We start from the raw sequence: 232,450 nt of genomic DNA on the forward strand, positions 1-232,450 counted from the left end.
AATGCCCTTTTAAAGACGGGTAGGAATATACATTAAAGTATCAGCAGTAGTTGGAGTATTAGAAATACAAGTAATTATTTCTTCTCTGTATCTTTTTTACGAGTGTATAATTGCTTTACAATGTTGTATCAGTTTCTGCTGTACAACAACACGAATCAGCCATATGTATACATATATCCCTACCCTCTTGACCCTCTGTCCCCTCCACCATCCCACCGCTCTAGGTCATCACAGAGCACTGAGCTGCTGCTCTGCGTTATATAGCAGCTTCCCGCTAGCTATCATATGGTAGTATATATATGTCAATGTTACCCTCTCACTTTGTCCTACCCTCTCCTTCCGCACCACACCGTGTCCGCGAGTCCATTCTCTTCATTTCTGTCTCTATTCCTGCCCTGAAAATAGGTTCATCAGTACCGTCTTTCTAGATTCCACATATATGTGTTAATATATATTTATTTTTCTCTTTTAAGCCCTGGATGACAGACCCTGGGCTTAAACTTAATTATTTTATTCTTTACTCTTTTCTAACTAGAAAAAAAAAAATCTAGTACTTCTACTTTTAAAATTAGAGTACAAGAAGATAGTCAGATGTGCATTGGACAAAAAGTTTTAAGAAACATTCTCCTGAAACAACACTTCTCTCATTGAAATCCAGTGTGATTTTTGAAAGGAGAACCCCCCTCCAAAAAAAAAAAAAAAAGCCTACTGCCACAGATTTGACATCTCCAAGGTTTAACAAACCATTTCCTCATTAAACCTGCTTCCCCTCCCTGCTTCATTGATTGTAACCATTCTTTTTTTTTTTTTTTTTTAACTTAGTTTATTTATTTATTTATTTGGGTGCACCGGGTCTTAGTTGTGGCATGTGGGATCTAGTTCTCTGATCAGGGATCAAACCTGGGCCTCATGTACTGGGGCCACAGAGTCTTAGCCATTGGATCACTAGGGAAGTATTGTAACTATTCTTGAGCTCAGAAATTTAGTTGCTTGCTTCCCAAACCAATGGGATGCAATGGCTACAAAAGATTCATGGCAAAAATAAGGGTATGTTTGCTAATCCATCAGTCATGTTTGACTCTTTGTGACCCCCATGGACTGTAGTCTATGGATTCTTTACTGTCTGAGCCACCCAAGAACCAGGGAAGAAGGGCATGTTTAGGATGGGCTAAAGGGAAAGGTTGGGCTTCCCAGGTGGCTCAGTGGTAAAGAATCTACCTGCCAATACAGGAATCCTAGGAGACACGGGTTTGATCCCTGAGTCAGGAAGATCCCCTGGAGAAGGAAATGGCAACACACTCCAGTATTGTTGTCTGGAAAATCTTGTGGACAGAGAAGCCTGGCAGGCTAGAGTCAACAGGATGGCAAAAGAGTCAGACATAATTCAGCAACTAAACAACAAAAACAGAGGGAAAAGCATGTTCGGCAGGAGGAAGGGCATGGACCAAGGCTGAGTTGAAATATGCACAAGATCTTTGGAAAATAGTGTTGAGAAGTTAGTGAATGAGTGGGGAGTTGGTGAGGGGAATGGTGGAAAGTATGATAAAGTGGTCAGATAGAAGGGTCTTGTATATCAGACTGAGGGGGTCTTCAGTTTATCCAGGTGATGACACCGTTAAGTTTCTGAGCAGCAGAAAGATGGGAGGTAATTGGAATTTTAGAAAGACTCATCTGAGGGCTGAAAGCAAAATGATGGATTTTGCTGCTGTTCATATTCTGGGATGAAAAGCCTCTGGATTAAGACAGAAAGCAATTAGAGAGGAAAGAGTGACAAATGAGAGACTTTCTGTATTGGTCAGCGTTCTCCAGAACATAACCAGTAGAGGGTAGGGTGGGTGGATAGATGAGTGGATGGATATAGATAGATAGATGATAGATTTATTGTAAAGCATTGGCTCATTTAGTTATGGAGGCTGAGAAGTCCCGAGATTGGCAAGCTGGAGACCCAGGAGAGCAGATGGAGTGAGTTCCAGTCTGAAGGCCATAGGAATCAGGACGCAGGAAGAGCCGATATCTCAGCTCAGGTTCAAAGGCAGAAAAAGAGCAATGTCCCAGCTCAGAGACAGTTGGGCAGGAGGAATTTCTACTCACTCCCTTGAGGGCTGGTTTTTCAGTTCTGTTCAGACTTTTCACTGAAGGAATGCAGCCCATCACAACTGGGCAGGGTGATTGATCCATCAGTCTACCCATTCAAATGTTAATCTCATCCAAAACACCCTCACAGACACCTTCGAATAATGTCTGGGCCACAGGATGCCCAGAAAAGTTGACACATAAAAGTTGACCGCACTTTCCAAAGGAAAAGCAATATAGTGTTTGTTTTTTGGAGGTCCGCCTGCAAGGAGTATGCCTGCAGGCTTGTTTCACCTCGAGGAGACACACCTCATGGCCTCTCAAACATAAGCCAGACACTCTTCCATCCCACAAGAGCAATGGCTGTGAAGTCGTCCCCTGAGCCACTGGTCAGGTCTCACAGTGCTGATTGTTGTGTTTGCCTTCTGCATGATTTATTTATTTATTTTTTTTTAATTTTATTTTATTTTTAAAATTTACAATATTGTATTGGTTCTGCCATATATTGAAATGAATCCGCCACAGGCATACACGTGTTCCCCATCCTGAACCCTCCTCCCTCCTCCCTCCCCATACCATCCCTCTGGGTCGTCCCAGTGCACCAGCCCCAAGCATCCAGTATAGTGCATCGAACCTGGACTGGCGACTCGTTTCATATATGATATTATACATATTTCAATGCCATTCTCCCAAATCATCTCACCCTCTCCCTCTCCCACAGAGTCCAAAAGACTGTTCTATACATCAGTGTCTCTTTTGCTGTCTTGTATACAGGGTTATTGTTACCATCTTTCTAAATTCCATATATATGCGTTAGTATACTGTATTGGTGTTTTTCTTTCTGGCTTACTTCACTCTGTATAATAGGCTCCAGTTTCATCCACCTCATTAGAACTGATTCAAATGTATTCTTTTTAATGGCTGAGTAATACTCCATTGTGTATATGTACCACTGCTTTCTTATCCATTCATCTGCTGATGGACATCTAGGTTGCCTCCATGTCCTGGCTATTATAAACAGTGCTGCAATGAACATTGGGGTACACGTGTCTCTTTCAATTCTGGTTTCCTCAGTGTGTATGCCCAGCAGTGGGATTGCTGGATCATAAGGCAGTTCTATTTCCAGTTTTTTAAGGAATCTCCACACTGTTCTCCATAGTGGCTGTACTAGTTTGCATTCCCACCAACAGTGTAAGAGGGTTCCCTTTTCTCCACAACCTCTCCAGCATTTATTACTTGTAGAATTTTGGATCGCAGCCATTCTGACTGGCGTGAAATGGTACCTCATAGTGGTTTTGATTTGCATTTCTCTGATAATGAGTGATGTTGAGCATCTTTTCATGTGTTTGTTAGCCATCTGTATGCCTTCTTTGGAGAAATGTGTATTTAGTTCTTTGGCCCATTTTTTGATTGGGTCATTTATTTTTCTGGAATTGAGCTGTAGGAGTTGCTTGTATATTTTTGAGATTAGTTGTTTGTCCGTTGCTTCATTTGCTATTATTTTCTCCCATTCTGAAGTCTGTCTTTTCACCTTGCTTATAGTTTCCTTTGTTGTGCCTTCTGGATGATTTAAAGATAAGGAAGACCGAGGCCAGAAACATTTAAATTACTTGCTAAAAGTCTCCCAGCTATTAAGTGGCAAAGCCTGGACCAGGGTGGGAAATAACCTCTTGATCACCTACAGTGGATAGGGCAATAGGCCAGCTCCTCATTATACTTTATTTTGGTTAATCCTCACAGTAACCCTGTATGCTATTATTATCCCCATTTTACAGATGAAGAAACTGAGGCTTATAAAGATTAGAAATTTCACCCAAAGTAGGCAGTGAGACTCAGGTTTGGAACTCACATCTCTTTGACTTTAAAGCCCTATGCTGTGATTTCCTGGTATATGACAGGTTGCATGAGAACAGAGGGAAAAAGTTAAAGGTGACCAGGGGCAAAGAGCCAGTGTAGCCCAAATGATGGGAGTGAATGAGCCAAGAAATTCTGATTCACTCAGCAGTGTCTATATTTCACTGCTCAGGCCTACGGTTTGGCCCAGATCTTTCTCAGCAAGTTTCCTTGTCCATCCCCCCAACAGGCCTGTGTTCAAATCCTTGGTGCTGCTCAGAACCACAGAAGGGCTGGAACTTTTTGATCACACCAAAGAGGAACGTTTGCGTCAGCAAACTGAAAGCAGAAGTCCCAACTGTCAGAGATGCTTACACTTTGTACACCGCCTATTCCTTAAAAACTAAGCAGACCTAACTCACCGGCTGTCTGACTAATTAGCAGAATGTTCTTTAGGCAGACAGAACTCAGAAGCCTCCAACAAAATAGTGAGTTCAGCTCTTTGGAACGGCATTTTTCTTTTTCTTTTTTCCTTCTCTCTTACAGGAAAGAAAGTCTGAGCAGAATGCTTCGTGGCCAACTTTCACCAGGGTCTTAAATATAATTTCTTCAAGGTGCTGAGATGAGTGGATGAAGAAAAAGAGAAGAGCTAGAAGCTCCCTTGGGAGTTCTTTTCATCTTTTCTGCTGATTTCTGCCCTGTGTTGCAGGGAAGGTACGAGAAACTAAGAATCAATAGGATTTGCTGGCACCATATTGCTCAGGTGTACACTGAAATTAGACATCTGTTCCATCCCTCACCTGCATTTACCTAGTTTCCTGGAGCTTCCATTTATAATGCTAGGCTCTAGCTGCCCCGAAATAAGAAAATCAAAAAGAAACACACAGCTAGCATATATATGACATAAAAATGAATCTGACCAACCATCAGGAAAGGTATTCTGTCCCTTTCCTATACACGATACACAGGCTATGTGTACATTACCCACACTGGTCTACACTTTTCCCAAAAACTCTGAACTGAAGACTCTCTGTGACCCCCAAGAAGCAGTGTTTTATTTTCCTGAATCATACTCTTGAATTGGCACTTATATCAAAAGGCACAAGGAGAAGGCTTCTCTGAGACTAGAGGACAGAGAATTGTTATAAGTGCACCTTTCTCTCTCAGATGATTTGCCTAGTCCCTGAGGCTAGGGGACCAGGCCCTGAGCCTGTTAAAGCCCCCACAGAGAGTCCAGTTTATGGTAGGTCTCCAGAGGACAGGTTAGAAGTCAGAGCCCTAGAGAGAGAGCAGGTCGAGGAGATGGCTAGGATGAGAACAGAGACAGAAAAGCCAAACGTGGAGGAACATTTAAAGCCCGAGAACAGGCTGCTTCTGCAGTCCCCGTGATAATGCTGACTTGGATCTGATTTTGTCACAGAGTTCCAGTAAGGCAGGAACAAAGCCCAAAGTGGTGTCAGGTGGCTGCAGCAGGGACACAAGGCCACAGCCGGCTGGCAGCTAATGAACTGGCCGGAGCGAAACCAGAGAGGGTTCAAAGACAGTGGAGAGTGGCACCTGCCAAGCCCTGCCAAGGACTGATACGCCTGGGAAACAATGAGTGAAGCTTCAGCAATTAGCAGCAGTCCTCGGCCCTGGGTGCTGGGTGGCACTGATCCATGACACAGCCTCTCTGTCCTGGCAGGCTTCGAGAGGGCAGAAAAGACATTCTCCTTTCCACAGGGATTTCCATAGTTACGATGGTTGTCTCAGCTGCTATTTTTGGAAACAGTCTGTCACAGGTTAGCTATGAGCGCTCCTTTATGATGATGTTCTTTTGTGGTTGACACCCTACCTTGTAAAAGACACTTTTCTGTTGTTGGCTTCAAGAAGTGACCTGTCTAGCTATTACTATTACTCCATGTTCGTGGTCATGATTGTAAAGTAGGGTATACATATTTAATGCATAGGTAAGCAAGAAGCCAGGGTCACTAATCTTCATTTTGAAGAGTACCATGCTTGTTGCAAAAACCATGCAGCAGTTTATAGAATGTTTAGTGCTAAGGCAGCTGCAGTATTTCCTGCCAGGGTGCCAGGGTGCCAGTGAGTTTGGAGATGGAGGAGAAGGCTGGAAACTGCATCTGCATGGCTCTTTTCACAGTATTGAGCAGACCTCAGTTCTCTACATCAAAGAGTGAGTGGGGACTTTAGTCCTAACTAGGATCCCCACCCCCCACCCCCAGCCCTCCTGCTTAGCTTAAGCCTTCATTTCATCCTGACTTGCAATCTTTTCCCACCCATCCCAGGCAAAATCTTGTTGGGTTTAGCATTTTAGTCTCAAATCAACTTCCTTGATTTTCAATATGTTCATTTCAATTTAAGTAGCAACACGAGTTAGCCTTTCCTCCTCTCTTTTGAACCCACCATCTCTTCTCCATCCCCCGCAGTCACAGCCTAACATCCGTTCCCTCTAAGCTCTCTCTATTGTAAGAGCCTCCCACCTTTCTCCCATTCATCCTGATGCCTGAAGGAACTCTTAATGTATATGTAAGCCAGTCACCCCGCTTCTGGAACAATTCACTGCAGTATCCAATCTGACTCCCTTAGCGTGACATCTCCAGGCTTTTATGATGTGACCCCTGCCTACCATTCCTGGAAAAATGAAAATAGCTCTTTCCATTGATGCGGAGGTGAACAATTGTAATGAAGGCCTTTGTAAAGGGGCTCCAGGATTAGGAGGTACTGAACACTCTTCAGCATGTTGTAGCTGCCCCCAGATGACTTCCATTTCCACAGAGCAATTTCCGCCCCAGAAATAATGACCATCATTTGATTCTGCCCCAAAATGAACTCTCTTAGGCTCTTCCCCAGGTCAGTCCTACAAGGGGGTGGGGCTTCACATCAGGGCAGGTCACAGAGACATTCTTTTCCCAGGTAAATACCTTTACCTTGGCAGCATTTGCCATTTAACATGGGGGAAAATACAAGCAATGGAAGAGGATTAGTGATGCTGGGGAGCTCCCTTCACCTGGTGACATCAGAGCACTGGAGGAGACCGCCTATCTGTGCAGCTTTCCTTTGCAGGTGACTTTTCCCTGGGATGAGTGAGTACTCATTTTTGAACCCCAACCAAAGAGTGCTTTGGAAGAACAGCCTCAGCATGGTCCTGGCCTCCCCCTCCCCCAGGACTTGGAGGTTAGGCTGCAGGTGGTCTCCTCATCCCAGGAGCACGTTTCTTCTGGAAAGATTGCACTGGGGGGCCTTCTATCAGGAACACTTCTGCACCTCCATCAGGCACCACCCACACTCAGCCAGCTTGTGGTATTTGGGGGCTGTCTTACTTTCTCAGAAGTTAGGGAACAATCTGGAAGGGCCAGTTTTGCGAGTTTTCTCCAACCTCACAGATGAATTCAACACAATGTTTAGCAGAGTACAAGACATTCTGACCTACCTCCTACCCTTTTGGGAAAGCTTAAAAAACACATCAAACACAAAGTGACGGCACTGTCACCATTCGCCTTCTGGACGTCATTTCTGGCCTCGTGCAGCTTGTGTTCAGTTTTTAGTATGAGCAGCTGCTTCCAAAGAGAAGTCCTCATCCCTGGAGACTGCTCTCAAGTAATATTCAAAACCATCATCCTTTGGGCTTTCTTGGTGGCTCAGATGGTTAAGAATCTGCCTGCAATGCAGGAGACCTGGGTCTGATCCCTGGGTCAGGAAGATCCCTGGAGGAGGGCATGGCAGCATACTCCAGTATTCTTGCCTGGAGAATTCCATGGACAGAAGAGCCTGGTGGGCTATAGTCCATGGGGTCACAAAGAGTTGGACGCCACGGAGCAACTAACACTTTCCCTTTTTCACCATCCTGAGAGAAACCATTAGGATTTCTTTTCTAAAAGACCTGATTCCTGAAATGAGAGGTCTTTGTAGCTGATCATAACTCCTCCTGTCAGATCTGTTCCTTTTGCCCCTCCCTAAGACATGAATTCCCAGGTGGTGCTACTAGTAAAGAACCCGCCTGCCAATGCAGGAGGCATAAGAGATGCAGGTTCAATCCCTGGGTTGGTAAGATTGGAGGAGGAAATGGCAAGCCATCCCAGTATTCTTGGAGAATCCCATGGACAGAGGAGCCTGGAGGGCTACAGTCCCTAGGGTTGCAAGGAGTTGGACACGACTGAAGTGACTTATCATGCACACACGCAATGCATGAATTAAAACTATGTTGAAAAATAAAAACAGAAAACCCCATTCAAATTGTCTAAAGTAATAATAATATAAATTATTTGTTCAGTAGTAATGATGTTTCAGGTCAGGTTTGATCCAGCAGCTCACACAATGCCACTAAAGTCAACTTCTGCCTTGTCATAACATGGGCTCCACATGACATGAGCTGCAGCCCACCTGGTCCTATACCCTTCATCCCATGGCTACAGCAACTGTAGGACTCACATATTCACATTCCACTGCCCAAGAATAAAATATCTTACAAATAGAAAAGAAAATGTTTCTTTCTGAGAAGCCCTGGCAAGCATCTTACCTTGTACTGTCTCAGATTGGTCTACATGCCCCAGAAATAATGCCACCCAAACCACAGGTAAACCCAGTTCTTTCCCCACAGTGAGACCATCTCCCTGCTAAATATGACAAGCATAGTCATAAGTGTTATTCTGACTAAAATTCTAAACTCTTATCCTTTGCCTTGCTATAACCTTCTACGTGGAGCCCCTCCTGGCAGACACCCTAGGCTTCTAAATATCTCTTCTGAACACAACTTGGGTCACTGATCCCAGACGAGTTCTGCAATTGCTTGCCCCATTGGACCGAAGCTTAATTTTGAGGTGACCATCTGTTTAGCTCCCTCCTATTACTTCTAAAGAGCTTTCCCCTGTAACCTAACTTCAGATCCAGCCATCTGCAGTACGGTGAGAAGCGGTGGTAAGGTGAGGGATGGGCCCACCTCCTCAGTTACTCTATAGCTTAGCATAAAAATAAACCATCCCAGTCTGTTCCAGACCATCCTCTTTTGGGTCCCTTCCAGTTAGCTGCCTTGCTTCCAACTCTAGCCCCTTAATGAAAAGAAACACTGGTGACAAGCATGATATTTGCTCGTCTACTGAGGGCTTCTTCAGCAAGTCAGCTGTTTTCATTTCTCTGCCATGGTTTTTCCTGTGGTCATGTATGAATGTAAGAGGTGGACTATAAAGAAAGCTGAGCACCAAAGAATTGATGCTTTTGAACTGTGGTGTTGGAGAAGACTCTTGAGAGTCCCTTGGACTTCAAGGAGATCCAACCAGTCCATCCTAAAGGAAATCAGTCCTGAATATTCATTGGAAGGACTGATGTTGAAGCTGAAACTCCAATACTTTGGCCACCTGATGCAAAGAACCAACTTATTTGAAAAGACCCTGATGATGAGAAAGATTGAAAGTGGGAGGAGAAGGGATGAGATGATGAGATGAGAGGATGAGATGGTTGGATGGCATCACCGACTCAATGGACATGAGTTTGAGTAAACTCCTGGAGTTGGTGATGGACAGGGAGGCCTGGCATCCTACAGTCCATGGGTTGCAGAGTTGGACACGACTGAGCATTGAACTGACTGAACTGAGGCAGCCCATGCAGATATGAGCACTAACCAGGAGAGGATGAGAATAAGCCCCTGAAGGCAGGGCACAGACCTGTTTTCCTGTTCAAATTTCTCAGAGGCTCATGGGAGTGCGCTTCCTTCTTTGTAGGCATCCGGATTCATGAACCTCTGCATGTCCCCTTGGGGCCCGCTGCCCATCCACGTGTGGTGCACCCTGGTCTGGGCACCCACCTCACCCAGACTTCATTCCAAGCCACACCAGGGCTCAGCCTGACAAGCCCACAGCTGAGCATTCCTCTGGTCCTTAGTAAACAGCTTACCTAAACCTTGAGAACAACTGTGTTTGTGCTTCTTCCATGAGTCACATGACTGATCCGTCACCCAAGATGCAGGTGCTCTGTGTATCTACCTGAAAATCTGCCTGTCCTCCTCAGCTCTGTCACTGGAAGATCCTGGTCAGCACAGATGAGTCCTTTCCTACTGGAGCCCCACTTCCACTCCTTGACTTTGATGCATAGATAGCCTCCCCAGGCACAGCTGTACCCCAGGATTCTGGTGGGTGAAATTCCCTAAATTGGCCTCCTAAAACCACTCCTTTTAGATAAACCTCCATCCTCATTCAGAAAATCCTGCTTTCCTTCCAGCTGTCTTCGTTTTTTCTCCTAAAAGCCACATTTCATTAAAATTTCACACGCTACTCTCTTCTCCCATATTTTCATCCTAAAACTGCTGAAGAAAAATATTTCACCCTTCTCTTTTAATGTTTAATGTACAAGTAGCATTCTTTCCTCTTATCATTAACATATTTAAAAATCCAGTTTTATACTTTTCAGTGCATCTCATTGCTCTGTGGTGCCCAGCACCACAGAGTATAAGGCTGGGGTGTGATCTGCTCCACAGTTCTGCTTTGCACAAAAGATGTTTGAGACTTCAGAAGAGCATAAAAATTAATTTTTCTTCCTTTGCATTGAGTCCTTGGATATGTTTTGTACACACCTGTGTTAGTATAGGGCTCCTTTGTGGCTCAGCTGGTAAAGAATCCACCTGCAATGTGGGAGACCTGGGTTTGATCTTTGGGTTGGGAAGATCCCCTGGAGAAGGAAACAACTCCCCACTCCAGTATTATGGCCTGGAGAATTCCATGGACTGTAGGGCTTCCCTTGTGGCTCAGCTGGTAGAGAATCCACCAGCAATGTGAGAGACCTAGGTTCAATCCCTGGGTTGGGAAGATCCTCTGGAGAAGGGAATTAGTATAAGTGACCAGCAATGCAGGGATTTTCTGAAAGGAATATTTGGATAAAAACAAATACAGTGAGAAAAGGAGAGTAATTCTCTGGTTGTCCACTGGTTAGGACTCTGGGCTTTCATAGCTAAAGGTGAGAGTTCAATCCCTGGTCTGGAGCTAAGATCCCACAAACTGCATGGTGAGGCCAAAAACAGATAAATACATAAGTGAATAAAATATGGAAAAAGAGATAAAATATTGCAAGCAGCCTCTTAGTTGTTTTTTTTTTAAGAGATAAGGGACTCCTTGTACACTGTTGATAAGAATGTAAATTGATGCAGCTACTGTGTAACACAGTATGAAGTTTCTCCAAGAAATGAAAATAGAACTACAATATGACTGGGAAAAAAACCCCAAACCATTAGTGCAACTGATACATGCACCCCAGTGTTCATAGCAGCACTATTTGCAATTGCCAAGACATAGAAACAATCTAAATGTGCATCAACAGATGAATGATTAAAAAAAAAAAAAGATGTAGTATATATACTAGAATACTACTCAAACATAACAAAGAATGAAATTTTGCCATTGGCAGCAACATGAATAGACTTGAAGGACATTATGCTATGTGAAATAAGTCAGATAGAGAAATATAAATACTGTATGATATCACTTATATGTGGCATCTAAAAAATATAACCAACTAGTGAATATAGTAAAAAAAGAAGTAGACTCCCAGATATAGGGAACAAGCTAGCGGTAACCAGTGGTGGTGGTAGGGGGACTATCAGGGTGAGAGAGTGGGAGGTGGAGACTGCTGGGTATAAGATAGAGTCAAGGACGGATAGTACAACATGGGGAACAGAGCCAACATTTTGAAAAAACTATCAGTGGAAAGTAACCTTTAAAATTCTATAAGAATATACAATTAAAAAAAAAACCATGGTGGACACTACCCTTTCTGAAGCTCCAGTCCTGGAAGTGCCTCTAGCAATAGAACTCTAGGCTGGGGAAGAGACACTTAGCACAGTGTACTTCAGAAGACAATCTAGCAGAAGGGGATGGTGGTAGCACCGTGAAGGGGGAGGAAAAAGTGGGCATGAGGGAGAGAGCCTGTGGGGGACGTTCCTGCCCACGGAGGGTGCTCATGAATGTGCCTGATGCCCATGACCATGGCCAGGATCAGAGGCAGCTGACACCCGGTGCTGCCACTCAACAGCCCTGATCTTGGAATGAACAACTGACCCTCCTCCGAGTCCCATCTCCCTTGTCCAAGAATGGCCAGGGTATAAATCAAGGCAGAAAAGCTATACTAGCCTTGAAAAGAGTCCCCAAAAGTCTGCCAACCCAAAATGACACCAAATTATCCCTCAACCTATCTGGCAGTCAACATTTGCACAGCTTTTCATATTCACAGCTTGGGGAGCTGAGGGCAGTCAGTAGTTAGCAGGTAGAACACAGAACAAGACTAAGGTTGTAGGTCTTGTTTTCAGTTCTTCTTAAGATTCTGATTCATAGCCTGATTGGATCAGTCTCAAGGCCATTTCCCACAAGTCGAGGCCGCCTGCACAATTGCAGGGCTGAACCCAAAACTTGGCATCAGCCCCTCGTGGTCCATCAGTCCTGAGTCAGCAGCTCTCTCCTCACAGCAGTGATTTCTCCTTTCCTCTCATGAGTCCTGGCAGACAGAACGAACACATTAAAACCTAAACAGATGAGAATGGCAAAGCTTACTTGAGCATTCAAAGATCAATGCAGTTAAAAACATCTCTGTACTTTCAACTGACTGATTCACTGTTAATGTGGAGTTACCTGTTCTGAGCTTTCACAATCTGCTAAGTGTTCTGTAATTGTATTTAGTGGTATGGTTCTGATATTGAACACTTGGGAACAGATATGATAAATAAAGCATGTTGTAAGTATGCTTACTCTAGGTTTGATTACTTTTTGGTCAGACAAGCATGGATTTGAATGCTACTATGCCACTTGTTTGAGCCCCTTAAATTCTCTGAGCCTCAGCTTTTGCATCAGTAAAGCAGGACAGTTAAACCATTACTACCTAGGGTTGCTGCAAAGATTAAATGAAATAAGATTTGAAAAAGGCCTAACAGAACATTTGAAAATATACCACATCATTCGTAAATGTTCAGCCACTAAGTCGTGTTCAACTCTTTATGACCCCATGGATTGCAGCACGCCAGGCTTTCCTGCCCATCACTATCTCCTGGAGTTGGCTCAGATTCATGTCCATTGAGTTGGTGATGCCATCTAACCTTACTAAATAATAGCTATTATTAATGCTACAGGAATAAAAGTTGCAGTGTAATGTAACCAGAAGATTCAGATAAACAGTCACTTTTGTTTTTCATTCACCTCTATTTATTTATCTTTGGCTGTGCTGGGTCTTCACTGCTGTGCTCAGGTTTTCCCTAGTTGTGGCGAGTGGGGGCTACTCTTTGTTGTGGTGCATGGACTTCTCCTTGTGGTGGCTTCTCTCATTGTGGAGCATGGCTCTAGGTGCTCGAGCTCAGTAGTTGTAGCGCATGGACTTAGTTGCCCCGTGGCATATGGAATCTTCCCAGACCAGGAGTGAACCCATGTCCCCTGCATTGACAAGTGGATTCTTATTCACTGAACCACCAGGAAAGTCCCAGAGTGACTCTCAAAAAGTCTTCTTCCTTCGTGGCAGTCAACACTGTTCCCTGGGCACCTACACTATACCAGACCCCATTCTAGAAGCAGGAAATGCAGCAAGGAACAAGACAGGTAAGGTCCCAGTTCTCCCAGGGGTTACCTGAGAATGGCAGGAGATAACAGAAAAAGAAATCATGAATAAAGAAGATAATTTCAGATATTAAACAGTGATACAATAAATAGACAGTGACTGGTGGGTTACCAGGGAATAATTAGGGAATTATAGTTGAGGTGACACCTGACAGAAAGAGGAGACACAGGAGTGTGTGGGGGAAAAGACAGAGGAAGTGGCAAGTACAAGGCCAGAAGTGGGATCAACCCTGGCCTGGCAGAAGAGGATGGGGACGAATTTACCTAGAGCATAAGGAGGGAAGAGGAGAGTAGTGTGAAATGAAGTTGGAGGACTAGGCAGGGCTTCTGATTTCCTATCTCAGCTCTGCCGCCAGCAAGCAGTTACATCTTGTATGTGCGCTTGAACTCTCAGAGTCTCAGTTTTGCCATCTATAAAATGGGGTTAAGGGGTGGGCCTTGATATGGTCCTTTCAACTCTGTGATCTGCATACAATATAGATCGGATGTTGTGTTACTTTTTCTATGATGACAACACTGGGATCCATTATAACTCTTGCAAACTGCCTGGTTTTGTTTGTTCATCAGTATGTTGACCTTGAGGAAAGAGTTACCATAAAACCAACCAGGCGCCAAGGTGCGGAATGCTTTATCCCCAGATCTCAAAGCATCCTTTGAGTTAGTTGTGGCCAAAAGATTAACTGACCACAGATTCTTTTCAGTTCCTGGTTTTGTTTTTGGAAAACCACTAGCAGCTCACAGACAGTCCCAAGAAGCTAGCTTTTAATTGTTTTTATTTGAATTGTTCTGCGCTGTGTCTTCTTGACATTTTTTCAAACAACTGGGGAGCATGTATGAAGACACACAACTGGGTTTAGGGAAATTTTAAGACACATTCTATTTTGTTCAATAGTGTTACCTCCCATGGAAAATCATGCTGAATGGCCGCATGAGTGTTGCCATGCTCTTTGTAAATCTTCATCATCTGGAATATGAAGACTTTAACAGTATTCTAGTAGCAGTCTCTTCTCTAGGGACTTAATATGCAGTTAGTCCACTATCAGGGCAAATGTACCTTTAGGAAATGGCAAACCATTCACCATTATTACCAGTAACAGTGCTAATTTAAAGTTAGTAAAGGGAATTCCCTGGCATCCAGCCATTAGGACTCAGCAATTTCGCTGCTAGGGTTGAATCCCTGGCCAGGGGACTAAGATTCCTCAAGCTGCACAGTACAGCCAAAAATAAGTAAATAAAGTCAGAAGAGACAATTAAATGAAATTCTAAGCTATTCAGATCAAGAAGGTTGCTGCTCATCTGAGGTACCTCTAGGATAACAGATATACCAAATTTATCCTGATCAAGTGAGTAATTGACTACCCTGCTTAAAAGGCAGCTATTTTTCAAACCCTTGTAACTTCTGTGGTGTACTACTCCAGAACTTTTTAAGACAACAAAAGCTTTCCATGTTCTTTCTTATGCCTAACCTGAACCCCTTATATTGATTTTCAGATTGTTCCCTCCAATTCTGCCTACATGATGAAGAATAAGCTGGTGATCCTGGCATGTTAACTTTTAAAAATAAATAATAACAAGCAACACACGTATTGTTTACTAATCTAGGTTCTAGACAGAGGACTCATTTAATCCTCACAACAGTCGCATGAGGCAAGTACCCTTATGAACCCCACTTTACAAGGAGGGGCACTGGGGTACAGAAGCCAGACTGAGATTTGAATCCATGGCATCTGACGCCAGGGTCCTTGCTTTCGCCAGTCTACCATTTTGCCCCCTCATATTTAAAATCTCTGCCGAGTCGATATTCACCAATCTATCTCTTTTTTGGTTGAAGTGATTGATGAAGAGAAACAAGAAACATTCTTTTTTCTCCCATTCTTTAATAAATAAATGTAATCATTTCCTTCTTCCTGAAAATGGAAGCCTAAGATCTGTGTTTTGTCTCAAAACTTTCACAAAAGGTGTTTTTTGATTTATGTGTGCTTTGTTGTTAATAGATGAAAAGCCTTGCTGGGCCAGACTAAGCCCATGCATTTCCCACTATCTGATTGTTTCAGAAAGTGTGATCCAACACTGGAGTTACAGCTGGAATTCTGCCTGTCTACTGGGAAATTACAACAGGCCACAAGATTAAGTGCTGAGCTGAGGCTGGCAAAGTGGACTGGAAAACCCAGGAGACATGTTTTACAGGTTCATACAAAAGCTTTAGCAGTGATCTAGCTTTTCCTCATCATTAAAATAACTGCTCTAGGCAGAGAGGTAGTAGCTCAGTATTTCTGTCTATCTGTTTATCTATTTATCTACACCACACTCACACACACACACATGCACACATACACTTCTTTTTGTTTTCCTTATTTTAACCACTAAGATAATTTTCTGCTAAGTCTCTCAAGGCTCCATCATAAATAGAAAACTCCACTCTCTTAACTGTTTCCTTAGCAAATTTCCAAACTTCGAAACCCAAAACAGAGAATGCATATAATTTAAATATATAAAATATTACATTCAATATCTATCTATAATGGAAATGTATTGCTGGCCACAAACTTAGTGGCATAAAATATGTAACTTTGTTTAATCTCTTTAAAACCAAACTTAGTATGTCTTCTGTGAAAATAATCTCATTGAGGGTCACCCTCCTGTCTAAGTTGCTGTGGGCCCTGGCATGGGGTAGGAGGGTACATCTGGTCTGGGTTATTGTCCATCCAGTGATGGATATCCATCCAGTGGATGAAATGTCCTCATTCCTGTCTGATGTTCCATTGTTCATACAGGGAGACTGCAAGGCTTCCGGGGTTTGGCTGTGTCAGAGATCAGGGCACAGCTGTGTGGCCGCCTGGGGCCAGGAACCCAGCCCTCCAGCACACACAAGGTGTTCCAGGGGACGCTGGTTCTGGCTGCCTTCCCAGTTTTCTAGTGGATTGGAGGGGCAAGAGAATATAGATGCTCACCGTCCTCAGAGCCTCTGATCTTATCTGGATTTCTTTCACCCTTTTCATCACCTTTTGCCTAAGGCCTCAGTCTGGAGGAGAGGGCAACCCCTGGTTACCTCCTCTCAGATCACTCTAGAGTTTAGCTAACCTCCCCTACCCTCCTCTCCAGTTGTCTTTCTTTTGCTCTCTCCCTAACCTGTGAATCTTTGGGGAAGCAATGAGTTGAAGGGAAGACTCATTCTCTAGGTTTCTTTTTCTATGTACTTTTGAGAGCCCAAAGCCTTTCTCTGCTACAGGAATCTGAATCTGAGATCTGTGTCTCACTGATGGAAACAGGCAAAGGAAATGGAATGTGTGAAACAATGATCTGTTCATCCAACCATGTGTACTCATTTAGGAGTATGTAATGTAGGTCAGACACGACTCAGTGACTTCACTTTTACTTTTCACTTTCATGCATTGGAGAAGGAAACGGCAACCCACTCCAGTGTTCTTGCCTGGAGAATCCCAGGGATGGCAGAGCCTGGTGGGCTGCCATCTATTGGGTCGCACAGAGTCGGACACGACTAAAGTGACTTAGCAGCAGCTTAGCAATGTAGGTCTACTATGTGTAACTCAACAGGATATATACGTGTGTATTTAATACACAGGGCTTCCCAGGTGGCTCAGTGGTAAAGAATTCATCTGCCAAGCAGGAGTTTGTGGGTTTGATCCCTGGGTTGGGAAGATCCCCTGGAGAAGGAAATGACAACCCACTCCAGTATTCTTGCCTGGGAAATCTCATGGACAGAGGAGCCTGGCTGGCTACAGTCCATGGGGTTGCAAGAGTCGGACACAACGTAGCAACTAAACAACAACAATTTGATACACAAGAAGTATATTTACATGTATAGGCATGACTCATCCATGTGGTTTTAGTCTATGGAATATAGCTTTTGGGACGAATTAATCTGTGGATGAATACTTCTATCCAGTTTCTAAATATTTAAGTAACAGACATTTTTTATTTAGGGTTTGTAGGATATTGAGAGAAATGGAGAATCAGAAGAGAATTGATAGATAGATAGTTATGGAGAGGTAGATTTCTCATCACCTATTGCAGAAGCAAGAGTTTCTGACTCAAGCGTGCAGTAATAACCAACATATAGTCCTAGTCATGTCATTTAGTTTAACTGTCTCATTTTCAACACCAAGAATTTTTAAAATGCTCAAGTACATAGCAAATGTAAGATATCTCAGATTTCAAATAATGAAGTTGATTGTGCTTGAAGTTTAAAATATTGGCTTATTCATGAATAAGACATTTTAGAGCACTAATCAGGCATAAAGAATTCCTAGTCCTTGTACCAGATGCCACAATTCACTGTTTTTCTTGGTATGAAATTGCCTTCAAGCAAGACTCAGACACACTTAGCAAAAAGTCAGATCATGTAAGATCTTTCTAACAAATGATATGTGAAAGGAGTTGTTGAAAAAGAAGCAAATCAATCTTTGGATTGGTCATATCTTTAACTTATTGCTACTAGTCTCAGGTGAGAATTTAATTTTTATTTCTCTCTAAACATGCAAAGAACAGTATTCTTCCCATGGCAGCCTGAATCTTGAAGGGACAATATTCCTCTTCCAGGTTGTTGGACAGGAGCCTGTTTTTGTTCCTGGATATATAAACATATTGTCACTCTAAACTATAAGTGATAAGATTCGTGGAAAACATATTCTCAGGGGTTACCTCGGACAAAAAATAGGTGGAATCCTAGGAGAAGTGGCCTGAGGTAAGGCTAGCCGCATTTAGCAAGTTAAAATACAGGATGCCTAGTTAAATTTGAAGTTCAAATAAAAAATGTAAGCCCCAAATATTGCATGGAATATCCCTACCAAGGTAGAATTATGTGAAGACAGGAAATGGCCACTGGACAAGGATTTACTAACCAAAAGAGTAAACAATTGATAACTTAGGCCATTCTAGCTGCAGAAAATAGCATAGAACAAAATTCCCCCTCAGGGGCCCATAAAAATGCAACTGGCAAACTGAAGCAGTAACGCTATCAGGAGCCTACCTTGGAATTAGCCTGAGCAACTTGACAGGGCCTCTAAGAAAGACCAAAGTGGGACAGAAAAGGAATAAGGGACCTGTGTAACCAGGTGGCTGTGTCTGTCATACCAGTCTGTGACTCGTCTTTAAGTTATCTTAGGATGCAAAGTCTGTGCTTGGGAAGCTCACCTGTTTCTGTGCTCTTGTATCTTCCCTTTTTGGTCTTCAGGTGCTTTCCTCTTATTTCTCAGTCAAGTTTCCTTTTGAAAATCCTAGCTTTTGTCTCTGAATAATTAGCATATAGATCTTTAGTCCTTTTCAGCCTCATTTGGTCATGATGTATTATCTTTTTATATCTTGGATTTCATTTGCTAGCATTCTGCTGAAGATGTTTGTGTCTAGGGAAACTGGTCTGTAGGACATCAGTCTGTAGTTTTCTTTTCTTATAATGTCTTTGTCTGGTTTTAGTATTAAGGTAATATTGGCCTTATAAAATGAATTAAAAAGTGTCCACTCCTATTTTCTGGGATACGTTGTGTAAAATTGGTCTTATTTTTTTCTTTAAAGTTTGGTAGAATTCACCAGTTCAATTCTTGGGTTGGGAAGATCCTTTGAAGAAGGGATAGGCTACCCACTCCAGTATTCTTGGACTTCCCTGGTGGCACATGTGGTAAAGAGTCTGCCTGCAATTCAGGAGACTTGCGTTCTGTCCCTGGAAGATCCCCTGGAGGGGGTCATGGCAACCCATTCCAGTATTCTTGTCTGGAGAATCCCCACGGACAGAGGAGCCTGGTGGACTACAGTACATGGGGTCACAAAGAGTTGGACACGAATGAGTGACTAAGTATCAACAATAGTGCTGAAGTCCTCTCAAGTGTACCTAAGTCATAGGAAGCTTATAATGTGTTACAGAGAAAATGCATGTGTTAAGTAAGCGTCATTCAGACATAAATCATAGTGCTATTGGTTGTGAGTTCAGTGTTAATGAAGCAGGTGTCTTTAAATAAAGAGATTGTCTTTAAATGAAGACAAACATAGGGACTTCCTGGGTGATACGGTGGATGGGAATTCGCCTGCCAGTGTAGGGGACATGGGTTCACCCTATGGTCTTGGAAAATTCCACGTGCCATGGAGTAACTGAGCCCACAAACCACAACTACTGAGCCTGTGTACTGCAACTGCTGAAGCTTGTGCTGAAGCCCGTGCTCTGCAGTGGGAGAGGCCACTGCAGTAAGAGGCCTAAGCACCACGAGTAGGGCTCAGGTGCTTTACTCCTGCTTTACGAGTAATGCAACTAGAGAAAGGCTGTGTGCGGCAATGAAGACCCAGCGCAACCAAAAATAACATAAATTAGGTATTTAAAAAATGAAGGCAAACATTAAAATATATGCTGCATTGATCAGTTGACAAAATTGCTATGACAAGAGACTCATAACCTAACATGGTGCTTCCTTTAGATGTAATGGTTCAGTATTAACCAATTCAATATGTATGGTGGTTTTATCAAGTAAGTGTGTTACATTTTGCTTACCCATTTTTTAGTTGGTGGCTTTTGGTTGTCTCCACTTTGGGGCATCATGAATAATGCTACCAAGAATATTTATGAACAGGTTTTTGTGCCTCTATATTCTTTCTGATTTTCAGTCTACTTGTTCTGTTGATTACTTTCTGAGATAGAAATGTTGAAGATTCCAACATAACTGTGGATTTGTCTATATTTCATTTCAGTTTTCTCAGTTTTACTTCATGTATTTTGAAGTTCTGTGTTAAGTTCATACATATTTAGAATTGTTATAGCTTCTTGGTTAATTAACCTCTTTAGTATTACATACAGTAAGTCCCCTACATATGAATAAGTTCCATTATGAAAGCACTTTCATAAGTCCAACAAAATTAGCCTAGCTACCTGACATGATTGGCTATATAGTACTGTATTGTAATAGGTTGATAATACTTTTCACACAAATACTACATAAAAACAAACAAACAAAAAATAAGGAAAACATTTTCAATTTTACAGTGCAGTATCTTGAAAAGTGCAGTAGTGCAATACAACAGCTTGCATACAAGGGCTGGCATCAGGTGAACAGGCTAGAAGAGTTACTGACAAAAGGAGGGAGAGGAGGTAGAGATGGTCGAACTGAAGGATCATCAGCAATAGGAGACAGAGGGCAAGCTGCAATTTCACTCATGCCTGACACTGATGGCACAGGTTCTGGTTCCTTGCTGGATTCAAATCTACCCACCCCCTGGAAGAACTGTGGTGCTGGAGAACAATTTTGAGAATCCCTTGGACTACAGGGAGATCAAACAAGTCAATCCTAAAGGAAATCAACTTTGCATATTCATTGGAAAGACTGAGGCTGAAGCTGAAGCTCCAATACTTTGGCCACCTGATGTGAAGACCTACTAACTGGAAAAGACTCTGATGATGGGAAAGATTGAAGGCAAAAGGAGAAGAGGGCAGCAGAGGATGAGATGGTTAGATAACATCACCAACTCAATGGACATGAGTTTGAGCAAGCTCTGGGAGATGGTGAAGGACAGGGAAGCCTGGCGTGCTGCAGTCCATGGTGTCACAAAGAGTCGGACATGACTTAGTGACTGAACAACAAAAAACCACCACCACCCTCTGGAAAAAGACGATCCAGTGGTGTCTGTCGAGTAGCTCTTTTTTTCTTGCCGTGGAGGACGTGGTAGCACTGACTACATTCTGAGTGGCTGCTGGGGCCGTTGTGAACCACTCTGTGTTCAAGTTCCCTGCCTCAAGAACTGACAGTGCCTCCTCAAAGAAAACCCCCTTGCCATGTTCTGCCATGTTCTGCTTCGTGAATCTGTTTGGTTCTTCAGTTACTTCTTCTTCCTCTTGTCTCTCTCCATCTTTTCTCTGGGCCTCCAATTCCATCTTTCCTTTTGCTCTCTCCATTATTTTCACTTTAGTTTCTGTCATTATAGATTGGTGCTTCTTAGCAGTATCAGCTATTAATACAGCAGTGCTGTTTTTATGCTTACTTCCAGACATCTTGGGCATCTTATTAAAAAAAAAAAACATGCAGAAGTATTTTACAAATCTTACAAAAATACATGAACATGAGAACATATGGTTTATACCCTTCCAGGGCCTTGGAAGAAGCCATGCATGGAAGGGTCCTGAAGTTTAAGTTGCATTAGCTTCATGGTCGATTGCTTCTGCCTTTGACTTTAGCATTATTTTAGTATAAAAATAATAATGGAGCTAGTGGAAAAGAATTTTTTCCCTTTAAATCTCAAATATTCTGCATTCAAGCACCTTCAACTCTGGATTAAAAAGTGTATCACCAACCTAAAAACCTATAATTTTTTGAGTTACTTGATAGTGTGTATCATGTCAGGATCATTCGGTTCATTGTTTCAAGTTATTAACATGGGCAATTCCATTAAGTGAATTCTATACAGCTTCACAATTTGTCTTTAAAATCTTACGTCAGGAGATACATGCAGGTGTTGAAATTTCACTGGCCTGGAAGACATTAAGGGCTAGTATGAATGAAAGTGTTCATTTGTGTTTAGTCCACAGTTAAGTAAGTTAAGTGATGGACTTAACTTTTCTAAAGAATGTGTGTTCTTGTCAGACTCCCTTTTATCCCCTTTCACTGTAGAGGCTTCTGCCTTCATCAGACAAGTTATTTCCTAGCTCCAAGGTTTTGCCTTTATCAGACTGGTTCCTCCACATGTGATGGAGACTTGGGATGAGAGAAGGAGGGTAAGGAAGAGATGAGGGAGATGCCAGCAGAGTATGAAACTGCAAGTATAAGTGTCCTGAGCTCTTACAATGTGCTGGGCACCGCTCTAAGACTATCATGTAAGACTTCTGCACAGATTAACCTACCAGAGGCAGGCATTACTACAATTTTAAATCACAAAAGAGAAAACAAAATAATTTATTAACTTTCCCAGGTAAAACCAAAACCTACATATTTTCATCCCAGAGCCAAGTCACATTCAAAGAAACACAAAACATTCTGTGTCTTTTCTTGGTAGGTCCTTTGAAAAATGTAGAGTCTAAACATAGAGTTTGTAGCTATTCTTATTAAAATCCATTGGTCCCTCCTACTCTCTGATTCCCATTTGGTTTTAAAATTCAATTCAAACTTTCTCAAGCAAAGGGGTTCTGTTGAGGCTCTTGTAACTTAGAGTGTTCTCCTCTCAGGAGGGGCTGGATCCAGCCCCCTTAGTGATGCCATCAGATCTGTGTGTTTGCCTCTCTTCTCCACTTGGAGCTGGTTTTGTGTGATAGCTTTGCTCTATGGGCAATTTTTCCAACACTGTTGAGGAAATTGACTTCAGGCTTTCACAATCCCTACAACTAGAAATCCTGGAATAAAAGAGATCCTTCTCTCTCCCAGTGTCCACCCATCATGTCATGGGAAAGGCCAGTGTCCTAAAGGATTAAGACCTCTGTTTGGTCAGGTAGGTGCATAAGGAGGTGGGGATGGTCATGGGAGAACTTAGCCCTTCCAGGATCACATGGAGTGTGAGAGGCGTAGTGCCCCACAAGGAAAGGAGAAAGAATACCAATCAGGTGAAATCAACCAACATCCATGACCTCCTGAAATGCTCTGCTCTGCTCTCTCTCCTGCTGCCAACCCAGAAATCCCTCTCATTCATGCTCTTCAGAAACTACCATCTCTCATCCCAGTCGCTCTGCAGCAGTCTACCCAGAACTCTCAACAGAGTACATGTCTGTTTGCTATTCCCCTCTTTCATACCCTTCCTCTAATTTAGAAGAGCATGCCAATCGTTACAGACTTCAAAGGCGGTGCTAGTGGTAAAGACCTCGCCTGCCAATTCAGGAGACATAAGAGAATCAGGTTCAATCCCTGGGTGGGGAAGATTCCCTGGAGGAGGGCATGACAACCCATTCCAGTATTCTTGCCTGGGGACTCGCATGGACAGAGGCGCCTGGCAGGCTACGGTCCATTGGATCGCAGAGAGTCAGACATGACTGAAGTGACTTAGCGCACATGCACACGCCAATCATTACATTTTAATGTGATTTTTTCACTAATGCACTGTCTCCCAATAATATTTAGATTTAAAGTCTAAGCAAGTCATTCAAGCTTTTATTCCCAGCTTAATTTGAGCATAGACAAAAGGGAGGGAGCCCCCTCCTTGAAACATGAAATTCCAGCAGATGTCCATTTTTCCCTCGGCAAGCCATTGTCACTCAGAGCCACTGATGTCAAGCCCTTCTGCTGATCACACACCAGATCATCAAGGTAGGAAACCAAAATCTGACTGCAGCCTATGCACAGAGAATTCCTTCCACAAACAGTCATGGGGTTTCTTTTAGGCCTGGGACACAGAGGTAGCCACTCTCCTCCAGGGGATTTACTAGGACTCAGGATGACCTCACCTTCTCTGGTTACTTCAACCAAATAGTTGGCCTGATCACATTTCCTCCAATGTCACCATATTTGAGCAGCTTCTTTAATATCCTTGCCTGATTCTTTTTTTTCCTAATCCTTCCACTCCCAGTCTTAACAAAAAACACTTTATAACCCCTCACCTGAGTAATTTTTGACCACTTAATGCCTCTTTTATCTGTAAAGTAAATCTTTTGGACAAGGGCTGCCTACAGCATTGAAAGAGGGGAGGATGACATTGGCAGGATGATGGAGCAGCATCCCAGATGCTACAAACAGCGGGAGTAAATGGAACACAACATTTCTTTCCCAGCACTGGATGGGGGAGGCTATTATTAAATCGACTAAGAATTCACGCCTAGAGCAGCAGCCATGAGATCTCTGCTGCTGGGCCAACCTTTCGTTTTTAAATACATTCTGCCCACAGGTGGCCCAATGTTTCCTCCAAATTGTTCCTTGTCAACAAATGAGCTCACCCCTCACCCTCCCACTTTCCACCCCAAAGTGTTGCGAGTTCTACCGCTACCCTACAAACAAAACAAAAGAGTGGTTTTTCTAGCAGAAGGAAATCCATTATGTATTCCTTTATTTCTTCCACACTCTTCAGGTTGGATTGGCATTGATTCATGTAGCAAACTTATTCCTCAGGGAAAAGACTTTTCTGACACAAGAACACTAAACAATACACACATCACCAGAGTTAATTTTCTTCATTCTGTTGGTGACATTGGCCCCTACGGGCTTGTAATCAATAGAAGTTGCCGTAAAACATTTGGCTATAAAACATTGCCCTCCCTTTCTGTCTTCCTTAGGGCAATGTTTCTCTGTCAACCAATACCATTGTAGCTGGGGTCCCAAGGACAGCTTAGGCTGTGTTTCCAGAAAAATTCAGGCCTGTTCAGGGACCTCTGGAACACTGTGGACAAATAAGTGGAGCCCATTTGTAGATCCTTTTGCCTGAGGGGTCCAAGAACCTAATGAGAGGAAACTTCTAAAGGAAGAATTGGTGTGTGCACAAATGTGAGTGGGGGTGATTGTGAGTACAGTGGAGGGTGCAGGGCTCACAGTGCCCTCTGGATTGGTCTTCCCAATGCACTGCACACTTAACTTTCCCCTGTACCCCACTCCCAAGTCTCTGACTAGAGTTGGAGAAGTTGAAATATAAAAATAAGGGAGAGGCAGTATGGTCCCCTCACTCAGGATGGCTGCTCTCTTGCTCTCTGTACATCCCCTGCCTGACCAGGCCTCACTGCATTCACATGACTATCCAGTCCTCTTTATAAGCATGGTTGGCCCCGGTAACTGATGAGCCCACCTGATTTCAATTCCCCTTATAGAGGGAAGCATCCTTCTCCCCTGAGTAGTGAAGGCTTCTATCACATCCTGTCTACTGTCTGCTGTACACATTGGGGTGTCACCCCAGGACTTTGTGTAAGATCCCCGTGTCCAGTGAACTCTCCATGCCTCTGTCACTGTCTCCAGGCTTTTTGTTTGGTCCCGAGGCTGGGCAACTACAAGACTTGTGGGCCTGTGGGGTGCAATACAACAGAAGTGAAGTGAAGTGAAGTGAAAGTCGCTCAGTTGTTTCCGCCTCTTTGTGATCCCAGGGACTATATAGTGATCCCATGGAATTCTCCAGGCCAGAATACTGGAGTGAGTAGCCATTTCCCTCTCCACAGGATCTTCCCAACCCAGGAATCGAACCGGGTCTCCTGCATTGCAGGCAGATTCTTTACCAACTGAGCATCAGGGAAGCCACAATACAACAGAGGTATTTCACTAAAACCTTAGAAGGCTTTGAGAGCAAAAAAAATTCACAGCCTTGTGGCCCACCTTACAGAGTGCAACACAAATGGAGTGCAGCATAATTTCCCCACTTCAAAGGGGACATTGCCATTTAGAGCAGTAGGGAGCCAAGGCCACCAGGCATAGCCCAGTGCTGGGGACCAGCCCCGGCTGATCCAGGGTATTTGAAGGAGAGACGGCATAGGCGAGGATCAGGATACAATAGCTTCAATTAGATATTAATTAAAGATATAAAGAGTAATAGGATGAGGATAGCTCAGTAGGAAAATTCAGTGGAGAAAAGAGGCTGAGTAGCTTGGTTTACGCGGGGGACCAATAAAACTTCAAGACAAGAAGTTTGCACCACTTACGTAGGCCACAGGCGTCCTTCCGTTCTCCCGAAGGAGAGGAGACACTGAGGCCTCCCCGGTCGGATCTTAGAAGCCCAGGCATAATTAGTAAGCATGGTGGGTTCCGCGCTCCAGATGGAGACTCAGCCAGAGTGGGAGAGAGAGCGACATGGGGAGACCAGTATTTCGAGAAACTGATCCCAATTCTTTATTTTCCAGAGTCTGTTTTTATACACTGAGATGTTATACAAAAGTCACGCGGGGTCAGCAGTCCTGACTTTTATCAAAGTCAGGTGCTTCATACAAATGTATACAGAGGTCTTAGGGGTGTTACATCATCTTCTGGCCAGGGGGGCCTGCTGACAATTTACGACCCTCTCCTTGTGACAGCGGTCAGTCAATCAGGACACTTATTTCTCCAGGGCTGATTATTCTCAAAACAGACACCACCCAAATAAAGTTACATTCCTACAGGGTGAGGGTGTAGTGGGTTTTAGTTAAGGAAAGAATTTACTTAGCCTAAGGTCTAACGTGATTTATATCAAAGGTTAATACTTATTCCTTCTATATATTCATTAATGTGTGTAAGGGCAGGGGATATGGAGACTTAGTAACAAACATTGGCTCAACAAATGAAAAACCCTTCACCAACACAATTTCTAATTAGCCCACTATACTTATACTTATAGTTTTCTAACTTCTCTAAAGAACCTGTTTTTAGAGGGTTTAGAGCATCTTGTGCCTCTCACGGTTGGGAGGCTGTGAGCAATCACATGTGGCCGGACGAGCCTGTCAGGCAGGCTAGAGAACCTTCAGAGGAGTTTGTAGGTTAAAACACTCTTGTCATGCCCAAGAGTTTTTATTGACTGGAGCTCTAGGTTAACTCCTTCTCCAAAAGAGGTGGTGGGGGACAGCCCCCCATAAAGTCAGAAGTGTAGGTGAGCACAAAGTAGTAAAGTAGGCAGGCTCTGGTTATGGGGGTAGATGCTCGAGGAGTTCCAGGGGGACTCCTGAGGCTCGATCCCGCCTTTGCGTATGTCGAGCCTCCTTCCTCATGACCTTTGTCACGGGCGGAGTACCTCACTCTGGCCCCCAACAGCCCAGGGCTACCTGGGTGGAGAAGGCTAGGAGGACGTTGCAGGGAGCAAAGCAGTGGAGACAGGCTATGATTATGCCTCATGAGGCTGCCGTGATCCTGCACTATTCGGGAATAATTTGGTGGGGAGAGGCAAATAGGAAGGATGTGTATCTATAATTCCTGGAGTTCTGTGATTAGAGGCTAAATCAACAAAAAATGACTTTATTACTAATTCCGTTACCCTCTTTTCCCCCATGTTTGGGGTGGGGAAATGAGATTAACAGTTATGATAAAAATGCATTTGTTTCCCTGAGAGATAATTTTGACTCTACGTTACTTCATTTTCTAGGTCCTAAATGAGCTGCCATTTGGGATCGGTCCGGTTTTCTGTTGGTCCTGTAATGTACACTATTTCCAAGAGGCCCCTAGATGTGTGGAAAGTCAGGGTGGGTTCAGAGATTATAATATTGGTTTCAAATAACAAATACACTTGCAGTGGGGAAAAAGAGAGCGGCCAGATCTTCAGTCATGCTTCTACTCGGTGTCCCTTTTTTAAGAGGGCAATTTAGATTCCTGCAATTATTTTCATTTTTGTTGCTAATTGCTCCTACCATTGGTGCAGCCAACCACTTTGGGGTGCAATTACCCCCTTGTGGGAGCAATTACAGATGAAAACACTTCTGCACGTGCAGCTCATTGTGACAAAACAAAAGGCGGCTGGGGAGGACAATTTGGCTCATCAAATCATAACTCCTACTTCAAACATGTGCCAGCTATGAAAAGGCGGAACAGTGGGACAGGGTACCAACACCTACTCTGGGTGCTGTGAGCTGGAGCATTCCTTCCACTGTTTGCTAATGCATTTGGGGAGGGTTAGATTGTAGACTTATTTAATTAGAAAAGAACAACTTGGCTCAGCTACTCATTGGCCTTTTGCTAAAGGGGTTCTAGATACCACATCAAGCCAAAGACCCCTCTAACTAAACACCCAGACTCTCAGATAATGCCAGATTCTAATGGATTTTTTTTTTTTTTACAAAGAACACTGACATTTCCATCCCATTGAATTATAAAATACACCCAAGTCTCCCTCCCCTTGTCTCTATGAGACACACCAACATAACTGCTTCAGTTTAGGATTGAAAGTGATGGTTTAATGAGCTGACAAATGAGGTCTGATTACCAGGAGCAGCGGCTCTGAATGGCAAAATGTATCAAGCATTCTACTCAAACCATCCTAGGTTTCCAGGCAGCCCACATAACAGACAATTGTCATATCTCATTGCCTGATTCAAATTTTAGATTCGAAATGAAAAATGGGGATGTGTCTAAGTCTACCATCAGTCTGTATCCCTGCTTCTGTCAAATTTATAAATATACATGGATCCTCCTGTACCCTCAGCTGTTTTTTTTTTTTTCATGGGAAGCAGTTAAGCACACAGGTTCTAGAGACAGACTACCTCCTTTTTCTCCTCTGTAAAATGAGGACAGTAATAGCCCCTGTCTCATAAGGTTAGGACAGTAACTAAAAGGGCTAATACATGAGAGCACAGTGACTAGCGCTCCATACATGTGAGCTGTTTTTATCATTATCTATGATATTTTATTGCAATTCCTGATTTCTAGATCTGTCTCTTCTCTGAATTTTTAAGAAAAATTACCCCAAATTTAAGATAACCATCTAGCCTTTCAAATAACACTCAAGTACTATCTCATATGCAGGCCTAAGGGGGAAGTAACTTTGTTTGACATATTACTTTCTATAATTAAGAGTTAGAGGCCAGGTTCAGGAGAGTTAGATGTTAATTTGTAGAAGATTGATAAATTGCAAATGATTTGTATCTTAGTAAGAAAGAAAGTGAAGTTGCTTAGTCGTGTCCAACTCTTTGTGACCCCATGGACTGTAGCCTACCCGGTTCCTCCATCCATGGGATTTTCCAGGCAATAATACTGGAGAGGGTTGCCATTTCCTTCTCTAGTATCTTAGTAAAGAGGTAAACTATTTTTTTCCAGTCAAAAAATAAACCCACAGGGGTATGGGATTAAGGGATACAAACTACTATGTATAAAATAGATAAACAACAAGGATATATTATGCAAAAAGGGAATCCAGCCATTATTTTGTAATAACTTTAGATGGAATATAAGCTATAAAAATAGTTACTATGCTGTATACCTGAAACTAATATAATATCATAAATCAACTATACTTCAATATAAATAAATCCTAATAAATAAATCCAAAAGTTAAGGTTTTTAGGCTCCTGTAGGACAGAAACCAGTTTTGTAGTGAGCTTTGCAATCTTATTCCAGCATTTTGTTTTTTTCTCATTGACCAAATTTAGCAGCTTTTCCTATTCTCTTTTGAACCGGTTTTGCTATTTTGTCAAACTCATATGATTAATGGCTTAAATCTTTGACACATGTTCACTATACATTTTTCTGAGATCATGTTTTTACCTTTTAATATATTGAATGAAGGATTCTTTAAATTCCATGCTGCTGCTACTGCTAAGTCGCTTCAGTCGTGTTCGACTCTGTGCGACCCCATAGAGGGCAGCCCACCAGGCTCCGCCGTCCCTGGGATTCTCCAGGCAAGAATACTGGAGTGGGTTGCCATTTCCTTCTCCAATGCAAGAAAGTGAGGTCACTCAGTCGTGTCCGACTGGTCACAACCCCATGGACTGCATGCAGCTTACCAGGCTCCTCCGTCCATAGGATTTTCCAGGCAAGAGTACTGGAGTGGGCAGGTGCCATCGCCTTCTCCTTAAATTCCATAGTGCTGTTCAATTTTCCAAAGTTTCACACACATGATTTCATATAACCCCATAATAATCCTTTTCTCCCCTAATCCTGTGGTTCACCTCCCCCTTTTCCTATCCCCACTGATAACCACTAGTTTGTTCTTTATATCTGGTAATCTGTTTTTTATTTTATTTACTAATTTATCTTTTAGATGCCACCTATAAGTGATGGTATGCAGTATTTGTCTTTTTCTGTGTGATTTATTTCACTTAGCAAAATACCCTCCAGGTTCATCCAGTGTTGCAAATGGCAACATTTCATTCTTTTTTGCGACTGAGTGGTATTCCATTGTATATGCGTATGTAGCACATCTTCTTTATCCATTCATCTGTTGATGGATGCTTAGTTTGCTTCCCTGTCTTGTCTATTGTAACATGTATCTTTTCAAATTAGATCATGTGTTTACCTTTTTTTAAAAAAAAGTATTCTTTGCCAAAAACCAGAAGCTCCTTACAGAAGGGCATCTTAGAGCTCTTTTCCATTTCTCAAACTTTAATGTTCATCAGCTGGGAATTCTGTAGGCCTGGGCATAGATAAGCCTGAAATTTAGAATTTCTAGCAGATGTTGTTGATCTTATTCCTGACCACAAGGCCTGGACTTGGAAAACGTCAGTGCTTATAAAACATCCACCTGTATCAGCAAACGACGTGTCCTACTCTTTATGCCACCACCCTCCCATATCTATCCTTTATTTTCACAAGTTATACACAATAATTCAGAGGATCTAATTTTGGTTGGGATGCAATTAGTAAACCTTGCTTATCACAATGACTCGGTTAAATGCGAGGTTAGTGAGAGAGTGAGGGAAAATGGAAGAGGGTTCATCGACAACTAGAAAACACAGTTATTTTGGATGTTAAACCTAAGGCACCTGTGATGGTGATGGGCTTCCATCCCTATAGAGGGCCTGCCAGAGGACCCTCAAAGAGAGGGTAACACCTGCAGCATTGCCCAACCTCGTCCCCACAGGGCATCTGAACTCCCCCTTAGGCAACCTTGGGCTTCAGAGAAGTGAATCATGGTGGCTGTACCAACACTGCCAGGACTTCTGACCTAGGGAGTGGACATGGCATCCCGCTCCTGTTGTCTTCGGGTCTCCCACCTTCACATGCTGTCATGTGTGTATAGTTATGGGCAATAAACTCTCTGTTATTAGAAAAAATAAAGTAATCAAGTGCCTCCTATATGGATTTAGGGAGAATTCTGGATGCCAGACCACCTTACCTGCCTCCTGAGAAGTCTGTATGTAGGTCAAGAAGCAACAGTTAGAACAGGACACAGAACAATGGACTAGTTCAAAATTAGGAAAGGAGTACATCTGCTTATTTAACTTATATGCAGAGTATATCATGTGAAATGCTGGTCTGAATGAAGCACAAGCTGGAATCAAGATTGCCGGGAGAAATATCAATAACCTCAGATATGCAGATGGCACCACCCTTATGGCAGAAAGTGGAGAGGAACTAAAGAGCCTCTTAATGAAGATGAAAGAGGAGAGAATGAAAAAGCTAGCTTAAATCTCAACATTCAAAAAACTAAGATAATGGCATCTGGTCCCATCACTTCATGGCAAATAGATGGGGAAACAGTGGTAACAGTGAGAGACTATTTTCTTGGGCTCCACAATCACTGTAGATGGTGACTGCAGCCATGAAATTAAAAGACACTTGTTCCTTGGAAGAAAAGCTATAACCAACCTAGACAGCATATTAAAAAATGGAGACATTACTTTACCAAAAAAGGTCTGCCAACAAAGCCATGGTTTTTCCAGTAGTCATGTATGGATGTGAGAGTTGGACCATAAAGAAACCTAAGCACTGAAGAATTGATGCTTTTGAACTGTGGTGTTGGAGAAGACTCTGGAGAGTCCCTTGGACTGCAAGGAGATCAAACTAGTCCATCCTAAAGGAAATCAATCCTGAATATCCATTGGAAGGACTGATGCTGAAGCTGAAACTCCAGTACTTTGGCCACCTGATGCAAAGAGCTAACACCCTAGAAAAGACCTGATGCTGGGAAAGACTGAAGGCAGGAGGAGAAGGGGACAAGAGAGGATGAGATGGTTGGATGGCATCACTGACTCAATGGACATGAGTTTGAGCAAGCTCTGAGAGGTGGTAAAGGACAGGGAAGCCTGGTGTGCTGCAGTCCCCGGGGCCAAAGAGTTGGACATGACTGAGCAACTCAACAACAGCTGAATGTCTACCACAGTGGTTCTCAACCCTGGAGGCACATCAGAATTGGGAACTTGAATGAAAACATGCCCATGCCTGGGTCTCCCCTCCAGAGAGCCTGTTGTAATCAATCTGGGGTGGGACTTGAACAAGAGTATTTTTAATATCACGCTGCTTCTTAAGGGGAAATAATAGCCACATCAGCTGCCCTATCATTGAGATAACTGGGAAATTGTTGGCTATCGACTTCTTTACTCATCTCAGCAGCACTAAGGCCAAGTATCTCTAGTCATCTTAAGAGCATTGCAAGATTTCCAAGAAAGTGGTCTTACTTCTTTGTGCTTCATAACATGAATGTGTTAAAACTGCTTTTGAGAAGAAGCACTGCTGCCGTTGCTGCTGCTGCTGCTAAGTCGCTTCAGTGGTGTCTGACTCTGTGTGACCCCATAGACGGCAGCCCACCAGGCTCCCCCGTCCCTGGGATTCTCCAGGCAAGAACACTGGAGTGGGTTGCCATTTCCTTCTCCAATGCATGAAAGTGAAAAGTGAAAGTGAAGTCGCTCAGTCGTGCCCGACTCTTAGCGGCCCCATGGACTGTAGCCTACCAGGCTCCTCCGTCCATGGGATTTTCCAGCAAGAGTACTGGAGTGGGGTGCCACTGCCTTCTCCGAGAAGAAGCACTAGATGCTACAAAAGGTAACATGAAATACAGGTGGCTTGTGAAGCCTGGTCGTAAGATATGACCTCCTCAAGCACCTGGAAGAAAAAGAAAGGTGTTTCATTTGAGTCTGAATCTAATTAAATCAACACTTAATGGATACAATCAAGCAGCCAAGAAATTATAAATATGGTAATATGAAATTTTCGTTGGTATTTTTATAAAATACTTTTACTATTGAAAGAAAACATTTCTAAAAATAAATTACTGAGAAATGAAGTCTCACATTTCTGCACCCTTGCTTCTCCCCGCCACTGCTGCTTCTCATTCTTTACCTGGAACCTGACTGCTGGCTTAGACAGGAATGAAGGTGAATTCAGCCTGGAAGCCAAACTGCATCTGGACCTCTCTTAATGAAGAGGATTTCTTTGGACTACACCCATCCTTATCCAGAAACTTCCTTCCAGAGGCCAAACTATCGGGAAGGCACAGATGAGGCAAGGGGTATTTTGAGAAATAAGATCTAACACTATAGAAAATGTCATTAAACACCAACCAAAAGTGTCAAATACAGGGACCTATTTGTAACGATTAGAAGAAGGAGGAGGAAAAGAAATAGAAAAACAGCTAAAATGCAGAAGACAAATATAAACAAGCCATGAGAAATTAATAGTGACGGTCATGTGTTGGTACCGAATGCCAGGTACTTTATAAATGCTATTTTATGTAATTCTCAAAAAAGCCTAACAAGGTGGGTCATTACCTACGTCTCTCAGTTAAGGTCTCTTTTATGTAGAGGTGGCTGAATCAGGATCTTTCCCCTGTTAGCCAATTTTAAATCATTTCCAAATTTGATGTCAGGAGGGGGAGGGCACACCAGAGGCCTGAGACTGGTTGCTACTTAGGGGGATGAAGAGGACCCTGAGCATCTTGAGGGGTGTGGGGCCCCAAGAAGGAAGGAGACTAGGACCCTGAAAAGGCCCATGGAAAACCAACAGACCAGGAGCACCCACACTGGACAGAAAGGAAGAGTGAGCATTTTTATTCACTCATTTGCTTATACATTTGTTCATTTATCCATTCAGCAGCCACTTGCATAGGTGCCAGACACTGTTCTAAGGGTTATATAACTATCAGCTCACTTAATACACAAAACAACATTCTGAAGTACATGCTAATATTTTTTTGGCACATGCTAATATTGTCCCCATTTTACAGAGGAGGAAATTGAAACAAAGCTAAATAACTTCCCAAAATATTGTGTTAAGCCATTGATTAGGAGTTTTATTTGTTACAGCGGTGAGGCTGCCTTGATTAATACAGTGTCACCACCTAGATATCTTCTATTCAGACTTAAAGGGCTAATTTTGTGAAGAAGTTTACAAAGCCCAGAGTTGTGGCTTCAAAGACGTTGAAAAGGAAGTTCAAAAGACGTCTCACATTTTGATGTGGCTCAGTTCAAAAGATTTATGACAAGGATGAATTTATTTGGATGATGTAGGGGGGATTAATACATTGACTACTAATGATCTTTTTGAAAGTATCTATACACTCTTATCTACAAAATCTCTTGTGAAATGCGCTGTCTTTTAAAGAAAATGAATAAGTTCACCTCTCACATCCAGGTGGCTGCATGTTCTCATCTGTTAAATGAAGGTTAGGGATGGATAAGCTTGGAAGTACCTTCCAGCAACAACAATAAGCACCAGTGTTCAATTTCCCATGTTGAGGCCATCTCAATATGTGAAATTTAACTTAAAGTGGGGATAACTGCTTTTCATAAACAGTTCACAAACTCAAGGCTGAATTCAAGCCTCTGATCCCAGTCTTAACTATGAGCCAGGAGCAGAGGCATAAAGAGTCTCTGTTAGAATGTGAGCTTTTACAGACATCAACTAATATAAAAGAACTATAACTGCACTTTAATTTGGCTATCATTTTTTAAATCACACAGTGTATGATAAATAAAGTGATAAGTGAAGCACTTTCCTCGGATGCACGCATACAGTACTGCCACATACTGGAAGGATTTCTATGAGAAAACAGATTGGCGGAGACATTTGACCTCCTCTCCGCTCCATCATTTTCTGCTCCCTTTTGTTCTCTGTCCTTTCAGTTCCTCCTCATTAGAGCCTCTGGCTCTCTCATTTTGTGTTTCCATCATTTGACATTGAATTCACCTTTCCTTTTGACAGGACCCGCTGCTTTATATTTTCCTTTTTCCAACTCTGCAAAGATAAAAATCTCATTTCTCAATGAAAACTGAGACTCAGATACAGAGCATACTCAGGAATTGGCTTAATTGGCAAAAGAAAAAAGAAAATTATTGAAAGAGCCAGATAACTGATCCCAGCCAAACCTGGTGTTAAATCTAGCATAGCTATTATCTTTTATTCAAACCTAGTACTGAACCAAAATCACTGCTTTTGGAAGGTTTTGTGAAACTTAATCAAACACTGCCGTGGGGTACGTGAATGAGGACTTTTACAATGAGCATCAACCTGCATTGTCACTGGCCTGAACCTAAACCAGACTGGAACAACCTCAGGTTTAACTAGAAGCTAAAACCCAAGTAGAACACTTTAAAGTTCTGTTCCATGTAGGGCTAAAGCAGCAACCACCATTCCTTTTACTAGGTTGACTTAGTAGTCTCTAAAAATAAAGATTTGTGGACTTGATTTTTGCCCTTCAGTTCTGTTCAGTTGCTCAGTCACATGTGACTCTTTGCAACCCCATGGACTGCAGCACTCCAGGCTTCCCTGTCCATTACCAACTCCCAGAGCTTGCTCAAACTCATGTCCTTTGAGTCAGTGATGTCATCCATCCATCTCATCCTCTGTCGTCCTCTTCTCTTCCTGCCTGCAATGTTTCCCAGCATCAGAATCTTTTCCATTGAGTCAGTTCTTCGCATCAGGTGGCCAAATTATTGGAGTTTCAGCTTCAATGTCAGTCCTTCCAATGAATATTCAGGATTGATTTCCTTTAGGATTGACTGGTTGGATCTCCTTTCAGTCCAAGGGACTCTCAAGAGTCTTCTCCAACCCCACAGTTCAAAAGCATCAATTCTTTGGCACTCAGCTTTCTTTATGGTCCAACTCAAGTGGGTTTTTACTTATGCCACAAACTACAGTTATGTTATCATATGCAAGTCATTTTGCCTGATGCCCAGTGAGGCCAAACAAACCTAAATATCAAAGACTGGAGCAGATTTATTGCAGGGCCTAGCAAGGAGAATGGGAGACTTGTGCCCAAGAAAAGCCCAAATTGCCCAAAGGTTTCAGTAAAGCATTTTTAAAGACCAGATGATAGAGGAGCGTCCTTGGGGTTTATGATCAGCTCATGTATAAAATTCTCTGATTGGTTGATGTTGAGGTAACAGGGCAGTTAACATTATCAATTCTTAGAGACCCGTAGTTTGAGACAGCGGGTGGGTAGCTAGTCATGATCACCAAGTACTTAATGTCTTCCATTGTTGGTGGTTTTTGCATCTGAAAAACTCAGGAAATGTGCATTAAATACTATTCTCTAGGTACTTCAGAGATAAGCTATGGCAGAGGATATGAGGAAGGGGGTCTATCCCAGGAAGTCCCCATGGGGTCTTGCTCGGTTACAGTTAGATACCAAATCCTCTCTCTGTCTCTCCCCCCAGCCCTGCCTTCGCACCCCTTTCCCCTCTATCCCTCCTCCTTCCTCTTTACCTCTCTCTCCCTCACTCCTCTTCTCCCTTCTTTACCTTTGATTAGGGGAGGAGGTGGGCAGGGACATCCTCTAAGGGATCTGATTATCTCATGAATTCAACTTCTGATCTCTGTCTATGATTTCTATTTTCTGTCTCTAGTTCTATCCTTTCACCTAACTTCCAGGTCTACAGGACACACTCACACCGATGTAGTTGTAGCTTGTCTTCAAGAAAGCTGCATCAGTTTCTTCCCCCTTTGAGAGGTGGAGCCTATTCCTTCACCCCCAGTGAATCCGAGTGAGGGGGGCTGTGACTGCTTTGACTAACAGAGTATAATGAATGTGATGCTGTAGAATTTTGAAGACTAGGTTTTAAGTCGCCTTGCAGCTTCCACTTGGGTCTCTTAGAATATTACTTCTAAGAGGAGCCAGCCCTGGGGGAACCAGCCACCATGAGAGAATCTAACTACCCTGAGACCTCCATGCTGTCAGGAAGCCCATACTAGCAACAAGCAGAAGTCACGTGGAGGGAGTGACATCCAACCAGTCCCCAGTGGCCCAGACATCACAGCCCAAACACCAGACAAACATGAGCCAAGAAGTCATAACTCCAGCCCTCGCTGCCATTTGACTGCAATCCTATAAGGAATCAGTCCCAAGGGAAAACTACCCAGTTGAGCTTATCAGAATCACAGAATCATAAATAATCAGGAGAGACATCTAAGACATTTCATTCAATAGCTGACTTTCATTCACTTAGCAATTGCTCATTGAACCTTACTACATGTGCAGCAACTTGCAAGGTACTAGAAACAAGCAATGAAGAAATCAGACCCAGTTCTTGCTTTCATGGAGCTGACAGTCCTTCAAAAGGAAAGACTGAACAACAACTGATCAATCGCTTCAAACTTCTAATACCTCCTCCTTTGCTCTCATGCTCAGGTGGTAAACATTCTTCAACTTTCCATTGAGTCATGGAAATAATCGAGGAGGGATTCCTTCACTTAGGGACCTAGGATGTAAACTCCTAGCCCACCAGCATCTCTGTGGAACTCTCCACCCACCTTCTCTCTTGTTTCTCTGAATGAAGTGTCTCTGGAGTTTACTCCATCCACTTGAGCCCTGGATCCCATCCTTCACAGTGACTTCTCCATCACTTTAGTCAGAAAGCAAATAGCTTCCAAGTGATCTCGACCAGGCCCTTGGTTTGAAATACCATCTTTAGGCTGATGGCTCAGGCATCCATCTCTCCAACCTTGATCCCTGCTCAGACCCACAGACTGGTATATGTCCAAAAGACACACCACGACCCACATAGAGCTCTAGATGTTTCACCTGCTTCCTTCACTCTCCCTCATGCTTCTCAGTCCCAATAAATGTCTTCTTCCCAACCCCATCTCGAGCACAGATGAGTGATACTTGATTCCTCTCTTTGTTTCACTCTCACCTCCAATGCAGCAGGCAGCCCTATGACTCTACCTCCAAAACATCCACAAATCTACTCACTCTTCAGCTTCAGCTTCTCCATGCTGGTGCGGGTCCCCATCCTCTCCCAGCAGACTGCTGAAATTTCAGGCCTCCTTATTTCCACTCTTGTCCCTCCACAATCCCTTTTCCTTACAGCATCCAGAGTGTCTTTTAGAAGCATAAATTATTATCACGTGATTCCTCTGTTTAGTGACTTCCTCTGCACTTAGAGGGCTTCCCAGGTGGCACGGTGGTAAAGAATCCACCTGCCAACGCAGGAGGTGTGGATTCAATCCCTGGGTCGGGAAGATCCCTTGGAGTGGGAAATGGCAACCCACCCTAGTATTCTTGCCTGGAAAATTCCACAGACAGAGGAGCCTGTCAGGCTACAGTCCATCAGGTCACAAAGAGTTGGACATGACTGCGCGACAGAGCATGTGTTGTACTTAGAAAAGCTTGTGTCTTTGTATCTTTATTTCTAAACTCTGTGTCCTTGTTTCTGTGATCTGGCCTCTCAGACTTCTTTGCATGTGACTCTTGCCTTCATCTACCACATTCTAGCCATGAGGTCTTCTTTCCCTGCTGAGACAGGCTGAGCTCACTTCTGCTCAGGGCTTTTGCACTATCTCTTGCCCTAGTCTTGACTTGGCTGACTTACTAGTCAGCCTCCAGCTTCAACGTCTCCTTTTCAGACTGTCGAATCTAGTATGACAGCACTCTATTTTAATTGTTTGCATAGCACTGTTTACTCTCTGACGTTGTTCATGATTATGTGTTTTTTTAACTTATTTTTTTTTCATCACCTGCACCTAGAAAGTAAGCTCCATGAAGGCAGCTGCTTTGTCTTGTTCTCTGTTGCTTCCTCAGCTCCAAAAGAGTGCCTGGCCTGTAGTAGGTGCTGCATAAATGCTTGGTGATGAATGAATGAAACAAGCAGTAGTGTGATGAATATGAAGAAGAGTGTCAGGTGCTATGGGAGCACCTAACCTATGATGATGAATGGACTAACCTAATTTCAGAGGTGTGGAATGGGAACCATTTTCCTGAGAAGGTGGCAGTTTAAGTGAAGATCAAGGTCTTCTCTTGTGGCTCAAATGGTAAATAATCTGCCTGCAATGCAGGAAACCTTGGTTTGATCCCTGGGTTAGAAAGATCTCCTGGAGTAGGAAATGGCAGCCCACTCCAGTATTCTTGCCTGGAGAATCCCATGGACAGAGGAGCCTGGCGAGCTAAGTCCATGAAGTTGCAAAGAGCTGGACATGACTGAGCAACTAAGCATACAGCACACAAAGGGTAAAAAGGAGAAAGGCGCAAAGCAGGGAGCAGGGAAGAGAGCAGAAGGTCACACAGAAAGTCTCTGAGGGCAAGAAATGCCTGGCTCCTGGGGCACCTGAGGAGTTTGGAGGGAGAGAGGCTAGCAGGAAGGGTTTTCATGTTTTCAGGCCACTCATCTCTGTCCTGCCTAGACCTTGCTCATCTTGTTTTCAATCTGGAATCTTCGTGAATGTGCCTCTATCAGGGGCTCCTCTGTTCTCCCATAGGGTCCTGAAACCCTGAGGTCATCTCTGCTTCCTCTCAGTCAGAATGTCATGCCCCTCAGGGAGGGTCTCTGTCCTGCTGACCACCCTCTCAAATTCCCCTCACATCTGCTCTGTGGTCACCATTCCCAGTGCCCACATAGCAGAGAGGAACAGCTTTGCCTGTGCTCATCGTCAGCCTCTGTCTGAAGCCCTCTGTCAATTTTCCAGGGACCATGCCCCCTGGTTCTAGCTGCACCGTTTCACCCTCCTAAACACTCACACACCAATCCTACCAGCCTGGAGCCCCCGCCCTAAATCTTCCTGGGAGGTGGCCTTCATCGTGACTCCTCCAACCAGAGACCTCAGTGGCCCCTTAGCTCCTGCAACATCCTCTCTAAACCCCATCACCAGGCTCCACACCTCCCATCCAACCTGACCCAGAACCCCTTCTGAAGACTCCTGCTTCACAGGGCAGTGAACACACCAAAATCCTTCCCTCCCACAATTTTGCACACACCTCAGCATGACCTCCTTTCTTCTCTCAACTACTTGAGTCCTCCTTCTCCTCCAATGAACATCTGCCCATCACTCAGTATATGGCTGTGATAAAGAGCTCTAGGGCTGAAACCAAATTGCTCAGCTCCACCCCACACCTGCAGTGGAACCATAAGCAAGCAAGGCACTCCACCTCCCTGTGCTTTGTTTCCTAACCTGCAAAATGGGAACAATAATAGTATCTAATTTATCCCAGAGGAATAGTATGGGGAGGGATGTAGGAGGGGGGTTCAGGATGGGGAACACGTGTACACCCGTGGCAGAATCATGTTGATGTATGGCAAAACCAATACAATATTTTACAGTAGTTAGCCTCTAATTAAAATAAATAAATTTCTATTAAAAAATAAGAAAAAATAAAACTATTTCTATAGGTAATTAAAAAATTAAAAAAATAAAATGGGTAACCAACAAAGACCTACTGTACAGCACATGGAAGTCTGCTCAATGTAATATGGCAGCTTGGATGAGAGGGGAATTGGGAGTAGAATGGATCCATGTGTACGTATGGCTGAGGCACTCTGCTGTGCACCTGAACCCATCACAACATTGTTAATAGATTTCACTCCAGTATAAAATAAAAAGCTAAAAAAGAAAAAAAAAGAAAAGAAATAGTATCTAATTTATCAAGCTCTTGTGAAGATTACATGAGTTAATATAATAAAGCACTGAAAACAGTGCCCTGTACACTGTGAGCACTAACAAGCTTTTACTATTATTGTTGTTGTTGCTATCATCACTTCATCTTTTCTGTCCTGAACTCAGAAAGTACCCAGGATAGTCCACATCACAAATGTAATACTTAGCTTTATTCCTAATTGTATTTTTCCCTGTTGTTTCCTGAGACTCCCCCGCTCCCCAGGAGGATCTTCATTTCCTTGAAGACAGAGAAACAACAAAGGCTGTCTTGTATGCCAGCAGTCCCAGGGAAGGCTGAGATGAATCAGAGCCCTGGCTCTCAAGTTGTTCACAGGCTGGTAGAAGGAGACCAGCCTGTAATCGTCATTCAAACACCATGGAGTGTGGAAGTGCGATAACCTTCTTGGGAGCACCAAGAAGGGGCTTTCTGGAAGGAGGGCTGCCCAAGCTGTAGGTTGAAAGTGCAAGCATCAGATCTATAAAGGCAGGAGTGGAGGAGACTGTACACATTTCACCCTGGCCCACACCACATGAGCCTCCTTTCCTTTCAATGGAAGCACTAACTCAACATACAAAAAGCACTGACAAGGATTTTAAATTCTACCGAAGTTTTAAAAACAGGGTCTAAACAAGCTATACCGCATGACTCACAGCAGCTTACCCTGAAATATCTCATCAGCCATCCGGGTCGTTTCCACAGCAGCCACGCAGAAATCTCCCCTGGCTCCTTTCCCCACTCTTCTCTTTGCAAACTTTCCCCACAAACTCCTCCAGGGTTGGCCGGTTCCCTCTCCCCTCCCCACTTCTGCTCAGCTCTTCACTAAGGAGACACATTTAGCTTTTCTGGGCCTCCTTCAATTCATCTTTTATTCTCAGTAGCAACTGAAAGCCAGGCTCCAAGGCCTCCCTGGAAAGGAAGGGGGAGGCTGCAAACTTTTATTACACTAGACTTTCTCTTCTTCCCTATCACAAATCCTGCCTGGTAAAAGGTTTCCTCTTCTCTAAGAAAAGGACATGGGCTTCTCTAGGGGCTCAGTGGTAAAGAATCCGCTTGCCAATGCAGGAGATGTGGGTTCGATCCCTGGGTTGGGAAGATGTCCTAGAGAAGGAAATGGCAACCCACTCCAGTATTCTTGCCTGGGACATCCCATGGACAGAGGAGCCTGGTGGGCTACAGTCCACAGGCTGCAAAGATTCAGACACGACTTAGTGACTAAACAACAAGAGGACATCACACCATCCAGGTCACCTTCCAAACTCATAGCCCACCCAACAACCTCCCCCAACCCTTGTCTCCTATTGGACTGAGCCGATTTCTCCTCTGACATCGCAAGGTTGGGGTGGGGAGAGCTGAGGCTGCCTGCTTCTGTGTCTTTCAAAGTTTCTTCTAGAACAACGACTTATGAACTTTTTTTGAGACCCACTGTAAGAAATACATTTTACATTACAGCCAAGGGCACATGTGCACACACATACACACACACACACACACCACACTACTGAAACAAAAGTTTAATAAGACATTATTTAACCGTAATGCTCTATTTTCTATCCATGTATGTCATTTTAAAATGGGAATAAGCATCATCTTTTAGGGATACAAACTATTTACAGATGAAATGATCTGAGGTCTGTAACTTGCTTCAAAATAATTGAGCTATAGATTAAACAAGATTGAACATGAGTTCATAACCATTGAAACTTGGTGAGAGGCACATGGTACATGGTGGTTCATTATACTATTTTCTCTAATATTTTATATAGTTGATGTCTTCCATAATAAAAAATTTAAAGCAAAACAAAAATATTGCTGATGCCCCATGAAAGTGATTTTACAATCCATGAATAGGCCGGGAACTACACGTAAAATACCTTCTAAAAAGTCCAGGAGTTGGGAAATTTGAAACTAGATGGCAGGGGGAAGTGTCAAGATCTAAATTTAATCTGTGACACACTCCACCCCCCTAAACAAAGTCTCTTTCTTCTTCTAGGATTGGGAGGTGGAATGTTTGCTGGGTTTTGTTTCCCTTCAGCATACAGCTGTTTCCAGGTGTCCGTATGGATGAAAAACAAATACGGCAGGGTAGGGAAAACACACTGAAAGGATGGCAGGGACAGCCAAAGCCCTGTATAGTGTCTGCTTCAAACAGACAGAAAGGGAGGCATCATTAAATTCAACCTAGACAGTGTGGTTTTATCAGAAAGAAAGCCGGTTGTGCTCATCATTTGGTCCTTCCAGAATGCTGTATGTTTATGTGTGTGTGCGCCAAATCACTTCAATCCTGTCTGACTCTTTGTGACCCCGTGGACTGTAGCCCACCAGGCTCCTCCACCCATGGGACTATCCAGGCAAGAACACTGGACATGCTCTCCTCCAGGGGATCTTCCAGACCCCGAGATTGAACCCGGGTCTCTTATGTCTCCTACGCTGGCAGGCAGGTTCTTTACCACTAGTGCCACTTGGGAAGCCCCATATTATATTCATATTTGATGTCAAATTGCCAGTCTCTTGTGTTATGATCTCCCTTGATAACCTTGTGGAGGCTACTGTCTTTATGAAGGCTCCTGGCTGAGGAAGGGTGGGTGGTGCCTACTGCCTATAATGCAGTGGTCCCATGTTCTCTCCATACCAGATGGTGGCTGCTGCTGCTGCTAAGTCGCTTCAGTCGTGTCCGACTCTGTAGACGGCAGCCCACCAGGCTCCCCCGTCCCTGGGATTCTCCAGGCAAGAACACTGGGGTGGGTTGCCATTTCCTTCTCCAATGCATGAAAGTGAAAAGTGAAAGTGAATTCACTCAGTTGTGTCCGACTCCTAGCGACCCCATGGACTACAGCCTACCAGGCTCCTCCGTCCATGGGATTTTCCAGGCAAGAGTACTGGAGTGGGGTGCCATTGCCTTCTCCAATACCAGATGGCAATTGAGCTTATTCTGGGCCTGCCTCTACACTCCACCCCCGCCAGCTTTCCTGAATGGCATTGTCTGGGCAGTCATAGACTCGCCCCAGGAGGATCCTGGTTCTTCAAGAAAATTAGAGATACCAAGGGAACATTTCATGCAAAGATGGGCTTGGTAAAGGACAGAAATGGCATGGATGGACCTAACAGAAGCAGAAAGTATTAAGAAGAGGTGGCAAGAATACACAGAAGAACTGTACAAAAAAGATCTTCACGACCCAGATAATCACGATGGTGTCATCACTCACCTAGAGCCAGACATCCTGGAATGTGAAGTCAAGTGGGCCTTACTAAGTATCACTATGAGCAAAGCTAGTGGAGGTGATGGAATTCCAGTTGAAGCTATTTCATATCCTGAAAGATGATGCTGTGAAAGTGCTTCACTCAGTATGCCAGCAAATTTGGAAAATTCAGCAGCAGCCACAGGACTGGAAAAGGTCAGTTTTCATTCCAATCCCAAAGAAAAGCAATGCCAAAGAATGCTCAAACTACTGCACAATTGCACTCATCTCACTCTCTAGTAAAGTAGTGCTCAAAATTCTCCAAGCCAGGCTTCAACAATACATGAACCGTGAACTTCCAGATGTTCAAGCTGGTTTTAGAAAAGGCAGAGGAACCAGAGATCAAATTGCCAACATCTGTTGGATCATCGAAAAAGCAAGAGAGTTCCAGAAAAACATCTACTTCTGCTTTATTGACTATGCCAAAGCCTTTGACTGTGTGGATCACCACAAACTCTGGAGAATTCTTAAAGAGATGGGAATACCAGCCTCTTGAGAAACCTGAATGCAGATCAGGAAGCAACAGTTAGAACTGGACACGGAACAGACTGGTTCCAAATAGGGAAAGGAGTACATCAAGGCTGTATGTTGTCACCCTGCTTATTTAACTTATATGCAGAGTACATCATGAGAATCTCTGGGCTGGAGGAAGCACAAGCTGGAATCAAGATTGCCAGGAGAAATATCAATAACCTCAGATATGCAGATGACACAACCTTTATGGCAGAAAGCAAAGAAGAACTAAAGAGCCTTTTGATGAAAGAGAAAGAGGAGAGTGAAAAAGTTGGCTTAAAGCTCAACATTCAGAAAACTAAGATCTGGCATCTGGTCCTATCACTTCAGGGCAAATAGATGGGGAAACAGTGGAAACAGTGACAGACTTTATTTTTGGGTGCTCCAAAATCACTGCAGATGGTGACTGCAACCATGAAATTAAAAGATGCCTGCTCCTTGGAAGAAAAGTCATGACCAACTTAGATAGCATATTAAAAAGCAGAGACATTACTTTGCCAACAAACGTCTGTCTGGTCAAAGCTATGGTTTTTCCAGCAGTCATGTATGGATGTGAGAGTTAGACTATAAAGAAAGCTGAGTGCCAAAGAATTGATGCTTTTGAACTGTGATGTTGGAGAAGACTCTTGATTATCCCTTAGACTGCAAGGAGATCAAACTAGTCAACCCTAAAGGAAATCACTCTCGAGTATTCATTGGAAGGACTGACACTGAAGCTGAAACTCTAATATTTTGGCCACCTAACGCGAATAACTGACTCATTTGAAAAGACCCTGATGCTGGCCAAGATTGAAGGCATGAGGAGAAGGGGACAACAGAGGATGAGATGGTTGGATGGCATCACCAACTCAGTGGACAAGAGTTTGAGTAAACTCCGGGAGTTCGCAATGGACAGGGAGGCCTGGTGTGCTGCAGTCCATGGGGTCACAAAGAGTTGGACACGACCGAGAGGCTGAACTGAACTGAATTGACCATGTACCTGCAGTACCTATTGACCTGTTAGATATTCTAGGAGGGGGCGGGCACCTGACCCCAGCATCATCATTCCTAGAAACCATCTGCAAAATGTCCAATCCCAAGTTCTCCAAACTCTAATCAGGAAAAGGAGGCCCCTAAACACACTTGTCTGGAGAATCCCATGGGCGGAGGAGCCTGGTGGGCTGCAGTCCATGGGGTCATGAAGAGTCGGACATGACTGAGTGACTTCACTTTCACTTTTCACTTTCATGCATTGGAGAAGGAAATGGCAATCGACTCCAGTGTTCTTGCCTGGAGAATCCCAGGGACAGGGGAGCCTGGTGGGCTGCCATCTATGGAGTCGCACAGAGTCGGACACAACTGAAGTGACTTAGCAGCAAACACACTTCTGAATCATTCTGAGATTAAAGAAAACTGCAGAACAGTACTCCTGGCTGTAAATGTGTAGAGAACTGTGTGGAAAAAATTACAAACTATCTCCATTCCCATAAGGTAGAGTATGGGAAAAGGTTGCCGACATCCTTCATAATAACTTACATACAAAGGTTAGAGATTCCAGTGCTAACCTTCATCAGCATGTTGGGAAATGAGACATGTTGGGAAATTGATGAGATGACAATGAGCCTTCTTATTTTGTTTACTGTGACCCTGTACAGGATCCTATTCCCTAACCAGCCATTGAGCTGTCACCACCAGCTTTCTTGGAAACGCCACCTGTTGCCAAATCTCCATGGAGTGTCTTTTTCCATCTGCTGAGAGAAGGAGACTCATTTATGGTGATTCTTCAGATTAAGATTCCATACTCCAGTAAAAGAGAAAAATCACACACACACTCAGGAAGGTACTTCTAACAAGCTGTCATGTGACTGCTCCATTTGCTCCTAATTTGAACACTAGACCAGCCTTGCTGGTCAGTTTCTGGGGTCTCTACACTCCAGAGGAGGCGAGGAGGTCTGGTTTAGGACTAGGTCATAGTCCAGTCCTTTGGCTTCAGGAAGCCCTGCTGTCCAAGTTTCCCATCGCTTTGGTGGACACTTGCCCCGTGGGGTTGCTGGATGATTCCGCAGACTGACATGAGCAGCTCGCTGAGCAGCTGAGCATAGGGACCCTCGGCACTGTGTACACTACTCATACCACCCATCCCTAGTATCTGCCTCTGACTTCCTATCTTTTCTGGAATGGATTTACATTTCAGAAACTGTGGTCTTGGAGGCTCAGATCAGAACAAAGCAAAACAAAACTGCATGCAGCCTATAAGCCAATGGGCAAGGGGACCCTCTCAATCTTGGACAGTGCCCAGAGGCCCAGGGCAAGCCGGACTGTTTATCGTGCAGCTAGCCCTGGGTCAGACATCTCCCCTGAAGGCTGGCTCTACAACTTGGAGTGGTTTGAAGTGGGTTCCACCCTTAAAAATATTGTAGGTCCTGGGTACTGTGCCTGTAGGGTTAAGCAGATGCCCAGCCTATTAAGAGGTGCCACTAAGTACTCATGAATGGATCAGTAGATGAAGGGAAAGATCATGACATTCAGGATGAAGCTTTGAAGAAAATCCTTCACTGTATCTCCTTCCATCTGTCCACCCTGCCCTGAGCTTCCTGCTCTCAGCCGTGATGATTTCAGAACCTCTGATTCACTCTGAAGGGTGGTAGAATATCTGTGCAGGGAAGTGGCATTCTCCCCTTACCCCCACAAGTCACCACAACACTGTAGTAACAGAGAATTACAGTTTCCAATTTTAAGGGAAATTTTATTTAAGCACATGAACAGAAATATCAAGAATAAATTTTGTCCTTCACTACAAACATCTCTGCAGATGTCCTAGCATTAGTCATGAGAAAGACCATTTTAAAAGATGTTTACAGAGCTACCTTCTGAAGCTTGGGCTTCACAATCATAATATTTTTCAGTTGTTTATTAACTAAGTCTCCAGTCAAACAATCTACTGAGTTACAAATGGAAAGACATAAGATTGGCAATGGCTCCTACAATATTTCACATTTGTCATTTGCAGAACTTATCACCAAGAGACAATGTATTACAATTTTCTTAATGTGATTCAAATTCACTTTCCTTTGCCTTAATCTACAGGTCTGCGTGCTAAGTCATTTCAGTCATGTCTGACTCTTTGGGACCCTATGGACTGTAGCCCTCCAGGCTCCTCTGTCCATGGGATTCTCCAGGCAAGAACTCTGGAGGGGCTTGCCATTCACTTCTTCAGGGGATTTTCCCAACCCAGGGATCAAACCTGCATCTCTTACATCTCCTGCACTGGCAGGCAAGTACTTTACTACTAGCTCCATACAAGTCTAAAGGTGGCCAGAATCTCCAATGGAATCCTGAAATTTTCCTGTTCTTTTCAAAAGATATTTTTAGTTCATTTTCTCATATACAGAGATTCCAGGCAGCACATTTAGCAGTAGACTGCTTGTGTCCTCTGAGAACAGAGTGTTACCAAACTAGAGATTGAGAAATGCTCTTAATATTCTCAGAACCAAGTGAACTGAATTATTATTGTTGGGGGGAAAAGTAATTATCCCTCAAACCTTCTAAGTTCTTGGCCAAGACATCCCCCACCCCATAATTAAAAGACAAATCAACAAGAGAAAAACACATTTAATTATGTACCTACGGGAGCACCACAAAGATATGAGACCCAAAGCCACCCAAGCAATTGAGCCTTGCATACCATCCTGAGCTAAGAAATGCTATAGGAGAAGCCTATAGCCTTTTCCATCCTGAGATAGGAGGCTAAGGCTTCACAGGGGAGGAGAGCAGTTTACAGGAGGATGAGAAGAGTGGGTATTTGGTAAACAAAATTTGCCCTGTCAGGCAGAGAAGTCACTCAGATGATAAAATTGTATCTGGTAACAGCTTTCTTCCTGGTATCGGCTCCCTTTCTCATTTCTTTCAGGCAGTTAAAGGAGGTGGCGAAGGGGAGTAAAGCAGCTTTTCTTGAGTCAGCTGGGTCTTTAGTGTCTTTATCTTAAACTAATGCATGTACCAAAGTAGCACATCCTGGGGTGATTTATTCTGAACCCCCTCGTTATCTTAGAGCAGCAGTAGGCAAGCTCATGTTTATGTGCATGCGTGCTAAGTCACTTCAGTCCTGTCCAACTTCTTGCAAACCTACATACTGTAAGTAGCCTGCCAGGCTCCTCTGTCCATGAGATTCTCCAGGCAAGAATACTGCAATGTTGCCATTTCCTTCCTCCTCCAGGGAATCTTCCTGACCCAGGGATTGAACCCACGTCTCTTATGTCTTGTGCATTGCAGGCAGGTTCTTTACCACTAGCGCCACCTGGGAAGCCCAAGTCTATCCAGCACCAAAGTTAATACCTTTACTTGTGGTGTCATCATCACTTCCTGAGCCTTTCCTGTCATCATGAAAGTTTGCCACTAGTACTCTATTTCTTTGCTTTTTTCTTAAAATTAAAGTGTAGTTGATTTAGAAGGTTGCACGAGTTTTAGGTGTACAGCAAAATGATTCAGTTATATCTATCTATTTTTTTCAGATTCTTTTCTCTTATAGCTTATTACAAAATATTGAATATAGTTATTTGTGTTATACAGTAAGTCCTTGTTGATTATCTATTTCATATCCCACTCCAGTATTCTTGCCTGGAAAATCCATGGACGGAGGAGCCTGGTGGGCTGCAGTCCATGGGGTCGCTAAGAGTCAGACACGACTGAGCGACTTCACTTTCACTTTTCACTTTCATGCATTGGAGAAGGAAATGGCAACCCACTCCAGTGTTCTTGCCTGGAGAATCCTGGGGACCGGGGAGCCTGGTGGGCTGCCGTCTATGGGGTCACACAGAGTCAGACATGACTGAAGCAACTTAGCAGCAGCAGTATGTCTATGTTAATCCCAAACTCCTAATTTATCCCCCTTTGGTAATCATAAATTTGTTTCCTATGTCTGTGGGTCTGTTTTGTATGAGTTCATTTCTATCATTTTTGTTTTAGATTCCACATATAAGCGATATCATACGCTATAATATTAGTCTTTCTCTGATTTACTTCACCAAGTATGATAATCTCTAGGTCCATCCATGTTGCTGAGTGCTCTATTTCTTTTTAAAAAGTTTTTTAAATTTACTTTGGCTGTGCTGAGTCTTCCCTGCTGCTCACAGGCTTTCTCTAGTTGCACCGAGTTGGAGGTGAGATGCGTGGGCTTCTCGTTGCAGTGGCTTCTCTTGTTGTTGCAGAGCACAGACTCTAGGTGCTCAGGCTTCAGTAGTCGAGGCATGTGGGCTCAGTAGTTGTGGTTCCTGGGCTCTAGAGCTCAGGCTTCAGTTGTTGTGGCCCACAGGCTTAGCTGCTCCACAGCATATGGCCAGGGATTGAACCTGTGTCTCCAGTATTGATAGGCAGGTTCTTTACCACTCAGCCATCAGGAAAGCCCTGAGCACTCTATTTCTTAGTGCACTCTTAGTACACTAAGCTTAGTGCAGAGTAAGCCTTCCTTTTATTTGTCCCAATTTGCACCTTCTCCAACTTTAAAAGGGAGCTCTGTGTTTGGTAAACACACTCTTGCTGAGTCTGGGTAATTCAGCCATACCCTCTCTTGTTGTAAGTGAGTCCCGTCTTTCTCTAAATCTTTTTTGGGGGTGGTGGGGGCGGGAGGCAGGGCGGAGAGCATCTCTATTCCTTGCGAACAGAAATGTCCTCTACTCTTCAAGCCTGCTATGGTTTGATTTTATTTCTTTAGCTGCAAGAACCAGAGCAACAGATGATATCCCCAGGTTCAATAAACTGGCAGGATAGGGTTTCTTTTCATTTCCCATGTCTTCCTTAATGATTCCTAGCATTTCATTGTTGTTTGGTTTCATCTTCTTGGGGCCACAGAAGCAAAAGAGAGCAGTGCTTTGTGTTTCTGGTAACTTACCAAGCACATTCCTGGAGCAAAACTTTGTTTGCTCTGCGCTAAGGATCATATTATGTTGTTTACATTAGTTTCCTCTGAATAGTTTGAGTATCATTTCCCTGCATAGTTCACATTCTTTTAGTTCTCATTCTAAAGGGAAAGAAAGGCACAGGACAAGCTGTGTGTGTGTGTGTGTGTGTGTGTGTCTACATGGGGGAGGGCTCCCCAGTGAGGCGGAAGGCCTACATTCCTTTACAGGAACTGGAGCTCCAAATACCTTGGAGCTTCCAAGAATATCAGATATGATCTAATCTCTAAATAGAAAGTCAATAGACTGTTCCCATGACTCATGAATCCAGATACATCTTTCAACAATCAGGCCCTCACTCCACGGGGGTGGGAATATCTATACCTAATCAATGTGAATAAAGCCGATCTTTTGGAAAGGCTCCCATTTCTTCTGAAGACTAGGAACAGTGTTTTGATATATTTTACTACTGTTTTCTTAAATATATTTTCAAAAACATATATTTCTGCCAGGCTTCTAGGTAAATTTTCATGTAAGCATTCTCTCAAACACCTCAGCATAATTGCCAGTTGGTAGTAGGGGCTTAACCCTGACCCAGCATATAATAGTGCATTTCTAGATTTCCCCCCAGTCGTCAGTTTTCACAGGTGGAGTGATGTGAGATCATTTCATTCATCAAACCTGATGAGACAGACTGTATAATCCCTGCCTGGACATTTCAGACATTCATGTAACTTTTTCAAAGTTTCCTTGAATGTTTCTCATTACTTCTCTATGATGAAAGTGAAAGTGAAGTCACTCAATCGTGTCTGACTCTTTGCGACCCCATGGACTGTAGCCTACCAGGTCCTCTGTCCATGGGATTTTCCAGGCAAGGATACTAGAGTAGGTTGCCATTTCCTTCTCCAGGGGTTCTTCCCAATCCAGGGATTGAACCCAGGTCTCCCGCATTGCAGGCAGACGCTTTACCATCTGAGCCACCAGGGAAGTCTCCTCATGCTTATTCTGTCTAATCAGTGAGTGTCATCTGTACTAACTACTCTCAGTTCCTTTGGAAAACCTAACAAAACTTCCATCCACCCTCACTAGTCAAGACAATTCCCAGCCTATATTTATTTTTGTTTTTTTTTTCTTTCCTTTCTTTTTTTTTTTTCAAGAAAATAAACCAAGATTAGAAAGAACTAAAGGCAATAAGATGCTTTTGTAATAAACCTCCTGAAGGGCGTGGTATCTCTGTCAACTGTACCTGGCACCCTTGCTCAGCCCAGTGAGCATCACCACTGACCTGAGTTCCCCCAAGTTCCCAGCACCTCAAAGCAATTAATAAAGAAGGGGGTCACCTTTTGCACCCATGTAATTAATATAAATTATAAAGACTAATAGTTAGCATATCACCTCAGGATTTATTTTTACAATTATTGTAGTAAACAAATACAATAAATTCATGTATGAAGATAAACAAAATACAAACAAAACACATTTTACTGGCTTATCAAGAACCTTAAAGAGTAGAATCTTGCCTTATCTACCAAGAACAAAGATTCTAAAATCAATATATAATTTACAAAAGGACATATAATCTAATACATTCTTTTTTCTTTTTTAAATTGAAGTATACTAGTGCGACCTACGGACTTCCCTGGTGGCTCAGATGGTAAAGCGTCTGTCTACAAAGCGGGAGACTGGGGTTCGATCCCTGGGTCGGGAAGATTCCCTGGAGAAGGAAATGACAACCCACTCCAGTACTCTTACCTGGAAAGTCCCATGGACAGAGGAGCTTGGTGCAGGCTACTGTCCATGGGGTTGCAAAGAGTCGGGCACGACTGAGCGACTTCACTTAGTGCCACCTGGGAAGCCCATATATATTAATAGATACTTAAAAGTATGTATAACTTATAAGTATGCAACCCCACGTCCAAGGAGCGGTGGCTGCGAGGGCGCAGGAGGGCCTAGAAGAGCTACTCCACGTTCAAGGTCAGGAGGGGCAGCAGTGAGGAGATACCCCTTGTCCAAGGTAAGGAGCAGCGGCTGCACTTTGCTAGAGCAGCCGTGAAGAGATACCCCACGTCCAAGGTAAGAGAAACCCAAGTAAGACGGTAGGTGTTGCAAGAGGGCATCGGAGGGCAGACACACTGAAACCATACTCACAGAAAACTAGTCAATCTAATCACACTAGGACCACAGCCTTGTCTTGGACCGTGTGGATCAAGACCCAGTTTCCCCCTCAGTCAGTCTCTCCCATCAGGAAGTTTCCATAAGCCTCTTATCCTTCTCCATTAGAGGGAAGACAGACTGGAAACCACAATCACAGAAAACTAACCAATCTGATCACATGGTCCACAGCCTTGCCTAACTCAATGAAACAATGAGCCATGCCATGAAGGGCCACACAAGACGGACAGATCATGGTGGACAGTTCTGACAAAATGTGGTCCACTGGAGAAGGGAATGGCAAACCACTTCAGTATTCTTGCCTTGAGAACCCCATGAACAGTATGAAAAGGCAAAATGATAGGATACTGAAAGAGGAACTCCCCAGGTCGGTAGGTGCTCAATATGCTACTGGAGATCAGTGGGGAAATAATTCCAGAAAGAATGAAGAGACAGAACCAAAGCAAAAACAACACCCAGTTGTGGATGTGACTGGTGATAGAAGCAAAGTCCAATGCTGTAAAGAGCAATATTGCATAGGAACCTGGAATGTTAGGTTCTTGAATCAAGGCAAATTGGAAGTGGTCAAACAGGAGGTGGCAAGAATGAATGTCAACATTTTAGGAATCAGAGAACTAAAATGGACTGGAATGGGTGAATTTAACTCAGATGACCATTATATCTACTACTGTGGGCAGGAATCCCTTAGAAGAAATGGAGTAGCCATCATGGTCAACAAAAGAGTCTGAAATGTAGTACTTGGATGTAATCTCAAAAATGACAGAATGATCTCTGTTCATTTCCAAGACAAACCATTCAATATCACAGTAATGCAAGTCTATGCCCCAACCAGTAATGCTGAAGAAGCTGAAGGTGAACGGTTCTATGAAGACCTACAAGACCTTTTAGAGCTAACACCCAAAAAAGATGTCCTTTTCATTATAGGGGACTGGAATGCAAAAGTAGGAAGTCAAGAAACACCTGGAGTAACAGGCAAATTTGGCTTTGGAATACGGAATGAAGCAGGGCAAAGGCTAATAGTGTTTTACCAAGAGAACGCACTGGTCATAGCAAACACCCTCTTCCAACAACACAAGAGAAGACTCTACACATGGACATCATCAGATGGTCAACACCAAAATCAGACTGATTATATTTTTGCAGCCAAAGATGGAGAAGCTCTATACAGTCAGCAAAAACAAGACCAGGAGCTGACTGTGGCTCAGATCATGAACTCCTTATTGCCAAATTCAGACTTAAATTGAAGAAAGTAGGGAAAACCACTGGACCATTCAGGTATGACCTAAATCAAATCCCTTATGATTATACAGTGGAAGTGAGAAATAGATTTAAGGGACTAGATCTGATAGACAGAGTGCCTGATGAACTATGGCTTGAAGTTCGTGACATTGCATAGGAGACAGGGATCAAGACCATTCTCATGGAAAGAAATGCAAAAAAGCAAAATGGCTGTCTGGGGAGGCCTTACAAATAGCTGTGAAAAGAAGGGAAGTGAAAAGCAAAGGAGAAAAGGAAAGATACAAGCATCTGAATGCAGAGTTCCAAAGAATAGCAAGGAGAGATAAGAAAGCCTTCCTCAGTACAAAGAAATAGAGGAAAATAATAGAATGGGAAAGTCTAGAGATCTCGTCAAGAAAATTAGAGATACCAAGGGAATGTTTCATGCAAAGATGGGCTCGATAAAGGACAGAAATGGTATGGACCTAACAGAAGCAGAAGATATTAAGAAGAGGTGGCAAGAATACACAGATGAACTATACAAAAAAGATCTTCACAACCCAGATAATCACAATGGTATCATCACTCACTTAGAGCCAGACATCCTGGAATGTGAAGTCAAGTGGGCCTTAGAAGCATTACTATGAACAAAGCTAGTGGAGGTGATGGAATCCCAGTTAAGCTATTTCAAATCCTGAAAGATGATGCTGTGAAAGTGCTACACTCAGTATGCTAGCAAATTTGGAAAACTCAGCAGTGGCCACAGGACTGGAAAAGGTCAGTTTTCATTCCAATCTCAAAGGAAGGCAATGCCAAAGAATGCTCAAACTACCACACAATTGCTTTCATTTCACACGCTAGTAAAGTGATGCTCAAAATTCTCCAAGCCAAGCTTCAACAGAATGTGAACCATGAATTTCCAGATGTTCAAGCTGGTTTTAGAAAAGGCAGAGGAACCACAGATCAAATTGCCAACATCCGTTGGATTATCGAAAAAGCAAGAAAGTTCCAGAAAAACATCTACTTTATTGACTATGCTAAAGCCTTTGACTGTGTGGATCACCACAAACTGTGAAAAATTCTCAAAGAGATGGGAATACCAGACCACCTGACCTGCGTCCTGAGAAATCTGTATGCAGGTCAGGAAGCAACAGTTAGAACTGGACATGGAACAACAGACTGGTTCCAAATTGGGAAAGGAGTACGTCAAGGCTGTATAGTCACCCTGCTTATTTAACTTATATGCAGAATACATCATGAGAAATACTGAGCTGGATGAAGCACAAGCTAGAATCAAGATTGCCAGGAGAAATATCAATAACCTCAGATATGCAGATGACAGCACCCTTATGGCAGAAAGTGAAGAAGAACTAAAGAGCCTCTTGATGAAAGTGAAATAGGAGAGTAAAAAAGTTGGCTTAAAGCTCAACATTCAGAAAACGGAGATCATGGCATCTGGTCCCATCACTTCATGGTGAAAGATGGGGAAACAGTGGAAACAGTGACAGACTTTATTTTGGGGGGCTCTAAAGTCACTGCAGATGGTGATTTCAGCCATGAAATTAAAAGACGCTTACTCCTTGGACGGAAAGTTATGACCAACCTAGATAGCATATTCAAAAGCAGAAACATTACTTTGCCAACAAAGGTCCGTCTTGTCAAGGCTATGGTTTTTCCAGTAGTCATGTATGGATGTGAGTTGGAGTATAAAGAAGCTGAGTGCTGAAAAACTGATGCTTTTGGACTGTGATGTTGGAGAAAACTCTTGAGTGTCCCTTGGACTACAAGGAGATCCGACCAGTCCATCCTAAAGGAAATTAGTCCTGAATATTCATTGGAAATACTGATGCTGAAGCCGAAGCTCCAATGCTTTGGCCATCTGATTCAAAGAGTCAACTCATTTAAAAAGACACTGGTGCTGGGAAACATTGAAGGGAAAGGGAGAAGAGCAGGGCAGAAGATTGAATGTTTGGATAGTATCACTGATACAGTGGACATAAACTTGGGCTTGTTGAATGGACATAAACTTGGGCTTGTTGGATAGCATCACCGATTCAATGGACATGAACTTGGGCAAACTCCAGGAGATAGTGAGGGACATGGAGACCTGGCATGTTGTAGTCCAAGGGGTCTCAAAGAGTAGGAAACAACTTAGCGACTGAACAACAATAGCAACAACAGGAACAGCACCATGGATGGGGAACTTATAACATATTAGGAACCCAAGGAAACAGAGACAATATTACATTAGGTGAACAGTTGCATTGCAGAGAAGCCTTGAAATAAAGAAATCTACCATCAGTACTGGTAGCTTACCATTTTATTGAAATACACTATACATTTGAATGGGCTTCCCTGGTAGCTCAGCTGGTAAAGAATCCACCTGTAATGCAGGAGACCCTGGTTCAATTCCTGAGTCAGGAAGATTTCCTGGGAAAGGGATAGGCTACCCACTTCAGTGTTCTTGGGCTTCCTTGGTGGATCAGACAGTAAAGAATCTATCTGCAATGTGTGAAACCTGGGTTCAATCCCTGGATTGGAAAGATCCCCTGGAGGAGGGGATGGCAACGCACTCCATTATTCTTGCCTGGTGAATCCCCATGGACAGAGGAACCTGGCAGGCTACAGTCTGTGGGGTAGCAAAGAGTCAGACACGACTGAGCGACTAAGCACACATAATTTGAATATTCATAGGTTTAAAAATTCTCAACTACAAAATACCACCATAAAAAGGGTAGAAAGAAAGAGAATAAAAGTGTAACCCTGGGGCTTCCCTAGTGGCTCAGTGATAAAGAATCTGCTTGCCAACGCAGGAGACATGGATTCGCTCCCTGGTCCAGGAAGATCCCACATGCCGAGGGGCAAATGAGCCCCTGAGCCACGACTACTACGCCTGTCCTCTAGAGCCTCGACTCCTGAGTCCACGTGCTGCAACTACTGAAGGCCGTGCACCCCAACAAGAGAAGAGCCCCTGCTGGCTGCAACTAGAGGAAATCTTGCTCAGCAACAAAGATACAGCACAGCCAAACATAAATTAAAAAAATTTTTTTAAGTGCAACCCTGTGTTTTGTCACAGTCATTCTGATTTCTACAAACAACTGGATAAGAAACAAATTTAAATTTATCAAAGGTTCTTACACATTTCCAAAGTTCCTATGTCTTATTAAAAGTATCTGGTTTTTAACAAAAAAAGAAGCAAACTCACAGATACAGAGAACTAGTGTTTACCACTGTGGAGGAAGGGGGCAGTACTATGGTAGGAAAGTGGAAGGTACAGATCCTTGGGTGTAAGATGGGCCTAAGGATGTATTGTACAACATGGGGAATACAGCCAGTATTCTATAATAATTATAAATGGAAAGTGAAGTGAAGTCGCTCAGTCGTGTCCGACTCTTTGCGACCCCGTGGACTGTAGCCTACCAGGCTCCTCTGTCCATGGGATTTTCCAGGCAATAGTACTGGAGTGGATTGCCATTTCCTTCTCCAGGGGATCTTCCCAACCCAGGGATTGAACCTGGGTCTCCCACATTGTAGACAGACGCTTTACCATCTGAGCCACCAGGGAAGTAACTTTTAAAATTATAATAAAATTAAAATAAAAGATTTTATATCCTTACTAACTGATTCCCTTGATTAACCTCATTGTTGATAGTGTGATGGTATATGGACAGGGAAATGTAATCATAAATATGTAACATTTGTACCTAAAAACCTGGTCCAAACTATAACATTTTCATATACTATGCTCATCAAAATGTAGTATCACATGTCATAATCTGCCCAGTTTTATCAAGAAAACTGTTTTTGTCAAATAGTGACACCCTTTCTTCCCTAGTTTAAATCTTATTTTTAAAACCTTGAATACTTAACATATTTCACACAATCTGTTGATTGTGTAAGGCACTTTGAAGGCAAACTAATAACCACAATTTACTGTTGTATTTCATAATCAAAATTAGATATTTTCTTTAAAAATAATCAAAATTGGCCTGCTATTTTAATATCAAAAATTGACTCAGAAATATGTTTTCTCTAATTTTGTTTAGTACAATCCTGTCCAGGATTAATATTGTTAATACCTCTATCAATTACTTATTTGGATAATGTTTTCTTGTTGTTCAGTAGCTAAGTCATGTCTGACTCTTCACAACTCCATGGACGGTATACCGCACACCAGGCTTCCCAATGTAGAGTTCTGATCCTGGTAATGGCAGAAAGCTTTTATCAGACAAATCTTCCTGCATGTAACAATGGTAAACTTTAGACAAAACATAAAAACTGCTATCATAAGGCACCAGAGAACAACCAAACTTGGCAGACGCAGGAGAGAATAAGGAAGGATGAAAGCCGCATTTATACGTTTTGCCCTGAAAGCACAGCCCAGCCCACACTATGCAGAGTGGCTAGAATTCAGACAGAAAACTGCAATATTGCCTTGAAATGTCAAAGAATGGAGTTCAAACTACTAAAACATCTGGAAATAAGAGAGAAAATCTCAGAAAGGAGAGAGAGAGGGAATCCTAAAATCTGTGTAAAAACTTCCCTCAAATCCTTAACCAATTTCTGAACTATGCACATATGGGGGAGACTTCAAGAAGCCCAGTGGAAAGCAACAGCTAGAAGTTCATGGAGCTAAGTAGATATTTCTTTTGCTGCATAGCATAGGGAGGCTGAATTTTAAGTTTGAGTCCTGCAAAATGAGAAAAGCTTGGCAAATACCTTGAACTTTCCATTGGAATTCCAGAATAGCCATAATTTATGTAAAATGACCATGTCTCAGTACTGGGGCATTTGCCTAGGAATAAAGGCAAAACTGAAAAAGAATTACCCTCACAAAAAATAAAACCAGGTCTACAGAAACTCAAAGTGATGAGTAAATAATTAATCTGATGACCTGAACAAAAATCAATACTATTCAGAAGAAAACAGCACAATCTAGAATCTCTATAACATGTCAGTAGCAGTGTTCAATATGTAATTTAAAGGGGCTTCCCAGGTGGCTCAGTGATAAAGAATCCACCTGCCAAGCAGGAAATGTGGGTTTGGTCCCTGGGTCAGGAAGATCCCCTGGAGTAAAAAATGGCAACCCATTCCAGTATTCTCACCTGGAAAATACAGAGGATCCTGGAGGGCTACAGTCCATGGGGTCACAAAGAATCAGATACAACTTAGAGACTAAACAGCAACAAATATAATTTAAAAGTTACCAGATAGGTTGTATCAGTCTAGATCTAATCAGGAAATAGGAACCACATAGTAATTGCAACAAAAAGCTTAACATAGAGTTATTAAATTATTAGAGCAGAGTAATAATGAAAATGCAAAAAGAACTTAGAAAGGTCTTCTGGGGATGACAGAGAGTACTCAAGGAAGAACAAACTTGGAAGTGGTTTTCCTCAGGGTTCAGACCTTGTTGGAGAAGTAGTTTCAATGCAATAGATGGCAGAGAATTTTACTGGTTGCTCGATCCAGAGATTGTCCACATTAGCAGGCAGCAGGTGTCAACCTTCCAGTACACAGGCAAGCCAATCCTGGCAGGTAGAAACATGGAGGGAGTCAGAGAGTTGTAGCCTGTGTGCAATGTCCATTTTTGAAGGATCTTAGGAACTGACTCTGAGGGGCAGGCAAGACAAGGCAGTCAGAGCAGCACTGCCAGTACAAGGTCTGAAGCGTGGCGGTGTCTGCATCAGGAGGAAACCAATTCTCAGAGATGCAGGCAAACAGACTAGCTGGCAGTGGTACAAAGGGAATTGGGGTATCTTTCCTAGTATAAGACTGAAATGAGCTATTGTTTGCAACAGCATGGTGGTCACCAGAACTGGGATAGGACTGCTGCTGCTCCTGCTGCTGCTAAGTCGCTTCAGTCGTGTCCAACTGTGTGACCCCATAGACGGCAGCCCACCCGGCTCCCCCGTCCCTGGGATTCTCACTGCCAGTTACCAAAGGACTATGTGTTCTAGGCACACACTTGAGAGTACCACTGGATATTCACACACACACACACACACACACACACAGCTGATGGATTCTGCAGCAGGACCAAGTGAAAACGCAGCATAGCAGAACTAGGAAGAGAAGTGCTCTTTATCCTGCGATGTGCCTCTAACCTCCTCCACTAAACAAGCTTAACATTATATGAACTGTTTAAAGAGTCAGTCCATTTTCACAGAGCAGGTCCTAAGAGTGAAGGTGGAATTAAGAGACAATAAATTGACAGACACACACACAAAGAAACAGGAAAATGTAATCTAATACTGGGAGGAAAAGCCATCAGTAAAAATTAACTCTGGGATTAAATATTTGAATTAGCAGACAAGGTCTTTGTTTCAGATATTATAAATATGTTTGAGGGCTTAAAGGACAAAATGTCACAATGATTTAATATATGGGAAATACTAGCAAAGAAATGAACACTATAAAGAACTAAATAGAAATTCCAGATCTAGAAATGAAAAAAATTACTTAATAGCATCTTGGAAGTAGGAGAAGAAAGGCTAATTGAAAATCATCGAATCTGAAGAATAGAGAGGAAAAAATTGAAAAATAGCCTCAATGACCTAAAGGAAATATCAAGCATTCTAATATATATGTGATTGGAGTCTCAGGAAAACAGATAGAAATTGAGGCAGAAAATGTATTTAAAGAAATAATCATGAAAAATATCAATTTAAATATCCAGGAGTCTCAGCAAACTCTCAGCAGATAATCACAAGGAAAACCACATCTAGTAACATCATAATCAAATGAAAACTGAAGTCTTAAAATCAGCTGGAGATAAAAGACTTTATATACAGGAGAAAACCAACACAAATGATAGCTTATTTCTGATAAAGAGAGAGAGACCAGAGACAATGAAATAATATCTTTAAAGTGATGAAAGTAAATAAAAACTGCCAGTCCAGACATTTTTAGATAAACAGAAGTTGAGAGAATCTGTTACTAACAGACTTGTACTACAAGAAATGTTAAAGAAGGTTTTTCTGGCTGAAGTGAAGCCTCGCCACACAGAAATCTGAATCTATAGGAAGGAATGGAGAACACTGGAAATAGTAAATATTTGGGTAAATATAAAAGACTACTTTTTCTTATCCTGCTTTATTTTAAATTTTGAGGGAAAAATTTATAACATTTTAAGGTTTATAATCTATATAAATATAAAATATATGACAATAATAGCACAAGGAATGGGTGGCAAAAATGGAATTATACTGTTACAAATTATTTTATTTCTTAAATTCTTAAATGAAGGGTACAGTGTCAACTTTAAATAGACTGTGATAAATTAAGATGAAGTAATCCCTAGTGCAACCAAGAAAAAATGACAAAGAGTTATATCTTAAAAATGGAGGAATCTAAATTTAGGAATATCCAAATGCATTTGACTAACTCATATAAAAGTGGAAAAGGAGGAACAGAGGATGGGACACTAGAAAAGAAATAGCAAAATGTAGACCTAAATCCAACTCTATCAATAAGCACATTAATTATAGATGGATTATACACTCCAGTTAAAAGACACAAAACTATTAGGCTGGATTTTTAAAAAGCAAGAACCAACTAAATGCTCTGTACAAGAGATAGGTTAACATCCAGTTTATCTCTGAATAGATGTTTCTAACGTGTACATCATGAAATTAGAAATAGTCCTGGTTTTAACTAAATGTGGTTAAAGTATTTGACAGTTCAACTAAATGGTTACAGTTTCTTCTAAGAGTCACAACTCACTGAACAGATGGAATCTGGGGATTTTATGAAATACTCATGTTTCAACTGCTGCCAATTGATTATTCATTCCTATAACTTCCTGTTCCTTTCCTAACTATATGTATTAATATACCACATTTAAATATTAGACATGATCTAATATTTAAAACCATTTCTTAAGCATAGAAAATCATGGTTTGAAATTATAACTGTCTTTAATGAAGACAAAAATGAGCAGTTAAGCATGCAAAACAAATGATCTGAGATCATATTCCCTCAATGAGAATCAAATGCTCCATAGTGACATTTTTTGCTAATTATAGAGGCAATGTGGAGTGTTCAGAGATAAGGGGGTACAGAGTCCAACAAATCCTTCTTTTGACCCCTGCCGTCTCCTCTTATTGACCATGAGCCAAGTTAGCTCAATTTTTATTTTCTTACCTGCTTCCTTCTCTGCTTAGGAGGTTGACTTAGGAGTCAGGCTTCTTAGGTTCTAACCAAACCACTTCCTTCTCATTAAGTTAACTTAGTAAATTCTCACTAAGTTACGTAACTTCTCTAGGCCTTAGCTTTCTCATCTGAAAAATGGGTATAATAATACCACCAACCTTATACAGTTTCTGAGGCTTGATTGAGTGAATATTTGTAGAGCACTTAGTATCTGGCACGTAGAAAGCACTGCATAACTGTTTGCTAAATAAAATAGATACTGCCTCATTAGGTCCTTGTAACAATTAAGACGGATTAAATAAATCACTTAGACCACTGTGTTAGACAAATAGTAAGTATCAATCAATAATAGTTATCATTACTATTCCTAGAGGTGCTGTGGGTGATCACTGTTAAACATTAGCAATTGTCTCACTAAGATAAGTCACTTCAGTTGTGTCCGACTCTGTGCGACCCCATAGACGGCAGCCCACCAGGCTCCCCCATCCCTGGGATTCTCCAGGCAAGAACACTGGAGTGGGTTGCCATTTCCTTCTCCAATGCATGAAAGTGAAAAGTGAAAGTGAAGTCGTTCAGTCGTGTCCTACTCTTAGCGACCCCATGGACCTCTGCCTACCAGGCTCCTCCGTCCATGGGATTTTCTAGGCAAGAGTACCGGAGTGGGGTGCCATTGCCTTCTCCGATTGTCTCACTAGTACGCATCTTATCAGTCCACTGGGAGAAGTCTTGGTTTACTAATTAATAATGAGTTGATGGCTTTATGCATAGTTTATAGACTATATAATCAAGTTTAAAAAGAGTGGTATTAGACAATATGTTTACAAAGAGACCTCCCCAAGAAGTTAAAAAATAAAACTTAGGAAGAGGGGATAGATAATGCTAACAAATATAAAATTGTAACTGTTAAGACTGTTCAAAGTTGATGAAAATGTTAGTGAAGAATTAAGGCTTTAGAAATTATCTTTGGAGTGGGCATAATTAATGGAGGCAGAAATTAAGCTTTCAGAGACCTTGATCTACTGACTGGAAGCAGCAACATCCCCTGAGAACTTACTAGAAATGAGGAATCTTGAACTCTACCAGAATCAGAATTTATAAGATCTCCAGTTGATTCTGAAGCATTGTGGTAGAGTATTTTCGCTTTCTAGTTTTTCTGTGGAGTTTATTTTAAATATCCCATATTATTAATACTAAGATCTGGGTGATATTATGTCTCTTTAGAATGATACATTTTCTCTGATGATGTGACTTTACAATTTGACTACATGCATGATTTTATTATGTCCTGGGGACAAATTTTTATAATCGAAAGCCATTTCTGGTTTTACAATGCAAATCTCTTAATATGTGAAAAGAGTCACCAAGCAGGTTTTATAGTAAATATCACAGGCATTTCTCAATTTCATAACCTCAGTGATGCATATTTTTGAAAAATCATCTCTAAATCACTAGAGTTCAGAATTTTACCACTTTCCACAGTTCACCCTTGCTCAGACTGAAGATGAGAAAGGGCCCTGAAAACAGAGCCCTGATTCACACTTCTGTTGTAATGCAGTCATAACTCACTGACTTTTAATAGAATGTTTCAAAACCAAATATTTTATTTGGATGTATCTGGAGAGCTAAAATATTTCTATTGAAAATCTCTGTGAGAAAACATTCTAGATATGAAACATCTGGTTTTGGTCATTTCAGTTGAAGACTAATATTTGCACAGGTCAGGGAGGTCCACAGTGATATTGTGTTGTTCTAGTACAGTATTTCCACGATGAGGTATTCCTGAAGGATTGAGTAGCGGTATTCAACCCATTCACATGGTTCAAACATTCCCAGCATATTTTAGAATATGTATATCTGGAAATGTCCAAAAATAGCTTTCTCACTTCCTTCCTTTTTTTTTTTTTCTTGGAAACACAAGGTGAAGAGGGGTGGGGAAGGCTGGATACAGTTATGGAAACACACTGGGGGCTCAATATCAGGGACAAAGTGTCTGGGAGACCCAAGTATTAGCCTCAGTGTTTGTCAGGAGGGGCCATTACTACCAGTGGTCTTTCGTAGCATTCCCCACCCAGGGTGAAGTTGACCACAGGGTCTACCTGTTGACTTCCAGTCGGGCGGGGGCCACGCAGTCTGAAAGTTATACCCTCTAACTTGCCTTGTGTGAATGCTGGAGCTGTCAAGAACATTTGATCAACTCTTTAGGATCTCATCCTGAACTACACAATGGGAATCACCTGGGAAGATTTACAAATAATTGGTACTCAAGTCTCACCCCCAGACATTCTGATTTAATGGTTCTGAGGCATAACCTGGGTACCAAGACGTTTCAAAGCACCCTAGTGACCTATGTGCAGTGACGGGTCTCCATGTCACAACTGTTAGGACTCAATTTTCTCTCTCTTCCTCCAAACACCCCATCCTGCCTAATTCCAGCTCCTCTGATCATTCAGTTCCTTCTCTCCCTCCCCCAAGGTTGCCACCTCAGCAACTTTCCAAGGCTGGGTCTTTCTGCCAGCAGTGAGTGAGTCCCAGACTACAGAGTTTTAGACATTCTTACGGGCTGAATTGTGTCTTTCTAAAATTCATATGTTGAAGTCCCTCAGAATGCAACTATATTTGGAAAGGTGGCCTTTATCAGGTAACTAAGGTGGAATGAGTGCATATGGGTCAACCCTCACCCAATATGGTGGATTTACGAGAAGATTAGGAAGCAAGTAGGCATAGAGGGAAAATGGAGACTGAGGGAGAAGAGTACCATCTACAGTCAAGGAGAGAGGTTCCTCAGAAGATATCAAGCCTGCGGATACCTTGATCTCAGACTTTTCACCTCCAGAATTGTGAGAAAGCAAATTTCTGTTGTTTAACCCCCCTAGACTGTGGTTCTTGTTATGGCCGCCAGAGAAGATGAAGACAGAAATCTTCCAGTGTGCCCAGTACCTTGTAAGTCACGGCTCTTCTCTCCCCAGAGGGTAGTTGTGCTGGACATATGGCTTAGTCTTTAGTATCTCAGAGTTTTTTTGCACACAGAGAAACACCTACAATGATTTGAACTCTCCATGGATTGAACATTTAACCCATGATCTAAAATTTTATTAAATTACCTTACTTTAAACTGAAATTGCAAATCCAATATGATCAATTCTTTTGAAAACTTCAACACCTTCAATAGCAGGCAAAACACATATGACAGCAAAGCTTACTACAATATTTAACTTCAGACTATTCTAAATATCAAACACCATATGTTGAATTTATTTCTTCATTAAGTTTGTTTCGTATCTCCCTCGGATTATGAATGAATTTGTTTTGACATCTTCCTCATGTTCTAGTAATACAAGTTTGATACCTTCTAGTTACAATTCTAAACAGACCCCAAAACTCAGTTTCTGAATGCTTTATGATTCCTTGGTTGGGGCACACACACACAAAAAAATCGGTTTTTCTCCCCAGGTGATTCAAATCCAACTGAATTGTTACAGTACTGAGCATGTGTTTCTTATTCTAAAACTTGTTAGGTTACTTAGATTTTTTAAGTCCACTTATTTTTCTAGATTTAAATTTGTCACCAGAAGTTGGTGTTTGTCTCCAAAAATAATATGTTTTACAACTCTTTTGGTCAAGATTACACAATGCATTACCCTATATTGGAACAGGCTGGTGTGGTTGATTAGGTTTATAAACATCAAGTGTGTCCTTATTGCTGTTTATTACTATTCATAAAACCACTGGGATTTCATTCCCTGAAAGTTGAGTCTCTCTGCTAAGCAAATCTTTACAGAATATTTGGGAAATTTATCACCTTGGAATTCATCACCAAGCCTGATTTTTATTTTGCTATTGTTTAAGGCTATGGTTTTTCCAGTGGTCATGTATGGATGGGAGAGTTGGACTGTGAAGAAAGCTGAGCGCCGAAGAATTGATGCTTTTGAACTGTGGTGTTGGAGAAGACTCTTGAGAGTCCTTTGGACTGCAAGGAAATCCAACCAGTCCATCCTAAAGGAGATCAGTTCTGGGTGTTCACTGGAAGGACTGATGTTGAAGCTGAAACTCCAATACTTTGGCCACCTCATGCGAAGAGTTGACTCATTAGAGAAGACCCTGATGCTGGGAGGGATTGGGGGCAGGAGGAGAAGGGGATGACAGAGGATGAGATGGCTGGATGGCATCACCAACTCGATGGATGTGAGTTTGAGTTGGTGATGGACAGGGAGGCCTGGCGTGCTGCCATTCATGGGGTTGCAGAGTTGGACATGACTGAGCGACTGAACTGAACTGAACTGACCCCTGGTGCTAAATAACTGTTTGGCCCCTTTTCCATTTAATTATTCTACACTTTCTGTTAACTCATTAATTAAATGCTCATACCTCTTCATAGCGTCTTCTCAGGTGGTGCAAGTGGTAAAGAATCCACCTGCCAGTGTAGGAGACTCAAGGGACCCAGTTTCAGTCCCTGGGTCAGGAAGATCCTGGAGAAGGAAATGGCAACCCAGTCCAGTATTCTTGCCTAGTAAATCCTATGCACGGAGGAGCCTGATGTACAGTCCCTGGGGGTCTCAAAGAGTCAGATACGACTGAGCGACTAAGCACAGCACAGCACATTAGCAGTATATGTATAGTTCTGGTTGGTAATGATTGGCAGTTTCTATCTTTTTTTATTTTTTGCCATTCTGATAGCTTTGTAGTGGTATTGTGGGGGGTTTTTTATTTTTAAAATGAATTGCAATAAACCCACATAAAGTTTGCCATCTTAACCATTTTTAGTTTTTATAAACTAAAAATGATTGATTGCTACACCACACAGCATGTGAGATCTTAGTTCTCTGAAAGATTGAATCTGTGTCCCCTGTAGTGGAAGCATGGAGTCTTTTTTTTTTTTTTAGGTCCTAATAATATATTTATATTCCATGAGAAATAGATTCAGATGGTGAGTGCAGCCATGAAATTAAAAGATGCTTGCTCCTTGGAAGAAAAGTTATGACAAACCTAGACAGCATATTAAAAAGCAGAGACATTACTTTGCCAACAAAGGTCTATCTAGTCAAAGCTATGGTTTTTCCAGTAGTCATGTTTGGGTGTGAGAGTTGGACTGTAAATAAAGCTGAGCACTGAAGAATTGATGCCTTTGAACTGTGGTGTTGGAGAAGACTCTTGAGAGTCAGACTGCAAGGAGATCCAACCAGTCCATCCTAAAGGAAATCAGTCCTAAATAATTATTGGAAGGACTGATGTTGAAGCTGAAATTCCAATACTTTGGCCACCTGATATGAAGAACTGACTCATTTGAAAAGACCCTGATGCTGCAAAATATTGAAGGTGGGAGGAGAAGGGGATGCCAGAGGATGAGATGGTTGGATGGCATCACTGACTCAATGGACATGAGTTTGAGTAAACTCTGGGGATTGGTGGATAGGGAGGCCTGGCGTGTGGCAGTCCATGGGGTCATAAAGATTCAGACATGACTGAGCAACTGAACTGAACTGAATATATTTATTGTAAAGAGACTGATTTTTTTAAGTTGGAGGATAATTGGATGACAATGTTGTGCGGTTTTGCCATTCAGTAATGTGAATTAGCAGTGGGCATACATATACCCCCTCCCTCTTGAATCTTTCTCCCACCCCACCCCCATCCCATCGCTCTGGCCATTACAGAGCACTGAGCCGGGCTCCCTGTGTTCTGCAACAGCTTCCCACTAGCTGTGTACTTTACACATGGGAGTGTATAATGTCAGTGCTACTCTCTCAGTTCATCCCATGCCCTTCGACCCCTGCTGTGTGCACACGTTCATCCTCTGTCTGCATCTTTATTCCTGCCCTGGAATAGATTCATCAGTACCACTTTTCTAGATTCCATATATATGGGAAGCATGCAGTCTTAACCACTGGACCACCAGGGAGTTCCACTAACCATTTTTAACTGTACAGCTCAGAGGTATTGGGTACATTTAGAGTGTTGTGCTACTTCCATCATTACCATTCTTCCACAGAACACTTCATCTTGCAGAACTGAAACTCTGTACTGATTAAATAATAGCTTTTCATTTCTCTCCCCCCCAACTCCAGTTAACCACTATCCTGCTTTCTGTCTCTGAATTTGACAACTCTAGGTACCTCATGTAAGTAGAAGGATGCATTATTTGTCCTTTTATAACTGACTTATTTTACTTAGGATAATATCCTCAAAATTCATTGATACTGTAGGATTTCCTTCCTTAGGAAGGAAATTCCTTACGTACATTGTATGTATATACCGCGTATTGTTTATCCATTCGATCACTGATGAACAGGTGTTGCTTCCACCTTTTTATAACTGTGAATACTGCTACTATGAACATGGGTGCGCAGGTACCTGTTTAAGTTCCTTTCAGTTCTTTTGAGTACATACCCATAAGTAAAATTCCTGGATCGTGTGATAAATCTATTTTTAATTTTTTGAGGAACTGCCATACTATTTTCCACAGTGGCTACACTATTTTACATTTCCACCAACCAGTGCACAAAGGTTACAATTTCCCAACAATCTTGCCAACATTTGTTTTTTAAATTGTAGCCATCCTAATGGGTGTGAGATGGTTGTAAGGTGGTAGACTGTAGTTTTAATTTGCCTTTTCCTGGTGATTAAAGCAGTTGAGCCCCTTTTCCTGTGGTTATTGACCTTGCGAACCATTTTTGTAAAGTGCACATTCAAATCTTTGCCAGTGTTTCTCACAGGTGTCACTTACCATGAGTCTGGACAAGCCTAAAATGGCAAGGCAATGCAGGGCATTAACATGGTCTTTGAGAGTCTTGTTCTGTCCACAGTTAGCGACCTACTGTTCGCTTCTCCATAAAGGTGAGGGTGCTGCACGTGGTGGTGGTGATGACGTGCTGGTGGTGGTTTAGTTAGGAAGTTGTGTCCGACTTGCAGCCCCATGGACTATAGCCTGCCAGGCTTCTCTCCATGGGATTTCCCAGGCAAGAATACTGGAGGGGGTTGCCATTTCCTTCTCTAGGGGATCTTCCCGACCCAGGGATTGAACCCATGTCTCCTTCATTGGCAGGTAGATTCTTTACCGACTGAGCCACCAGGGAAGCCAATGTTCTTTAAATATCAAATGGTATTTTAAAAACACATATGTATTTTTGATTTTTTGATGTATAGTTGGTTTATAAAGTATTAGTTTCAGGTGTACAGTAAAGTGATTCAGTTACACACATACGTGTGTGTGTATGTGTATTCTTTTTCAGATTCTTTTCCATTATAGGCTATTGAAAGATATTGTGTATGTGTGTGTGTGTGTGTGTGTGTGTGTGTATATATGTATATATATATACACACATATATATATATATTCTTTTTCAGATTCTTTTCCATTATAGGCTGTTGAAAGATATTGTGTATGTGTGTGTGTGTGTGTGTATATATATGTATATATATATACACACACATATATATATATATTCTTTTTCAGATTCTTTTCCATTATAGGCTGTTGCATAGTTCCCTATGCTACACAGCAGGTCCTTGTTGCTTATTTTTAGTAGTGTGTATCTGTTAATCTAAAACTCCTAATTTATCCCTTCCCCCATATTTTAATATTCACTTTAAGAGCTACTCTTAAATGTAATGCATAATTGTTTAATTTACATTTTTAGTTCTCTGTTCATCCGTATGTTTGTAGACCTAGAAACATTTTCCCTAGAAGTGAAATTAGAGCTTTACTAGAGAAGACCAACCACAAAAATGTAAAGCCTCCTTTTAATACTATTTGGGGAAGGCTATCTACTTAATTAAATTAAGTTTCATTGCTTGCCTTCTGGGACTGAGATCAAGAAAAATTAGATGTGTTATCTCTTTGGGGAGGATTGTGCTGGAGTGCCTGCATCTCTCTCACATATCAGATAACAAGATGGCCAGTGCTTCTATAGGCCTTGCCCTCTTCTGCTGGAATTCTACAACCCACCCCTCAAATTCAAGCACAATTTCCTTGGAATGAGATGCTTCAGCTATGATTCAAGAATCCTCTTTTTGCATGTGGCAGATCAGAGAGCTCCAATACTTTGGCCACCTGATGCAAAAAGCCAACTCATTGGAAAAGACCCCGATACTGGGAAATATAGAAGGCAGGAGGAGAAGGGGACGATAGAGGATGAGATGGTTGGATGGCATCACCAGCTCAACGGACATGAGTTTGAGCAAGCTCTGGGAGATGGTGAAGGACAGGGAAGCCTGGCGTGCAGCAGTCTATGGGGTGTCAAAAAGTCAGACACGACTGAGCAACTAAACAACAACAACAAAAATCAGAGAAAATGAATCAAAACTCTTAGGGAGTTCTGTGTGACAGAACTTGTGTGAGGGGCTTGTGTGACATTTAGGAAAGGACATGAATCCTTGAAGCCTCCAGGGCACAATTTGATGTAGGACTGCAGCAAACCTGGTAGAGCAATTTCCCATGATATAGCCAATTCAGTCACTATTACAACAGGGATGCAATAACTAAAGCATTTCCTCAAATGCTTAGCTCATAATGGAAAAAATGACCCTGGATAAACCTTAAGGACCTGAGGTAGGCTAGGAAAATGGATGTTCTGGTGAGCAAAGGGTTTAATTGCACTTAACAGAGGCTGATTATATAGTAGCTTAACTAAGTAAGGAATTCATTTGTCCAATGTAACAAGAATCTGGGATCAGCAGTGCAAGGCTGGTGAAGCACTTGAGAAAGCAGGTCCCTTCTCCCCAGCTGCTCCACCATCCTCAGCATAGTCACAAATGGCTGCCCTATCTCAGCACTGCATCATCACCATCTGGACCAGTGGGAAGGCAGGTTAAAGGCAGAAAGCTTATACTGGCCTTTTTTTTTTTTTTTTTAACTTATCAGGAAGAAAGTAGTTTTCCATTAGACAATTTTTGGCCAGTGGAGGACTGGATGCTCACCAAATTTTGGAATTATTTTAAATTAAATTGTTACCTCCCACTCCCACCCCAAGTATATTTATGATTCTGTTAGCAAGAAAGAACAGGAGAAACTGGTAATATCTAGCCCATTAGATTAAATGAATTGTCATACTTTGTATTTTAAATTTTGCTGTTAGACACCCTTCTACAAATGTGTTTATCATCCCCATGCCTTTGAAAGCTCACCATCAGACAAATCACAACTAAATTACCTGTTTCTCAACTTATTTGATTTTTTGAAAAGAAAGGATAACTTAGGATACATCTACTTGAATGACTGCATCGTCAGTACTACTGCAAGCACTTCACAAAAAAGTGTCCAAATGACTAACATTTGAAAGAGATGCTCACCATTTGCCATTAGGAATATGCAGATTAAAGCCATAATAAATTGCCATTACATACCCAGTAAAATGTTTAAAATTAAAAAGATATAATACCAAATGTTGGTGAAGATGTGGAGTAACTGAAACTTTCATACATTGCTAGTACCGGGATAAAACCTCTTCAGAATGTTGTTGCAGAGTTTCTAGTGACCTTAAACCTATGAGCAGTCCTGTTCCTAGGAATGTGCTCACCAAAACACATGCACAGAAAAGTTCATATTCATAATAGCAAAAACCTAGGAACTAACCCAATGCACACTGACAGTGTAAGGAATAAATAATGATATAGTCACATAATGGCATACAGCAGCGAGAATGAGCAAACTACAATTACATGCAAAAATATGGATGACTCTCACGAACATTTGAGGGAAAGAAGCCAGAAAGAGTCACAAAAAAGGACCTACTGTGTAAGTAGACTTTTATCTAAAGTTCAGAAATAGGCAAAATTATCCTGAGTTCTGAAAAGTCATGAAAGTAGTTAAAATCCTGAGAAAAGAGTAGTACTTCACATGAGCAAGAAGAGCATTCTTGGGCTTCTGATATTATCCTGTTTCTTGATCTAGGTGTGGGTTAACCGGTTGAGTTCACTTGGTGAAAATCATCATGGTATGCATTTATGATCGGTTCTCTTTTCTGTATGTATCTTATACTGGAGTAAACAAGTGAAAAAACTATAATCATACACTGCTATTATAATGAAGGTTTCCAGTCTTTTGTCTAAGGCCAATTCTTCTCCCTGTACTTAAAGGCACTCATTCCATCTATGGATTTGGGGATGTTATTTATGAAGTTAAGAATCATCACAGCACTAGGTGTTTCTTTTTACACTGAAAAATGAAGCGTAGTTGACTTATAATGTTGTGATAGTTTTAGATATACAGCAGTGATTCTGATATATATATACACATATATGATACATATGTACACATATATAACATACTTTTCAAGATTCTTTTCCATTTATAGATTATTATGAAATACTGAATATAGTTTCCTGTGCTATACAGTAGGATTTTGTCTATTTTATATACAGCGGTGTGTATCTGTTAAGCCCAAATTCCCAATTTATCCCTTTCCCCCTTTTGGTAACCATAAATTTGTTTTCTATGTCTGCTTCTATTTCTGTTTCATAAATAAGTCCTTTCCTATCATTTTTGGGATTCCATATATGTCATATCACATATTTGAGTACCTTCCAACCCTTCTCTTATTTCATCTCTAACTTTTGCTACTTTTGTCCATTTCTACCATTTGGAGAAGCTCTTCCTTGTGCATTTATGATTTACTGGCTTCTGAGTCCCCACCTAACTTCTCTGGCCATTCATTCTGTTTTCACGGTGAATGTCTCTTCCTTTACTCATTTCTGAATGCTATCTTGAGCCCAGACTTCTCTTTTGAACTGCAGAGCTCTATATCTCACTGCCAAGCAACATTTTCACTAAAAGTCAACTAAGCGTAACATCTCCCCTGTGTTGTTCAACTTTCCATATTCTTTGTCTCAGTAAATAGCACCAAGCAGTACCCAAGCTGGAAACCTATGTTCAATTTATAGTTATTGAATGAAACACAGAAAATGTAAAATTATGAGTATGACTTTTACTTCTGGCATCACAGTGGACTAGATATTGTGAGGGAACCATCCAGCTGCAAAACAACTAGATCTGGATCGAAAACATTTCTTGATGTTTTGCTTGGTTCTCAGAAATTAAAAAAATCTTCAAAGACCCCTTTTCATACCAAATAAGGAGAAATTAGAGCAGGGATCTTCATGCATGCTGGAGAGATGCAGTTGGTCTGAGTGCAAATGCCAACAGCAGCTATGTGTGAGGAGGTGTCAATAATGCCTAACGCGGCTCAGGAGCCACGTTAGGCATTACTGACAAGGAGGTGAATCTGATACTCCTGCATTTAGGAGACACCTGCATATAGGGGACAACAGAGTGAGGTTTAAAGTGGCCCCAGGTTTCTAGTACTCCTGGACACACAGCAGAAGCAGATACAAATTATCTTCGAAAGGAACTGTCCTCTAGTTAAGCCATTAGGATTCCCACTTATTTAAGATCCAGGAAATATAAATTCATAATCTAAGATCACCAGGTACACAGGAGGCAAGCTACTATGTGTGAGAAAAACGAACACAACTTCTTTAGATACTGAAATTGTTATGTACAGAGTACAGAGTAATGAGGTAAGAAATGCTTAAAGAAGTAAAGTTTGGAGCCACAAAGTTGGGCAAGGGTGAGACCACCAGGAATAATGAGAAAGATCTGTGTGACAATAAAATAGAATTTCTAAAAATAAAAACCATGGATTTTTAGGAATTACATAGCTCAATCTAGGGGTCTAATAACAGGTGAAACATCGTCAAACAGTGAATTGGAACATTTGGCAGAAGAAATTTCCCAGAATGCAGCATAGAGAGGTAAGAAGATGAAAAATATAAAACAAGCTAAGAGATATGGAGAAAAGAAGAGGAAAAAGAAACATTTATTTTGAATCCAAAAAGAAGAGAGAACTGGGAAAAGGAATAATTGAAGGGGTGATGATTGAGAATTTTCCACAAGTGATCACAGATATAAATCTATTTTTCCAAGTAAAATAAAACCAGGCATAAATACATCATTGTGGAACAGCAAAGACAAAAGGATCCAAAAAGCAGAGAAAAAGGACAGATCATAAGTACAGCAGCAATGATGAAAATCAGAAAGAAAGAAAGAATAGCATCTTAAAGGTGTCAGTCTTGCATTGTAGATCCAATCTATTTTTTTTAAGAATGAAAGTGATATAAGGACATTTTCAGATAAACAAAAATAATTTCCCATCAAGGGACATCCACTAAAAGAACTTCAAAATATTTTCTTTAAAAGAAGAAAAGGATCATAAAATGATGGTCTGAAATATGAGAAGCAATGGCAAGTGAATAAAACAGGTAACATATAAATGTACATGAATATCTGTGGAACATTTCATGCAAAGATGGGCACGATAAAGGACAGAAACGGTATGGACCTCACAGAAGCAAAAAATATTAACAAGAGGTGGCAACAATACACAGAAGAACTATGCAAAAAAGATCTTCATGACCCAGATAACCACGATGCTGTGATCACTCACCTAGAGCCAGATACCCTGGAGTTCGAAGTCAAGTGGGCCTCAGGAAGCATCACTGTGAACAAAACTAGTGGAGATGAAGGAATTTCAGCTGAGCTATTTCTAAATTCTAAAAGATGATGCTGTTAAAGTACTGCACTCATTATGCCAGCAAATTTGGAAAACTCAGCAGTGGCCACAGGACTGGAAAAGGTCAGTTTTCATTCAATCCCAAAGAAAGACAATGCCAAAAAATGTTCAAACTACTGCACAATTGCACTCATCTCACACACTAGTAAAGTAATGCTCAAAATTCTCCAAGCGAGGCTTCAACAGTGAACCATAAACTTCCAGATGTTTAAGCTGGATTTAGAAAAGGCAGAGGAACCAGAAATCAAATTGCCAACATCTGTTGGATCATTGAAAAAGCAAGAAAGTTCCAGGAAAATATCTACTTCTGCTTTATTGACTATGCCAAAGCTTTTGACTGTGTGGATCACAACAAACTGGAAAATTCTTCAAGAGATGGGAATACCAGACCACCTGACCTGCCTCCTGAGAAATCTGTATGGAGATCAAGAAGCAACAGAAACGGACGTGGAACAGCAGACTGGTTCCAAATTGGGAAATGAATACATCAAGGCTGAATACTGTCACCCTACTTATTTAACTTCTATGCAGAGTACATCATGTGAAATGCTGGGCTGGATGAAGCACAAGCTGGAATCAAGATTGCTGGAAGAAATATCAATAACCTCAGATATGCAGATGACTCCACCCTTATGGCAGAAATCAAAGAGGAACTGAAGAGCCTCTTGATGAAAGTGAAAGAGGAGAGTGAAAAAGCTGGCTTAAAACTCAACATTCAAAAAATGAATATCATGGCATTCAGTCCCATTCCTTCATGGCAAATAGATGGGGAAACAATGGAAACAGAGAGAGAGTTTATTTTCTTGGGCTCCGAAATCACTGCAGATGGTGATTGCAGCCATGAAATTAAAAGATGCTTGCTCCTTGGAAGAAAAGCTATGACCAACCAGGATAGCATATTAAAAAGCAGAGATATTACTTGCTAACCAAGGTCCATCTAGTTAAAGCTTTTTCCAGAAGTCATATATGGATGTGAGAGATGGACCATAAAGAAAGCTGAGTACCGAAGAACTGTCAATTTTGAACTGTGGAGTTGGAGAAGACTCTTGAGAGTCCCTTGGACTGCAAGGAGATCCAACCAGTCCATCCTAAAGGAAATCAGTCCTGAATATTCATTGGAAGGACTGATGCTGAAGCTGAAGCTCCAATACTTTGGCCACCTGATGGGAAAACTGACTCTTTAGAAAAGACCCCAATGCTGGGAAAGATTGAAGGCAGGAGGAGAAGGGGACGACAGAGAAAGAGATGGCTGGATGGCATCACTGACTTGATGGACATGAGTTTGAGCAAGCTCCAGGAGTTGGTGATGGGACAGGGAAGCCTGGCATGCTGCAGCCCATGGGGTCACAAAGAGTCAGACATGACTGAGTGACTGAATTGAACTGAAGCATGTGTGTAAAATAATAGTATTATGAAGAAGGGTGACCAGACTTAAAGTGTTTTAAGGTCCTTGGATTATCTGGTTGGAGGGTGTAATATATTATTTAATTTAAAGTTTTATTCTATTAAATATGCATGGTAAAATTTCAGTGTAACACTAAAAGAATAGAAAATGAACATATGAGTTCCACATGAATAAAAAAATTAAATAGTATACATATTAGACAAAAAGATAAAATGTAGCTAAGTGAATATAAAAGGAGACATTAAAATTTAAGGACAGAGAAAGTGAGAGTAAGAGATGGAGAGGAAGGAGGAGGGAGGACCAGGAGGAAGAGAAAGAAGGAGAGGGAGGCAAAAGGGAGGTGGGAGAGAGGAGGGAGATAAGGATATATTAGATAAATATCAATAAATGGAGAGCAGGGGACTTCCCTGGTGGCCCAGTGGTTAGGATTCTGACTGCCAATGCACTGGACATGGGTTGGATCCCTGATCTGGAACGATCACTCATGCCACAAAGCAATTAAGCCTGTGTGCTACAACTACTGAGCTCGCACCTTAGAGCCTGCGCACCTGAGCTTGCCTGTACTGTGCAACGAGAAGTCACTGCCGTGAGAAGCCTGCACACCACAACTAGAGTAGCAGCCCCCTCCCCAACTACAGAAAGCCCACGCACAGCAGCAAAGACCCAGTACAGCCAAAAATAAAATTTAAAAACAAAAAAGAAAGCGTAACATAGTTTAATAGCTGACAAAATAGACTTTACCCCTGACATGACTTAGTGACTAAATAACAATATATAACTAAATCATTTTGCTGTATACCAGAAACTAACACAACACTGTAAATCAATTATACTTCAATTAAAAAAGATTTTACAACAAAAAACAATACTGGTAATAAAGAAGGCCATTGTGCTCAGTTGTGTCTGACTCTTTTGAAACCCCATGAACTGTAGCCCACCCAGGCTTCTCTGTCCATGGAATTTTCCAGGCAAGAATACTGGAGTGGGTTGCCACTTCCTCCTCCAGGGGATCTTCCCAACCCAGGAATCAAACCCACATCTCTTATGTCTCCTGAACTGGCAGGTAGATACTTTACCGCTAGCACTACCTGGGAAGCCCTAAAGAGGGATATTACTCGAAAATTCAATTTATCAGAAAGAAAATATACTGTTAACTTGTATTAAATAACCTAAAGCTAGTAAAAAAAATTCATAGTTTCAGGGTAAAATTGACAAATCCAGAATTGTAGGTACTCCTTGTTCTTAACCGTAAAAATCATAAATAAAACAAGTGAATAGATTTAAAAGATAACATTTGTATTGCTTGTGGCATTAATGGTGCTTTTGCTCCATTTTCTGAACTTTCTTGATTGTTGTGACAATTTTATAATTAAAACACCTTTGAAGAAAACCAAGCGTAGAAGTCAAAATCTTAATTGAGGACTTGAGGTGGGTCTAGTTATTATTATTAGAGTTTTACTGTATTGGGGTTAGTTCTCTAGCTCTTACCCCAGTGTTTATCAGATTCAGTTCAGTTCAGTCACTCAGTCATGTCCGACTCTTTGCAACCCCATGGACTGCAGCACACCAGGCCTCCCTGTCCATCACCAACTCCCAGAGTTGACTCAAACTCATGTCCATTGAGTCGGTGATGCCATCCAACCATCTCATCCTCTGTCGTCCCCTTCTCCTCCCGCCTTTAATCTTTCCCAGCACCTTTAATATTTCCCAGTGTCAGGATATTTTCAAATGAGTCAGTTCTTCACATCAGGTGGCCAAAGTATTGGAGTTTCAGCTTCAGGATCAGTCCTTCCAATGAATATTCAGGACTGATTTCCTTTAGGATGGACTGGTTGGATCTCCTTGCTGTCCAAGGCACTCTCAGAGTCTTTGCCAATACCACAGTTATCAGGTTGGATACATCTTAATTTCAACTTGTTTGTGTTTTGCTAAAATGTCAAATGACTTTTTACATGTGGACATAAATGGCTCAGGCACTCCTTGACTGTACATTAAATATGACTTACCACAGTTATTATTACTCATTCTTATTCTAAATAAGAATAAAATATTTTGGAAACAATGAATAATAATGCATTCCGCATTTAAATATGCTACAACTGATTGTTATTAGCTACTTCTGGATATCTGTTTCAACAACAGCGGTTTTATTTTTCTTTGGTTCTGCCCAGACATCACTATTATCAATTACCCAGAATAAAAGCAGAGAAAGATAAAAATTGGTACTTTTTCTCATATTGATACTCTCTTGGACTTATATTGCAATTCTTAAAACAGTGTTCAACATCTACTTGTGCCTTTTGAAATATCTTGTGATAAGCAACAGTTAAATGAAATAGGAACAGATCACTGTATACAAATAGCAAATAAGGCACCCATGCTCTGAGGCTTGTTCTAAAGAAAAAGGGCATTAGGAGTCTTTTATTATAATACCAAAAAGAGACAGTAAACAGACTCTTCGAATGCATCATCTCAAAATCTAAACTGTAAAACCTGTATTATACAAGTTTATTTTTCATAGTTCTTCTACTTTATTTTTTATTTTTATTCTCCAGGGGTCAGGAAGATCCCCTGGAGGAGGAATTCTGTGTGCAATACTGGGATAGAAATGACACCATTTGAAAAATAAAATAGTAATTTTAGATTTGTATTTTGAAAAATATTAAAAAATAAGAATTTTAAATTCTTTTGTTTTACCCCATGTGTTTTAGAATCTTTTGAGAATTGAATATGCAGAATATTCACTTGACTTAATTCTTTTGCTGTTTAGACAATAAAAGAACAAGAATTATTTGCATTGCTTTGCTATATGAAGAAAATAGTGTAAAAATTAAATCTTAAAAACTTCAAATAAAACTTCATTGTAGATTAATAAATAAGTCAATTTCAACTTCAAACTATCATTTTATTTTTCTTTTTTCGTTACCTTTGTTTACTGTTTAAATTTACTGAATTACAATCTGTATAATGAGCACAAATAAGTGTACAGCTTAACGAATTCTTACATTGGCACCGTGCTACCAGCAGTGTATCATTAACTTTGAGGCTGATAAACTGGTAAAACTGAAGGATTAAAACCATCAACGACCACCATACACACAAAAAAAGTAGTAAACAAGAGTAAGTGTAACTAAATCAGGTGGGCGGCACATTTACAAAAATGAAACAAGTTTGGCACACATTTTATAGCACATAAGTTCTATGTATCATCAGAACCTGAGAGAATTCATTATCTCAGTCTGATAGGAGCCTGACTTGGGAGTTCGCTTACGGTGATTTCCCCTCTTTGCCGGTTAAGAGTTGTACATTTCAAAGCAAACATCAGACAAAATACAAAACGTCAGAACCAATTAGATTACGTAGCAACGTTTTTTATCTTCTTTCCTGAGCAACATATGTGGAATCCTCCTTGTCACTAATTGTGACCTTACATGATAACTTTAAAGTTGAAAATCAACTTTTTCAAAAACGCTCTGAGATGCTCTCTTCTTTTCATTGACAGGTCGTTTAGTTCATTTAAAATCGAAATCGTGGGACGTCTCCTTATCCTTTGCATAGTCATAACGCCCAGCGGTTACTAAAGACCACGCAATATTCACAGGGACTCTACCCATGTTTTACCACCTAAATACGAGCCATTCTCCGATCTGGGTCCCGAAATTAGTTTAGCTTTTGAGAGTAGAAATAGTAATATGTTCATACAACGAACCCGTTGTTAGATTTTTAAATTCTTATATATTCAGATTTCTTCGACCCACCAGTAACATTCCCAGTTACCAACCAATAGTTTTACATTGCTCGCTATTTGTTTCCTTCGGAATTTATGAGCAATTTAGCCGCTTTAAGACAGGGGAAGAGAGGCTCTTCCTGTCAAGGAACCCACACAATGAGAGGCCTTTGGTACCCAAATGAAGCAACAATGAAAGACCGGCAAAGCTCAGAAATGTTCCTGAAAGCCAAGAATGCCACTCTGATTTCAGATTGCCGGAGCGCGCCCGCCTGGTAGCGTTTGTGGCCGAGAGGTCCAGAGAAGAGGGTTCCACTGAGGATGCCTAAGATGACAGTGGCCGACTCTGCTACCCGCCTGCCCGGACCACAAAGAGGAGTTAACGCTCCGCATCCCGTCACCAGGGCAACTCTGCAATCCGACACCAAGGCGCAAGATTCCGCATCCCGAGCCGCCGGCCGCAGGACCCAGGCGTTTCACCGCCCGGACGCGGGTACTCCGAGGCGCCCCAGACGCCGCCGTCCCCGGGGTACCGAGTGCGACTAGGGAGACGCCCTCTCCGCAGGCCCGGGGTCCGAGGCTCAGCCACCCTCAGCAAGCCGCCTCACTCAGACCTCGCCGGCCGCACGTGGCGCCGTGATTGCCCCGGGCAGTATCCCTCCGCGCCCGCGCCCCCGCTCAGTCTCCCCCTCCCTTCTCGGGACCCTCAGAGTCAAGGCGCCGCGGAAGGATCGCACGCACGCGCGCGCGCACGCCCCGCCGGAACGCGGAGAGCTAAGGGAGCCACGGTGAAGAGTAGTCTCCAGCGCCGTCGCCGGCACAGCCGCTCCGCAGCCTGCCGCCGCTAGTTAATCAGCCCCGCGGTCGCGGGCGGGAGGGCGGCCGGGCCGGGCGCGCTCCGCGGCTTGTCCCTCACCGCCGTCCCCGCGTCCTCCCTCCGCAGCTCCTCGGGGAGGGGGGCGGTCGGTGCTTGCGCAGAGCCGCCTCCTCTCCGCCCCCGCCCCGCCTCCCCCCGCGCCGCCGCCGCCGCCCGCGACCGCCGCCGCCGCTGCGCCTGCTGCTCCTTGCCGTCCCCGCTGCAGTGCGAAGGGCTCGAAGATGGCCGGTTGGCAGAGCTACGTGGATAACCTGATGTGCGATGGCTGCTGCCAGGAGGCCGCCATTGTCGGCTACTGCGACGCCAAATACGTCTGGGCAGCCACGGCCGGGGGCGTCTTCCAGAGCATTACGGTGAGGACCGGCGGGGACCTGGGTTCCCGGCCCCGGACCCATGCGGGGCCAGCCGTGGGGACGCCGCAGCGCGGGGCCGGACTCGGGCAGGGCCGCGCCGGCAGGTGTGACGGGCGGCGGGCGCCGAGGATGCGGCTACCGGGCGGGCGGAGAGGCCGAGGCCCGGGGACGCCCCCTCGCCGGGGCTGCGCTGAGTGGCGGGGGCGGCGGCCGGGCTCGCCGGCGTTCCCAGTGCTTGTCCGGATGAGGCTGGGGGAGGGGGCACGCACCGGTTCGTGGGTGGGGGGCCTTTTCCCCACTCTCGCCCCCGCCCCGGGGTCCCCTGGAAGCCCTGGGGTTTGCTTTGTACGTTCCCGGGTGGAAGCGGGGACTGGAGGAGCCGGGCTGGGGCGCGGGTCCTCGGGTGGCCGAGCCGCCCCTAGCTCCGGTGACGGCGCGCCGCCCGCGCCGCGAGCTGTGGGAGGCGGCGGCTGCCCGGCCCCCAGGATCCTCGCGGCCACTTGGCGTAGATTTGCCGGTGTCCAGGCCTCTTGGGCTTGCGAGAAATGAACGCAGACAACGTAGGTGGATTCGTGAATCTCTGGCTCCATAGGATTTTTTTTTTTTAAATTCTCCAAGATGGCGATCTGCCATTGATTTCTTTCCTATGGAGATTCATCGATATACCGTTATCCCCAATTACGCAACAGAGCTCTAAAAAAAGGGGGTGCTTGGGGCTTTCAGTAATCTGCGAAGACCGAGGGGATGCTTCAGTTCTCCAAGTCCCTCCCTCTAGTGATCTTCGTAAGGGAACTAGTGCAGATTAATGCTTCCCGGCGCCTGATTTTCTTGTGACTTGGTGGTTTGACTCGGTTGCCACATGTTTGGGGAATAATTGTCAATAAGCCCTCCAGTGCTGCTTTATTGTTTTGTCTCTTTCTGCACAAGGATCTAAAATGGTGACATTATATCAAATACAGGAACATTCTCTTAATTTCCTAAGCTTCACGCCCCCTTCCTATCAAATGCCAAAATTCAGGCCCCTTACTATGGGTGCTACTAATTATTCTTGTACTACTTAACATGGTTTGAGGTCTAACTGTGTAGAACTCCTTATCCAGGTACTTTCAGGCTCTCTGTTGCCGCAGTGGACTACAATTCTTACAGAGAATTGGCGTCTGGCGATCAACTTTTTTCCTGCAGTCCTCTTGTCTTTGTGTGTGAGTTCCCGCTGTCTGGCTGGGAAGATTGCGGGAGTGTGCTTGGAAATGGCTGGGGCCTGCTATGACTCTGCAGTTCTGATGGGGGCGACGCCTTCCTTCTTATTCATGGAATGTTAGAATGCACGTTTTCTCCTTTCCGGTTCTGGTCTCTACCTCAGTTTCTTTCCCACTCTCCCTCCATTTTCTCTGTTCTTTTATGGTTGCCTATTGCAGTGCTACAGACAGAATCCTCTTTGCATTTGCCCAGAAAGAAAACTGATTACTGAGGAGGGAGGGGAAGGAAAGTTGGAGAGGGAGTAGCGGCTAAAATAAAAGAGGAGGGAAATATGAATTTGGGGATGCACTGAGATTCAGGGCTTGAAGTTCGTACTAGAGGGGGTTTGTCAAGCTATTTGAAGCAGAGTAGATGTAAACAGATCTGCCAAGCATGGACTTTGTTTCAGGAGACTTTCAAACAACTTTAAGTTTGATATGACAAGACTGTTACGTGACTGTGATAGATTAGATTTTGTTGAAAGTTTTTAGGTGAATTTTTACCATTACATAAGCACTTCGTGTACCACCTGACTTGAAACAAGTTTATAAATAACTCTTAAGTTTGTAGTTTATCTAGTGTCATCTACCAACTGGAGATTCTTTGCATAGACTGGGCTTAGTTAACAGACCACTCTCTTTAACTGTGAAATTAACTGACTGATATAAAATGTCATCCTGATATAAAATGTCATCCCGTAAGATTAAGTAGTTTTTTAGAAACGACTGAAACTTGGTTTTACATTAATGAAATGCGGATGTCTCGTAGTGGTAGTACAAACCTGACACTTTGCCTGTTACACCAAGACAAGAAACTAACTACAACTTTTTGTTTTGTTTTCTCTCTCTCTCTCTCTTTTTTTTTGTGGTTGGGGGTGGGGGCAGCCAGTAGAAATAGATATGATTGTAGGAAAAGACCGGGAAGGTTTCTTTACCAATGGTTTGACTCTTGGCGCAAAGAAGTGCTCAGTGATCAGAGATAGCCTATACGTGGACGGTGACTGCACAATGGACATCCGGACAAAGAGTCAAGGTGGGGAGCCAACGTACAACGTGGCCGTGGGCAGAGCTGGTAGAGGTGAGTACAGCACGCTTTTGGTTAATCGTTGCAAGTCACATTACAACTTATTAAGCAGTTTCTTTAACATTTTGAATAAAGTGTTAGTCCATAATGGCTATTAAGGTGGTTTTTGTGAACTGCCCAGCACTGAAGGAGGCACTGCTTTAGATTAACTTACTCTACAGCCGCTGCATATACAGCCTCACCTCTGACATCCTGACTTAATGCTGAAATAGAATATTAATAGCAGCTCTTCAGTTCCAACTTTAGTAAACTGAAAATCTAAATTTGTCTCTTCTGTATGTATAACTGAACCACTTTACACTTGAAATTAACACTGTTAATCAACTATACTTTAAAATAAAAAGTTAAATAAAATCACTTTGTCTCAACTGCTATTCAGATTGTTAAATCATTCAAATTGGTTATTTTAGTCCCTCTGGGTTTTTGACTTTTGAATGTCTTCCTTTTCTTTCTTGCTCACATTTTAGTCATTCACTATTCAGCATAAAAAATGAAAAATTAATACTGGCTTCCATTTCTATTAGAAACATTGCTGGAGAAGAGAGAAATAATTAGAATGAGGGTTTTGGAGTAAGTTTTGCACTTATTAAATATTTTCAAAGACTATATGTGCCTGATTTATTTGAAAAATAGGAAACTATATTTCATTTATATACTGATCCAGAACTTCTTGTGTTTCCTGACTATCATCAACATTGCAGAAATTCTTACTGTACTAAATAAGTCTCACTTTTTTGAAAGAAACTTTAAAAGTTGAGATTTATTATGACATCTAATTGGTTTACAAATACATTTAAATGTGTTAACCTGTGAAAATGTTTTGTAAATAAAGAAGGCTGGTATAGCCTAATAGAGCAGATTTGGCCCATCTAATGTTAAGACCAAATCTACCATGTGAAGAAACTTGAAGCCACTGTTAGCTGCAGTGGGCCTACCAGCTGGAGTGCCTAAAGGTTCCTCCTGTTCTGCTGTGCATTGCTACGTATGAGTATTTCTCTGTAGGAAAATTAGATGGCTGTGAAATAGGAGATAAATCTCAAAAAGTAGCTGAGCTCAGATAAATATATTAAAAAGAAGCATCAACCGTGTGACATAAAAACCGGAATGTTTTTGCGCCACACTGCACTACTGACATCTAGTGGCAGTAAATATAAAATCTGATATATACATACACATATTTTGAGGATAGACCTTTGAACTGCATCATAGAAAAACCTGTTGTTGGAAATAAGTTTATTTTAGGGTTTTATACTCAATTAAAAACAAAGCTAACACAGTGAGGATATCAGTAAGCACAGACCTTCAGAACTTGTCATTTGCGCTCTTCTGAATGGCACTGAAAATGCTATTTAAAATTCAGTCTTGGTTTTTCTCTGGAAGTAATTAATACACATTTAGCCTCACTGGTAAGACTTAACAGTTTGTACTTAATCAAGCAGTTAAATTAGGGAAGAATTTTATAAGTATGTTTTTTAAAATTTATTTTTGGGGGACCAGTCTAATGTGTATTTGTCATGCTAATCAGAAGGTTTTTGTTCTCTATATAAGATAGATGTCCATAAAAGGAATGCCATTTGCAGCAACATGAATGGACCTAGAGATTATACTAAGTAAAGTAATAAAAGACAGAGAAAGATAAATCACCTATATGTGGAATCTTAAAAAAAAAGATACAAAGGCATTTGTTCGTAAAACAGAAACATTCACACACTTAGAAAACAAACTTACGGTTACCAAAGGGGAAAAGTTGGGGAAGAGGAATAAATTATGAGTTTGAGAGTAACAAATACACACTGCTGCTGCTGCTGCGTCGCTTCAGTCGTGTCCGATTCTGCGTGACCCCATAGACGGCAGCCCACCAGGCTCCCCCGTCCCTGGGAGTCTCCAGGCAAGAACACTGGAGTGGATTGCCATTTCCTTCTCCAATGCATGAAAGTGAAAAGTAAAAGTGAAGTCACTCAGTCGTGTCTGACTCTTAGTGACCCCATGGACTGCAGCCTACCAGGCTCCTCCGTCCATGGGATTTTCCAGGCAAGAGTACTGGAGTGGGGTGCCATTGCCTTCTCCACAAATACACACTACTATATATAAAGTAAATAAGGACCTACACAGGGAACTCTACTCAATAACCTAAATGGGAAAAAATCTGAAAAAGAATAAACACATGTATATGTATAACCAATCACTTTGCTATATACCTGAAGCTAACACAACATTTGTAAATCACTATACTCCAATATTAAAAAAAAAAGATAATCACACTCTTTTCCCCCTAGCTAGTGTAAAGATATTGTTATAGAGCACTGCAGCTGCACTGATTGGACTTCCAAGATGCAGTTAATAGTCAAAATGTTTTCAGCATATTACTAGTTTGAAAGTTCTTTTTGGAGACCTGGCTGACTTCAGTGCTTCGTTGTTCATGAAAAACTGACTTAATGTTAACTTATTAATCGGGGTTCTGTCTGCTAAAACTTATGTGACTCTCTTGATTAACACTTCTTTTGAAACACTTTTCTTCTTTCTCTTTCAGTCTTGGTCTTTGTAATGGGAAAAGAAGGGGTCCATGGAGGCGGATTGAATAAGAAGGCATACTCAATGGCAAAATACTTGAGAGACTCTGGGTTCTAGCTGCTAGGCAGACTGTTAAGTATTAGGGGAAAATTGCTCTTAAACTTTCCTAGCTGTAAGCTTGAGTCTTAATTCTGGAAATTTTATTAGCAATGCAGGGTGATGGGGTATGAACCTGTGTCTCCTTTGTATCCCTCTGTTGGTGGGGAAAGGTGTCTTTCTTTCTGCCCCCCCCCTTAAATAATTCTGTTCACTTTTGTTTTGTTTCCTTGTGTACTCCAGCATTGGTTATAGTCATGGGAAAGGAAGGTGTCCACGGAGGCACACTTAACAAGAAAGCATATGAACTCGCTTTATACCTGAGGAGGTCTGATGTGTAAGCAGCCTCTCCCCATCTTCCTAGCAACTGTCTTCATCATCACCCCAATTATGGTCACAGAGCTACCAGATTATAGATGGTAGCTAATTTTTCTTTGCCTATTTTCTAATGTCACAATTCCTGTTTGCCCAGTGGATCATTTGTATGTTAACCACTGTATGTAACCAACCTTATCTGGCAACATAATTGCAGCACAATAATGATTTGCATGATACCTTGAAATTTGGGGGGAGGGGGCATGCCAAGTTGGGCATCACTTTGTCTTAGCAATTAATGGGATATTGATTACTAAAATAAGTTAATATTAAGCAAGGTGCCGGTTGTACAATCTCTAATTTGATCAATGTCTTTCAGCACTTTGAGCATTTACTTAGCTCATCTAGTCTTCCTTTCATAGCGCATGGTTGGGAGGAAAAAGTGCATGCATCTTTCCTTCACTCCTCTTTTCCCACCCCCTCCCTTTGCACATAGGTATTTGGTTTGCTTCCATCTTCTTTTATGCAGTGCCTGGTTTATTTAACCAATTAATATCACTTTTGTTGATGAGCTATTGAGAGCTGCAGTAGTTTGCTTTTAGTATTGTTGTTGCACTTGAGTAGAGACAAACCTTTTATCATAGTGTCCACAGGACATATGACAAGTGCAACTGCAAAACAAGAGCAAAATGCACTTCCTCCCATGACCTTATAGTAACCATACTGATTGAATCCCAAGGGACATTCCATCTTTGCAATAGCTCAGATTTTTGTTCCTGTCTTTTTCTTTGCACACCAGCTCTACTCTTTAGTAAAATTGTAAAAGGCTGCCATTATGGACATTAGGTATCCCAACATAACCATCTGGAGTGTGTCCAGTTTGTTCTTCATAGGACCAACTTTTATTTGCAGCTTGAGTTTTTATATGAAGTTGCATTATTGTGGACTTGGCTGTCTTGTGATGAATTTTTCTCATATGTATTCTGTGCCATACTATTGTTAAAATGAACTGTTGCTATTGTGAGATGGATTTTAACTGACCTATTAAAGGTTTCTTTCGAATGGCACTACCTTAGGGACATTCTAGTATTTGCTTCTATTGTTTGGGCCTTGTGGATAATGTACAGATTTAAAAACAAATCTTGTTGCTGATTTGTCCATTTCTTTCCCTGCACTTTGTTACATCTGGGATACAGTCTAACTCATCTGATTTAATATGCATTTAAAAAAATGCCATAACTATTAAACACCTTGTTTACAGACAGATGAAATAAATTTATTCCAACCAAATACTCTAGACTCCTGTTATTTATATAAATTGTTAGCTTACTGTTACAGTTGATCTTTGACACAATGGGAATATACTCTGCTGCAAGCATAAAATTTTTCAAAAACTTGAGCTGGTGGCCTACTCCATTTCCTCTAGTATTATAAAGAAAATGAGTGCCTATATTTTTAATAAGCTTTGTTTGCCCTGTTAAAAACGGCTTGTCATTTTGGGTGCATCTTCAGGCTTATGAGGCAAAAATTGATTTATCCACTAGAAATTAAATACTTTTTTGTTGCTGATGTTTTGAAATGAAAAATCTAGTGAGCGGTATGGGGCCCAATATCATGAAGGGTTTCTGCATTTGTGGATTCTTCTGTATTGAACTGTCATACATATGACTTCTCTTGATTTGGAGGCTGTGTTGCAGGCTGAAGTCAGCTGGGACTCTCTCACATAAGAGGAGACATTCCTTAGGCAGCATAAAAGATAACTGGGATTGGGATGTCTTGCAGTTTCTGTCTATGGAGTGACATGTTAACTATGACTATGTAATAGCCAAGTTTAATCCCAGAGGTCATAAGGTCTAGGAGATGTATTGAATACACCTAGGAGATGTATTGAATTTTAGTAAATATGTTTTAATACTATTCAGGTAAGTGATTATCATGAACTGTCAAGTAGAAGGTCCAAGCTCAAAACTTGGTGGGTCTAAGCACAACTGGGGAACTGGTTATAACTCAGATTATGGGCTCTGGACAGCTACCCTGGAGATGAAGTTTCTAGAAGTCATTTTAGAAATAATCATTAGGTCAGTCTGATTCATTTTAAGGACTATATGCTACCCTTTGAGAATGAGTGGGTTAGGGAATAGAAGGTAATCTCTTAAGATACACTGTGCATAACTACAAGTTTTTTCTTTGACAGTGTTGTTATGAATTTGGCCATACAGGGATGTAAAGGTATGGGAGACGTGGGATTTGGGGCTGCTATGATGGTTGGGCACACCTTAGAAAGGTTAAAAAAAAAAAAATTCTTGACCTGTTAAGATCCCTGTTAGGAACAAGAGGTTTGTCAGATGGAAATTTGGTGGTTGGGTTGTGATGGTTTATGATTTTATAGTAATGTAAATTTACACTTGAGGGTAACTAACTAGAAAGCAGTGACTAGACTTGTGAAACCCTTACTGAATGAACCTCTGAGTAGTTAAGGGGATGTGTCTGTGACAGAGGTGTGGGTAAGGGGGGAGGAGACAGTAGTTGTGCTGTATTGCTTAATCCCCAAGTTGGGTCCAGCTCTGTCAGACTCTGTCCATGGGGGATTCTCCAGGCAAGAATACTGGGGTGTGGGTTGCCATGCCCTCCTGCAGGGGATCTTCCCAACCCAGGGATCGAATCCAGGTCTCCTGCATTGCAGGTGGATTATTTACCTCCTGAGCCACCAGAGAAGACAGTAGATGGCAACTTTATCACTAAAATAATGAATGAAACTAGTCATTGGCCCCCTTCCCATAATTTAATTAGAAAAGCACTTATGAAAATACATACATGTATCTTTGCTTTTTACTTTTCTAGGAATTTAACCTAAAGAAGGGAAGCTATATAAATTTGTGTAGCAGAATGTCACTCCCACAGCGTTTCTTAGAATAACGAAACTTGGAAAACTACAAGATTTGACTTTCAGGGTTATGAGTTGAATAAATGACTGTGTTCAGAAGATAGTCATTGAAGAATTACGTAAGACAGTGCTCACCAATGAATTTTATATAATGGGATAAATATGTATCGTGTATAATGTATTTTACATATGTATTTCTGAAGGCAAAATACACATTTTTCTCAGGTAAGTTTCAATTCAAAAGTAACAATACTTTTATAATCAGAAGATTTTTAAATTAGGAAGATATTTTTTAGTGGAAATGGGATTTTAATTTTCTTCAGTGGCCTTTTAAAAAAAGCTGTATAATTATACCATAGAGAAATTATAAAAGATTTCAAGTGACTGTTAGAACTAGTAACAGTCCTAGATAGTGCTGTTAAGTATACATATTTTTAACAACTGAGAGTTAGAGTTTGAAAAGAAAATTATTTTTGCCTCGGAAAAATTCCTAACAAATTTGAAGGAACCAAGTCCTTGATTTGAATTGTGGATTAAAGGCTGAGGGAATATAACATCTAATACACTTAACAGTGATTAACTTTTTCCCTTTAAAAAATTATATTTTAGGTATGATGTTCTTATTATTTGATAATTATAAAAACGATTATGTTCTGGACACTGAGCTCAGTGTTTGGACCTTACACCCTACCTTAGGAGAAATGAATTACACAAATGACCAGACAGGTTTGGGAAAGTTAGGATCAAACAGGTGTGTCAAATTCCATAGCACTGTTTTAAGTACCATAGTAAACTGATAATTCTGTTTTTCAGGTCTTATTTTTATTTCTGTGGGGTAGGGGTGTGAGAATAATGAAGAATTCAATTTTTTATTTTCCTAAGTGGAAATATTCACTTTTTGTTGTTGCTTATAAGAATTTTTTTTAAAGCAGTTCAAAAAGTGAAATTTCACTCAATAGTGTTACATTTTTTTAAAATGTATTAAATTTTTTTACAACAGAAGGCTAACTGGTATACTCAACTATTCTCTAATATGTCTGTTCACTATTAATTTCCCATGTTAATACAGATAAATCTAGCTATTTACCCTCTTGAGGCTGTACAGCAGTTTACTCTAAAGATGTACCATAATTATAAGAAGGTCCCATAATGTACACTGTTGTTGGAATGATTTGGTCTGCAGTTTGGGGGGGATTCCCTAATTGCTTGTGAGCGGTTACTTTGTATAAAATCCTAAGGTAATGTGTGTTTATCTGCCCTAAATTACCTTAATCATTATAACTTTAAAAAACACTGCATATAAATAAGTTTAATGTGGGTAATACTACAGGAGAACAAACAAAGTGGAAAACGTGTTTATTAACATTCAAACTCCCTTCATACAAGGCCATATAAAAATTCTTAGCATTTTGATTATATATATATAAGCCTATATTTTCTACATAGTTAACAATGTGTAATTTAGCTTTTCATAATACATTGTTTAAATACATCATTAGTTCTGTTAAACATAAGCAACATTTTCAAATCCAATACTTGAACAGTTTCCTCTGTACACAGTTTAGCAGGGCTAATAAGCATAGGATGCTCTTTATTAAGAGGTATATAATCTGAGTATTAACAATTACTGAAGTTTGGTATTTTTATACAGCATTTTGTTTATGTTTTGATCACCACACAGAATCCTTAAGGATACTGAAATTCAGTAAGTAAAGTCAGAGACATTACTTCAGCTGATAAATGAAGTTCATACATGACACTATAGTATTAAAAGCCTTAAAAATAAAAACATTTTGCAAACTGCCCTAGTACTGACTGTTCCTATCAGGGTAAGACTACTTGGCAATAGAAAGGAAAAAGCTTTGATTTTCTCTGTGGTGCTGATAGTCGCCTCTTGCTAATTATGGCAATTTGGACAAATACCAGAACAAGCATATTCCAGCTCAACAACTCTAGGTAACTTTATGGAGATGGGAGTTGGCTCAGCTCATGCTCGGTGGCCACAGCACTGACCCTGTGTGTAAAAACATGAAACGTGTGCATACTGTGATCTAGGTCTTAATTGCAAGCTATACTGAGGAATCTCTTGATGTTTGGCTATGTTTCATTCCAAAAGAGTCGATTTGATGCTTGAGTTACAGCACCAGTCTATTATTAGTGAAATGAAGTACACTCCTGCAGATAAATACCAGATCAAAACAACCTGTTTCAGTAATCTCGATTAACCTGTAGAATAAAAAATAAATTATCTCTACAGAAATCTCTGAAGGGAGCAAAAAAAAAAAAAAAAAAAAAATCAAACTATATGCCTAAATAAACATTTTAAAAGGAAATAACCCAATATCCTCTGAAGGTCAAACAGTATTTGCTATGTTGTAATCCCGTTCACCATTAGGCTGCAGTTGGACCACAACACTGTGTTCATTGATTTCGTTTTCTGCATCACTGCTGTCGGTATCATTGTCATCTTCCTCATAGTCTGAAGATTCTGTCATGTTCTGATGTGAGCGGGATTCCGACAAAGCCCCAAATGACTGAGTGCTGGCAGAAGCCAAAGGTCTGAGTAAAGGGGTGTGTTCTGACACTTCATTTTCTTCTTGACTACTATCTGTGTCAGAGTCTGAATCGCCTTGAGAAGGAACAACTTTTTGCTTGCAGACTGGACAGGTTTTTTTGGTCTTAGTTAGCCAAGGATCTACACACTTGCAGTGATAAGCTGTTGAAGCAAAATACACATCTTTTAGATAGTACACTTCTGTTGAGAACATAATCTCCTGCCATGGTTATTCATGTTCTGATCAGTATGCATCATATACGGACAAGACAAAAGTTTGTAAATTTTTATAAATCTTCATCCTTTAATGAGAGCTTATGATGTGCTAATAACTATTTTCTGTCTAATACTGAACCTAAGTATAAATTATGTATAAATTCAAAGCAGTATGTAATTATTCATACCATGGGAACAGGGAAGGATTCTGAGTTTGTCTCCATCTTCATATTCATCCAAACAAATGGCACATACATCATATTCATCTCCTATGATAGAAATAGTAAAATCAATTAAAAGATCCCTTTTTAATTCCTTACTGTTGAACTTAACGACCTTTATTTTAAAAAAAGACAAAGTCATTGCCTATCTCACACACAGGGCAGCCACATCAGGAAGCATGTCAGGATAAAGCCATTGTCTGGATAGATAGGTGGGAAGAATATAACGCATACTGAAAAGAATAACAGTTCCAATTGAAAGAATCCCTTTAACATCTGTAGTCATTTAAGCACATTCAGAAGTCCTGCTGCTGCTAAGTCACTTCAGTCGTGTCCGACTCTGTGCGACCCCATAGACGGAAGCCCACCAGGCTCCCCCGTCCCTGGGAGTCTCCAGGTAAGAACACTGGAGTGGGTTGCCATTTCCTTCTCCAATGCATGAAAGTGAAAAGTGAAAGTGAAGTCCCTCAGTCGTGTCCAACTCTTAGCGACCCCATGGACTGCAGCCTACCAGGCTCCTCTGTCCATGGGATTTTCCAGGCAAGAGTTCTGGAGTGGGGTGCCACTACCTTCTCCAAGGAGAAGTCTAAATAGAAAGTTTTAATGAAAATTTTTGTTCAGTATCTTGAATGTGGTTACTGTAGTATCACTTATCAAATACATTCTGTAACAAATACAGGGTTCTATTATAACCTGTTTTGAGATTTAGTGAGACTGATTTTACCTATCTCAAACTATTAAAATACTAAAGGACTCCAACATATCTATAATTATCTGTAATTACACAGATCCATTTACCTGGACTTTAAGGATAGTTCCAATATATTAAGGAATTCAATCATGCTGATTACTCATACAAATCAAACTTTCGGTCTTACGACTTTGTGAAAATGCCCATTAAAAACAAGTTCAGTTAATATAACTGAACAGGACTGAACCAGTCCGAAGCTGTACCACAGCTCTAAGCCTCATTTTACTAAGGTAGAAAGGTTATCCTGCGTTATCCAAGTGGGCTTAATGTACACAAGGGTCCCTAAAAGTGTGAGGAGGAGGTTTTTCTAGTCAGGGGGAGATGTGACTATGTCAGAGAGAGAGAATATTACTGGCTTTGAAGACAGGAGGGGAGGAGGATCATAAACTAAAGAACATGGTGGCCTCTAGAAGCTGGAAAAGCCAAATAAATAGATTCCCCTACTAGAGCCGTCAGAAAAGAGTGTTTGATTTTAGCTCAGTGAGGCCTGTCAGACTTCAAACCTACTAAACTAAAATAATAAATTTGTACTGTTTTAAGCCATTAAGTTTGCGGCTTTAAATCTGTCACCACAGCAATAAGAAATGTGTAAGTAGTATTAGGGTTAGCCTGCAAGTGAAAGTTGCTCAGTAATGTCCAACTCTTTGCAACCCCATGGACTATACAGAATAGAATTCTCCAAGCCAGAATACCGGAGTGGGTAGCCTTTCCCTTACCCAGCGGATCTTCCCGACCCAGGATTTCCTGCATTGAAGGTGGATTCTTCACCAGCTGAGCTTATCGGGGTTACACTAGACATACAGAATTGATGCTTTCAAGTGTTTCAAGTGATAGATTTATGTTGATCACCCATATTTTCTAGGCACAGTACTTAATTTGATGATAACTGGTCAACGTTGAAAGGTGTAATTTGTGATCACTGACCAGAAGGGAGCCTAGTGTTCTGTAGAGAATTAACCCCCATGGTGTGTGTGATGAAATGGTAAATCACATCCTGACTTTTATTTATTACCTACCTAACCAACCATGTGCAAGATGCCATCTTTATGTTTCAGTATTCTCAAAGGCAAAAAAAAATACTAACATACTATGATTTTGGATTGTTGTGGTTTAAAAGAGAATGCAAATAGAGTGTCTGGCACAAACAGTACTTCTTAGCCAGCCTCCACCTGATAAAACTGACCTGGTAGGCATACTGGCTTAGGAAGGCTGTGGCTAGGAATCTGCTCTCTGATATCCCCATGTGATTCTGTTAGTAGCAAAGAGCTAGTGGCAATGGTCAATGAACCTTTTGGCTCTACTTGGGGTAATTATGTAATTTAAGTATTCAGCAGCCCTTGAGCTGTGAGTGTATATGACTTCTGGTTTTATTTGAAAGCTAGGTTTGGTAGACACTTAATAAAAGTGTTCCCCCAACCCCTCTCCAGTCAAAACGTGATTAAATGTGGTATGGTGAGAAACCTAAAAAACAGACAAAGTTATATATCAATAAAAAAGCAAAAAGGAAAACAATCAAATTTCTGTCCCATTTTAAAAGACACAAAATTAAAAATGGTAGAAAATGTATTATATGACAACTTAGAAATCCAGCCAGTGGATTCATATTCAAGATAATGGCCCAACATCAAACAATTATTAAGTGGTTTTATATTTAAAGATAAAGGCATTTATATATTTTTGAAAGTAATTTTCAACCTTAGCAGATTTTAAAAATTAACCAATTTGTCCAATGATTCTGGTAGCATGAGATAAAGGGGCTATAAAAAGTGCTAACAGCTGTTAGTTTTGTTATTGTCAGCACCATGCTAGAAAGTTCCATTGCTTATAAACCAGTGGTTCTCAACCAGGGGATAATTTTGTTCCCTTGCCCCTAGGGATATCCGGTGATATCTGGAGACATCTTTGGTGTTCACAATTGGGAGTTGGTACTGTTGTCATCTAGTAGATAAGGGAGGCTATTAAATAGCTTATAATGCTGTAGTGAAAGTGAGTGTTAGTCGCCCAGTCATGTCCTATTCTTTGCGACCATATGGACTACAGTCCACCAGGCTCCTCTGTCCATGGGATCCTCCAGGCAAGAATACTGGAGTTAGGTTGCCATTTCCTGCTCCAGGGGATCTTCCCGATCCAGGGATTGAACCTGGGTCTCCTGCACTGCAGGCAAGATTTTTTACTGTCTGAGCCACCAGGCAAGCCCATAACGCTCTAGACAGTCCCTCAAAGAATTTTCCCATGTAAAATGCCAATAGTGAGAAGGCTGAGAGAACCTGATATAAACACCCCTCCAGGCTTTCTCAAAGACTGCTAATTCACTAATGGATAGATGTTCAGAGGCTGCAGGAGGGGTGAGATTCATGTCTGTTATGTGCGACCATATGGAAACACTTCTATCTGGATATATTATTGTTATTTAAATGTTTCAGAAAAGTTTCAAGAAGACAGTTAAAATCTCATCAATTTTATAATACGTTATAATACGTAAGTGGACAAAACTTTGATTTTCCCCTCTAAACCTGTTTCTCCCTAGTTTTTCCCCAAACCTTGGATCATCAGATACAGCAAAGGCACTGACCTATTAGAACAGAAAACACACAAGACTTAAGGCAGCCACTGCAGTAGCATACACTGATTATCGGGCCTGGGCATGTCCTTGATGCCTCTTTCCCTTAGAGCTTAGATTCAACATCACCACGTCCTATACTCTTTTTTCTGTAAAACATCTTCAGTTGGTCTCTCTGATTCCTCAATTACACTAATCCATTAGCCTTGATTACTAGAAGAGCCTCTTCTTTTCCTGTCCTATATGGTTTTTCTCCATAGCAGCAAAAGTGATATTTTAAAAACAGTCCCCCATCTCACTTAGAATAAAATCTGAGTGCTTTGTCATGGCCTTCATATAGCTGAATATGATCTGATTTACAGATTGGTCATCTCACATCACTCTATCCCCATTCAGTCACACTTCAGTCACACTGGCCTTCTTTCAGTCTTGAACAAAGATAACTTAAAAATGAACTAGTTGTCAATAAAATGAAAAGACAACTACTGAATGGGAGAAAATACTTGGAAATGATTTGATTTACAAGGGGTTGATATCCAAAGTATATAAACAGCTCACATCAAAACAAAGTAAGACCTAAACAGGTATTTTTCCAAAAAAGACATACAGATAACCAACATCACTAAACATCAGAGACGTTCAAATGAAAACCACAATAAGATATCACTTCACACCTTTTAGAATGGCTATCATCAAAAAGACCAAAATTACTGGCAAGGATGGGGAGAAAAGGGAACCCTTGTACACTGCTGGTGTGAATGTAAGCTGGTACAGCCACTGTGGAAGACAGTATAGAGATTCCTCAAACAAAACAGACCTACCATATGATCCAGAAGTGTTCCACTCCTGTGTATACATCCGAAGAAAGCAACATTAATTCAAAAAGACAGCACACCCCATGTTCACAGCAGCAGCATTTACAATAGCCAAGATAAGCAACTGGTGCATCAACAGATCGATGGATAAAGATGTAGTATATATATTCCATTATGTGTGTGTGTATATCTATACAGTGTGTATATATTCCATAGTGTACATATATACACAATGAGATACCACTCAGTTATAAAAAAGAATGAAATTTTGCCATTTGCAACAACACGGGTGGACCTGGAAGATATGCTTAGGAACTACGTCAGAGAAAGACAAATACCGTGTGATATACTTGTATATGGAATCTAAAAAATAAACTAATAAATGTAACAAAAAAGAAACAGAGTCATGGATACACAGAACAAACTAACGGTTATTAGTGGGGAGAGGGAAGGGGAGGAGTGAAAGGGGTATTAAGAGGTACAAACTACTAGGTATAAAATAAATAAGCTACAAGAATGTTCTGTATAGCACAGAGGATATAGCCAGTATTTTAAAATAACTATAAATGGAGTATAACCTTTAAAAAGTGAGTCCTATATTGTACACCTGACAGTTATATGATACTATAAATATACCTCAATCAAAAAATAAGTTTATTTGAAAAAAAATAAGTTTATTTGAAATAATATAGTCACATACAAAAATTGATGCAAACCTTAACTGTTCAATTTTATAACAAACTAGTCCACCTTAAGTCAGCTAGAATAGGTTTCCTCAAAGAGAATGAATGTTCAGGGCTTAACACATACCATTTTCATGAGAAAAGAATATATATTTTAAATAATATGTCCAGGGAAGATAAAGCATTGAATCCATGAGCTTCAAATCAAAACTTACTGATCTTACAAAGAAAATGCCTTGCCACTCATTCCCTGCTTTGCCAGTAAAGAAAACAATGGCAGCTCTTTCTAGCAAATTTAAATAAATAAATCTTATCTTTTGTTTTCCCCTCCTCCATACCTGTTCCTAAGAAATGTGAACATAAGAAAAACTGGATAAAATATTTCATAAGCCAGATTTCCTTAAGAATTATTCCTGATTATATTTAAACCCTGAGCAAAGGAACAAATATTTACTTTTAAGGTTGGATTAAAGACAGTTAGGGCTTCCCAGTTAGTTCAGCTGGTAAAGAATCCACCTACAGTGCAGGACACCCCAGTTCAATCCCCAGGTTGGGAAGATCCCCTGGAGAAGGGACAGGCTACCCACTCCAGTATTCTTGGCTGGAGAATTCCATGGACAGAGGAGTCTGGCAGGCTACAGTCCATGGGGTTGCCGAGAGTCAGACATGACTGAGCGATTTCACTTCAAAGGCAGTTAAACAGAGTAATAAAAAATAAGGATGTCTTCATAAATATAAGAAAAAATTTAAAGTTAAATACTGCCCCACTGTTTTGTGATCTATAAAATATAACACTGCATTTTTTCAATCTCTGAAAAGCTTCATCCTTCTAAACATGATTAGGAAACTTCAGTGATTAAGCTATAAAGGGAAAATATTGGTAACTTAAAACTTCAAATATAAAACCCACTTTTTCATCCTTTACATCTCAGGGATTTGCCTCCTTCACACACTAATGGGGTAGGGAGACAGGTCCCATGGCGACTGCCTTAAATGCTTAGTTGAAAGACTATTAAGGGAAAACAAGGATTTTTCATTTGTTATGAAACATGGTATGTGGTAACCAGTCTTTATGGTTACAGAAAATGCATCAATTGATGCAGGAAACTCAGGAAACCACAATGTCAACTGAAGAGGTATTTTTGAGGACAATAGTGAATAATGAAGTTTATAAGGAAGTTGGCTGCTTCAAAATCAAGACAATAACTAATAAAAGGCTATTATTATTTTGTATGTACTGGTGATGGTTTAGTCACTAAGTCATGTTCAACTCTTGGCAACCCCATGGACTGTAGCCTGCCAGGCTCCTCTGTCCTTGGGATTTTCCAGGCAAGAATACTGGAGTGGGTTGCCATGTCCCCTCCAGGGAATCTTCCCCACCCAGGAATTGAACCTGGGTTTACTGCATTGCAGGTGGATTCCTTACCAACTGAGCTACCAGGGAAGCCTTTACATGTGCTGCCGCTGCTGCTGCTGCTAAGTCGCGTCAGTCGTGTCCGACTCTGTGCGACCCCATGGACTGCAGCCTACCAGACTCCTCCATCCATGGGATTTCCCAGGCAAGAGTACTGGAGTGGGGTGCCATTGCCTTCTCCGTTACATGTGCTAGAAATAGCTAAATCAATATTTTAAACATTTCAATGTTACTCAGCATAAACATTTCTGAACAAGCGACAAAGATGAAGGACACCAAGACAGGAAGATTTAAGATGATCTTGTCCCCACAATACTGTAAATGAATGAGAGTGCTGACTAACCTTTACAGACGTTTTACCTGTCCACAGCCTCAAGTTGCTAATTTCTGTGGGTTTGATTACAAGTGTCTATGAAATACTTCCAAATGCCAAATTCTTTTTTTGTTTGTTGGCAAATATTTCCTATATTTCCTAAATGTTACAGATTCCTCTAACATAAACATGAACAGTGCTTTTCAGTCACTCAGTCATGTCTGACTCTTTGCAACCCCATGGACTACAGCACGCCAGGCTTTCCTGTCCATCACCAACTCTCAGAGCTTGCTCAAACGCATGTCCATCAATACAGTGATGCCATCCAACCTTCTCATCCTTTGTAGTCCCCTTCTCCTCCTGCCTTCAATCTTTCCCAACATCGTAATCTTTTTCAATGAGTGAGTTCTTCCCATCAGGTGGCCAAATTATTGGAGCTTCAGTATCAGTCCTTCCAATGAATAGTTGGGACTGATTTCCGTTAAGATTGACTGGTTTGATCTCCTTGCAGTCCAAGGAACTCTCAAGAGTCTTCTCCAACACCACAGTTCAAAAGCATCAATTCTCCGGCGCTCAACTTTATAATCCAACTCTCACCTCCATACATGACCACTGGAAAAACCATAGCTGTGACTTGATGGACCTTTGTTGGCAAAGTAATGTCTCTGCTTTTTAATATGCTGTCTAGGTTGGTCATAACTTTCCTTCCAAGCAGCAAGCATCTTTTAATTTCATGGCTGCAGTCACCATCTGCAGTGATTTTGGAGCCCAAGAAAGTAAAGTCTGTCACTGTTTTCATTGTTTCCCCATTTATTTGCCATGAAGTGATGGGACTGAATGCCATGATCTTAGTTTTCTGAATGTTGAGTTTTAAACCAGGTTTTCACTCTCCTCTTTTACTTTCATCAAGAGGCTCTTTAGTTCTTTGCTTTCTGCCGTAAGGGTGGTATCATCAGCATATCTGAGGTTCTTGATATTTCTCCCAGCAATCCTGATTCCAGCTTGTGCTTCATCCAGCCTGGCATTTCACATGATGTACTCTGAATATAAGCAGGGTGACAATATACAGCCTTGACGTACTCCTTTCCCAATTTGGAACCAGTCCATTGTTCTATGTCCAGTTCTATCTGTTGCTTCTTGACCTGCATACAGATTTCTCGGGAGGCAGGTCAGGAGGTCTGGTATTCCCATCTCTTTCAGAATTTTCCACAGTTTGTTGTGATTCACATAGTCAAAGGCTTTGGCATAGTCAGTAAACCAGAAGTAGAGGTTTTTCTGGGACTCTTTTGCTTTTTCTATGATCTAACGGATGTTGGCAATTTGATCTCTGGTTCCTCTGCCTTTTCTAAATCCAGTTTGAATATCTGGAAGTTCATGGTTCACGTACTGTTGAAGCCTGGCTTGGAGAATGTTGAGCATTACTTTACTAGTGTGTGAGATGAGTGCAATTGTGTGGTAGTTTGAGCATTCTTTGGCACTGCCTTTCTTTGGGATTGGAATGAAAACTGACCTTTTCCAGTCCTGTGGCCACTGCTGAGTTTTCCAAATTTGCTGGCATATTGAGTGCAGCTCTTGCACAGCATCATCTATGTGGATCTGAAACAGCTCAGCTGGAATTCCTTCACCTCCACTAGCTTTGTTCATAGTGATACTTCCTACGGCTCACTTGACTTCACATTCCAGAACGTCTGGCTCTAGGTGAGTGATCATAGCATCATGGTTATCTGGGCCAGGAAGATCTTTTTTGTATAGTTCTTCTGTGAATTCTTACCACCTGAATGTTTCTACTATATTCTAAACCTGTAACAGTTCTTTTAGGACTTCAAGGTTTGGTACTATGACTTACTAGAGTGATGAACCCACATAAGTATTCTAACTTCCTTTCATGTTTTCAAATATAGTTGCATCACAACTATGAAAAACTGCAGTAATTAGGATTTTTTTTTCTAACATCCATGTATGCTTTGTCAAAACCATTAGAGTACAGTAATATGCAGAACAAATATAACTCTTTTTACTTTAGATGTTAAATGTCTTGATGACCAAAATATTCTAAAACAAAAATACAACTGGCTCAAACTTAGGTTTACTGGGAAGGAAATGCAAGAGTCATATTTATAAAGTTATATACTGTTAAGCTGCTTCAAGATTTTGGCAATTTTATTTTTTCCATCATAAATGTTTAATGACTGAAGACAGATGACACTAATATTTTACTTATGATTATTATTTAAGGGGTTGTTGTGTTTTCATAGTAATTGCTGCCATTTGCTGAGCTGTCGCCAGGCACTGTTACAAGCATTTGTCACATCCTGATTTAAATCCCTCCACCCATCTTATGAAGTAGGTTTTTAGTCACATTTACACATAAAGGGATTGTGGAGAGGTAACTTGTACTAGGTCACACAGCCAATAAATGGATGATCTAGAATTTCAGCCCAGGTCTGTCAGACTCCAAAGTCCATGCATGGTCTGACATTATGCTGTATTGTCTTGTAGCACATGTGCTTTGAGTTTCACATTTAAATAATCCCCTTAGATTCACAGTGTAAAAGGAGTTAAGAAATAATCTTAAGCAGCCACTTGCTAGAAATTAAAATGTTTCCAATTCATAAACCAGAGAATTTTTTTCAGATTACAATACATGGAGAGGGAATAAAGATTTTTGGTCTTGTCTTCCATGGTTTCATATTATTACAAATCTTTCAAGGATGCTACAAAATAGTAGCCATATTCTACAATTTTAATCAAGGGTCAAACACAACAAGCAAACAATCAAATGACTCTATTGAAGGAAAGAGTATTTTGTGGGCAAGTTCTTTTGGGGGAAATGTATTAGTGAATTACTTCATTAATTAATTAGTAAGAATAAAAATCATTGTCTTAGAGACCATAAAGCTTTCCAGGTGGTGCAGTGGTAAAGAATCCACCTGTTGACGCAAGAGACGTGGATTTGATCCCTGGATCACAAAGATCCCCTGGAGCAGAAAATGGCAACCCACTCCAGTATTCTTTCCTGGAAAATTACAAGGACTGAGGAGCCTGGCGGGCTACAGTCTATTGGGTTGCAAAGATTTGTACACGACTGGCTGACTGAGCACACATATCCACAGACCATAAACAAATCCATACAAGAAACTTAAATCCAAGCGTAGGCACTAGTATTAGCTTTGACCAAACTCCACTTTGTGTAATTATTTTTCCCCCAAACCTAACTTTTCCCTATATTTTAAATAGCCATTCTGTATTAGTGTTTATTGGTTCTAACTTGATTACATTATGCAGATTAACTATAGTTGCACCCAAGATATTTCGAAACAGGCGCATACAGATTTACAGATTTGCCATTATCCTAAAGTGAAAATTCAAAGTTAAAAGAGATTTTAGAATGGTAAATATTGTGCCAGACTTTGTAGTACTTAAAAAGCACTTCTTTGTATTAAGTACTAAAGGTTTCTTTTTTTTTTTCATTACTACTTTTAAGGCGACTAGGAAATCAAGATGGACAACACCCTTCCAGTCAAGTTCAGCAAACTCAAATACTTCAGTGTTCTAATCCAATAATTATTTTTCTTTTCCTTCAGTTCAGTTCAGTCGCTCAGTCGTGTCCGACTCTTTGCAAGCCCATGAACTGCAGCAAGCCAGGCCTCCCTGTCCATCACCAACTCCCAGGGTTTACCCATACTCATGTCCATTGAGTCGGGGATGCCATCTAACCATCTCATCCTCTGTTGTTCCCTTCTCCTCCTGCCCTCAATCTTTCCCAACATCAGGGTCTTTTCAAATGAGTCAGCTCTTCGCATCAGGTGGCCAAAATATTGGGAGTTTCAGCTTCAACATCAGTCCTTCCAATGAACACCCAGGACTGATCTCCTTTAGGATGGACTGGTTGGATCTCCCTGCAGTCCAAGGGACTCAAGAGTCTTCTCCAACACCACAGTTCAAAAGCATCAATTCTCTGGCGCTCAGCTTTCTTTATGGTCTAACTCTCACATCCATCCATGACCACTGGAAAAACCATAGCCTTGACTAGATGGACCTTTGTTGGCAAAGTAATGTCTCTGCTTTTTAATATGCTGTCTAAGTTGGTCATAACTTTCCTTCCAAGGAGTAAGCATCTTTTAATTTCATGGCTGCAATCACCATCTGCAGTGATTTTGGAGCCCCCCCAAAAATAGTCAGCCACTGTTCCAACTCTTTACCCATCTATTTGCCATGAAGTGATGGGACCAGATGCCATGATCTTAGTTTTCTGAATGTTGAGTTTTAAGCCAACTTTTTCACTCTCCTCAAGGAATTAAATGAAAAATTTGAGCAGCCTCAGGTATATCTGAAGCTTAAAGTGGAGGAAGCAACGGGACACATTATTTTTGCTTAAAGCAGAATTCCTTCTAGATGACTTCTGCCCGCTGACCAGATTGAGCTACTTTTTATTACAACTCTCAGTGTAGTAAAAATGACTACAAAAAAATCATACATAAAATTTCCTCCTAAAAAGGATGTACAAGTTTGGTAAGAAAACACTGAGATCCCAAAAGAAATGTGAACAAAGGACAAGATAGGTTATAAAGGCAGAAATATAAATAGGTAATCTACTTTGTTAATGGAGAATATGATAAAATGAGTATGCTGGTAGACTTGAACTATTAGGAAATTAGTTTTTTCTCAAAAATATTCTGTCTCTTTGACATAATGAATTGAGTTGGTGAGGGTAAATACAGCTAGGGGTTGGGGAAAGATTAGAGAAAGGGAAGAGGTGGATTAAAGCTAGAAGGCAATTTATTTCATTTTGAAGTGGTAGTGATTGAAAAGGAAAGACAGGCTTGGGTAGTTATTTATAATTGTAATGTTGTAGTCAAAAGCCTGCTACTTACCTAGCTATGCACACTCAGGTAATTTACTTGACACTTCTGAGTCTCATTTTCTTTTTCTATTAAATTGTCATGACAATACTTTTCTAATTGTGCTGCTCTGAGAACTAAATGAGATCAATTATGCAAGGTGCATAGTTTGCTTTTATACTATATAATAGGTATATTATGTAAGATTAAAATAGAAAATTATCAATATTTTAATTGGGTGTAGTGTCCATCCCAATCCAATTTAATACTGCTTAACTCATTTGGTATAAACGACACTGACTTGTTCAGTGAGAAGTTAGTTAATAGACTGAAGGTATGGTTGTCTATAGCAATCACATCTACAGACAAATGATAAGGTCAACAGTGCCATGCTATAAATCAACCTGACCAACTCTCTCAATCCCCTTCAGTCTGTCTCAAGACTACAGTGCAGACCTTGGGCCTAAAATAATAAAACAGTTCATTTTCAAGTAACTCAGGAAAACAGTGATCGCTGAGGAGCCACAGCCATTACAGTAGCTTCTACCTGACTTGGAACCTCATTATTTTATTGCTTTGTGGCCATTATAAAAAGTATTCGAGGAATTGAGGATATTCCCTTTTCAGATTTGTTTTTAAGAGTAAATTCAGAGCATTTTCCTTTAAAATAGTTCAACAAGGAAAACATACCTACCAGCATTGGTTGGACTGAACTCTGGTTGTAGATTCTTAACTTATGAGGAGACAGACTATGTCTTTTCCTCACCCTAGTGTTTAATACTGTGCCCAGTAGACAGTAGGCTCCCAAAACACATACTCAGAGTAATATATGCCACAGAGCCTTTGTTCATGTCCTGAGGGATGGTTAACAAGCACCTATCTCTCGCCTAGACCTGGCACATGGGCTCTCCCGCTCCACTGCTCACCTCTAGTCTGTTCCCCAATCACCAGTGTGAGGGTTCCTTTTCCACAGTAATCTTAGCATGGCGTTCTTCTGCTCAAAACCCATCCAGGTTTTACCACAATAAAATCACAAGTCCTTCACTATGGTGTGACCTAGCTCCCCATGCATCTCTCTGATCTCATCTCTAACCACTCACGCTCTAAGCCACTGTATATAGTCTAGTCACATGTTCTTTTTACTCTTCCTTGATTATATCAAACACACTGTTGCCTCAAGGCCCCTGAACTTGCTGTTCCTTCTCTGCCTCCACTGTTCTCCCCTCTCTCTTGCCCCCTCTGTTTATTCTCTCCCTTCATTTGGATCTCTTGCAGGGTGTCCTTCTCAGAGAGGTCTTCCCTGTCTTATCTAAAATAGCATCCTGCCCCATGCCCTGTTGCTCATTTGTTTTTCTTTATTGCACATCTTGCCATGTGACTTTACTGCTTTAACTTGTCTTTTTGCCCCCACAAAGTTCCACAAAGGCATGAGGGGTTTTTTTTTTCCATTTTATTTACTGCTGTTTCACTCCCACCCAGAACAGTGCCTAGCACACAGTAAAATCACTCAGTAAGTATCTGCTGGAAGAATGTACAAGTAACTACATAAGCTTTTCCCAGAAAATCCTGATTTCTACCTGAAACTCTTATCAGAGGACCTAATCAGATAGATCTAAGCACAAAAAGCTAATAATGTAGGTAAATTCTGTATAGAGCCTGGCTGATAGAGTTAAAGTGACCTGTCTTCCTACTTCCATGCTGAATATTCCCGCCAACTCTCAAGACAACAGAAGACAATATGCAACAAAGCACATAAGGAATACTCTGCTTGCCCAGTGGCAACACTCAACACCGTGTCTGCTGATAGACAAAAGACATCCCCGAAAAGAGGAGTTCACTGTACCAAGAGACACTAGAGAAGAGTGCTTAGAGAGGCACTAAGGGTCCAGTCTTACAGGTAAACTGAATTCAAAAAAACGAAGGAGGAAAAGACAGGACTGGGAAAGGAACAGTTGAAGAAATAAACATGGAAACATGGCAAGATCAAAGTTATGCAAAGCCAGAAATAAAAAGCAGTGGGAAGTAAAGGTGGAAGAGTTTGGTGGAGTCAAATTCTGAAAGTTTTTAACACCGAGATGAAGCCTTGATCTTGGCATCTCTTAGGCAGTAGAGGCCAACTGAAATCTTTCAAGCAGAGGAATAATTGATGTATGAAACAGCATCTTAAAAATTCTTCATAAGGGTGCTGAAGGGACCTGCGCCTGGGATGTACAGGTCAGCCTAGAAATGGTTAAACTGACCTAATGTTTAGTCCTTTCAAAAATCAAGCAATAAACTGATGTTGGCTTGCATGATAAAGTGACCAAAAGAAAGAAATTATCAGATCCAATAATCATTTTGGAAGAACAACTAACTCATTGCATTAGGAGCCTAGACATGGGTAATAAAAAAGAAAGGGTAAATTGAAGATAATACATGTAATCTTGCATGATGGCTATTTTCATTTAACAGAAATTCAACAACTTTTAAGTGTTTTATTTGACATTATTAAGATACAACATATAAAAGGAACAAGACAGGGGCTGGGAGAAAATTAACTGCATACAAGCAGGTAATTTTTTTTTAATATAAGAATTGGTAAATTAATTCTAAATGTTAAGGAAGTGGTTAATATTCTGTGACTATGTTTTATCCTAAAATAATGAAACTACTACTAAAGACTAACTATAGCCTGAACAGTATGTGTGTAGCTTATTTAGACTACAGTGTGTCAAACTGTATTGATAATATCTCTGCAAAGACAGAGTATCTACTCTTCCTTGACCACACACTTTATTGTAATATAAGACATACAATACGGGTTTGCTCTGATCTCTGAAAGTAGAGTGACAACAAGAGAAGTCACTGCAGTGAGAAGCCTGTGCACCGCAGAAAGAGTAGCCCCCACTTGTTGCAACTAGAGAAAGCCTGAACACAGCAATGAAGACTCAGAGCAGCCATAAATAAATAAGAAATTTTAAAAATGATTCTCAGAATAAACTATAGAGGTTCTCTTATTGTATATAGTTACAGACAGTAAGCTGCTATCTCTAACACCAAGCACAGTCGCTGGTCAAACAAATGTTGACTAAATGCAAAAGGAAAAATAGTTCTGAGCATACTGAACTTGACTGTATATCCAGGCACAGATGTCTGTTAGTTAACTGGATATATGGAACGTGCTCAAGAGAAAGGTGGGATATACAAGTATGGAAGTCACCAGGAAATAGCTCACCAGAAACAGGCAAGGGCTAAGACGATCATCACCTGATATAAAGCCCATAGATCAAATGTGTGCTATTTTTTAAGCAAGCAGTGAACCAGAGAATAAACGGCAGCAAAGGAGAGTCCCACTTTACAGAAGAAGAGGACTCAAAATACTGACGACTGACTACAGCAGTGTTCCTGATCCCGACCCCACCTACACCCACCCAGCACTGAAAAACATGGCATAGAAGAGAAGTTACTGGTAGCAGGGAGTTGCATATGTCAATTTTAGGGAAGCAGAAAAATGTTGAGACTTTCTGAGCCATAACCTTTTTTTTTTTTTTTTTTGAGGGCAGAGACTGTAAACTAACTTTATAAAATAATTAATTGCTTCTTTCAGAGCATAGCCACCAAGAAACTAATAAACATTTGTTAAATTACTAAAATGCGTCTTTGAGGATGATCAGCCTATGAAAATTTGCTAATACCATTTTGGGGAAAACATCTTTAAATAAAAAGTCAAACTACAGATCATGGATAATAAGCCAAGTGAGGCAATATATAGGTGAAAGCATTTCCCATAACAGAGTACTGAAAAAAAAAACTCAGTCTAACTGTAAGAAATAATCTAGTAGGACACAAAGGAGACACTGCTTTATAGCAACTCCAGATTTCTTTTTCTTCAGAAGTTAAGGCATCCTGAGTATCTAAGCTGGCCTATGAAACTGTATAGACTTTATGGCTAGCATGATACTAGACTTGCTTAGTTTGGGTCTATAATAATTTGTATTTGAAAAGACAAGGTTTTACGTTACTTCTCAAATCTTAGTGAGTTACTTTCAGCAAGTATTACCAGAGAGGGAGGTTAAGTGCTCAAAGCCACAGAGCTAATCACTAAGAATCAGGTCTTTTGGTTCCATATCCTGTATTCTTTCCACTGTAACATTTTGCTGATCTTCTAAAAGTTAACTGCTAACTTCCTCACTGCTATGGGGTTCATAAGAACAACTTACTGATACATTACTTATAAACCCCGACCCCTCCAACTAATAAAGTTTATCTGTGGTAGAAGGAAGGCTAGGAACCAGCTATAGGAAAGGAAAGGACTTGTGATTTCAGTGGCATTTTAGAGCTGTCTATAATTCCTAAAATGGAATGATTCCTGCAGCAAGAAAATGATGAACATTCCTCACTGACTTATATCGGCTTTCCTTTTAAACATAAGAGCTAGTGACAGCTAGTTACTTTCTCTACTTTTTTTAAATTAGAAAAGTTTCAAACATACACAAGAGTATAATGGTATACCATTATACCAGGCTTCCAGGTGGCACAGTGGTAAAGAATCTGCCTGCCAATGCAAAAGATGCAGGTTTGATCCCTGGGTTGGGGAAGATGCCCTGGAGAAAAAAATGGCAACCCCACTCCCATATTCTTGCCTGGAAAATCCCATGGACAGAGGAGCCTAGCAGGCTATAGTCCATGGGGTCACAGAGTCGGACACGACAAATACCATTATACCACCTCATGCACCATCACTGAGTTTCAGCCTCTCTTCTTGCTAGATCTACCTTCCTCTGCTTTTTTTCCTGAAGTATTTAAAACAAATTCTGAGATATATCATTTTACCAACACAAACTTTAGTATATATGCAGAGTACATCATGAGAAACACTGGGCTGGAAGAAGCACAAGCTGGAATCAAGATTGCCGGGAGAAATATCAATAACCTCAGATATGCAGATGACACCACCCTTATGGCAGAAAGTGAAGAGGAACTCAAAAGCCTCTTGAAGGTGAAAGAGGAAAGTAAAAAGGTTGGCTTAAAACTCAACGTTCAGAAAACGAAGATCATGGCATCCGGTCCCATCACTTCATGGGAAATAGATGGGGAAACAGTGGAAACAGTGTCAGACTTTATTTTTTTGGGCTCCAAAATCACTGCAGATGGTGACTGCAGCCATGAAATGACGCTTACTCCTTGGAAGGAAAGTTATGACCAACCTAGTTAACATATTGAAAACAGAGACATTACTTTGCCAACAAAGGTCCGTCTAGTCAAGGCTCTGGTTTTTCCAGTGGTCATGTATGGATGTTAGAGTTGGACTGTGAAGAAAGCTGAGCGCCGAAGAATTGATGCTTTTGAACTGTGGTGTTGGAGAAGACTCTTGAGAGTCCCTTGGACTGCGAGGAGATCTAACCAGTCAATCCTAAAGGAAATCAGTCCTGAATATTCATTGGAAGGACTGATGCTGAAGTTGAAGCTCCAGTACTATGGCCACCTGATGTGAAGAATTAACTCATTTGAGAAGACCCTGATGCTGGGAAAGATTGAAGGCAAAAGGAGAAGGGGACGACAGAGGATGAGATGGTTGGATGGCATCACCAACTCGATGGACGTGAGTCTGAGCAAGCTCTGGGAGTTGGTGGACAGGGAAGCCTGGCGTGCTGCAGTCAGTCCATGGGGTCACAAAGAGTTGGACATGACTAAGCGACTGAACTGATAAAAAACAATGAAGTTCTGATATATCCTACACCATGAATAATCCTTGAAAACATAAGATGAGCCAGACACAAAAGGACAAATACTGTATGATTCCATGTATATGAAATATTTAGAACAGGCAAATCCACAGTGACAGAAAGTAGATTAGAGGTTACCAGAGACTGTTGGGAGGTAGGAATAGGAAGTAGTTGTTCAAGAGGTACAGAGTTTCTAGAGTGATTAGAAAATTTTAGAAATAGATAGTGGTGACGGCTGCAAAAATACTGTGAATATAATTAAAACCACTGAACTGTACCCTTAAAGATGGTTAAAATGACATGTTTTATTTTATATACATACTTACCAGAATAACAAGATCTGTTAAAAAAAAAGAATCTGGACACAGATGTTATACCATTCCCCAAAATAACTCAAAATAGAGCACAAACCTAAACAGAAAAGGCAAAACTGTAAAATTTGTGGAAGATTACATAGAAAATCTAGCCCACCTTGAATCTGATAGTGAGTTTTTAGGTACAACACCAAAAGAATGAACTATGAAAGAAAAAACCAACAGGAGAGACTTCATCAAGGTTAAAACTTCTTCTTTGAGGAAGACACTGTTAGAGTGAAGAGACAAGTCACACCCTGGGCAAAAATGTTTGCAAAATACATATCTGATAAAGGCTTGTTATATGAAATGTACAAAGAACTCTTAAAACCCAAATAAGAAAACAACCTGTCTTGGTCAATTTGGGCTGCCGTAACAAACCATAGACTGGGGGCTGTAAACAACATTTACTTCGCATCGTTCTGAAGGCTAGGAAATCCAAGATTAAGGGGCTCGCCAGTTTCATTCTGGTGATCACCCTCTTTCTGATTTGCATATGGCTGCCCTCTTGCTGTATCCTCAGATGAAAGAGATATCATTTCTCCTGTGTCTCTTCATGACCTAATCACTTCCCAAGGGGCCCACCTATAGCATCACACTGGGTATTGTGACTTTAACCTGAATTGTGGAGGGACACAAACATTCAGTCAGGTATAAAACCCAATTAAAAAATGACTAAAAGATCTCATCAAAGAAGATAGACAGATAGCAAGTACAAATAAGCATATTAAAGCTGCTCAACAATTTTTGTATGAGATACCACTACACATCTATTAGAATAGCTACAATACTGTTGGGATCCTTTAATGGACCAGAACCTGGTGGTCTGGAGTCGATGATAAGAAAGTGAAATAGAGAAAGAGGCTGATATTCCCTTGTTTACACAGAGAACCAATTAAGCCCTTGACACAGGGCTTGCATTGCTCTCGAAGGCACCCCCTCTCGAGGGGGTGAAGGCATAGGGCGCCTTCTCAAGAGGGTCTTAGAAGCCCGGGCAGGAGAGTGAGCATGACGAGTTTCTACACTCAGAGAATTAGCCGGGGAGAGAGAGAAAGAAAGAAAGAAAGACACGGGGACCCAAGCACTGATGGAGCAAAGGTGCTTTAATGATCTTTCTGTGAGTATATATAGGCTGTGGTGCAAGAAGTTTCTTACGACAATGATAAAGATGAGAAAACCAAACATACAGCAACCGTTACCAAGGGAACAAGGGATTAATAATGGTCACAAGGTCAGGAGACAATCCATATCTCAAGAAAGGGGATCGAGACTAAGCAGTTTTGTCTTAAAGAGAATGTTTACTAAAGGAGATTCAAGCCTGTCTCACACAATGACCTCAGTTCCTGGGAGCAGCGTGCTGCTCCACTTGAAAAGAAACAAAGGAGTTGTGAGAAACAGCACGTAGGAATCCTCCTGTTAAACACTCCCCGACAGTTCCCCCTTATTTATTTAAAATTTGTAAAAAGAGTTCTGACCATTAGAGTTTGTTTACTTTTAATAATCTTTGCATGAAGGCAATGGTAGATGACAAATATAATTGTCAAGACAATCACCAAAATTACAGTTCCAGACCTGATGCTGTAAGTAATGCTTTGAAACCATCTGCATGGGTCTAGCCCAGATAATTGATCAGCTAGTTGTTCAGCTAAAGTTTTCAAATTAGTGGAAGAGGACAGATTTTTAGAAAAGGTTTCAAAAATTTCTTTTTTTAATAATTGTACATTCAGAGAGGCATTATCATGTATGTTTTGTAAATGAAATTTGATTTGTTCCCAGTTGTAGGCACTATTATTGAAATGAACAGGAGTAACACAAAATTGAGTAGAATTCCAATCACATTTTAGCATCACGTTTTTGTACTTCTATTAATTGATCTCCAACCCATTTGATGACTGTTTTTAGTTCCTGTATTTCATGTTGAATATTCTCATCTATCTGAAACTGAGTGGCCCACATAGTATGAGCATCTTTAGTCCAATTTTGGATAAAATTATGTGTTTGAATTGAGGTTTATAAAGTAATGCCAGTGATGGCAGCAGTGGTGCAAATAGCTATTAATCCCAAAATGCCAAAAATCAGTCATCCAATGAACCGTTTAGATCGCCGGAGCAATTTAGTAAGTAACTGGGAAGCAAGTCCAGCCATGGGACCTTCTTCCCAGGACCGCTGGAGATTTATTGGTAACCACAGATTATAATGAGATCAAAGAATCAAAAGAGAGTCATTTCTCAAGGAAGTAGAGGAGTTAAGACAAGTATATAATTTACAATTTATGCAAGTTACAGAACGTAAAGTCTTACTGAATTGTAAATTTCCTATAGCTATAACAAAAGGAAGTGGAACACAAGTTTGTATGAAATATGATTGATTATAACAAATAGTTTCTATGACCACGATTGGTCCCTGTGAAATGTCCAGTCCAAGTCCTAAGTTCTTCGGTGTTCACAGCAAGTTTCCAGATTCCCATTGTTTAGGCCCAATCTGTTTATCAAGGACGATTCGAGGACGAGGGGGGGCCATTCCACCGTCAAGCCACCCAAGAAGTCCTCTGTCATGGTAATGCTCCATTGCAGTATTAGTAACCTTCCATGCTACTTGGGTAACATAATCACACACAGTGTTGTTAATATCATCTGAGCAGTTAGATAACCACATACCATGGGGTCCCCAGTGACAACTCTATGATTATCCATAAACATTAATTTTCCTGATTTGGCCTGACATTTGTCCCAATGAAAAGGAATATATTTAAAGTTCTTATTAGTAAATCCTTTGCATAGTGTTCTTTGATCTTTCCTTAACTCTTTCCCTAAAGTTTCAGTAGTATAAACATGGTTCATGGACAAAGAAAGGGCAGTAAATAATCCAAGCAGCGTCCGAAAGTCCTCTTTGGAGGCAGGATGAAAGCCCATGTTTGTCAACTAACATTAATATATAATTTTGCTGGGCCCATGCATAAAGGAAGGATTTCACAGCCTAGAGAAATATTAATTAGTTTTCCTTCTTTCTCAGGATGAGAGGGCCCCTCCAAGTTCCAAGGAGGGGGCATATGTGTTGAGTCATTAGTGGATACAATTGGTCCTATATCTGTCCATTTTATAACCTACAATAAAAAAGGGGGGTTAGGTATATAAGCCCAATAAGTGTGATCAATCAAGTCAGCCTGAGCGGGGGAAGCAAAAGCAAGCAAAGCAAGCATAGTGAAAAAATAAAAAAATATTTTCAGGATTTTGAGGCATTCCCTGTTGAGAAATCAGATTTTCAGCTTGATTAGTAAGGATTTTTATCTGTCCTCAAGTAGGGAGATTATAAGGTCGATGACGTCGAGTGCGGTGTTTTTTGGAAATTTTTAAAGCTGCCATGGCTTGTACTGGAATTTCTTCCTCCTGGAGTTTTTGTTGTTTCATCTCTAGTTTGAATGTTGGGGGCCCTCTTAGATTGAATATTCCAAAGAGGAAGCCATGTGAGTTCATTGGATCCATCTGGAGAAACAGAAGCATACCCTTTTCCCTGTAAGATTAGTTTCTTAGATTTCCACTGATTAGTTAACCTGTCTTGACACCAAATGGGCAAAGGAAGAGAGAGATCTTTCAATGTCTCTAAATGTTTTTCTGCTTTTGTCAAAATATCTCCTTGCAGTAAGTTTTTAAAAATTTAAAACATAAAGCTATATTAACAATAGTTATAGAAAGAAAGGAAAGCGGTAACGATGAAAACATTCCTAGGAAATATTTCAGTCCAAAAAAAATCATCTAGAGATCTGTTTGGGGACTGGTATTTAGCTGTGGTTTTGAATTAATGGGTTGATTTCCTCCTCATTCAGTACATACATTTTTCCTGATATAAAAAGAAATGGGATCTGACTATGTTTTAAGTGGTTTGTGTTATTTGGGGCAAAGGATTAGGAGCAAACACTCAAACATTTTTTCCAAAGTGAAATTACTGAAAAGCTGATGCAGAACAAATTGACAAATAAAATGCTGCTCACATCCAAATACCTGACCTTGTCCCTGGAAAGGAAACACAGCCTAGCAGCTGTTCAATCTCTCTGTTCAATGTGTTAAGGAAGATGATTATACTTTCAAGACAGACCTGAAAAGAAGGTGAATATTTTACACTTTTGATACTCTTAGAAACAAATAACTTAATTGGCAAATGGTGTCTTTTTATGTTGTTTTTGTTTTGTATTGTGAAACAGGCACTGAAGTTGATGTTATTTTGTTTTAAGAATCTTACAGAATGGAAACAGAAAAAAGCTATATTAACAATAGTTATAGGCTTAAAGAATATACTGCATTAGAATCTAGTAAAGTTTGCTCTGGATTAGGAAGATCAAAGTGTTCCTGTGTATTTCCCCTTATTTAATTTTTATTTGTAGTTTTAGTGTGTAATGTGTTCGTTTAATTATGTCTTGTGTTTGTGGATTATAGGAATGTTTGTAATCTGTTTAATACAGGATGCATGTAAAAATTGTTTGAATTATTTAGAAATATAGGCAGGGCCATTGTCTGTTTTTATAGAATTAGGTGTTCTCATTATTGTAAAGTAAGCTATCAGATCAGTTATAACATGTTGTGTAGTTTTAGCTTGGAGAGGTGTGGCCCATATAAAAGAAGAATTTGTATTGATCGAGACATGTAAGAAGGAAGAGGAACAAAGTTCAGAGCAATGAGTTACATCCATTTGTCATAAAATTCTCCTTCATTTGTCATAAACCTTTTTTATACTTTTGTGTTCATCATTTTATTTGCCATTTCGTATATCTTTTTATTAAAAATATGTATTTTACTTTAGCAACTATGAAGTGTCTTGTATATTAGCATTTTATAGATTGGTGAATATATTATATCATATTATATATTTATTATATATATAAATATATGTAACCATATTTATATACATTATACATTATATATTTATTACTAGTTTAAAATCTCTTTAGTTTTTCTGTAAGAAAAGCTTTCTGTAAGAGGAAGTTAATGTTCAGTAATTAATGTTTTAAAATCTTATTTTATTTGGAAATGACCTAGCTATTTAATAAACTTCTATTACTTAGTTTAGTGTAACTCTATAAATTTAAGTTACCCCAATCCTAAGAGATTATTTTAGATTATAATAATAGATTATTCTATTAAAAATATAATTTTTTTAATAGAGTTTATCTAAAAGTTTTCATCTCATTTATATATATATATATATTTGTTAACAAACTTAGTTTACCTTAAACCTAGGCATAATAAAAGTATTACATAATATTGATGACTTAAGACATGTCTTAATTAGATTAGCAAATAATTACATTTAAATTATATTTACATTTAAATAAACATTATATTTAATATTGAATATTTTTCAGTTCATGTGAAGTTGAATTTAAATAGAGCTTATTAACTTCATATTATCCAAAAACAAAGACATATATTGAGACATAGATAATTTTAAACAGACAGGCATAGTTTTCTGCTTGAAATTTAAAAAATTTTTTTTTCCTGAGTTCCACCAACTTGTTTATGGCTGGAGTCCTAGATAGAGTGGGCTGTGTATCCCAAGGACATGATAAGAGTTAACTTTAGGTTTTTCTTAGGCCTGTTTTTGTTTCTTAGGCAGAATTGGAGCTCCAAAAAAGTACTTTAACAAGTTAACCTTTTTCTAACTGCATGTGTAAGAAGAACCGGTTTTGCAATTTCAAAAAAGATTTTATTTTAATCAGTTTTCTCTGGAGTCTAAAGAATAGCATGGCCATTCAGTGTCAAAAATATCATTTCTCCTTTTTGTAGTTAAATTATTAATGATATATGCATGAAGGAATTGCTGTCACATTGGATGTAAAGCCTTGGCTACAAAATTTTGACAAATAGTAGGACTGTTAAGCAGAGAAGGAAATGGCAACCCACTCCAGTGTTCTTGCCTGGAGTATCCCAGGGACGGGGGAGCCTGGTGGGCTGTTGTCTCTGGGGTCGCACAGAGTCGAACATGACTGAAGTGACTTAGCAGCAGCAGCAGGACTGTTAAGCACACCTTGAGTTAACATAGTCTATTGAAATCTTTTATGAGGCCCAATATGATTAGGATAAGGGAGAGAGAAAGTGAATTTTTCCTGGTCTAAAGACTGTAAAGGTATATTAAAAAAGCAATCTTGTAAATCAGTAATAATAATGTGCCAATTTTGAGGAATAGTAGTAGGTGATGGGATCCCTGGTTGTAATGTATCTTTCATAGATGCATTAATCTTTTTTTAAGGTCTCTTAATCACGATGGTATGATCACTAACCTAGAGCCAGACATCCTGGAATGTGAAGTCAAGTGGGCCTTAGAAAGCATCACTATGAACAAAGATAGTGGAGGTGATGGATTCCAGTTGAGCTATTTCAAATCCTGAAAGATGATGTTGTGAAAGTGCTGCACTCAATATGCCAGCAAATTTGGGCAACTCAGCAGTGGCCACAGGACTGGAAAAGGTCAGTTTTCATTCCAATCCCAAAGAAAGGCAATGCCAAAGAATGCTCAAAGTACCGCACAATTGCACTCATCTCACAGCTAGTAAAGTAATGCTCAAAATTCTCCACGCCAGGCTTCAGCAATACGTGCATCATGAACTTCCAGATGTTCAAGCTGGTTTTAGAAAAGGCAGAGGAACCAGAGATCAAATTGCCAACATCCGCTGGATCATCAAAAAAGCAAGAGAGTTCCAGAAAAACATCTATTTCTGCTTTATTGACTATGCCAAAATCTTTGACTGTGTGGATCACAATAAACTGTGGAAAATTCTTTAAGAGATGGGAATACCAGACCACCTGACCTGCCTCTTGAGAAACCTATATGCAGGTCAGGAAGCAACAGTTAGAACTGGACATGGAACAACAGACTGGTTCCAAATAGGAAAAGGAGTACGTCAAGGCTGTATATTGTCACCCTGCTTATTTAACTTCTATGCAGAGTACATCATGAGAAACACTGGGCTGGAAGAAGCACAAGCTGGAATAAAGATTGCCAGGAGAAATATCAATAACCTCAGACATGCAGATGACACCACCCGTATGGCAGAAAGTGAAGAGGAACTAAAAAGCCTCTTGATGAAAGTGAAAGAGGAGAGTGAAAAAGTTGGCTTAAAGCTCAACATTCAGAAAACGAAGATCATGGCATCCGGTCCCATCACTTCACAGGAAATAGAAAATAGTGGAAACAGTGTCAGACTTTATTTTGGGGGGCTCCAAATCACTGCAGATGGTGACTGCAGCCATGAAATTAAAAGACACTTACTCCTTGGAAGGAAAGTTATGACCAACCTAGACACCACATTAAAAAGCAGGGACATTAGTTTGCCAACAAAGGTCTGTCTCATCAAGGCTATGGTTTTTCCAGTGGTCATGTATGGATGTTAGAGTTGGACTGTGAAGAAAGCTGAGCGCCGAAGAATGATGCTTTTGAACTGTGGTGTGAGAGAAGACTCTTGAGAGTCCCTTGGACTGCAAGGAGATCCAACCAGTCCATTCTAAAGGAGATCAGTCCTGGGTGTTCTTTGGAGGGAATGATGCTGAAGCTGAACCTCTGGTACTCTGGCCACCTCATGCAAAAAGTTGACTCATTGGAAAAGACTCTGATGCTGGGAGGGATTGGGGTCAGGAGAAAAAGGGGACGACAGAGGATGAGATGGCTGGATGGCATCACCAACTCGATGGATGTGAGTTTGAATGAACTCCAGGAGTTGGTGATGGACAGGGAGGCCTGGTGTGCTGCGGTTCATGGGGTTGCAAAGAGTCGGACATGACTGAGTGACTTAACTGAACTGAAGAGATGCCATTTGTTAGATTTCTTTTTTATAACAAAAATAGAGTTCCAAGGAGAGCAAGATTCCTCAATATATTTTAATTCTAATTGTGTGTCTATGAGTTCTTTAGTAGCCTGTAATTTATCTTTCATAAGGGGCCATTGCTCTGTCCAAATAGGTTCGTCATTCTTCTAAGTTATTTTAATGATTGCTTTGTTTGTTAAATGAGCAGTGGCCCTTAGGAAAAATGTGGAATGTATATCTGAGTTTGCCAAAGAATCTGAGATGACATCATAATTTGAATCTCTCCTTTATAATCTGAATCAATTATTCCAGGGTGAACAGTAATTTCTTTAGAAGTCAAACTAGATCAGCCAAGTAAAAGACCGAAGGTTTGTGGGGACAGAGGTCTAAAAAGTCCGGTAGGTACTCTAGAAGGGACTGCTTGAGGGTAAAGGAAAAAATCATATATGGCTGGTATATCGATGGTAGCCAGATGTTGAGGGTTTGAGGGAAAAGATAGAATCTGCCCCTGTTTTTTGTTGTAGGGGACCTGGGCTGGGGGGTCCCCTGTTTGGAGTTTCTTAGAATAGGTTTTCTTTTAATATCAAATTTAGATTTATAATCTTTGGCCTAATGCATTCCTCTATGGCAGCAAGGGCAAATTATTGGAGGTTTTTTATTAGCCTTCTTAGGGTAGTCCCTTTTTAACTGGTTTTTATTTCCACATGTAAGGCATCCTTCATTTCCCTTTCTAAAGGTAGCAGCCACTGTCTCAACTACCATTTGCATCTTTTGAGTTTCTGATCCTAGATTGCAACAAGCCTCCAAATAATCAATAGTAGTCCCAGTCTCACAAATTGGAGCAGTAGCTCTTTGATATTCCTGATTTGCATTCTCATAAGCAAGTAATTTCTCTAGCTGTTTCTTGGTTTCTTCTCCGATTACAGTATGGGAAATAGCAGTTTCTAATCTAGCTAAAAAATCAGCATAACTTTCATTAGGTCCTTGTAATATTTTAGTGTAGCTACCTGTAGGCTCTCTTTGAGGAGTAATTCGATCCCAAGCTTCAAGGGCTACTGTTTTACATCGTTCATGCAATAAGAGAGGGCATTGTGTTTGAGCTTCTATGGTATCAAATTGTCTGGTGCCAGTTAACTTTTCAAAAATAATTTGGTTTTGCGGAGTGCCAGCTCGAGTATTCTTGTTAGTATGATCTCTGGCTATATCATGAAATCACATTGCCCACTGAAGATATTCTCCAGTTTAAGGAGAGCTTTTATTAAAACTCGCCAATCATAGAGAATAAAGTTTCCAATAGAAGATGCTACAACATTTAGAAGCTCTTTAGTAAAAGGCAAATGTCGGTCATACATAGTTATAGCCTTTTTCATTTGTTGCATGTAAAAAAGATTAATATCGTCATATTGAGGTATTATGTGCCCTTGAGCGTCAAGATTTCTTATAACTAGAAAGACGGAGAAACCATTGGCGTCAGAAATTTGTGATGGCAAAGCCATTAATTCAGAAAGCCTCTGTTGCAGAGGAGAGCGACTAAGTACTGATTTTCTGCAAATACGAGTCTGTGCCAAGGACTTATCATTATTGTCCAGAAGAGCATTGCCAGTTTGGTGTCAAAAAACATCTTAGGAGAGTCGTTATTAGAATCATTAGGTTCTAACAAAGGAGAGACTTCTGGATTCGTGCCTGCTGGCAGAGGAGGAGCATTTGGAGCAGCCGGGGCAGGGCTAGTAGGAAAATTTTGAAATATTTTGTGTTGTTCTAATTGGGTCTTTTGTAAAGTTTCATCATCTAATTCATATTCAAGCAATAAGTGTTCTGTCTGTTGTCGAATATCGTGAGGGCTAGAATTTACCTTGAAATGGCAGAATTACAGCTTTAATGAGAGCCCACATGGCCAGAAATCAATTGGAATATATTTTCCCTGCTTGGTAGCTTGCTCAACATTTTCTTTGACCCGGTGCCAAATTTCTAAATCAAAACTGCATTTATCAGGGAACCAAGGATTACATTTAACCACTGTCTGAAAGCAAGCCTCTATTCATTGGTGTGAAACCAAAAGTCCCTGAGCTTTAAACAAATGGTGAAGTAAAACAGAGAAATGATGGGGCTGTCTAGCCATTTGACCAGTGTCTTAGTACTTATTGACCTCAATAGGCCCTGAGTCACTCCACCAGAAATGCCATGTATACCAGAGTCCCTGTTCGGGCGCCAGTTGTTGGAGTCCTTTAATGGACTGGAACCTGGTGGTCCAGAGTCGAAGATAAGAAAGTGAAAGAGAGAAAGAGGCTGATATTCCCTGGTTTACGCAGAGAACCAATAAAGCCCTTGACACAGGGCTTGCATTGCTCATGAAGGCACCAGGCGCCCTCTCGAGGGGGTAAAGGCACAGGGCGCCTTCTCAAGAGGGTCTTAGAAGCCCGGGCAGGAGAGTGAGCAGGACAGGTTTCTATGCTCCAGAGAATTAGCCAGAGACAGAGAGAGAGAGAAAGAAAGAAAGACACGGGGACCCAAGCACTGATGGAGCAAAGGTGCTTTAATGATCTTTCTGTGAGTATATATAGGCTGTGGTGCAAGAAGTTTCTTACGACAATGATAAAGATGAGAAAACCAAACATACAGAAACTGTTACCGAGGGAACAAGGGATTAATAATGGTCACAAGGTCAGGAGACAATCCATATCTCAAGAAAGGGGATCGAGACTAAGCAGTTTTGTCTTAAAGAGAATGTTTACTAAAGGAGATTCAAGCCTGTCTCACACAATGACCTCAGTTCCTGGGAGTAGCATGCTGCTCCGCTTGAAAAGAAACAAAGGAGTTGTGAGAAACAGCATGTAGGAATCCTCCTGTTAAAGACTCCCCGACACAATACAAAACACTGACAATACCAAATGCTGGGGAGAATGTGCAGCAACAGAACTCTCAGTTATTGCAGCTGGGAGCGCAAAGTAGTACAGCCACTGTGGAAGAGTTTAGCAGTTTCTTACAAAGCTAAACACAGTATTACCACATGATCCAGCCATCATGCTCCTTGTTGTTTACCCAAAATGTACTGAGAACTTATGTCCACACAAAAATACACACACAAAAATTTACTGCACCTTTACTCTTAACTTCCAAAACTTGGAAGCAACTAAGATCTTCTTCAATAGACAACTGGATAAACATACTTTGGTATAGCCATACAATGGAGTATTATTCAGCAATAAAAAGAAATGACCCATCAAGCCACAAAACATGAAGGGAACTTATTCACACATATTTGCTACTCCAGCTGTATTGCTGCAACTGTTGACAGTCTGCAGCACATAAAACTATAGAGATGGTAACACATCAGTTGGTGCCAGAAGTTTGTGGGAAGGAAGGAGAAAAGGGTGAATGGATGGAGCACAGGGGATTTTCAAAGCAGTGAAATTATTCTGTATGATATAATTATGGATGTATTACATGACATTTGTCAAAATGCATACAATTTGTCAAAATGCATGGAATTATACAATGCAGAGAGTGAACTCTAATGTAAACTATGTACTTTAGTTAATAATATATCAATACTTATTCATCATTTGTAATAAGTGTATCACACAAATGAAAGAGGATAATATTAGGGGTATTTTAAGAAGGGGATGGGCATATAGGAGACCTCTATACTTTCTACTCAATTTTTCTGTAAACTTTAAACTGTTCTAAAAATGAAATCTATTAATTAAAAAACTAAAGTATATTTTTACAAAGCCAGGACACTATGTTATTCTAAATGTCAATGTCATATAAGACAAAGGCTAAAGAAGAAGCCCAAATTAAAGAAACCCAAAGAAATAGAACTACAAGCAATAAATGATACCAGCCTGGTTACTACTGTTATAAATGAACCTACTGGAACAAACAACTAAACTAGAAAAAGAACAATGAATTAGATTAAAATAGCCCATCAACAAATATCCTATGGTTGGTGACTTAAATGCAGTACCACAAAAGAATCTCCTTATTCTTAAGAATCCACATGAAAATATTTAGACACAAAGGATCATGATGTATATAACTTACTCTCAAATTATTCCAGTGAAAATTTTACATACATATATAAAGAAGGAGAGCAAAAATGGTAAAGCAATAGGTTGCAGCCAAAACCTCATGTCCACTCAGAACTTGTGGATGTTACCTCATTTGGATATAATTGCTTTCCAGATGTAATCAAGTCAAGATGAGGTTTTAATGGATTTGGGTGTTGTTATAAGACGCTTACTCCTTGGAAGGAAAGTTATGACCAACCTAGATAGCATATTCAAAAGCAGAGACATTCTTTTGCCAACAAAGGTTTGTCTAGTCAAGGCTATGGTTTTTCCTGTGGTCATGTATGGATGTGAGAGTTGGACTGTGAAGAAGGCTGAGTGCCGAAGAATTGATGCTTTTGAACTGTGGTGTTGGAGAAGACTCTTGAGAGTCCCTTGGACTGCAAGGAAATCCAACCAGTCCATTCTGAAGGAGATCAGCCCTGGGATTTCTTTGGAAGGAATGATGCTAAAGCTGAAACTCCAGTACTTTGGCCACCTCGTGCGAAGAGTTGACTTATTGGAAAAGACTCTGATGCTGGGAGGGATTGGGGGCGGGAGGAGAAGGGGACGACAGAGGATGAGATGGCTGGATGGCATCACTGACTCGATGGATGTGAGTCTGAGTGAATTCCGGGAGTTGGTGATGGACAGGGAGGCCTGGTGTGCTGCGATTCATGGGGTCGCAAAGAGTCGGACACGACTGAGCGAATGATCTGATCTGATCTGATCTGATGGAAACTAATATTGTAAGTAATAGGTGAATCTGAATAAAAGGTATATGGGTGGTTTTGTAGAAATCATGCAGTTTTTTTGTCCTCTTAACAGAGTCTTTCTCAGAACAAAAGTTTTTAAACTTTGAAGGACAGTTTTTCTAAGTTTGAAATTATTTCCCAAAAGGTTAAAGATGAATACAATAGGACCAAGAACCTGAACAGAAATTTCTCCAAAGAAGATAGACAAAAAATAGTAAGCACATGATAACTACATAACATCACTAATCATCAGGGAAAGGCAAGTCAAAACTACAATGAGATACCATGTCACATCCATTAGGATGACTACTATCAAAAAACAAAAACAGAAAATGACAGTGTTAGCAAGGAAGTAAAAAAACTGGGAGCCTTGTGCAGTGCTGGTGGGAATGTAAAATGATGCAGTCACTATAGAAAATAGTATAGCTTTCCTCAAAAAATTCAACAGAGCATTACCATTTAATCCAGCAATTTCACTTCTGGATATACACCCAAAAGAACTGAAAGCACAGACTGACAGATGTCCCTCTATGTTTATAGCAGCATTATTCACAATAGCACCTAGGTATCTATCAACACATGAATGGATAAACAGTATGTGGTATATATAGAGAATATTATGAATACTACTCAGCCTTAAAAAGGAAAGAGATTCTGACATATACTACAACATGGATGAACCTACAGCATGGATAAACCTTGAGGACATTATGCCAAGTCAAGCAAGCCAGTTATTTATTATTCTACTTAAAAAGACTAGAGGGTTTCCCTTGTGGTTCAACTGGTAAAGAATCCACCTGCAATGAGGGAGGCCTGGGTTCGATCCCTGGGTTGGGAAGATCCCCTGGAGAAGGGAAAGGCTACCTGCTCCAGTATTCTGGTCTGGAGAATATACATGAACTGTATAGTCCATGGGATTGCAAAGAGTTGGACACGACTGAGCGACTTACACTTTACTACATGACTAGAATAGCCAAATTCATTGAGATAGAAAGCAGAATGGTAGTTGCCATGGACTGTTTAGGGGGGCAATGGAGAGTTACTGTTTACTGGGTGCAGAGTTTCCATTTGGGATGATGGAAAAGTTCTGGAGATGGATGGTGGTGATGACTGCACATGTGAATATAGCTTATGTCACTTTACACTTGAAAATGGCTAAAATGGTAACTTTTACGTTATGTATATTTTATTACAAAAAATATAATAACTGTATGTGTGTGTGTGTGTGTGTGTGTGTGTGTATTTGGAGGTAGGGTGATTCGACAGGCTGATTTACATGGAAATGCAAAGTGTCAAGAATAGCTAAAAAATTGTTGAAGAGCATGGCAGAAGGACTAACTTGATCACAGTATCAAGACTTACCATAAATCTATAGTAACTGAGATAAGAAGAAGACTGACAGAAGTCCAGAAACAAACTCACATGCATGGACACTTGACTGTGTCACAGTTGACCGACACTACAAACAGTATATGTTTAATAGCTGTGGGACAACTGTATATCCTTATACAAAATATCAAATTGGAAACAAATTGGGCCCTCATTTTACAGAATCAATTTAGACAGACTAAATGTCCAAACATGAAAGGAAAAATTATAAAGCTTTCATTAGATAATATCCACATGATCTTAGAGTATAGAAGTTCTTTTAAAACATGCAAAATGCTACCATAACAGAACTTTAGTCCTGTGAAAAAAAATAAGCAACGAAACCAGAAGACAGTTAGGACACATAAAATCAGTGAAGGACTGATTCACCAACACACCCACAACTCTTGGGGTGGGGTAGGGAGGCGGTGGTTGTTGTGCGAATATCTGAAGAATTCCTCCTACATGTAAAAAGCAGGGGAGGACAACCCAACAGGAAAATAACATGAAAGGTGCTTCATGGAAGTGAAAATCTAACTACTAAATAAAAATAGGCACTTCACCTCACTGATGAGGGAAATGTAAATTAAAACCACTATGAGCTATTTTTATAAACCCACTGGATTGGCTACAATTTAAAAGTCTGTCAGTACAAAATATTGGTTCAGATGTGAACCAATATACATATTGATGGGAATATAAACTGTTAACATCATCACTTTGAAACAGATTTGGTATTATCCAGTAAAATAGAAGATACGTATATCCTATGAGCCAGCTAATCTACTTCTAGATATATACTCTATAAAGAAATCCATGCTCACATATACCAGGATATAGGTACAAGAATGTTCTTAAAAGTATGGTCTGTAAAGATCCCCTCAAACTGGGGAAACAGAACATTGTATATCAACAGTACTTCAATAAAAAATAAAAACAAAACAAAAACCTAATTGTCTATTAATAGTAAAATGGATATACAATATACTTATACAATGAAATGACATTGAATGAACTACACATACATGCAATAAAGTGGGTTAATTGCATCCAAAAAATGTTAATAAAAGAAGAAGGACCAAAGAATACAATTCAAAAATAGGAAAAATTGTATCATATTGTTTTGGAATCCATACATAGGTGATAAAACTTACGGGAAAGGCAATGAAATGATTATCATAAGCCAGCATGGTGAATACTTCCAGTGAGGAGGAAAGGATTATAGTCTAGAAGGGGACACAGTATTTTCTGCGATACTAATAAGGTTCTGTTTCTTGAACTGGATAGTTTCAGAAAAATGTCTTATAAACTTTTCTGTATACACATTATACTTCACATTTCTAAAAAATGTGAAGGTACAGTAAGGATAAACACCACTCCATAAAGATGAACATGGCTACACAGTTATGCTGGTTGGTTCATAACTATGAACCTGAAAGGTTCAGGCTCCCAGGCAATCGTACTTCCCTATTCCATCTGCCCATCTACTCTCCTAGAATAACAGACCCTACCTTTCTGTCCTTAAACCTCCAACATCTCCTCCCCTATCCTGTCTTTTGGTTGACGATTCTGTTTCCTACTTCACTGAGAGCCATGGAAGTAAAGAATGCTTCCACAGCCTGACCACCATAAACACTGCCAGGACTTGGGGCCCACATATTCTACTTTCCCTTAGCTTAGCTCTCCATGCACCTATCTAAGGCCAATCCACCTATTTGTACACCAGGTCCCATGCCTTCCTGCCTTCACAAAGATACATATTATAGCAATTCTCCCATCTATCTCCTATATCATCAATTTTCTTCAGCAAACATGCTATTACTTCTCAATGAAATTTCCCCTACCAGATGCTACACCATTTCTTTGCTCTCCTTTCTGAAGGAGATCAGCCCTGGGATTTCTGTGGAAGGAATGATGCTAAAGCTGAAACTCCAGTACTTTGGCCACCTCATGCGAAGAGTTGACTCATTGGACAAGACTCTGATGCTGGGAGGGATTAGGGGCAGGAAGAGAAGGGGACGACAGAGGATGAGATGGCTGGATGGCATCACTGACTCGATGGACGTGAGTCTCAATGAACTCCGGGAGTTGGTGATGGACAGGGAGGCCTGGCGTGCTGCGATTCATGGGGTCGCAAAGAGTCGGACACAACTGAGTGACTGATCTGATCTGATGGTTAAATTTCTTGAAAAAGTTGTCTATAGTTAATATTCCTCTCCTTCCATTTTCAAACCCACCACAATCAGGTTTTTGGACTGATCACTCTGACAAAACTGCACATGATGATAATCAATATTCAATCAGTTCTCATCTATCAGGAACACTTGACACAGGTTATCAATCACTCTTTGCTCTTTAGAGACTGAAATCACTTGGTTTCTGATAAACCACTATTTTCTGATTTTCCCCTGTATAACTGGTCACTCGTTCTTGGTCTCCACTGCTGATTCCACTCGTTCCTTACTCAGTGTTAGGCTGCCCCAAAATGACTTTGGTATTCTGTCCATTTATACTCATTCTCTTGGTAATATCATCAGTCTCATGATTTAAATACATATTTATACCAATACTTCCAGTTGAGGAATGAAAGTCCTGATTCATTCAAATGTCTAACAGACATCTGAGATTCCACATATCCAAAACTGATCTCTCAAATTTTCTCCCCAAACCTGTGCCACCATTTATTAACCATCCTTATTTCTTTAAGGCAATGCCTCCCTCAGCTGCTGAAACCAAAAAATCTGGAGTTGTCCTTGTTTCTTCTCCCCACATCTAGTCCATCAATAAATCCAGTAATTCCATTTTACAAATATATTCATCTCCTCTACTGTTACCATTCAAGTCCAAGCCACATTCATCTTTCACTTGGGATTACTGCAACAGCCTCCTATTTGTTCTCTCCACTCATACCTCTGACCCTCTACATCCTATTCTTAACACAGCAACAAGAAAGATCCACTTAACTTTTAATTTAGATCTTTTCTTTTCTCTGCTCAAAATCCTACAATGGCTACTCATCTTACTCAGAAGAAAAGCCAACTATGCATGCTCTTTTTTAGCCTAGGACAATAGAAACATCATTCTTTCTTTCACTCTCCCTCCACTCCCCCTCGTTTTAGAAAACAGAAAATAAACACACAAAATGGAGCCTTAAAAAGTGATTCCTAAAGCCAGTCCTCAAATTGGCCTATGAATAACTTTTAATTAATCCACACTGTATAATGACAGTGCACTGCATTTTTATAAATGTTGATATTTATTTAACATGTGATTTTCCTATTTTTTTGTTGTTAAACTTTATATTCATAAAGTAATGGTTATTATATTTGGTAGGTTTTTTGAATAGTTACTTGGAAAAATAAAAATTTTGCAGAACTAATTTTTTTTAATTGAAGTATAGTTGACAGAATTATTAATGCCTTTTCTTTTTCTCCTTTCCACTCTATGCATTTTCTCTACTGAATTAAAAAACAGAACATTTTTACTGGCATAGAAATTGAAAATTCTACGGAACTACTGGCCAAAAAGATTTAATTAGCATGTACCCACATTGAAAGCTCACTAAGCTTAAGCAGGAGAAACTACATTAGCTAGAGTGTTAGACCCCTCCCCAGCTCTATCAGTACTGGCGAGGTGACATTAAATTTTTTGCCTTTCTGACCCTCTATTTCTTCATATACAATAACCATTATGGTACCCATTTCATAGGAATATGGAAATTAAAATGAGATGATACATTTAAAATACATCGATACATAACAGCTACCCTATTGTGTTTAGTTAACCCAACACTATATGTTTTTAGTTAACACAATGTTAACACAGTGATGTAGAGAGGAGAGAGAGTAGGAGGAGGATCAATGGGAGCAGACCACCTGGTGCAAAGAAATATTTTATCCACTGATGTTTTGAACTTCTGGCACATGGGGATAATAAAAAGCATTTTGTTCAGTTTCATTATTGTTTTTAAAATCTCTGAAGACTGTGTACCCACCCCTGCCCCGACTGTTCCTGCCTTTACCAGGATAAACCACAGCAAAAGACCACCTTCTACATTCACTCATTAATTACTAACTGAGAATTAGGCATAGGGTATGGCAAGGACTCAGCAGGTAGTATTAAAGTATGATCACCATGTATTATTAAATAAACTAATGGTGGTTATTTAGAAAATAATAACTTACCTTTTTTGAATTTATGTACAGGGAGTTTCTTAAGTTGATCTTTACGAAGTCGGTTTCTTCTAGCTCTATGCCTATCCTGGACAAATTTTGTGATCTAAAAATAAAAGAGAAACATAAAGAGAATCAGATATTAAACATGCAAATAGAAAATGACTATTAAAATCATAAATGCCTTTTAAGTTTCTAGATAGCTGCTACAAATCAATTTATTTAAACCCTAATCACAAGGTTTATTAGCTAAAATATCTATGATTAGATGTATTGACTAGTTGTATTGAACTTTGTCAATTGGAGGGTTGAAATTTCTATAAGTTACAAACTAATAAAATTTCCAAATTTTATAATGAGTATTGTATATGAGGAAATAGAGGGTCAGAAAGACAAAAAATTTAATGCCATATCGCCAGTACTGACAGAGCTGGGGAGGGGCATGGGTCTAACACTATAGCTCTATCATTATTATTAGTGGTTAGCCCATAAATTATCTTTTGAATTTTTATTCACTGACCTAAATTATCTTTACTTCACTCTGACAGAAACATTATTAATAACATGTAACTATTTGTTTGCAAAAATATAAATGATAGACTCTAGGTTATAAAGACTTCACTAAATAAAAAATGGGTGAGTTGAAATTTCTGTAAGTTATAAACTAATAAAGTTTTCAAACATAACAGGCATTAAACTGCACTTTCAGTGGTTCTAGTAGCAAAATGGACAGAACTAATACAGATAACCTGTATTATAAATATACAGAAATATCAGATAAAAATATACAAAACATTTTAAAATATAAATTGCTATGCTTACAAGAATAAAAATAAATACATGAGGTCAGGAGCAAATGCCAAAAACAACATTCACAAAAGAAAATTTTGACAGATTTGACTACATCAGTAGACTTCTGTCTACATCAATGACTTCCGTCCTCAAAAGATACTGTTTAAAGATAAAAGACAAGTCACAGACTGGGAAAAATATCTGCAAATTGCATGTCTCACAAGGGATTTCTATCCAGATTATATAAAGAATTCAAAACACAATAATAAGAACACAAACAACCCAACAGAAAATAGGTAAAATATTTGAATAAGCACTTCACTGCTGAAAATATACAGATGGCAAATAAGCACTTGAAAAGATGTTCAACATAATTAGTCAAGATAAAAATGAAAATTCAAAATCACAAACACTGCTTTATTTTATAGATACATGTATATATATATATATACTATATTTTATGTGTGTGTGTATATATATATATACACACACATACTATATACCTACTAAATTGAAAAAGACTGACTATACCAAGTGTTGGCAGGCAAGCAGAAGGGCTGGCACACTGATATACTACTGGAAGGATTGTAAAAGTGTACAACCATTTTGGAAAATAGTTTGGTGGTTTCTTATAAATTTAACTACATATTTATGAAATGACCTAATCATCCCACTCCTCCTTATATTTTGCCAAAGGAAATGAAGGTGTATATCCATAAAACACCTTGTACACAAAGGTACAAAAAAGTCTATGTCAGCTTTACTTAATAGCCCCACACTACAAACAACCCAAATGTTCATCAGCAGGTAAGTGAATAAACAAAACTGCAGTACAGTCATACAATACAATACAACTTGTCAATAAAAAGTAAGGAATATCAACATTCAGTTCAGTTCAGTCGCTCAGTTGTGTCCGACTCCTTGCGACCCCATGAATCACAGAAGGCCAGGCCTCCCTGTCCATCACAAACTCCCGGAGTTCATTCAGACTCAACGTCCATCCAGCCATCTCATCCTCTGTTGTCCCCTTTTCCTCCTGCCCTCAATCCCTCCCAGCATCAGAGTCTTTTCCAATGAGTCAACTCTTTGCATGAGGTGGCCAAAGCACTGGAGTTTCAGCTTTAGCATCATTCCTTCCAAGGAACACCCAGGGCTGATCTTCAGAATGGACTGGTTGGATCTCCTCGCAGTCCAAGGGACTCTCAAGAGTCTTCTCCAACACCACAGCTCAAAAGCATCAATTCTTCGGCGCTGAGCTTTCTTCATAGTCCAACTCTCACATCCACACATGACCACTGGAAAAACCAGAGCCTTGACTAGACTGACCTTTGTTGGCAAAGTAATGTTTCTGCTTTTCAATATGCTATCTAGGTTGGTCATAAGGAGTAAGTGTCTTTTAATTTCATGGCTGCAGTCACCATCTGCAGTGATTTTGGAGCCCAAAAAAATAAAGTCTGACACTGTTTCCACTGTTTCCCCATCTGCTTCCCATGAAGTGATGGGACCAGATGCCATGATCTTCGTTTTCTGAATGTTGAGTTTTAAGCCAACTTTTTCACTCTCCCCTTTCACCTTCATTAAGAGGCTTTTTAGTTCCTCTTCACTTTCTGCCATAAGGGTGGTGTCATCTGCATATCTGAGGCTATTGATATTTCTCCCGGCAATCTTGATTCCAGCTTGTGCTTCTTCCAGCCCAGCGTTTCTTATGATGTACTCTGCATAGAAGTTAAATAAGCAGGGTGACAATATACAGCCTCGATGTACTGCTTTTCCTATTTGGAACCAGTCTGTTATTCCATGTCCAGTTCTAACTGTTGCTTCCTGACCTGCATACAAATTTCTCGAGAGGCAGGTCAGGTGGTCTGGTATTCCCATCTCTTGAAGAATTTTCCACAGTTTATTGTGATCTGCACAGTCAGGGCTTTGCCATAGTCCATAAAACAGAAATAGATGTTTTTCTGGAATTCTGTTGCTTTTTCAATGATCCAGTGGATGTTGGCAATTTGGTCTACAGTTCCTCTGCCTTTTCTAAAACCAGCTTGAACAACTGGAAGTTCATGGTTCACATATTGCTGAAGCCTGGCAATGGAGAATTTTGAGCATTACTTTACTAGCGTGTGTGATGAGTGCAATTGTGTGGTAGTTTGAGCATTCTTTGGCATTGCCTTTCTTTGGGATTGGAATAAAAACTGACCTTTTCCAGTCCTGTGGCCACTGCTGAGTTTTCCAAATTTGCTGGCACATTGAGTGCAGCACTTTCACAGCATCATCTTTCAGGATTTGAAAGAGCTCAAAGGGAATTCCATCACCTCCACTAGCTTTGTTCGTAGTGATGCTTTCTAAGGCCCACTTGACTTCCCATTCCAGGATGTCTAGCTCTAGGTCAGTGATCACACCATCATGATTATCTGGGTCGTGAAGATTTTTGTACAGTTCTTCTGTGTATTCTTGCCACCTCTTCTTAATATCTTCTGCTTCTGTTGGGTCCATACCATTTCTGTCCTTTATCGAGCCCATCGTTGCGTGAAATATTCCCTTGGTATCTCTAATTTTCTTGAAGAGATCTCTAGTCTTTCCCGTTCTGTTGTTTTCCTCTATTTCTTTGCATTGATTGCTGAGGAAGGCTTTCTTATCTCTTCTTGCGATTCTTTGGAACTCTGCATTCATTTGCTTATATCTTTCCTTTTCTCCTTTGCTTTTCGCTTCGCTTCTTTTCACAGCTATTTATAAGGCTTTTAGTGCAGGCAGCTGTGACCGGCGCATTTTGCGTGGGCGGCTGCCCCACGTCCGAGATCAGGGACAGAGGCCGGGAGGACCCCATGCCCAAGAGGAGGTGGCCAAGAAGAGTTACCCCACGTCCAAGGTCAGGGGCGGCAGCCGAGAGTGCCAGGCTGCGACAGCGCAGGAACAGCCGAGAGGAGCTACCCCACGTCCAAGGTCAGGGGCAGAGGCCAGGAGGAGCTACCCCACGTCCGAAGTCAGGGGCGGCGGCCAAGAGGAGCTACCCCATGTCCGAGGCTAGGGGCAGCGGCCAAGAGGAGCTACCCAACGCCTGAGGCCAGGGGCTGCGGCCAGGAGGACCTACCCCACACCCGAGGCCAGGGGTGGTGGCAGGGAGGAGCAACCCCACCTCCAAAAAGTGGTGGGTGCATGGGCGCAGGAGGGCCTAGAGGAGTTATTCCACGTTCAAGGTCAGAAGGGGCAGTGGTGAGGAGATATCCCACGTCCAAGGTAAGAGAAACCCAAGTAAGATGGTAGGTGTTGCAAGAGGGCAACACCTACAACTGAAACTGTAATCACAGAAAACTAGTCAATCTAATCACACTAGGACCACAGCCTTGTCTAATTCAATGAAACTAAGCAATGCCCGTGGGGCAACCCAAGACGGGTGGGTCATGGTGGAGAGGTCTGACAGAATGTGGTCCACTGGAGAAGGGAATGGCAAACAACTTCAGTATTCTTGCCTTGAGAACCCCATGAACAGTATGAAAAGGCAAAATGACAGGATACTGAAGAGGAACTCCCTGGGTCGATAAGTGCCCAATATGCTACTGGAGATCAGTGGAGAAATAACTCCAGAAAGAATGAAGGGACGGAGCCAAAGCAAAAACAATACCCAGTTGTGGATGTGACTGGTGATAGAAGCAAGGTCCGATGCTGTAAAGACCAATATTGCAAAGGAACCTGGAATGTCAGGTCCATGAATCAAGGCAAATTGGAAGTGGTCAAACAAGAGATGGCAAGAGTGAACGTCGACATTCTAGGAATCAGCGAACTAAAATGGACTGGAATGGGTGAATTTAACTCAGATGACCATTATATTTACTACTGTGGGCAGGAATCCCTCAGAAGAAATGGAGTAGCCATCATGGTCAACATAAGAGTCCGAAATGCAGTACTTGGATGCAATCTCAAAAACGACAGAATGATCTCTGTTTGTTTCCAAGGCAAACCATTCAATATAACAGTAATCCAAATCTATGCCCCAAACAGTAATGCTGAAGAAGCTGAACGGTTGGTTCTATGAGGACCTACAAGACCTTTTAGAACTAACACTCAAAAAAGATGTCCTTTTCATTATAGGGGATTGGAATGCAAAAGTAGGAAGTCAAGAAACACCTGGAGCAACAGGCAAATTTGGCCTTGGAATACGGAATGAAGCAGGGCAAAGGCTAATAGAGTTTTGCCAAGAAAACACACTGGTCATAGCAAACACCCTCTTCCAACAACACAAGAGAAGACTCTACACATGGACATCACCAGAAGGTCAACACGGAAATCAGATTGAGTATATTCTTTGCAGCCAAAGATGGAGAAGCTCTATACAGTCAACAAAAACAAGACCAGGAGCTGACTGCTGCTCAGATCATGAGCTCCTTATTGCCAAATTCAGACTTAAATTGAAGAAAGTAGGGAAAACCACTAGACCATTCAGGTATGACCAAATCAAATCCCTTATGATTATATAGTGGCAGTGAGAAATAGATTTAAGGGACTAGATCTGATAGATAGAGTGCCTGATGAACTATGGACTGAGGTTCGTGACACTGTACAGGAGACAGGGATCAAAACCATCCCCATGGAATATCAACATATTCAATAACATTTATGAGTCCTGAAATAAGTATTCTGAAAGAAGGCAGACACAAAAGAGTACATAATTTATGAGTCCTGTATACAAACTTGTAGAAAATGCAAATTAATCTTAGTGACCAAAAGCCAATCTGTGGTTGCCAAGGGATGGTGGGAAAGGAAGAAATGAAGGAGAAATTTGGAAGGAGTAAAAAGAAAGTGATTAGAGTATAAGGAAACTTTTTGAGTGAGCTGATATTTCATTATCTTAATCATACAGTTTCATACATAGCCATATATGCATATCAAAATTTACCAGACTGTACGATTAAGTATATTCAGTTTATTAATATATTAACCATATTTCAGTACAGGTTTATTTTAAAAATTTAGTAGTAACCACTAGAAGAATAACAATATAATATAAGCTTTCAAACTAGCAGGAAAATGGAGAGAGGGATAAAGAGAAAAAAAGTTGGGTAATCCAAATCTGCACAGTAGGAAAAAACAGAATAAAAAGTCAACAAGAGAAGTTAGTCGAAATCACAGCAATACGTGAACTGTGAACTTCCCGATGTTCCAGCTGGTTTTAGAAAAGGCAGAAGAACCAGAGATCAAATTGCCAACATCCGCTGGATCATCGAAAAAGCAAGAGAGTTCCAGAAAAACATCTATTTCTGCTTTATTGACTATGCCAAAGCCTTTGACTGTGTGGATCATAATAAACTGTGGAAAATTCTGAAAGAGTTGGGAATACCAGACCACTTGACCTACCCCTTGAGAAACCTGTATACAGGTCAGGAAGCAACAGTTAGAACTGGACATGGAACAACAGACTGGTTCCAAATAGGAAAAGGAGTACGTCAAGGCTGAATATTGTCACCCTGCTTATTTAACTTATATACAGAGTACATCATGAGAAACGCTGGACTGGAGGAAGCACAAGCTGGAATCAAGATTGCCGGGAGAAATATCAATAACCTCAGATACGCAGATGACACCACCCTTATGGCAGAAACTGAAGAGGAACTAAAAAGCCTCCTGATGAAAGTGAAAGAGGAGAGTGAAAAAGTTGGCTTAAAGCTCGACATTCAGAAAACTAAGATCATGGCATCCGGTCCCATCACTTCATGGCAAAAAGATGGGGAACAGTGGAAACAGTGGCTGACTTTGTTTTTCTAAGCTCCAAAATCACTGCAGATGGTGACTGCAGCCATGAAATTAAAAAACGCTTACTCCTTGGAAGGAAAGTTATGACCAACCTAGACACCACATTAAAAAGCAGAGACATTACTTTGCCAACAAAGGTCTGTCTAGTCAAGGCTATGGTTTTTCCAGTGGTAATGTATGATGTGAGAGTTGGACTATAAAGAAAGCTGAGTACCGAAGAATTGATGCTTTTTAACTGTGGTGTTGGAGAAGACTCTTGAGAGTCCCTTGGACTGCAGGGAGATCCAACCAGTCCTTCCTAAAGGAGATCAGTCCTGAGTGTTCACTGGAAGGACTGATGTTGAAGCTGAAACTCCAATACTTTGGCCACTTGATGCGAAGAGCTGACTCATTTGAAAAGACCCTGATTCTGGGAAAGATTGAGGGCAGGAGGAAAGGGGATGACAGAGGATGAGATGGCTGGATGGCATTACCGACTTAATGGACATGAGTTTGGGTAAACTCCGAGAGTTGATGATGTACAGGGAGGCTTGGTGTGCTGCGGTTCATGGGGTCACACAGAGTCAGACATGACTGAGCAACTGAACTGAACTGAACTGAAATGGATTCAATTCATCAGTTTTAAAATTTTAAATGTATCATATTGGATAAAGAAAAAATTCCAACCATATGCTATTTACAAGGTACGAGATTAAAACTTAATGACACATTAAGACAAAAATAAAAGTAAAAAATACAGGGGTAGATAGTTATGATAATATCAAGTAAAATTTGGTTTATCAAGTAAAGTAGGATATAAGACAAAAGTCATCATTAGGAAATAGTTATCACAATGATAAAAAGGATACTTCACCTAGAAAATGACAAAATTGTGGAAGAATACATAGATTCACAAGCTTGGTAATTTTTAGGTCAAGCAGACAAAAAAAAAAAGTAAAGACCACAGAGCCAAGATGCCGACAATGGCAACCAATGTATACAGGCAGCTACTGAGCACTTGAAATGTGGCTAATCTCAATTGAGATTTACTGTGAAAGTTTAAAATATACACCAGATTGCAAAGACTTAGTACAAAAAGGATGTAGAATATATTTTATAACTATTTTGGATTTACCAAGTTAAATAAATACAATATTAAGTTAATCTCACAGAAATATTTCCTTTTACCTTTTTTAATTTGGCTACCAGAAAATTCTAAATTACAATAAATGTGGCTCACAATATCATTCTATTACATAGCACTTCTTCAGAAGACAGAGAAGTGCGGAAAACTGCAGACAACTGCAATGATTTTTGCACATTGTAGTTGCACAGTTCTGTGAATATACTAAAAACCACTGAACTGTATGATTTAAATGGGTCAATTTTATGTTATGTGAAGTATATCTCAAACTCTCTTCAAAATACTAAAAAAAAAAAAAAGCTAGACAAGATAAATACACAAGCTCAAGTTAATGGACATATATAAAATTTTACATGCTACAATGCTTTGCACACACATGGGGAAAGTTTATACATTTTAACCATAATTAGCATGTCCCTTCACCACCTGGATTAAAAAGGAGAGTAAGGACATTAGAATACATGTCCCACTGGAATGTAAGCTGCTTGAGATCAGGGATTTTTACCTATTTTATTCACTGAGGAAACTTCAGACCCTAGAGGAGTGGCTAGGTCTGGAGGTGCAGAACAACCATTTGTTGAATGAAAGGAAAAAAGAAAATTGCAAAATCCACTCCTCTAAAAGACAAACTTCTGACAACACTGTGCAAGGCATGGGTGGATATAAATAAACCAGAACTCATCCCACATATAGTAAGAATTCTCTTTAAGTTGCTACAGGAGTACATACATGTTATAAATCACTTTATACAATACTTGAAAACAGACAAAACAGAAAATTTCTTAGAAATATAATGTGGTATAAAGAAGAAGACAACCATTTATATACCCATGTAATTATGTGTGTGTGGGGGGGGAACCAGCAGATTTAGATAATTTTACAGGCAACCTTCACCAAAACTTCCAGGAAAAAGACAATCCCAATTTTATTAAAAAAAAAAAAATCTTTTAGAAAATAAAAAGTAAAAGAAAATTTTAGTTTTATGGGACTAGCTTTATCTTGTCTCAGTTCAGTTCAGTTCAGTCGCTCAGTCGTGTCTGACTCTTTGCGACCCCATGAATCATAGCACGCCAGGCCTCCCTGTCCATCACCATCTCCTGGAGTTCACTCAAACTCATGTCCATTGAGTCGGTGATGCCATCCAGCCGTCTCATCCTCTGTTATCCCCTTTTCCTCCTGCCCCCAATCCCTCCCAGTATCAGTCTTTTCCAGTGAGTCAACTCTTTGCATGAGGTGGCCAAAGCACTGGAGTTTCAGCTTTAGCATCATTCCTTCCAAAGAACACCCAGGGCTGATCTCCTTTAGAATGGAATGATTGGATCTCCTTGCAGTCCAAGGGACTCTCAAGAGTCTTCTCCAACACCACAGTTCAAAAGCATCAATTCTTTGGCGCTCAGCCTTCTTCATAGTCCAACTCTCGCATCCATATATGACCACTGGAAAAACCAGAGCCTTGACTAGACTGACCTTTGTTGGCAAAGTAATGTTTCTGCTTTTCAATATGCTATCTAGGTTGGTCATAACTTTTCTTCCAAGGAGTAAGTGTCTTTTAATTTCATGGCTGCAATCACCATCTGCAGTGATTTTGGAGCCCAAAAAAATAAAGTCTGATACTGTTTCCACTGTTTCCCCATCTGCTTCCCATGAAGTGATGGGACCAGATGCCATGATCTTTGTTTTCTGAATGTTGAGCTTTAAGCCAACTTTTTCACTCTCCTCTTTCACTTTCATCAAGAGGCTTTTTAGTTCCTCTTCAGTTTCTGCCATAAGGGTGGTGTCATCTGCATATCTGAGGTTATTGATATTTCTCCCAGCAATCTTGATTCCAGCTTGTGCTTCTTCCAGCCCAGCATTTCTCATGATGTACTCTGCATAGAAGTTAAATAAGCAGGGTGACAATATACCGCCTTGACGTACTCCTTTTCCTATTTGGAACCAGTCTGTTGTTCCATGTCCAGTTCTAACTGTTGCTTCCTGACCTGCATATAGGTTTCTCAAGGCAATGCCAAAGAATGCTCAAACTTATCTTTTTTAGTTATTTTAAATTATGGCAAAATATACAAAACATAAAATTTACTATCTTAACCATTTTTAAGTATATAGTTCTGTAGTGGCTCAGACGGTAAAGCGTCTTGCTTACAATGCGGGAGACCTGGGTTTGACCCCTGGGTCTGGAAGATCCTCTGGAGAAGGAAATGGCAACCCACTCCAGTACTCTTGCCTGGAAAATCCTATGGACAGAGAAGCGTGGTAGGCTACAGTCCATGGGGTTGCAAAGAGTTGGACACGACTGAGCGACTTCACTTTCTGTGGCATTAAGTATATTGTTATGCTACCATCACCACCATCCATCCACCAAACTCTTTACATTTCCCAAAACTGGAACTCTGAACACATTAAACTGTAATTGCCTAATCTCCCCTCTCCATAGCCCTTGGCAACCATCATTCTATTTTCTGTCTCTGAATCTCACTACTCCAGGTACCACACATAAATAGAATCATACAGCATTTGTCCTTTAGCACTTATTTCACTTAACATGTCTTAAAGATTCATCAATGTTGTAGCATCTGTCAGAACTTCCTTCCTTTTTAAGGCTGAACAGTATTCCATCACATGTATATACCACATTTTGTCTATCTATTCATCCATCAATGGATAATTGGGTTACTTTCACCTTCGGCTATTGAAATAATGCTGTGATGAACATAAGCGTGCAAATATCTAACTGTCAGCTTTAAATTCTTTTGAGTATATACCCAGAGCTAGAATTAGATCATATGGTAAATTTATGTTCAATTTTTTTTGCTGTACTGTTTGTTTTCTATAGCAATAGCTCCATTTAACAGTCCCACCAGCAGTGCTCAAGGGATTATCTAGTTTTGAGGTAAAGATTACTCTAGTCCCATAAAACTAAATTTCTCTTACCTGGACATTCAGGTTGCTAGTATTTAGGATTTTTGCACCTATGTCCAAAGTGTAAAACTGGCTGATCCATATTGGAAATTTGATAACCCAATATGCAAAGGCAAAATTTATATATCATAGTCAAAAGAGTGTACATAAGATACAAGGGTTTTTAGAATTTACAAAACAAATTCATGTAATCCAACATAAGAATAGAGTAAAAGAAAAAACAATGATCATCATGATAGAAAAAAAGACGTATGAGGCATCACCCATTCTTTATTTAAAAGGAAAAAAATGGCAAAGAAAAATTTTGTTTCCTTATTTCTAATTCTTATACTTTTTTTTCTTACCAGAAAATATAGCACAACGTTAAACAGGAAGTACAATAGGCATCTTTTTTTTTTAACATTCATGGGAAGGCTTCTAATAATTCACTACATAATGTCATTCATTTAAGTTTTTAGTCAGTAATCTTTATTGGCTTAAAGGTATTTACTCCTAATTTGCCAAGGATACTTTTTGTTGTTCTAACTTTCCATATTTCCTTATATACTGAAAACTCAAGAGAATCAAAAAATTCAAATTACCAGAATAGGAGAATTCAGTAAGTCTGTAGAGATAAAATTAATATATAAAAATCAATAATTGTCCACTGTCCAAATAGTGGTTTCTTGAATACTAATCTTCAATTAAAAAAAAAAAAACAAACAAATCCAGGGCTCCTTGGGGGTAATGTCTGATTTTAGGGTTAGGACAAGGAAAAGAAATGATGAGCCTGGAGTTTCTTATAGGACCAAACACTAAAGAAGTATACTATGAAACAGAAGGAATGAGACCCAAGACCCAGACCACAGAGCTCCCAATGGCCAAAGCTCAAACAACTAAACAACAAAAATAATGTAGTATTGGATTATTACCCAAAGTATAAAAGAAATATATAGAGCACATACCAATATAAATGTGATTGAACAAATAAATAAATGCCGAAAAAAGACAAATCTTCCTTACAAAAGAATTCTAAATAATGTATGTAGATACTTCCCTCCTTCCAGGAAGTGGAGCTTAATTCCCGCCCCTCCCCACTTTTAAGACTGGCTATACTTAGTGCCTCACTTCCAAAGGAAGAATAGAATAGAGAAAGAGAAAAAAATATTAACTTCATAGTGGAAAATGCTGGCAAACATTACCTAAACTAAGTAACATCATCAGTGAAATAATGCAAGTATCATGTACCCCTGGCTGACATGTTAGGATGAGAAGGGCAATTTGCTTTGCTGATACTCTTTATAAAAACCTATAACCAACCCATTCTAATCATAAGAAAAATATCAGATTGAGGAACATTCTACAGGATACCTGGCCAGGACTCCTCAAGACTATTAAGGTCATGAAAAACAAGGAGAGATTAAGAAACTGTCACAGGTCAGAGGAGATTGGGAATACATGATAACAAAAAAATGTCGTAATATGGACTGCGTCCTGGAACAGAAAGAAAGCATTAATGGAAAAATGTAAAATCTATCCAGTCTGGACTTCAGTAACAGTAATGTTAACTGTGTTAGTTTCTTAGTTTTGACAAATGTATCATGGTAAAGTAAAATGTTAACAATGGGGACAACTAAATGAGGAAAGCACAGGAACTCTCTTCTTTGCAATTTTTCTGTGAATCTTAACATTATTACAAAATTAAAAATTTATTTTAAAATATCAATAACATTCCTATACCTCAGTAATATCTAATTAGAAAATATAATTTTAAAAAATCTAACAAAAGACATGCTAAATGTTTACAGAAAAAAAATATTAAACTTATGGATATGAAAAACTAACAAATTAAAAGAAATACCACATCATAGGAAGACTATTTCAAAGACAGTGTTTAATTTTTACTCTATTAATTCAATATAATAATAAACTCATTGTGTGTTACTATAAATATTCTTTATGAAAAATAAAAAGGTTAGGGACAATAGTGGGATTGTTTTATATTTTTGTAAATCTCTTTTAATATCTATCTTAATAGAATACAGAGAGATTCTCACATGTGCTTCTGCACTCAATTTGTTTTGATATCTCAGACCATGTAGCCTCTAGAAACCTCTTCTATAAACCCCAAGAGAATGAGAGTGACAAAGGCAAATCATAGCTTAGTATTATTATGGAAATAATTTTGACCTTGTAGACCCACCAAGAGTCCTGGGATCATACTTGATAACCACTATTTTGGAAACAATATGTCACCCTTTTAACCTTGAGGCCTCATAGTATTCTTTATTTACATTTTAATATGAAAAACTCCAAATTAGAGAAGAGTTAAAAGAATTTTTATAATAAATATGCATATATCTCCTACCTAGATTCTATAATTAGCATTTTACTATATTTTTTAATCACATATCTATTTATCCCACTATTTACCCATCAATATATTTTTTCTCTTTATTTTTTACAATGCATTTGAAAGCAAGTTGCAAATATCAATATACTTTCCCTCAAATAGTTCAGCATGTAAACTCATTACTTAGAGTTTAGTATTTTTTAAAGCTCTTTTTTATTTTTCTTTTAGGTAAACTTTACATACAATGAAATGCATAAAATTTAAGTATGCAATTTGGTGAATGAGACATTGTGCAACCCAAACAAGACAGACAACATGATTCTCACTCTCCAGGAAATTCCCTCATACTCTTCTGAGTAAATCCCTCACCTCCTTTCCTTCCCGCACCTAGCCCTCCAAAGAAATCACTGTTCTGGTTTTTTTCAATCCAGATTATTTCTGCCTTTTCTAGAACAAGTCACGTAAATGGACTCATACAACATGTACTCTTCTATGTACGGCCTCTCAGTACAATGTGTTTTAGAGCCACTAAATTTTAAGTATTTAAAATTAATTTACCTACCATGAAAATGACTATCAAGATCAGACAGATGCCCACTATGATAAGGAAGGGGATTAGGTAGTATTCCAGAGGAAGGCTAAATTCCGGAACTAAGATAATGTGGCCCCTGCAAGAAAACAAAAATTAATAATTAGGAAATATTGACTTGTCAAATTATGATGTTAATTGAAAACAAAGAAAAATATTTTTAAAGCATTTAGACATTACAATTTAATCCACTAGACCCATCTCATTTTCTAATAGATGATTTCCATTAAGTTAAGGGATGTTTTCTCCATTTTTAAATCAGCTTTACATATTTACCAAAATAATTTGCCATTTAATTAAAAGAAACTTTTAGACTGGTTAGAGGAAATCAGTTAAGCAATACTTACTGTGTCCCTCCTAAGAACACGTGTTTACTGAATTTAGTAACCTGGATGAAAGTTAGCATATTTCACAAGCAAACATCAGTATTTGAAACTGGCAGTACCTCAGGCAGTATGTCAACAAGAACCACACGCCCCACACACACACCAAATTACTTTTCATCAGTTTCTCCCATGAAAAAACTGGAGGCACTATTGACGAAAATGAACTCCCTATTCCTTTTATGCTTTATGGGAATTCGTTGTACCAAGTACAATGGATATAACCCCATACTGCACATTCATCTGTGAGATACGGAATGGAAAACTAGCAAAGAAATTCACAAGAGTTGTAGCTTCTTTTCTATTCTAAACCTGCACTGCTTGACTGGGAAAAAAAAAAAGGCAAAAAAACTACAAAAATGTGTATACTGTGGGGGTTGGGGGGAAAAATAACCAAAGGCCCTAGTCTCCTCCTTATTAACCATGGTTAATACAGTTATATGGTTATCAACTATATAATGCTAGTATTATAAAAATTGACAGGGAATCAAGAAATGAAACTGAACAGAATAAGCACACTATTTATGCTGCATGAGCAAATTTTATATAGCAGCAAATCCTGCAATAGAAAATTTCCTCAGACTAGGGAAGGGTCTGTATAATGGTCACTAAGATGGTTGATTTCCCCATTGTACTCCTGTGCTACTCAACTAGTATGGTGTCAGCAACATTACATTGTTACCCACGGGTGGGTGATATTTTAGGGACCAACTCCAGATACTTCGTATCACAGACTGTACATCAAGGTAATCAAATAATTGATGAGGTGTGATTCCTCTTTATGGAGTTAGTTCAGATAATATATTAAGGAGGAATTATAAAATAAGACTACTTGCAAATCCTAAAGAACCAATGGCTTCAGACAATGATTATTAATGATTGCTCACATCACAGAGAACCAAATATTATGTCTCCTGATGGAAATACATAACAATACATATAAATTATTCTTGCCTTACCTATCCTCCTGGTCCCCAAGCCATACTTGAATCTGAGCAGCCCTCTAGATCTAACTAGCAATTTACAGGGAAAATAAGTAACAAAGGAAACCTCTAGACAATACACCAAGGATGTAGTCAGAAAAGTCCAGACTGCAGTAAAATTTTACAGGACAAATGACCCTGTTTCTTCAATAAATAAATGTGTAGGGAAAAAAAAAAAAAAAGAGGCACAGCAAACTTACAGATTAAAAATAGGGTAGTCATATGTCCTTATTTGCTCTGAAAACAAATCTAAAGATTGAAATGTTTTGATATTGAATTAATTTTCTTAATTTATAAAAGGATAACTAAAGAGCCTCTTGATGAAAGTGAAAGAAGAGAGTGAAAAAGTTTGCTTAAAGCCCAACATTCAGAAAACTAAGATCATGGCATCTGGTCCCATCACTTCATGGCAAATAGATGTGGAAACAGTGGCAGACTTTATTTTTCCGGGCTCCAAAATCACTGCAGATGATGACTGCAGCCATGAAATTAAAAAACGCTTACTCCTTGGAAGGAAAGTTATGACCAACCTAGACAGCATATTAAAAACCAGAGACATTACTTTGCCAACAAAGGTCCATCTAGTCAAGGCTATGGTTTTTCCAGTAGTCATATATGGAAGTGAGAGTTGGACTGTGAAGACAGCTGAGTGCTGAAGAATTGATGCTTTTGAACTGTGGTGTTGGAGAAGACTCTTGAGAGTCCCTTGGACTGCAGGGAGATCCAACCAGTCCATCCTAAAGTAGATCAGTCCTGGGTGTTCATTGGAAGGACTGATGTTGAAACTGAAACTCCAATCCTTTGGCCACCTGATGCGAAGAGCTGACTCATTTGAAAAGACCCTGATGTTGGGAAAGACTGAGGGCAAGAGGAGAAGGGGATGACAGAGGATGAGATGGCTGGATGGCATCACCTACTCGATGGACATGGGTTTGTGTGAACTCCGGGAGTTGGTGATGGACAGGGAGGCCTGGCGTGCCACGGTTCATGGGGTTGCAAAGAGTCGGACATGACTGAGCGACTGAACTGAACTGAAAATAATGAAAATGCCATTATATTTTTTATATATAACTTTATTTTCTAGTGATATCTTTTGAGATGTTTACAGTTTAGATCATAGGGTATCTAGTACTTGCTTTAAAATAATCATGGCATGGGGAAAAAAGGGCAGACGGCACTTAAAGAAGAGTGGACAGTCCAAACAAAATTGGCCATAGTTGATAATTCTGAGACTGAATGATATTCATCATACCCATCTCTAGTTTTAAACTAAACAAATAAGTAATAAATTAATAGGTAGGTAGGTAGGCAAGGAGGCAGACTGACCAACTGGCCAGTCAACAGATAGATGATACAAGCCAGTCTGCACAGGTCTACAATCCTTCAAGCAGAATTCTGAAACCTAAAAAGCTTTAAAAAGTAATGTTTGCAATTCATTTGATAGTCAACCTGAACCTAACTGACATGATCAAACACTCATACATTTATTACAGATATATATGTTATTTGATTATAGAATGCTGCCTCAATCCTCAAATTCTATCCCTTGGAATATTACTTAACTTTTTAAAATCTGAAAATGCTTCAATTCCACATTATATCTGTCCCAAAGAGCTGGGATAAGAGATTTTGTGGCCTTGCATTAACATGGAAAGGGTCTAAATATTAAGTAAATAAAGTATGTAACAAAATACTGAGTATTACAAGGCACTGTTTTATGAGCAGGGTATCTCTAGTTAAGGTCAGCATTCAAACAAACATGGGGAAAAAATTAAGCTGTCAGTGAAGAGCATCATAGGGACTTTTGTTTAAATGTTTTCTATTTCTGAATTTTTCCATATTTTATCAGCAGGTATCTATTACTTCTTAATTTAAAAAGAAATGGTTTTATTATTTAAAACAAAAAGACTCTTTAAAATACACACAATTTTTCTATACGATGGAATAATACTGAGATAAAAGCAAGTTTTAGTTCTCCTCACCCTCATTAACTACACAAATATGGCTGGCAACATAGGATCTTGCGTAACTATTTTTAATACAATATCCCAAATTATATTCCCTAACTTAATAAAGATGTTCTGAGCACAAAATATGTGAACAGTATTTTAAATATCAAAACCGTATATGGAGAAGGTCAAAAAATGTAAACAGACACTCTTTCCCTCTCTTTTTTTTATTCATATTCAAACTCAAATAATCATGCATTCCCCGCCCCCCAAATAATTAGAATTGCATTTCATTGTGCCAGTTTCCTCTTTTGGCAAATGTAGATGGTAAGAGATAATAATAACTTCTAGAGTGTTGTTGTTAGAATTAAATGGATAACAAATATAAAAGCTTTGTTTCATGAGTGCCTGGCACTTGCTAAATCCTTGATATTTATTATATTACTATATTATATTACAATATTACCGTTTTTATTATTACTATTGTTCCCTTGGTCAAATGGCTGTTCCTGTCCAGTATGTTTTGGTACCTGTTTTTTATAAGAAGCTCTAAAGTGTTAATTGAACTGCACTGTTTTCTGTATTAGATAAGACAGTTGTGCCTTAGGTTAGTTTTAGTCTGAATTTTACCGTGGTAATGAGAATTTGGGGAGAAATTCCGTAAGAAGTTTTAAAATCCAAATCAAACTTTTTAAACTTGAAAACAAACTGTGTTTGTAAAAGTTAGTCACCAAACACATTGCGTGTTAGATTCTTTGTTTATAAAACATTTCCATTTAATAAAATACAAATATGTCTTAATTTAAAGTATCATATAAATGTAAATCACATTGCTTCTAAATACCAATGGTTTGACTAAACTATAAAAGGGAAAGTTCTCTTTTTAGCAACATGGGTGCCTTAATCTCTCTAGCATAAATATATTTTCAGTATGTAATCATACACAGAAGAAAACTAAAGTCTTAAAATCATGACTTAAGAAGATATAATTTAGCACAATAGAGTACATTCTAAAACATAATTTTGATTACAATTAATCTTATATAATTCTACCCTCACACAGAAAAGAATTTAAGCTACATGATTATTTTTTATATCCATTACTTACCCTTTTTCATATGTGAATTCATCTTTCAGGGAATTAGCTGATGATTCACCAATAAAGACAGATGGAATGTCAATTTTCTTTAGTACCTCAACTGTATAAAACAATAGTAAAAGTTATTCTTCAAAGCCCATACTTAGTGTAAAATCAGCTTAACTTTCTTTATAATAACAGCAAATATCAATGTAGGTGGAAATAACTATAATCAATTTGAATTGTCTGTTAGTTGATTTTCCAGATTGCAGATTTATACCAAGACCCAAATGGCTGAGAAACATGATGACATTTACAACAACAAAAGCTAATAACATTTTGCATATATACACTACCACACTATCTCACAGTCCTATGAGATTGAAATATAAATCTTACTCCATTTCCACTTTGATTTACTTGATTTATTCCCGTACAGACATACTTAACTATTAGAAAAGAAATAAGAGGAAGAAATGTATTTTTTCCACATATAACTTAATTCCTAAATGAAAAAGTGAAAAAGCTTTTTTTACATACCCATTCCCAGGAGAGGTGTAAGCCAAAGAATGTAAGAAAAGACCACTTTACAACAGTCTGAAAAATGACATCACGCATCTAAGGCTTTTCAGAGAGAAGGGCTGACAAGAGTTCAGAAAGGGCACTGGATAGGGAAGCTTGGTAAATTTCTACTTCCTCCTAAGCTCGGAGTGCATGTTAAAGCATTGTGTTTTGACCAGTACCTTACAAAATTTACTTCTATATCTATATTAAAAAACCAAAATCAAATGCCAACAAAAAAAGAACTTTGTAAAAATTACCCATTACTCAAGAAGAGAAGTAAAAACAATCATCTTACTGTCACCACAGAAAATAGCCATACTTTTAACTATGAGTTACTTTAACACATTTGGCTTTAGAGAAAGTCTATTTGTTTTCTTTTGTTACATTCTGCACAACAACTTTGTTCTACATTTCTTTTAAAAACTGCATATTTATTATTTATTTAAAAGAGGGGGGTGGATACACATGAAGAAGAACAGAACACAAGCATAACTCTTCCCACCCAAAGATAAGGCTTTATTTGAAGCAACAGAAACAGGTCTATACGCTTTGACAAATAGGTTCCATTATGTAACCAGCACAATCAAGATAAAAAAACACGTTATCATCCATCCAATTTCTCTCATGCCCCTTTACAGTCAAGCCCTCACCACAACCTAAGCAACCACTGATATATTTTTCTTTAGTTTTAAAATATTAGTATTCTTAATAGAATACATGTTTTTTCGTTTTCAGATTGGATTTACGCAAATAAAATCATCCATTTCCCTCACTGTTTGTGTCTGTCTCTGTCTCTCTCACACACATATACCCACACACTCCAACATCATATAAGCCCTAAAAGGGAAGGAGCCAAAAAGGTTAGCAGAGCAATATTTAATCACTATCTTTATATTAATAAGATCAATAAATATTTAAAAATTTTTATTAATGGGATCATATAATAACGGGAAAAAGTATAGGTTTTTTTCCTACTCAATGGTATATCTCAGATATCCTGTCATGTCACTAAATAAATATCCACCTCATAATTTTTAATAGCTGCATGCTAAGAGATCTTTCTCTTTCACATAACAGTTTAAATTTTAATTTATTTGGTAATTAAAGTTTGGAATTGAATACCCTTTGTAAAATGTTCTACTCTTTCACAAAGATACTCAGATAAACTCAAGGATGAATTTTTGTCTTGTAACTACTGGCTTATAATTATTGGAAGTAACATAACTTCTTTGAGTTATGATATCTAATGAGATGTTAAAAGCTCCTCACTTCAGTCAGCAAGTTAAGAAGAGGAGGGAAATGATGTACACAAATATGAATAGCCACCTTGGAGATTCTGCCACATCGTTTATCTACTGAAAACAAAACCAAATATTTTCATTCACAAAATACTTTAAAAATACTAATTTTAATTCTGATCCACAAAATAACTGTAAAGTATACACGCCAAGTAGTATTATCATACCATAGACAGGTTATAATTTAAGTGGTCAACTCCAACCTCTCTAGATGCATATTCCAACTGTCTGTTCAATATCTCCATTTGAATGCACAATAGATGTTTCAAACTTAATGTTTTTCAAAATCTCTCAATATCTCTTTTCCCTTCATCAGTCCTACTCTTCCTTGTCTCTGTAAACAGCATAACTATTTTCTTCTAGTTTCTCAAGTTAAACATTTTGGAGTTCTCCTTTACTCCTCCCTTTTATTCCTTAGGTCAAACCCTATCAACTTCAAAATACATCCATAATTCTATCACTTGCCATCACAGTCACTGCTAGTGCTCCACTGCCGTCATCTCTTGCCTGGCTGCTGCAACAATGTTCTAACTGGTCTCTCAGCCGGCACTCTTGCTCATCTTTCACCTTCAGTCTGTTCTCCTCATCTTTCACCTTCAGTCTGTTCTAAGAACAACCAAAGTGATCCTTTTAAAACTGTCAGATCATCTCACACCTCTATTCAGAACCTACGTAAAACAAATTCTAAAGTCCTACAATACCCAACATGCTCTAGCCTCTGGTTCCCCTCTAACTTCATCCCCTACAATTCTCTCTCTCCCTTGTTCACTCTGACTGCAGCCACCATGATTTTCTGTCACACCTGCTTTATCTCTGAGCCTTTGCATTTGTCTGCTGTTCTCTTTCCTTGAAATATTCTCCTCCAGAAATCTGCATGGCATAGCCTTTCACTTCAGACCTATGCTCAAATGTCAAAGCCTCAAGAAACCTTCTCTGATCACCCTATCTAAAACAGCCATTCTCTGCCTCTCATCCCTATCACCCTGTATCCCTTTAACCTGGCATGTTTTTCTTCATAGCACTTACCACTCACTACTTGACATATATCATACCTCTCTGAGTATTATTCCCACTCTAGAATGTAATGATAATAACTGCAGCAATAATAATTAATAGCAGCTAAAGAATCATTAAACAGCTATTAAGAACCAGGAACCAATGACTTGAATACTATTATTATCCACATTTAACATATCAGAAAAGTGAGGCACAGAGATGTTAGGTAATGTTCCCAAGGCCACACCACTGGTAGGTGGTGGAGCTGGGATTCAAACCTTGTAAGACCATACCCAGAAACCACACTCTTAACTACATCATTCTGCTACCTCAATGAAAAGTATGAGCAAAGCCTTAAAACTATATTATCTCCTCTGTAGTCCTGATGCCTAAGAGAGTACTTGCTGCGGAGTAGGCTACCAAAAAGTATTTGATGAAGCAAGCAAGCAAGGAAGAAAAAAGAAACAAGCCCAGACATATTGATAACTTGCCCTGTTTATACAGCAATCTGCACAACCTAGACCCAAACTTGAGGCTCAGACTCCTAATCTAGACTCTTTCTACTCTGCCTTATCTTGGGTTTTTCTCATATGCCTTCTTTCATATGATCTTCACAATCTTGTTGGGTTAAAAAAAATTAAAACTATTCACACTTTTACAGATGAAAATAAAGGGCTCGGAAAGATTAGTAACTTTTATGAACTAGCCTGAAATAAACCCACATTTCCTAGTCTTGAAGTTCATAGTCATCACATTCTCCTGCCTCCTGAAGATGACAAACATGATTGACTCAAAGTGAACTCATCCTATGTCCTACCTGAAATAAAAAAAACAGACACATTCCTGTGTGAAATGCTGGCAACAAGAGGTCTTTAAAACTTCCTTTTGTTTTCAGATGTCAGAACCATGTATTAGGAGTATACATGCAGTATTTTCCCTGTGGTTATATCTAAGCCTAAAAAGAGTGACAGATATATGCTTATTTTAATAAATCCATGCTTTCTCTCCTCTACCAGTGACAGCAAAGATGAAAATGGGAAATATCTTTACAGTGTTTTGGATATATGGAATGTTCAAAAACATACATACTCAAGGACAGAGCAAAATGTCATGGAAAGTAATCGAAGCAATAAAGTCAAGAACCAAAATTCTGAACAATCTTTGAAATAAAATAACTCAGTTGGAACATTTCCATAGCAACAACAGGATTATATGGTTATGTGCTACTTCTAATATTTAGCACACTTTCCTTAGGAACTGACATGATTATCACAAAAAGGTTTTATTATTGACATGAAGACAAAATAGGTGTCCAAGGGAACTGACAATTCCAACTTGAAAAATTTTTATTAAAAGCGTGTTAAAACAATAATAGCTTACAAATACTAATTATTTTATTCAACCCATAACCCTTGAGAAGGTCTTGAGGGTTGCTAAACCCTAAGCCCAGGTTTTCAGCAAAACACACACAGAGTAAGTAACTTGCTCAAAATTATACAGTCAATTCAAGCAGGAGCTTAGACTTAAATTCAAGCCTATTTTTCAGAGTGTCTATGCTTTCCATTTTGTCAGTAACATGTAGGGGTGACAAAAACGACTAATGTGGGAGGTATGGTGTAGGATCATTTTTTAAGGGAGGTGATTAAAGGAGGAGTACCAACAAGTGTGCAGTACCAACAGTACTAGTTTATTTGATAAGTAAAATCCCTTAATCAATTCCTCTAATTCCTATCAGTGGTTGTTAAACTTTCAGTGAAGTGCCAGAAGCTCTTATGGATACTTCATGCATTCTACAATTATGATTTAACCAGCCAGAAGATTAAAATAATCATTTAAAATATAAAGGAAGTAAGGAACTTATCACTAAGTTTTACTTTTTACATATTGTAATTTTACCATAGATTGTATTAGGAATAAGAAGGAAAAGAGTTACAGAAGACATGGGTTTGATCCCTGGGTCAGGAAGATCCCCTGGAGTTGGAAATGACAACCCACTCCACTATTCTTGCCTGGAAAATTCCATGGACAGAGCAACCTGGTGGGCTACAGTCCATGGGGTCACAAAGAGTTGGACACGACTGAGCACAGCAACAACAAATAATGTCCCACGTTATAAAAAAAGATTTTTTTGGTCAAGAAATCCAACACATTTCCTGTTGAGGATATGGTTAAAGTCCTAAATACATTTCAATGGAGTATATTAATCCATGCCTTATATGTCTGCTCTTTGCTGCAAACTCTTTCTTGCATATGTGACTCAATGCAACTTAATAACAAGCGGTATTATGGATATATACTAAAAGAAAAAGAAAAACAAAATACTTGAATTTTGGCAGTTTATTTAGTGTATCTTGGATTCTGATCCCAACTGCCAACGTACGTGGGCATGTTCCCCACAGCATCAAACAACTCAATTCAATTCTGACATTATCTGCCTCGAGACAGCATCAGATTCCACAGGCTAAGGGTCTGGTTTCACAAGAATTCCCACCCCCAACTTCAGAAGCCAGCCACTAAGTCTAAGTTGTCACCTTTGCTTCTGACCTACCAGTTACAGACTGGAGGTTTCAACAATCCTTACCCCATGGGTTCAATTAATTTGCTAGAGCAGTCCACAGAACTCAAAGAAACATTTTATTTACTTGATTACCAGTTTACTAAGAAAGGATATAATTCAGAAACAAGCAGATGAAAGAGATGTATAGGGCAAGGTACATGGGAAGGGATGCAGAGGTTCTGTGCCCTCTCTAGGGGTGCAGTTTTCCCAGCATCTCCACACTTTCACCAACGCAGAAGCTCTTTGAACCTGTCCTGGTAGGTTTTCATGGTGGCTTCACTACATAGGCATGAATGATTCAACCACTGGCCACTGAGGTTAGGGGGTAGGACTGAAAGTTCCAATCCTCTAATCACCTAGTTAGTTCTCCTAGCAACCAGCCCCATCATTTGGTGAGGTCCAAAAGTAGCCACATTAACATAAAGGAGACAGCTTTATCACTCTCAATAAATTAAGTGAAAGCATACAGCTTAAAAATCGTTCTGATTAAAGCCAATTCATTAAAATTGGCTCATTTTCCCTACAAGCTAATATTTCATAGAGAATAAGTAAAGATATTGCCATTTTGAACAAAAAGCTATAGGCATGCCAATAAATATTAAGGGGCTAATAATAACGAACTGGTATAAGAGAGCACAAGTATGCGGCTTTGACATTCCACAGGAATACAGTAGCTACTTAGTATTTCTGCATATTCTAAAATTTAACGTTGTGAATCTCTAAATAAATCACAAAAATTCTCCTATGGCATCCTAAACTCAACATGCTTATCTCTATTTAAAGCTTCGGTTTTCCTTTAGCTTTTACCAAAATAACAACACATCCTCAAAAATGAAACACATAGGTTAAAAAAAACAAACCAGCAATAACAACAAACTGTTCAGAAAAGAACAAGTCAATTACACTTATACTGTGAGCAAAATTATCCCAAGAGGTTTAAGAAGTGGAAATTATCTTTCTGATGGGGACGAAATTTTGCTTTCTAAAACAGAAAATGAAAGAAGAGAGACTCTGGTAAATTTTAGTTTCGAACGATTGGTCAAACAGGAGAGAAGAAAAGTGATACCTGTACTTACTGTCGTTGGATCCCATGCTAATGAGGTCATCAGAGTCAACATTGTGAACTATGGCTGCTTTGTATCCTGCTCTCTGTGCATTTAAAACCTGCAAGTAAGAAAACAGTCATGATATGAGGAAGAAAGTGCCATAAAGTCCCTCGACTTCAACAAATATAGATCACCAACTCCATAACGGACAGACTACATTATGTATATACATTATATATATAATATATATATATAAACAGATATCAAGTGTGTTCTTGAAACAGATCCTTTTACAATTGATTATTAAGGACTTCTTTAGATATCTTTTTGATTTCACTCAAGGTATTAAGTGAAATGAGAGGCAAATAAAAGACAGAGATATAAGCTACCTACCAAAAGGATCCAAAGCACTAACCCTGTCTAGCTCTAATGGGATACAGACTTGGGACCATGCTCAAGAGCCATCAGCCCTTGAGAAGTCAAATCTACCTCCACTACTTAGTGCAATAAACTTGGAGCAAATTGCTTTTCTTCCTTAATCCTCAGTTTCCCCAAGTTTAAAACAAAATAGCAACAATATTTTTCTCATATGTAAAATAATTTTAAAATGCTTAACACCATGATGATACAAAGAAATGGGTAAAATAAAAGCTATTCGTCTTATTAGCGTCATCAACAACTATTTTCTTTAGAAAGATTTTCTAAAGCTTTGAAAAAATTAAAAATAAAAATACTCCAGCCTGAAGTTGCTTACTCTGGTTCTATTTAGCTATATAATCTTTCCTAAAACTAGTTTCCGAAATATTAATAGTTTCACACCATAAGAATATGGCTAGATATGTAGTAGAATTTTCTTAGAGCAAAGATCTGAAAAGTATCTAACACATGTTAATACTGGTGTTAATGTGTATCTAACACATTAACATCTAACACATGCTAATACTTGTGTTAACACTTCACTTTTAAAGTAACAGTTTTTTTTAAATAAAAATAAACCCAGACTAACCTCTTATTGTACCACCTTTGAACCATTTGGTAAAATTGAGGGTTATTATTTGCATACTGGTTAAATAAAATGAAAATTGGGTATGTAAATATATATAATAGTTTTGAATACTTTGAAAACTATATACATATAATTCTAAATACTTACTATGGCAAGAAATGTGAAATATATCACCTTATAATCACTGCATAGAGATATGTCTCAAAGTTTCTTTATAATATCAATACTTCTAAAATTAATTTTAAAAATAATTCCCAGAAGGTCTAATATTAGCTCTGTTTTAGTTATCAGCATAACAATGATTCAAAATTCTACAGTAATTCAATAAAGACCTGCATCAAGCTGCAAAGACTAAGGGAAAGCCCAGAAAGTCAAGTTCCTAAGAATAAAGGAATGCCCAAGTGTTCAGCAGACTGGACTTGAATAGTAGGTAAGAGAAATGAGGCTCATGTAGTCAACCCTACTCAGGCAAGAGTAAAATTCCCTTCTACATTACCCTGACTCTAAAACTACCTCACCAGTGAAAGTTGGACTTCTGAAAGAGATAATAATGTGGGTTAATCAGAACAATTCTATCTTACCACCAAACAAAAAAAAAATCTAAATCTGCAAATGCCTCAAAGAATTAATATGGTGTCTCTCTGTGGGTGCGCTTAGTCACTAAGTCATGTCTCATTCTGAAACCCCATGGACTGTAGCCTACCAGACTCCTCTGCCCTGGGGATTTTCCAGGCAAGAATACTGAAGTGGGATGCCTTTTCCTTTTCCAGGGGATCTTCCTGACCCAGGGATCAAACCCACATCTCCTGCATTGGCAGGCAAGTTCTTAACCACTGAGCCACTAGGGAAGCCTTTATAGTCTCTATGACTCCTATGAAATAGCAGGCTGACACAGAGTAAGCACTCATTAAATATTTCTAGAATGAGAAAATGTGTAAGTGCTTAAATTAATAGCTCATATTATAACAGTACAAATACAAGAGAGAAAATTGTGTGTGTGTTAGTTGCTCAGTTGTGTCCAACTCTTTGCAACCCCATAGATTATAGCCGGTCAGGGTCATCTGTCCATGGAATACTCCAGTTAAGAATATTATTGTGGGCAGCCATTTCCTTTTCCAGGAGATATTCCTGACCCAGGGATCAAAGCTGGGACTCTAAGTTTTTTTAATGAATTAAAATAGCATAAATAGTTCACCAACATAGGACCTACTGCTCTGATGTTTGGAATAATGACAAGAAAACCAACCAGCCAACAGAACCGTTACAAGGAATGTTCTGTAGTCATGCAAGGAAAAGTCAACAAGTGTGTGCATGTTTTAATGTTAGGTGGATTTTGTTATCCAACTAAAATTTTAAAAATGCCAACCTCTACAGTCTTTTACCCATAGATTTTATTGCTTTCCAAGGAGAGAAAAAAAAAAAATCTCTCAAAAAGGACATAATAGTTTCTAAACCTTATTTGCTACTTATTTATTAACCTATTATTTATTCATTACATTTTCATAGCAGGACAGATTTCACTTAGCTTTTATTTAAACTAAAGTATACTTGGTTGGGGTTGCTATTAATTTATCTGATGCTTTAATGACCATTTAATTGTTCCTAAAAAAGCTAGACAAGTAACAACAGAGAAATATTTCTCTCACAAATCCAAAAAGCAAGTGTTTCCAGAGGTACAATTTAAGAAATACAAAATTTATATCAAAAGCTGTTCTCTCCTTATATAAAACTTAACTTTTACTTTTCTTTTTAAAGCCAACTAATACACAAAGTCACTGAAATTACAAATTGACTTGTTTCCCTGAAAAATATGTATTTGTGAGCAAAGATACAACATGTTAGGATACAGAGAAAAGTGGTCCCAGAAACCATGATAAAGTGTATGTAAAACAACATAGTTCAGTTTAGTAAATATTTGTTGAATTTACATAACATGTAAGGTACTGTGTATTGGGCACAATGCAGAACTTAAAGGTGAATCAGAAACAATCATTATCCTCAAAGAGACTCAATACTCCTGGACATCCAAACAGGTCAGGTGCTTTCTAGCGTCTCTATTTGCTCAAGCTACCATCTCTGCCTGGAACAGCCTTTGGGTTCTGAATCCCTAATCAGGCTTCAAATTCCATGACCTCCATGAAGCCTGTCCTGGCCCATGCCCTATTCTAATGCCCTGGTCCCATGACCTCCATGAAGCCGGTCCTGGCCCATGCCCTGTTCTAATGCCCTGGTCCACATGTTGTCCCAAGCACCCATACAGCTGCTTCCCACTTGGTATTTATACCTGTTATATTGTTCTTAAACATCTTCTGTAGTATCTTATATTTATGCATTATACATACTACCCCATTTATAAAACAAGGCTTTATGGGGTTCTTTAATCTTCTGCAGTTGTCTATGTGTAAAGAAGGGACAAAATATTACTCTTAAAAGAGGCTTTCTGAACTGCATTGTTAAAAATCACCAATATAAATTAATGGCTTTACAGCAATCTGTTATGTGTGTAACTAAGTCTAGCCAGCAGTTTCTGAAAACTGCATTGAGCAACTGAGGAAATATGTTTCTTTCACGTATCCAAAATGCAATTGGTTCCATAAATACAATATAAAATTAGATTAATATCAAAAGCTGTTCTCTAATTAAAAAATAAAATTCTTAATATAGAAAACCACTAAAATAGGAAGGAGTTTTGTAAGCACAAGTGTGAATTCCAGAAAATAGAAACATGTTTCAAAAATTTAATAAGAAGGCTTCCCCAAGACTTTTGTTGTTGTTACTGATTTTTAAAATAAAGTAATGAAATTAAATCAAAGAAACACATTAACATATGGACCAATGGGCTTACGAATACAAACAAGGAAAATATATTCATGTTATGAACTGCAAAAATCATGTGTCAGTCAAATTAAATTACATTTTTAACTATGCAGCAGCTGGTATTTTCAAAAACACAGGAGGCAGAAATAAGGCCTAAATCATCAGTAAGCATGTACAAGGTTTCACATTCATAAAATGCAATCTCAAACATGTTGTCAGATGGAAGCAGAGAACTCAAAGATTCATTAATATAAAGCAGACACAGTGAACAAACCTAAATTTCAAAATAGCGATCAAACAGAAAATTTCACAAAAAGACCTTCTGAATTGAACTGCAAATGTGCCTTTTTAAGGAGACTCAAATTGTGCTAAATGTACTAGTTTACATCTAATCAACCAATTAACTGCAACTAAATTATGTAGACCAGGTAGCATCTGACCACAAATTTTAAAGAAATATGGGCCTGTCGACTTGTTATTGTAAATAGCCAGCATACCAGAAGACAGCGGACTGCTAATGGAAGAACCTTCAATGAGACAGGTTCTAAAAGGAATCCTGGGAATGAAATAATAGTTCACCTTATTTCCAGACTGGACGAACTGGTGATATTGACACTAATAAACAGACCTTGTAAGAAGAAAGAATTCACTGTGCTGTCAAGATGATCATAAGTAGAAATTTTTTAAGGGACACACAGGCATGAGGAGGTGGAGCAAACTGTTGACAGAATATATACAACAAGGTTCCAGACCAAAGGCTCTATCTATGAATAAAAGAAGCCTCTATGTGCTGGTCCCTTACATATACTATCTCTAATATCTGATAGAACTCTACCATGTAGATATTCTTTTTCAACATTTTAGAAATGAATATACCCTAAGGTCACACTTAGGCAGAGCTGAGATTTGAAAACAATTTTATTTGATTAGATAGAGAAGCATGGAGTTTCCCAATGAATCAGAATGAGAAATAGGATCACTAACCTGATTTAACATTTTACAAATGTCTAAAAAGAGGGATTAAGAAAGAGATCACTTTAAGGGATTACTTTCTTTGATACTAAGAAAGTACCAAAACTCACAGGACATTAATCTTAAAATCTTATGGGCAAAATAAAATATATACAAATCAGAATATAAGCCAAAAAGAAAAGTGCTCAAATAGTGTGGTAGAGTTTATAAAAACTTAGAGAGGGAAAAGTTATACTGAAGTACATATGGCAGATTTTATAGGACCTGAAACATTTTAATAAAGAGATGAAATCTGCATCAACAGGAAAGAGTTGTGGGGAAATTTCTCATGTGAGAGAGAGAGAGAAATAACAAGGCAAAAGGCAGGACTGAGCAAGGCATACTAAAAACAAAACACAAAGAAGGACCTTCATAAGTGAAAAAGAGTGTTACAGAAAGGAAGACTCTAATTCCAGCAGAGGAGTTAAAATTATACTCTTGGAAGGAGATTATTTGGATTCAAATTCTGACTCTGTTATATACAAGCCGTATAAACTTGAGCAAATAACTTCTGTAAAATGAGCATAATAATACACCCAACTTAAAGAGTCATTCTGAGGATTAAATTACTAAATATATGGAAAGCACTTAAAATAGTGCTTAAACAGTGCCTGGCACATATTAAATAAGTGCTAGTTATGATTACTGTCATTGCTGTTCAATTTTACAGCTGCTGTTGTAAAGTCAGAGGTTAGGAGAGATGGGAAAAAAGGACAGATAGTACTGTATCTTGAAGGCCATTCAGTAAAGTAGACGTGGGGTCTTCCCTGTTAAGGGCTCACATTTCCTTCTCCAGGGGATCTTCTCAACCAGGGATCGAACGCAGGTCTCCCCCATTGCAGGCAGACTCTTTACCATCTGAGTCACCAGGAACCTTAAGGGTTCACAACAGGCACTTGAATAAGGAGGTGACATGTCTAAAACAATGTTTTAGAACAATCTGGTAATACTTTGATATGGAGAAGGTAGACTGAAGATTTGGAAGCTGTTATGACAAGGCAGGATGATTGCAATGATGTGAAAGAACAATATTTTCATTCTTCTTCAAAACCAACTTTTGAATCTAGGAAACTTAGGAACGTACTTAACCAAAAATGCGAAAGCTGAGAAACACAGCTTGTTTTCATAAGGAAGAACAAGAGAATGGTTCTGAGCACACTAAATTTGAGAGGTAGGGAGGTTTCTATATACAGATTTCCTAGGTAGGTAGAATATAAAATATCAGGACCTGAGATTTAAATGTACATATTTTCAGCAAATTAATCATTCAACAAATATCTGGAATAAAGATTGCTGCCTGGTTGTGAAAAATAATTAAACTTCCAATAAAACATAATCCATTCACAGTTTTATATATCTTACAGTCTTCAATGTCCTTTAAGTTCTATACATGAACTAAACTTAAGTACACTTTAATTTTCCCCTGAGAGGATACACTACAAATAAGTAAATCTGCGTATACTTATTTCTAGTATACCTGCAAGAATGCTAAAAATATTATGAGGTAACTTTTCTTGATGAAAGAGAACCATGAAAAGAACCTCATTATTATATCAGACAGTAGTCTGGATGTTTGTGTAAAATGAGACACACTTGAAACAATTTTTTTATTTGAAATGTATTTAAAGTTCTGAAGTCTTTAACTGAATTCTAGTGTTGTTTTTCCCTTGCATAAGGAATAATTTTAATGTATAAGGAATAATTTTAATGTTTGAACAATAGTGAAAAGGCCAGCTAAAAACCAAGATTATTTCAGACAGATACTCCATGAACACCATACATGCATCCCCTACAGATGCCCTGTGTTTCTGATGTTATCTGCCTTCAGGTGCTGGGCAAAAGATGTTTGAGAGTAGTAGCCATTTAAAATATATCCTCTTCTAATTTGAATGATAATACAACCTTTAGTTCATTATTTCAACATTTTTATTAAGTGTTAAAAGGTCATTAATTTTAATTGGGAAGTTGAAAGAAAATACTATACTGAAATATTTCAGACTGTACTTCATGCAGAATTAAAATATGTGATTTATATGTGGAATCTAATATATGACACAAATGAACCTATATATGAAACAGAAACAGAATCAGGGACACAGAAAACAGATTAGTGGTTGCCAAGGGGGGAGAGTGGTAGGAGAGGGATGGATGGAGATTTGGGGATCAGCAGATGCAAACTGGTATATATAGAATAGATAAACACAAGGCCCTACTGTAGAGCACAGGGAACTATATTCAATACCCTGTGATAAACCATAATGGAAAAGAATGTGTATATGTACAACTGAGTCATTTTGCTATATGGCAGTAATTAACACAGCATTGTAAATCAACTATACTTTAATAAAAACAAAACAAAAATGTGATCTAGGGGGAAATTTCAGTGATGACTTATAGTTTTATTTACTAAAGAAGTAGTAAGACTAGAAGTAGAGGGACTTCCCTGGTAGTCCAGGGGTTAAGACTTGGCGTTCCCAATACAAAGAGGGTGGGTTTGATCTCTGGTGGGGGGACTAAATCCCATTTGCAGCACAGCAGGACCAAAAAGAAAGAAAGAAAGAAAGAACAGAAGTAGAGAAAGATGTAATAAATATTAGGGAAATTCAACTATTCTGGCTTATGTATAAATAAGAAAACTACATCTATCTAGAGATGTAATTGACTGCTTAATTAACACCAGGAAGAGAATGATGAGATATTCTTAAACTCCCATCAATCAGGTGATACCTTCAGTGATTAAAAAGCACTGTATTTTCTTCTTGCTCTCAATCTGCTTCCCTGCCGAAGGGTATGTACTCCATATTATCAGATAGGATATACTACCTAATTATGTACGTGTGTATATATACACACACACACACACACACACACATAAAACATATATACTAATACTGTATATTATTATAGTTATTTATCAATTATCAATAATAAATTTCCTAAGCATGGTAACTGTGTTTTGTGAACATGGAGGAGAATGCTGCTGTGGGAAAGAGAGGAATAAGACATAAAAGATTCAACTCTTAAAATAGTTAAAGACAAAATATTAATACTTGGGAATTATTAACAACGTTAACTTCTGCAGGATACCTCTGTTTTCATCTTTGTTATTATACACACCACAAGATTTTGTCTTGAATGAGTTATTTTTTTAATACCCATCTGGGTACTTTAACAACCTGATACATTTTAATCAAGCCAATGTCACATAATTAACCTTACACAGAGTAATTTTCAACTTCCACAGTTCATTAAATGACAGAAATGTACACTATCTCAGCATGTTCTCAAAAATATGATAAAGCCAAAGTCCCGCTGTCTTAATAGAAATCACAGCACTAGAAATCTAAATTTGTGATAATTTAAAGTATTACATTAAAAATTAACAAAAGATCACTGTTTCATGTGTGTCAGTAAAAAGCATTAATTATCAGAAAATTAATCCTGACATCACCTTGAAAAATAAGAGATCTGATAAAATAACATCTAGAGCTCTTTGAATGCCAGACTTCATGTTTCCTAAGGAACCATCTTGTTCACTAGCATGTATCTCCAGCCTAGAAAAATCTCTCACATAAATACTTATTTAGTCAAACCAAATCATAACTAAGGCAACTATCTATCAAGTTCTACCCAGAAAGATATATGCCATAAAAATGCATTTATGGCTTAGTTCCCTCTTAAAAACATACCAAAAATTTTACTTCAGTCATTGTGGATAAAAAATTTTTCTGAAATATTTTGCGTCTTGCTAGCTGTCTCAATTAAAAGACAACAAATGTGATTTGACCTTTTCCAATGACTTGGGATCATCATGAACATCTTTACTAGATCCTAGCTGGTTTTTCTCCTCAATGTTAAGTGTCACTTCCTCTCTCTCTGTATTTAGACAACTAGTAGTCATTAACCTTGCTCCACTCTTACAGTCTTTTCTAAAATACAGAAACAAAGGAGAAAACCTGATTAGAATTCTATTCTTTAAAAAAAAAAGTACAGAAAAAGTTCCAAGAAAAAGTCATCAGGAAAAGTACATGGTTTTAAAAGCTGGAATTTTATGACATTATGGTGGTACAAAGGCATGCTTCCTTCTTTTATTTTAGGTTACATACTAAGAGCGTTGACCTTTTGATAAATGGCATGTTACAAACATACAAGTTTATTTCTTACTTAGGCTGGGAGATAAATTGAATTTGTTTCATTAGAAAATTTTGGGGGTGCAGGGCTGGTAAAATTTGCAAAATCAGCAAAGCCATACTTACTCGTTTCAAGTAGACCAGAAAACAAACGAGAATCCATGGAACTTTAAAAATTAATTAAAGATCTTATGTTATATCCTTGTGACAGATTTTAAAGTCAATCTTTGTACATGGGAAAGCAATTCTAAATATTGAGGGTACTGAACACTGTAGATAATAAAATAATTTAGTAAACCTGGGTGAACTTTTTTTAATAAAAGGAAATTTCATATACCAAAGTATTTTAGCTAATATAGGTAAGTACTGTTTTATGAAATTTATTATAGGCTGTGTGCTATATATATACTAGGGGCACATGTGTAAAAATAAATTTCTTAATATAGATTGCAGTCAAAAAAGTTTGAAACCCATATAGGTGAGTTTTTAATGTTCTGTAGATTGTCGGCAATCAGAAAATAGATTGTGCTTTTCCAACAATATTATTGTGTAACATACCATCACAAAATCAAAGTCATTAATGTATAGGTTGTTGAATGTGGCGGTTTCCAACGTAGTTTTAATATTATACCTAGCACGTGATTAGTACTAAAGATTAAAACTAAAAGTGATGCTTTTCTCTTGGTGTCATTAAGAAAACCCAAATAAACCTTTACGTAGCTATTTCTGATGCTTGCTATTAAAGAAGCTTTTCTTTAAAAAACTTTTATATAATGAACTATACCAATTAAACTATTAGTTAAAAGCTGCCTAAATATTTAATTTTGAGAATCGCAATTTAAATTTAACAAAAGTATCCCTAAAGTATCCTCTAGTTATCTATGTATATTAAAGTGCATATTAAAACGAAGGATCCAAACTAAGTCCCGATTTTTTAGATACTAACAGGATTCATATTCCAATCAAATCTTATTTCTCATCCTAACAACAGCAGTAGCTCCATTTTAACCCAATCACCATGGTTAATAAAGTTTTTTGGAAGAAATTATTGTGAAACAAAAGGATAAATCTAACTTGCTATCAGCCTACTAGGAATGAATTCTGGTGCTCAGCGCCCCCTAGTGACAGATCTCTGCGTATACTCCTCCCTCTACTGCCTACTCATTTTGGGGCTCTAAGCACTATACTGTAAGCTCAGCACACAGATCTGCATAAAAATATAAGTCCTACTGCCAAGAAACTGAAGTGAGAAAAGATATACCCATGGGTTTTGTTTTTTTTTTTTTTCTAGGCTAGAATCAAGCAAGAGGGGTAAAAATATTATGGGGCAAAAAGAAAGAATCTCTAAAGAAACAGGAAATGCACAGTAATGCTGGCTGGGATTTGCTCTGGCTTCAGCCAAGAATCTTTCCTATCACAAACTTTTCAAACACAGGACAGAAAATGAGCACCTTTAATTAGCAGTCACTTTGTGGTACACTTAACATCATTTTATTAAAACATCTGAAATTATCATAAGAATTCTCCAAATAGGAAGTTCCTTCATGAAAACAAGCTATTAATACAAGTCTAACATAATCCGTAAATGAAATAAAATCTAAAAGATTTACCTAACAAAGTCTCCAATGAAGTCTGGTTACGTTAGTAACAGGTCTCTCTTAAGCTAAATAGTGAGTGCTCAGATATTTATTTTACTATTTAAATTGCAACTTAAATGGTACATACATACATTATGAACAGTCTTTCTGTGTTATGCTATGTTTGAAAACACAAAAGGTAAAAAGTCAAAAAAGCATCACACGGATGCTGGGTGGTTGTGGAGCCTGGCCTCTTCTGTCCACCCTGGCTATACAGTGGGTTTTGGCACTTCCAGTTGTAATCTGAGAACTGGAGCACTACTTTACTGTCCAACCTCTACAGATGCTCTGCAGAAAATGTAGTGTAACTCTGCTTCTAAGTATTTCCAAATGCCAACTGAAAAAAAAATTCTCTGGAAAACAGATTTTCTTTTCTCTCAGAATTGCCAACAGAAAACAACAATAACTCAACCATCAGCCTGGACACAAACTACACTCTTTCCCAATCTGGATATCTAACACAGGGAAAGAAATTGTTTTCCCTGTAAGGGAAAGAGATGAAGTAAAGAAACTCATGGAGGAGACTTAGAGGACAGAGATAACTGTCGAAATGTAGCTATGTTCTTTCATCTGAAGAAGTAAGAAGAAATTAAGAAGTAAAATTTCTTTCTCAAATGATCAAAGCAATGAAGATGAGAATGGAACAATAGTAGGCAATTCAGGTTTAATGTAAAAACTGTTAATTCTATCTATAGGATAAAAATTTCTGGGAACATTACAGTACAGTAGGGAATAAGCAATTGTTGAAATAAGATCCAGAACTGTGGCAAGCAATCCTACCAAGATTAAATCCAACATCATTCTTTCCTGCACATATTCCAGAATCACTACAGTACACACTGGAAGAGCTACTTCACCTGAAAGCGGATAACATCAGAAACACGGGGCATCTGTAGGGGATGCGTGTACGGTGTTCACGGAGTATCGTCTATCTGTCTGATGTTTTCACTCTCATTAAAAGGAATTCAGTGACATAAGCCATCTTTCCCTCTTTCTTTAGATTCCATCTTCTTAACTAGACATTTAATTTAATGTGTACCTGAATAATCTGAATAACTTTATTTTAAAGGAAACGTGTGTGGAATCTATGACAAAGGAGTTAAGAATATACAATGGACAAAAGAGAGTCTCATAAATAATTGGTGCTGGGAAAATCTGACAGCTACATACATAGAAAACAATGAGATTAGAACATCCCCTCATACCATATACTAAAATAAACTCAAAAAGGATTTGAGACCTGGATTTAAAACCTGAAATCATAAAACTCCTAGAAGAGAACACTAGCAGAATATTCTTTGACATAAATCAGATCAATGATGTTTTGGATTTGCCTCCTAAGACAAAAGAAATAAAAAGCAAAAATAAACCAATGGGACTAAATTAAACTTAAGGCTTTTGCATAGCAAAGGAAATCACTGCTAAAACAAAAAGATAACCCACTGAGTGGGAGAAAATATTTGCAAATGATATGATCAATAGGGGGTCAATATCTCAAGTATATAAACAGTGCATACAACTCAGTATAAAAAACAAAGAACCCAATTAAAAATTGGGCAGAAGACCTGTATAGACATTTTTCCAAAGAAGACATACAAATGGCTAACAGGTACATGAAAAGATGCTCAATTATGATCAGTTTCCCTCGTAATAGTTAATTATGAGGGAAATTCAAATAAAAACCACAATGAGATATCACCTGTTTGTCAGAATGAAAGGTGAAAGTGAAAGTAGCTCGTATCCGACTCTCTGTGACCCCATGGACCGTACAGTGAATTCTCCAGGCCAGAATACAGGAGTGGGTAGCTGTTCCCTTCTCCAGGGGATCTTCCCGATCCAGGGATTGAATCCAGGTCTCCTGCATTACCGGCAGATTCTTTACCAGCTGAGCTACCAGGGAAGCCCCTTTTGTCAGAATGGCTATCATCAAAAAGTTTACAAGTAACAAATGTTGTCAACAATATAGAGAAAAGGGAACCCTCATGCACTGTTGGTGGGAATGTAAATTGGTTCAGCCACTATGGAGAATACCTCGGAAGCTCATCAAAAAACTATAAATAGAATTACCATATGATCCAGCAATCCCATTCCTGGGACTATATCTGAAGAAAACAAAAACACTAATTTGAAAAGATACATGCACCCCAATGTTTGCAGCAGAATTATTTACAATAGCCAAGGTATGGAAGCAACCTAAATGTCCGTCAATAGATGAATGGCTAAAGAAGATGCAGTATACAACTAAAAATGAAAAAATAATGAAATTGTCCCATTTGCAAAAACATGGATGGTCCTAGAGAGTGTAATGCTAGTGAAATAACTCAGACAGAACAAGACAAATACTTAATGTTATCACTTATGTGTGGAATCTAAACAATGAAACGAATGTATATAACAAAATATCAGTAGACAGTGGCTCAGAGGGTAAAGCGTCTGCCTACAACGCAGGAGACCCAGCTTCGATCCCTGGGTCGGGAAGGTCCTCTGGAGAAGGAAATGGCAACCTACTCCAGTACTCTTGCCTGGAAAATCCCATGGATAGAGGAGTATGGTAGGCTACAGTCCATGGGGTCGCAAAGAGTCAGACACAACTGAGCAACTTCACTTGGTCACTTGATTGGAGAGGGAAGGGGCAAGATAGGGATATGGGATTAAAATAGGTAAGCAACAAAGATACATTGTACAGCACAGGAAAATAAAGCTAATATTTTATAATAACATTAAATGGGAGTATAATTCTTAAAAGTTTTGAATCACTGTGTTGTACATCTGAAACCAATATAATATTGTAAATCAACTATACTTCCAATAAAAGAATGTGTGTTGAAGAGCTATGTAAATGAAGTTACTGGCATTATATGTTTTCACTAGGTTAGGGTAAAGTACATGTAATTTACTGTTTTTCAGCTTTTTCTTTCATTAAATATTACTTTCCTTGTAAAAGAAGAGAATTTGTTTCACTGTTTTAATACTGAATGAATTTTTATATAAAGGAGCCTAATTATTAACACACAGATATTTTTACCAAAGGGTGGAAGAAAGAAAGAAATGAAAAAATTAATGCACTAGTAGCAAAGAGCTATCTGAATCCTATATGGGTAGAAATGCTTCCACCTACTGAGTATTATTTAACATGCTTCTTTGGTGAAATCTTTTATACAGGATTCCAAAGTAGATTAGTGACAAACATTATAGGTTACTTTATAGAAATATAGAAAAGAGTATGAAAATTTAAATAATGATATTATAGATGACTTTAATATATGAGTTTAACTTCTAATTAAGTTCATATCTACTTGCTTAGTACTACTGAAATAAAAGTGCAATTCTGAGAACACCATATACTGTACCAGCCTGGAGGCCTGAGAGAGGAGAATGAAAGGTAAGCTTAGAAAGAAAAACTAGATGTCTATCTTGTAAGAAGACAGAATTTAACTCCAAAATTTTTATTATTTGTTATTATAATAATAAGATCACACAAATAACCCAAAAATGTTTAAGTTAATTTTTTAATTATCATAACATATTTAGACCTAGAGAAAAATGTGGGATATATGACTATCTTGATTTAGAAATACTTCCAAGGGCATTCCAAGAACATTAAGTGAAATGAAAATGAAGCCAACAGAATGTTCCAATAATACGGTTTATTCCCTAATCTACTTAAATTTAATTTTAAGCCATTAGGATTTTCTAAATATTCTAAATTCAGCAAATATTTATTAATCATCTACCAAGTGCCACACAATGTATTAGGAATTTGAGTTGTAGAAACAAAAACATGATCTTTTCCCTCACAGAGGCTGACAGAGGATTAAACAAGCAATATATAAAAGAAGTGATCTGCTCTGCCTTGAAGATTAGGGAAGGTTTCAGATAGGAGATGAAACTTCATCTGAGACCTAAAACAAGCCAGGTAGACAAGCAAGGGAAGATACTCAAATGAAGGACATGGAAGAAACCAAGACAGAGGGGAAGAGACTGCTCAGCACCTACTGGGACTTGTAAATTCTTCATGGTTAAGGTAAGGGGACAGGCAAAGTACAGATGTGACTTGACTTTAGACAGACAGAAGTCAGGTCAAGTAGGGGTTTGTGCCCCAGTTAGGTTTTGTAAAAGTCTCAATCCAACAGAAAATGAGTACCAACATAGTCCTTGGATTGTATTCATTTGCAATCCAAATGTAACTCCATCTAATGAACCCCCTCCCTGAAATATGGAGGAAATAATATCTAAGTCCTTTCAGCCTCCTGCAGCTAGCTACATTTTTCGAAAATAATCACTAGAGCATTAAGCAGTAATAAGATTCAACAGAAGTACATGCACTACACCATTTCTGTTTACCAAGCTTCCCTTGAGTTCAGATGAAATAAAGCAAATCAACTATTTGAAGAAGTTGACTTAGCATTAAAACCACAAGGTAGAAACATTTTGGACTGCAATGGGAACAGACTTTTGATAACTAATCATTTTTTGACTATAAACACAGAAATCTGTGTAGTTTAGAAAAGTTCTATTTTAAGTGATTATTTTAACGTTCTTGAAATAACCAAGTATTTTTACAAAAATGTTTAAATGTTATTTCCCACTGGGATGCCAATTCAAATCTTTTGAGAACTCTCTGCCTCAGAATGCTATGAAGTCATTTTTCTAACTAGAAGATTTAATAAAGCCTGAATTTATTTACCAGAAAGCCAGAAATGTTTTCCTAATTTCAAACACTCACCAAAAACTAACATTTTCAAACAATTATATTTTGTCACAGTGAAGCACAAGTGAACAAAGATAAACAAAATAACATTGTTCTGCTTTTCCTCTAAAGTGCTGTATTTCTCAGAAGATACAGTTTTTGTCAGTGTAAGTAAAAGTGACTGTTTTCAGATTAAGCAGCTGGCATGTAATCAATAGTTATTACTGGCCTTCTGGACATTCCACATATCCAAATACTAATTCTGAGTATGGGTTCTGCTATTACCTCTCCAGGGCAAGAAGACTAAAAGGCTCAAATGTGCTTCTCTAGACAAAAGATTAAAAAAAAAATTAAAACAGTAGTCTATTTTAAAATGTTACAAACAATTCAATTTTCTACCTTCCAAAAACTGTTAATTGCATTTCAGCGTCTTATTAGCTACCTTGAGTCACAAACCACTTGGGATAGTTTGAGTAGAAAATCTGTCATCTCCTTTATTGTAACATAGAGCTTTCACTCTTTTACTTTTAAGAGGGAATAAGAGAAGGTTAGGTTTCTTTAATCATAGCATAATGTTCTTCAAAAAAAGTCTAAAGATTTATAATAAGTAAATCTTGAAATACCCACCACCATTAATCATTTGAAGAATCTTGAGAGAATTTTATTTTTTACTTCTTTTCTCTTCTGCTATCTACAATGGAAAGGGCTCATTTCACCAAAGAAAGCTCTGTAAGATGGTGCCAATTCTCATTTGTCTGAGATAATTTGGGTTTCACTTTGGATAGGAGGCATAGCAAAAAAACCACTTTGTAACTATTCTCAATATACTGTAGCATACAGTATGGTGCTGAATTAAGCTTTTGTCAGTATTCAGTCCTAGCACGCTACATCAGGAATAAGAAAATGAGCTCTTTTTCTAACTATTTTCTTAAGTCAATTTATTCATAAAAAATTGTGGCTACACATGAATGAACCACTATTGAGTATCTACAAAGAGCTATTAATTTGCAATTCAGAAAAGAAGTACCATACATAAATTGTAAATGATTGGTTTCTGTTAACATACTTACTACAAAACTTAATCATCAATTTGGAAGTCAGAAAAGTACAGTCATGGATTTCTGATCTGAAGATTATAGCTAATAAAGCTAATAGCCTGTTCACCAGTGATCACCATTAGAAAAGAAATTTTCTTTGGAATGAGATTCCAGTTGTTTTCCCAGTAATCATGATGACTTTATCCACTCACCCTACCTTGACAGGTGATCTGTAATTCATAAGCTTGTGTATTTATGAAACTTATTTTGTATACATTATACACTGGCATGACAACACTGTCCTTTATAAGCCAAATTAAAAATTTTACATATCAGTTGACATGAGTTACTATATCACAGTGTGACTTATCAGCCAATGATTAGTTTCTGAAAGGTGAGAACTGAATTCATGTGTTAATTTGACTGGGCTAAGAGATGTCCAGACAGCTGGTAAAATATTTAGGCAGGTGTCTGTGAGGGGGTTTTTGAAGTGTTTGTCATTTCATTCAGTAGACTGAGGAAAGAAGATCCACCCTCAACAATGTGAATAGGAATCATCAAATTCCTAGAGGTTCCAAACAGAACAAAAGATGAAGGGAAGGGTGAATTCCCTCTCTCTGTTCTTGACATCCACATTCTCCTGCCCTTAAACTTCAGAGCTCTTAGTTCTTGGGTCTCTGGACTCTAGGATTATACCATCAGATCCCCTGGTTCTCTGGCTTTCAGACCCTAACTGAATTACACCACTGGTTTTCCCAGTTTTCCAGCTTGCAGACAAGTAGATTACAGGACCTCTCAGCCTAGTACAGTCAGCACCTTTGCCATCTTTACCCTTATTCTATTTTATACCAATAATGAAAGAATGAATAAAACATTGATGGTTAATAACTACTGCTTAGTTACTGTGTGCAAGGCATTGTCTGACAAGCATTCAACACTGATTATTACATTTGATCCTTATAACAATTCTAGGAACATTTATAATTCTATTTTACAGATAAAGAAATTGAGGCACACAGAGATAAGAATAACTTGTCTAAGATCACACTACTATAAATGATAAAGATGTGATTCAAATGTATGCAATCTGTTCCCAGATCTTGAATACAACTAATACGTCTCCCTCAGTAAATTAATAATGTCTTGTAAATTTAATATAACTGAAAGAAATCATTAGAAATAATATGAGTAGAAATCTTTCACTTTAAATGTCTATAATATATTCTGTTGTATATTTGTGAAGGAAAATTAACAAAGTTAAAAAATATGTACAGAATAGAACTTTATCCCATTAAGACTGTCTACACAATGAGTTATATAATAAGAAAGATTTTAACATTTTCTTTCTAAGATTAGAATCCTCAATTAAAATGTTTTTACATATTCTTTATATGCAAGTGCTTTTAAAGAATACATTATACATACAAGTAGAAGACTTACTATACTACAAAGTTTAACAAACTTTCATTGCTCTCCTACTATGTACTATAATACAAATTAGATATTTAAATATAGTTAAAACATGAATTCTAAACACAGTATGCCTGCATATAAGTGAAATATATATAATAGAAAACAACAATGTGATAAAGAGATATAAAGGCACATTAAGCTGGAATGATTTGTTCTGCCCGAGGGACGGGAGAAAGAAAAGTAAGGCTTCCAGAAGAGGTAATGGTCTCAGTTAGCACTTAAATGAAATGGCCAGAAATATAGGTGATAAAGGTCATCTTAGAGATCTCGGACAGAGAAAACAGTATGTGTGAAGGCACAAAAACACAGCAAGTTGAGAGATTTCAGTAGGTGATATGGCTACAGCACAAAATTCAAGACAGGAAGTGGAAAGTGATGAGCTGGAATATTAGCTAAATCAGGAAATTCCATTAGAAATACTCAGACATGTATGTGATGAGGATCCACTGAAGGGATCGGAGGACTAACAAGCCCTCCTATCCATTCCTGAGTTGGGTTTTACTCCAGAAATAATTATTTAATGACAGTATTTCCCTAAATGTTGTAGTGCAACACCTCCCATCCCCACCTAAAAAGAAAGTTACTTTAAAAAAATAAAAGGTATTGTAGTTTCAAATTACCAAAGACTAGACTAAGACAAATATTACATACCTAATGATGCAATAAACCTTGAAATCAGCAGAATTAGCTTACTTTTCATTTCTTAGTGGAATGAAATTATCAAATATTAATATAATATTTCATTTTTGTTGGAACAATCTGTAATTATTATAATCTAGTTCTAGATCAAATCTTAAAACGGTTTAAATTCAAACTACTATAAAAGCATAACAATTAGAAAGAGAAGGAAATCTAACACATTTGACTTCAAGCTCTATTTCCCATTTAAAGGCAATCAAGAGTTTAAATTTGGAACTAATATACAATATAAAAACTTTTATTATTTACAAAGTGCTCTACATTTTCAAACTCCTTTACAGTTATTATTTTATTCATTTAAAAAGTTTACTATGGAGGTGTAATTTCTTTCATGAAATGAAAGGAGCAGAGACAAAAAGGCAGGCACAGCAGGAGTCAGAGTAGCCTTACTTAACAGACAAATCATCTAAGATCAAGCATGGAAAGTACATGAAATGATATCCCACGTCTGTTCTCTAAACACGTAAGACACTCAGGTTTGAGATGGTTCAATAAAAGTAACAGGCCTCAATCTGGCTCTCCTGACAAGGAGACAATCCAAAAGCAGATTTTTAAAGATAGTATTAAAAAACAAAAAAAACAAAATAAAATAAATAAAAAGACAAAAAACAAACCTTAAAATCTCACATCTTTAGAGCTGAATTGATGATAGTGAGGGAAGTCCTATGGCAAACTTTGTTTTAACTATTTGAAATGCCAGCGTAACCCACTTCATGGAGACAAACTTTATACATGTGACAGTCAGCTTATTACAAAAGAGAATCCCAGCATCAACAAAGATATAGATACAGATGTTGTAATCATACTGGAGGGTTAAGACATAAAACTAAAGACTAACATTTCCATTTCTAGGTTAGATCAAGCAAGACCACGATTAAACCACAGTTCAAGATGCCCAATAACCACGTGGAAAGTCTTAGAATCAATAGTAATTAGGTAAAACTGCGAATCATAAAACTGATGGTGTTTTCCTCTTTGTACTGGCAGCTAAACGCTTAAATTTTATAGCAAATGAATAAGAGTTAAGTAAACTCATTCTTGTCTTTCCTTTCATTGTCTCCTCATTTTGTTTCTGTCCTTACTCCTTTATTTAATCTGAATGAATTGTGTAAACTTTCTTAAATCCTTTCTGAAACAAGAGAGAATTTAAACTAGCTGGCTAAACAAACAGTAACCAAAAAATGAAAATGGAAACATTACCTTTTCATCAAAATTACAATCAAGTCTTCTAATTAACACGATGAAAGTGCCAGATGAATTATCTCTTACTGGCGGAGGCACTATGGGTTCACAGGCATTCTCTGGTTTTGAGTTAATCAAAAAACCCTAAAAAAAGAATTAGCAATAAGTTTTCTCTCTGTTAAACTAAAAATAAAAAAAAAGGAATTCAACTTACTTCTATAAACACCTTTTGAATTTGCTCCCCACATTTTGCATTACGCTAGATGAATTATCTGGCAACTACAACAGTTTCTACCTGCAAACTGCTCACAACCTCAGAACTACTAAAGTAGTATTTGGTTTCCTAAGCATTTTTTAAAATTCCATTTTTACTATTAAACTTAAAAAAATAATAATAACACATAAGTCCATCACCCCAGAGACAACCACTGTTAGCATGCTGATATTTTTCCAACAATGATTCACATTTCTAAATCAAGTGAATACTTTTTAAAAAGTAACTACTGATTTTCTTTCATCAAACAATAAAATGCACAGCATTTCTAGGAATTTATTCTATAGAATCACTGGTCTGGGTATATAAAGGTGTATGTAGAAAGATGTTCCCTCTTACATTGCTTTTAACCAGAAATTATGCACATCAATATGGCAGCCATTTAAGAAATTATAATATATTCTTTCAGTGGAAAATAACAGAATCACTAAAAGGAATAAGATAAATCTATACATATTAAACTGAAAAGGCATTCACAAAATAACTACCAATTTAAAAAAAAAACAGCAAGTTGCTCTCCCAAAAATACAGAATGGTTTGACATCTAAAATGTATTAATATAAAATGTTATATTAATAGTTTAAAACAGAAAAACCAAAATCAATAAATATAAAACACTGAATAAACACATAAAGATATTATCAAAGTCTTCAAATTCATTTATAAGAAGTGAGTAATTTTATAACTTTATCAACAAAGGTCTGTCTAGTCAAAGCTATGGTTTTTCCAGCAGTCATGTATGGATGTCAGAGTTGGACCATAAAGAAAACTGAGTGCTGAAGAACTGATGCTTTTGAACTGTGGTGTTGGAGAAGACTCTTGAGAGTCCCTTGGACTGCAAGGAGATTCAACCAGTCCATCCTAAAGGAAATCAGCCCTGAATATTCACTGGAAGGACTGATGCCGAAGCTGAAACTCCAATACTTTGGCCACCTGATGCGAAGAACTGACTCATTTGAAAAGACCCTGATGCTGCGAAAGACTGAAGGCAGGAGGAGAAGGGACAACAGAGAATTAGATAGTTGGATGGCATCACTGATGCAATGGACATGAGTTTGAGTAGGCTCCGGGCGTTGGTGATGGACAGGGAGGCCTGGCGTGCTGCAGTCTATGGGGTCTCAGAGTCGGACACGACTGAGCGACTGAACTGAGTAATTAAGGCTATGATACAGTGTCTTAAAACAGTCCTGTATGGTACATGAACTGGTCGCACCAACCATCTATTCTACAGGATTTGGTAACTTCTCCTGCCTTAAATGAACTGCCTGGCTTGTGAGAGAATGTTTTTGCACATGTTTCAGGAATAAAATACACCATACCTTCACTTACTCAAAGAATAACTCCCTTTCTTGACTCCATAAAGCGCTTGGTTTTTACTTTGCAAGGAAACAGAACTGTGGTTATCCTCCCAACAAAGAATACTTACTTCATTCATATTAAATTTGCTCCCTGCTGCCTTTCCTGTGCCTTTCTGCACACAAACTAACTTTATGTCTTAAAACCAAATCACATAGCGCAGTTCTTTTCAAGACACTTATAACAGCGATTAAACTCAAGCCATGTGGCAGCAACAGGGTATATAACTCAACTTAAGTGAAGACAATATGAACAGCTATGACCAAATTTCCTGTAAGGACAACTCCATCATGATCGCCATCTAGCGGATAACAAGTGAAAGACACATCCCAATTTCAGATATGTTAAAACATGGGGTAATAAAGTGTTATCTTGGAATCAATTCGGGGCTTAGAATCTTAGAATCAATATATCAACATGGGGCTTCCCTAGTGATCCATACAGTAAAGAGTCTGCCTGCAGTGCGGAAGACCCGGGCTCGATCCCTGGGTCGGGAAGATCCCCTTGAGAAGGAAATGGCAACCCACTCTGGTATCCTTGCCTGGAAAATTCCATGGATGGAGGAGCCTGGCAGGCTACAGTCCACGGGTTGGCAAAGAGTTGGAAATGACTGAGCAACTTCACTTTAGAATCAATAAATGTATAGTACGTACAGGAACACAAAAAGGTCTATGAGTGGAACCAGGAAAAGGCTTTTGCTTTTTAATCATTTCTGTATTGATGAATCTGTTATGTATTATTTTGTATGTATTATAATGTATATATTATGATGTATTATTTTTAGACATAAGATAATTTACAAAACTTAAATACACATAAGCTAAAAATTAAAAAAAATTTATTTGTATTAATGGAAACTGAAGCCTAAAAAAGAAAAAAAACAGGTTTTTGTTTTGTTTTGTTTGGGGAGGGGGGGCACATGGCTCATGGGATCTTAGTTTCCTAACCAAGGATCAAGCCAGAATACCTGGCAGTGAAAGCACACACTGGGCCACCAGGGAATTCCCCAAAACAGGTCTTAAAATTATTGAATATTATTTTTCCTGTGGACTATGCTAAAAACAGTAACTTGATAAAATAGCCTACCAGTTCCTATCCCTCCCCCAGATATGTCACTTAAAACAGGAAAATTTATTTTGTTTCATCCACAAAGTCTACAAGGCAGTGTAATGGAGTTTGCCAATTAATTTAGCAGAACTCTCTAGTCCTTTAAAGAGTGGCCAAGAAGGTGCTCCTTTATTCCAGGTCCACATGCCTCAAGTTTCCCTCCACAGCCAATTCCTTTTTATTAAAAGGATGCTTGCTCTGCGATCAAGGATCCTCCTTATCCTTATTTACTGATGGGGCAGTTTACACCAATACGTAGGAAGCCCAAGAAAACTACCAATGTCGAGAAGACTCAGAGGGGATGCCCATCTTTCTTACCATTGTTGCTGTAATTCTCTGATGATGAAACAAGGAGTCAGGACAAAAATAGTGCATTCAGACTGGCACCTCAGTATCATCAAATGTATAACAGAATAGGTTTGTGGTATATATATTTACGGATTTTTTAAAAAGCTTTTATGGCAATACATGAAGCAGAGTGCACAAAAGATGGTTTTTCAGCTTGATGAGTGTTCCCAAACTGAACATACCTGTATCAGGAACCAGATATTAACAGCACTCCAGGAGCTCCCTTCATCATCCCTGTCAGTGACCACCCGCCTCCCCATCCAATCAGCAATGTCACTACATGGACTTTGAAGAGCTTAGATCAGATTTTGCCTAATTTTATACTTAACATAAGTAGAACCAGACATACAGCAGGTTCTCTTTTAGACTTCTCTCAGTACTGTATTTCTCAGACTCATTCCTGCTCTTCAGCAACCTTATTGTTAAGATGTATTTGGCAGATCTTACATTTTCATTTCTCTATAGTATTACATGGTATGAATATACCAAAATGTATTCTACTGATGAGCATTTGGGTAATTTATAGTAGGCACTATTACAAACAGTGCTGTTATAAACTTTCCAGTACAAGTATTTTCATGAACACATGTGCATGATGTTTATGTACAAAGAAGAACCATAGGATATCAAGCTGGATCACAGTTTCAAGCTTTAGTAAATACCACCAAGCAATTCAGTTTTCCAAAGTGGTCTGAGTTACCATGTTTTAATTGGAATATTCAAATAACCTAAACTTAAAAATCATACTGAATATAATTTTGTTTTAACACTTCCAAAGTATTTAGAACTGTGAAACTGCAGGGTAAGTGTTATGACAGAATACTTTGGCTGATAAATTACACTGTTAATGAAGTCAAAAAGAGACGGATAATTTTAAAAAATGGTTTTATTTAAAAGACTGTTTCAGGCTGAAAAGCCTTAGACTTTCCTCCCTTCAGTTTGAATGGCAACCATACAATGAACAAAATTAAGAAGAGTATGTGTGCGTGCTCAGTATCTTTAGTCATGTCTAGCTCTTTGCGACTCTATGGACTGTAGTCCACCAGGTTCTTCTGTCCATGGGATTTTTCAGGCAAGAATACTAGAGTGGGATGCCATGCCCTCCTCCAGGGAATCTTCTTGACCTAGGTTAAGGAGAGTATATGCAATGATAATGTCAACAAAAATGCTGAAAGCAAGGGAACAGAGCATCATTCCCTTTGTAAGAATATAAAAGTAAAAGCATGAAGAAAAAAAAGTGGTGAGCTGTTTTGTTAGTGAATACCTGAGGTTATTAATAATTAACAACTGCAGTAATAGCAGGCAGTTAACATTTGTTGAGCCATGGCGCTGAGCACTGTGTGTCAGGCACTATGCCCTTTAAATGCCCTAATTCATTTAATCTTTTCAATAACCCTATGAGGTAACTCCTATTGTTATATCCTATTGTAAAGAGGAGGAAACTGAGTCTCAAAAGAGTTAGGTAACTTGTCTAAGGTTACACAGAGCAGGCATGTAATCCCAGGAAGTCTGACTCCAGACCCTACATTCTCAACCACTCTGCCATACTCCCCCTGCTGGACAGAAAAAAACAAACAAACAAACAGGTGAAGAACAAAATGGGCAATAAGAAGAGAAAGGCACATTTACAAAAATGAACAAATCGTTAATCTAAAAGGCAGTTAAGGTTGATTCCAAAATTTAATACAACCATGTCAAATGATAAAGATGTCAATAGAACCTATCATAACTTTTACATTCAAACACAGACAAAAAGAGTCACACTGATCAATCAGACTTTATCAGCTAACATGTTCCTAATGTGTGACAGATTAATTTGTTTCTAGGATGTTAAAAAGATCCACTGCCATTTTCTCTAATGCTTTGTTAGACCATTCTTCTAAAATCTACCAGTAACTTTCACATACAAGGTACGCTTAATTTCCTTTTCACAAATTGCTGGAGATTACTCTCCTCTTAGGCAGTAAAACACCCCTTAACCATTACTCATTATTTTAAGTTCAATAAGATAAAACAAAATAAAAACAACATGAAGTACAAATGCACAGATCAGAGAAAATTATTCTATGTGAGGCAGTAACAGAAAAGGTGATGTTTGACTTGGTTCTTAAACTTTACTATAGTTCAGTCTGGTGCCCAAAGCTAATATTCTACTATAAGTGATCTGACCAATACAACAACAGACAAGAAATATCACACTTTAACCTTTTCTAGATACTATATGTCAATTGATGTGCCATAAAACCAAATTAGGTTTCTGACAAACACGTTACAGTCCTTTCAACAAAATTTTGACATGCTGCTACTAAGCTATATTTCTTCTCTTTTCAGAACCTATCTTTTAAGACTTGAGGGCAGATTTAATTCTAGTATCAATTTTAATTCTTAAAAATAACAACATAATATATAAAAATGTAAAGACTGTTGCCTTGAGTTTTACTTAACATAGAAGTAGTTATTTGTCAGGATTTTGATTTTGTAAATCTCAAGCTCTATGAGGAAAAGTCACCTGGTACATGCTTCTCATTCAGCATGCAGAGATATTGCTTCACTCAGGGGATGTATTTTGACATTTTAGAAAACAAAATCACTGCGCCCTCTGGTGGACAATGCTTTTTAGTTAGTAATAGGTTGCATACTATTTCACCAGAATACCCACTCATACCATTATCATTCTTTAGAAAAATTAAAAATTGTCACTTCAGTCTGAACAAACAGGGATTTACATGGTGGAGTTAGCGGTAAACAATCCACTTGCCAATGCAGGAGACATACTGAGACACAGGTTTGATCCCTAGGTCAGGAAGATCCCCTGGAGGAGGACATGGCAATCGCTTAAATATTCTTGCCTGGAGAACCTTCATAGACAGAGAAGCCTTGCAGGCTATAGTCCACAGAGTCACAGACTTGACATGACGGAAGTGACTTTAGCACACATATGGTGAATCAACAAAGTGGAAAATTAAAAGCTCAAAAGACTGGTACACTTGTAGGACTTAATATATCCAACAAGATGGTTTCTTTAAAACTGAGGAATTTTAAGTGAATTGAGCTTACTCTGTAATTATATGTCCTTTAGGACAGTCTTCTATATTGCCATATAATCAATACATATCAGTAAGGAATATTTATTCATATTTTATAGTCTGTAGTACTTGGCAAATCCTCTAAAAACATAAAAGCTTTAAATGTGTTAATCAATTACAGAGTTGTTAACAAAATCTTTGATAACAAAAAGTTCAGAAACAAATACAGAAAGTAAATCTGTGAAAACTTAAAAGACAGCAAAGAAATTCTCCTTCAGTTTTACAAACAAAAGTGAATCCTGAGTAATATGTCATCATAACTGTTTACAATTTGTCATTATCACAAGTCAGTCATGTGCTCAGTATCTAAGTCATGTCTGACTCTTTACAACCCTATGGGCTGTGGCCTGCCAAGCTCCTCTTTCTATGGGATTTCCCACACAAGAATACTGGAGTGGGTAGTCATTTCCTTCTACAATAACTCAGTTACAGTTGAGCACAATCTAGTTAACTAAAGTTGAATATAATCTGGTTATCAGGCTGATGAACGGGGTCAGACTTAAAATTACTGATAGCAATGGTCAGATCCTAACTACTGAAATTATCCCAGTATGCAGTATTCAAAGAGAATGGTGAATAGCAGGAAGGGGTGGTACAGGTACACAGATAAAATTAAGGAGAACAATACAAAATAATAAGTGTTGGTATCGGTATTGGATTTTCGGTTAACTTCAAAGATGATGATCACCGATTTCTTTATTAAATGAAATAAAAAATACAGTAAGTATGGGAAAAAATAAATTATTTCACCATGGCAAACTCTAATTTAAAGAAGCTTGATACTATCAATCTCTCCGAAGTGGTCAGAAGTTCATATACCAGCCATACACAAGAATACTTGGTTTCCCATTTCCTTGTCAGCCATTGATTAAGACTTGTTTTTTCCCACTGATCTGATGAGTGTGAAACAACCTTTAATTATACTGTACACAAGGAGATAATTTTAAGGCTATTCAGTATAACACTGTAATAGCTAAAAACTGGAATCTTACATATCTACCAACAAAAGAATAAAAAAATAAATTGTAGCACAGTCATAAAATGAAGTACTATTCTTTGAAATGAATTAAGACTATATAATAACATGAATTTCAAATACATTGTAGGATGAAAAAGGCAAGTTTAAAAGCCTCATGAAACATATAAAAGCAGGCACAACAGTGTTTATAAGGTAACATGTTTTATAACATTAAATGGGAAATATACACATAAATTTTAGGGTAATGATTATCTATGAGAGGGAAGATAAGGGAACCTAATTGGGACGATAAAAAGAATGTTTCAGTGGTATTGGTAACACTTTATTTCTTCTTTAAAAAATGGTAAACTATTCGCATCTAAGTAGTAGGTATATTGGATATTCTGTTGTTTCCCTATTCTGTTTCCAATATTTCATAATTTTTAAAATTAAGAGCAACCTAAATGTATAATGACACAAGGGATTGGTACATTATGGTATAATTCCAGTACTGCAATAAATTACAGAATTTCTAGTGATGCAATGAATACATATATTTTTACATGAAAAGATACCCATGATATTGGATATGTTATGATATTGCCAAATTTTAAGAAGTTGCAAAGTAATATATATAAATGGATGATTTTCAAATTCTTCTTTTCACATCCTACATCATCTTAATTTTTATAGTGACCATATATTACTCTTATAACCAGAAAAATAGGTTTTCATGGGCAAAGGAATAAAAAAGTACCTTTTTTTTTAGGTAATTATCAATTTTTACCATATCAAATTGATAAAGCCAGCAAGAAAATCTAATGAAAACTACTAAGCGAACGACAACAGAAATGCCCAGCATTTCTGGTGAAGCAGGGATGTACGTAGGCTGACTACGTTGATTTACAGTATCAGAACCTAAGCCTCCTTTCACTTCCAAGGTGGCAAGAGAACAAACAGGACATTGCGGGTGGGTCCAAGGATGGTGGAAGAGACGAGGGCCCAAACTGTGGAACAAAGGAAAGGAACCAAGGTTGGCTTTTAGGAATTCCACATAAGATGGGTGAGATGCCGTGGATTTTCTCATGCACTCTTTTCAGGCCCTCCCTTTTATGCTCTCTCCCAGCTGCCCCACAGCTAAGTGATAAGCTACCATAATGAAATAATTCTTCATTATTTTCTATCTCTAATGAGATTCTATATTCCTTGATTCAGTAATACGTGAATAAGCAATCATCACCTTTGAAATTAACAGGAAAAGGCTTATTTTATATGTTCAAAAGTCACTGAAGAAGCACTCTTTGAATATGATCGAAGTTTGTGCAATTGAAAATGCCTTTGTATTTTAGAATTCTCCTTTTATGTATAGCCAGGTGGTTTTATTCCTTATTTTGATGGCCCTAATTCCTTATTTTTCCTTCAAATAGGAAATTCTGACCTCTGTTTTAGCCAACAAATTGAAGGTGACATTGCAACAGTTCATAGTTCTTAGGAGAGAGGCAGCCATGCACATTCAGCCTTAACCAAGACTTCTTCCTATCACAAAGCTGTCAGGTGTCTGGGCGGAAAAACACAGCAGCAGTCCTGAATCTGTCTTGAGTATCCGCTGCAAAGGAAGCAAAGGAAGTCTCACACACAACCACACATTTCCTTGCCATATTTGCATTTTCCTTCACAGCAAAAAAAAAAAAAAAGAACACCCACTCTCTTCTAATCTCATCTTTACATTAAACAAAATGATTTCTTATAAAATAATCCTAAAATTAACTAGTAAATTTATTTTCAAAGAATAGTACAGTTTGCGAAAAATTAACTGGTAATGATGCTATAAGGCACTAATTTAAGAATAACGATCAGAAAAGAAAAAACTAATTTTAAGAGGAAATCCTTTTTATTTGTACCTTTGTCTGTTTATGTATGAGGAAAGGCAGTCAAGGACGAATCTGCCTGCCAACATCTTTATCCTCTCTGTCTTCTCATTCACATGAAGAACTTAGGCTGAGTACCAGGCTACAAAAACACTGTATACAAACATCATGGTACCAGATTTCCCTGGTGGTCCAGTGACTGAGACTCTGTGCTCCCAGTGCTGGGGGCCCTGGTTCGATTCCTGGCTAGGGCACTAGATCCGACATACTTTAACTAAGAGTTCATCTCTCTCAACTAAGACCTCATGCAGCCAAATAAATAAGTATATGTCAAAAAAAAAAAAAAAACGATCATGGTAAATCCAGCCCAAAGGGCGTTTTGCTGAAAACAAGATCTGCCATTGACAGGAATACTCAGCTCAGTTCAGTTCAGTTCAGTCACTCAGTTGAGTCTGACTCTTTGCCACCCCATGAACCGCAGCACGCCAGGCCTCCCTGTCCATCACCAACTCCCAGAGTTCACTCAAACTCATGTCCATCGAGTCGGTGATGCCATCCAGCCATCTCATCCTCTGTCGTCCCCTTCTCCTCCTGCCCCCAATCCCTCCCAGCATCAGAGTCTTTTCCTATGAGTCAACTCTTTGCATGAGGTGGCCAAAGTACTGGAGCTTCAGCTTTAGCATCATGCCCTCCAAAGAGCACCCAGGGCTGATCTCCTTCAGAATGGACTGGTTGGATCTCCAGAAACCCCAAATACTAGGCTTACCTTTCAGAGATAATCTTGATTTGAATTTTTAATAATCATTATTATTCCCTCTACTTGTCAAGGCACTTCTTAAAAGCAAAGAAACAAGAAACCTAGAAAAGTTTGATCCCCCTGAGACTGGCCTTTGGTGTATAACTGAATTATTCCAATGATACTGATAATATACAGAGAATCTAATCAGAAACTCTGCTAGCATTACTAATCTACATGATAAAATCTTGACTATGCAATAATGATGCTTCAGTAGTTGGGTATTCTTTCAAAAAGGTAAAAATAGGGGCCTATTTTACACTATACAATAAAATAATCCTGAGCAGATTAAAGACCTCCCAAGCATGGAGTGAAGGGCATGGGAAAAATTTACAAATTTTGCAGTAAACAGAGAAAAATATTTCAAGACCTCAGGGTAGGGAAGGATTACTTAAGATATAGAAAACTCAAAACATCAAAAAAGATGTCTACATTAATTTAAACTTAGGCATAATTTTAAAAGACAATTTTAAGTTAAAAAGCACAAAGAAGAAAATATTTAAAAGGCAATATAACTAAAAGATTAAGAAAGCTGAGCGCCAAAGAATTGATGCTTTTGAACTGAGATGTTGGAGAAGATGCTTGAGAGTCCCTTGGACTGCAAGGAGATCCAACCAGTCCATTCTGAAGGAGGATCAGCCCTGGGATTTCTGTGGAAGGAATGATACTAAAGCTGAAACTCCAGTACTTTGGCCACCTCATGTGAAGAGTTGACTCATTGGAAAAGACTCTGATGCTGGGAGGGATTGGGGGCAGGAGGAGAAGGAAATGACAGAGGATGAGATGCCTGGACGGCATCACCAACTCAATGGACATGAGTTTGAGCAAGCTTTGGGAGTTGGTGATGGACAGGGAAGCCTGGAGTGCTGCAGTCCATGGGGTCGCAAAGAGTCGGACACAACTGAGCGACTGGACTAAACTGAACTAAAAGATTAATGTCTGGACTCCTAAAAGTCAATAAAAATTAAAAATTTACAAACCAATACAAAAATGGGTTAAAAAGCAGACAAACCAGAAGCCTGCTTGACCAATAATGCTATATCTCACTAATAATTACGTAATGCTACGTGCAGGTAGACGTAAGAGATGTGGGTTCAATCCCTGGGTCAGGAAGACCTTCTAGAGGAGGGCATGGCGACCCACTCCAGTATTCTTGTCTAGAGAATCCATAGACAGAGGAGCCTGGTGGGCTACAGTCCATAGAGTCGCAAAGAGTCAGACATGACTGAAGTGACTTAGCACACATACATGCACATCTCACTAATGCTTGCTATCACTAATTATTCAAGAAATCCCAAGTAAAAGCAGTAAGATAGCACTTCATACCCCATCAAGTTGACAATCCTTTAATTCTGATAATAAGTCTTGGCAAGAATATGGCAAAAGAGTAACACTTACTTGTAAGTTTTTATTTTAGTGAGGCAGGAGAGAGAATGGAATTACAACATCAAACTGAGAGGTTAAAGACTTTCTGTAGTGTCTAACGGGGACTCTCAGTAAGGAACTTCTTGTGAGGATCTAACTCTGGACAATAAACACACCATACAATATGTCATTATCAGGTCTCTTATAATGTATTTAGACTTAAAGGAACATACTGATGTCATACATCTTCCTTTTGGATCTGAGGCACAGCCAATAAGGTCTCAAAAAAAAAAAGGTTTTCTGTTAAAGGTACTGGCTAAAATATATAACCAATATATAACCAACTGGCTAAAATATATAACCAAAAACAAAGAGTTTCCCCCAGGTAAAAATATCAAATCTTTCTTTTAAAACTTCAACAACACTAACAAGACATATTTTAATTCTTGTAAGATTCACATTTTTACATTAAAGCTAAAATTTTCTTTTGTTCCTATTAGCTTAATTGGTGCATATGTAAATTGAATCAAGCAATTTCAATTGATATGTTATATCATATATATCTAATCTTTTATAAATGGTGGAATTGAGTGATACTATTATAAAATCTATAGATTCTACAGAATTTTTTTACTATATTTTATACTAATATTTTATACTATTATAAAATATACAGATTCTATCTACAGAACATAAGCCTACAAAAACTATCCCAACCAAACACTCTGGACAAAGCTCAAAAGTAATAATATTTCTCAGCTATGTCTCTTAATGCTATAACCATACAATATTTTTAAATTAACTTGGTTATATTTTTAACACATCTGTTTAATCAGTTTTATAGACATTACACTACTGTGAGCCATGTCCACTTTATAGTCAAGTCCTCCTTGTAAACAATAAGAAGTAGGCTAGCATTTGTGAATTCTGATTCTGGGCAATGGCAAGCCAGTCATGCAATTATAAAAGCTATCTATAATGATCCAACAATTTGCAATTTGTTAGAATACTCTCTTTACTATCACTGTATTTCACCTATTGGGCTTGCCCTATAATTACAGGGTAAAAGCAGGCAGATATTTGACGCTATTTTTTTTCCCCAGGCAGTGAATAAACAACAGTTGTCAAAGTACCTTTTAAATGTAAACTAAATGTACAATGAGCTTCCCAGGTGGTTCAGTGGTAAAGAATCCACCTGCTAAAGCAGGAGACTCTGGTTCAGCCCCTAGGTCTGGAAGCTCCCCTGGAGAAGAAAATGGCAACCCACTCCAATATTCTTGCCTAGGAAATCCCATGCACAGAGGAGCCTGGAAGGCTATAATCCATGGGGTCGCAAAGAGTCGGACATAACTTACTGACTAAACAACAAAATTTACAATAGCACAGAAGAGCTACAATAAGACTATGGTTATCAGGAGTTAATGAAACTCTTTAAAACAAGCTTACTAAGCAGAAAGGTTCTTCAGTGAAAAGGGATGGTTGGACTCTTTATGTGGAATGGAAGAAAGGCTGCCAACTCAAAATCGCTGATAATCAGAGAAATACAAATTAAAACAAGATAATTCTTTTGCCCATCACATTGGCAAAAGTTTAAAAGACTGATAATATCCAGGATTGGCAAGGGTGTAGGAAAATGGATATTCTCATACCCATCAATACAGCTTTTTAGAAAAGTAATTTAGTGCATCTAAGAAAATTTTATATATAAATACCCATGCACTCATTTATTACACGTCCAAACCTCTATCTTAGCAAAATAACTGGCTTTAGATAAGAAACCAAAATATCTGAATATTTATTAATAGAATATGCATGGTCATTCATGTTACAAAACACCAAGCAAGGCTGCGCAAAGATCTCTAAGACATAATGCTAATATGGGGAGGTGGGGGAATCAAATGTGAATACTATAGTGGATACCTTTCTTTCATAGTGCCCAAATTTTTTGAAACCACTGTTTCCACACTATGATCCTACCTTCCCAAAGTAGACCAAAACAACAAAAATAACAATAACAACAACTATATTATCCAGCCTCCCTCACAGCCAGGTATTTCACTAAAGTATTAATAAAGCTAGTAACTGTGTGATCTCAGTTCAGTCGCTCAGTTGGGTCCAACTCTTTGTGACCCCATGAACTGCAACACACTAGGCTTTCCTGTCTATCACCAACTCCCGGAGCTTGCTCAAACTAATGTCCATTGAATTGGTGATGCCATCCAACCATCCCATCCTCTGTCGTCCCCTTCTCCTTCTGCCTTCAATCTTTTCCACCATCACGGTCTTTTCTAACAAGTCAGTTCTTCACATTAGGTGGCCAAAGTATTGGAGTTTCAGCTTCAGCATCAGTCCTTCCAGTGAATATTTGGGACTGATTTCCTTGAATATCTGGTTTGATATTCAAACCTGGTTTGAATTTCCTGCAATTCAAAAGCATCAATTCTTCAGCACTCAGGTTTCTTTATGGTCCGACTCTCACATCCATATACGACTACTGGAAAAACCATAGCTTTGACTAGACGGACCTTCATCGGCAAAGTAATGTCTCTGCTTTTTAATATGCTGTCTAAGTTTGTCATGGGCTTCCCTGGTGGCTCAGAGGTTAAAGCGTCTGCATAGCTTTTCTAGACTGTGTGGTCTAGAGTCTGTCAATTAGAAAAATCCAGGTGATAGATTTGAGGAAACAGTTCGGCAAAGGGTATCTCTTTGACGAGCTTGAGTAGACATAGAGGCAGATTGTTTTAAGACCACAGAAGCTTCTTGGTCAGAGACAAGGTTCTGTGCTTTTCTCTGGTGGTCAGTGGCTGCCATCAATCTTTTATCATGGCAGTTCTACGAGGTGCTTCTGGGTTTTATTGCTGAAACAGTCTGGAAACTGCTTCTCCAGGCTACGATACTCTCAACATCTCTATCCCTTCATAAATTCCTTTCTGGATAAATTAGCTAGAATGGGTTTCCTTATAAAAATTAAGAAACCTTTCATATACATAATGATAACCACTTATGAACTTTACAAGTTCATAAATGTATGAACTAAAAAACACTACGTATTTAGAAAAGGATCTGAAGACTATGAGAGCACATAACAACCTGATGATGAACTCTAAAGAAGAAATATGTATAGGTGAGGAAGAGGGTACAGCAAAGCTTTTTCCTTTTTCCTCTACATACCTCTTTTCTGTTTAAATATTTTTACAATGACAAACAGTTGTATAATACTGGGATTTTTTAATAATTTAAAATCTTTGAAAAACTTAAAAACTGGTACATCCTACCCAGAGATGCCTGGTATCCTAGTTGAGAATAACATTTTTATGGCACTTAAGTACGGAATTAAAAAAAATTAGAACAAACTGAAAACATTCTGTGGTACATATATACACAATTTCATGTATTCTCACTTACATAACATAAAAACCTTATATTGAAGCACAGAAGGATTTTTTTAAGCATGACTCCAGAGGTAGAAGAGAAGAGAATAATATGCAACTATAATACACAAATATAACTTCTGAAACTTTAAAGTTAAAAGATGAAGGACAACGATCTGAGGCATATAAGACAAATAACAGATTAATACTTTCAATATATATTCTTACATAGCAATACGAATGGACATTTTAATTTAAAAATGGGAAAAGTGCATTAGCAAAAATTGGACAAGCTAAATATCCACAGTAAAAAAATTAAACAAAATTATTCAAAAATCCATAGTATTTCATGATATTGCAAAACCATGCAGTCACAGCAAACTAAAAGGCAGATCCTTGTCTACTAGCATGAAAAGATGTTCCACTTTACAATTAATTAAAAATGGCAGGTAACCAAGTGACATATTTCTATTAGTATTAAACATAGGTTCATTATATGTACATAAATATATATGCACAAATATTCGTACATATATCTCAACAAACACACAGCACATATTCTAGAAGAACAGATCTGAAATAGCAAATGCCAAATGCTAATAGCAGCTAGTTCAGAATAATAAAATACAATCACAAGTAATTTTCACTTTCTTTTTCATACCTTGTCAATAGTCTGAGCCCTTTATGAATGAATACATATAGGTTTTATAAGTAACAGTAAGAAATATTTTCATCCTTTAAACAAACAAAGAGCAATAAAGATAACTTTATTAAATATCCTGTAATTTTAATCATATATTACTATTTTCTTACCTTTAAACCTTCAGCTGGAAGTCTATAACCAAACCTTGCTGGAAGGTCATCAAATGTCTGAGATGCATTTTCAAAATTATACTAAATATAAAATTAAAAACAATCAGGTTACAACCAATGTACACATAACATTAAAAACAAAAAGTTTGTTAAATTATTTAAATTGTCATTTCCATGATTCTGATTTACTATCACAGCTTATCACAATTCAACTTTGTAAATGCATATCCACTAAGAAAGGAATATATTGATAAAATTTACTACATATACAACTGTTTCAATTGAATTCTGATTTCATGTAATTATTATTAAACAGAAGCAATAATTCTGTTAACATTTAACTACCTACTGTTTTCCTCACTTTTTCCCCATAGACAATTCCCTAGCAAGGAATTTTCTAGACAGATTATTTTCCAGTAAGAATTTCATTTTATTTTCTCTATATTATAAGGGTCTAGATATAAAGCAAGCGATTTACTGGATTTCTGGATCTAGCTTTGAAAGATGCCTTTTCCCCAGAGAAAGAAGGAGTATCAAACCATCCTTTTAAGACTGCCATTTTTTAAGTAATCTGAACACTTTTGTCCAGGACTGAAAATGAAAGATCTAAACTCAATGAAATACATACACATAGAAAGCTGAAGGTATTCAATCTCTTTAATAACTACCCCCCCGTTCCTTATAGATACAGATTTCTATTCTACAATATTTCAGTCCTCCACCAAAAGAGAACAAAACAAGGATCTGCTATACTTTTATAATGAAAGATAACAGTAATGATAATTGTAAAGTGAGCTTACTGTATTATTTAAGATGCTGTGTTCAATGTGCTTTAAGGAAAACAAAAGAAACAAGGAAGACATGAAACTAAACAAAAATGGTAAACAAGTAACTTTTGAAACATAGGTGAAATTTACACAGTGAAACAGAAGTTAAGGTAGCTGTCAGTAAACTGTAGGTGAAAGACAGAAAAAAGTGAACACAATCAGTTTGAATATAGATTAAAAGGATGGAACAAAGCAAGAGTGCTATGTATAGACAGCGCAAGACAGAAGGATGATGCAAATCTTAAATATTCACAACATGGATTAGATCACACATCCAGATTGCTGTCCTTAAATCAAACACCCACTGGGGATCCTCATTCTAGCCTCATGTGTCATTTGCCAGAGACAGGTGGATCAACAGCTCTGCAGGTTAACAGCAAATTACAGCTGCATTCAGATGTAAATACCTCAGGTCTCTCCACCAGAGCAAGCAAACACTGGATCCAGACACTTTCCATCTGTTAAGTCCCCTTGTTCATCCTCAACTATACCGTAAACATACTGTCACCAGGGAAAGTGGAGGCAGCATACAGACTTGTTACTGTTCAGTCGCTAAGTGGTGTCAGATGCTTTGTGATCCCACGGCTTGCAACCCGTCAGGCTCCTTCTGTCCATGGGACTTCCCAGGAAAGAATACTAGAATGGGTTACCATTTCCTTCTCAAGGGGATCTTCCCAACTCAGGGATCAAACCCTCGTCCCCTGCATTAGCAGGTGGATTGTTTACCACTGAGCTATCAGGGAAGCCCAGCATAGAGACTGGACAAACTAATAACAGGAAACACAGGATTCGGGTAGTGTGACTCTTCACCCTATCCTGTGTATTAACATACCCATCTTTTATCTATGCTTCTCACTGTATGTTTGTAATAAATTCAATAAATTGTAACTCAACTATCCAAATTTGATCACTGAACCTATCTATTCTGTTACCTCTGGGATAATCAGCCTGGAAGTATACTTGAAAGCCAGCAATGCTTCAGAGTAAATTCTTATTTTAAAAACAATTCATATTTGCAGAGTACTTTATGGTTTACATATGAAGAAGGAAATGGCAACCCACTCCAGTACTCTTGCCTGCAAAGTACCATGGACCAAGGAGCCTGATAGGCTACAGTCCATGAGGCTGCAAAGAGTCGGACACGACTGAATGACTTCCCTTTATGGTTTACAAAGTGCTTTAGTCAACAAAGTGCTTTTACCTCCATTATCACAATGTATCATTTAATCTCTTAATTAAAACATCCTTCTTTAATTGATTTGATTAAATTTTGATCAGCTTTGAGCTTGAGACAGCCATTTAACTCCTCCAAGGCCAAACACACTTGGCCTCTATTTAAGAAAATAGATCTAGATCAACACAAAGAAAAAGATAGATGTGTACAGGCAGTACTTTTTCTAAAGTGTACTTTTAAGATTAGGAAATGAAAAACCTACAGCTGTGCTAAAGTACTCTTTTATAACTTCCTATTACTGAGGAGTTTCATGCTTTTGGCTAGAATTTCAGAAATAAAATATCTAGCTTGAACTATAGTACTTGTAATACTGGGACTTGGAATCCAAGTTTTGTTAGTGAGAGTCATTTTGAAATTGCTTTGCCTTTCCTCAGGAAAGCAAATGTTACTTTGCTCACATTGCTTTTTACAATCACATTGTTAAAAAAAAAAAAAAAGTTTCTATCATGAACAAGACAAACAGAAACATCTTTAGTACAAAAGTGCTTTACTTTTTTAGTACAGTGGGGAGCAAGGGGGCCACTGCTGCTCATGAAATTAAAACACACTCACTGTTAAAATAGAAGTAAAATTATTCCTCTCTGGAATCTCAGGCTCAATGATTACTGTGCTTTAGTTTTAATCTCCTTATTTTGAAAAAGTCTCTTCCTAACTAGTTCTCCTTGACAGCAGCCCTAACAGAAATTTAATTCAATTCTGTTGTTCACTCGCCAAGTTGTGTCTGACTCTTTGTGACCCCATGGACTGCAGCATGCAAGGCTCCTCTGTCCTCCATCATCTCCCAGAGTTGCTCAAATTCATATCCATTGAGTCGGTGATGCTATCTAACCACCTCATCCTCTGCTACTCCTTTCTCCTTTTGCTTTCAATCTTTCCCAGCATCAGTGTATTTTAATTCAATTTAAAAAGCAACAAATGGCTAACAATTATGGAACATTTAAGACATCATGCTAAACATTTATTCAGGTATTCACCTATTTAATCTTTAGGACAATACTATAAAGTCATCTATTATTATCATCAGTCTAATTTTACAGACTGACTACAGAATAAAATACCCTGCTTGAAAATAACTTGCTCTCGTAAATAAGAAGAACCAGGATTCTAATCCAGGGAGTCTGGCCTCAGATTCCTGGCTTTTAACCCACTGCCCTATACTGTCTCTTCTCCAATCTCATTTTCATAAGTAAAGTGAAATTTAAGAGATGTTATATCACTTAAGGACATGGAGTCACAGAGTGGTAGAAGTGGAATTCAGCCCAGACTGTAATTCCATCGCTGGAGCTCTGAACTTACCTTTCTGTAGGATCCAATCCATTCACATTACAAAGCACTAGGGGCTTCTCTCCCAACTCTGCCCATTGACCCCTGGACACCTACCAAGCAATGAAATGTCTCTAACAAATCTCTACGACAGAATCAAAGGGCAGATTGGAAATAAACAAAATTGGGTTATTTGACTCTCTGAAATACAGAAGATGAATACTACTTCTCAACAAGATCATGGTCCAGCTTGAAGCTAACTAGTCACTGTAGCCTACGGACCTCGGAATATTCAACATTCATCTGGTTGTCTCTAAAGTATAAGGCCCCTGCCAGTTCTAAAGCTCCACGTTTCTAGATATAAACTTACATAATTAATAACTTCATATTTCCTTTTGGGTTAAAGAAAAGAGAATGAATGGCTAATAAAAACAACAATAATCTAGAGTTCCAAGGAATAAATGCTATTAAAAGAAAATATAGAAGAAGGAAATTTCCAAGGAAAAAACTATTAATCAACTCAAATATTTAGTGAACTCCTACTGTGTGACTCTTACCAGGTACCAGAAACATAAAGTTTAGTAAGACAGAGTCCTGTCTTCCAGGTACCCGTGACCTGGGGCACTTACTGACCAGTCAGCAATACACGATACAGTAGCATCTCGTATCCTGTGTGTGTGTTAGTCTCAGTTGTGTCCAGCTCTTTGCGACCCTTTGGACTGTAGCCTGCCAGGCTCCTCTGTCTATGGGATTTTTTAGGCAGGATTCTGGAGTGGGTTGCCATTTCCTCCTCCTGAGGACCCTCCTGACCTTGGCTTGAACCCGCGTCTCCTCTGTCTCCTGCACTGCAGGCAGATTCTTTACCCACTGAGCCATGAGGGAAGCCCCCCATATCCTCTCAGAACTTACCAACTAGTTGGACAAAACTGTTGCCAGCAAATTAACAGTCAAGTGGGAGAGTTTAACTGCCAAAAACAAAATCATCTGGCATACAAACAGCATGACTTAACACTGACTATAGCTTTTCAAAAGCAACATTCTAATACCTGTCCAAAATGGAGCCAGAATCAACCTGATTTCCAACTTATTTAAATTTTATTATTACAGATACAGATTATAGTGATGTTCTTATTCAATTAAAAGAAAGAGCTAATGTTTTCAACCTTTTAACTCCCTTCCTCTGAATGACTGTGTTACCACATCTGGTTCCTCTGCCTCAATTTTTAGTTCCCCTTTTTGCCTAGACACATAACCCCACAACCGACTCCCCACCAGCTATCTCTGCATTCCTGTCAGCCTCTATCGTTAATGTCAATATAAAGACCAGATTTAAGTAGCTCTCATGCTGAACAGTTCCTTCACTAGAAGACATCAACATACATTCCACACTAACCTGCCTGAGGCACAGGCAGCACTGCTGGCAAGGACTGCTTGGTCTTCTCTAATATTTTGTGCTGTATCTAAATTAAAAAATACTATTTAAGGGACTTCTCTGGTTGTCCAGCGGTTAAGAATCCGTGCTTCCAATGCAGGGGGCACAGGTTCCATCCCTGGTTGCGAAACTAGATCCCATATACTGCAATGAAAGCTCCGTCCCACACATGGCAACTAAGATTTGGCACAGCTAAATAAATAAATAAATACATATTTTTACATACAACTTAAACAGTCACATAAGACCAAGGGAGTGAGTGAAAGATGATGAGAATGATAATTATAATGAAGATAAAAAGATAAAACATTTACTATGTGTAGATACTATTCTAAACAGTTTATTTAATCATTATAACACTCCATTAATACTAATTAATATTAATTAATTTTAAACATTAATTAAAACATAACATTAATTAAAAAAAATTAAAAATGGAGGCATTTAGAATGACCAAGTATTTTGATCCATATCACATAGCCAGTCATATTCACAGAGCAATCCACTGAAAATCATTTAACCCTTCACATAGCTGAACCATAGAATAGGTGAACAATTCACTTCAGGTTAAGGAAAAAAAAAAAGAATCTGCCTACAATGCAGGAGACCCCAGTTCGAGCCCTGGGTTGAGAAGATCCCCTGGCAATCCACTCCAGTATTCTTTCCTGGAGAATCCCATGAACTGAGGAACCTGGTGGGCTACAGCCCACAGGGTCACAAAGAGTTGGACACCACTGAGCAATTAACACTTCCACCTCAGGTGAAAAAGAAAGACAGACAAGGAGTGGCAGATGTCAGAAAAACAGAAGGGAAAAAAGGTATGGAAACCAGCCTGGCTCTCTGAAGTTCTGCAGTGATGCTAGGCCCTTCCACAAGTGCCACAGTAGGAAGAAGCATGGCTGAGGACCACAATAAAGTTTGGTCAGCAACAATTTTGGCCCTTCTGTTTCTTACCTAATATTAATAAGCAAACCGCTTGCACCCAGAAAGAAAAACCAATAAATCCTTAGCATAGTACCAAGAGTATAGGTGTACCCACACAAACATATCACATGTACAGATACGGTTAATTCTTCTTTTTCTAGCTTCAGAGAAATGAGAAATAGTAAGTATATACACTCCCTAGTACAGAGGACAGTGAGACAGTAGCTCAGAAAGGACTGAAAGATTTTGATGAGCAGCCTTCTTCTCTAAAAATATTTCTACCCACCATCAAAGACAAAATCGTTAGGCTTCTCCTCTGGACTCATTAACATTAAGTTAAAAACATTTATGGCCATTTGTACAATTTTTAAAAATATCACTATCAAAGTCATTACAGATACACTAGTGAGCAAGAAAAAACAGCAAGATTCTATGTAAACACATAGCATGTAAATCAATGTGGGCACCAGCACTCAAAAGAGAGCGCAAACACTCTCACAAGCAATATTTATCAGGTACTTATTGTACATGAGATCTTATGTTAGAGATCAACCAACTAAGAAACGAGCACTTACACTCGCAAGTAACAAATATGTGTACGAACTTACATGTTTGTAGGTAAACACTTTTTAAGATTTCATTATTTCATTATTCACTCTATCATTTAGAACTTAAAAAAAAAACTTTCTTTAAGGGATGTTTTTAGACATGAATAAATTTTACTGTTTAAATTTACTTACTGCTAAAATGTCTGCTTCTACAGGCAGGAGGTTTAAGAATGCAAAGAGCTGGACAGTCAAGATGGTATAGACTTGTGTGGCCGACAGCATGAGCATCCCTATGGAGAGCAGCATCTCGCTGTAAAATCACCTATAAGACAAGCAGAGAAGCAACAGTAAGTTCTGGGGCTTTGTCTCTGAAAATAAGTTATATGATAGATTCATTCCTGATGCCCAAAAATATCTTTTAAATTATAAACATGGATTAACATTAAAATGAAACTAGTATTTCAAAAGTGTAACTGTTTGCACAGATTTGGACATTTAAGTAAACAGTGTTAGTCAATACCTACTTAACTCATGGAGATGAAGTTCTGTTTTAGCTACATAATAAAGTAGTTCTCAGTTTATAGTGTGTGTTGGTTGCTCAGTCGTGTCTGGCTCTATGTGACCCTACCCCGCCAGGCTCCTCTGTCTGTGGGATTTCCCAGGCAAGAATACTGGAGTGGGTATAGTACAGCTTGTCTACTAACTCAATTGTGGGAGAAACTAGATTTCAATCAAAATAATGATTTAAAAATACACAAGCACCTTTGACTTAACATTTTTTACAATCTTAAAGAATTACAGTAATTTTAAAATATAATTTGTAAATGTACGTTTTACTTATCTTTGAATATTATACCCACATTAGAGAATTTTTTGAAAAAATAGCCATTTATTATAAAGTAATACTTTTTGTCCTTTCCCTATCAAAGGGACATAACAATACATAACAATACATAACACACCTTTTTGCCTATCTCCCAATGGCACTAGTGTAGCTACCTCTGCCAACCTCATCCAATTTTCTACACGAATCTTTATCTATCTTACAGCAAAAAGATGCCATGAAAGAACTAAATGGTTAAATATCAAAATTCTCATTGGGAAGCCTCAACCAACTGTATAGTATATTTTTTAAATGGTGAGAATGAAGTATGCAAAGACAAGAGCCTATATAATGAATTACTTCTTTAACTATCACAAATTCATATAATGACAATTCTGATGACGACTGCTGCTTCTAAGGGCTTTAGACTTAGAGACTACCAGATAGACTCAAACTCTGACTCTCAAACACACTGAAAGAGAAATATTCTTGAATAATTTTTGAACTACTGTCTTGCAAAAGCCATTAATAGCAGAAATGAAATAAAGGTAAAAATACATTAAATGTATAGATCTGTTCAACAAAGACAAAAAATAAATTAGTGGTTTCCTGGGATGGGGCTAAGAGGGAGACAGGGGGACAGACAGGAATGGAAATGACTGCTCATGGAAATGGGGTTTCTTTTCAGGACAATGAAAATGTTCTAAAATTAAGACTGTGCCGATGATTGCACAACTCTATAAATTTACTAAAAATAACTGCACTTTTTACTTTAAATGGGTAAATTTTATGGAGTATTATATAATTCAATAAAGCTGTTTTTAAGATTTATAGATTTACTGATATGAATGTCTTAGGTAAAATACATTTTTATAATATATCTCTGTTGAGAAAAAAGTTAAACACAGCAGGCCTGAGACTGCTATCCTTAGAAAGATCTGCTTGCAAGGTTGGCCAATTATTGGCATCTGAGAACTTAAGATTTCAGGAGGATTGCTATCAGTCCCTGATAAGAACAGCTCATTGTGTCTAAATGCTGCAAACAATGTGGTTTACGGTGGATACCTTCTTCCTTTCTGGGAGTCTGAGAATTTGGTGCATGCTGGGTGGAGGGCGCCTACCTGAAGAGCCCTCACTCAGTACCAACCCTGAGCACTGAATCTCTAATGAGCTTCCTTGGTAGACATTTCACATGTGTCATCATAACTCATTGCTGAGAAATTAACCATATCCCCTGTGACTCCAGAGACTCTTATAAGTTCATGCCTGGTTTCTTCTGGACTTTTACTCCATGCACCTCTTCCCTTTGCTGATTCTGCTCTGTACCCTTTCACTGTAATAAATCAGAATCATGAGTAGTCATATGCTGAGTCCTGTAAGTCCACTAAGATAGCGAAGCAGTGAACTTGGAGGTGGTCTTGGGGACCCCCATCATAACCACAATATACCATTTCTGGGCAGAAATCACACCATAAAAACATAAAAATTCTTATAAAATAAAGTGTGGTTGCTACTAAATTTTACTAGAAAGAATTAATATACAATATACTGACCACTGACCTGTTTGGCAAAGGTGAATAAGAAGTATGACTTCACTCGTAAAGTTTTGGAATTCCCAGCTAACTTTAGGGGAGGGAGAGGAAGAGAGAGTTTAGAGGGAAAATAACTCTAATGATAGGAATAATAATAATCCCAACAACTATAACTGACCACTTACTAAGTGCCAGGCATTGCTCTAGGCATGTTATTGAATTTAACTCATCTAATCCTAACAACACACTATTAGGTGTCATTCCATAGTTGGGAAAACTCAGGCCCTATTAAGTAACTTGTCCAAGATCAAACAATGAGTAACAGCAGAGCCAGTATTCAATCCCAGGCACTCTGCCTCTGAAGTCTACATGCTAAAGCCCAACTGAAAATAGCATCAGTACCCCAGGCCGGTGTCCAAAAGGTAGAGGAATGGACCTATGCTCAAACAGGCACTCAAGGACTTCAGCCCAATGCTCATGGCACAGTGGTCACTGTGGTATCAACTTCTTTTGCTATGTGTGTGTCTGTGTGTGTTTGTAATAACATCAAGTAGGTTTTGGCTATACATGTTTGCTTTTGCCGCCTTTTTCAAAATAACACGTTCAGGAGTTTCTAAAGTCTATTTACAAAACTAATTCTTATTCTAATTTCATTGTAGAAAATGGGAGAAAAATTGAAATCATTCATAATCACCAAATAAAAGAACAACCAGTGTCTATATTTTGAGGTATAACCTCCCATTCTTTTAGCTATATGCAAATTTAAACATATATATTTAGCAAAACTGGAATACACTACACTATACATGTTTTGTTAACTATTATTTTCACTTACTGCCTTATGAATATTTTCCTAATTCATTACTACATTCAAAAAAAAATTAAATCACAAACCCTGTACCATTAACATCCCCTCAAGAACCCTAATAGTACATGAGGCCCTCTAGGGCTTCCACCCCTTTCAAATCTTTTAAAATTATTTCATATATTGGGTACACATATCTGACTGATATATAAAATGAAAACTACTGATCTAAAACGTGGCGTATAATGACCACAAGATACCTTGTACAGATATTCTTTAATAGATTTAATGGAATCCCCATTACTGGAGGCTGGATTAGCTTCTTGCTTTAAACTTTTTATTTTATATTGGAGTATAGCTGGTTAACAATGTGTGTTAGTTTCAGGTGTAAAGCAAAGTGATTCAGTTAAACATACACATGTACCTATTCTTTTTCAAATTCTTTTCCCATTTAGAATGTTACAGAATATTGAGCAAAGTTCCCTGTGCTATACAGTCAGTCCTTGTTGGTTATCCACTTTAAATACAGCAGAGTATACATGTCAATCCCAAATTTCCTAACTACCCCTCCTCCCTACCCTCCCTCCAGTAACCGTAAGTATATTCTCCAAGTCTGAGTCTGTTTTGTAAAAAAGTTCATTTGTATTTTTTTTTAGATTCTACATATAAGCACTATTATCTCTTTCTCTGACTTACTTCACTGAATATGACACTCTCCAGGTCCATCCATGTTGCTGCAAATGGCATTATTTCATTCTTTTTAATAGCTAAGCAATATTCCATTGTATATACATATACCACATATTATTTATCCACTTATTTGTCAATGGACACTTAGACTGCTTCCATGTCTTGTTCTTTGTCCATTTTTAATTGGGTGGTAGTTGCTGTTCAGCTGTAAAAGTTCTTTATATATTCTGCATATATTTCCCTTGTAAGATATATGATTGAAAAACATTTTCACCAATTCCCTGGGTTTTCTTTTCACTCTTCATAGTGTCCTTTGATGCACAAGTTCTTAACCAGGGACTTCCCTGGTGGTACAGTGGTTAAGACTCCACACTTTCAAAGCAAGAGGGTGTGGATTCAATCCCTGGTTGGGGAACAAGGCCCCACATGCCAGGCAGCACAGCCAAAAGAGTAATAACACTAATAATTTAATTTTGAGGAACCAACCCTTAATTCTGTTAATTTTCTCTTGGCCTTCTGAATTTGAGTACCTTGGCGGCTACATGTGATTATCCATATGGCTTAAGAGCACAGATGCCAGTTATTCATCAAATGCTATTCTGATAATTGCAAAATTTAAAACTTCCCCAAGCAGCAGAATAAATCCTAACCTCACATTTAAATTTGTGACAATACCATGCAACTCATCTATAAAAAATTCATTATAAACTTTTTACATTCTAAATGTTACAGATGGAGATGCATTTAGTAAGTGTTTAAGACCAACATTACTCTCAGGAATTTGCTTTTCAAATAACCTTTAACTCTGAAGATGACATATCTGACATCAACTGGCTCAGTGCCAAAAAACACTCATAAAACAGCTAACCATCTCCATAAGAATGACTTTGAATAAGCTCATATTCCATTGGTTCTCAAACTATTCTTGCGTATCACTAGGATTTCAAAAACTTGACTAAAATAACCCACTGCTAAAATAATGGTAATCTTTTCCTAACTTGAAAAATGATTTACTAGGTAGTAATTTCAATTTATTTTTCTCCAAAAATGTATCTTATACTTCAAAACCACATCAAAAGAGTATGTACTATAGAAAGCACTAACAGAAAAAAATGTGAAACAGCTAGTTAACTATTTTACTGTAAAATTTACAATAGCCAAATCACATTTTAGTAAAGACTTGTAAAAAAATTTTAAAACCCAATGTGCTCGTCATGTTGTTTACCTATATATCATACTATAAAATTTCCTCCAGACCAGTGTTCTCAATTCATACAAGTGAATATATCAATAACTTCATAATATGACTTCTAAGAGTTCAACTGAGAACTACTGAACATATCTACAGAAATGGTTGAGACACTATCACGAGCAAAAGTGTTACAATGGGGGAAAAAATGACATCAGGGCTTAACTTTTTAAGCAAAAATAAGATACTCAATAGTTCTTTGCAGAGGAGCTGAAGGTTGCCCGGCTAATTCCTTTTAACATGAAGTCATCTAAACTAAAAGCAAGCCTCACCTAAGATTTTTTACTTTTACTGTTAATCAATGCAAGCTTTTTTCAGATTCCATGACAAATTGATTTTTCAAACAAATGAAACAAACCAAAACTTTAAGAGGTAGGCAAACAGGTTTCTCCCTCTGGGACTCATACAAACTATTCCCGTTGTTTAGTGTGTACCATGATCCCCAAACCAGACAAGGACAACACGTATATGCAAAAAAAGTTATAGGCCAATAGACAGGTAGATAAAACACAGATACAAAATCCTCTACAATATTTCAGCAAACTGAATGCAGCAACATTTAAAAACATATTCAAACCATATTGATTAAAACCATAATGAAGTGGAATTTATTTCAGGGAACAAAGAATGGTTCAACATCTACAAATTAATGCAATTACATGATATTAATAAATGAAAGATAAAAGTCATTTGATCATTTCAACAGATACAGAAAAAGCATTTGACAAGATTCAAAACTCATTTACATAAAAACTCAATAAAATAGGGGTAGAAGGAATGTATTTCAACATAACAGAGGTTATAAAAAACAAATCCACAATTAACATCACACTCAACAGCAAAAAATTCCTGAAAGCTATACCTCTAAGATGAGGAATCAGACAAAATGCCCACTTTTGCCACTCTTATTCAACATAGTACTGGAAGTCCTAGCCAGAGCAATTAGGCAAGAAAAAGAAATAAAAGGCATCCAAACTGGAAAGGAAGAAGTAAAACCATCACTATTTGCAGATGACATGAACACAGGATATGAAGCAACATCTTTCCAAAGAAGACACACAGATGACGAAAAGGCATATGAAAAGACGATCAACGTCACTAATTATCAGGGAAATGCAAATCAAAACCACAATGAGATAACACCTCACACCCATCAGAATGACTATTATCAAAAAGGCAAGCAATAATAAGTGTTAGTGAAGACGTGGAGAAAAGTGAACCCTCAAACACTGTTACTGGGAATGTAAATTGATGCAGTCATTTTATGGAAATAATATGGAAAATAATATGGAGAGGCCTCAAAAAATTAAGAGAACTACCATATGATCCAGCTACACTTTTGGATATTTATCCAAAGAATATGAAAACACTAATTCAAAAAGATATATGCACCCCTATGTTCACTGCAGCATTATTTATAATAACCAAGATATGAAACAACCTAAATGCCTAGCAACACATGGATAAAAAAGATTTGGTAAGCATACAGAATACTGCTCAGCCATTAAAAAAAAATGAAGTCTTACCACTTACAACAAGACACATGGACCTTGAGGATATTATGTAAGTGAAATAAGTCAGATGGAGAAAGAGAAGTACTATATGATTTCACGCGATGTGGATTGTAACTAACTAACTAAAGGAACAAACCAAATGAAGATAAAACAAATGCACATTACGGAGAACCGATCAGTAGTTACCAGAGTGGAAAGGGGCTGAGGAAAGACAAAATGGGAAAATGGGTCAAATGAAGGTGACAGATGAAAACCACACTTTCAGTGGTGAGCATCCTGCAGTATGTACAGAGATCGAAAAATGATGTAAGCATGAACTATAATGTAAGCATAATCCAATGTTACCTCAATTTAAAAATACATCGACAGAATATAATCAAGGATACTATTAAGTGGCAAAAAGTCAGGTCCTGTTCTTCCTCCAATCTATTACCTCCCTTGTCCTTATACAGACATAAGCAGTGAGTTATCCTTTTGGATAATAAACTTTATTGAGCATTATGCATTAAAGTAGAATTAAATTTTTGCATGGGCATATAATGTAGTTCCCTACAATAAGGAAAACAAATCACAGCTGTATGACTAATACAGATGAATTTCATAAGAATAACCCTGAGCAAAGGAAGTAAGTCACAAAAAGGCGAACACTATGATTCTACTCACATGAAGTTCTTTAAAAGACAAAACAGAAGATATTCTGTATAGATTCATATTTAAGAGGTAAAAAGGGAAAGAAAAATGAGGACATTATCATCATAAAAATCAAGATTGTGATACCTTGAGGGCAAGAAAGTAAGGAAGCGGGTGTGACCAAGAAATAGATGCTTCTGGGATGCCAGCAATAGTCCACACCTCAACCTGGGCTGTGATGAGATGGGAATTTGCATTAATTGTTCTTGAAGCCATATACAAATGTTTTATGCATTTTCTTCTATGATATCAAATTTTTTTTTTTTTTTTTTTGGCCACGCAATGCTGTAAGTGGGATCCTAGTTCCTCAATCAGGGATAAAACCATGCCCCTCACATTGGAAGTTCGCAGTCTTAACCACTGGACCACCAGGGAAATCTCCCTCTATTTTTAAAAGGAAAAAAAGCAAAAATAAAGCAGCTTGCCTTTAAAACAAGACTGTTTTGCTTTGTTTTTCTGACGACATGGAAATATTATGAAAGCTAGCAAGCAGAAGCCTATCAAGATCACACATACCGAATCAACAAACAACAAGCAACTACTAAAAACCAGACATGTTCAACCCAGAGTTGTTATCTTCTCATTCAGTGGATGTGAGATGGGATCTAGTAATGTGTCTATCGGAGAAGGCAATGGCACCCCACTCCAGCACTCTTGCCTGGAAAATCCCATGGATGGAGGAGCCTGGTGGGCCGCAGTCCATGGGGTTGCACAGAGTCGGACACGACTGAGCGACTTCACTTTCACTTTTCACTTTCATGCATTGGAGAAGGAAATGGCAACCCACTCCAGTGTTCTTGCCTGGAGAATCCCAGGGATGGGGGAGCCTGGTGGGCTGCCGTCTATGGGGTCGCACAGAGTCGGACACGACTGAAGCAACTTGGCAATGTGTCTATAGTACATATCATCCAGGGGCTTGTGGTAAAAATAAATATTCCCAGGTCCCTCCCCAGAGATTTAGACAGAAGACTTATAATTTTACTTCTTAAAAACGTCCCCTAGTGAATCCACATGATCAAGCCAAATCTGAAAAACACTGTTCTCAACTATAGATTGGCAAGTACTATAGCAAGTCATTATTTATAAACTTCTTGTAACTCAAAGAGGAGTGGGGTAGAGGGTCAAATTAGAGCAAGAAAAAGGAGAGAGAAAGGAAGGAAGGAAGAGAAAGAAGGCAGGGAGGGAAGTAGGAACGTAAACAAAAAATAAACTTATTTCTCTTCAATACCACCGCTGTCACCAGTGCCAGTGCCAACCCCAGCAACAAGCCACGCAGCAAACAAGAAAGACAATCGACAATGAATTGCTTTCATAACATTAGACTCTTAAGCATCATTTGGAGAAACATTCTAGAAAATTATGGTTTTCCAGGGTATCAAATCAGGCCCAGCAGAGACTTCCCTGGTGGTCCAGTGGTTAAGACTGTGAGCTTCCAGTGCTCAGACTCCATGCACCCTGGTCAGGGAACTAAGAGTTCACATGCTACAGCTAAAGATCCCACACGCTGCAACTAAAACTGAAGATCTCAAATGCCACAACCAAGACCGGGCACAGCCAAATAAATATTAAAAAATATTTAAAAATATATGCATCAATACTTCATGCCTAGTGTATCTACACTTCAAAATATCAATCTTCTGAATCAAATTTTTTTTATGATGCTTCACACAAATATCAGTATCACCACTATACACAGATCAGTAGAAAACTTACTAATTTTGACATAAACGCTCTGCTAAGTATTTGATATAAATGTTTTTCCATCTAATCCTCAGAACAACCTTGTCAAGTAAAACAAAAACACTGCAGGGAAAAGTAACTTGCAGTTTCATTCCAGTTTCCTATTTTAGGGGACTCAATTTCTAAGTGTAAATACTAGAATAAATGAACCAATTCTCATATCCATTATTCCCACTCTACCCTTTTCCTTTAATTTATGCATAATTTCTGAACAAAAAGCTGAGCATGCCCAATGCCCCATACATTGTTTGGGGCATGAAATTTATCCTACTAAATCAATGGTGTAAGAGTACGGGGTGCCAGATCAAGGCGTCCTATTCCCACTGATGATAACAACTGCTTCTTAAAATATCACTTCAAGACTCAGTTCTTGGCTTCTTTTCTGTATTACTGTTAAAAATATTTCATGTTTACATTAATAAGATGCATAAATACTATGAAATAAAACAACCTGTTAACATGTATGTGTAAACTTTGGGTGGTGGGACTCTCATGATTTTATTTTACATTTACCTGCACATTTCAACATAAACTTTCTAAAGTTTATTTCATTTTACATAACATATACCAAACAAAAACATTAAGTTCAGTATGGCAATGGTTTCACTGTTATACAAATACGTCAAAGCTAATAAAAGCATAAGCTTTAAATATGTATTATTTGCCAGTTGTAAGTCAATAAAGCCATTTGTAATGTTTTAAAGAAACAAAAATGTTTTAAAGAAAAATAATTATAAATTCTGATGGGAAAAATAAGGCTGAGGGAAGAGTACCCAAAAAGACTAAACCTGGGAGAAGGGTCCCCTCCTCAAACCCGGAGCTTTTCACTGGCGAAGGTACGGTTGCAGCACACGGATAACAGAGGATATCACCAGACTGTGCAAAGCAGAGCTGGTCCAACACTGCCAGACAAGCAGGAAACCACTCTCTGGAGCGCAGGTGTCATGAGGCTGCTGAGCAAGTGTGCAGAGGTAATCAGGACACTGCTACACGCACAAGACCTGGAATGCATAGTACTCATGTGAAGAGAACTGCAGGAAACAGTTCCCTGGGTAAAAGCAAGCCAAGGTTGGTGCACAGGCATGCAGACGGAGTCTGCCTGCACAAGGCCTGACGTACATGGTGTCCACTTTAGAAGGGCCATGGCAAGGCAGGTCTGGACCGGGACTGCAGGACCAGTGAGGGCCTGTTTACTCTGGGCATGTGGCTGAGGCAGAGCACAGATGTCCCCAGGGAATGGGAGAGGGGAACAGGATACACACAGCTCTGGAGGAAACTAGGAAAGGAACACTAGGAAACTAAGAAGGAAAAAAATCCCTTCCCCTCCAGCATCCTGACCCCTGTAGCACCTAGTAAAGCTTAACATCATGCTCTTTGTAAAGGAGAAATGGTTAGAGTGCAGTCCACTACTGCAGAGCAGGTACTGAAGGGTGAATCTGGAGCAGAAAGAAAATGAATTGATAATTTACACAGTTATCTTTCTGCTCTTAACAGTATTTAAGTGAGACAGTGCTTCTCTCACTCAGTAACAGGGAAAAAAGAAAGCGAGTACATGGCCATGAGTGTTCATCATGGCCATTGGTGCAGAATCTGAAAGAGCACCCACAGTCTTTGATGTATCACTTATTTTTAAAAGTCACACAAATTTCTTATTCTAGTCTAGGTTATTATCCATGTATGTTTTAAAACAAAATGTTTTAAATTATGCAACAACTGATTGTTATGCTTATCAGCTTCTAGGGGTTGCCCACGTTCCTTCGCTCAGGTGACCCATGCCCCATCTTCAAAGCCAGCAATGGTATATCGATTCCTTCTCATATCACTTCATTCCAAACTCCTCCTCTGCCACTTTCAGGAAATCTTGTGATTACACTGGGCCTATGTGAATAACCCCCAGCTTCCCTGGTGGCTCAGTGGGAAGAATTCACCTCCAAATGCAAGAGACACAGGTTTGATCCCTGGGTCGGGAAGATCCCCTGCAGAAGGAAATGGCAACCCAGTCCAGTGTTCTTGCCTGGAAAATCCCATGGATAGTGGAACCTGGCGGGCTACAGCTGATGGCATTGCAAAAGTCAGATATGACTTAGCGACTAACCAACAAAAATCAAATTATGTTTGAGCATGTCTCTGTTTCCTGGCACAAGATTTTCTTGTCCCATCTTGCACTTTCCTTGCTGTAGCCCCCAAATCAGTCATTTCTCAAACATATCCTTGTTTGTAGGAATCTTACACTAAAGTTTCTGGTGAGTACAGAATATGAGGTTAACAAATTACTCTCAAATGATTAAGGAAGGAAAGAAAAGGTTCCTGTACTGTTCTAGAAACGAGATCATTTCAAAATTAAAATATACACATACATATTTTACATTAATCAACACAATTTCTTCCAAAGCTCAAAACAAATTATTTTAGGCTTGTCTAAATACTAGCAGTACAGATGAATGAAAATTTACCAGCTATAAAAATCACTGTGATTCCTCTCAGAACCTGACAAACTGAACTCAGCTTTTGAAGTTGGAACTGCAAAGACTATGAGGAGAGCTGTAAAATACAGATCAAAGTTCTCCGCCTGGTAAATCCACCATTTACTGATTTAAGTTAAGGCCACTGTAATCAGCTTCTAATCCTTATACATTATTCATTATATTGTTATCTAATAAAATGTTTATGGTTTTTTCTAATATTAAAAATAATGCTCAGTAGAAGATATGAAGAAAATACTGATTACCCAAAGGTTAACATTCACAGATGACAGGAGCATTCGTCCTCATGTGCTGCGGTTCATCCTCCCAGGTCCCTACACACCCTCGCTCTCCAACCTTTCAGCTCTCCTTCCTCACCACCACCCAGCCAACCTAACATATTACGGCACAACAGCAAGAGCCCTGTGATGGATACACTACTTAATCAGACACCACAATTTCTTAAACGTCTACTCCCTTATTCTGTATCGCCCACACCATTCACATGGGCTCTACTTCTCTGATCCAACCACTACTAGCAGGTTTTTTTCCAATCCATATTTTATTATCATTTTTATACTTATTGTATGACTTGTATGCTTTTTTATTAAAGTTGTATCATTTTCCCTTGTTATTAAAACTCTTCATAAACATTTTGTTAATAGCTGCTGAATGTTACATTATATGGCTAAATCATGACTTTCTCTAACTATCCCTCAACTGTTTAATATTAAGTTGAATTTACCTATTGCAATTATAAATAATTCCATGATAAATATAAATCTCTTTCCATATTTCAGACTGTTTCCTTAGTATAGATTTCTAAATGTGGAATCAATATGCCAAGGAAACAATCTAAAACTTTATATATGTAGCCAAATTGCTTTCCAAAGAGAATATTCCTATTAATATTTATAATTCCAAATAAATGTACATTTCAAACACTGATTTTCCTTTTCTCATCTTTGTTGGTGTTAGATAATAAGTTACATATGCTGTAAATGATTTTTTAAATGCCTGGCTATGTACTTAATATGCATTATTTCTTTTAATAATCCAAACAGTATCAATAGATGGTGGAAGGTCTTACTATCTTTCCACAAATATAGGCAACTGAGAATTAGATACATAACTTTAAGTGCTTATAGCAGTGCTGAGGATATAGCAAGCACATTAAAAGTATTCACTTTCTTAAGTAACTTGCCCAGCGATGCTTATCTCTTAAATAATGGTGCTACGATTCAAATACAGGTGAATATCATGAAATGCCAGCCCTTTCAGACCATCTGATTACTGTATAAATTTGCACTTATTTAATTATGTGTGAGACTGAAATTGTTCATATGAAATTTGAACAGATGAAATTGTGCATAATGAAATTTTAAGGCTAAATATTTGAAACCCTCTTTCAAGGAAAACTAAGAAAGGTAAACTAATGTATATAAATGATCATTTACATATTCAAATCAGCTACCATTTCAAGGGCTTCCCTGGTGGCTCAGTGGTAAAGAATTCACCTGCAACATAGGAGATGCAGGTTCAATCCCCGGGTCAGGAAGATCCACTGGAGAAGAAAGTGGCAACCCACTCCTGTTTTCTTGCCTGTATACTGAATACTCCTGTATTTCCACGGATAGAGGGGCTAGTGGGCTACAGTCCATGGGCTCGCAAGAAAAATCAGACACAACGCAGTGGCTAAACAACAACAACCATTCCAACCTTATTTTTATTATTCATGGATTTCTGAATTAGATTTAAAGATAAATATGGTTTATCCCTAAGGCTTTCTCCATAACATCAGAATTCAGTTGCAAAAAAATTAACTTTAAAAATAAATATCCCCACCTTTCTCCAAGCTTAAAGAAAATAAAATATTCTTATCTATATTATAATGACCAAGGGTATGTAATCTGATACCAGGAATGCAAAAGTGTAAGTAGATAATCATTCAACACTATGCTAAAAGGACATCCCATACTATTAATATTCACAATAATCATACATCATTGAGATTAAAATTCTTTAGTGTTCCACTTCCCACTTTCTTATTTACCTATGTGATCCAGTTTATAAAGTTAAAAAAGAAGGTAAATGACCATTAAAAGAAATTAATGCTACACACAAAAATTAGTCATGCTTCTATATATCAGCAATGAATAATCCAAAAGAAAACAATTGTATTTATAAAGGTATCTGAAAGAATAAAATACCCAGGAATAAATTTAATAAGGAAGTGAAAGACTTGTACACAGAAAACCACAAAACATTGCTGAATGAAATCAATATATGGATTGATAATCATATCAATATATGGATAACCATATCCAAAATAAATGGAAAGATAACCCGTGTACTATAAGACTAAATATTGTTGAGGCATTCCCTAGTGGCCCAGTGGCTAGGATTCCAGGCTTTTACTGCTGTGGTCCACATTCTATCCCTGGTGAGGGAACTGAGACCCTGCAAGCCACATGGTGTGACCAAAAAAAAAAAGACTACATATTGCTAAGATGGCGATACTACCCAAACCAATCTACAGATTTAATACATTCCTTATCAAAATTCCAACAGCCTTTTTAACGCAGACATGGTTAAGTCAATCGTCAAATTCATATGAAACCACAAGGGGCCCTGAATAGTTCAAAGTAAATTTGAAAAAGAAGTACAAAGCTAGAGGACTCACACGTCCCAATTTTAAAATCTTACTATAAAGCCATAATCAAAACAATGTGGCATGGGCATAAGGATAGACATATAGACCAAAGGAACAGAATTGAGAGTCCAAAAATAAATCCATAGTTCTATGGCCTAAAAGATTGGCAATAAAGGTGCCAAGATCATTCAACAAGGAAATAACACTTTCTTCAACAAGTGGTACTGGAACAACTGGATAGTCACATGCAAAACAATGAAGCTGTAACCCTAAATTCACAATATGCAAAATTTAACTCAAAATAATTAATGACCTAAATGTAAGAGCAAAAATGATAAAACTCGTAGAAGAAAATAAAGGAGTAAATCTCCATGATCTTGGATTCCACAATGGATTCTTAAATATGACACCAAAAGTATAAGAAACAAAATAAATTGAGCTTGATCAAAATTTAAAACTTTCATGCATCAAAGGATATTAATGAGAAAATGAAAAGCCCACAAAATGGAAGAAAATACTTGCAAATCATACATCTGATAGGATCTAGTATTCAGAATACATAAAACATAACAATAACAAAAAAACAAAGAATGCAACTAATACATGGGCAAAAAATTAGAATAGACATTTCTCCAAAGAAGACACACAAATGGCCAAACAAGCACATAAAAAGATGCTCACCATCATCAGTCCTTAGGGAAATGTGAATCAAAACCACAGTGAGATACTGCCTCACATTCACACAGAGAGCAATCAGTTCAGTTCAGTCACTCAGTCCTGTCCGACTCTCTGCGACCACACGGACTGCAGCACCCCAGGCCTCCCTGTCCATCACCAACTCCCGGAGTTTACCCAAACTCATGTCCATTACTTGATGATGCCATCCAACCATCTCATCCTCTGTTGTCCCCTTCTCCTCCTGCCTTCAATCTTTCCCAACATCAGGGTCTTTTCAAATGAGTCAGCTCTTCGTATCAGGTGGCCAAATTATTGGTGGTTCAGCTTCAACATCAGTCCTTCCAATGAACACTCAGAACTGATCTCCTTTAGGATGGAGTGGTTGGATCTTCTTGCAGTCCAAGGGACTCGTAAGAGTCTTCTCCAACACCTCAGTTAAAAAGCATCAATTCTTCAGTGCTCAGCTTTCTTTACAGTCCAACTCTCACATCCATACAAGACTATTGGAAAAAGCATAGCCTTGATGAGACGGACCTTTGTTGGCAAAGTAATGTCTCTGCTTTTCAATATGCTATCTAGGTTGGTCATAACTTTCCTTCCAAGGAGTAAGTGTCTTTTAATTTCATGGCTGCAGTCCCCATCTGCAGTGATTTTGGAGCCCAAAAAAATAAAGTCTGACACTGTGTCCACTGTTTCCCCCTCTATTTGCCATGAAGTGATGGGACCGGATGCCATGATCTTCGTTTTCTGAATGTTGAGTTTGAAGCCAACTTTCTCACTCTTCTCTTTCACTTTCATCAAGAGGCTCTTTAGTTCTTCTTCACTTTCTGCCATAAATAAGGGTGATGTCATCTGCATATCTGAGGTTATTGATATTTCTTCCAGCAATCTTGATTCCAGCTGTGCTTCATCCAGCCCAGTGTTTCTCATGATGTACTCTGCATATAAGTTAAATAAGCAGGGTGACAATATACAGCCTTGACGTACTCCTTTCCCAATTTGGAACCAGTCTGTTGTTCCATGTCCAGTTCTAACTGTTGCTTCCTGACCTGCATACAGATTTCTCAAGAGGCAGGTCAGGTGGTCTGGTATTCCCATCTCTTTCAGAATTTTCCACAGTTTATTGTGATCCACACAGTCAAAGGCTTTGGCATAGTCAATAAAACAGAAATAGATGTTCTTCTGGAATTCTCTTGCTTTTTCCATGATCCAGAGGATGTTGGCAATTTGATCTCTGGTTCCTCTGCCTTTTCTAAAACCAGCTTGAACATCAGGAAGTTCACAGTTCACGTATTGCTGAAGCCTGGCTTGGAGAATTTTGAGCTTGCTCAAAATTGTGTGAGATGAGTACAACTGTGCAGCAGTTTGAGCATTCTTTGGCATTACCTTTCTTAGGGACTGGAATGAAAACTGACCTTTTCCAGTCCTGTGGCCACTGCTGAGTTTTCCAAATTTACTGGCATGTCAAGTGCAGCACTTTCACAGCATCATCTTTTAGGATTTGAAATAGCTCAACTGGAATTCCATCACCTCCACTAGCTTTGCTCGCAGTGATGCCTCCTAAGGCCCACTTGACTTCACATTCCAGGATGTCTGGCTCTAGGCGAGAGGTCACACCATTGTGATTATCTGGGTTGTGAAGATCTTTTTTGTACAGTTCTTCTGTGTATTCTTGCCACCTCTTCTTAATATCTTCTGCTTCTGTTAGGTCCATACCATTTCTGTCCTTTATTGAGCCCATCTGTGCATGAAATGTTCCCCTTGGTGTCTCTAATTTTCTTGAAGAGATCTCTAGTCTTTCCCATTCTATTGTTTTCCTCTATTTCTTTGCATTTATCGCTGAGGAAGGCTTTCTTATCTCTCCTTGCTATTCTTTGGAACTCTGCATTCAAATGGGTAGCAATAGCACTAATTTTTTTTTTTAACTGGGAAAGAACAAGTGTTGATGACAATGAAGAGAAACTGGAACCCTCATACGTTGCTGGTAGGAATGTAAAATGGTTCAGTCACTGTGGAAAATAGTTTAGCAAGACCTCAAAAGGCTAAACATAGGATCACCAGATGATCCAGCAATTCCATTCCTTACATATACCCAGAAAAAATGAAAACTAGTTCTCAAACTGTTGTAAATGAATGTTCATAGCAACAATATCCACAATAGTCAACAGATGCAAAGAACCCAAATGTCCTTCAACAGATGCTGTATATATACAATAAAATAATTAAGCTGTAAAAAGGAAAGATTCATACATACAGCAATGTAGCTTGCAACAACCTTGCAGAACCTTGAAAACATTATGCTAAGTGAAAGAAGCCAGACACTAAACCATACATATTGTATGGTTCTATTTATATAAGATTTCCAGAATAAATGAGATCTCCAGTAAATCCATAGAGACAGCAAACTGGTGCTGCCAGGGGCTGGTGGCAGCAGAGAATGGGTACAAGGTTTTAACTTCTAGTGATAAAAATGTTAGATAGAGAGTGGTGGTTGCACAACACTGTGATTTACTAAGTACCACCCAATTATTAACTTTAAAATTGTTAATTTTATGTTGTATGAACTTCACCTCAAAAAATGTTAAGCGATTAGTATTTATAATACTTGTTATATAAATGTATAACTTACAAGCACAGTGTTTTTTTGAAGGTCAAATATGTAAATTACAAGGACAGTGATTAGACAAATTATTCTTCAATGAGGTGTTTTACACCTAAGCAAAGCAGAAATTCAACTCCTACTATCTTATGACTTGATTTAGAAATATTTACCTATCATCAGGTGGGATTATTTTTCCCTGAAGATACATTCCCTCTAAAAGTTTAACTGGATATCCTGATCATTAGAAAATGAGCCCAAACTACAGTCATATTCAATCTAACTTTGACAAAATTTTCTAGCCCCTTAGAAATAACCCTAAGTCAAATTCTTACCTGACCAGAAGCTCTCTCATTTCAATAAGCAGAATACCTTTAATTTTCAGCTGTCTTCTCAATTTACATTAATGTGGCTATGGACATAAATAAGTTTTAATGTCTGAATATTTTAAGGTTACTGATACCCTAAAACCACACAATTAACATTGTTCCTCAGCATAAAAGACAGAGTTCCTCAAATAGGATTTATACCACTGAAATAACTGGAAGCAAAATAAATATCTTCCCCATGGATCATTCTCTTAAAAGGAATATAAAAATAGATATAAAGATGCCTGATCACATTACTCCCTGCCTAAAATTCCTTAATAGATTAAACAACTTTTAGAATAAAGTTGAAAACTATAAAGTTCATGAACTGCTCCAGTTTTGTCCCTTGCCATTCCTCCTCAGTCTCCTCTAACCTCTAACTGTCTGAACTTTCTCTTCTCTCAGACTCTCCTTATGTGCCTTCTCTGAGCCACCTCGGTATAATGAAACATTTAATTTGTTCATCACTCCTTGAAGTTAGGGACTATGTGGTTTCAGATTTGAGATACTTAGCACCTAGCACAGTAATCAAAGGCCGTTTTAAAACTAAAGTATGAACAACTAGTAACATCCTTTACTGGGGTCTAAAATATTATGGCTTATTTTTCCTTCATAATGGCAAGAGGGGAAACTACATGTTAGGCTATATTTTGCCTTGCTTTTTAAAATTACAATGTAGTCTTCTTAGGAAATAACATCAAATAGGTAGCATTAGTTTTGCAGACATCCTTTTTAAACATCTAGTTTGTTAACTAAAAGCATAAATTCAGTCTGATTATTATTCAATGGAGTTCATGATTGGCTCTGTTTTATCAATATTAGTAAAGTGAAATGATAGAAGACATTTTGTAAGTCTTAAAAGCAGACTTTTTTAAGTGGAAAATTCAAAGTGCTTCATTTTACAAGTGAGGAAATGAACTGAGAGGTCAAGTTATTTATGCAAAGTCACCAAGCTACTTATTGGGCAAGTTGGGGAACACCCACATACCCAAATTCTTTTAATGGTGATGCTTTCAGCTACAATATAACTGAAAAAAATTTCACTTCAATCACTTCAAAAATTTCCACTTCAATCTCATAGGCAATGCATAAGCCAGGCAATGCAATTCACAGCACAATTGTCTTTCTTCAATCTAGTGAGCACATGGGTCCCTTAATATTTGTTACACTCAACTGATTCCTCTCTCTTTAAGATCCGGCCCTTGCCTTAACACAACTTCCTTCTCCCCATCATAAATATTTAATGAGTACCTACATTTGCTGAGTATTAAATACATTAAAGTCATTTCATTAGGAAAAGGGGAAATGGGGAGACATGCATGAGTCAGAATGATGCAGTCCCTTCCTTTAAAGTGCTCTACAAAATTAGTTACAATCTGCTACAGTACTCGTACTTTATCTGTTCAGAATCATGACTTTATATTAAACACAGAATACAAGAAAAATCTAATTACTTTCAACTATTAAAATTAACCTTATTTTAAAATAAGCTCCATGAGGACAAGGATTTTTTATTTTTAAATTTATTTTTGGTTCACTAACATACTCCCCATGCCTAGAACACCACCTGATATAAAAAATACCTCAATATTTGTTGAGTGAATGATTGTGATAGAAAAATTCATAAGTAGTGGAGTCCAAGTAATGTTTCCACCAATGGAGTAACAGATCATGCAAACCTTCCTTGTCTTAATGCTTATGCCTAATGACCAATTTTTTATTTGATTGGCCAGCTACTTGGGCCTTGCATTACAGGAAACTGAAAACAGTTCAGAGATCAGTAAATTACTATACTGCTTAATTTAGTATCATGCCACTACCTAACTGCACCAAACTCTAGAAAATCTGCCAAGAAAGGAAACCACAGGCCATTCTACTTAGATCTGAGCCCTTTTTGAAGTATGCTGCTGCTGCTGCTGCTAAGTCACTTCAGTCGTGTCCCACTCTGTGCGACCCCATAGAAGGCAGCCCACCAGGCTCCTCCATCCCTGGGATTCTCCAGGCAAGAATACTGGAGTGGGTTGCCATTTCCTTCTCCAATGCGTGCATGCATGTTAAGTCGCTTCAGTCGTGTCTGACTCTGTCTGACTCTGTGCGACCCCATGGACAGCAGCCCACCAGTCTCCTCCGTCCACAGGATTCTCCAGGCAAGAATACTGGAGTGGGTTGCCACTTCCTTCTCCATTTTTGACGTGTAAAGGGCCTCTAGGCGTGTTTCTTCCTTGCAACAGGACAGAACTGGTGTTATCATCATCTTACAAAATAAGGAAACTGAAGCCAGAGAATGGGTTCAAAAATTCACAGAATTGCTAGACTTCCTACCACACCAGGCAGCCTTCTCCTCTCATCCTCTGAGCTGCTTCTCCCACAGTCTCAGCTTAAGTAGAATACAATCTCTCTAGATTCCCTCTTCATTGCTGACCCATAACAAGCACATAGATTCTCTGATTTTAAAGGTTTTGCTATTAATCAATTCAGGGTAACAAAGAGGGGATGACACAAAATAAGAAATCTGGAGATGTTACAATGCAACATACAACACGTGTGTATAAGTGTCTGGTACTATATAAAAATCACAGCATCTTTCCAAATTATTAATGTGAGAATCCCTAGTCTTCAATTTACTGGCTCTCTTTTGAAATAATAAATGAGAGCCTTGCTAATTTTCCAAAAATTTCCCTCCCCACTACCTTACCCCTATCGTCCCAGGACGCATAAAAACATTACAGGGGAAAAGAGTAGGTAGAACTCTATCTAAAGTGAGAAATCTGCATTTCTGAGGGTCTTCTGGAGTCACATCCCTCCTGTGAAACTGACCCACAGGGGGACTGTGGCTTTAGACAACTTCCTCACAAAGTGAGCAACTGGTCTCTTCTCTTTTTATGAAGTACACAGAGCTCCCATGTTCCATTTTACATTTCCAAACATCTGAACTAATCCTCAGCTCCAAAGCCAAAGACTGTATCATGAATTCTTCTCCTAAATCCCCTTACACCATCAACATCTGTTCATCATAATACGCTCCCCCAAAATAAGGCCCATACTTCTGTGGATTCCCAGGGTCACTTAACATTCTCAACCCAAACCCTTCACAACAACCCCACCATTATCACTTCCTGCCTCAACCACTGTTATTAAACTCCGGGGTATTCCTACCTCCAGGCTTCCATTCCTTCGCTGGACTTTGTTCCAGACTAGTATCTATAAAGAGGGATTCTTCCTCTTTATAGAATCAAGTACAAAATCCTTAACCTGGCTCCTTTAAGGATTCCTGTAAACTCTATCCATCTATCTTTATACCAGCCTGTTCCTTAAACATACTACCTTGACAAATGTTCTCTGCTTTCCTACTTCTATACCTTTGCTTCAGCAGTGTCCTTAGGTGAAATTCTTTCTTCTATCGGCCTCCAGTTGCTAACAATCTTTCAAATGGCCACATCCTCAATATGAAAGGAAAAGGCTGAGGCATATGATTTATTGAACACATTCTCTGTCTAGAACTTTACAAATTATCCTTACCCCACAAAAACATAATGGCTTAATAATATATTTTTGAGGAAGGAGCTGAGGAAACCAAGGATCAAAAGAGCTTACCCAAAGTCATCCAAATTAGCAAGAATCCAAAATAACTCCTCAGCATTTTTTATTTTTTAATAAAACATTATACAAGACAGGCTTTACAATCAGAATGCCTAGATTCAAATTTCAGTTACTCCACTAACAACCTGTGTGAACTCAGAAAGTTATGTATTTTCGATGCCTTCATTTCCCTATCTATAAAAAGAGAATCACAAATATTAAGTGCTTAGAATTGTCTGCCTGTAGTAAACAATGTTAGCTATTACGACTGTGATTGTTATCTATGTACTATAATACATAAACTGACAATACTGATTATACGTTCTCATTGTTCCTAAATTAGCTTTTATGTAATGTAAAAGGATTATGAAAACTAGCATTTTTGATAAATGCTCAATAAATATTTGTAGAATACATGAATTTTGAAACAATGATTATCCACCATGACCTAATTAAAAGAAATGTCTATTAATTCTATTTCTTCTTTTGAAAAAACTAACAATCCTTAGTTCTTCCCTTTTTTATGTCATGTGAAATTACCATATGCAATGCCATATGGCAGTAATATGTCAAATGGTACAAAACACTACTTTGATCCAAACTCATTTTGACTTCTGCTAAACATTCCCAGATTTCAAAATGTCCAAAACCACACCTTTTACTTAAACATCAACCATTTTTAGGTCATACCAACATGAAATAAGCACACCATGATATTTGACCATGCTATTTCACATATCTTTATGGCAAAAACTGTAAAACATAAAATGCCTTCCTATCCAATTTTGTTCAAAGACACAAACCTATCATACCCTTAGTCTTGCCCTTACTTTGCTAAAATTAGTGCCTAGAAAACTTTTGATAAATCTATGTTACTCTGGGATGCAGAAAAACATCAAAGGAAGGGTGATGAATGCCGTAACAGTTAGGCCCCTGCAAAATGCCTACAAGAAATGAGCTTTAAACAAGGATAGATGAGAACTTACTCCCAATCCTTCAATATTAAACGCTGCAAATTAACATTTTTGTCCACATCATTTACTGTTATACACGGAGACACGAAGCTTGCTGGCTTCAAACAAAGGCAGGGGTAAAAAATATATATTATTAAAACAGTAGTTGTCATTCCTTACAGAGAGAATTAACTGCGCTTCTAGCCAACATTTCCAAAAAATAACAACAACAAAAACAACTACTTTGAGGCTTAACTATGTAACAGACATATTTTATATCAATTAATTCTTATAATTCTTCCCTTATTCACAAATCATGTCACAGAATTAGTAAATGGCAGAGCTGAAGGCTGAACCCAGTCTGACTCCCAAATTTGGGATCCAGTGTTTTGCCACAATCCACAATAATACGGTATACATTTACATCTTCCTCTTCACATTCATACATTTTTTAAAACCTGAAACAAAAGCTTCATGAAATAATATTTACTCTTACTCTATAGGATGTCCTATGCTATTTGTTTTTTTCTAACATTAATGTCAATGCACTAAATTGATTTCAAAATTCCCATGAGCCCTGCACTACACTTGTTACTGTCGTTGAGTCTCACCTGACTCGTTGGGACCCCATGGACTGTAGCCCGCCAGGCTCCTCTGTCCACGGGATTTCCCAGGCAAGAATACTGGAGTGGGTTGCCATTCCCTCCTCCAGGGGATCTTCCCCATCCAGGGATCGAACCCGCGACTCCTTCACTGGCAGGAGGATTCTTTACCACTGAGTCACCAGAGACGCCCACTACATTTCTTATCTACTATTTAAAGTTCTTTTAAACTGCTACCATAGAGTTGGGGAACTAAGATCCCACATGCTGTTCAATCAAAAGTACAAAAACAAACAAAAAACCTGCTACTACTGCCCAGTTTTGTTACTCCAAAATGAAGCTAATCTCATAGACCCATTAAAATGTATCCCTAAAAAGATTAAATCCTTGAAAGCCCTTCCTTAAACCCTGAATTGATGTATCTCTAACTAGAACTCTCCGACAGCACACCCATCTTATTTATTTACATTGTATCAAATACTGCAGATGTTCTCCTTGGAGAACAACAGATCATTGTGGAAAGGAATGCATGAGTTTTCCCTGTTCCTGCAGCATCACTGAGGAACACTTGTCAGGCTAGTTTGGGGTAACAACAAAGAACCTAAGCAGCTGCCCACGGTGCTGAAACTGAAGATTAAACGATGGTTTTGGAAATCTACTATTGCCAAATTAGGACAAAATAGAGGAATTTACCCAAAAGCTGACAGAGAACACTCAGTGACTGCCACCAAATATGCATGAGTGCTTCTGGGATCGCTTGGCTTCGGTGCTTGCCCTCTCCCTCTCTGAGATAAAGTCCTGTCATCAGTGCGGGTCAACTCAATAAGCGTCCCGGCAGAGCTGCCAACTTTAGGGGGCAGGGACGTGGTTATCTGTCCCTAGCAGAATCACATCCCACCTTCTATCGAGCTTCCGGGGTGGGGGTGGGGGTGGCAGGAAGGTTAGAAAGAAAAGAGGCGACTGCCCTCTTTTTTTGCCAAAGATTAAAGCCTTCCCACAACTAAATTCAAGTGACTTCGCCCGGGGACGCCCGGAAAGAGACGACTTCCAGACAGCTTCCCAGGCTCAAGACACCTCAAGAGCGGAATGCAAGAAGCAAAACAGATAACCCAACAACTTTAGATACACACAAACTCATGGCGCAGGAATGCATGGGAGACTCGGCCTCTGAGCGCAGGGTTTTTTATTTTATCTTCTACAAAACAAAACAAAACTAAACTAATTTCCTCCGCACCCAACCTGAGGAGCAGCCAAGAGCACGGCGGCGGGGCCGCCTCGGAGCTTCAGGGCGGGCGAGGGGGTGTGTTCTCCCCTGCAGGCCCCACGGGGGGGAAACCTGCAGTCCGGCCGTCGAGACGCAGGAGAGGCTCTTACCTGGAAGCTGACCTTGCAACACAAACAGGCAACCAGCCGCGTCGCTGCAGAAGTCTCTACCCCGACTTCATGACTGAATCTCCGCACCGACCCCCACAGCCTAGAGTCAGAGCGCGTACGACAACACCGAAGGCGAGGCGGAAGTCCCGCCCCTTGCTCCTCATTGGCCCACACCCGAAGGTAGAGGAAAGCCATTGGGCCATAGAACTGCCCGCTAAGGCTCCTTCCCACTCTCTCGCCGAGTCTAGTTGCTTGCTCGGGTCCAGCTCGGAGAGATGCCTAGTGCGCGGAGTCGCGTTCTTGGCCTCGTGACCGTTCCTCTCTGGAATGAAAGGGCAGGACAGGGTGGGGCTGGCTTGCGGAGCGAGGCAGAAGGATCTACTTTTGGCGGGGAAAGGGGTAGCATGGCCGAGGGGATTGGCTATGGAATCCTCCCGCGTCCCCGCAGGAGTGGAGGCCGTGGGTCAGGAGGGGATCGGACCGAGCGGCCAGAGCTGGCTGGCCTAGTCCGTTCGGGCTGTTTGGGCCGAAGGAGCCCGAGACCCAGCTGGCGGGCTCCCCCCTGGGCGGGCCTGCTCTGGAGCCATCGGGACTCTTTCCTGTGCCGCACTCACCGGACCAGTGGAGGAGGCGAGGAAGAGGCCTTATCCCTTCTGCACCACGTCCAGGCCGAGATCTAGAAAGATGGAACCAAGGCCAGCGCCTTAGAGTCCCGGTCGCCTTGTTAGAGGAGCAAGCTGCCCTTGGGCTGAACACTAGTCCCCCGATGCCAGAGTGGAAACCGTGCTGACGTCTGCGCTTTGGGTCTGACACGCGCCATCCCCGAGACTCAACAAAAGTCAAACCGTGTGATTAAACCCTAGGTCAGCCTTTTAAAACCCTTCTTTCCTTTAATGAACAACAACAACAACAACAACAAAAATGTTGCCTTCTGATAAGACTTCCTTGCCCCAAGTACTCCGGTTTTAAACCAAGCTACTTTTAACTTGAATTATCCGGATTGAAACATCCAACATCCACGCTGATGAGCCGGTTAACAACTAGACACTGTAAAGAGGTTAACTGCAAGGGCTTACTGCAACGATTGCAACGAGTTATGATCTAGAATGCCAGGGATTCTGGCTCTGCTTCTGCTTCAAAATAAGGCGCCTCTAAGAGCCAGTGACAGTCTTCACTTCCTTCAACCTCACTTTTAGAAAAAGGAGAGCCGAGAGGGAGTTATGCCCTGGAGCACCTGCAGAATACCCTTGGCTGCAGCTTGTTACCTGGATTGCTCTGGGGAGACCTGAGGAACAGGAGGACTCCCTGTTGTGTATCCTTTTGTGCCTTTCAACTTTTGTACCTTTTGAGTAATACCCACTCAAAATTTAAATCCAAAAAATCTAAATCAAGTTGCAATAAAATAAAGGTCATCAAAGGTACTTTCCTCTTCAGTGTATACATTGACTATACATTCTGTATATTCTTAGATTCTCATCAGTTGTAAAGACATTCAATACTTAATAAACAGTCCTGCCTCTAAGAAAGTCATAAGGAAAAGTCAGAATGGGGAATAGTATTATGAAGGCTAGTGTAATAGGTGTAAGTATAGTTAGAATATCCCTGTAAGCATTTTTTCATCAAATTATCTCAATCTGGCTTTATATTAAATCAGAGATTCCTTGCATGACATCAAAGAAAAGTAAAAAATAATAATGCCCACATTTTACAGGTTAAAAAGAATAGCTTTGTTCATTCTTTAAATAAAGACACACTGGGGGATTTCCCTGATGATCCAGTGGCTAAGACTCTGCACTCCCTTTGTTGGGGGCTGGGGTCTGATCCCTGGTCAGGGAACTAGATCCCACATGCCACAGCTTAGGCCTAATGCAGCCAAATAAATCTTTTTTAAAAATAAAGACACACTGGATACAGAACATTTTAATCTGACTTTATTGTGCTCTTCAAATCACAATAGATATAGTTCTTTCAGTTACAAACAAGGTAATGTGTTATTCTACAATTAGATGAATTGTGCTACATCCTGCAAAAGCATTTATTCTCCCCACTGTGTTGAATGAAGGCAAACTGGAAGAAAATAGATTGGGAAAATGTACTAATTTGTTTAAGTAGGTTAGACAGTAAGGTTGATAAACATCTTAATTATGGTTTTCCAGAGCATGAAGGGTTAATGTGGCACCTGATATTAATAGCCACTAATTATCTCCTTACATAGACAAAAGAAAAGTCAGACACTGACAGCTTTTTATTGTTTATATCCTCCTAAAAGTACAAATAGCATATAAAATTGTAGAATTTCCTAACTCCAGTATACTGTATGGAGAAGGAAATGGCAACCCACTCTAGTATTCTTGCCTAGAGAATCCCGTGGACAGAGGAGCCTCTCAGGCTACAGACCATGGGGTCACAAAGAGTCAGACACAGCTTAGTGACTAGACAAAATATAGTGTAAAACAGCAACAACTAAAAAAAAAGATACCAAACAACCTAATTGTCTAAAATGATTTAGAAGTAGTTTTTCCTAAATAATGAAAATAATGCAGGCAGTTTCTTTAATCACTAAGATCAACTAGAGACATTAAAATTACTCTAATTGTTATTATGTTTAGAATCAGAAAAAAAGTAAATTTTTGATTCAGATAAAACGATTTTTGAAAAGAAGAAAGTAAAATTATTCCTGTGATAGAAGAAGGATTAGAATCCATTGTTAATGTTGTTGTTCATTAGCTAAGTCATGTGACCCCATGGACTGTAGCCTGCCAGGCTCCTCTGTCCAAGGGATTTCCCAGGCAAGAATACTGAAATGGCTTGCCATTCCCTCCTCCAGGGGATCTTCCCCACCCAGGGACTGAACCCGAGTCTCCTGCCTTGGTAGGTGGATTCTTTACCACTGAGCAACCTGGGAAGTCCATAAAGCATCCATAGGAATCCATATATTCATGGAATACCCACATTTGAAAAAGTACTATACAGGACTTCTAAAAACAGCTTTAGGAAATTTTTAGCCAAAGATTAGAAAGTCTCCCATTTCTTTACCAAATTCTAAACTAATTAATAAGTTAATCTTATAAATGAAGAAAAGTTCAGAACACACACACAAACAGGTATTAAAAGGTATTTCAATAAGTTTATTTTCAAGGATTTAAGAAAGGTCAGACCCCAAAATGTTCTATTTAAATCTAAATGCCTTAAAAAATGATCTGGTCATTGTTTCCCTTAAGATGAGTTGCAGATGACTGACATACAATTTCAACTTTTCCTTTCTTAGTTGGGTCACTGAGAAGCAGTCTTCCTTCATTTGCTAAAAAAATTATCACAAAAATCAGCACACAAAAATTCAGATGACATAATGTAATATAAAGATGTAAGAACTCAGGTATATGGATCAAGATAGTCATTTTGGGAAACGATTTGGCATTATCTGAAAAGACTGGAAAGTAATATTTTCTATGACACAACAATTCCTATCTAGGTGTCCCTAAAGAAGCACAAAATAAATTCATAATAGGTTCATTGTGGGGAAATTTAAAGAAAAAAAATAGACATTCTTAAATAAACAGAAAAATGAAATGCCAAGGAATGGCAGCTGGCTTCTCAATAGGCACACAAGAAGCCAGGAGTCAGTGAAATAATATCCTCCAATACTAAAATAAATAGTTAACAATTATCAACCTAGAATTTATTGTGTCCAGTTAAGCCATCGTTTAAAAATGAGGGCAGAGGCTTCCCTGGTGACTCAGTGGTAAAAAATCTGCCTATCAATGCAGGAGACATGGGTTCGATCCCTGATCTGGAAGATTCCATATGCCACGAGGTCACTAAGCCTGTGCGCCACAACTACTGAAGCCTGCACTCTAGAGCCTATGCTCTAGAAAAGAAACTACTGAAATTAGCCCACGCATTGCAAATTGAGAGTAGCCTCTGCTCACTGCAACTAGAGAAGATCCCATGCAGCAATGAAGACCCAGCACAGCCAAAAATAAACAAAATTATAATAAATAAATACCCCTTTTTTAAAAACTGAACAAAGACAATACAGGTAAAAAAAAATCATAGGCTAATCTCACTTTGAATGAGTATTGCTAAAATCCCAAATAAAACTAGCAAAGCTTTAAAAATAAATACTATGACCAAAAAATGTTGAATTTAAGATAACATAAAATTGATTGGTACGATTCACCACATTAATATATCTAAACTGAAAAGTTTATCTTAATATATGCAAAACAATCATTTGAGAATTAAAGGAGGGACCTATATTGTACAAAATTGTCAAAGAAACTTTCTGAAAACCTGACATAAGTCAAAATTTAAAGAACAGAACTTCACAGGAACCAATTCTGATCAGTTTAAGTTAAAAAAAGGCAATTTACTTGAAGAATATGACAATACTTACAGGATTAAAGGGATGCCTGAAGTATAGTCTTGTAAAGATCAATAACCAGTGGCTCTAATTGTCCCACTGAATCAATATTGTCGTCCTGGCAGTACTGCTGCTGCTGCTGCTAAGTCGCTTCAGTCGTGTCTGACTCTGTGCTACCCCATAGACGGCAGCCCACCAGGCTTCCCCATCCCTGGGATTCTCCAGGCAAGAACATTGGAGTGGGTTGCCATTTCCTTCTCCAATGCATCAAAGTGAAAAGTGAAAGTGAAGTCGCTCAGTCACGTCTAACTCTTAGCGACCCCATGGACTGCAGCCTACCAGGCTCCTCTGTCCATGGGATTCTCCAGGCAAGAGTACTGGAGTGGGGTGCCACTGCCTTCTCCAGGCAGTACTACTCCAGCCATTTTCATCATTCTGCTCACAATTCAAACTCCAATTGCTTGTATTTTCCACTGGCTTATCCTGAGGCACATGTTCATCCCTTGATGCCTTAATTAACTGTTTCATGAGATCACACACCACAGGAGAGAAGTAAGGAAATTGGGATGATGTCATCAGAAAAAGAATAAATCCCAGAAAGGTCACCTAGAAAGCATATTCAAAGGCCCTGAGGCTGGAGCAAGTCTAGCATAATGGAGGGTAAGGGAACCACTGGGGCTGGAATTTAAGTGAGGGAAGGGATGGGAGGTAAAAGAAGAGGTTTAATTGGACACTACTATTCAAGGCGGAGAAGGCAATGGCACCCCACTCCAGTACTCTTGCCTGGAAAATCGCATGGACGGAGGAGCCTGGTAGGCTGCAGTCCATGGGGCCGCTAAGAGTCGGACACAACTGAGCGACTTCACTTTCACTTTTCACTTTCATGCACTGGAGAAGGAAATGGCAACCCACTCCAGTGTTCTTGCCTGGAGAATCCCAGGGACGGGGGGACCTGGTGGGCTGCCGTCTATGGGGTCACACAGAGTCAGACACGACTGAGGTGACTTAGTAGCAGTAGCAGTAGCATTCAAGGCGAGCTTCTTGACTAGCCAAATCAGCTTCATCTGGGAGCTTGTTAGAAATCTCAGTTCTCAGGCCCAGGCAGAGAATCAGATTTTTCTGGGAGTCAGGCCTAGGGATCTGTGTTTTGACTTCAAGTGATTCTTTAAAATGCTTACATTTGAAAATCACTGATGTGGAGGTCTGTAGAGCATAATAAAGGTCCCAGTTTTTCAGTTGTTGTCTTTTGTTTGTTTGTTTGCAGGGGGAGGGGGTAGGAGGGGAGAGTCGACCACACCATGCATCTTGCAGGACCTTAGCTCCCCAGCCAGGGATTGAACCCGGGTCTAAGGCCATGAAAGTGCCAAGTCCTAACCACTGGACTGCCAGGGAATTCTCAAAAGGTTCCAGTTCTATCATTAAGGCAGTTAGGAATTTCAAGCCAAGAAATGACATGATCTAATTTGCATTTCAAGAGAACCACCTTGCAACTATGTAGGAAAGAGACTGAAGAAAGACATGAGTGGAAACAAGAAGGCCAGTCAGGGGGTTGCCGCAATAATCCAAGAAGAAAATAATGGGCAGGACCAAAGTTGTGGCAGTAGAGATGGAAAGAAGTCAGAGTGAAGATATATTTTGGAGTTTAAATAATGAGGATTTGATGATGGGTGTGGAAGCTGAGAGAAAAAGGGAAAACGATGACTGCCAGGTTTCTGATTTGAGCAGCTGCGTGACTGGTGGTACCATTTATGACACAGAGAAAACTGGGTGATAAAGAGAAAAAATCGGAGAGGAAAAAGCACACATTCATTTTTGTATATATTAAGACCGACATATCTAAATGGAGATGTCCAGGAGGCATCTGAATGTAAAGTGGGGGATAATAACAGCAGATATAAATTTAGGAATCTTCATTGTAAAAGTAGCATTAAATACATAGGAGTGTTATGAAATCATTTACAGGCAGCCTCCTTTGCAGTACTTTAAAAAAAACAACTAAACTAATATTTTCCATCTACATGTTATATCCTGAGAATCCTTGGCTCATGTCCCCCAGTTTTTTCCATATGGAACCCTTTCAATGAAATCCTCAATTCATGCACTAATTATTTTCCTTAGACTCAGAAGAGTCGATACTGGAGATTTCATTGTCAGCCACTGACACCTCATATTTCACAAATTCTCCCCTCCCCTGCCACTCTCTTGCAAACTGCAAGCTCAAATACATTCTTCAGGCAGAAAAGGATACTCTACAGAAGAGAAAATACAACAGAAAAGATGAGAACACAGATCTGAGACAGCACTGTCCTCATCTGTGGAGCTTGGATGAAAATGTCAAAGTTTTCTCCACAATTTAGACACAGAACAGGAGACAAAACAATATCATGTGCCAGCAGAAGGGGAGAGACAGGCATGATACCCTTGATTTTACTAAATGGGGCAGCAGTTAAAGTTAGAATTTAATTTAAAATTCTGTCATGATATAAAACACTCCAACTAACACAATGGTACTTAAACAGTACTTTAATTAGCCTACTGTTTGTTCTGTTTCAGTTGACAATACGCTGTTATATAATTGCTATTTCCTCCAATACTGCTTGTTTTCCCAGATTGTAGATTTCTTTTCTGTTCACTGCTTGTTATTTCCTGTTTCACGCATGAATTTATTCCAGCCATCAATCACACAATTTCACTTCCTTGATAGAGGCTTAGCATCTGGTGACGAGCTCTATAATCTGGAAATTCTCCCAGCTTCCATCGTGATTGTGGCTAAATCTAATCAACTTGGCAATGTAATGAAATGCATCAGCCTTTAGTTTGTTCATTTCTAAAAATAAAGATGTGGGGGAACCACTGAATTACACGTGCATGTGTTCGGATGATCCAATTAAAGCACTAGGTATGTTAGATAGTGTCTTCCCTTATGGCTCAGTTGGTAAAGATTTTGCCTGCAGTTCAGGAGACCTGGGTTCAATCCCTGGGTTGGGAAGATCCCTGGAGAAGGAAATGGCAACCCATTCCAGTATTCTTGCCTGAAAAATCCCATGGACAGAGGAGCCTGGCAGGATACAGTCCATGGGGTTGCAAAAGTTGGACACAACTTAGCAACTAAACCACCACCATGTTAGATAGTAATAATAATCAGTAAATGGGAAAAAAAGACAGATAGTACATGAGAATTGCTTGAACTGATTGCTTTTTTTAGCCGTTCTTCTTTTTTCTGGCCCTGATACACAGCATATGGGGCTTCCAGGAAGCTCAATGGGTAAAGAATCTGCCTGCAGTGCAGGACATGCAGGAGAAGTGGGTACAATCCCTAGGACTGGAAGATCCCCTGGAGGAGGGCATGACAACCCGCTCCAGTATTCTTGCCTGGAGAATCTCATGGACAGAAGAGCCTGGCAGGCTCCAGTCCATGTAGTCGCAGAGTTGGACATGACTGAAGCAAATGAGCATGTAGGCACGCAGTGTGTGGGATCTTAATTCCCTGAAGTGAAGTGAAGTCGCTCAGTCGTGTCCAACTCTTTGCGACCCCATGGACCGTAGCCTGCCAGGCTCCTGTGTCCATGGGATTTTCCAGGCAAGAATATTGGAATGGGTTGCCATTTCCCTGATCAGGGATCAAACCTGTACCCACAGCAGTGGAAGCTTGCAGACTTAATCAGTGGACCACCAGCGAAGTCCTTGCTGCTGCTGCTGCTGCTGCTAAGTCCCGTCAGTCGTGTCCGACTCTGTGCGACTCCATAGACGGCAGCCCACCAGGTCCCCCTGTCCCTGGCATTATCCAGGCAAGAACACTGGAGTGGGTTGCCATTTCCTTCTCCAATGCATGAAAGTGAAAAGGGAAAGTGAAGTCGCTCAGTCGTGTCCGACTCTTTGCGACCCCATGGACTGCAGCCTACCAGGCTCCTCCATCCATGAGATTTTCCAGGCAAGAGTACTGGAGTGGGGTGCCATCGCCTTCTCCGAGCGAAGTCCTTAGCTTTCTCCAATTTTTACTTACAGTCTTCTCTGGCTTACCTCTCTGCTACTTCATAATGACTTTACTTTTTGTTGTTGTTTTTTAATTTTTACAATGTTGTGTTGGCTTCTGTCATACAACACAGCAAATCAGCCACAACTACACACATATCCCCTCCCACTTGAACCTCCCACCCCTCCAGGTCATAACAGAGCACCAGACTAGGCTGTGTTATACAGCAACTTCTCACCAGCTATCCATTTTTCATATGATAGTGTACATATGTTGATGCTATTTTCTCCATTCATCCCACTCTCTCCATCCTCCACTGTGCCCTCAAGTGCATTCTCTAGATCTTCATCTCCATTCCTTCCCTGCAAATAGGTTCATCAATACCATTTTTCTAGTTTCCATATATATATATATATATATATTAATATACGATATTTGTTTTTCTCTTTCTGACTCCATTCTGTATAATGGGCCCTAGGTTCATCCACCTCATTAATACTGACTCAAATTTGGTTTTTTTAATGGCTGAGTAATATTCCATTGTATATATGTACCACATCTTATTTATCCATTCATTTGTGGATGGAAATCTAGGTTGCTTCCATGTCCTGGCTATTGTAAATAGTTTGCTGCAATGAACATTAGGGTACATGTGTCTTTTAGAATTATGGTTTTCTCAGGGTATATGCCCAGTAATGGGGTTGCTGGGTCATATGGTAAATTTATTCCTACTTTTTTAAGGAATCTCCATAGTGTTTTCCATAATGGCTGTATCAGTTTACATTCTCACCGATAGCGTAAGAGGGTTCCCTCTTCTCCACATCCTCTCCAGCATTTATTGTTTGTAGATTTTTTGATGATGACTCTTCTGACTGGTGTGAAGTGATACCTCATTGTATTAATAGTTTTGATTTCCACTTCTCTAATAATTAGTGATGTTGAGCATCTTTTCCTGTGTTTATTGGCCATCTGCTTGTCTTTTTTGGAGAGATGTATAAGGACTTTACATTGATCTCTTCACATTTGGTGCCAAGTAAAACTTTTAATTAGGCACACTTGACTCTTAAACCTTTCCAGTCTTTCCTTTCAACATTGTTATTTCCCATATCAAACTCTCTATCCCCAGGATATCAGTGCTCTTAAAATATTCCCAGACTTTTCCTTGTTCCCCCTGCTCCCTTCACTAATAATAATAACAATAACAGTAGTGGCAACAACACTATTTTAAGCTCTTTTATATGCTATGTTATAAATCTCATAACAACCTTAGGTCCTACTATTGTATTTCTTTTCACAGATTAGGAAACTGTAAGGTTCCAAGAAATTAAATAACTCATCCAAACACACACAGCTGTGAGAAATTAAATAGACCTCTTGGGCTCTGAAACTGGAACTTGAATGCAAGTCCATCCAAAAGGTTCAGAGCCTGAACTCTGAACTGAAATGACAAACAATGAGTAGCCAGTATAACAGGAGAGAGAGGGCTCAAGTTGGAACCAAATGACTCTCTCCTGTATAATCTGGGCCATCAATGCAACTTCTTATTCATAGATTCCACCACATTCTCTGTCTATGCCTAGCTGTCCTGCCTAATAGCACCCCTTATCTGAGCGTATGCTTCTCTCTGAATACCTAAAATTTACCTTAGATCTTCAAAGCTCCACTTCCAGTTAACTATCATTTAGAAAACTTGTTAGAAAATGAATACAGTAGTACTAGCCTTGTTGGAGTTGCATGTTTTATAAAGCAGCTTTCAAAACCACATCTTAAATGAAAATGAAATTTTAGATAATGAAAAGAATGATTGAAAAACTTGATGGTCAAGGGAAATCTTTCTGCTGCTGCTTCTGATGCTAAGTCGCTTCAGTCGTGTCCAACTCTGTGCGACCCCATAGATGGCAGCCCACCAGGTCCCCCTGTCCCTGGCATTATCCAGGCAAGAACACTGGAGTGGGTTGCCATTTCCTTCTCCAATGCAGGAAAGTGAAAAGTGAAAGTGAAGTCGCTCAGTCGTGTCCGACCCTCAGCGACCCCATGGACTGCAGCCCACCAGGCTCCTAGTACCCCTCAATTATGACATCTTGTAGACCAGTGATCCTTAAGCTATTATCATAGGAACACCTGAGCATTTATCCAAATGCAGATTCTGGTTCCATCACTGTTCTGCAAAGGAGCCTGAGAGTCTATAGGTCCAGCAAGTGCCCAGGTGATACTGGTACCGCTGATCACCAGACCAAACTTCTAAATCATCCATTTCTTTTAGAGTTAAGTCCATTTTCTTTCATCTTTGATTATTTTCTTGTTTTTCTTTGCTAAATAGCAAATTTGGGAAACAGTAAGATCTGATTTTTAGTTTCCTCTTTGTCTGACCCAAGAGGATATTCCTTACTTCCTTGCAAGTTCTGTGCTTATGAAGATGTATTATATTTAGCTACATATATCTAAGGGTTTTAGGATTGCCCAAATGCACATGATTGTTTTTCCAGTTAAAATAAAAATAATCATAAATTACTTTCTTAAAAAAACTAAAACAGTACCTTAAAAGAATCAGGAATAATATAAGGACAGGAAGAATATTGAGAATTAAGAATTCTACTTCCTTTTTTCAAACTTGTTTTTATTCTCAAAAAACTGGCCTATTTGAAACATAAAGTGCAACCTGTCACTACAGACAAATGCTTTCTGTGAAAGCCTTTTTCAGTTATCAAGAGCTACTCAAAAGTGGTAGCAGTACAGTAAATCATCACATCTATTCTTAGTTGTAACAAAGACTACTGATTCTTAAACTTTTCAGGGGTTAAGAAATATGAAACAAGCTTTGTGGTCAAAACAAGCTTGCATCTTTTATATTTATTTTTTAATAAATATGATTTCAAAAACTCATGAATTTTAAACTTAAGGTAGCTCATTTTACTTTTATTAAACTACAAATGAAAAATGCTTATTGATATCAGTCATATAACAATGGATTTTGCTTATGTCTTTTACCATATTCAAGAAAACTAAGGAATGCAAGATTGAAATCTGTTTTGTAAAACTATTTCTAGTGAAATTTTAAATAATAATTTTCTTGTGATTTTCTTTGTATTTAATTGGAAGGCAGCTGAATCAAAATATGTTTTTCTTTATAATTACTTTTTAAAAATTCTCCATATAGCTTTTAGTTCCTTGCCATTTAAAGTTTGGTCCATGAATCTGTTAGAATTGAAAATCTCAGGCCCACTTGAGAACCATTCAATGAGAATCCATATATTAAGAGGATTATCAGGTAATTCAAATGCACATTTATGCTTTCTTAATGCATAAATGAAAAGTATTAATGCATAATGTATCATTAATGCATATTAATGCATAATGAAAAGAATGGAATTCAGTAACATATTTTAAAAGTTACAACTATAAAAGCATAATTGTATATTAAAAACAGATGCTATCAGTTTTTCTCAACACATCAGCATTGAGAATTTTCAACCCAAAGCCTATACTACTAAGGTAAATTTTACTGTAGAGGACCATTGATTACTCAGCATTCCTTTACAATACTATTTACCATGTGACATTAAATATATATATATATATATATACACACACACACATATATATTACTATGTCTATTTTGGGGGGCTGTGCTGGATTCTCATTGCTGTGCAAGGGCCTTCTCTAGTTGCGGTGTTGCGGTGGGAGGGAGCTACTCTCTAGTTGTGATGCACAGGCTTCTCACTGCGGTGACTTCTCTTGTAGCAGGGCTCGGGCTCTAGAATGCACAGGCTCAAGTACTTGTGGCACATAAGCTTAGATGGCCCACTGGATGTGGAATCTTCCCAGACCAGGGATTGAACCCGTGTCCCCTATATTGGCAGGCAGATAGATTCTTGACCACTAGACCACTAGGGAAGTCCTGTATTAGATATTTGAAAGTTGCTACAAGTAGATCTTAAATGTTCTCACTATTAAAAGAAGTAGTGTGTGAGATGATGGATGTGTTAACTAACTTTATTGTGGTAATCATCTCAAAATCATCTCAAAATGGTATATACATATACCATTACACCTTTACATTCAATAAAGCTGGGGAAAGCCCGTGTTAGGATTTTTTTAATTTATGTTTTAAATTTATATACTAGCTCAGGAAGTTACTTTTATATTAACTTTAGAATGCTTCCCTGATGGCTCAGATGGTAAAGTATCTGCCTACAATGCAGGAGACCCAGGTTCAATCCCTGGGTTGGGAAGATCCCCTGAATAAGGGAATGGCAACCCATTCCAGTATTCTTGCCTGGGAAGTCCCCTGGACAGAAAAGCCTGGTGGGCTACAGTCCATAGGTTGAACTACAGTCCATGGTAAAAGGGTTGGACACATCTGAGCAACTAACAACTTCACTTGACTTTTCACTTTAGAAAAATTGATGACTTAATGGTTTTGAACCTTTCTTCTGAAGTCATGGTACGCAAGTCCACTTCTTCAAGTCTTTTATATTTATTGGTTAAGTTTTAAATTTTATACACTTCTTACATGTTTCCTGTTGTTTACTCCTAACATATTATCTTTTTTTCTTCTTATAAATGGAGTATTTCTTCCATTATATTCTATATCAGTCATTTGTTTCTAGAAAACTATTAATTTCTGTGTATTAATATAAATACAGCCACCTAGTTGAATTACTTTATTATTTGTAGTAGTCTTAAAAGTTCAGTACTTCCCGGGTGGTCCAGGGAAGGTGGTTAAGAATCCACCTTACAATGCAAGGAACACTGGTTTAATCCCTGGTCAGGGAACTCAGATCCTACATGCTACCGAGCAACTAAGCCCACGCACCCCAACTAGAGAGTCTGTGTACCTCAACAAAAGATCAATACCATTTGCTGCAATTAAGATCCGACAGAGCCAAATAAATAAATAAATATTTTTAAAATTTTTGATTGCCATGATTTATTGGTTTATAATTATGTCTTCTATGATGGGGTAATTTTACTTGCCCTTTTCAATTTTATTTCTCTTGTCAGAACATTTTGGCTAAATGGTCAAGATGGTAGAGTAGGAGGACATCAGCTCCTCTCAGGAGCACATCAAAATTAAAACAATTTACAGAGCAACTACAGATGAGAAAGACTGTAATCTAGCAGAAAAGATTGTCTACACCTAAAGATATAAAGAAGGAACCACAAGGAGATGGGTAGAGAGGCACTATAGTCAAAATTCAAAACCCCTGGGCAGGTGACCGACAAATGAGAGATCATGACAATTGTAGAGGTTCTCCCTGGGGAGCAAGGGTTTCCAGTCCCACATCAGGCTTCAACCCAGGGTTCCCACACTGAGAAGATGAGCCCCCAGAACATCTGGCTTTGAAGGCCAGAGGGCTTATTTTTCAGGAGAGCTAGAGGATGGTAGGAAACAGAGACTCCATTCTTAAAGCAGGTACAACAAAATCTCAACACTCCAGGACCCAGAGCAGAAGTGGTAATCTGAAAGGAGCCTGGGTCAGACCCACTTGCTGATCTTGGAGAGTCTCCCAGAGTCAGGAGCAGCTGAAGCTCACACTGCTGATAGCCACTTTGGGAGTTCCATTCTACCAGGAGGGCCCTGGTGCTGGCAAGTGCCAATTTGGAATCCTTTCTCTAGCTTACCCAAACTGGGACCCAGCCACAGCCACCGGTACAGTAAACACCGTACATACTAGAATGCCTCAGGCCAGGCAACTGGCTGAGCAGGAACACAGCTCCACCCACCAGCAGGGAGGCTGCCTAAAGGAACCCTTGAGTCCATAGTCTCCCTAGGACACAGCCTGGTCCATCAGAGGGCTCAGGACTCAAACCCACACACGAGTGTAACGACACTAAGCCCAGGTTCCCTGCAGCCAGCAACCACAGGACTCTATTCCACCACCAAAGGACCAGCCTCACACACCAGTGGGCATGAGCCCCAGAAACCCCTGGGCCCCAGCTCTGCCCACCAGCAGGACAGCACCAGTTCCAAGACACTTTGGATCCCTCAACTAGCTGCCCTGGAATCTAGCCCAATCATCTGTAGGCCAGCACCTGCTTTAGAACACCCCAGAAGATGCAGCCAGCCATGTCAGGAAATGAGCCCACCCACCAGCAGGCTAACACTAGATCTGCCCCACAATCACTTACTTCAGAACCAGTTTTCACTCACCAGTGGGTCAGCACTGGCCCTGGGGCCTCCTGGGGCTCTTCAGCCAGCACCTCAGGACCCAGCCCACCAACCAGTAGCTGGCAGCTCCACACAAGTCAGGGCCTGGCAACCAACTAGACCAGAGGCCAATCATGCCTACCAGAGCTAAGCATTTACTCCAAAGGCCAAGTCCACAAAACTAGAAGACAAAACTATAGATGGGTAAGAAAGTAAGCAGCTCAGGAAATTATAAAGTACTTGGTTGTGATTTCTTAACGCATATGAGCTTCTTTCTGTTTCCCTGGTGGCTCAGCTGTAAAGAATCCACCTGCAATGCAGGAGGTGCTGGAGAAGCAGGTTCGATTCCTGGGATGGGAAGATCCCCTGGGGAAAGGCATGACAACCCACTCCAGTGTTCTTGCTTGGAGAATCCCGTGGACAGAGAAGCCTGGTGGGCTACAGTCCACAGGGTGGCAAAGAGTTGGACACGACTGAAGTGACTTAGCAGGCACACATGACCTTTAAGATTCTCTGCCCTAAGTTGGTCTCTGGAAGCAGAGCCTGAGACAGGGGTTGGGATGTGTGCCAGTTACCGAGGGAGCACTCTTCAAGAAAACCTGGGACGTCTCTGGTGGCGCAGTGTATAATAATCGGCCTGCCAGTGCAGGGGACATGGGTTCAATCCCTGATCCAAGAAGATTCCTCATGCCATGAAGCAACGAAGCTG

General features: G+C 39.1%; 2 protein-coding genes and 1 non-coding gene across 5 annotated transcripts; 2 read left to right on the plus strand and 1 right to left on the minus strand.

Annotated features, from left to right (window-relative positions):
• The first annotated feature begins 80,182 nt into the window (after positions 1 to 80,182).
• Positions 80,183 to 87,189, plus strand: PFN2 (profilin 2). 2 transcript variants are annotated; one of them, XM_027543662.1, is made up of 3 exons: positions 80,183 to 80,656; positions 82,777 to 82,969; positions 85,506 to 87,189. In XM_027543662.1, exons 1-3 carry the CDS (start codon positions 80,525 to 80,527, stop codon positions 85,601 to 85,603), a joined length of 423 nt encoding a protein of 140 aa, XP_027399463.1. In that variant the 5' UTR covers positions 80,183 to 80,524; the 3' UTR covers positions 85,604 to 87,189. The 2 variants fall into 2 exon arrangements, with proteins under 2 accessions (XP_027399463.1, XP_027399465.1); XM_027543664.1 differs by having other exon boundaries at positions 85,826 to 87,189.
• Positions 87,190 to 90,118: 2,929 nt separating this feature from the next.
• RNF13 (ring finger protein 13) lies at positions 90,119 to 217,396 on the minus strand. 2 transcript variants are annotated; one of them, XM_027543651.1, is made up of 10 exons: positions 217,255 to 217,396; positions 193,136 to 193,265; positions 186,716 to 186,796; positions 171,392 to 171,517; positions 151,722 to 151,809; positions 145,261 to 145,351; positions 140,811 to 140,916; positions 127,356 to 127,449; positions 91,740 to 91,820; positions 90,121 to 91,497 (listed from the first exon to the last, which is right to left on the minus strand). In XM_027543651.1, exons 2-10 carry the CDS (start codon positions 193,247 to 193,249, stop codon positions 91,136 to 91,138), a joined length of 1,143 nt encoding a protein of 380 aa, XP_027399452.1. In that variant the 5' UTR covers positions 193,250 to 193,265; positions 217,255 to 217,396; the 3' UTR covers positions 90,121 to 91,135. The 2 variants fall into 2 exon arrangements, with proteins under 2 accessions (XP_027399456.1, XP_027399452.1); XM_027543655.1 differs by lacking the exon at positions 217,255 to 217,396 and having other exon boundaries at positions 90,119 to 91,497; positions 151,712 to 151,809.
• Positions 217,397 to 229,750: 12,354 nt separating this feature from the next.
• TRNAC-ACA lies at positions 229,751 to 229,822 on the plus strand. Its single transcript has one exon. It is a non-coding gene; the product is annotated as a tRNA-Cys (tRNA).
• Positions 229,823 to 232,450: the final 2,628 nt, after the last annotated feature.

Source organism: Bos indicus x Bos taurus, chromosome 1 (genome assembly GCF_003369695.1).
Source record: "Bos indicus x Bos taurus breed Angus x Brahman F1 hybrid chromosome 1, Bos_hybrid_MaternalHap_v2.0, whole genome shotgun sequence".
NCBI lineage: Eukaryota > Metazoa > Chordata > Mammalia > Artiodactyla > Bovidae > Bos > Bos indicus x Bos taurus.

Bases quoted from the DNA above. Each gene is read 5' to 3' on its own strand.
- RNF13 (XM_027543651.1), bottom strand. From the start codon at position 193,249: ATGCTGCTCTCCATAGGGATGCTCATGCTGTCGGCCACACAAGTCTAT. The intron at 186,797-193,135 runs GTAAGTAAATTT...TTTTATATTTAG, and splicing joins TAGAAGCAGACATTTTAGCA to TATAATTTTGAAAATGCATC. The intron at 145,352-151,721 runs GTAAGTACAGGT...TGTTTTATACAG, and splicing joins TAGCATGGGATCCAACGACA to TTGAGGTACTAAAGAAAATT.
- PFN2 (XM_027543662.1), top strand. From the start codon at position 80,525: ATGGCCGGTTGGCAGAGCTACGTGGATAACCTGATGTGCGATGGCTGC. The intron at 80,657-82,776 runs GTGAGGACCGGC...GGGTGGGGGCAG, and splicing joins GCGTCTTCCAGAGCATTACG to CCAGTAGAAATAGATATGAT. The intron at 82,970-85,505 runs GTGAGTACAGCA...TTTCTCTTTCAG, and splicing joins CGTGGGCAGAGCTGGTAGAG to TCTTGGTCTTTGTAATGGGA.